The sequence below is a fragment of the Rissa tridactyla genome, chromosome 4 (genome assembly GCF_028500815.1).
Source record: "Rissa tridactyla isolate bRisTri1 chromosome 4, bRisTri1.patW.cur.20221130, whole genome shotgun sequence".
NCBI lineage: Eukaryota > Metazoa > Chordata > Aves > Charadriiformes > Laridae > Rissa > Rissa tridactyla.
In genome coordinates, this window is record NC_071469.1 from 47,582,363 (window position 1) to 47,870,720 (window position 288,358).

Sequence of the window (288,358 nt, forward strand, 5' to 3'; positions counted from 1 at the left end):
GCATCGCCTCTGTTCTGCTGGCATGCACAGGCTGCTGCTGTGACAGCAGAGCTGTCCCCGCTTCATTCACCCAGAAGAGACACCACTGTGCAGCAATATTTTCCACATAACCACAGGCATCTCTGACGTTTATTGAACATCCACAACGTGATTTTTTGATTACGTGACCTGCCAGGCTCATTTTAATAGTGTTTGCACTTCGCTCCTTTTGACCTTTAAGTCTTTGCTTGCTATGAAAGTCCAGTGTGTGGACAGAAACAAAATGGTATGCCACATCAAACCCCCCGTCGGAATTCAAAGTGAAGTGTTGTAAAAGTGGAAGTGTCAAGAAAGAATACGCTTACACTGATTTATATAAACACTTTCTTCGAATGCTTTGGGTACAGATAAACAGTCCTTGTGCAATATTTGTTATGGCTTCACCTGCTTTAAGCTGGAAACTGGAAGTGTTTTGATAACTGGGACAGAAAAGTTTGTTGAGTTGCTTGCAGCTGCAAGCACTTCTGTAAGTTATGCTGAAGCGCTATCTTACATCTTGTAAAAGCAATACGTCTCGGTAACTACTTTTTTTTTTCCACAGAGGAGGAACCATTATCTTGCCCTGCGTTTACAATGACTGGCTGTACCTGCTGGCATTTCCTGGAAAATGAAAGATACGCATTTTGGTGATATTCTTTAATAGACCTAGATGCAAGTCTTAGTTAAAGTATTTTTAAAAGTTTGTTATAACATTACTAACTTGTGTTTTTTTCAATTATTTGAAATTCTGTTTTACCTGCAACTAAGACCTAACAGTGCAAGATCAGATTTCAAACCAGTGGAAAAAGGAGGAAAAATTCTGATGGCTAGAAAAGAAATATTCGAGGGACCCTTTAAAACATTCTTTAGAATTTAAGAAATTTGGTTTTATATTAAATGACTCATAATATTCTTATGCATTTTTTAAAAAGTTTTATTTAACACTGGCAGTTTCTGTAATCTCCCTGCTGATTGTGGCTTGATTTTCCTTTAACCCTAGTGACGTGTTTTCTTTAACTCTTGTGTTCTGGTTGCATTTCTGCTGATAAAGGCATACAGCTCTCCTGACTGGTACCGTGTCCAGGTACTCATAACAAGTTGACTTCTAAATGGAGGGTAAATGAACTGGTATAGATGTCTGTATTCTTTTCCAACTCATCCTCCTCCCCAATATATACAGTCTTTATTTAAGAGGGAAAAAGGCATTACACCCTCCCACTCCAGTTCCATTTTTTTTCAAATGTGATTTCTATGTTTGTTTCCTAAATATACTGGAATTAGAGCTGTTCCTGCCCATGCCTTACTCCGACTTTATATGAGAAAATAAAGTTTGGATAAATTATGCTCGAAATTGTATTATTCTTTGTAGCCAGCAGAGAAAAAAATGCTTGTAACCCTCTCCTGTTCTGATTTTGATTGTGGTGGTACTTGAGTTCTACTGTTTTATAGTGGTCTGGAATAGATAACAGAGTAGCTGGCATGAAGAAAGCCAATTTGCGCCACTGAGCTGCATATAGAGGAATTCAGATGAGTGTGTGGTTTAACTCCGGTGTCACCTGTAGAACTGGCCATCCTTATCAGTGAAGTATTTGCAAGGTACAGTTATACTGCAATGAATAAAAAGTGTTCAGAAAACCTAAGGTAACCAAATCCCCAAATTGATGCTTAATAAAAATCCCCAAATCAATTCCAGAAGTATTTTTTAAAATGCTTTCTAGCTCTAGTGATCCTTCCTTTCAAGCTTACATCTACAACTATGATAGCTAAAAACTGAATTTGCTTCTGAAGTTTTTGAGGCCATCATACAACTCAAAGGGACAAGGATTTAAGAAGTCAGGTATTTTTATAGCAGTTGGTGGTATCCATTAAGACTGCTTTATGGCACTGGGATTTGGAGCTAGTAAAGAACAGGAGACAGCTAACATTGCATACAGAAAGAGACAGTTCACAAAAGTAGAATTTTGTATCCTGTGAGGGTTAAATGTGGACTCCCAGTATGTGTTAATGTATTTGGGGGGCAAAGTTAAAACATCTTTACATTTCATTTTAACTCAAGTTGCTGCTCAGAGTAACTTCTGAGACAGGTGGCAGGATGTCTCATCAAAGTGAAACTAGAGTTGCCCTGCTGAGATTCCACCTGCTATGTAGAAGTGCGTCACCACCCTGCCAAATGGAAAGAATTACCTGACTCCAGCAGATTTTGAGTCTGTATCAGGTAAAAGTGATTCATTAGGGTTGTGCGATTGAGCACTAGAAAACGTACACTGGACAACTAGAACTAGAAGCTTCCACCTTCAAGCTGCAGAATTGTTCAACATAATTTGTTTCCTAATCATAGGAGTGAAAAAGCATCCCATGTTCTAGTGTAAGTTTCCCTTCTCGAGGGTTTCAGAGTACCCACAAAACCAAGACTTTCACCCTTAGTCACCTTGATGAAGGAGTTCTTGTTGGAGTCACAGGTGAGGTTCTACACTTAACAATGAGATTTTCTGTGTTAAAAAAAAATTAAAAAATCAGCTACTGGCCTTTTAGTCTGATTTAGGAAATGTACTTCTACGTGTACATACCTGCTGCATTTAGCATTTGTAAAAAGTTAGCGCTCTGTAAATGCAATTCCCTCAGTGGCTTTTCATCTCTCTCACTAGTCATTTAACTTGCTTTCTCCCATTATGTCATGGCTTAGCACTGCTCAGGTCACCCAGTCCTCAAAATAAAAATGAGGCTGATAGCAGTAGCTTCTATAGCATGGTTAGAACTAGAATACGAATAAAAATAACTCATACCTGTACAGGTTATGTGCAGATTGATCACATCTCATTTACCAGTATGTCCAGTGGATACTGGGGCAACATCAGTACTATATCGCTTTCTTTGGTTTAAGATAATATGCCCATAGCACAGAATATCATGGACTTGGAAGCAAATAAACCAGCACTAGTATCCTCATTGGACTAAGCAATCACTTGAAATGCATTTAATTTCACACCATAGCAAGTACAACTGAAATCACAAGCAGCATATTAATGAAAGAGCCCATTTGTTTTAGCATTGATTTTTGTCCCGTTTGCAGACATCGTCTCTCAAAACAGTTTGCATTGAAAGTAACCTAATATTTTGTGGGTTAGTAGGCAGATTTATCTCTATAAACCAGTATTTTCCCACTGGACAGGGAAGATCAGAAGAAGGTATTCAATTTTCAGATGTCTCCCTGGACAATTTTACTTTCTTTCACAATCTTTAGGTGGATCCTCCAAGCAAAGGCAACATGCAGTTAAATGGCTTGTTTGGAAAGCTCTGCCTTAATTTCTGAATCATTTTGATGTAGCTTAGAATCATAAAATAGTTTGGGTTGGAAGGGACTTTAAAGGTCATCTAGTCCAACCCTCCTGAAATAAGCAGGGACATCTTCAGCTAGATCAGGTTGCTCAAAGCTCCATCCAACCTGACCTTGAATGTTTCCACGGATGGGGGCTTCCTTCCCTTACCTGCACTGCTTGCACTTTGGGCCTTTTTGCATATATTCAGACTTTTCAAATGTTTTGAACTTGTGGCACTGTTGGTTTTTTTAATTTGGTTGTGTTTTTTTCATATTTTTTTTTCTTCCCCATGAGTGGATAGTAGGATAGCAAGTTTAAGGTTATCATAGAATCATAGAATTGGGTTGGAAGGGACCTCTAGAGACCATCTAGTCCAACCCTCCTGCCAGAGCAGGGTGGTCTTAGAGCAGGTTGCACAGGAATGCATCCAGGTGGGTTTTGAATGTCTCCAGAGATGGAGACTCCACCACCTCTCTGGGCAGCCTCTTCCAGTGTTCTGCCACCCTCAGGGTAAAGAAGTTCCTCCTCATTAATTATTAATGATAGTTATTTTAGTTATATTATTAATTATTAGTTATTAATGGTACTTTAGTTTTTCTTACTTTTTCTTATGCATGCCTCAGCAATAGCTCACTAGTGGATTTATGTCACAAATGGAAAATGTTTCTAACCTCTTTTGAAACACAAACTGTTTTGTTCTTTTACCTGTGTAAACATTGTACCTAACCCAATGGGTTTTTGGAATCCAAATCCTTGACTAAGTTTGTAGGCATGACCGCAATATAATTCTTAGTAATTAAAATAATAACTTCTATCACAGTAATAGGGGCTAGCAGAAGCAACTCAATACCTGACAGCCACTGGCAATCTGCTTACGATTTCAATTTCTAAACTAATCTCTAGTGTTGTCAGTTAGGAATTAAGACCTTAGGGAAAATAGATATATCCATTATTTTTGCATTTCCAGATCTCTCTGGAAGGTTGCTATGGGCACAGAATATTATAATTCTTTCTGTCCCCCAAACAATGCTTGCAGCAGCTATGACCCAAGCTCCATGTTAGTAGGCAGCTGACCCATAACATATGAAGTCAAAAGAGAAAAACCAAGATACACTTCCACAGACCTTATAAGCACATTTATAAATGTTTACTAGTTCTGGGAAAAAACAAACAAACAAACAAAATAAAAAAAAAGAGGGCTTGTGGAACAAGCCGGAGAAGACAAGTATGAACAAACACATCACAGAGCACTGATAGCAGGACAGCTCTTCTGAGACTGGGAAGAGGTCTAAGAAGGATGTGATAGTTATAAAAATAATCCATCCCTACCAGCTCTGGCTTTTACACAAATCATAGGATACCAAAACATACTCTTACTGCGATTCCCACTCCACGTGCTACCTTCCCATCTCTGCCATTTCATCTCCCAAGAACACTGAAACATTCCCAGTGCACATTACAAACTTTGAAAATGTGTACAGCTTTCTCATGTGAATGCTGAGGAAATTACAGTTACATTAAATGCCCTGAAATTCTGCATCTATCTCAGTTCACCTGTGTTTATGCGCATTTTCAGGATGCATTTTGACAAGCCACCCAAGCAGGACAAGTCGTACATGCTGAAGTTAGCAGCCAGACTAGTGAGGGGTGCTCAGACAGAGCAGGCCTCCCTCACGCCCTGCAGCCACAGAGCACATCTTTTACTCTCTTATTACAGTATCTTGTGTGATTTCTGTCCTTCGTAGGGATCATTATATTAAAAAACCCAAACAAACCATACTGAGCTTCTTCCTTGGCCGAGATGCTCTAGCACCGCAGCCGGGGACCCGCCTGTTGCAGGCAGCAGCCCTGGCGGGGGCTCCGGGCAGCGCCGTCCAGCTCCTCCGCCTCTCGGCGTGCGCTGACCGGCAGCCGCGGCCGGCCCTGCCCGTCGACACGGCATCGCTGACGGGGCGATAAAGCCGGCTCTGCCGGAGAGATGTCTCCTCAGCGGCCGTGAAGGCCTGCCCCGCACCCCCTCGGAACTCCCTCGCAGGAAGAACGACGGCGGCGAAGCCGGGCGCTGCTCCCCGCACACACCCGTCGCCGCTCCCGGCCGCCCCATCCCCGCGGGCCCTCGCCGCCGCCCAGCAGCCCCGCGCCCGGCAGGGACAGCACGGCAGCCCGGGGAGATGGGGCGATGCCGCCGCCGCCGGCGGCCCTCAGCGCCGGGGCGGCCGCTCGCGCCGGGCCGTTGGGGTCGGGGTACACAGCAGACCGGCGGCGGGCGGGGGATGTCCCCCGAGGCGCATGCGCGGCGCGCGCTCCGGCGCTGGATGACGAGAGCGATCTGGCAGCATCAGGAGCCCGACCCGCGCGCTCCCATAGGCCGCCTTCCCCCGGCTGGCGCGCGCCCGCGGCCGAGCTCTTCCTAGTGCGCTCGCGGAGGGGCGCGCGCGCGCGAGCCGACGGTTGCCCCGGCCGCGCGCTGCCCCGGCGTAACGCCGCTCCTCGCGCTGTCAGCTGCTCGCGCGCAGCGCTCCCCGCCCTCGGCGTGCGCGCTGCCCGCGTCTCGCGCTCCGTCCCCCTCAGCCCGCCGGCGGCTCCCGTTAAGCGGCGGCGGGTTCCTGCTTCCGTCTCCTCACCGCGGGGTCTCCCCGCCTTCCTCCCCCGCGCCGCTCGCCCCGGCGTCTCCCCTCGCCCGGCACCCTCGGCGCCGGCAGCGCGGGCCCCGCCAGCGGCGCCGGCACTCGGGTAAGGGGATGCGGGGGCTGAGCCGGGAGCGGCGGCGGCGGGGAAGCGGGTGCCGAGCCGAGACCGGGCTGCTCCAGCCAGCGCTCCCCATCTCTCCCCCGGGCCTGGCGCCACCGCCGTTGCGACTCCGGCGCTGCTCAGCAACCGCCGCCGCCGGGGGGGGGGTTGGTGGTGGCGGGGAGGGGGCCGGTCCCCCGCCGTGTGCCGGGGTCCCTGTGGGCTCCCTCACCTGAGGGGCGCTGGTGGGGCCTGAAGCGGCCGGAGAGTGCGGCGGGGGCCCTGCGCCCGGCGGGGGAAGGGGAGGCCGGGGCTTGGCGGGCGGCTGGGGCATCACCGTCGGTAGCGGGGCCGGCCCAGGCCCGGGCGGGAGGTGCGTGCGGGCACCGGGCGTCGGCGGTGCCCCGGGGAGCGGCGCGGGCAGCGGTGTTGCCGCGGCGGGGAGCGCGGCTGCTGCCGTCCCGTGCGCCGCGGCCGCAGGGCGCGGGGGGCGGCCTCCAACTTTCCTTGTCCCAGGAACTGCGGCCGCCCGAGGGGACGCCTGGGTTTTGGAGGAGAGAAATACGTGGGAAACGTGGGCTTTGTGGAGGGACCTTACGCTGTAGGGCCGCCTGGTAGCTCGAGGAAGTGCTTGTCTTACAAGGGTGCGGAGCCATCGGTTGTTGTCTGGGGCTTTTCCCACGGCGACCTTTACCGTATTTCGGCACATTTAACTGCTTTGGTCTTGGATTCTATTACTGATGAGGCTCTGGCAATTTTTCCTCTAGTCAAGTTTGTGCTTAATGTATGCTCAGGTCTTTCACGCGTGTGTGTGAGTGTGTACGCACAGTGTTCTAGATGCTGTCCAGAGACCAAGCTGTGACCCTCTGCTTTCAGAAGCTCATGATTGAGGGTAAAAGAATAGGTAGAGACTATAATGCTGTGGTGCAGGTTGTACCAAAAAGCCTATGGGCACAGACATCAGCTGAAAAATTGCTTGCTGAAAGACTGTAAGTTCCTTGGGGCAGTATCTGCTGTCCTTGTTCTTCAATGAACACATGGTACACTGTGATCCACATGCTGTGCATACGTGGATGTGGAAAACAACCATGTGTTCAGAACATTCTTCACTTTGTCATTGATCTTGTATTAGCACTTAGGGCCTGTCTGTGCGCATGTGTATACTGAAACATACACATCAGCTGAAATGTCTATGTTTCAGTTATATACATATATATATGTACTTCCTCTACCCCAAAATGTAGTATCAATGTTTAGGCATTAATTGAAAGCTAATGGAGTAAATACTTCAGAAAGAGTGTTTTTATTTTGTAGTAGTATTCTTTTTCCTTTTGCTAAGGCATTCACCACTGTAAATTGTCAAAACCTTTAGAAAAGTCTGAACTATAAAAGCAAATAAATGGCTAACATTGCCTGTGCTGCTGCTGCTGCTTGGGGTGGTTTTACAGAAGGCTCTGTTACAATTCCTTCCATTATTGAAGAAAGCTAGTTACTAGGAGTTGGTGTGCTTTGATGTATTTCCAGTAACATCTGTTTCTCTGATTATTACTGGTATGCTTACCGCCAAATTTTTATTGATACTTGTTCGGTTTCATATGTATATGTTCCTTAAACTGACAAAGTAACGTATTGCAAAGTTTGCATATTTTCCCCACAACACATAATGAGACTTTTTTTTCAGTGTTGAAAGTATAATTGATTATTCATATTTTCTGAGCAAGCAGTTCAATAATGAGGGAAGGGTAGGAATCAGCCTGGAGCGTTGAATCACGCAAATTCATTGTTTTAGTGATGTAGCTGCCAGGACATTTGACAACTGGGAAATACAGAGGGTCGGACTGGAAGTTGTAGCTTTCTCTCTGTTTTACTTTTGTGTCTTTGTTTAAAATTTTGGCAGTTTCATTAGCTGAGCAACTGAAAAATATTAGTTCTAGCTAATATTAGGACAAGAAAAAAATGTTAGCTATGCTTGCTGTAGCAAAAATGGAGCTAATTCACCTTAAGTGAATCAGTAGAGGTAGTACTAAACCATATAGGGGCTTCCTTTTGCTTTGGCATCTGTAGTTTATGATCACTTTATTGGGACTGCAAACAGAGGTTTGATTGTATAATGGAATGGTTATATATTACAAAAATTGCAGACCATTCATAGGATTAATCTGAAAAATTTTATTTTTGGTCCATTCCTATCTCTCTGTAGCTGTATAGAATTGCTGCTTTATCTGTCAGTTCTGTTCTAAACCAAATGATTTTCCCCATCTTGGAATTTATGTACAGTAAAAAATAATAAATGATAATTTTACATATACATTACCTGATCAGTCTGTTCATTGACATTTAAGGGGATAAAGATGAAGCAGGTTTGGACCTGGGTATTTAAATCTTGTTGCAGAGTCAGAATTTAAAATAAAAAGTAATTACTATAATCTTAGACTGGTCTGGAGGGGGAGCTAGTGTCAAAGCAAAATGTGACATATTTTTTTCTGGATTCAAAAGCTTGCTGTTTGGTCATAGAATATGCTTCTAATACAATAAGTAAAACAAATGTAGATGATGCATGCTATGTATGATTGCATTAATATGCATCTCTTTTATATGATGAATACAATCTGCAAGTGAAGTGATGTGTGTGTATTTTAGGGAAATTGCATGGCTGTTTTGTTATTATGCAACAAAAACTATCTTCAAAGAACTTTGAAGTTGTAAGATCAAGCCCTCATAAATCGTGAAATGCCAGAATTAGGGATTCTCGTAAGAACTGTAATTTGGCCTGTAAATATATGGTTAAATGTTACACTTTTCCCTAGAATATTTCTTTCAGTGTATAGCATAGAATGGCATATATTGTGTTCAGTGAGTGATATTGAATCTTTTTTCTTGGTATCAAATAACGTATGGCCTCACTATTTGTTATGTGCTGTTCATAGTATACCTTCTTAATTTCCTCTTTTGCTGTTTCATTACCTTCAGTCTCTAGTGCCTTGCATGTTTCACTAGTAGTATTTTTGCAGAAGTCTCTGGAGAAGTGTTATGTGTCCCTTCATGTTGAATATCCAATTTAGGGCCTTTATGATGTAACTTTTCAAAATAATGTATCAGTGTATTAATGATTTGCATGTTCTAAAATGTTTTCTCTTAAAGGTCTGTTTCCCTAGGTAATTTACTAACAGTAATGGCTTTTCTTTGTTATTTTTTTATAGATGCCTTAACAGGGATCCATGAATGCATATGCTAGAAAAGACCTTGCTGCTTGATTAGTAGTATGGTGTCTGTTGATTTAGACTGCAAATTTAAATACTTAGATCTGCTACAATGTTAACCCCAAGATACTAAGTCCAAAATTTTGATCAGTGGATTGCCCATTGAAAGGCTTTTTGTTTGTTTGTTTGTTGTTGTTTGTTTTTGGTTTGTTTCTTTTTTTTTTTAAAGATGATTTGCTTGCAAGGAACAAGAAGAAAATAAAATTCTCCAGGACGTTATTAATTCCCTCTCTTTTCCTGAAATACCTATCTTATTAACAGCACACTTGCCAACATTTGCAGTGCGTATGGCAAGGTCCTTATATAATATAGTGTCATTATTTACATTTTTTTTAACATCTTGTTCAGTAATATAGCAATAGTACCTTGCACACAAGGGCACAGAGGACAAGACCAAATAGTCTTTAATTTTTGTGATGTGACTATAATTTTTTATTTTTTTTTTAAACTGAGGGTTAGTTTTTTGGTACTCATTATTTAAAAAGAATACTTTGCGCATAACAAAAGTGTTCAACATGCTAGATTAAAAAAGGCAGCAACCCTGATGGACAGGAGGAAACCTTCTATCATGTGAGATTGCATTATAGCATATAAGTCTTTAGAAAGGCTGAAATGTGTATATTTTGCCATGAGACTTCTGCCACTTGAGCTAGCAGAGAATGTGATACTGGTAATTAGTAATCCGTATGTGGTCCCAATGATAAGATTTGTGAACGATTTTCTGAGATTTTTAAGTGTTTCAAAGTAGTGAAAAAACTCTGGAATTTTGGGTTCTATTCCAGGCTCTGGGAATGATCATGTCCTGGTAGACGCTGATTTTTCTGCTTATTCCTTCCCTGTTATCTACTTAAATGTCTTCCTGTCCCAATCTTTTTTGCCCTATTCTGAAATTTTTATCACAATCCTATTTTCCCCATCTAAATAGTTTGTTTCTTACTAAAGGGCTTCTTGTCTGAGATCCATAACTACTGTGCAGGGAGATTTTGACTAATACGTTGTTTATCTCATTGTTCTTTCACTGTTTGAATCCTGTACAGTTATTCACACTCCTGTCTGCTAGTCTCAGACTTCTGTCCACTATCCTCAGCTTCACATCCCATTCTCTGTCATGGCTAGGATCTGTCCTCTCTATGTTTTGCTTTTCCACTGGCTCCTGTTCTGTCTTCTGAAGTTTTCCAACTTCAGTGTTGTACTTCATTCTGCTCTCCCTACCTAGCTGTTCTCTCATCTGCATTTGTTTACTCCTTTCCTATCAGTCTTCTCACCCATCTCAGACTTTGTGTGTAATCAAAATTCAAGATTCTGTTCACCACATCAACAGTTATCAGCTTTTTTCTACATTACAGTTCTTCCTTCAGTGAAGTCCCGTTGGTCTCCCTCTTTTTGACCCTTTTGTTCACATGGATAGCTTACCTCTTCATGCTTGCTGGTTCCAGCAGGACATCACTGAGAAGCAATTTAGATGCCAGTGGTCCATGCTGATACTCAGGAAAACAAGCAGGCCTATCTAGAGATGAGCCTGGCTTAACAGGGAACTTTACAGGAACTCAAAAAGGAACTTCGTATGGCAAAGTAACCTGCTCTGTTCACGTGGGGCGAGCGGTGGACATTGTCTACCAGGATTGCTCCAAGGCTTTTGATACGGTGCCTCACAGCCTCCTCCTGGAGAAGCTGATGTCTTACGGTCTAGACAAGTAGTCTGTGCAGTGGGTGGGGAACTGGCCGACAGGCTGCACCCAGAGTGTGGTGGTAAATGGCTCCTTTTCAAACTGGCAGCCTGTCACAAGTGGGGTCCCCCAGGGATCAATATTGGGCCCAATGCTGTTTAGTATCTCATAAGTGATCTGGATGATGGGATCAAGTGTACCCTGATGAATTTTGCTGGTGACACCAAACTGAGTGGGGAAGGGGACACTTTGGAAGGGAGAGCCACCCTGCAGAAGACCTGGATAGGCTGTGGAAGAGTGGGCTAACAAGAACCTTATGAAGTTCAACAAGCACAAGTGTAAGGTCTTGCACCTGGGAAAACATAATCCAGGAGTGTAGCATGGGCTGGGATTTACCTGGCTGGGGAGCAGCTCTGTAGAAGGGGACCTAGGGGTCTTGGTCGATAATAAGGTCAATATGAGTGAACAGTGTGCTGCTGGGGCAGAGAAAGCCAACAGGATGTTGGGTTGCATCAACAAGGGCATCACCAGCAGAGAGAAAGAAGTCATTATCCCACTCTATTCAGCACTTGTCAGGCCTCACCTGTGGGTGTGGCCTGACAAGAGAGTACTGTGTTCAGTTTTCGTCCCTGCTACACAAAAAAGATGTAGACAGGCTGGAGAGGGTCCAGAGAAGGGCCACCAAGATGATCAAAGGACTGGGAAGCATGCCATATGAGGAAAGGCTGGGAGAACTGGATTTGTTCAGTCTTGAGAAAAGAAGGCTTAGGGGACACCTTATCACCATGTTCCAGTATTTAAAGGGTGGGTACAAAGAAGATGGAGACTCCCTTTTTACAAGGAGTCACATGGAAAAGATGAGGGGTAATGGGTACAAGTTACTCCTGGGGAGATTCCAATTGGACACAAGAGGAAAATTTTTCACAATGAGAACAATCAGCCATTGGAATAATCTCTCCAGGGAAGTGGTGGATTTCCCAACAGTGGACACTTTTAAGATTCAGCTGGACAGGATGCTGGGCCATCTTGTCTAGACTGTCCTTTTGCCAAGAAAGGTTGGACCAGATGATCCTTGAGGTCCCTTCCAACCTGGGATTCTGTGATTCTATGATTATGTGATTCATGTCTGAACTGCAGTGCAAAAGTGGGATATACAAGCAGTGGAAGCTGGGACAGGCAACAAAGGAGAAATTTAGAAATGTTGTCCTATTATATAGGGATGACATCAAGAGAGCCAATACTTACCTAGAGTTGACACTTGCAAGGGAGGTCAAGGGCAGAAAGAAGAGTTTCTTTGAGTACTTTAGTAGTAAAACACTGGACAAGTAAAATATGGGGTTGTTTCTAAATGTGATGTGTCATTTAGTGACAATGGACATGGATAAAGCTGAGATATGCAATGCCCTCTTCGCCTTAGTGAGTCTTCACCAACAAGGTCTCCCAGGCCTCTGTGATTAGTGGCAGGGTTTGAGGAGAGTAGCTATCAGCAGTGGGTGAGTCAAGGATTATTGAGAGAACTTGAATCGTACAAGTCCACGTGGCCAAGTGGACTGTGTCTGAGGATGTTGATAGAGCTGGTCGGAGTCACAGTGAGGTCCCTCCCCATCATCTTTGAGACATCTTGGATATCGGGAGAGCTTTCTGATGACTGGAGAATGGCGTATGTTGCACTCTTTGAAAAAGGCCAAAACCAGTTCAAGATGCTACAAAGCTGACTAGCCTCCTTTTCGTCCCTGGGAAAATAGGGCGTGGGTTATGTCCTCAGAACACATTTCTGGGCACAAGAAGAAGGAATTAATTGGCATCAGTTGGCATGGGTTTACCAAATGTAAATCATGCATGACTATTGCATTTTATGATAAAATGGCTGAATCTTTTGATGAGGGGAGAACAAGGTAAATTTAATTTACCTTGACTTTAACAAGTCTTTCAACTTCGTCTCCAACAATATTCTTGTATCCAAATTTGGACATTACAGTCTGAGTGGATGGAGAACTAGATGAGTAAAAGACTGGTTGGATGGATGGACTCAGAAAGTAGTGGTTAATGTGTCATATATGGAGGTTGGTAACAAGTGGGGTTCATCCTGAGAAGGTGATGGTGTGTGCTCTTGTGCTTGCAGGTGACACCAAATTGGGGGGAATAGTTGATATGTATGAGGATGGCGCTGCCATTCAGATGGGCTTTGGCGCTGTGGACACAAGGCCCACCTGGAGCCTTATGAAATTCAGCAAGGACAAATGCGAAGCCCTGCACCTGGGCAGGGAGAGTACCTTGCAGTGATACTGGCTGGGAAGCAGCTGTGCTGAAGAAACCTGGAGTCCTGGTGGACAGCACTCTGACCATGGGCCAGCAGCAGCATGTCCCTGCAGAAAAGAAGGGCAACAGCATCCTGGGCTGTATTAACAGGAACATAGCCAGTAGGTGGAGAGAAGTGATTATCCCTCTCTACTTGGTGCTCATTAGACTACATCTAGAGAAGTGCGCCCACTTTTGGGACCCTCAATGCAGGAAGGACATCGTTGAACAGAAGTGAATTCAATGGAGGGCTACCAAGATCGTTAGGGAGCTGGAGCACTTGCCCCATGAGGAGAGGCTGAGAGAGCTGGGTTTGTTCAGTGGGAGAAGAGGTGGCTTCAGGGGGACCTAAAAACAACCTCATGGTGTTCTTTGAGGAGATCACTGAGAAGATGGAGTCAGGCTCTTTCTGAGGCCTGTAGTGGAAGAACACAAGGCAGTAGTCATAAATTGAAACAAAGGAGGTTCAGACTGGATATAAGGAAAAACTTCCTCTCCATGAGTATAGTCAAGCTGTGGAAGAGGTTGCCCAGAAAAGCTGTGCAGACTCTTGTCTTAGAGGTTTCCAAGACCCAACTGAATAAAGCTGAGTAACCTGTTCTGATCTCCTAGTTGACTTTGAGCAGGAGGTTGCACTGGGGATATCTGGAGGTCCCTTCCAACCTGTATAATTCTGTAAGTCTACAGCTGTGGATGCTTAGTTCCATTTATAATGGAATGCAGTCAGTACAGACAGAATGTGTAGGTGACTCAGCTATAACATATCAAAACAAAGTCAATAACAGTAATGTTACAGTGAGCTTGACAAAAACATCATTTGGGTGTCAGGGTATGCATTTTGCTGTCTCTTGGGAAGATGCATGTGGATCTTAGAGCACGCAAGTGATTAAACTTTTTGAAGAAAAAATAGCCTTTTGCAATGGAGCAAAAGTGTATTTTTCTGTAACTTTACTTGGGAAAAAATGTTTTGCGTACAATGAAAACACTGAAGTAGCTCAGGTTTGAGTGGACACCTGGCACAGAATCGGTCATCTTGGAAAGCCTTTGGCAACTTAAAAGAAACTGAAAAATGAATCTTCTACAAGGAAGTATCTGTCAGCCTTAAAAACAGGTGATCTTTCTGGGTCATTTGTCATTCGATGTAAATGTAAATTCATATTATGTAGCTCATAATGCATCATTTCAAGGTGGTGATTTTCTGACTTTCTGTTAAATCGGTTGCAATAAATTCTGAGTTTTTTTCCCCACAAATATGTGATATACTAGTTCCCTCACATGATTATTTTTTGTCTCTTTTCTCCCCTCTGTCCCTCCCCCTCTGTGTTTCCAAAGTAGGGATGGGGAACAAATAAAAGAAGAGAAGCAGTCCTAAGTCCTAAGATACAAGGAATCTAGTAACTGTTTTGGAAGACTTATGGCTACAAGTCTTCAAATCTGAAGAGTTACTTGTAGCAAACAGTTACTGTTAAATGACAGGCTGGGAATCTTTTTTTTTTTTAAATTATATTTTTGCTAATTCAAGTTAATTCAAGTATGAAATGCTACATGAAAAAGTCTTTGAATTACCCTTTTCTGAGGTTTTTGCCCCTTTATATGTACTGGCTAACTTGTAGTCTTTGGGGATCCTCCCTAAGACGGTTGGTGATTTCTGTAGCAAAGCATAGTTTCCCGTGAATCAACCATTTTACTTACTTCCAGCAAATACTATATATTAATAAAGCATAATTTACGTCTTTTATTTTCAGGTGTAATACATTCAAAATAAAATGAAACACTGCAGATATCGGTCATTCTAGGATTTGGTGAAATTTGTCCTGCTAGAGTTGCTTTATGGTAGCAATATTAATTCAGAAAGTAAGTGCTTTTTAGGAGTCTGCTTTTATTATATGTTTGCTTCACTACTTCATAGTGGTACAGTGAACTATTTTCTCTAGTATTAGAGAGTTTCTTTTGTGAGACAGTTAATAGCAATGAGTATCACCATGACATTATAAATTCTGCAAGGTAGAGACTATTTTTAGAAGCTTGTGGAACATTGCTGTGAATATCTTATGGAAGTTAATTCTGACTTGCTGTGTGTTAGAATCTTTCTTCAAAGCATTACTCTTCCAAAAGATTTCGTAAAGGAACAGTAAGAATTCTGTTCCAGCAACTTCCCCATGTTCATCTTTAGTTTATTGAATTACTTATGTTGATCTCCACCATAATTTGGTTAGAACTTGCACAGTGTCATAGTAACTTTTTATGCTAAGCCTGATTTGTATGGGTACAAATAGATTTGTCAGGATTTTTGGAGTTTAAACTTTAAAGTTTTTGCCTATAAGGAGATTTCTCTGTCCCCTATTTATGGTTTTGTTTCAGTGAGACACCTTTCTGGTGTTGTGCCATGCCTTGGTATGCTTACATAGCCTCTGCACTTTCTTTCTATGTGGTCTGGGCTTTTTAGCTTTTTAAAAGGTTTGGAAAGACTTGTTTGCAGTTCACAATCTTCTGCATGCATGTCTTCATGTTTCTATTTATGTCACAGTTCTGTTTGGATGTTTTGGGTTTTTTTTTAGCAGTACATCATCTTACTTTTTGGTCTGTCTTGGGGTGTTTTCACTGTTAGGACAGTATGAATTACACTCTTCTCCTGATGTGGCCCATTGTTTAGGACACAGTGGCATTGGAAGATATTTTCCTTGAGTTGTTTTGCTCTGCAGATGCCTAGTCAGTGCTCTGGATTTTGGGATGAACTGATAGAAATTCTCTCTGCAGCTTTTGCTCTCTTTTAACTTCAGTGAGGTGGTACTCGACTAAGTATCAATACTATTAAGTTTGCCCTACCAGTCTGTAAAGATGGGTGGCAATTTGGGTAATACAACAGCTTACATCACACCCTATGACAGCATCTTCAAACAAAATAGACTTTGTTTACTTCCTACGGAGCAGTGGATGTTGTCCCTTAGCAGGTTGGTGATGGTTTCTTCTGATGGAAATTTTTTCCTGCAGTGGCAGCAGGACCCTTGAAATGCGTGTGAGAAAGCCCTTTTATCCTCCTTCTCCACTTTATTACAATGGATAGCGCTCTTACAGGATGAGGATGAAAGAAACGTTGATCTCTCAAGGAGCTAGATATACATATAAGGTACAGAGAGTTCAACATAATTTAAAATGCTTGTTTGATTTTCCTGTACAACATATTGCAGTGTCATGCATAGGTAATGATAGATAATAATTTTGCAGATTCCATGTCTACAGAAGTGCTGAGAGAACATTGTCTCTATTCAGTTGATTGCTCTTCACATCTCTCTATGCGTGTGCACAAAATCACTTGCTTGCAGTTTTTCCTCAGGCATGCTGAACACACATCTCCAATATACCCCTAGATGCTTCAAGCTATTGGGCCAAGAATAGGAAATATCCTGACTACTGAAATCTGTCAGTAAAGTCATAAAACCATGTCTTAAGATGTAACAGTTTATGCTGGTGTCTCTCAGTCAGAGATGTTTTCATCCTAGACTCTCCACAGGGTGAGTTTGAGATACCATTTTACAGAATGTTGATTTTTGCTTACTTCCAAATCCACTGTTTTCTAAAGTCTTACAGGAGATAAGATCATGCCGTCCCGTCTTGCAGAGACAGTTACAATTTTGTGACCAATTATATTTTCAATTAGGACTTCCAGGACTCTGCCTTTCATGGCACATTTTCTTATGTAGATTGTGAGTATATCTACTGTTCCAACTGTATCACGCTCAGCTTCACTATTTGAATGGTGTGGCTGTTTAGGGTGGGCTTGCTCATTCTTCATGAGTATAGAAGGGGAACTGTCAGATTTGTATGCCTACCTAAGTGGATTAGTTAGCTGTCTGCTTGTCACCAGTGTTATCTATTCACCGTTACAATTGATTCCCTGCTGAAACAAACTCAAAATAATTTATTTTTTTTTCTGTGTGGCAGTTTTTTCTCATTGGTCTTACTTGGAAGGTTTGTCTGTGCTTTCTCACTCTACAGTTTTGATATTGAAGCAGAGAACACTCATGCCATTTTTCCCAGAAGATGCTCCATATTATGGGGATACCCGAGTCCACTGTCCTTTTCTAAAGGCATTTTTTTGTGTTTTAGCAACCTGCTCTCTTTCTTTACTTATGTAAGTTATTTTCTTCGCTGTATTTAGATAGTATATGGAGGGTCAACCATTGCAAGACCACTCTCAGTAATCTTTGAATGCTCATGGCAATTGGGAGAAGTGTCCAAAGACCGGAGGAAAGCAAATGTCGCTCCTATCTTTGAGAAGTGCAAGGAGGACACAGGGAACTACAGGCCAGTCAACCTCACCTTTATCCCAGGGAAGATGATAGAACAGCTAATCCTGGAAACCATTTCTAGGCACATGAAGGACAAGAAAGTAATCAGGAGTGGTCAGCATGGATTCACCAAGGGGAAGTTATGCTTGACCAACTTTGATGACCTTCTATGATGAAATGACTGGCTTGGTAGACAAGGGCAGAGCAGTGGGATTTGTCAGCCTAGACTTCAGTAAGGCTTTTAACACTGTCTCCCATAAGATCATCATAGAGAAACTGATGAAGTATCGGTTGGGTGAGTGGACAGTGAGGTGGATTGAAAACTGTCTTTGTGTCTGGGTCCAGAGGGTGGTGATCAGTGGCGTGAAGTCTAGTTGGAGGCGAGTAACTAGCAGTGTAGCCCAGGGGTCAATACTGGGTCCAGCCCTGTTTAACATCTTCGTTAATGACTTGGATGATGGGGATGGAGTGCACCCTCAGCAAGTTTGCTGGTGACACAAAACTGGGGGGAGTGGCTAATATGTCAGAGGGTTGTGCTGCCATTCAGAGGGACCTTGGCAGGCTGGAGAAATGGGCAGACAGGAATCTCATAGTGTTCAACAGTGAAACAGCAAGTCCTGAACCTAGGGAGGAACAATCCCATTTGCTGGAGGCTGTCTGTCTGTAAGGCAGTTTTGCAGAAAAGGAGCTGGGATTCCTGGTGGACACCAAGTTGAACATGAGCCATCAATGTGCCCTTGTGGCAAAAAAGGCTAATGATATCCCGGGCTGCATTGGAAGGAGCGTTGCCAGCAGTTCAAGGGAGGTGATCATTCCCTTCTACTCAGCACTGGTGCCGCCACACCTGGAGTACTTAGTCCAGTTCTGGGCTCCTCAGTACAAGAGGGACATGGACATACCAGAGAGAGTCCAGCAAAGAGCCACAAAGATGATGAAGGAACTGGAGCATCTGTCCTATGAGGAAAGACTGAGGGAGTTGGGGACTGTTTAGCCTGGAGAAGAGAAGGCCTGGGGGAATCTTATCAATGTGTATAAATACCTGAAGGGAGGTTCCGGGGGCAAGATGACCTGAGGGATGGTGCAGTGTACTCCCTGGATCTCAGTAAGAAAGGCATGACAACAGGTGGCTTAATAAGATAACTGTTTTAATAAGACAGACTAAGAAGAGGGATATAGATAGCAAAGAAATCTTACGTCTCTTCAGATGCTGGGCACCGTGTTTTTGTGCAGCATGGGTTGGAGGAGCCTGGATTGATTTTTCCCCTGGCGCATTGTACAGAGCAGATCCTGTCTGTGGAGAGAAGCCCTCCTTTCTGGTCATTTAAGCTATTATACAGTTCCCTCACAAAAACCCAACTCTTCCTAAAGAATGTTCTCATGAGAAGTTCTCTCTGCACTTTTAGATAAAGGGAAGACCACGCAGGTGGCATAATCACTGATACGGAGAGGGAGCTATTTGCAGGCTCCTCTGTTACAATTAGCTGGCTGAGTATATCCCGCATCCAAGGAATTCGTGCAGTGCAGCACAGGCTTGTACCCACTCAACTGTGATGTGAATCACTGACTCCTAAATGTGCAGCTGTCCCTTGGTCAGGATCAATACAGGAAGGTACAAAGAGGATGGAGCCAAGCTCTTTTCAGTGGTGCCCAGTGACAGGACAAGAGGTGATGGGCACAAACTGAAACACAGGTGGTTCTGTCTTGAACATAAGGAAACACTGTTTTTTACTGTGAGTATGTGTAAGAACTGGCACAAGTTGTCCAGACAAGTTGTGGAGACACCATCTTTGGAGATACTCAAAAGGCATTTGGACATGTTTCTGGTCAACTGGTGCAAGGTGGCGCCACTGGACGAGGGGGTTGGACAAAATGACCTCTAGAGGTCCCTTCCGATTTTATCCATTCTGTGATTCAATGCAGTGTTGTGGTTTTATGTTTGTTTTCTCAAGGGAGGATGCTCTTCCCTTGACATTGAACATTTTTCCCTGTAGTTGAGACTGGATTCCAAAAAGATAGAGTTGTGCTAAAACCAATATTCAGACTCTCATCTGACAAGCAGGCAGGTCACTAGAGTTTAAACTCTAGTGTTTGCGTCTTAGTTGCCAAATGGCTTCTTGGGTCTCAGTTATGCTTTCTACAAGGATTCTTTTATTTATTGCGTAAGCATCTAGGAATGATTCTGTATTTGATTGAACGGTCTTCTGATACCTGTCAACTTCTTTCCATTGTCTTGTCTCTGCCATAACCTTACTTTTTTGCTTTATTTTTTTTTAAATTTACGGAAAGAATCTGAGGATGTATAATGTGCTTCACCTTAACTCAGATGCAGGATGGAAAGCAGTAGACCCAAGAAAGGGTTAAATAAGTTATGAAGACAGAGGGAGCATAAAACTATTAGTCCAAATGCCTGAGGCATGTAATTTGCTGAAGATCTGAATGAATAACAGAATTCTGATTATTGGTTGATGATTTTTGCAATTACGGGTAGCTCTTGTTGAAATATTTGATAAATACATTAACATGTAATATGACTTCATTTTTCCTATGCTTTTGTCATCCGTTGTAATAACGATAAAGGAATTTTTATGCTAGGTTAGACCTACTGGCTGTAGTCAAGTGAATTGTTCAAGAGCTAGTGACAGCTTTGCAAAAAGTAGGGATCTGGTAGATAGCAGTACAACATTTCTACAGAAATTATGTCATATTGTTCAGGGAAGTAGAATGATTGAAATTAATTTTTGAAATGAAGGAGCATCATTAGTTTATCTGAAGACATAATTGCAGTGTTTGCTATACTTTTACTTGAGAAAGTTGTTTATTTTTTGAGGGAGTTTTAGCTGAATTCTCAGGTTAAGTGCCTGTGGTTTTATACAGAATTGTTAAAATTTACTTGCACTCAGAACTTAAGGATACAATTGCTTCTGGACAGTAATTTAGGCAACTCAATATTTTGAGCTTCACCTGTTGTTAAGATATCCTTTTATCTAACTTTTTATGTCAGCTTGACAAAAGTTAGCATTTGGAAAAGATTAAATATAAATCCTTTTTATCTGCAGTTTTTGTTAATATGATGTGTGTTTGTTTTTTTTCCCCCAAGCTGATTCTTGATCAGTACTTTTATATAACAAAAATTTTACTGGTTTGTTAACTTTGGGGATCCCTTCTGTAGTACTTTGACATGTCAGATTCCAGGTTTGCTCTTGGTTAAATAACATCCTGCTTTCTCAGCAGAGAGTCCTCACCTTAAAGTAGAGTAGATTTGTGAAAGAATTATGTATTTAGAAGACAAGCATAAAATTGGCTATGATACAATGTACTAAAGGTTTTCAGGTATTGTCAGTCATGCCACGTTGGTTAAGGCATCTGTATGATATTTTCAATGTGTTTTGCTACAGGTTGTTTAGGAAAATAAGTGATTAATCTTGATGGCTTTTTGTTTTTATAGATTTATATGACTAATTTTTTATGTTTCTAAAAATCTGAGCTGGTAGCTGTAGATATGGTTTAGTGTCCCATCAGAAGTATCAACCAAAATATCAATTACATGGTTATTTTTGAAAATAAATGTGAAAAATCAGAAGCAGAATTGTATTTTGTTAATTTCAGAGTGCTGTCTCAAAAGTGCATATGGATTCTAAACAGTCTTTCTCTGACTTGCTTAATGTTTATGTAGCTAATGTAAATATGGAAACACTTTTTCACAGTCTTTAAATGTTTATTTGAATATTTTTTCTCATGACACTGATGTGAAATGTTGCAATATGCTCACACTGTGTTACACCGCAAAGGTGCATCCTGGGAGTTCATGAAGATTACTGTTTCCTGCTGAGAAGTTTGTAAATAGTGGGTGTAATTCAGTGGCACCTGCAAGTCGAACATATTTAGACAGTACAGTTTTTCATTTATTGAGGGGGTTTCCATTGATCTGACTTCTAGGGCAGTAAAGAACAGCTTGTGTGCCTAATGTTACTGTGTGCCATTTCTGTTATTCAAGCGCTCCTCAATCTTTGGATTGATAACCTTTGTGAGCGGCTTTTCTCCTAAGTCTCTTACAAATGTGTAGTATCGTTGTTGCTTGAACTTCTTACCTTCCTGTCAGAAGCAACCACAAGGAGATTGATTATTTCTTTATGTGGCTTAGACATATCTTATCAAAAGAGGTGATAGCTTTAACTGTGCTTTTTGAAATCATAAGTGCTTTGGAATGGAAGTGTATGGAATGCTCCTTGGGACAGTTCTTTTCTTAGTTGTTGCTTGAAAATGTTGCATCAATTTGGTGTTTATTTACTGCCATCACCTGGTGTTGAAGGATATCTATAGGTCAGGGCCCTTAGATTATGGCATTTTTTTATTTATATGTTAGGTCAAATGTGATTATAAAGAAGGAAGTGCTGTGAATTGTGAATTCCCATCTGAGAATTCTTCAGCTGTGTTTGGATGTGCTGTATGAAGATTTACTGTTATTTTGAAGGTGGATAGTCCCAGGTGTGCACAGTTAATATGAACTAACATTAAAAAACTCCCAAAATACACCGTGACAGTATTTAAGAATAATCAGTGTAAATACTTCTTGTGGTATATTAGTAGCACATATATCGGTGTGAAAAGTTTCTGATGGAATGTGGTAAACCAAAATGGAATATTGTCTTTCAAACTGTGATTTCTAATGGCATTTATACTGTTGCAGGGGCCTGTTTTCCCTAAGCTGCATTTATTACATATGTGTAGTTGGTGACAGTTGCTCAATCAGCATGTGTAGTGTGTGGAGAAAAGATACTTGGAAGGAAGAGACATCAGTTCTTGAGGATGCTGTTTGAGCCTCAACAAAACATTTTGTCTCTCAGCTACTTTTATCTTGTTCTTTTTCAGCTTTAGACTTTCTGTTTCCTGATGGAGACGTATGAAGCATAGTGACAAGTTTGTCCTTCTTTATCCAGTAGGCTCTCTAATGAGTTCAATGATGGACAGTACTGCTGTCAAACTGTATCTCTGTACAGCTATGTGTATAGTGAAAGCTAGTACAAAATCTGCTTTTACATCAGGTTTAAGATTACATCTCAATGTTTATTAACATTGTCTCAATGTTTTTTCTTTCATGCTTCCCTGAGTTCTTCCATATACTGCCTTTTCCTTTCATACTGTCCTCTTACTGGGATCAGGATTTAGCAGAAAACCTAATTTTAGGATGCTATATCCCTCAATGTTTGAGTACTGCCTTGTGTTCTTTGGATGGTGTCTGTTAGCACCTCTTGACTGCTGCGGGAAAGGGTGATCTATGGCTAAGTGAAGCTGCTGTTATGAAGGAAAACAGAAGTGATGCTGTATGAAAACTAGCTTACACATACAGTATAGGTTATACATATCCGTATTATACATATATAGATATACATATATACGAAACTGTATAATTATACTAGATTATATCTAGTATATAGGTCACATAGGTATATGACTGTACTGGTCACATAGGGTAGCTTGTACCACAGTCATTAGATACTGTGGGGAAACTTGAATTACTCACCAATATATGCTTGTTTTGGGAGTGAATGAATGAAGAACTCTCAGCAGTGGAGCCTTTAACCCACTGTAAATTCATTGCAGTGAGTCTGTTTGCTTTCTTTCGTACATTATAAACTGAAAGAGATAAAAAGATAGAATTCAACTTTATTAAATTCAACATGTAACTCTAAAAATGATATTTGCTTCTTATCACTGAGCAGGAAAGACATACGGATAATTTCCTAAAAATTTCCTTCATAAATTAAGCATCAGAGGAATAAGAGAGAAATGCAAGATTGCCTAATGGATAGTGTAAGTGGGAGATAGGAAAATAACAGAACCACTTCAGGAGGAGCCTTCATGCATACATTTAACAATAGTCTTTTCTTAATATCACACTGTTTTAGTCTGTTTGTGGTGAAGTACGCTCAAGGAAAAGTTGTGTCAAAGATTATTCAAATATGAGCAACTTAAAAGATTTGAAACCTCTCTGAAATGAAATGTACCGTATTATTAGTACAGGTTTTTTACCTAACATTTAGAGTCTATAAAGCTTGGTGTATAGGATTGAGGAATAGTTTCAAAGGCATTTTCTGGTGTACATACATAAATTGCTTATTTTTTGTGTAATATTCATGTTAGTAGAATTATATTAAATACAAATTTTCAGCTTCCTTCATTATCAGGCAACATCAGCCACCTAACAGACAAATTTCAAAAAGGTCCTTCAGATTTTTCTTATTGAAAATCCCTGACCACTTCTTTGATCTTAATTGCTAGAATCTCAGCTCTGATAGTCGTCTTGACCTTTGTTTGAAGATCTATCTTTGATTAGCCTGTGTCTGATAAACATGAAGCTGCAGTGCTGTCTTGCCTCAAGGGAAGCAGTGTTGTATCCTTTTTTCTCAGCTTCCTGGATGCTGAACACTGCTTGCATCTGTTCTTAGCCTTCCCACGGAGCAGCAATGGCAGCAGTATGAAATTAATACCATCTTTGAAATCTGCATAGCTGCTGATGTGGTTCAGAATCACAGCGGTGAAGTTGACCCCAGTCTTGTTAATGTCACCTTACTGCTATTTGACCAATCAGTTAGTAAAAGCAGAGTCAATCAAGCTGTTAGATAACAGATTTTGGATAAAATGTTATGATTTTTATTTGGTTCTTGTTTGAAAAACTTGAAATGAAAGATGAAATTATGTATGAATTCCTAGTATAATTTCCATAGCAATATCAAACTGTGTGCTCACTGTGTGCAGGTTTGAAGAACATACCTTTTCAAGGAGGAAGGAAAAAAAAAAAAGAATAGAATAGGGTAGGCATCTAAGGCGCAATAGAAGATGCTGTTTCTTTCTTTTAATCTGCTACTACATCAATTGTTTCTATACATACATAAAAGATTCTTAGTAATTCTGTTGGTATTTCTCTTGTGTGCTTATTTCTTTTTCAATATAAATTTCTCTGACTCTAAAAGACTGAGTAATGGTATTTGTAGGGGTAGCCAGTATTTGTAGTGGGTAGTAAGGTGTATGGTTTTTAATTTTTAAAAAAATTTATCTCCTTTATATCTGATGTTTGATAGACTGAATTAAATCCCACAGTTTAAAATAATCCCTCATAATTAACAGCAAGACCCTCTGGCTTTTTAATGTAAATATGAAATAGAAACAAAATAGATATTTTTTTGGCTTACAGCCATGTTCCTTTTTGTTTGTTGTGTTTTCAACATCACAATTGTTTTTCAGTGACATGCATGGTACTGGCTTTCTTCTGTGAAGCTTGCTGATTTAGATCTTACGTTTTTTTTGGCTGGGATTGTCAAACATTGTATTCATAGCCTTGTCTTTTGGTAGGATAGGCTTTCTCTTTTGAACTAATTGCTGTAACCCGTAACAAATAATCATGAGGCTGTACGGCACAAACAATTTCCTTCCTCAAATTCAAACACAGGTTTTTTTTCTCATTGAGTTTCTTGACCTTATTTCAAGAGAACAGGTTTTGCCAGCATTTCAGCCTTTATTTCTTCTTCATGTTGTCTGTATTCTCACTTAACAGCTTTCTTAATTTGGCTTTCCTGACAGATTTTTTTTGGTTGTCTCTTTCAGTAGCTTGTGTTTAGAGAAAGTGTTCTCTCTGCGTGATTTCCTTGCCTCTAAATTTCCTCATTCTTTTGGTTAAATTTCTAAAAATCGTTACTTTTCCCTTCTCTTAGTTTTCTGTACTCTTCTACACTTTATCTGCACTTTGTCTTTGTTTCCTAAAGCTAGTTTGATTTCAAATCCCTTTTGGCTGCATCAACACTAATAAAGTGGACCATTGTCTGGTATTGAGGACAGCTGGCATGGATTGAGATTTGTCCTTTCTGTTAATCTCTCAGCCTTCAAAACAGGTAGCTGCATGTGTAATACCATTTGGAAGTTTTCCCGGCCATGTGATAACCCTCAGACTGTTCCCAGAGGTTGGAAGAGTGTAGTTGCTTTTATGGGGAGTATTTCAGGACTTGTTCTAACATGACGATTTGCATTTCAGTGTCTGGGAAAGTTTCAGGCATTAGTATATTGATGTAACCTTTTAGGTTAACTTTCATAAAGACAATAGTCAAGCCAGTTACCAACTAGAGGTTAACTCAGTTATGTCTATGATTGTTTCCTGAAAGGCCTATTCTGCGAGTCATTAATATTAAATCTTGTGCTTTGAATGATTCTGACAGCTGTCTAGGAAAAAAAAAAAACAACCCAAAAAAAAAGAACCAAAAAGAAATGAATGACCTCTCTCAACAGTCCCTCTAAAATGTCATCCACTTAAATTTTCTTGTTTGGTAATTTATAGGAGATCTACACTTTCCTTCTCACTGTAACTTTCTCATTTTAATGTTATGTGGAGTCTTTGGCTTCTGTTGCATTCTGGATCTCAGAGCAAGTATACAAACCTTGGATATTTGAGACAAGAATTCCTGCTCCACTGTTTGTATCTGTCCTTCCTGAGCCAAATATGCCTTCTAACTTTGTGTAATATCCCCCTATATGTAGTGTCAGTTGAGTCATATTTTTGTTTACTTTCTGAGATTTCCGGCTTTTCCTCTTTCATTCACTGTAGTTCTTGCTTTAGTTTACAGAGATCAAGGAAGCATGGAAGATAGTCTACTGTTTGCCACTTTTTCTTCCTTATGACCCTTTAACTAACCATGCTCACCACTCATCACTTCGAAGCCGTGATCTAGATTGCCATTTTTAAACCTTGTTATATTACTAAAGACGACAGTCTTTGCCTTTAATTTGCTCACTGGTGATATGAATGACAGCAGATTTTTAGCTTGCCAGGCTGGGAAGCACAGATGGCACTTCACATGGCTGAAAAAAAGTGGGACTCTGGGGAAAAGAAACATAACATATGTTTTCCTGGATTTGAGAGAGCTAGGAGAGGTCCAGTGCTTGCAGTGTTTTCACAAATTTTCTCCAAATTTACACTACACATGCAAGTGTGTAATGTATTAGCAATGTCACTGTAGCATACATGAAACTTTGTAAAGTGAAAAATGTAGGGCTGTGGGCACTGAACAACTGTGACCTGTCTTCTGGGAATATTGGGATGTGTCAGCTAGTGTCATGTATTTTTTCAATGAAAGGGAAAAATGAGTCAAGTGGTTGGACCAATGTGTCTTGAAGGAGAGGAGCAGGAAGGAACTTGAGAACTGCACAGCGTCACATTGGTTTATTACATTCTGGGTGACCTACCTCCTACCAAGTGAAAACGTTAAAAATGTGTTTCTATTTGGGATGTTATTTAATAACTTAATTCGTAGTTTGGTCCTTTAATATGTCCATGAAAGAAATCAGCGGATTATGTGCTGTTCTTTGTACTGTATCAGTTTTGTAGATTGTTTTTGATTTATGTCTTGAGAAACCATTATGTGTGAAAATTTCAATATCATGAAGGGACTTTATACCTTATAGCAGCTGTTCTATATTTTCTTCTGGTTAGGATAAGCACTTAATGACACTGAATTTTGTTCCCAATTATTATTTGTGCCATTCAAAATGGTGTACTCTTAGAGCAAGGTCAAAGTGGCAAAGTCATATCTGATAAGGAAAAACAAGCGTGAGGAAATCTCTGTCTTTTAGGCTTGTTTTGAGGATTTTTGAGGAATAATGCTTCCAAATCTGTATTTTATTTGAGTAAAGTAGAATTTCATTGAAAAATTATATGTCCTTCTCAAGCCTGTGGTAGTCAAAGCTTGTTTGAAGGGGAATTTTCTCTAAAAAATGGAATCGCAGAAAGAATCCTTGCATTTCAGTGCAAAACAGCTAGTTCCTGAGAGCCTTTTTTCTGTGCGCAGTAGAAATTAGATGATTTGGCTTTGATCCTTGCATATTATGGATTGAGTATATTCCAACTTTTCTTTAGCTCTTAGCACTAAGGAATCTTAAAATAAAAAAAAGTTTAAAAACATATAATATAGATAATCTTATATATATCTCTTTTTTAATATATGTATTAAAAAGATTATCTTTCCCTCTGTTCCCCTGGGGTGTATTTTCTTTCTATATTTATTTAAGGAAACTTGTTTCGTATCAGAAACTAATAGTGATACCAGAGAGATGGATTGATGGGTGTAAGAGAAATGAAGTTCAGTTGTTCAGCTAAATAACTGTTTCTCCATTAGAAAACCACATTCCCTCTTATCTTAAAACTGGAAAACACGTGCTCTGAACTTCACTTGGCTTACAGAAGGAATAATTTTTCATTTGTTTTTCTTTACCAAACATGAAAAAACATTCAGTGTAACATTTTAGCTGTTTTTCTGGTTTGTTTGTTTGTTTTAAAGGGTTTTGTTGTTAAAATTGATTCTTTTCTTGTAATGTTTTCTCTAGCATAGGTTCAGTTGCTTCTCAGACAGCTACTTGAAACTGTAGAGCTAGCATTGAAATAAGCAAGTGACTTCATTAAAAAGCTGGTCTGTGTGCTTCTGAAATTGCTAATATTAGAGAAGGCAGGATTATCATACCTAGTAGTGGAGGATGATTTATGTGTTTGGAGTAATAAAAAATGACTGAAGTTCAATTAAAAAAAAATAAAATTGCAAATTCACATACTTGAGTGCTGACAAGAACTCCTGGTATAACTAGACTGGTAATCAGAGGTAGATCGCTGTTGTATGACCCAGATCCTGGTCTGTCTCCTTCGCAGATGATGTGGCTTTGTGAGAGTAACATGATTCTAAGACACACCAGCTGGTTTCTAGCTTTTAAAAAAGATCGTTAGGACCAGCCAATAAAGCATTGGTTGATTTGCATTTAGGACAGTATATAGCTCTGATCACTGTCACACTCAGGAAAGATTGAGTCATGTGGAAACGAAAGAACTTTTAGTGTGATTGTGCTGAAGTTGCCTTCTTAAAGGAGAATGAAAGAATTTGGCAAGTAAAGTCTGGGAAGAAATGAGAGTAGTCTTTATTGAGTGTGAGGGCTTATATGGGAGAGAAACAACTGAAAATAACTGAAAATCTTGTTTAAAAATCACAGGGTGAGGTCTAGTCTTACAAAATCAATAATGGTGAGAAAGAAACTCAGTGGTTCAAGGTGATGTTTTACATATTTATGTACAAAGACTGTGTAAGATGATAAGGTTGATCCTGGAGTCAGAAATGAAAAATGAACATGTGATATTTCTTGGTACTAGAATAGCAGAAATCTCTGAGAAAGAGGATAAAGCACCCAAGAAAATATTTGATTGTTGTTTGTCATGAAGTTTCCAAGTTTACAAATTCTGTTCTTCAGGGCTACAACTGGTATGCTATAGAAATCAGAAGGGAATATTTATTTTTTTTATTTTTCTCTTGCTCCATAATTTATCTTCTTCAGAAGCAGAGGCAGTTTGCTGTTGACTAAAGCTGGTGTTCTGAGTGAGGTGTCTGATTTTTCCTGTGGTATTAGGAAAGTAATCCATATGGGTCTAGCGTCTGTGTGCAAAATTAAATCAGTTTGCCCCAGTCAAATGGGGAAGGGAATAGGGAAGTGTTTCCAGTGTTTACTTTTCTCTTCCCGCCACCCCACCCCTTTGTATTCCTGAGATGATGCAGGCATTTTCATCTTACACTTTTGTAGTAGGAGGGACTTACAGTGTGTATGTCGTCCTTGAATTCTCTTGCTGTGGTGTGTTCAAGTTTTGCGTTGTTTCAAAATTCAAATTACATGAAAAGAGTTGGTGTAATGTTTGGACTTTGTTTTGAATGGGTTCTTGTAATGCAGGAGACTGGATTAAACACTCCAGGTGGTATTGAATCCTTTATAAGGATATATATTTTTTTTTTTATAAGTATATTAATTTTTCTAAAAATAAGAGGTACTGACTAGTCCATGTTCACCTAGCAATTCAGTCAGAGGTTGGGCGTATAACTAAAATTTCCTATCTGCAAGGTTACTTCATGACCTTTATCTCCAAAAAGATCTCTGCAAGAGGGGCAGACTTGTCTGGAAGGCACCACTGTCTAATTAATCTAGTGATATTTGTAAATACTGTTCAGATTATTAAACAACAAATACAAAGATTTTTTTTAAATAGTTGTAGTTTTTACATTATAAATAGAATTCCATTTTCAGGGTGGAAAATTGTAAGTTTTTTGGTAGTTTTAAAATTTTGACTGACTCAGAGTAACTTGACTATTTTTTTCCAGGATCTTTTTATGGAACTGTGGAATAGACAGTCACTTTACATTAGTTGTGATGATCTTAAAACAAAGGAGTTTATTTTTTTCCTCTTAGTAATACATTTATGGATGGGGAAAAAAAAAAGTAATTGCTGCTCTCACGCATCTTGATTTCAGTACAGCATTTGTTACTTCTTTGTGAGTTACTCTGAGCAGACTATGGGCTACAAGAACATATTCTAAAACCAGTGCATAATTGGTTGCAAAACAATACTTGGAACTGAAATTAAAATTACATCGTCGTACAGGTAGAATCTGTTAAGTGGAGCTACAAATGACTTGACCAGACTAGTATGGACTGTTATATGTTAAACCAACTCAGCATATTTCATTGCTTTGTAATATTATTATTTTTTAATTGTTTGTGCTGTAGACAAATTTTCCTGGAGTAGAGGTATTAAACTACATTGGAATTTTGTTTTTTCCCCTCTACTTTGTCAATAACTGTTAAGTAGCTACCTCACCTTGATGGTATGTTAGCGTACAAAAAAAGACCCAAATAGTCATGCTTTCTTTTTATTGTTCCGTGTGCTTTATATATTTTAGGATACTGCAGTTCAGAATTTTGGGGAGCTTTTTGTAGGGCGTGGTGAATTGCCCAGCCTGGTAGGACTCTGGGCTTTTGGTACTGCCTGTAATTCTCTTGCTTACAGATAAATCAACTTGTAAATTTAGTAATAGTTCTTTTCATTACATGAAATGTAAACGTTTCCACTTCATGTTTGCTATGAGCCAGTCTAAGTCTGTTTTTCCATACACATGGCTCACACAATATGCTACCTTCTACCTGTTATTGAGGTTGTAAATGTGGACTTATAAAAAGATACAGCATAATGCTTCATATAAAATTAAAAGTAACTGTCATTCTAGACTGTGCTCTAATGGGTTCACTGTGGGGCTAGCTTTTGGAATAGGTGGGCTCCATATTCAGCTTTGCTTGGCTTCCTGACTCACCTTCAGCTGATAGTTTCACCTCTCCGTTTTTGTGAAACAGGTAGTGTAACTGATTTGATGAGAGGTACAATAAAAGAACTAGTTTAGTTTTTGTGGAAAGCTAAAACTTTGATGTTACTTTTTATAAGTGGGGTAGCAGTGTTGTATTTTTGGATGGATTTTTGTTGGATTTCCGAGTCTTTTTTCACAGGAAAAGCAGTATACTTTTTAGTGCTGCCTTAGCTGAAGTATACCCAAACTATCAATCTCAAATGGAAATGAAAATAGGCTATCTCACTCTTTTGGCAGGCATTCAGTTTTTGGAAGTTCATGGGCTGTGACCTTGTAGGTGTTGATTGTTTTAAATAATTCATTACATGAAAAAGAAAATACAGAATTCAGGTTTGGGTTTTTAAATCTCTGTTGCTGCTTTTGAGATTTTGAGAGTTGCCAGTTCGTTTGTTCATTTAATAGTACAACTGCTCTAGAGTCTCTTCGAAATATAAAATCTCATAATTTTCATTCAAAAATAAGACTAATTTGGCAGAATTCTCATTGCAGTAAAAGACAATTATCTGAAGCATTTATCATGTTCTCTTCATTTCTGTTCCTGGTACTATTGTTGCTTTGATTGGTTTCCTATTTATTTTTCTTCTCCAGTTTTATCCCTTCCCTTGAAGTCAGGATCCCAAATTAGCTTTTTCAACATCCAATTTATTGCTGTTTCAAAGTCTGATTTGTGCAGCCTTTTGATTGTCTTTCTATTAGATGGCCAAGAATCAACACTTAGTTCAGTAGCATACAGCCATTCTGAATTAGTGAGACCACCGCTATAGAAGAATATAAAATATTATAAAATAACTCTGTGCACTGATAACCCAAAAGTAAGATTTAGTTTAAAACAATCTATCTACTGTGTTGTATATGGTCTACTATGTATGTTATGTTATGTTATGTAAAAACATAAATAAACAAGTGTTACAAATCAACTTAATTTTCTTACATCTGTTTTAAAGGTAGAGTCTATTCTTTTCATGTGGCAAATATTTCAGTTTGAGGAGTTTACTATTTTAATTTTTGGCATCTGGTATTAAGATCTTGATCTTACAATTTTTCTCAGTGTTTTTTTCCTAAAGCCTGGCTATATATATATCCCAAGAATGAATCCACTGCTTTTTTCCCCCCTCACTTTCTTAACTTCTTTTCACAGATGCTTCGAGAGTCTATACTTAACCTTTGTTGGTTTTTTGGCAGTAAAGCAGACAGTTTCTATTTTTTGGACCTCAATATAAACAGCGGTTGTTCATACATATAAATTTCTGTTTTCATAAGAATTTTGCTACAACTTATCTAATCACAAGTCATAAAAAATTCTGAGCATATTTTTAATAAGAGTGTTTGCATGCGTCTCTTGAATGTTGTATATAATAGTCAAAGGATGAAAATACAGATAAAGACTAAAAAGGATAAAAACTAATGATCTTCTTTTCCTTTTCTACTTTCAGATAATTACCTAGGCTTCAAAATGAAAGTGAGGAAGAAGAGTCACCAGAAGTATTAATTTGTACAATAATTATTGCTGGTAAGTACTACTTTTCCTCTGTGATGTTGCCTCCACTAGGACAAAAAGTATATGTAAAGAAACTAGATGAAGACCTGTGCTACTTACACAGCAACTGAAAACTGCCCTTCTTAAGGATTTCTTAAATTATTGTCAGCTGGAAAAAGCAAACTTTGCAAAAGAGAGGTCAGGTCCTTTGCTTTTATGTCAGATCACTGACAAAATTGGCTCAATCGGACATCCGTTTCACCGTTCTTTTCTCCTTACACCCATTTCTCTCCCTTTTCCTTTTTGCCTCTCACCTCTAAAAAGAGAAATTCTTTGATAGATTCATTATGTATCTTCTGTCTTATGTACAAAGCCCTTATTCTTTGGCAGTATTTTTGGGCCCTTTCATCTATATTGCGGATACTACATGGGATATATCTTAGCAGATAACTAGAAAATCTGTAATATTCTTCCTCCGTTACTCCCGTGCCACGTGAAATATCTGTGTACTCCAGGCCCTGGAAATGAATGAAAAGCACATATGAAGAACTTGCATGACTTGTCCAAATCTCACTTCTTATCAGAATTGGCTGGTCCCTTGTACATGATGTTACATAATGCAGCAGTTTGTCTGTATCTTAGTTTACAGTTTTGTAAACTAAAAAATTTTTTGATTTAAGTGTGAGCCTGGATAAATGCATATAAGCTTGCTTATACTTAGTTTTTGTACTTCATTTTGTACTGTGTTCATGCTACCTTGGCTTGTCTGTAAGCTGTGGCGATGGTTACATTCTCACATGTAAAATTATTCCCATGGTAGTCCTGTCCTTTTTTTTTCACATTATATTTCATTCTTGGTCTAATCCATTCCATCTATGAACTGTGGTTTTGTAGTTTATTAAAAAAGAATTGGATATTTTTTATTACATTCTAAAACACTTTGTTATCCTTTCTTGGACATACTGTAAGTTAGATTTATCTGTGATAGGCTTTTGAAGATAAACTAATCTCTGTAAAAGGTCTTTATATTTTGAGTTTTAAGGTTTATCATAGGAGAACCTGAAATTGTGGATAGATATTCTTTATTTCTACATATCTAAATAGTTCAACATATGATTCCTGATGGAAAAGGGAAACGTCTTTTCAGAAGGGTGGGTTGCTGATCTAGCCATGCCCTTTTTATCGCGATCAAAGCTGGACCATCCCTCTGTGTTACTGGAGTATCTGCTATCTTTCTTGCTTACTACTTCCCCCCTCACATGAGGATCAGCAAAGTCTCTTCCTTGTTCTAACATTCAGTTCACTGTTTTATTCTGGTAGTCATTTAGCTTGGATTCTTGTTTGAAAGATAGCTTATTGCTTGGCTGGCTCTCTGAAATACGTTCTTTATTAAAAGTGTGTTCTATATAAGTCAGTTCTGATGCAGCAGTACAAACAACAGTCTTTCATGTCTTTTTCCTTCTCAAGAAGAGAGGTTACTAATGTATCCCTTGACTCGCGTGTTTAGTGCAGTGAAAAATGATACCAGGCTGAGAGGCAACAGGGAAGATTGGATTAGAATTTAACATGAACTAACAAATTAGAGTGATCTGGTAAAAACGGGATACAAGCCATTAGCGGCAAGCTTTTAAATTAAAGAAAAATGAATTAGGCAAATACAGAATAAGGAATGGATGAGAATTTTGAAGAAAAAGATTGAGGGTTAAGAGCTGACCATAAGTCAACAGTATCATGCACAAAAAAAAGTTCTGAAAATGTAACATCATACCAGGATAAATACATGGAAACACTGTGATAAAACACTGTGTAAATCCCTCTCCTCAACTTAGGGTAGAAGTGGAGTTAACTAGCTCATTGTGTCTGGTTTTGAGCCATGCACTTAATACATGCAAACAAATCAAAATTACTTGGCCAAATTGGAGAGTCCAGAAGACAGTAGTACCGATGATCAGAACACTGGATCCCTGACTTATGAGGAGAGGTTGAAAAAATTGAGGCTGATTTAATACAGATGGTAAGTGCTGCAGTTCTAGGTCTCTGGAACACCACAAAACCTAACAAGCTTACATTTTTACCATTGGAGATTAATGCAATATGGCTTGTGAAGCACTGCAATAGACTGGGAAGAGCATATGTCTGTCTTCAGAAGTTCATAAAAAGTAGTAAGACACATAAGTATATGTGATCTCACCTTAGAGGAGAGGGTTGGTCTAAACCTTCTGATAACCTTATTACACTTTATGATTAAATGTCTAGTTCCTAGCTGTGTTACTTTTGTTTAAAATTTTTTTTATTTTTATTTTTCTTAATTTCTCTTGTGAGTGGAGCTTGGGAGAACAGCTTTTTGCAAAAGATGCCCAGAAGCACCACAGAATCTCTTTCTGGATATTACAATAAGTTTTATTTTATTTTATTTAGCTTAAGTATTTTCTTCCAATGGACCAAGTAACTTTTGATCTTGAATGCATCTAATTTGAAAGTTAAGTATTCCAAATCTAAAGCATTGACTAAATTTGGCAGAATTAGAGATGGTAATCTGGTAGATACTATTTGACTATAAGTTAGTAATATTTTTATAGTGCCTGAAAAGGAGACAAGATCAGAGGAAATAGCCAGACAAGTTTGTTTGCAATATGTTTCCTCCTTCACAAGTTCCTGCAGTTAAATATTTAAGGGGTTATGTTATGGTTTTTTTTTCATATGAAATACAGAGAGCTGGTATAGCCAGTTCTGATGAAAGTATCTGTGAGTTGTGAATTTTTATCTAATATTATCATTTTAGATAAAATGATAGACCGGGGGTGTTAGTCTTGCTTACTTTCTGTTATTTATTAGAAGAAATCATAGTTGTCATGGAGAGAAGAACAGGGTGTGGATAAATGACAAGGCTATGTCTACAATGTAGAAATATTCTGAAGTTGTTTCGGCTTTGCTGCTTTTTTTTTTTAATGATGTAATTGTACTACACTGATAAGTCAGTACTCCTTTATTGTGTCTATGTTTGGATTATGTTAAATGGTGGCTAATAAATACTTCAGAAATTGTCAGAACCTGTTAGCATAGGAAAATCTTCATTTAATTGTTTTTGCACTTCAGTCTTGGGATTTTTTTTTGGTGAACTCTTTTGCATTTAAACAAATGTTGAAATAACCCATGTAATGAGAAAAATTAGATACCTTGACAGTATCTAGAAAAAAACCCAGTCAGAAAAAATAGGTTAATTATAGGGTGAGTCACTTGAGCCTAATGATACTGTCTTTTAATCAGATTGATTTTTCCTAAAGATATTTGTTGTAACTCATGTTAACTCTACTAAAATTAGTTAATGAATCGAAAAAAACTGTCAGCAAACAGGGAGCTTTTAAACCCTAAGGAAGGTTCCCTTAAGGCTGCATGGCAGGGGGTTCTTGGTCATTGTCTTTGCTGGCTTTTGGGAAGAATATATTGCTCCTAATAAATCTCTAAAAGTTGTAGTTTTAAAGATACAGCAATTTTAATGATAGAGATCACTAACTTGAATTGCTTGGCAAGTTGAACTTAGTTGAATAACTTGTATTTGGATTGAGACAGATGCATGATCTAGATGCAGTCTAGAGACTAATATTGTAGACTGCACTGACAGGTTAGAGACAGGTTTTTTTGAATAAAACAACCAGTAGGAGGGATGTAGGGGAGGTGATACTACTGCTGTATACAGTATTAATGGACTATGGTGGGTATATTATGGCTAGGTTGGAGGTCTAGTCTTCAGAAATAATCTTAGGAAGGGGGTTAGAAAAGAGCTATAAGAATCATTCAGGTTCTGGGAAAGTGTATCTCATTTTAAAGGTTTACGAAGCCTATTCTATTGAGGTGTTACTTGGGAAGTTTTGAAGATTTGCACGTTATTCCTATATGAAAGGGCTCTGGTAAAAGCTGAAAACAGACATGTTTGGTAACTAACTAGTCGAGCAATTTATCTGGAAATCATTCACTGTCTCTCATTTGAGCTGTCTGAAACACATGGATGCCTTTAGTTAAAGGTATGCATTACCTTGGACAAAATGTGTGATTCTGATGCAAAAAGTAGAAAAAAGGTTCAATGATAATTGGATTTCAGTGATCAATTTGTGGGATGTCAGATTATGATGAAGATAGTATTAATACAATCTGTATAAACAAAATCCCCCCCTCCCCCAGAAGGCTTCCTAAATTAACCCTATCAATACTTGGTTCAACAAAAATTTCAGAAAGTATTGTGACTATTGCAATTAACTTTCATTCATAGTGTATAAAAATAGGCTTGTAAGCAGCTGAACTTAAATAGGCACTTTGTTAAAAACCTCCTTATGATATGGCCATGATTTTTAAACCACTTTATTGGAATAGGAAGAATTTGTAGCAAATAGGTAGATTTGTAGCAAAGCCCACAATTCAACATTTTGCTTGTAGTAATAACACTTAGTTATGGTAGCTTTGCATGTCTCGATTTCAAAATTCAGCTTTTGCTGATAAATCCAAATCTAGTATTTAAACAAAATTTTTTTTATAAATTAAAAGTGTCTCCTGCTAACATTGTTTCACTCTATAGATGCCATGTTCCCTGTCTTGTGAAATAATCTTTCATTGGTGTTCCTCACAGTGTGGTTTGTTGGCAATTGGCTACAATTTCAATTGCCTAATGGTTACTGTGATTGTAATGAGGCTGTTGTCTTTAAAATTAACCAATGTATTTTGGGTAACTTTTTCTGTTGCAGTCTGTGTAGTGTGAACTGCATAGATCTTTTCAGCACGTGTGAATTGTAGAATCATGCTCGTTGCAAGGAATTTCCATTTAGTTCAGCCCCGCAATAGCAGCTCCAGTTAGAGCAGCTTGGTCAAGTCTGGTTTTGTATATCTTCAAAAATGGAGATTCTCCATTATCTGAGAGCTTCTCCAGTGTTTGATAATCCTTGTAGGTTTGGATTTTTTTTTCTTTTTTTTTATTGAGCTGGAATCTACTGTGTTCCAAATTGTGTCTGTTGCCTCTAGTCCTTCCCCTGGGCAGAAAAAAAGTGCAACTCCATCTGCTTAGTACTTGCAGGAATACCTCTGTGTATATCATAATTATACAAGAAGAGAATCAAGAAAAGGATGAAAAGTTGGGTGATAAGGTGGCTTCTACCAGAAGAAGAAAGGAGAATAACTAAAATGCTGGTGCTGCTGTCCACGCCTTTGACTTTCTGATGCACTTTCATGCGATCCCTGTTTGGAATACATTAGGAACATTATTACCAGAAAGTGGATTTCTTTCAAGGCTCAGAAGAGGGTACCATAGTAACATCTGAGAAAATAAATTCACTGAAAGGGGGATGTACCAGAGGATACAGAGTCTTAGAAAAAGCAGGGAGACTTTGGATACCAGCATGAGGCCTGATGAATGGGTGAAGTGAGTTCAGGGACGTAGCTTGTATTTATTGTTTTTATGTTGTTGTGGAAACTCGACATTCTCCCTCCCCTTCCTAGCAACATCTTCTGGCTGTAGCTCTGAGAACATGATAAGAAAAGGAAACAAAAGAACTAGCTCTCAAAGCATCTTAAAAACTTAGTTGGCCATGAAAAGCCCATGAAATTAAATAAGCTATTGTGTTCTGGCAACCAGGTAGGATTTATGGTTATGTATTACCTAATTGATTAATTGCAAACAAAAATATGTCACAACCAAGGCAATAAAAATAAATACATGGGAGATCCGAAATCCTCTTTTAAAGAAAGATAGTAATTAGTTGGCCAAACAAACTGATTTTTAAGCCAGATTTGGGAGGTAAACAGGAAATAGGATCATAGAATCATAGAATGGTTTTGGTTGGAAGGGACCTTAAAGATCATCTAGTTCCAATGCCCCTGCCATGGTCAGGGACACCTTCCACTAGACCGGGTTGCTCAAAGCCCCATCCAGCCTGGTCTTGAACACTTCCAGGGAAGGGCCATCCACAGCTTCTCTGGGCAACTTGTTCCAGTGTCTCACCACCCTCACAATAAAGAATTTCTTCCTAATATCTAATCTGAATTTCCTCTCTTGCAGTTTAAAACCGTTACGCCTTGTCCTATCGCTACATTCCCTCACAAAGAGTCCCTCCCCATCTCCCACCTCTCCTATAGGCCCCCTTCAGGTACTGGAAGGCTGTTATAAGGTCTCCCTGGAGCCTTCTCTTCTCCAGGCTGAACAACCCCAACTCTCTCAGTCTGTCTTCATAGGAGATGTGCTCCAGCTCTCTGATCATCTTCGTGGCCCTCCTGTGGACCTGCTACAACAGGTCCATGTCATTCTGTACTGAGGACTCCAAAGCTGGACGCAGTATTCCAGGTGGGGTCTCATAAGAGTGGAGTAGAGGGGCAGAATCACCTCCCTCGACCTGCTGGCCACGCTTCTTTTGATGCAGCCCAGGATACGGTTGGCTTTCTGGGCTGCAAGTACATATTGCTCGCTCATGTTGAGCTTCTTGTCCACCAGTACCCCCAAGTCCTTCTTGGCGGGGCTGCTCTCAATCCATTCTCCAATAGACTTGTACCATTCTCCAAATGTGAGTGGTACAAAAGGCATTTCTTAGTGTTTTTTTATTATGATTTTTTTGTTTTTTCTTCTTGTGCTGTTTCAGAAAAGTTTTGAGCAGATGCCTTTTCCGTGCCATACAATCATAGAATCATTTAAGTTGGAAAAGACCCTTAAGATTATTGAGTCCAACCATTAGCCTTACACTGCCAAAACTACCACTAAACCACATCCCTAAGCACCATGTCTACATGTCTTTTAAATACGTCCAGGGATCGTGACTCAACCACTTCCCTGGGCAGCCTGTTCCAATGCTTAATAACCCTTTAGGTGAAGAAATTTTTCCTACTATCCAATCTAAACTTCCCCTGGTGCAACTTGAGGCCATTTCTTCTTGTCCTGTCACTTGTTACTTGGGAGAAGAGGCTGACCCTCACCTCAAAACAACCTCCTTTCAGGTAGTTGTAGAGAGTGATAAGGTCTCCCTTCAGCCGTCTTTTCTCTAGGCTAAACAATCCCAGTTCCCTCAGCCGCTCCTCACAAGACTTGTTCTCTAGACCCTTCACCAGCTTCATTGCTCTTTGAATGTGCTTCAGCACCTCAATATCTTTCTTGTAGTGAGGGGCCCAAAACTGAACAATATTTGAGGTGTGGTCTCCCCAGTGCTGACTGCAATGCTTGCTATGATTGCCTTCAATATCATACAGCAGCCATAATCACCACTGCCTTTAAAATTCTGGCCATTTTTAGTGCCAAATGTTTCTACATTTGTATGTTCAGCTACTCCAACAGTTCATCCTGCAGCCTTTTGGTATCTGTAAGGTGTGATGAATGGTAGACACTTCTCTTGAGGGTGGTGACAAACCTCTCCTGAAACAAGCTGTTCCAATTTGGAGAGATTCTCATAGTAAAAATGTAATGGTACTTTGGTTGAGGTATCAGATACATGAAAGACTGACTTTAGGAGAAGGGAAGACATAGATTAGGAAATGATTTTCTGAGCTTCTCTGGTGGTAAAAAGGCTACTTGGCAAGCAGAGATGGGAGGCATGATGTATTAGAGGCAGTGCAGCAAGACTGTTCAGTAGAACATACACATTAGATGGAAAAAAGGGAAGAAGGATTGCCGCTGGCTTTGCAGGTGGAACTGAGACTTTATTTTATTGCTCAGGGAACAAACATGTTACAGAGTACTACGCAGGAATCCCAGTTCAGTTCTCAATACCATACTCCCCTCTGCCAACAGGTTTTCAACATACCATTACCAAAGTCAGCATATTACTGGTAACATTTTTGTCACAAATACTGTGTAAAGTACAATGTGTAACAGGAATATTAAATTCTATGAAATCCATCCTTGTCTTGAGGTATTACCAGCTGCTTTTCAGCAAATCAAGTGCATATTCAAGGGTCATGTTGCATCTTATGCAGTAGTTGTATCACTCCTTTCTCCTCTTTAGACACCCTGTAGAATTTCACTTGTCAGGCTAAAGGTAAGATCCTTCAGAATGAATACTGGCATTGCAATTCTGCCACTGAATATGTGCCTTTCCAGGAAAAATCTGATGTTTTCACAAAGTCCTATTTTTAAAAGATTTTTTGCACCTTCCTGCCCAACCGTGTTAATATTGATAGTAGAAAAGTACTGCTTTCCCTTCTGTGCTTAAGATTGGCTTAGAAAGACAGAAGCGCTGTATGTCTCTTTCCTCTTGGTTGATCCCATTTCAGAAATTCCATTGTCTTAAAATGTTCTTTTTCCTGTATGTAACAGTTGCAGTGCTATGCAGGAGGTCATGTTTTCAGTGGCTCTTTATGTGATGATAGCTATTTACTTTATATTTCCCTTCAAATAGATGATCTGATGACTGATAGTAGTCTGGGATTGAAAACTTCCAGAGGGCAATCATTCCATTTTGCCCCATTGTCAAATGACTTTGATTTTGTTGTCAGTGGTGTTAAGTGGTAGTCATATTGCCATGAACGTGATCTTCTCTATCTGAAGGGTGTGAGGAGATTGCTGATTGTCCTATAGCTGTAACAGCTTATAACACAGGCCCAAAAGCACCACTCAGCACTGTGCAGCTGGTCAATGAATCTTGCAGTGATTGGTGATTTTTATGCACCATTTGTATCATGCATCCTTTCTCCTTCATTCCTTTCCTTCTCATCTTTATTTCAGCATGATTTGATAGTAGTAGAAGTCAAACAAATATGAAAAAATTGTATATGCTATTGTTAAACGTGCATAACACTCATCAGAGAAGAATTCTTTTTTCTTCTGGACTGTGGCAGAATGAAAACTAGTGCAGTGAGCCACAGGTATTTTAAAAAGTGCACGCTAAAAAGCAATGAATGGAGTTGTGGGAAGTGGATTCTGAATTTTCATAATGTCCTGAATGCTGTGATTAGCATCCCACAGACCATTATAAAACAATCTATTAATCATGTCTTAGGCAGTTATAAAGAAGGCTCTGGAATGTCAACTGTATCGTGGACCTTTCTGTGGTTACAATATTTTTGTGAACCGGAGCCAGAATGTTTGCAAAAACAAGCTTGTGTATGTATGCTGTAAGGTGTCACTATTGGCAGTAGTATGACAACTGATGCCTTCTGAAATAAAGCTTTTTTTTAGTGTAATACTATTAGAATAGGTTCTTAAATTATTTTGCTCAAAATTTTTTGCTGCTACTAAGCCATTTCTAATTTAAATTAACATCCAGATTAAAGATTTTTACCCTGATTTTTTTTTTCCCGCTGGTTCCATTCAAAGAAATTACCTAGTTGGTTTAAGTCTGCTGATCTCAATGTTTTGTTACTGTTTTATAATGCTGTTTCCTGCTTTTCCTGGGATATTCCAGAAGACTAATTTACACATGCCTGGGATCTCTCCTTTTCAATTCGTAATTGTTACTTTTAAGTAGCAGATAATTCTTAAAATGTGTTAAGATGTGAAATGATTTGTATGATGAACCTGAAGCTGTGTTACAGTGGATTATTATTTTGATGTCTCACTAGAGTAGGGATCATAGAACAAAGCAAGGTCAAGAAAAAGGAAAACTCAAGCTTTTTTCAGAAAATTAGTGGAATGCAGTTCATGTATTGTAATGGCTTCAGAGAGTATCTTAATAACATATGCTGTACACCCCTAACTGCTTTTATTTCTTCTACATGCCTTTTGGAGCGATGATCTTTCAGGCTCGAACTCTGCATATCTGTCAAAGTTGGCAGTACTTGAGGGTTTTCCCCATTTGCCTTATGTTGAAGGATTGCTTATTGCCTGCATTTAATTTATGTTTCTGCATTGACTTTTTCATAATTTAGTAATGGTTGTAAACATATAATCTGGAGAAGGAGTTGATGGCAGACAGCATGAGATCTTTTCCTGCTCCATGTCAAATATAATCAGTAGGTTCTGATTTCCTAAAATCTATTGATTTTCTCCAACTCCGTATGTACTGAGACTCAAAACAAACTGTAAAGAAGCATCAAAAGAATTAACTAACATATAATTTGATATTCAGAAGTTTGTTGCAATTTGGTACTTCCATATATTTATGCTCCTTCCCTGTAGATGCTCACTAAGTCATTTCCAGCTACTTCTGTTAGTGTCTTGTATTTCAGCAGGATCTTAATCTGTGCCATTTCTTTAGTGACCGTAAAAACACGTGTGTGCCTATACGCACACAGGAAAGGATGTTTTTAGTGTGGTTTTTTTTCCTTTTTTTTTTGTACACACCTACAGTATTTTTTCTGAAATGGAATTTATTCTGTTACTCTGCTTAATGCTGTAGCTTCTTTTGTTTTCAGTCTAATTTCTAATCTGTTACAGTGAGTAATCAAATGTTTCTTTAATCTAAAATGATTGTTCTGTTTATGAATTGATTATCTTTCTTCAGTAGCTAAATTGCTCAATGTGACTCCTTGTTCAGGGTTCCTCAAGGCAAAAAGAATTTTGCTGTTTTTGCCCCCCTCTTACTCTGGGCCAGTTCACGCAGTCAAATTCTGGAGAGAGTTCTATGCTTTTCTGTTGTGTGTGCGTGGTTTTTTTTGTTTGTTTGTGGGGTTTTTTTGTTCTTTTTTTTTTTTTTTTTAAATCTTTCTCCACCTGTCATTTAGTTATTCAAGATTAAGGAGTGAACAATTAAGCAAGCAGGGAAGACAAGTTATTTTATAACAAGCTAAGAACCAAGGAATTGCTAAAATTTTATTTTATTTTATTTTTTAATACCGAATATGAGGATTCTTTTGGGATCATTTTGGTAGAATTGGCTGTTGTGCAAAGTGTTTGGGGGAACCTAATGTTTTTCTTTGTTGTCAGAATAGATTCCTCTCCCCGGCCTTCATTTTATTATTGATAATGGTCTCCTGAACATTTTAACATTATCTTCATTTCCAGAATCATCAGAACTATGAATATGTGAAAAAAGTTTTTATGGTGTGTGATTGCAATTATTTACTGAGTTTCATGCCTTTTTATTTATATCCTAACATTCATCAGTTTTGGTCTATAATACACTTTTTTGTCAAGCAGAGAAAGTCTGAGAGAATAGGGCAGGAGAGAAGAGAAGGCATAACACTTAAAGCAATAAAATGCCCCAAACCAACTAACAAGCAAGCAAACAAAAAAGCTTAAGGAAAAAAGCTCGTGCCAAACTGTTCCAAAAGCCTGTGTTGTACATGGGAAATCTTCCTCAACAGAACTGTGAAATGATGGCCCACCCTACTCTCTGGTGATGAGTGCTTCTTTCATAGGCTATAACTTTATCTTAGTTGGCTATAGTTCTATACTAGGACAAAATCCTTTTCATATGTATATATAAAACTGACTTTGTTGTGTAATTGGTGTAGGTACCAGAAAAATAGAAGGTGGCATATTTAATAGAAACTTTAAAAGAGTTCCAAAGCTTGTCTTTGAGGCAAAACGTCTATAAATATAACTTCTGTGCCAAGCGAATCTGGAGAAACTGTGAAAAAAGGGTTATTGAATATGTATTTAAGTATGGTAGGTTGAAGAAGAGCCAATTTAGTGGTGATCTGATCAATAAACTGTTATTAAATTTCCTATTGTTGGCAAGGCTCTTCAACAATCACTTTTAGAAAAATGAAAGTCTGCTGGGAAAAGAGAAACAGTCTTTTTGTGAATTTTTAACTCTGTAAAGGAATAGAAAAACAGTAGTATGTGGTTAGTTTTCATAATAGGAAGAGTGTAATGCAAGGATTCATCTTAGTCTGCTCAAGGAACTGTGCTGGGTCATGTGTATTTCATCATGAGAATAAACTATCTGGAAAGCAGGATCTCTTGAGTTTTTCTGTATATAATTGGTATAGGAAACTTAAGCATTATGTTTCGTTCTAAATAATCTTGACATAGTGTTTACATTTTAAGTGTAATTTTTTTTTTCTCCACTTCTCTAAAAGAAAGTTAGAAATGAGTACATATTGAGATTTGGGAGGAGGTCTTCCTGTGGTCAAGTGATGAATAAAAAACGCTAATCTGAATGGCACTAAATGAACCTCTGCGTGTAACATTTCATGAAGATATGGCTATTTGTGTTACTCAGTACAGTATGTGGAAGCCTTTTTGAATACTACGTGAAAAGACTAAAAAAAGTATTTTATACTCCATAAATATAAAGTTGAATTTGGTAGTAAAGAAGGTTTTGCACCCCATCCTCCCTGACTTTGTTCTGTATTTGGCTGATATTGTTTTATGTGTACCTAAATAACAACCAGCAAATTTTTTAGTTTAGTTCAATTTGTTTTGGTTCACGTTTAACAAATGTCAAAATACTGCTTTAGGTCCATTGCTAGCTCAAGGAAGACTATGATTTTTGGGTGAGTTTTTAGATGGAGTTAAATTCAACTCAGTGTACTAAAGGTATAATTCAAACCGATGGCCTTGAATGTTCCTATTTTCTTGATTATGACCTTAATATGCATTGCTTAAGAAAAAGACCTGTGAAGAACGATTTTTGTCTGGCAGTTGTTGCTGTTTATTGCATATATAATTTCTTTGTGTATTGTAATACAAATATTCTAATAATATCTTTTAAAGCCTGTTCTGGCTTTTGATAGCACAGGAATGTTTTTATACTTATGCGTAACTGAGTTTCTTTAAAAACTTATTATTATTTCGTAATCTGAAACAAATAAAAACATTCTTGTTGTTTGTAGATCTGGTTGGCAATACACCGTGATTTTTGCTAGCATCAGGAATCCCTTTTGCAGTTTTGAAAATGTTAACAGATCTATTAAAAGGAAATCAGGATAGTGTTTTGTTGGTTGTTTTTTTGTTTTTTAATACTGGAGTTGAATTTTTGATCACCCAATGCTATTTTAGACTTCCATCTACCATCTTTGCCATAAAAAGCAAGGTATACTGGTATATTTAAAATGGAGATTCCATCATGTGTATGTTTTGAAAAGTTTAACTTCTCATGTATGACTGAAAAAATGAATAAATAAAGATCCCCAAACTTAAGTTTCTTTGGGTTAATGAGAACTGGATCTGAAATCCTTTATTTCTCTCTGGAGCCACCTATGCAAATCACAGTGAGATAAACTCAGTATACATAATTTCTCTTCCACCCTTTGTTGCATAGAGAGGTTTTCGTGGAGAAATCTTATGAAATCTATTAATAAGTATTTAGACCATTTATAAATGATTCCATATAAAAGTACGGAGTACTGTTTTCATATATGTCAATCAAAGAACTTTTTTGTATATATTTATTTCTGTGAAATAACCAGTGACAGTTTGCAATAATAAATTGTATGCCCATCACTCCCTTTTCTCCAAAGGAAAGTAAAAATACCCTGCCAACTACCTGGCATTTGAAAATAAGCTTCTGAAAATCATTAACTAATAAAATTACCCTGGGCTACTACAGTGGTAGAATGTCATGATATTGCATGAATTTTTTCTTACTTGCTTGCTTACATTTCTCTTCACTCTCTTTCCCTCAGTGTTGCTGTCTTTAATATAGATTTGAAATGTATTTAGTAACTACATAACAAAATTCATCTGGCTGTCATTCAGGTAGCTTCTTTTTGGTTTTATTTAAGAAAACTTACATCGGTTTTTGACCTCCTGATGTATGGACACTGATGTCCATCATCACTGCGCTTCTGAAAACTGATGATCATAGTGTGAAGTAGAATATCTTGCCACCAGTTCTGTAACTATTTTAAACTGCCAAAGCATTACACTGACCATAGCAAAAGATTTAACATGCACTTGTGTTTAGCAGATACTGTGGTAGTGAAAGGTAAGATAGCAATGACAAAAGTGATTTTAGTAGTGCCACTCTAGGTAAAAATAAAAAAAGCACAGCATTCTCATTTGATCAAGGTGTTATAGTTTAATGAAGGAATTTAACACTTCTTCATTTTGTTCTGAATTTAAAAAGAAGAAACGTTATCACAAAATTAGGATACATTTTCTGAAAGAAATTCAGTGTGAGTGTTCCTTTTGCCATATAAGATGTTAAACTACATAAAGGGCAAGTCTAAGGTTCTATTCCAAATAAATGCAGTGGCTACTAACAGTCTTGAAGTCTTTTATGTGGTGTTAATTGACACCTGTAAAGGTTGCTTAAGAAACCATAAAACTGTTTTTTAGAGGAACTAATTATCATTGCATTTTCAACATCTTGTGAAACTGTTAATTCTCAGCATCCCAAAAACTGGACCCAATCTACAAATGTGTTCAAATTAGTATTATGTTTCATTTCAAGTTGATGCCTTTATGAAGAATCTGAAAACAGCAGATATATGTTGTCCAAGTTTATTCAAGTTTGAATAAAGTGCGAGCAGAAGAGGCAGAGTTAGAGTTTCATCTGAGATACTGTAATGATATGCTTAGATATTTTGATTCTGATGTCTTTACAAGTTAATGTTTACAAGTTATGCAGGTTGAGAACAAGAAGATTGTAAAATACAATTCAGTCAGAATTTTGGCGGCTGATTCAGTCTTTATAAAAGCATACATATCTGCAGAAGGCAAAAGCTGTCAGAACTGGTATATCTAAAAAGTTCAATTGAGCATAAGGAATCCTTTCTAAAGAAAGAATTCCAGTGCTTGTTTTGTTGGTAATATTGTGTTAAAATTGTGGTGATGGATGGAGAGTGGGGAGAAATTCAATTACTACTTCATCAATGTTATTTGTCTAATTTTCAGTTTCTGTTTTTCCATGTACTTTTGGGATATTTGAATAGCAGACATTAAGAATTCTTATAATCTTAAACTTATAGTGTTCCTTGAACTTTGAAAACAAGTTGTAATATCTTAATCTATTTTCCCCTCCCCCCTGACAGACTCGAAATGTAAGGCTTTATGGTTACTTAAATTTTAAATGAAGCCTGTGGGTTTTGATGTTCTGGCAATCTCAGTCTTTTACTCTCTGTAACGTGATTAGAAAATAGGCCAGGCACTATTGCACCGAGAATGCGGTGTTGGTATTCTGTGTTTTTATCCCCCCTGATAGGTGAGTTTAGTAAGTAGTTTATTTGACATCACTGACACAAATGCACGTAAAGGAAAAATGAATAGTTCTACAAATCGTTGACTGAATATAATTCTGAAAAGATTAGGAATAACTCAGACCAGTTTTGGCAAATGAAAACATGTGAAATAGTGTAGGTAATCAGGGGTTCTGTTTTTTTTGTTTCTGATAATTCTTGTGTATTGATTGCAGCTGATACTTTGGGTGTGTATGGATGCTTCTGTGAATGTCAGTTGCAGAATCAGGATCTAAGTTAGGGGTGCAAAGCAGAGGGCAATAAGTCCTTTGAATACGGAAGGACTGAATTATACCAGCAGCAGCATGTGACACGCTGTGAGCACAGTTTTATTTATTACTCTCTTTTGAAAAGTGCATTCTGCCTGTGGTTTAAATAGTAAACATACACATGAAATGTTAAGTTAATCTCCATGTAAGAATGATGTTGGTATCATTTACTATCAGATTTATGGGACCATTTCTGTCTCAAAATTGTCTTTCTTCTCATTGCCCCTTGACCTATAAACCCAGAGTTGGAGTTGCTTGAGGTTTTTAAAGGTCTGTTCAGTGTACTTTTTTGTCTAAAATCTTCTGTTTTTAGCAAAGGCAACTTCAAAAAACAGTACTTCACTTCTGAACACCTCAGGGTAGATAATCACGTATATGTAATGTTTAGGGCATTAGGGAGAAGACCCTGCCCTCCACTTAGCTTCTGCTGCCATTTGTTTTAATTGTAAGTCTGTCATTTTCAAATGGGTGTAGTAGGCTTATTTTATTGTTTTCTTGATTCGTTGTTGCTTTTTCATTTTGTGAATAAATTCAGGAGTAGATGTGTAGGTCCTTTATCCTCCTTCCTTCCTGTGGAGCTGAACTCTAATGCCATCTGGAGTCTCCTTTACCTTTCTAGGTTATTCTGTCCTGAGACTCACTTTGCTGAAACAATTATCCGTCAGACTGGTACTAGATTTATTATCTGCGGCTGGGCCTCAGCCAGACACTAAGGGTTCCTGGAGCGTGTGACTCCTGCAGGAGGCTGCTCAGAACCATGGAGAGCTCTTTCGAATACCAGTGTGGGTAATAATGGGCATCTTTCAATTTTTCTTGGTGTGGTTGCTAAAATTAGGCTGCACTATTCAGAAAAAAAGGAAGTTGAAGGCAAGTGCTAAAACAACCTACGTTGAAAGTAGGATCAAGAAGATAATATCTGGTATAAAAGCAAGTACGTGGAAAAAATGTAACTTGCAAGTTCAAGGAATGGTGAGATACTGCTGGGGGACTACTAAACACAGGAGCAGCTGGCCGTGATATAATCACATCGTTATTACAAAGTGTTCACTACAAAGGAAAATACTGCTTTTCTCCCAAATAGTGAGTCTATGTGCAGTGATTCTATGAATTTAATGGCTTGCTTTGTGGATGGTATTGTAAGCTTGCCTAGGAGACAGTAAGAAAAACACATGACTACAGGTTTTTCCTAATGCTTGAGCTTTTTAAAAAGGATATTTCAAACCCTACATTATGTTCCTTGTTATCAATCTGAAATACTTGAATGGGATTTCACTAGAAGTACGTGTGAGAAAATATGCAAATTTAGCTTTTAAGTAATTATTTACAATACAGTATTCATATTTTTTAGTAATTACAGACTTTGTATGAAAACTTAATTGGTCTTATTTTTAGAATGTTTTGCTTATAAAATAAAATATTCTTTGTTAAAAAAAATTCAAGCAACTTTGTTTTGTTTCTGTTGATAAAGTTATATATTCACACACATTATATACACAAACACAAAAAAAACCCCCAGACCATCTTGCATATTAAAGAAAATAGCTCACTAGTTACGGCTGACAGTTTCTAACACTCACCATGGTTTGACAGCAAATGTATGAATTAGTGATAGTTATGTTACAAATAAAAATGGGAATTCTGACTAACAGTGTAATGTTAATACTTGATATAAAAGGGGTTGAACAAAAAGGTAATACTTTCAAAGGTGTTTTAAACTCAGTAAGTTTTAAACTCATCCATCATTTTCCCTTAATAATATGTCACACCAATTTCAGAAGGAAAAGCCATTGGCAGCTTTATATGAGCTTTCGACTTGCAAGTTTCACAGTCTTGTTTTATGCATAGCCTTACTATTGTGCAAAGTACTTTGAGTTTTTCGGTTCCTTCACTTTCAAATAAAAGAATAAATGTCTTGCACTTCAGCCATGGTGATGGTGAAGTAGGGAGCAATCAAGTTTTGGTGGCATGGAGCTCTATGAAAGCTGCAAATGAGTGTAAATTAGACAGCATGAACCTATATGCTAATACACATTAAGTTGCTTACCATACTTGAATTAGCTCATTAATTATAGATCAGATGTCCTTATTGTGCTTTTTAGTGTGTAAAGTTCAGTGTCCTAAAGTAAATGTTTTTTATCTCTGAAAACAGAATAGTGTACAAAAGAAAATTGGAGTGACAAGGGGGAATTTTTACAGGTTGAGATACATATATTGTGACACAGTGGAATCAAACTTAAGGCAAATACTTCTTTATCATATGGCAATATTAGTATTTACAGTGTTTAATACATTTTTTCTTGTTCTAATAAAAGCACTGCATAAAACACTGTTCAATTTAAATTAGAAAATGGTGACACAAAGCAAGGCTGATTATTTAGATAATGATAACTTCAGACATTCTTTCCCTGATGTGGCCCACTCAGAATTGTATTCTGGCATTTCTGTTACTGGGTTGTCAAATCATCCAGTCTCCAAGCTTCCCATGTGTAACACAGAAGGCTTTTAGCTCTGTTCCGTGACATTTTTTCCCCAGCTTCTGAATACTGTATAGCCTTGACTACGCTTTGAGTTTGCAAAACTCAAAGCACTCCAGTTTTCTTACGGCTGCCAAGCGTCATGCATTTTTGCATAACTATTACAAACTCAGCAGCTCTCTGCCTGTTTTTCATCTTGATTTATAAATGTCCAGCTGAGTTGTGAACAGGCTGATGTTAAGTTTCTTGATTATTAGATTTTACATGTTGCTTTGATGCTAGCCAAAAGAAGAAAGATCTTACCTCCGATCTTGCTTCTGATGTTTGCAGCCATTAAGGAATGACATGGGGAAGTGGGTGGAAGAGAAGGTTTAGTGGAGAGCTTCAGCACCAACAAGAATGGAGAGGTCAAATTTCCATAAAGGTTGTCCATCTTTTTTGTCCCATTCTGCTCCTTCCCCAAGGTATCTAGATTATGCTACCGATAAGAAGCTGCACTTCCCCCAAGCAGATGAGGCAGCTGTACCTTGGTCCCAGAAAAGCACTGAAAGAGAAAGCAAAACATTTGTGTGTCTGCTTCTGATAAGTTTGGATTCTAATGCAAAACTATGGAACAAAGTAATATTTTGGGGGTAGGGAGGAAACATCTCCTTGCTTTGTGAAGTTGTTGGCTGTGGAACCACGTGCAGTATGAAAGATGTTACCTTATTGTTGTGTATTGTAAGCAATGTTAGAAAATTAGCTGTTTTCTTCTTTAACCTCCTAATGAGAAGTTCAGCTTGATTTAAGAGAAATGTCTGATAAAATTTGGAGGGCATTAGCTTCTTTTTAAAATCAGGCTTTTTTGTGGCTTTTGGAGAAGGAAAATCAAAAGTTTGGCTGTTGTGGATGAGATTGTCTGAAAAATCATCAAGATCAGTAGACACGTTCAAGTACATTTGAACTAGGCCATGCTAGGGTTCCTTGGGGTCCATTCTTGTAGAGAAGTGATGGCAAATCTGTAGTTTACATGCAGTTTAACTACAACTCACATTTTAGAATCATATCATGTGACCAGTAGTGGGGTCATGCTGGCACAGGGCCTGTTGGTTAATAGAAATCCCCAGCTGCTGGAAGAAGTCATCCAGCAGCAGTGAAGTTCAGCGGGATGTTCCAAGTCTTGTTCAGGGAAATTTCTGAGCACTTTATCTTTTTGGAATACGTGCTATACTGTGTGGCTATTGACCATGTTAAGGTTTTGGTATGCAGCTTGATGGGCTGAAAAGATTGGTCTTCTTTATTCTAGAGGTTTACTGATCTCCAGAAGTGTTTCACAGAATTAGGAGTATTAAGTTCTGTACACTAATAAAAAAATAATAAGTTCTAAGTTTTGTTAAGAAAGGGATGGGGCATTTCTGTTCATCAGCTCTCATCTGACTAATGCAGGCAGAAAACCCAGTTCTTTTCAACAACTCCATTGAACTACTATGTATTTTTTGTAAGCATTTTTGGTTCTTCCATTTAAAGGGAATGAGCGACTGAGAATCCATTACCTCATTAAATCATCTGTTTCAATGGCTGATTCTTTTAGCTGTTATACACTTACATGTTTAGGAACTCCTTTCCCCTTCCTCATGAGCTGAATTTATCTAGATTAAACTCCTTTGTTATGCTTTTGTTTGCAAGTGTAAGAAGCAATTCAATGTCAGAAATCCTTTCTTTTTTTAACGTTACGTCCTGCTAAATTCCGTAGTCTGTTCTTTTTACTATATTGCTTCCACAGATTCTCACTCTTCCTGTTTTCTTTTTGAATGAGCAGGAGCTATCAGTAGATTATTAACATATTAACTCCAATTATTAACTCTGGAGGAAGATCATCCTCGTTGTTAGACTTGATGTTTGAACTTTTATTATTCATTCTTGACTATGGCTATATTAGGTTAGGGTTGCATGGAGTCAATACAGTAAGTAAACAAGAATAAATAAACCTGCTTTCTTATATGATTGTCCTGTTCGTTTGCTAAGATAATTTTTATCTTACAAAGATGCTTGGTTAGTTCAGATAAGACAAAGGTAACTTCTTGCTTTTCTGTGCTTCTGGTTAATGTATTATCTTAATAGTTAAAAGGGACTGTAAAACTGAAGACCTTTTTATCCATTGCTTATTAAAATAAGTTCATACATATAATTTCCGTGGAGCATATTGTTTCTGCAATTGAGTCTTTTATCTTTCTAAAAGAAAAATCACCAGTTGCTTTTTGTCTTAAGTGTTTGACAGAGAATCTTGCATCTATTTGACAAGTAAGCAGCTCCTTTCCTTTCAAGGTACAATTCCCTCTTCTGTTTAGAATTGCATCAATTCTAAAAGAATTTAGAAATTACTATATCTTTTTTCAAGCCTTCAAATGTAATATGTTACAAAAATTATAAGCACTTGTATTTATTACTGTATCTAAACCAAAGGAGTGCTTAATATTTTCGGACAATATTTGTTTTTATTGTTGGTGTAAGTCTTTTATCTAGTTTAAAAAAGTTCTTACTTCTGATTAATTCTTAACTCATGTTAAACTGTTTCAAGGACAGTGTTCTGTGTATACCTTCAACATAAAAAACCACCAAGTGCTGTTGGTATGGATCTTTCTGAACCACTGCCATTGCGATAACTGAACCACTAGGTGTTCATATAGCATAATTTTCAGAATGTTTGGTCTGTGATATTAAAATTACTTAAATTGGGGCGGGTTTTTTGTGGTTTTTTTCCTAATCTCTGACCAAAAGCCATGTTGTTGAAGTAGAATTAGTAGTAATACTGAACTTTTTTCTTCTCCGAGTTTTGTTTTTCTTTTTTATAAATGGAAATAAATTTAATAACTACAGGGGCATAGGACCCTGGATTGGCTATAATTTTGATGAGGTTCTGCCTAGGCTTTCTCTTTATAATTTCCTTCTCAAAGGAGACCAAATGTTTTTTTTAATTAAAAAAGTGACAAGTTTTATTAGAATAACAGCATAATTCACATTCTAAGTATTGCAAACTCAGTGGATAGGGAAGACAGAATAAAAGTAATTATTTTTTTAACAACTTTTTCCCTGCCCACATTGTCATTGTGAGTATACTGTTGCTTCTCCTTCGTTACAGTTAATTCAGTGACTTTAAGCTGTGAACTGCACAGTGCCCTCTGATCTGTTGGAATTTTTTCCTCTCATGTAAAGTCAGGCAGCCTATACCCTGCTCCTTGATGCAATTTCTTTGTTTGGGCTGCAAGCTCCTGTACTGCAATTTTCTTGACTGCGATAGTGTACAATTTCTTGAACCTCTAGGACATGAGCATGGTCAGGATATCTCCAAGGAATACTTTCTCTGGGAAGCCCTACCTGACCCATTCATCTTAAGCATTATAATGATTGTGAACCAGGAAACAGAATGCTTCCTGCCCCCTAATACTGTCTGTCAAAAGGAACAGAGCACACTTCTAAAAGGTGTGAAGCTATATACATGTAAAGGTATTACTAGAATTCACAAAAGGCAAGACTTGGCACAATATGTATATTGTCTCTAATAAATACTAAAATGAACAAAGAATGATTTTGTTATGAGAGCTGAATTATGGTTTTAGGTTAAGAAGTTATGAAGAGAGCTTATGTTTTTTGCAGGATAGCAGGAATTTTCTTGAAATTTTGGGAGTTTTATTCTTCTGCTATGGATATCTTTTAAAGGGCTATTAAATTTATTTGTATTTTGTTTTCTCCGGATTTGTGATTTCCTCAGTTGCATTAAGGGATTATTCTAGTATCTTTTAATATTTTGATTAACAGAAAACTAATTTTCTTTGCAAGGTTTCCTTGATATGTTTATAATTTTTATAAACCGTAACATACATGAAAGAATATATATGAATACTCTTGTATTCATTTTATAAAAAATAAGGTTAAAAATAAATATTCTATCCTTGGTGTTTTTTCTTTTCAATTTCAAAAGTTTTGACTGGTATTTTGAACAGGGAGTAATGCTTAGAAATGGGGAAACAATTTTTTGACAAAGCTGCTAAATGGCTGATTACTTTAACTGAATATGCATATTTATATCTTGCGCTCAAGATTTATAGCATCTTTCAGCTGCAAATTTGATAGTATCTGTAAATATTAATGAATTCAACCTCAAACATAATTTTGAGGTTGGCAAATATTAACAAGGGAAACTGGGGCCTGATGAGACTGGCTGGTACAAGTTAGTCACTACATCAATACATACCCTAAAATATTCTTTGATTCAATTATTTGATTGCTAGATCACATTGTGTCTAATCTAAGTATAATGAAAGATGTTAGCTAAAAATATTTTCGTTATGTGATTGATCTTTGTGGAAATCCATAATTAGTTAAATAAGAAGTAGAAAATGCAATATTTTAAGGTGAAGAATTAGCTTCTTTCTCTATGTTATGATACAAGGGCAAATCAAAAGGAAGATGTTCTTACAGAATGTGAAACACACTTGTTTGTGGAAACTAAAGGGATCTTTTTTCTTTTAAACAGTTATTAATTTCACTTGCTGCTGGACTAGTGGAATTATTTGTTAACCTCCAAGCCCATGATGCAGTTGTGTTTATTTCCTGCTGTCATGGAGAGGGTAAGCTGTTCTTCAGATATGTTTTTTAAGTTATGATATTTACTGCTATTTATGTGAAAGATAATATACTGTCCTGGTTTGAGCAACACAGGACTAATTTCTAATGCTTGGGAAAACCGCACTTTTAGAAGACTCTAGTGTCTGAATTCATGGAAATATTTACTTTATAGTTAGTTAGGCTACGTGAGATTCAAGTTCTCAGTGTTTTCAAGCCTTGCGAGGTACAGGGATGAGGAGCAGCGAGACCTCGGCACTTGTCTTAAGCTGGCCACCGGGATTATTTCATACCATGAAATTCACATTCAATATAAATTAGGAAGTTTGCTGCGTAGTTCTCTCTATCCCTTGATGGCGGCAGTCCAGAGAACTTCTTGCCTGGTGCCAGACCCCTGAGCCCTTCCCTTCCTCCTGAAGCTGTAGCACTCGCAGTGTCCGACATTTGCTGTCCACTGCTGGGAGAGCACAGCTTCCTATTGATATAACTGGCCGAGTATAATTCTTGTATATTTAATATTGGTATCAGTATCAATACTAGTTCTTTAGTATTATTGTTAATTATTTAGTCTTATCCTATTAAACCTAGTTATATTTCATGTTTCCTTGCTTTGCGCAATTCCCCTTCCTGGGTGGGGAGGGGTCATCAGGTGACAGAATAATTGTCTAAATGACAATAAATTGTTATGGGTTTCTCAAACCGTAACATATACATTATACATTTACATGTTGTGCACTTTAGAAATGATTGGTTTTTTTTCATACAAAGAGCTGTAAAAAATGCTGATTAAATTAAATTCCTGTGGAGTTCTGTTATTTCATGGAATCACAGAATAGCTGACTTTGGAAAGTATCTCTGGAGATCTCCTAGTCCAACTCTGCTGCTTAAAGTAGGGTCAAATGGAGCAGGTTGCTCAGATCTGCGTCCATTCTCCAAGGATGGAGGCTTCACTAACCTGCCCAGCCTGTTCCAGTGTTTGACCACCCTCACACTAAAAAGTATATTGTTAGGCTTAAACAGAATCTTGTGTTTCAGTTTGTACAAATAAAATGGAATGGAATGGAAAGGAATGGAATGAAATGGAATAGAATATTTCAGTTGGAAGGGATCTACGATGATCATCTAGTCTAACTGCCTGACCAATTCAGGGCTGACCAAAAGTTAAAGCATGGTAATCAGGGCATTGTCCAAATGCCTCTTCAACACTGACAGGCTCGGGGCATTGACCACTTTTCTAGGAAGCTTGTTCCAGTGTTTGACCACCTTTTCAGTAAAGAAATGCTTCCTAATGTCCAGTCTGTACCTCCCCTGACACAACCTTTAACCATTCCCATGTATCCTATTACTGAATACAGGGAGAAGAGCTCAGCACCTCCCTCTCCATTTCTTCTCCTCCGGGAGCTGTAGAAATCAGTAAGGTCACCCCTCAACCTCCTTTTCTCCAAACTAGACAAGCCCAAAGTCCACAGCCTCACAGGACATTCCTTCCAGTCCTTTCACCAGCTTTGTTGCCCCTCTCTGGATGCATTCGAGGACCTTCACATCCTTCTTAAATTGTAGGGCCCAGAACTGCACAAGTTCTCAAGGTGAGGCCACACCAATGCTGGATACAGTAGGATAATCTACTGGTAATTTACCTTCTTTGTAAGCTATGTAAGTCTGAAAAGTCATCAAGCTCTAACATTCAGTAGCAGAATCTCTCTAACCAAATTTCAGGAAGGATAAAACACATTGCATCTTTCTCCTAAGCTTGTTCTTGTTGGTTATGATTTTGTTTTCTAACCAAATGAAATGAGTGGGCCTGTAGCTTTCACATGGTTAAGGAAGTCTCTCAGTACCATCTCTTCCTGTCAAGGAGTTTTCTGTGGTGAAGATCCACAATTACAATATTTGAATGCTTCAGTATTGAATAAATCTCTACTTGCAATGATATTGAAAAACATGGTGAATTCCATTAGGAAAATGCTTAATTTGAGAATAATCTGCTGATTATGTCAGATGAGCAGATCATATTTATTTATGTAAAATTATAAGGAAGTATATGAAGAGAAGGTCACCCAAATTGCTCAGAGCAAGCCATACAGATATAAAATTAGGCTTTTACAGAAACAGTAGTAAAGATGAAGGCGTGGCTGTAGGAATAAATAGTAAGCAGGTCTCGTTATTATGTTTCCTTATGTCCTGTGACAGATGTGAACAGAAGTTAAGTTACACAATAATAAAGTATACATATGGAATACTACAAAATTTATGTCCTTGTTCCAGAGAAAGCAGGGGATGGATAGTGTTTATGGATAGAAAAATAAAATCATATAACTGAAACAGTGAATTTGAATGGAAAACTAAAGGAATTTAATTTTGGATACTTTTAGAATACAAACATGAAAACGTGTTCTGTGGATGGGTTTCTGTTCTCTGAATGAAGAAAATAAGATATATTATTTATATTAATAAAGGTAATTGAAAAGTTATAGGTGAATGAAATGCTTTCTAAATTGTTTCCAGTCAATATTCTAAAAAGTTTGGAACTAAATTGGAGAAAGTCTCTTGTGATTAGTATAGATGAATGCTAGAATTAGAAATAATTATGAGTCCTGGCTTGATCGCAGTAGTATGCAAAGAATGGGAACAAATTTTGAAAGAAATGACAACAGAGTAGCTGGATGAAAATGGAAAATGGGATAAATGCAACACAGGTTTGCCAAAGATTGTTTAATCTGGACTATTCTAGGTTTACTTATTAATTCTTCCAATGAGGGAAAGTAAATTTCCTAATGAAACAGTTTGTGGGAAACTCTGTATCTGCACTTCCTTTCAGCATTTGCTTGGCACATAGAAAATTATATAATGAACTAGAGAAAATGTGAATGAAAAGCAGAATCATTCATTGGAAAAAGAAGTATCTGAAGGGGTGAAGTGACAGTGACTTGTCCTGCAAGGAAGAGTATTAGACTGGAGGAGAGACACATTAGTGCAGTGGATTACATCTGTTACTTATCTTGGTGTTTTCAGTAGTGTCAATATCACTATAGATTATAGATTATAATGAAATTTAGGTCATAAAGTAGAGGAGCATTATGATGAGGGTCAGAAAAATGTGCAAGAAGAATTTTTTACTTGGGATACTTGATTGATAGAATGGGATTAAGTATAATAATTAAAAGGACTAAAAATAAGAATTTCTATATAGAAGATGGGAGCTTATCAATTTGAAGACATATAGATGCAAAAAGATTTGCAGGTATTAGGTCCTTGCAAAATGGGTGCTGACTGCCAGAGTAATGTGTCCATGAAAAAGACAAATCCAGTCCTAGGATATATCACAGACAGCAGGTCCAAGAGAGAAAAGCAAGTATTTGTTTCATACAGTACACTGGGACCATCTTGTTGTGTCCTATATACAATTCTGATTCCTGATGTTCTGAAGAGACTTAACTGGAATGGGAGCTGGTGCAGGATGTGGAGAATTTGTAAGCCTCTTGCACTGAAGTGCTTGTAAACTAGTGCATCATACTCGGAATAGCGTATAAGTCTGACAAGCGATATGGCTGCTTTCTGTAGATACAGCACTGTGTACAGAATAGGGCAGTAACTGAGCTCTCTAAATCGAGTTTATACTACTGTGAGAAAACAAAAGTATAAATTAACAAAATATAAACTTAGTTTGGAAATTAAAGAAGGCTTTTAAGCATTGGAAGAACGAGTTTTTAAACAGCCTTCCAATAATGGGGAAAGGAAATCCATTTTTTTTAGGTGTAACATGAAAAGGTTTCTATGACATGGTCACCTGAAGTATTAGGGCGTAGGATTTGACTGAAGAAATCTTACCTATATGACCGAGTACAGATTATGAAGACAGTATTTCATTAATCAAATAATATATAAGCCTTTGTAAAGGATGCATTGCAGACCCCATGAATAGTATTTGCAACATTTGCATACTTGTATCAAGCACTGCAGAGTCATTTAAGTGTTGTTTTTGTCATTTTATCCTTAGTTTTATTTTAATATCCTAAAAGAATTATTTCTTTAGGCTCTAATCCTTTGTCAAAGGCTGTGCTACTGCATCATTGTAACATAGGAACTAGAATCAGAAAGTCGGTTGGTTTTGGGGTTCTTTAAAATTTTATTTTTATTAGAGCAGAGCAGGTTAACATTACTTAGAGTAGCATGCTTTCCTAAGATAATTTTTGTTAGTGAAATCTTAAACATACTAACTTATTTAAATTTACTTTACTTTTAAGAGAAACTAACAATGTGAAGATTCAATCTAAGTTGCATGTACAGTGTAACAGGCTTTTTAAGTGTTTCACATTTAGTGATAAGTCATTGTGATAACCCGTAACAGTGGAGTGAATTTCATGTTTCATACTGTGAAAAAAGAATTGTAGATAATGTAGATGCCATTAAATATAATGCTGCGTATATTAGCTATAGTGATGAGTTTTGCTTCGTGAGCATTTTTTTTAATTTTCAACATACATAGGTACACTTTTTAGAGTGAATCTGGGTCAGTAGGTGGTTGAGCCAAAAGTAGACTTGCTTAGCTTGCTTTGAACTGGATCTAAAATAACTTGAAACTGTAAATTGCCAAGAAAAAGCATAATGCTATTCTGGGGCCATAATTCTGCATGACAAGCAAAAATACACGAGGAGAAAATCTCCACTCCATTGCTGAATTTGTTATTGAAAGCATGTTGGAAATAGCAAGTTAACAAGGACCTTAAATTTAAGTCATGGAAGGTGTCCTTTCATTTGAAATTATGGTATTGGGCTATTCAAGTTTCTAATCTGTAAGTACGTACCTTTTAAACCTTTAAAATAACCAGAAGGCATTATGGGGGCAAGATGAGCAAAGATAGCATATGTTTATTTTTTCATTGATAATCTTTTTTGCTATAGCAAAATAACTTTGACATGGATGCACATTATTTCTCCTGATGATGTTGGAGCTACACTTCCGTCTTTTTTTTAATTATCATTTTAATTAGGTTAGTGTTCTCTTTACTGTTTCCTTTAGTCATTTTGTATGTGCTACATCGCATTGCATTGAAGCAGTGGTTTTTAACTGAACCTTCCCTGTTAATTTAACAACAAAACATTTTTATATGCTTACAATCAATTGTAGCTTCATGTGTAGTATGCACAATTTGGTTTCCTGATTAAGGCATTGAAGCAGACCCTTATTTTTATGTAAATATTCTGCCTTCTCTTTAATGGAGTCTAAATGAATTTGTGACACTAACCACATTTTCTGCGCTATGCATTTAGCAGTAAATAAATTTTAATTTTACTTCCTTTCTCACAATACTATTTTCCATTCAACTGATGCATTAAGGATTGTATATTCCTAATTATTTATAATAGCAAGTACTTAGCAGAACTTTTTTTCTTCACTAAATAATACTGCATATTTTGTATTGATGTTTTATAATAGAGCTACAGGATTAAATTAAACCTGAGAAATAGCTTACTGTAGGTGATACTTTACTTTCAACTTAGCATTTGCTTTTAATGTTACTTTGTTCTTATTCAACAAAACTTTTTCCTGATAGTGGTTTGATTTCCTTAGTACCTGAAACAGGAGTTTGAAATAACAAATTGTTTTATAAGGAGTGACAGAAAACTCCTACATTTAATACAAAAAGCTTCAATGATAGTTGCCACCAGTATCTTATTTGTTTCTCATTATTTTGAGAAGATTTCATAGCTGTTTGTAGCCTTTTCATCTTCAGTCTCCTATGGAATCAGGAGACCCTTTGCATTCATACGTGGAAGATTTTCTGCTGTTTACGTAAGTCCACACTGCTTTATTTCACAACAGTTAAAAACTGTGTCTTTCGAGCCTACATTCAAGAATCACTGAAGGTTACCACTTTGTGGTATCTCCATTCTTCTTTTGCCACTATACTGTTGTATGCTGCTGCCTCTACTGACCTTCGACTTTCAGTCCATGCCTAGCACCTGTATCAGTGCTGTGACTGGGATTTCTGTGGATGGTAGCTGGGTTCTGATGAATGGGAGGTGATTTCCCTCTTAACTGCATGTAGTGAAATTTAAAAAGAAAATTAGCTTGAAAGATTGCTATAGAGATAATTCCAAGAGCTGTTGGGGAGAATAGAGGAGTCCATTCTTTTTCACTCCGAACATCCAGGGTAAGCCCTTTCAAAGAGACAGAAGAGATATCTTATTGTATTGTATTGGAAGGTGATGTTAAAAGAAAGTAGTCAACCATTCTTGGTGTCCCCTAGAAGGGAGACAAGAACTAATCTAAAATTGTAGGGAAGAAAATGCAAATTAGCCAATTGTCAATAGACTATGTTTTGATGTGCTTATCCACTGGAAAATGCAAGGGACTCTTTACTGGTAAATCCAATCAAATGTGAGGCAAGAAATCACAGTAAATCTCAGGGGATAACTAGTAAATTAAAATAAATGTCTTCCTCTGGTAAAAAAAATGTAACATAGTATTCTTAGATAAAGGATCTTCACTGTATAATAGCATAATTTAATAATAACACTAATCATTATTATTTAGATATTTTCCCATTTCCTGCTTAATAAAATATATTTATTGGTACTGCTCTCCCATACCTCTTAAGTTTGGTGGGCTCTTATTTTGATATTCAGTATCAGACGGTGTTAATGACCATGTATGTTATGATTCATCTCAGGTTTGAATTACTGGATTTGTGGACTGCTGATGATTTTTTCTCTAACTTCAGGCTCATACTTTCCATCTTGGTAGTCCTGAGCTTAGTTTACAGTATGGAAACTCATGAACAGCTATATAAAATTAAATAAGGATAAATATTGACATTACATCTTGGCTTCCTGTCAGGCAGATATCTGTGTTATACGTCTGCATGTGGAGGTCTTTCAGAAACCTGATAGAAACTGTAGAAATAGAACAGTTTTAAAAATGTGGTCATATTTCCTTTTTGTTCCCCTATTTATTTTTATATTTCTGCTAGTCTTTTATTTATTATAATTTAATTTATATAAAGATCTTGTACGGACTTTGAAATACTGAAATACTTCGACATTTTGCATTCCCAGAAGAGTATGAAATAGAAGAAAAAAATATAAAAGGCACATTACAGTGCAAAGCCAATAGCTAAGAGTAGTTAGAACTCATATATAATTAGATACACCACTTTTTGAGATGCAGGCTGACTGTTTAATGTTAGTTCAGAATGTTCTTCCTGTTTGTTCAGATAGTTTGTAGTTCAAACTATAGTTTTTAGTTCTAGTTCTATACAAAAACTATAGTTTGTAGTTCAAACTGTAGTTCAGATCTTCATTTTATATTTAACTGTACTGTGACCTAACTTATAAAAAGAAAAATGACATCATCAGAGATTCATAAGAATCAAATAAAACATGCTATCTTTTGCATTATTTTCTAAAACATTTAAGAGTATTTTCAGAACTGCTTGTTCTTTAAAATATTAAGTCTATTAATTGTTTTAGACATAATTTTATTTATTTTCAGGAAGTAAAAACAGGTTTACTATTAAAGGAAGTTAACTTTAAAGTGTCGGTACTTTAAAATCATTTGCATAAAGCAATGTGAAGGTGCTACAAGAACAATGTACTTGAAAATAATTACTATACACCATTAATTGCTTGAGATGTACAATGATGTAAATAAAAATGGAATTATTTTCCCCCCATATACACTTGAAATTTTTATAAGCTCTTGAGAGCCAAAAGTACTTGACCAATTTTATCCTCAGAACCACAGACAAGTACTTGATGAAGCTATCATTCCATTTTCTTCCACAGAACGATTGCCTGATATTTCTCCTGTCTGAGTTGCTATTTATCCTGTTAAACCAAATACTCAAGAAGTTACTGTTTTATTAACAATGAGTTCTAAAATTTGTTTTTTTAAAGTAAATGTAGGATAGTTAGCCCTTTTAAAATTTGGTCTTTCTGTGTTTTGTAACACAAACCCTTTAATAACATTTAAAACATTATTTGTTTAACATTTTAAATATTCTTGTAAAAATATTCACACCATATCAAATCAAAGATTTATCTAGCCTCATGTATCTCCAAGACTGGCTTATAGTGGATGTCTAGGGAAAACTGCATATTCTGGTGATACTACCCTGGTATATTCTCCGATTTCCAACAATGTGTCATTTGGGATTCTGAGAGTATTACGTGGTATCTTTGTGGGTAGCCGTCGATGAATTTTAATCTTCCTTGAAATGGTCTAATGGCCTTTGAATTGTAAACTTTTAACACCTACAGTGTTTGATCAAAATGAGTTTAATGCTGGAATTGCACATTTTGAGAAATACCTTATTTGTTTTGAATCTATTCAAACCAGAAAGTTTTACTCATTATCCCCTTGTACTAGAAGTAACAACAAACAACTATACTTTGTTTACTTTCTTATACTGTTAATGATTTTTATAATTTGCCATGTTGATTCCTGAGTTTTCCGTTCTACTACTCTGTTTAGCCACTCATAGCATTGAACAAGGTAGCTTTTCTCTTAAGTAGTACTTTTATGATGTCTGTAGCATCTGTTTGTTCTCATCACAATTCCCAGCATTAAATTTACCCGATCAGTAGAAGAATATTTGAAGTCTCCTATTGTTTTTTCTTTCCTCTGCCTTCACAGACTTTGTGATTTCACTTAGTGTGTTAGTACAGTCAACCATTTTCTGGGTGATTGGTAGTGTAGATGTAAGAATACACTTTCCCACTTAAACCTTGAATGTCAGTCCATCGGGGCTTTGTATTAATCATTCCTGCAAGTAACTCGGCTTGCTTTGCTTATAGCAACAATCCTCCGTGGGTTGGGCATGGCCTATTCTATTTCATATAACGTGGGTTCTTTTAACTTGTGTTGTGATCTGTAAAGATGAAAAAAACACTGTCTTCCTGAAGGCAGTCCCACGCTTTTGCCAAGCTAAAGCAAAATCTATATAAAGCTTTCCTAGAGATCTGTAGAAAATGACATGCTCCTAGTGTGGGATTTTGACATTACTTTCAAAGAAAACTGATCTGTTTATAACTCACCTTGTCACAGATACATTAGATGGAAAAGCCTGAGAGGTACTACAGATGTTTTCCATTTCATTAGTAATATCCAATTTTCAAATAGTTTATCTTGTGTACCATCTTACTGGTCTTAAGTGGAATTTTCCTGCCTCTTTCAAAATTATACAAACAAAAAAAAACCCTTCTGCAAGAAAACTAGAGAAATTTTTCAGCATTTTTAATACTACATTAGGATTTTTGTGTCTGGCAGGCAGATTTCTGTGCTGCAGGCAAATCTCCATGACTGGGTGAGTTTGGAAGTTATTGCAGGTTGGGAAATCTTTTCTCTAAACTTGAAATGAATTGGAACAGAATGAAAAAACTAAATGAAATGAAAAAAGAAGGTGAAAGAAGGATTAAACAGAGAAGAATAATTTGGGAGAAGGTGGGTATGGATAGCATCTCAGAGAAATATGGTAGATTTACAGATTTCAGAATTGGAAATATAGGTTATTTTGTAAATTGAGTATAAACAGTATATATATGCCTTTTATAAAAGGTAGAAATGTTATATTGCAGAGAAGGAGGTGAGAAGTACTTGTTATTTTGGACGTGCTGATCAGTTAAATATCAAAATCTGTTCTGTATAGAATGAGGAGATTCTTGCACTCATTGAATGATGTTTTGCCAAGTAGAAAATGAGTTGAGATGATTTTTTTAAATGGTGCCGTGGTTTTAGATGAGGAAATGTATTACCTTTAAAGCATTTTTTTGCATTTTTATAGTTTTAATAATAACACTTGTTGAAATGGGTTTGATAGTTTTAAAGCAGAAGAAAAATGTTTCTAAAAATTAGCTTTCTAAAGTCATGCCCGGTTTTCAAATGTGTGAGTATAGCAGTGCCACCTAGGTTCTACTCGAAATCCCCCTCTCTTCTACCTCTTTCAATGTTCAGTGTCCTTACCTGTTTTAGCAAGTACAGTGGAAGGGTAAAGAAGGAAGTTGTGCTGTCTTGCAATTTTAAGCAAGAAATAAAATTTTGTGTTTAATTTTAGATGGGCATTTCAGAGGCCACTATAAATTTAAGAGTAAGGTATACAATGGATTGTTTGTTTAGAAGTTATTGCTTACGCTCTTTTCAGTGCTTGCAAGTTGCTTAATTACAGCTGCTGCTAGGCCAATCTACTTGCAAATAGTAGAATGTATCGTAAGAATGGCTATAACTCTTCTGTTACAGGGTGGGAGTCATAATAAAAATGGAGAAGAGAGTTCATAAAAGAGAAAAAAAGAGAAGATGCATTTGTAATTGAATAAAAGCTCGTTGTTGATAGTAAAGGAGACTATTAAGTTTACCACAGAGTGATTTTTGAACTATTTTAATGTGTGAAACAACATGCAAATTGGTAAACATTTCTCATACAAAAAGTAGCATTTCTTCTGGCCATTTCAAACCCAGAATTATTTGCATATTCTTTATGTGTTTCATTATTGAACTAAGCATATTTTTTGTGGAAAGATAAAAGCTTTTTTCTTTTTCTCCTTAACAGAAAGTGCGAACATTTTTTATCTTCATTCCTGAATGTTAGTGACAATACATTTAGCTTAATTGCCATCCGATATATTTTTATGTATCAGAATTATAATTTCATATTTTTTTTATTCTTTTCGCAGAATATGAGTGAAGAATGATGCTATATTAATGCTTTCTATGTACAGCACCATAAGGATTTTCTCTAAGGAGTTGCAGTAAGATAAACACTGAGAATAATTTTTCTCTGGTACAATGTGGTGAAGAAGAGGAACTTCGAAATTGTCCACTTTTGTACAGGCGAAGGACTTAAAATGTTTGTTATTTTGTGAGCAGAAGCAGTTCTGGAGTGAATTGAACTTCTGAAAATGCGGCCATGGACTGGTTCCTGGCGTTGGATTATGCTCATCCTCTTTGCTTGGGGAACTTTACTCTTTTATATTGGTGGACACCTGGTACGAGACAGTGAGCACCCAGATCACTCTAGTCGCGAGTTATCCAAGATACTTGCTAAACTTGAACGTTTAAAGCAGCAAAATGAAGACTTGAGGCGGATGGCAGAATCTCTCAGGTAGGATCTAAAAGTAATTAAAACTTTTCAGAAAACAGTTGAAATCTGAAATATCAGAAATTAAATTGAAAGCGTTGTTTGTGTGTTTTTTGGTAAAATCATGTTTAACATTTAAAAGTATAGATAAGTGTTTTAATCAGTGCTATAACTAACTGAAAATGTATTAAACAAATAATGTACATTTAGTTTTGGTCTAATATAGTCATTATTTAACAGTTGTTATTTAATGGTGTCCAAGTGCTACTGTCACAATAAAAGAATTCTGTAGGTGATGAACTCCTCAATGCCAACTTCAAACAAGTGCAATTACTATGACATTCGAGCCAATTAGAACAGCTAATGACTTTTCTACACTTCTGCATGCAGTAACTGGGAGAGCTCGTTTTAAAAGTGCTGAAAACATTTGTACTTGTTGAAGATAAACGTGGACTCCCTGAAGATGAGCTGCAGTAGACTGCTGCATTATATGAATTCTTTTAGCTAAGTTTTTTTTCCTTGCCTTCCTGCTAAACTTGTAGCAGTACTTGTAAAATAGTAGGATCATCTCCCTTTTTATAGTTATTTGTTACATTATAGATGGGTATAATTGCAATTTAAAGTGGGTTTATTTCACCTTTTCAGACAGACAGCTTTTAATGTAGTATCTTCTTTCCCAAGAACTTGCAAGGGAGAGCTTCTTAGGCAGGATGTGTGCCAGAGTCAGATTGGATCTAAGTATGTGGATGTCACCACACACAACCTAAAAGTCCTGATGGATTGTGGGGACAAGTTCAGAGGCTTCATATGTTGTAGGAAGCTAGAGAAGAGCAAAGCTCAATACAAGATTTTACAGAATGGGAGAGTGATGTTTATTTTTTAAATCTCTCCCGTGATCTGAATTCACTGTCTCTCTCACAACCACATACTCACAAGCATCAGGGCATGCGTGTAGCAGTGGTCTTGCAAGGGTCACCTGTGTAGAACACGGAGAGCAAGAGGCACTGGCAGTTGAGTCTTCATCATGTCTCTTGGGTGGTTCTTGCTTGGTAATGAGAAACTGATTTTGGACTTGCTCCCTTTAGGAGCAGATGCCATTTTGGATCTTACACCTTGCTATTTTGCTTCATAAAACATGCAAAAGTTAATGAATTGCACAAATCTCTTTGTTTTCCTTACTAGCGTGTTTTATGGTTCTAGTCCTGTTCTTGTATCTTTAAGTCAGTTTGTTTCTCCGCTTGATTTGAATGAATTCCCGCATATGGACTCTGTAGCAGTGAAACAAATACCTTTCCTCGTAACCCTGTTCTGATGTTTCTTCTGGTGCATTCTCACTTTCATGCATCGCCAAGGCTATTTGATCTGGTCAGCTGAGTAGACTTTCCTGCCTTACTCAATTTTCTTTTCACTGCACTCTGTTCCTGGTTTCTGGAATGCACTGTAGGTATGGTTGCATGCTGATGAGGCTTCTTAGCTTAGAAAAACAAATGGCTTAGTTCTGAACGTGTCAGCCGTGAAGAAGTACCTCAGCGTTCATGTGGAGCTGCACAGAGGTGGAGAAATTCTGCTGACCCAAGTGCCCTCTGCACTAAGCATAGATAATCTTCACCTTGAGTAATATGGGAATGAATGGCTGAGTGGGCTCTAGTTTTCTCAGATCAATTTATTGATATATGATAACAACTACGTTGGCAAAAGGTTTAACATATTTTTGTTGACAAAATGGTGTAATGTAGAGTATGCTGCTAGGAAGAAACTTAAGCAAGATTCTATATTTGAATAAATACAGTATCTTTAAATTCCTTTAATATTAGAAAATAATAGTCAACCTTAGGGTTTCTTGCCTCAAAGTGGGAAATATTTGGCCTTGAATGTAAAGATTACCAGCCTCCATGCTTTCAGCCCGCTGTGTTTGCCTGGCACTTGAATGAGTGATAAACTGATGTATCACACAGTCATTGAAATATAACCAGTTCAAATTACACAGTGACTAGAAGAGAGTAAATGTTCTTGATTTTACTGATGACAGGGTACTCTTCCTCACAATAAGGAGGCAGTAGATACAGGAGATGCTTAGATACAGACTAAGCTGTATTTTAGCAGTGATGATTTTTCTAAACACCTTTCTGTTTCCCTAACCTATTTATATTCAGATAAATACTACATTTTCAGTGGCCAAGTTTTAAATAATAGCTTATATTGCTGATAATTTTCCATGATTTATAGAAATAAAAACATGAGTTTAGTTCTAATCTAAACATGTTAGAATTGAACATTCCAATATTCCTTTTCTATGCTGCAGTTAATTGCTGCAAGTTTCTAGAATTAAATTAGATGATCCAAAACTGTCTTAATCGGACTGTGTTCAGCTTCTTTTTTGTGAATATGTTGCTGAAAAATATTTCTGAGACCTTTCCTCAAAGTCGTTGGGTGTAACCACAGGATAATCTGAAACTCTTGACTGAGAAAGCCTAAAATGACTTTAAACGCCAATTTGAACACCAGCACATCTCCAGGTTCAGTAGTCAGTGCTGGCCAGAAATGAGCCAGCTCGGAACTGGAAGATATTCAGGCATAGTGTTTTGTTGGAAGTGGTCTGAGATTGGTGAAGTACTAGACTTTGAAGGAAGTGCCTTTACATTATTTTTATTGAGCAAAACCCATGATCCTGGTTTTATAGAGACTTCACAAATAGGAATGAGAAATATCCTGGTCAACCTGCATCATTAAAGTATTAAATCATAAATGAGATATAAAATTTCAGTATCTCATTTCTTTGTTTGCCAGATAGAACGAGTGATGTTAAAAAATAACTGTTAGCTTTAAAATAGTCCCATTTACAGATTTATAGCAATATGGCTGTTTAAAATGAGGCATTAACCAACGATCCATGGATTCAGAATCTGTGTCCTGGAAGAGATCACCGCTGCTATGAACAGAATTAAAGAAACAAAAAAAGTTCGTAAGTTCAGAAATTGAATTAGAATTAGACAGAAAAGATTAATTTTGCTCTAGTCAGCATCTTAAAGTGAAGACATAATTTGTTTAGGCTTTACTGATCAAAGGCAGAAAGGCTGGAACTATTATTTGAATATGACTTAATTGCTAGAACTTTTGTTTTTGTACTGAAAACTCTTAATTACTGATACTGGCTGTCAAATCCGAGTGATTAAGATGACAGCCTACATCAGTGCATCTTGTAAAGGTAAAACTCTATTGCCAACCTGGATTTTGTTACACTGAGGTAAAAACTTGGTTTTGCTGCCCTTCTCCACTAAGGTTTTATATCTAGAGAACGAGAGGGTTTTTTTATTCCAACAGAAAAGCAGGACACTTTTTGCAGTGAAGATACAGAATATATTATGGCACGCAACAGGATTAAGCTAATGCATGGATTTAAACATATTTCAGTAATAACTTTAGGTTACTTTGGGAGGTATTTAAACAAAACGAAAGTGCCTATCTCGAAAATTGTAACAATAAACAGGCTTTTGATAACTAGTTAAAGTATTTTGAGATAATTAGATAAAACTTTTGGATAGTAAAAACTCCAAGTTAATAGAATTCTATCTTAGTGGGCAAAGAAGCTTTCTGAATGGTAGAAAATTACCATAATATCTGGCTGTGTCATTAATAATAGGTAGTTAGGGCAGGGAGGAAGGGACAGAAAGAGGGTATGGTTATCAGCATTCAGTAGTTTAACAAAAGTACGTTGTTGTAACAATTTCCATTTTGAAGTTAGAGAAAACTGGTATTTCATCTTTAGTTACATTGGGACCTATATAGTAAAATACATTGCAAGACAATGCTTTTCAGTTGCCTAGCGTTTCCCACTGTAATGGGTTCTTGTGACTTCTCTGACTTGCATCTCACCTGATAAAAGTGTCAGTCCTCTGGGATGGTTGAAAATAGGAGCTGGGCTGTGCTTAGTTTCATCCAGCCATCCATGAATGCCAGCATACAATGACAAGAAGTGATCTTTCCGCTCTGAGATTTGAATGCTCTTTTGCTGCCAATTTATGTAGCAGCTTCTCATCCCCAAAGACAACAGCAAAAAAAAAAAAAAAACCAAAAACATGCTTTATGAAACACACCTTATGTGTATGCAAGATTAACCATTCAAAAGTTGAGAAATGTCATATTTGTGACAAAGCTGTATCAAATATTGCTCATCCCTTTTTTGCTGCATGATACTTAAATCATATTTGATCTTGTAATTTTTCGTCTAGCTGTTTCTTTTCACACAGGATGCATGAGGAGTAGAATTAAGGTTTTAGGGCAGTAAGAGGACTGTTTTTTGGGGAGTTTATTTTGTGGGGGTTTTGGTTATTGTTTTTGTTTTGGTGTTTTTGTTTGTTTTTTTCCCCCCAATATTTGTATGTTTGCTTTCACAAACTACATCGTGTTGTCCTGGGTTTTTTAAAAATATTCGCAATTTATTACCCATATTGGTCAAGAATAGGTCATATTTTTGTAAGGATTTTTGGTGAGGTTATTTTGAGATTATTTTTTTTTTAATATGAACATTCACAATAGTGCAAGTTGGAACTGTCACATCTTTTTGAAAATTGCCTGAAATAAAATTGTTCCTTTAGGAGGTGAGTACACTTTTGTGGTGCGCTTCTGATGACTTGAAAGGACTTCAAGCACCACTTAGTTTTTACAGTACATTTGAAAAGCCTTAGGTGAGAAGTTACTGTAGTTTGGGTTTTTTTGCCAATATGATGCTTTGTAAAAACCTTACTTGTGGGCTATAAAGAGGCACAGATCTATATTAGTGATGAAGAAGATAAATGAAATTGAAGGTGTTTTGTATTACCAGTGCTCTAGAAATTATGTGCATGAATACTGTGGTATAATGAGATTTGGAGAGTTACCATAGTCCTTACATGTTTATTAACAATATTGTGTGAGCAAATCTGTGTTGATTTTAGAAGCAGCCTGGATCCCATTAGTGCAAAACAGTAATAAAACTGAGTTTTTTATAGATTGTTATTTTACTATTCTATATCCAATAGAATTAGAAGAGCCTTTTCAAGAACACTTAGTTCAGATGTCATAGGTCTCGCAGCAAAAAGGGAAATCTTTACTTAAATTTTTGTAGTTATATAAGGGAAACTCGATAGGGAATAATAATGAAATCAAAGTATTACATAATGTTGTTTCATTGTCTGTAATGTCGTTTTAACTGAAAATTTTACTTACTAGTAGGATTATGATATAACTGCTAAAGGCTGTCACTGTTCCGTCTAGGAGATGTAAGGCTTTTAGGAGGAGGAGAGCTTAAAATTACTACTTTTGTAATGCCTGATTTTCTTAAATGGATACTGGTTGTGTTTGTGCCTTCATCTGTGTCTGAGACTTCCTTTTTTGCAATACATTCACATTTCATAGTGTTCATGTGCTTCTTTGTGTCTTGCTGGGTGATAGTCAAATTTTTATCTCTTATGCATATATCTCTTTTATATATCTTTTTATATTTATCCTCTCCTGGAAGATAAGCCTGGCAATATAGGAATCAGTAATCTCAGATTTCTCTTCAGGGAAATAGAGAATCTTGTTAAATGTATTCATATTGTGTTCATATTACTAATACATCACATTCCATATATATTTATTTCCTACAGTCTATTAAATATTACATTTCGTACAACATACATACAATTCTTTTAATAAATATGATAACCTGTTTCTTATCTGAATGGGATCATGTGTTATAAAGTAGAACAGGAGTGGAAAAGGGGAAAATGTAATCAAACAAATAAAATGAAACACCAGTATTTCTAGACATTATTCTCATAGTTCTCAGAGTATCTTCAGAAAGAAGAGGTAGGATTTTAATTTTGAAAGATCGCTATAGTTGCTTTAATGTAGTTGGCACTGAGGCTGGGATAGAATTCAAACTTGGGATCAATTAATCATAAGCAAATCTATTAAAATACTGCTGTCAATTACTCTGGGCCCAGCAAGCCTGTAGTAAGCATTGAAAGGAACTTGGATACAAGAATTGATTTGAGTTGATAAAAAATTAAATCTTTTTTAAAAAGTACTGTTTTCTATTACATGTATTTAAAGTGACTCAAGTTTGAAGCTGAGGCTATTGCACAGGCCAATGGATGAAGGAGGAAAATCACTGGTCTATGTGATGTGCGTCTCTGCTCTTTTTATTGTTTTTTGTGCAATTCTGAATTAAGGAAAAGGATACATCTTCAGTGGATATAAATCAGCACCGATCAGGGCTATGCTGATTTAAATTGATAAGTGATGCTGCGTTCTCTTTATTTGAAGGTAACATTGAGTGTTATTTTCCAGTTTTATTTACTGAAAAGGTTTTATCTTAGGAGGGTGAAGCGACAACTTATATTCTGTTTGTTTGTTTGTGTGTGTTAGTGTTGATTAATAATTAAACATAATTTTCTTCTTGTGAAGAAAAAAAGAAATGAAAGAAGAAAAGCCAATCATAATGTGGCTTTAGTTAGTTATAAACCTTACAGCTCCATACAAAACCCTCAGAAAGATATAGGTGAAAGAATGAGAAAATATTTGAGTGTGACCTTGTGAAATCTTACATTTTTGATTTTGCTTATAAATTACGGTAACCTTTGAAATACCTTGGAAATAGGAAAAGGTTAGAATGGTTTTTATGATTTGTTTTAATTTTTTTTTGCAGTTATCTTACACAGTATGGCAGTTCTTCCAGCTAAATTGAATGACACTACATTCAAGTTTTGAGTGGTTCTTTTTGCCTTCAGAGATTCAGATTAGAGATTGCTACTTTGCTGTCCCCCCTCTATGTTACCCGAGTGTGATGAGAAAGTGGCCTCAGTGATATGGATGATGTACACAGAGTTCTTTTTTCTGTCTTTAAGTGTAGCTGGATTACTAAACAAAGGACAAAGCAGAAATGGGTTATCTCTACAACATAATCTTTTTGATGTTTAAGGCTATACAGTAATATCTTTATTTGATAGACGTTCATTATGAAAAAGATAATTTATATTTTTATATATATAAATATATACAAATATATTTAGTGTATATAGTATATAAATAGTATATATGTAGTATATAAATATACTACAAAACGGTAGGATACAGCATGCAAAAATCACACCTTGTTGGTGTATTATCATGGCTGCCCATATAAGTGGATTATGATTTTGCCTGTATTGTATTTATAACTTAACTAACAATGTTATCATAGCAATAAGTGAAGGATGTTCTGTGCTAGATGCTTACTGACATGCTCTTTTATTATTGATCAGAATCATCATAGTTTAGATAAACTTACTTTAAACTCACTTCTGAAATTTTAAGGAGCAAGTCAGTTGTCAGGACTTATTTTGGTATGAGAACTTATGTATATGTTTTTCAACAGGAATTCTTATTCATAAGTATGCGTTATTCCTAGGATATTCTCCACTAGAAGTTATCTACATAGATGATGCCATGAGTATAGAGAAGGATTTTAATTCCAACACTTTTACCTCAAATGTTGCCTTATCTCCAACTCAGTTGATGTACTTGTAGAGGGCAGTAACAAGCAAGCTGTGCTGGTTGCAGAGAAGAATCTTTTCCTTAATTTTGAGACTGGATGAAAGTGAGGAAGACAGCAATTCCGAGTCTGATGAGGTAATAGATGTAGAGACAAAGCTGCAAAAAGAACAAATCACTTCAGTTTTATCCTAAAATTATGTAATTTTTGAAAGTCCAAACAACTAGCTTAGGAGAATGCCCCCCACCCCCATCCTAGCTCCTTTTATCTTAACTACCTAAGTACAGTAAACATTTTTATTGCAGTATGCCAAAGCAAGTTGAATGTTAAATATCATGTACTTTTCTTTTTTAAAAACTTAATTATATCAAATGGTCAGAATTATTGTGCTTCTTTCATATCATCCACAACCATCCTTCTGTAGGATTCTGTAATTGCTACTTTAACAGACTTTCCTTATGTTCAGGGGATGCCTGTGCTGCCTGAAGATTTCTTATGTTGATGATTTTGTATCATTTTACCTTATTGTTCTTCGGAAATTCTATCTTTAGGGAATATGACTTATACAAGATAAGACATTCCATTTTTCCTGGTAATTTTGTGGTTAGTTGTCCTGTCACAATTCGCAAATGGATTGTTCATACAGAGGGAGTATATTTAGGGAGTGCACACGTTTACTAAACTCCTGTAGGCTATGTATCTTCCTCTTTTGCCTCTCCCGCCCCTCTCTGAAAAAGTGTCTTAAATGCTATGCTTTGTGTTATATACCTTTCTGATGCTTACATTAGGTATTTATTCCCTTCAAGTGTTCCAGTGAAAATGGACTTTTCGTCAGTTCCTAAATTTTTATTGGTATTTAATTATCCAGATCTGAGAGACATTAAAGTTAATGGTGTCTCAGTAGGATCTTTAGAATGCTGTCATTTCTAGTTTAGTGTGAAGATACTCCCTCTAACCACTATTTTCTCTATGCTAGAGGCATCTTTCGTTTGGCAAGGGGTCTTCCCTTACACTGCCTTGAAACTCTGTATATGTGTGTGTGGATAGAATATCCCTTTCTCTTTGTGCTCATATTCCATTACAAATGAAGAATCATCTTCATGTTCTGCAAGAATTCTGTATTCTTTACAGTTCTCAAGACTTTTCATTACACATCTGCTTCCTCTTTTCCTTTTCAGGGTCCGCTCTTTCAAACCTCTTATAGAAGGTGGAATAATTTTTAATCCTTGTATCCATAAGAAGTGTAATTTCTCTGGAAATGAAAGGGGGTTTTATTTTCCCTGCATTAATTTTTAATTTGTAAGGAAAATAGAGGTTAACATCTAATTTCTATACTTTAATAATTTCAGTTTATTAAAATGTGAATTCAAGTTGAGATGATGAGCAAACCTCAGTAATACTCTTAGGACTGATTTAGGGCTCTCACATTTCAGGATACGTGTTTCCATACTTCTCTTGTGCACACATACCGGAGATTTCACAAATGATGCTACAGTTGCTAGTGTTGTTTTAGGTGACCAGCAGTTTAGAATACTGGAGTTGTCATAAAAATTATCATGGTGGTCCATTTGAGAAGCTAGGATCTTGTTTGGAGGCCAGAAAGCACATTGAAATCATCTTGCAGCAATATGTAGGAAGATTTAACTTAAAAGTGGAGTTCCAGTGCTAAAGCTCTGGTCCTCTAAGAACATACGGCCAGCATTCAAGACCAGAATGCATTTCATGTGTGAATATAAAAAGTAGACAGAACTTGAGTCTTGTGAAAGTACGTCCCTTGATTAGGTTTTCCTGGTGTCAGTCCAACAAGTGGTCTGCAAATACTGTTTTCACAAATAGAGCCCAGGACTGGTCTTGTCAGTGAGGGGAAGTCTTGTAAACAGTACAGTTTAACACCAGCTTGAATCTGTGTGCTGCAGCTGTATTATGCACTGTTTTTCTCCTGTGGCACTGAGGTTTTAAAAATTTTATGTATATTAGTATGTTTAATTTCTTCTGATTTTAAGAAAATGCCAAGAAGGCCATACAGCAAAACAGTATGTAACAAAAATGAGTGGAGAGCTGAATTGTTAATGCAAATAACGTAACAAGTAACAATTATATTTATAAATCATATAATTTCTTTATTTTCTATATCCTAGGATACCAGATGGTCCCATTGATCAGGGACCAGCTGCAGGAAAGGTACATGCTTTAGAGGAGCAACTTCTGAAGGCCAAAGAACAGATAGAGAACTATAAGAAGCGGACAGGAGATGGTTGGTAGATAAGTTCTCTTTTATTTCTAAAACAAGTTTGATATTCTATATCAAAATGTATTAGTTTCTTAACAAATAATTCAGCTACAAATGCTGATGCTTTTATACTTTTTTTTTTTTTTTTTTTTTAAATAGGAGGCCTTGGAAAAGACCATGAAATATTGAGGAGGAGGATTGAAAATGGGGCTAAGGAACTTTGGTTTTTCCTCCAGAGTGAATTGAAAAAGTTGAAAAATCTAGAAGGAAGTGAACTGCAAAGACGCATTGATGAATTTCTGTCTGATTTGGGTCATCAGGAAAGGTACTTGTATGAGTTGATTCTGCATATATGTTGTATATCCAAAACATAGCACAATACCGGCTGCTAGTAATAAAGTTAACTCTATCCCAACTGAAACCATGACAGGATTATGGAATGATTTAAGTAAACTACTGATACACTACTTAAAAATCTCTTAGGATGAATTACTGATATGTGGGCTAAAATATCCTGACTGAAGCATGAAAATAAAATTATTACTTGTATTTCATGGGACATAAAGTACCTATCCAGTTTATGTCACTACAGCTTATACAGAGTATAATACATACAGAGTATGTCCCTTTAACTTTTTCATTTTTTTATCAGAAAACCTGGATCCTAGATGCCTGTTGTTGCTTTTCAGTTGCATCTGTCTATATATGCACATATGTGCATATTTGTACATATAACAAAACCATTAAAAAAACCTTGAAAATGTTTATTTTAGGTATCTGATTGTGCTTTTTATAAATACTGCAAAGTAAATTACACTGATCATTGGGATATTACATAATTGGAATACTTTAAAATTGGGTAATATCTTAATTTCAGGACTAATTGTCATTCTGAAAAGTCACTTCTTTTCATAATTAGAATTTAACAGAATGTTTCGGATAGAAATGCCGTTTAATTACATTGTCATTATTATGTTGTTCAAAGATGTGTTGGAATTATATTTTCAGTTGTTGTTGATCTTCTGGCCTCATTTTGAAGTATCTTTTGTATTATACTAGAATGTTCTGAGTGAGTTTTGTTCATGCTAAAAAAAATTAATCCAGGAAGCATTAAAAATTCAGTAAAATCTGTCTGTAAGCCTATTATATTTATAACTCTATGTTCCCAACAGGATTGCAATGGCAATTTGTGTCTCATTAGTAAACATTCATAAGTAAATAGTTGAATTAACTAAATATACCACCATAAATAAGTACCTCTTTCCCTCAAATGCTGAGATCTGCATATGTGAACATCAGTAGTAAGGCGTTAGCCTTCGAAAATAATACTGTAAAAAAAGGGAAAAATAGTAAGAATTTTCAATTCTTTGGAAATAGTGTAAGCAGTATTTAAAATATAGTTTAAAATAATATGAATTTGATTATTAATGTGGGCAAATAATTTAGTCTGTTAAGTTTTGTAATTTGATCTTCCACAATTCCAAAACCCAGTTTGTCACAGATTGATGGAGTTTAAAGTGAGAAGGGACTATTCAATAGTTGAGAGTTATTATCTATATAAAGTAGGCCATTACATTTCATCCAATTATTTCTCTGCTGAGTGTGATTATGTATGTTTGACTGAAGTGAAAGTAGTGCTTGTCTGAAACAGAATTTTCCAAAAGACTTGCGATCTTCAGTTAAACAGTCAACTAACACAGAAGCTGACACTTCCTAGGACAGTTTGTTTCAATAGTTACTGCCACTCAGAAATATTTGTTCTCCAGAGAATTTATTTCCATTTAGGCTTCTTGAACTTCAGGTCATTTATTCTTGATGTACCTTTTAAACTATCTGTGCCAAAACTGGAGCAAGTAGTCTAATTCCAGATTTACTGATGTCCGTCATGGGAACAAAATCACTTGTGTACACATCACTGCTCTGTTTAGATAGCCAGGATCACATCAGGCAGTTGCCACAGTGGAACCTTGAATAATGTTGTATGTCTGATGCTGGATGGTTTTTATGCTCCTGCCTCCCAGGATGAATCCTTTTCTTACTCCTTTCCTTCATACACCAATGACTCTTAATTCATTAAGCCCACCTTGCAAGTTTTCAGTATTTCTGACAGCCATATCTTCAGACCTCTCCATACCTCAGGATGAGTTGAAACCCATACTAGAAATGCATACTTCTTTGCACTGAATAATAAAAGTCTTCATTGTAGACCTTACTGTAGAAGTTATGAGATTAATCCCTCTGTCGAAGTCTGAAGCCACTGTGATATTGGAAGAAGTTTGTATATGATGCAAGTAGTCAACAGCTGCTCTTTTTTTTTTTTCCACTTTATTTAAGAATTTTCTTTTGAATGAAAGTGTTCTTTAGACTGACACAGTGGTTATCAAAAGCCAAATGTCCTGGAGACTGTTGAGTCTTAGTAGTAGGTCCCCAAAGAAGACTAAAAGTAGTTTAAGCTAAAACCAAACAACCAGAAACTAGGTGTTATTAAAATAAAATTTAGACAATTTTTTCACAATATGCAAATTCAAAGTACTTGCATAAGAAAAAGCAGGTACAAAAATTTTTCTAGAATATTCAGCCTGTGTTCTTGATGTATTTATAACACTGGCTTTGAGGAATAGAATTATCTTGTGTTGCTGAGTGCTCTTCTTGGTTGCCTCTAGTCCCAAGGAAGTTCATTCTTTCACCTTTTAAGCCAGGCTGTCTGCTTCTTTCTCTTTAATCTTTCAGTCTTGCTGCATGAGGTACAGGAAAACTCACAGCTCCTTGTATGCACATCTTCTGGCCTGTGAAACACTGCTGTCTCTGGGGTGTTATTTTCCCTTAGGATGCACAGTAGCTCCTCAGGGAAGGAGCAATCTCTTTTTCCCTCCACATGGTCCATCTGGTCTCTTCTCCTGAAAGGAGACTTTTAAACTTTGTATTTTCAGTTATTTTATAACAAGATTTAATAGAAATATATTTCTATAAAGTAAAAGGAGAGTATGCTGATTACTTAACACCACAAGTACAGAAAAGACATTTTTAAGGCCAGTGAAATCGAGCATTGGAAAATTGTTTTAAATGTGGCTGTGGTTGCATAGCTGCTTTTAATGATAGCACAGGATTATTTTTTTTTTAATGGTTTGACCTGAAATTTCCATTTTTTTCTTTAAATATCCAGCATGGTTGCATCCTGATTGAGAAGAAAAATATATTTAAATCCCAAGAAAATGCATGGGTTTCCTTTTTTAATTTGACTACTAGCCTATAATGCTTTCTAAAAATTGGAAAACACTGCTTTAAGAGAAGCGTATTCATCATATATTTAGTGATTTGTATAGAACCCATTGCATTAGTTCTGCTGCATCATTGATTCTGTTCTAATTGTCCCTAAACTGTGTTTGCATGTTATTTTGAGTCTTATGCATCTTAGTTAGTGATTTGAAACTAGTTACCTGATGATACTTTAAGTTGTTTATTTTTTGCACAAAACCAGAGTAGGGTGTTTCAAGCTCAGTTACCTTGTAAAAGAATATCCAATTTATATAGTTTGAGATTAGAATGTAAGTTTGGTACTTCCACTTGATTGGCAGAAGATGAATTTCACTGCTGCTGAACAATTTGGGTATAATGTTTAATACAGCAACGGTAGATGAAAGAGTAGGTCACTGTCACTGTTATCTTGTGTAGAGTATGGGTATGAAAAACGGAATGAGTGTATGAGAATGGAAAGATACAGATCCATAAATACAGTTATTAGCGAGAGCAGGTTGTCTGATAACTCTGCTGATAAAGGTAGCTCTGTTGCGATTTGATTTATCTCAATATATGCTGCTTATATATTACATCATTGGAAATAGTTACCTAATAGAGATACCTAGTCGGCTCGCTTCTCACTTGCTAAGCTTATTTACAAGGGATAGCCTTAGCTAACTAGGTTTGTGGTTCCAGTACTAACAAGTGCTGCCAACAAGAGTGTCTTGTATTATTTCACTGACAAGACCACTTCACAGCCTGCTAAGAAATAGGCTTGTCTTTTTGTAACCTCTTTTTTGTCACCTCCCAAATTTCTCTGCCTTTGTTTTGTTGCATGTCTTTGTAGTGATTAAAATTGTGGCTTATCAAGAATTTCAGGCAATAAATTGCAACCTCTCAAGTTCAGGTGAAAGAATGAAGAAAAGTGGTTCAAACTTAAAATATTAACATTGTTATGTAGAAATGCTTATCAACTTTAAATATTCTCAGTCTATAAAGACGACTTTGAAATTATTCGTTCTGAATTGGGCTACCTGTTACTTGTAGAATAGCCTTTAATGTTTTTACAAATGTTTTGAACAGTTTGCCTCTAAATTTGTATTTCCTCCCCAAAGCCACAGATACAAAAAACCCTTTTCTTGAGTGTTACTCTTCGGGCTGTTTTTCACAAAATTCCTGGCTAATCTCAGCAAATGAATGTCACATACCATATGCACATACCAGAAACAAATGCTCTATAGCAGGCCTAATAGTTTTTTTTAACCCATCTCCTGTTTAATGCTATAATTTGTCATGGGTATGGAACATAGGTTAAATGGACACAGTCCATTTCTTGGCTCCTGTTTGGATTGTGGGGTACAAGGTGGCATGAAGAAACTGTTTTTGAGGGTATAATTGAAATATCTGTTTAATTTTTCTTTGATTTAATCCTTCAATTTTAAGGTTGCTTCCCATTTTTTTAAGATATTTTCCATTGTCGTTTATAGGTCAATAATGACCGACTTGTACTACCTCAGTCAAACAGATGGAGCAGGAGATTGGCGAGAAAAAGAGGCCAAAGATCTAACAGATTTGGTACAGAGGAGAATAACTTACCTACAGGTAAGAGGGTAGAGTTTTTAAATCAAGGTAAACTTCTTTTATTTTTACGCATAGCAGTTAGCTATACCCTTGTAATGGAACAATTACATGACAGTTTTAAGTGAATGTTTGTATATCAATGAATTACATACAAAAGAAATTAGAAAGTTTGTTTCAAATGTATTTTATATGTATATGGAATGATAGTATTTCAAGCAAATCTTTGTGATTTTGGGGTTTTCTTGTTGGTTTGGGTTTTTTGTTTGGTTTTGTTTTGTTTTTCCATTGTTTTCACTGGGCTGTACTTACCTGTTGTATTCTTTATTTTATTATAAAAGATAAGTCTCTGCTTTCCATTTTTGATTCTTTAGAGTATCGGAATACATATGTTTGCACAGTGTTAAAAATAAAAATATGACTGTCCTTGTATGAAAATTATGAACGGGCAGCTCATTTTTAAAAATATAAGTATGCAAAATTGAAGTGCTTGTATAATGTATTGTCCAGTCCTAGACTGTTTCAACAGTTGTGTGGGATGCTCGTATTGTGAGTACGTAAAGCCATTTTAATATACGTGCTTGTATGTGTCTCAAATTTAAACAAAACTTGATCTGAAGGTTTTTGGGACTTTCATTAACGTATGAATGAAGTGAACAGAAAGATATTTGATGTAGTCTGTTTTCTTTGTACTTGGCTTGTTTTTCCTTGCATATGTGCACCTCACCACTCTGTTTCGTACGGTCACCCCTAATGTCTGATCATTTCTTTATGTAAATAGCTGAATTTTGTTCTTAGATGTTCATTATTTCACGTTTCACAGTTCTGCTATTGGAGTTTTCTCTTCTGTGACCAAGCTATATATTTGTTGCGTGTTTTAAAAAAAAAAAAAGACACCCTAACGTGGAAAAAACTCCCTGTAAATTATGCAGGAGACATCACTTTATTGTCTTCCTTCAGCTCCTTGAGAACTGTTCCCCATTCTTTCATTTTGGATGTCACTGTTTGGCAGTGGTGACTATAACTACTTTTCATGCTCATAAATATGGCCTTCCTGTGACTTTTTCTCTTCTTTCATCTTATCAGTTTGTGGTCTTATCTAAGCATATATGCATTTCTGGAGAGTGATTGTCTTCCTATTGTATGTTTTACAGAACAGACCTTAGTTCAAGAATAGGACCTCCACGCATATTCAATGAATAACAACAGTAAAAGTAGTTTAGGAGAACAGAAGCTCAAAATTGAAGCACTAAATAAATGCTTACATTGTTTTCTAGTGAATTTGAAACAAATTTACTTACTGAGTGAGGAGCTGGGAGCCCAATTACCTCCTCCTAAAATGTATTTAGATGCACATAGTCTATGATAAAGGGCTTTCCTCCCTATTAAGGTAATTTATTCCCATTTTTAAAAAAAAATGTAGAAACAATATTAACAATGAAACTAATGCCAAGTCACAACACATGCAGAATCCTAATATTTTGTATTTGTAACACAACCAGTTAAAGCCTTTCAGAAAGCGTATTATATCCTCAGGCACTTCCAAGAAAGGTAACTGTCTTTATCCTCCTTATCTTGAGAAGAAAACCAGATGATGAGCACTAGCAGGTGATTTACAGAAAGTTGTGGCATTAGGTTCAGAATTAGAATTAGGTCTAACATACTTGGCTCAGTTTCCATCATAAAGGCCTTTCTTTTTCTGTTTTATTTGTAAATTTGTTAAGGAGGAATCAATAATAAAATTTCTGTCAGGGGAAGAACTGAGCATTTATTCGTATTTATGCATGTAAAATATAAAATTAATCATTATGGTTTTATCCTGTAACACAGAGAAACACATAGGAAAAGGAGTGTTTCCCTCCTTTTTTTCTTTTTTTCTTTTTTTTTAAGTTCTAGTGTTTTCCGTATTACAGAGGGAATTACATTGTTTTTTGTTTTTAAGAAGTCATCACTGGTAGATTATAGAAATTAAAAACATATAAATGCATTACTGCTGCACATCAAATTCCATATGACTGTTTCACATGAAAGGATCTAGAAACTATACAGAAGGGACATGTGTTTCCTTAGTAATTGTCTTTGACATTTAAGTTGAAGAATGGTGACATACCTAAAATTTTCAATCATTCTTTATGTGTGAAAATTTATAGTACCTTATTTTTTTTTTCCTGATGTTTTCCCTTAACACTAGTTCTTCACTAGGCTGTTTGAAGTGAGCATCCACTACCTGACAAATGACAATAGACTGTTGATTTATGGAATAGCACCAAAATAGGTTTTTTGTTATCTTGTTTTTTATGCAGTCTAAGGTATTACTTAGCTAATAATAGGCCTCCCGTGAGTTCATGTCACTGTGGAAAATGATGGCCAAGATTTTAATTAATCTGAATTTTGAAACTTGAATATTTTTTCTTCGTTTATGCTTATTTTAAATGTAGTTATCAATACAAAGTTTCACTTTTCATGAGTCATGCTTAGTTTCATTATTTTCTTATGGAAAACATGACAATCTCCTTCAGACTTGACTAATTTAAAGTTTCTTAGACGTTTAATTTAACGGTTGTGCCTTTACCAGTTCTTCCATGTTTCTTGCATGAAAGTCCTGCTAAGATAATTAGAGGCTATTTCTCCATGTATTTGCTGTTTCTCACTCCTTTTTATGGTCTGGTTTTGATCTTTGAATGGACTTTGTCCGTTACTCCATGACTACTTTGTTTCTTTGAAGCTTTGTTTCTTAGTGCTAAAAGGCACAATCCCACCACCCCCCCACCCCTGCCGCCCCAAAATTACACTGTAGCAAGAAACTGTGGGTAGAATGGTTTAGTGCCTACTGGATGATCGTTTAGCTCCAGGTGTATACTATTACTATCATTCATATAAAAGATTCAGACCCTACAGCAGGTAATTCTCAATGTGTGCAACATTGCCCAAAGTCGGGGTGGAAACCGAGCCAACTTTTCAAAGACAGAAAATATTCTTTCTCGTGAGTAGTTGCAGTCTTTGAGACGGGTCATTCACATATACAATTACTACTGTCTCTCTTTTCCTTTTTATTCTTTCTTTTGTCTGAAAAAAAACAAGGATTCAATCTCTTGCCTACATGCTTGTACACTAAGCGAGATGTAGGCTTTTGGAGCCCTTCTAAAGATAAAAATATCTCCTTTCTTGAACGATTATTGCAAGTAATGATCCAAAACTGGAATATGTTTGTGACTACACAAGTTAACTTGCTTTCTAGTGTGGGTTTCAGGATTTCGAAAAGTATCGGGCTGATCGTGAGTATGCAGTGTAAAGCAGTCCATGTTCTGAAATTATACATATACACTTCTATTCATAATATAACTGTATTTAAAAATGAAATTTAAAAAATGAAATTGAACGACCCTTGGCCCCCAACTCCTTACCAAAAAGAACTATCTGGAACATATTTGTAAATTATTTATTTTTTGGTGAAGAATAAAGGTACCATATAGTTTTCTTTCTGGTACATGTAGAACAGTGACAGCTGCATTATTTTGGGACATCTCCCTGGGAAATCATTTAGCTGAATGATTGTGAATAGTGATGACTGCTACTTCATTTGGATGGCATTACCATAAATTTGATTTAATGAGGCTACATTTAGCTAGTTCCCTGTAGTTAGAGCAACACTTACAAAGCTATGAGCTTATATTTAAGCAAAAGACTGTATTTTCAGAGATGTTCATTATCAAACAATTGAAGAGAGTGTGCAAGAGATGTCAGACAAGGGCTCCTGTAGTACTGTATATTCTGGAAGTGGTAGAGTGAACAAATGATAATGAAGGCGGCAGTTTGTTTTCTTCCCCTTTCCTTTTGTGCTTATTTTTGTCCTATTTATTTTAGGAAGTTTGTGATTCAGCATGCAGTCACCCAATAGCAGAATATTTTTGCCTCCAATTTTTAGAGAAATCAAAACATTTTGTTCAAATTTGAAGGTTAAAAATGTAAGCAGAGAAGGGTTACTAAGTACTCAACATCATCAGTTATAATAGTCATAGTTTGCCATATCCATACTATTTATTTGGGGTTGCGTATATATGCAAAGAAAGGAAAGTTGCTTACAAGACTTGATTCTGAGGTTTCTGGATTTTGCAGTATTTTTGGTAATTTAATATTTTTTTGTCTGTGTCTTAAACTGTATTAGATCCTCTTTCTCTGCCATTAAAATTAATGATATATACTTCTAATAAAAGTACTCATGCTAAAATGACAACAACAAAAATGGCTGTGGGCACTCTGCATTATGTGTGAAAGGATGTTCCCTTCACAACTGTAAGTCTTCGAAAGTGTAAACTTGTATCCTTCAACAATTCAAATCTAATGTATTATATCTTTTCCCGGTTATTCCACTTCACTCATGAGAAACAATTTGTAGTGTTTTGTGGCAGTTGTAGTATGCTGTTGATAAATTCAAACTAATAGGAAACAACGGGAAAAGTAAATTCCAGAGTGGAAAAAAAATCTCATAGAAAATTGTCTGTCAGCATTTACTTTTTTATGAAAGACTTCAGCTATGTGTCTGTATGGGCGCTTTTCTAGGAGAAAATATGATTTTTGTAATGGGCAGACCTTATGTCCCTTCAGTTTTCCTGTGGTAGACTCATCAACCTTAAGTTTATTTGAAAGCTTTCTAGCATCCTGATAATTCACTTACTCAACGAGAAAAATGTTGTGATTGCCAGTGTTAGTTTCTGAATAGATTTAAGAAGTAGACCTAGGAATAACCTAGTAGAACCTAGGAATAGCACACTTTAGTAGTCTCATCTTGAAATGATAAAAGCAAGATTAGATACTGGCAAGGCAAACGGTTGAAAAAGGCCATATCCTTAAGCTTAACTGAAATGTGTTCCTGGCCACAAGTGCTACTTGCTTACTTAGGTAGTATAGATCCAGTCCAGATTTGTGGTTATGAACTCATAATGTTGGCACATTCTAGCTATGTCTTCTAGTTGCCTTAAACTTGAAAACTATGTCTGTTATTAATTTGGTTAAATTTTAATCATTTTACTTACATACACTCACTCATTTAATTATAAATAAGTAAGTGACACCAGTAGTCATCCCAATTGAAAGGAGATAATGACAGTCGTGTAGTTGCCCGTATCTAAGGGGAAGTCATTGAACAGAATAATGAATAGGTTCTGTCTCAGATTCCAGTTTACTGACAGACTAGGAAGGCCTAAAAATGTAGCATCTAACAGATGGTTATTTTTACCTTGTTACATTATTTTCTACAGCATCATCAGTTTTACATTTTCTTGATGCAGATTTTTCTGTGGAAGTAAGTGGGGAAGGTAGAGGCAAGAAACTATTAGTGCATCAACTTGAGAAAAATGAAGTTTGCACTTAGCCGCCTTTAGGCACCACAGAATCCACACAGGAAGGATTCGTTAATTAAAAATGCATAGGAAACTTGTTTGATTAGTTTTGGTACTTCCAGAATTACTTGCATTGTCGTGGGAAATGATGTAATTTAAATAGTTCATAAAAAACGAAACTGCCTTTAAAACACATTTTGTCAAGTAAGGTTTCTATAACTAGCCTACTTCAGATTTGGAAGTGTGGCTTGAATTGAAAATTTCTTATAAAGCCCCAGGAGCTCTGTTCACTAGCTGGAGGATGTTGCTCAGTCATCCAGCTCTCCGTGCAAACCAAAACCTACTCATTGAGAGATTTAGTTGTACATTTGATGGAGTCCCAGATATACGCATTTCTTTTTCTTTCTATTTTACTACTGTAGATTTTAATAGTTCTTAATTACCTACAGAATGGATTGAAACTTACCTACTGGTGGATTGAAATTCAATTGTAATTATATTTGTAATCTGACATTTTGTCCAGTGAGTGATCAGCGGATTTATTTATTTATTTATTTATTAGTTACACATCTCTGGCTCTTATTCATCTTTTTTGTGAACAGATTCTTTCATTGCGTATTGACATCATTCTCTCAAAAAATAGGATTTTCCACAGAATTTGGGTGGGACTGCCTCCTCCAGCAGACTGTGTAGCATTAATGAATAAAATATTTATGGAAAATATAAGAAAGAACATCTTTGTTAACGAGCATCATACTATCTTTATGAGGTTACTTGGTGATTTGTAGCAGACTCCTTGCCCATTCTGCTGTAGTTTTCTTGATTCATTGATGAGAATACATGTCTCTAAATTTTTTCAAATTTACAAACAACACAGTTCTCTCTCAGTAAAATGTGTGTTAAGTAGCAGAGTTTACTTTTATGAGTTTGTCATGTGCTTTGATGGGTAACTACACACTTGAAAGCAGCGGAAGGCGGTGAGATATTGAAGCAGCATTTCTGATATTTTTCCGATCTGATCCTGCTGACTGTGAATAGGCTAGCCAAGAGCCCTGGAGAAGAAGCTTCTTTGAGCACTGAGAGAAGTGGAAGATGGGGATCTGGAAATAGTCCTAAGACTATTTTTACTCCAGTCAAACAATGATAGGGGATGTTCCCAGGCACTGGAACATAATATTCTATACGTTTAAATTGTTAGAATGGTTCCTGGCATGCTTTTCACACACATCAAGTAGTTTTCTCCCAAACAGTTCTTTGACTGTATTTGAGACTTAGTACAAGACACTTTTCATAAATCTACTGTGTGTGGCTACCCTGTTTTAAGAGATTTAGAAAGTTTAACAGCATGTATGCAGTCTTTTCTGTGCCAACTAGAAGTCGTCTTAGGCACGTTTAATTTACTGCTACAGATTTTGCCTGTGTTTATATGTTTCAAATTATCATGTTTATAACAATTTTGATTTGATTTTATTTTTGTTGCTATTGTTGTATGCTAGTAATCTGAATGTAAAAATACCACGAAATGTAATTTTGGAGCTATACGTTACATTAAGAAAATGCTATGGTGTTTCATTATCTTTCAGCAGCTTATGGAGTTAGTGGAGTGTGTTTTCATTTTACTCAAGAGTACTCAGTCACCCAACAGGAATAAGAACCAAAACCGAACTCATGGTACAAATAATGTGCTAGAGACTGTTACATCTATTGATTCTTTTGTTTAATATGTAGAATTACATGAACAGGGATATGGTCCATTCTCACCATTCTTGCTAATGGTTCCATTGAAAACATTGCTGTTGTTTAGGGGAAAAATAAATACCCACTCAGTAATGGGTATTTCCCACTATAGCTATAATTTTTCCCTCAAAGCTTTTTCCAGGTTTTCAGTTATTTTACAAGACAATACTGATTTATTTTAATACTTCACAGGATTTCAGTGTCCTTTTTTGGTTTGTTTTTGTTTTAATTAGAGATATAAAATCAAGACCAAAAAGTTGTTGCATTTTAAACAATTTATTTAAACTATCTGGTTTTAATACCATCACTATTCTGCAAACTTTGTGATAAACAGCCTGAGACTAATACTTGCAGAAGAATTTTAAGCTATTAGTTCATACTCCAGTCATGTTATCTTTGCATATTAAAATTGTACATTACAGTCATCTGCACTGAATTTTGTACTCAGGTACACAGAGTTATGTACATGGGGAAAGACAGTATTTAACTCACATATGCATATACAGTTGACTAATACCATTGAGTAACAAGATCTTGGAGTTACCACAGAAAATTCTTTGAAAATACCACTTCAGCGCTCAACAGTATTTAAACAGTGTATCTGCATTGAGGATAGACTGTGCAGTTCTAGTCCCTTAGTATCAGAAAGGATATAATAAAACTAGAAAACTTGCAGAGGAAAGTGATGTGCATGATCGAATACATGAACCTGGTATCTCTGAGAGTAAAGACTAAATAGATGAAGATTTCAGTCTGTTAAGAGAACTGAGAAGGGGATGCGATACATAGAGGTCTACAAAAGCTGGAGTACCCTGGAGAGTTTGGGATGGAAATGACAGTCTAGCCTCTTCTCTAGAAGATATACTTCAATACAAGACTTACACTGTGCCGCTCTTGCAAAATTAAGTTTAAGGTTGAATTTAACAAGGCTTACATAATTGGGGCAGTCAGTCACAGCACAGAATCTGCTTCAGTCTTGTTAGTCTTCTTGAAAAGATTTATAGTGGCAGCATTCCTTTGGTGAACCACAGGTACTAAAAATGACTTTTAAATAATTTGATTTAAAAGCTAATGGTTCATGTTTGGTATGTCTTAGTTAAAATAATTTTTAAATGGATGCAGGAGAACAGTTTTAAATAAGTCTTATGAAAATAAAGTAGCTACCCAAGTCAGTTACTCAAAAGAAGCCATTCAAGGATATTCCTTCAAACAGGCAAACCCACGAATGTTAATTAAATCAAAGACTAAACATCACTGTTTCTCTCATTACTAATGCATTTTTGTAGGCTGCAATGTAATAGGTGATTTCCCAGCTCCATTAGTAAAAGAGATGTCAGACAGATTCTGTAACTCTGCTACGCTTATGCAGCTTGTGACCTTATCTGTCAAATACTACGGAAGAACTAGGGAGGTACATTTCTTGCAGGGAAAACCTGAGTCTACTACTTTTCTTGTAACCTAGGCAGGGTAGGTCATTTTTGGCCTAAAGGACTATAAAACTTCGTAAGAAAGAGGGAGCTGGAATCTGCCAGTGCTTGCAAATAGAAAGTAATGGCATGCTCCCTTTATTTGTGTGAGAATGTAACTGTATCAGTTTAGTGGAAACCCTGAATTTTGTGAGAACAACAGTGTATGCTCGTGTTATTGGTGATGACAGACCACCAAATCCATTTTGCCAGTTATAAAAATCCTCTTTTATTTTAGGGGATGTGTAACATTCTCTTCCACAGAAACACATAATTTTAACCATTTTATAGTTCTGAAAATTTGTTAGTATTTTCAGTTGTAGTGTTTATATAAGTAATTCTGAGAAAAATAAGAGGTGTAAACTCTGGCATGGCTTGATAATCTGATCTTTTACATATTGAAGTATGTTTTGTGTGGTTAGTTGTTTCTTTTTTTTTGGTTGGTTTTTTTTTGTGTTTTTGGTTGGGTTTTTTTTAAATGCAGTTGTATGGCTGTTACATAACAGGGCATGACAATCCGGAAAGTCCCTACCATCCCTCCCTTGATTATGTGCACAACTCAATTGGATAGAAGAGTCTGTGATGAGCAGTGTAGTTAGGGATGAGAACAGAGTACACTGCTCATTCAAATCAGAGTTTTATAATCCTTTTCTATGACTTTAGGCCAGGAGGAAAAATCTTCTGTCAGCCTTCACTGTATTTGAAATTGACTGTTGTTATCATTTATCAACTCAATAGTTTTATGTGTTGTTTTGGCTGGCATTTTTGGCTTATGAACACACAACCTATTCTGATGCATGCAACGTGATTGTAATTTTTGTTCCTTCGCAAAGGTTATAAATTCCACCTTTTTCAGGAAATACCAGTTGAAACTGCAGTATACCTCTACTTTCTTTTTTTTTTAAGTTTTCCACAAAAAAATTAAACTCAAATGCTGCCTTGTCTTAAAATTTAAGGATAGCAATTTGAAAAAAAAACCCATAGTCATAAAGAAATTAGCTTAACTAGCTTTCTGTTTGTCACAAACATTTGATTTATTGATTTTCATAGCTAATTAGGCTTTGAATCAGATGTTTTTTCCTTAAAAATGAAAAAAATCAAATGCTGAAGCAATTGTCTCATTGCTTTTTTTCCTCAGATCTGCACTATTCTCTCTCTTACACAACTGAATGCACAAATTAAAATTTTTATTAAGTATTTTATGACTCAGAATATTCACATTATCTTTAAGATCATTTAATGGACAGATCTCAGTTCTGCAGAAGGTGATTATTGTTTTTTGGAAAGACCTAATTTGTTGCAAATTTACAGAAATTTTATTTAAAGTTGTTAGATGTGAGAGGAACAGAGTCTATACTGATGCTCAAATATCAGTATTCTTGCAGCTTAACCAAAACTTAACTTTTCATCCTAGAGATTTTATAAAAAGCCTTTTTGTAATGCAGAAGTATGTCAAGACATGTAAATATGAATGTTTACAGCAAAGTACTATATTTTACAGAAAGAGTAACTTCTGTAGGTTATGTTGTTGTGTTGTCCGTGTACCTAAAAATATTTATTAGTTTGTACTTTTAAAAGTAGCATTCACATCATGTACACATTTGCCTCCTTCCTTGTTTCTTGGATTGTGGAAGTGTAGTATATTATTTTATTGAGAGTGCATGCAGATTAAAATTCTGTCTTTTATTGGTCTCCTCAGGTATGTGTTTCATATTCTGTATATGGTCAGTTAGTCTGGGAAGCAGTCCATTAATAAGAGTCTGGTCTATTCTGTATACTATAAACAGGTGGAAATTTTCTTTCATTGGATGTCATGCATGCTCATTGAAGGAGAACTAACAAACTTGGAAAAATGCCAAAGGAAAAAGCATTCCAACACTGAGCATCATGTTGATGAAATGTGAACTCTGAGTCCAAATGTTAGCTTATTCTGACAGATTTACAAATGGGAAAGTAATTTAAAATGTTGAAGGTATTCTATTTTACATTAGGATAGTGAAGTACGTTCAATAACTGTTCACGTTCACAGGGAAGAATTCACGTAAAATTTTCATAGAGCTGAAGCTTGCTCATCCATTTTAATATGAACTGTATTATAGCAGGATGACTTGCATGATTTATGACATTTTTCAGTTGTTCAGAAAAAAATATGCCTTTGTGTATATCTTCTCTTCAACTTCACTTTTTCATCCATACTTACAGAACCCGAAGGACTGCAGCAAAGCTAAGAAACTCGTGTGTAATATCAACAAAGGCTGTGGCTATGGTTGTCAACTTCATCATGTAGTCTACTGCTTCATGATTGCTTATGGCACCCAGCGAACACTCATTTTAGAGTCTCAGAATTGGCGCTATGCTACCGGTGGCTGGGAGACAGTATTCAGGCCTGTAAGTGAGACATGTACTGACAGGTCAGGTACCACCACTGGACACTGGTCAGGTAAGACTTAATAACTCAAATAATTTCTTGCTTTTTGCAGCTTCTTTCATGTAGAACTATTTTGATACGTTTTTCTTTAATTTTATGTGGAGCATAATAACTAAGGACTGCAATTGTATACATAAGCAATTTTTAAATTTTATTTTCTCATTGTATTGAAAAAATATTGTCCTTATTAAGATATCTTTGCTTTGACAGAGATTTTTTAATACAAAACTTTTGTATTTCAGATTTAAATTACAATCCTTCATCAGTCTGCCACTGTGTTATGTGCCAGATATGAATCTAGTTTTTGTGGGAAGAGACTATTAAATAGAGGCTATTTATTGTTGGTAAACTTTAAAACAGTAAAGCATGTTTCAAATACAAAGCAAAACAATTCCAAAGAAAGTTGTGCCCAATAGTCATTCACACACTAAAAAAATGAAATAATTGAAATAATTTTAAATGTAAACTGAACTGACTGGAAATCCAGGTTGTAAAAATAGTGGCAATGTTAAATACCTTTTTGTTTGTAGATCAGTAAGTTGATCTGTTCTTATACTAGGCTGAACAATTTTGCTAGATAGCTAGATGGGCATTTGTGTTTGGAGGATGAGATAGGTTTGTTTGCCTCAAAGAAAACAGCATTCGTGTTCCTGGAATTCTTGCAGTCAACATCTTGAAGTTATTAACATATGCATGGTTTTATAGTTTTTTCTATATACTTAACACATTTTTGAGGTATTTGTCAAAATTGAGTAGGTAAGCAGCACAACTGAAGGTAGCTAGCAATATGCAAACTTCTTGCTCTCAATTTATGATAAATACTAGGAAGATTTTTTTAATTAAATTTCTGCACAGATAATTCTTACGTGAATAATTGTCAGCTCTTTAAAACATAGATTTTATTGACTCTTCCTCTTTTGTTAGGCATACGTATTTTTTCTAAGTCTGTAATTGGTATTACAGTGTGAGTTTCTAAATGTTAGAATAAATTCAGGGAAGACACGGTGTTTCAAAAAGAATATAACCGACTGTTCTTACCCAAGAGTAGGTAAATATAGTGAGATGTCTTCATCGATAACAGGAGATTCTTGGTAAAAAGCGTAATTAAACAATTGGGTTAGAGAGAGGTGGAACATTAATTTTAACTGTGTTTTGTATTATTGACAATTATAGTCCACATAATAATTATTGCTTGAATAGATAAGTTAACAATGGGTAGAGAATGGGCTAAGCTGTGGACAAAAACAATTTAGGGTGGGAAACAGTAAGGGAGATATTGTGCCACTTTTCAGGCTATAGCTGTTTTATTTATCAGCACTGATGGAAATTTTGATTGCTAGTGTGTGGAATTTTGGCTCAGTAACTCTCTGCTTAAGGACAGATAAGAAGGACAGATACTTTTTATTAGTTATGTTAATTGTGCCTACAGACTCAAGAACAGACTCAAGAATTTCTTTCCAGTGCAGCAAATGTGACTTGTATTTCATTGGAACATTTAAAAAATTGTAGGGATTTTCAATAGAAGATTACCTTCATCAGTAAGAGATAGTGCACTGATGAGATGTTATTTTAGCATACAGTTTGCATATTAGAACTGCAGGAGCTATAGCATGTCTTTTGCAGACCAGTGCTATCCCAGTGCCATAGAGACAATATACAGTCTGTTTGGATTAGCAAGCAGAGCTTTGCAATTCTGGGTTGAAAGAAACTGGTTTCCCTGCTACCGTTACCATTCTTCCTCTTCTGTTGGCTACCCTGATACACGGATTTTGGATGGAGTATAAAGTCAGATGCAGGGAAGAATGGCCAAATCTCCAAGTCATCAGAGATTGTATGCTGTTCCCTAGAGTCACAAATACTCCCCTTCCGTCATTTCTGACAGGTACAGGATTACACTGTGTTTCAGGAGAACTCTGAACTAGTCACTGGGCTTGGAAATTAACGTCAGTGATGAAAGGAAAAGAAGAATGTAGATATTCATTCCTTCACTTCATCTGTCTTTCTGTCTTTGAAATGGTGGAACATGTGGCCAGTCCCATAGCTACTTCCAGACAGGAAAAAATTGTCTCACAAGTGTTTCAGTTTTCAGTTGTCATTCCATAGTGATTGTGCCTCTCATAATTTCTTAAATTATTTAAGTCCTCAAGCTATTAGAGGCAGAACTGATACCTTTCAAGGATTTCTAGTTACATGTAGTGGAAGTGTCTGCATCTTCAACAATTGTACTGATCAGAATGATTGCTTTATAGTTATTTTACTTCCTACTGAAAATTCTTGGGAGCTGTGTTGTATGCTAGGGTTTGTTGGTTTTTTTGAGAGTGGTGTGTTGTTTTGTTTGTTTCGTTTATGTTCTTTTTTTTCCAGAGAATCAGTGACATTTCTTATTCATGTTGGATCCAATAGTGCTTGAAGCTCTTTGTTATCTGGTTGATTAGCAGTTTAGTGAGGAGGTGTGCCCTGAAGGATATGTAGAGGAAGGAGAATCAGCTATGCAGTGGACAATTCTACCCAGGGCCTATTTGAGTCCAGTCATAACAAGAATAAAACTTTGCAGAAATTTCCTTGGTCCAACACGTCATATCTGTGTAAGTGTCAACCAGATCTCATAATTTCCACTATTGTCTCTGTGGAAAAGGTTTTACAAATATTTTCTGCTTCAAAATGTTCCTCCAATTAGCTGTTCATAGCTGTTTAGAGGGTTCAAATATGATAACCTTGCTGAATTCAGAGGAAGGCAGGGCAGAGTAAAGTGTTATAGGGAACTGTAGTTTAGGATAAAATGCAGAAACAGTACTCGCCTTTCCAAAGCAAGCACGTATCTTTAGTTCAATAAGCTAGTCTTTTGTCTTCTGTAGACAGTATTCCAAGTCCTTATTTTAGATATCATACCAAGAACAATGCTGTTTAAAAGCAAAACCTTTTCATCATGAATATAGCCAAACAAGTTCCCTAGAGAGCGTATGCAGTCTCCGTCTTTGGATGCTTTCAAGACCTATCTGGGTGAAGCCCTGAGCAACGTGTTCTGGTCTCAGGGCTGAGCCTGCTTTGAGCAGAAGTTTGGAGTACATGTCCTTCTGACCTATAAAAGGTATGATCTGGACAAACTTAGTAAACGAGTTCAACTGTGGGAAATGTTGATTACGTCTAATAATAACCTGGTCTTTTAGCCTAATGAACTGGTGCTGTCCAGAACTATCTACTTTAGAAAGTACAAGAACAGCTTGCAAGTAAGGGGTAAGCTGTGTCAAAGAGAAATTCCTACAAAGGGTCAGTTCCTCCTATTTTGGTTACACATATGAATCGTCATGCATGCAGGTGAATTTTACATCTTTCTCCATGTGGTTGATAGACAGAACATATCAAAATCTTCGGTCTTCTCAACTGGACACAGTATACCCAGTGCATATGCATATCTTAAAGAATTTAACTATTAAAGTCTTAGAGATCTCAAATTAACTTTTCCGTATTTACAAAATCCTATTTACAGACTGGTGCATAAACATAATTGTGTGTTTACACATTGAAACAACATTTGCACATTGAAATAATGTCTGTTCTTTAAAACTTCAAGGTGCTACAAAACTTTTCTTTGAAAATTATAGTAGTTTTTGTGAATGAGAATTTTTTCCAAAAATTATTTCTTAGAACTGGTTGAATATTTTCTAAAAATAAGTAGAAATGGAAAACTGATATTGAAAACTTAAGCTTTAAGTTTTATTCATGTTTGGAAAAGTTAGCAAGTTCGCAACTGAAACTGCCATCTGGGCATCGTTCTGGGCAGACTGCTCTATGTGACCCCACGATTTAGTTGCAGGCAGTTTTGTGAGCTGTGCATTTAGCATAATGAGCTGTAAATCAGTGTTCTGGAGCACTTATGCACACATGGCTTAAAAAGACTATGTTTCCATGAAAATCTATTAAAATAGATGATGATTTCCTGCAATATGGGCTCTTGCTGATGAAAGTACAAATAATGTTTCCTTTTAGCTCCCTACAGTTTGGGGTTTTTTATTAATTTCTAGATCAGGATGAATAGTTTGAAGACTGAACGCATGAAATATCTTGATGTGATCAAAATTTTTTAAAGTAAATGAATTCCACTAATTTGAGTTTTGATGTTCTAGAGATAGAAGATATTCAGCTATGAAAGACAATCTTTCTTGGGTTAGCCTACTGGCTAGCCACGCACACTCTAAACTCTGTTAAATTCTCATCTTCTGCAGTGGCGTGATCACTGAGGAAGCATGACAATTGATCTCTTTTAGTAGCTTCAGCATAGCTTCAGTTGGAATCTTCACTGGATACTTAATTGCCAGTAAATTTGAAAGACGTTCTGTCTTGCTGAAGATTTCCATATGGTTTTTATATCTTTCTAAATTTATATAGATTTTGATTTCTTCTTTTTTTTTCCCCCTTTTTTTTTTCTTTTTATTCCCTGTACCTTTACAGGGATAAATAAGTCTAAAATTCTTAACTGTAATTAAAAACAGTTAGTCGCAAAACCCCACTTTTATTTCTGCCCTCGCCCCCCTCCCCTTTCTTAAATCAGCATGGGATTTTCTAGATTTTCAAAATAAATGTGTAAAAATGCATTTCCATTTCTCATAAACACAATGTTTCTCCTTTGTAGTGTACTTACTATGCTGTGTATATGGGTTTTTGATAGAAGTTGATTTTTAATTACATATCAAAAATATTCATACAAGTCAATACTTATAACAAGGTATCAGTGTAAATTACAGAATTAGGCCAAAAAGTCAGAAAATTACAGCATCTCAAAGAATTACTTTCATGTAATTTGCAGACTTGCATAGAATAACTTAGTAAATTTTGCTTTATGAAAAAAATGTTTAAATCTGTACATTTATCTTTCTTCTTTTTAATTAAATTGCCTCTACGTGACCCTTTTATTTTAGTTGTATTAGCAACATAAAGTTTTGAGGTTTCTAAAGTCTATCTTCAGAAAACAATTTAGATAGTAATCTCTTCTACAAAGAATTATGAGGTTTATATGAGTTGATAATATATATATTTAAAATATTTTTGGTCCAGTTCTCTCCTAACTAGGCATAAAAGCTAAGCTTGTCTATTTCAGAAGAAATTAGCATGTTTTTTGAACTTGGGAAGTAGGGTGAATTTTAATAAGCAAGCTGACATTAGTCTGATAGCAAAAGATTAGTAAAACGTGTTCGCATCTGTGCGGAGAATTAGGGGTTATCTCTTCCCTTGTCATCCCTGGCAGGAATTGTTCTTTGCATTTAACGTGGTATTCCTGCAAGTCAAGTTCAAGTTTTTCTAGCTTAAATATGTTAAAAGATTGAGAATTCTATCGGAGGTTTTTGCAAGTACAGCTGTTATTTTACACTGTGGCATAATTTTTCTGTTTCCTTTGTTTCACTTAAACACTTTTTTACTGTCGTTCTAGAGGAAAAAAAGTCTTAATATGAGATGGTTAATTTTGAAATGATGTCTTGCCTGCAATTGTTAACTTACTTGCAGTTCATTTTTCCTTGATATCTGTAGCCAAACTATTTATGAATAATTTAGGTAGGAATTGCTATGAGAAGCATGTATTACTTCCTAGTAATAAAAGCCAAAATATAGAGAGCTTGTGAAGACACATTTATTATTAATTTTTTTTAAATTTTCTTTAAAATAGTTATATTGAGCATGAATATTTTTAATTTCCACGTCATAATTTTCTGTTATCATTGCAACATGCTAAAACAGGGTAGGCCTCTTTATTATTTTTTATTTGCTGATTTATGATATGCTGGTGGCATTCCCCGATACTACATTGAAGGAAGTCTATAAAATAACTAAATAAAAAAATGGAACCTAAAAAAAAGAAAACATATTTAGGACACATTAATATATGATTAGGAGTCATATCTGCATTACATGATGGGGAGTGAAGGGATTTGGAGGTAAAGAAGCCATCTATATATTTTAAATAACAGTGTGTTCTCATAACTGGCCTGCAGACCAATAAGATGAAAGGTAACTTGAAACAGAAACCTGAAACAAAGTTTCCTGCAGTTACATTTGAATATTGACTTTGGTGCCTCTGGCCATGGTTTGACGAATGAATGCTTTTAAGGCAGAGGTACCCAGAGGGGGAAAAATGGCAGAGCTCTTCATTTGGTGGTAGTGCCAGCTTTTAAGTATTCATTGAACTATAAACTTAAAATGTGAATTAACTAATACGGTTATATGTATAATTTAAGAAAGAGGATACTGTGGATACACAAAATTAATTTTTAATTTATTAAAGCAAATCAGGCAACAGTAATCAAAGGGACTAAATGAAAATTGCAAACTCAAACCATAAAAAGTTCTGCAGAATTAATTGCAATAAATAAAAAAGTTTCATTTAATGAACTAGATCTTCCTTGACAGTAGTTTTTCTTTTACATAAATCAGATGATTTTTTAGTATTAGCCTAAAAAACCCTTTAACTTGCATACAATTGTATGAATTCTGTTTTGTTCCCATACATCACTCTTCTTTATAAAATCTTGCAGAAAAAAATGTTCAATTTTTATTTCTTAATTCCTAATATCTTTTTCATACACTGACTTTCATTATTTGCATTTTAATTCAAGCAAATTTACGTTACTGTGAAGCATAGTGAGCAATAGTGATTAGAGAGAACAGAGCAGAACAGTAATCTGTCTTGTATTTTCCATTTGTTTCAGTTGTGTTAATTTTGGAATCAAGCTACTGATGTTGCATAGATTTTTTTGTTGTGAAGGTGCTTTGTAAGATGCTCTATGTGAAAACATTTGTGTATGTAAACATGAAAATATATTTAGAAAGGTGTAACTCTTAAAAGGACTTTAGAATTTGAATGAGGTAGAGCTGAGTTTTCAGAGCAATGCAGTAGCCTAAGGGAGCAAAGTGTGATCCTTGTATCTAAGTGGAGGGTTATTGAATGGTAGCCAGAAGTTATTTTCTCCTTGAAGAGCAATGGCCAGACTGCAGCACACTGTCTGGTTTTGTTATCTGTCCTTCAGAATGGATATTGATAAATATGAAAGGATTCTCAGAAAGAACTACACTGATTCAGGACCAGAAAAATCTGCTTTACAGTAGAGATTAAAGAACATAATTCAATTTTAAAATGAAGCAACGTTAAAAAACTGGTCCTGCCACATTATATAGGCATTTCTATATGAGAAAAGTTTCTACTTTTAGACAAAGGCACATGGCTGGACAATTCAGATTGGAAATAAGCGCTGTTTTTTGCAGAAACATTGGCTGACTGTCCCAGCTGAAATCAGGAGGCTACTGTAATAATTTATCCAGGGGATATGGTAGATTCTCCATCAGTAAGTCTTCATTTCATCAAGATTATATGTGTTCCTGAAAACCGTGGATTATCTCCCTTTCAATCTTTTAATATTTTGCATGTGTGGCATAGAAGGATATTGTGATTTCAGTGACCCGGTTGAAGCTGTGGTCTGGTACACAGTAAAGAGGCTAGGGTGAGGAAGACTGAAAAGAGCCATGGGCAACTGAGTAGCTATGCCTTGGATGAGCACACGTAAAGTCATTTATTTTAAACAGTCCTTTACCTGCTGTTACTCAAGAGATTGGAACAGCAGAAAAACCAACGGAAAAATAAGCTGACACATTTTTAAAAATGTGTATTTACTTTTTTGAGCAAGATGAGTCAATCCATGAAAAGAAACACAAGATATAACTAAAGAGGTAGATGTTGTCTTTGAGCATATGGCAAACCTTTTTGGCTTTCAGATATCAGATCAGTGCTTAACTTTATGAACAAAACTGTTAGTGGAATAAAAGAAATCAAGTCTTAGGGACAAATAGAAATCAAATTCATTTAACCAGCTGATCTTACAGTGAAGGAAAATACTTTACATATATGGAGAGATGGGGTGGAAGGGGAGAGAGATTTATTTGTGCTTTTGAGCCTACTTTACATAATGTCTTTGAAGTCATTGTAAATCTCCTATCAAGAGTTAGGGATGGTTATAAATTCTGGAAAAAGATCTTTTCTAATGGTTAAAAATTGACTTTAAAGTTAAGGTCCTTTGGAGCATTTTGAAATCCTCTTCTGATTAGAAGTCGTTGAGTCAAAAATATTCTGAGTATATACAAAAATAAAAATGAAACTGATAGAGGTGAATTCAGAATCACACAGCGGGTAATGAAGCAAAGATTTCAGTATACTCTGAAAGCAATTAAATTCTTTCTTGGTAGGAAATGTATGTCATGAGACATAAGTAAAAGAAATTGCTTTTTTGCCTCTTTTTAAAACTGACATATGTTCATGCTAATGTTATCACCAGCAGACCAGATAAAAGTACGGTATGTCTTTTTTAGTTTTACCATTTCTTAAGTTAAAATTAGGCATACAACATTTTTTTTATCATTGCAAGTCAGTATTTAGTGTTGCTTTTTATGAAATGTGCATTCTTTATGAAACATAAGTTGGTGCTTTCTGGATCTCAGAGAAACTAAACAGCTGCTTTGCCGTAGCTTTACAAGTGATTTAAAAGATGATTTGTGATTCAGTTTCTAACCATGGGTAGAGAAGATTGTATTTTTTTCCTGCTAGCACCAATTCTCATTAACTTTTATTCACATATAAAACAATTTCTGGAAAGGTAAGTTCTTTTCATATGTATATCAAAAAAAGATGCTCAGAATACTGTAAAGAAAGGTGTATTTAGAAGATAACTGGTAATGTAATTGAACTCAGTGCCAACATCCATGTCTAATAAAAAAAACCCCGTTAAATATATTTCTGGGTTTTTTTCCCTTTGTCCTTCTTTACACAGGGTTTACTTATATAGATCATCTGCCCATGGCAGCGGAAGTGGAGTCTAGGCTTCCTTGAACCCTAAAATAAGTTAAATTGTAGCCCAAAAGTACATTATTTATTTTTAATTCTTTTTAAATTCTTGATGTAGTTTTTTGCGTGTTATGAAAATGTGTACATCCAAAATCAGAAAAAAAAAAGTATTTAGAGTTCATCTTAAGAATATATTAGTATTGTCATAGCTACATTTATCTAATATAGGTCATAGTCTGAAAATTGGAAAATTGTGTAATTATTGTTTCTGGTACAGAAGCTCATAAAAGTCTTGTTGCGATAGGTATTTTCCAGGCGGATAGTATTATAGAATGTAAAATTTTGCAATCGGAATTGGGACCAATAAGATAGACACAGCAGAAAATATTAGTAGGGTGAGTAATTTTATACGTAGCGAAATCCACATGAAGACATTTACTCTTGGCTTAGTTTTTAAATATAGTATACAGCAAAGCTATGCATAGTTATAATCCCGTCCTACTGTTTAGTAGCCTGGTATTCATTGCAGACATAGTACAGAAATGAAGATACTTGTGAAAGTAATTTCTGTACCTGGTGGGAAGTAGGATCAAGCAGTAAAAGCGAGAAGCAGGTTTTGAAAAAGAACAATATTCTGTTCAGAGAGCTGAGAATAAAAAAATAAATCTTCAGAAGGAGTTTTAGTTTGGAGGGACTGCAGGCAAAAGGAGTAGAAGTGTCATAGTCAGAAAATGCCTGGATGGTGTCTCCCAACATTGATGTAAATGCTGTGAGTATCAACATACAGGTATTAGTTATCTCCTTATCAATTCATAATTAACTCAGTTTTACTCAACTTGTCCTTTATATGTTATTATATTATTTTCTGTCAGCGTTATATACGTTTACATCTGTTAAAAATGTCATGCCATTTCAAAAATGAACAACATATACCAAGATGTTTCTGGGGTGTGGATTTCTTACTACTGCTGGGAAGATAATATTGTAGCAGTTATTTAGCTATGAACACAGTAAGAATTTCAAGAATACAATGCATTCTTTAAAAAAGAAACATAAACATAAAAAGGTAGTGTTTTTTATTATTGTAAGATACTCTCTTCAGTTGTTGCAACCCGTACTATAGTTACACCACTTCACTTCTTGGTATTTTTTTAGGCTCAGTCATCTATATTGCTGCAGTCACTAGACATTGTCCAGTATTATTTTTTATGTTAAAGTTCACTTTGGGCACTTCTCTGCTTTGTAGTTTGTCAGTTTAGGAAAACTTAAAAGACTGAGGATGATTTTCCAGCAAATTTTATGGCCAACATTGCCGTTAGGATTATTCTGTCCTTAAACCTCCATCCCTGTTTTCTCCTACTTATGGGATGAAACACTAGAAGGATAAAGGAGAAAACGAGATTAGAACTGAAACATTCCTTACTCCATGATAGCACTTTGTCTGGAAGAATGTTGCTGAATTAATAGAATAAACGAAATGTTAATGTTACGTAGCATCTACTTATTAGAGTGAGCTTGATATGCAATGAATATTACCAGTTGTAGCTAATTATTTTGGATGGTAATGGCTGTTGAAAGATTTTGGTTTTAGCTATGGGTCTAAAACGTAACTGCTTAGAAAGTCAAGCGTGCTGTTGGAAGTTGCATTTTCTTGGAGAATGCAGTTTTTTATTCTTGTTATTATTTACATCATAAACTTTTTTGAAAATTGTCTGAAAACCCTATGTACAATGCAAAATATTCAGATATTACTGCAGGATATACCTTTATTAAAATATTATGCGAATCAATAAAAATTTCATATTCTAAGAAAATCTTTATTACATAGTCTCATATTTCTTGTCATTACCTGTCTGTGAATGACATCTCACCTAACACATTAAATTGCAGTTCCTTATGTAAGTGGAGGTGCTGATTTTTAACTTCTTGGCTGCAACGTAGTGTTGTAATTGTGTTACTTTCAGGTTTTTTTCCTATTTTTAAGCACATAATCATGCAGAAGAATATGAGATTAGTTTACATGCAAAGACAATATGTCTCACGGCACCTCTTGCAACACACCTTAAAGTTTGGGTTTAATGTGTTAAGACATTTGGCTTGCTTTATTGGTATACTACTCTTCAACATTTTGTAGCTACAGTGGAAGTTTAGTTAAATGGGAAGACTAAATAAGAGAAACCAGGTAAGTTAATTTGGGGAGCGGGGGAGAAATCTGAAGTGACCATCCGTTTATCTGAGAGGAAGTTAAAAAGTTAACTTTGCATCATAGAAAGCAGAATTTAGGTAAATCAAATTTAGCTTGCATGAGGGTAGGGATTTCTGAGTTTAGGACTCCACATATTGTTTGTCAGGTTATATGCTGTGTGTGCATCTCACAGAACTCAGAAACAAAGTATTCTCTTCCAGACAGAGGGATGAAATTGAGGAAAAAATTAGGAGAGAAACAGAATTGAGACTTTCCGTGGTAATCATAGAGTTGTCCTACCTTCATCTTGCAATTCTGGTATTTGTGTGGAGGAGCATTTTTTGCTAGGGTGATAAGAAGGTCCCAGAAGAAACAGAAGTCTTCAAATAGAATGGGAGGCTGAAATTTCTGATTTGAAATGTGTTTGTAGCCAGAACAGCATATCAGAAAATGATGGGATGTTTTAGCACTCACAGTAATTTATGTGAGAAGAACCGATAATGTCATGCAGCAGAGGAATAGCCATGTCTGCTTAAAATAACAAATAAATAATGGTAAATAAAAAGAACCCAAACTATCCACCACAATGTTTCATTTAAAAAGGGGAACTACATAAAAAGTCATATTGCTTATAAAAAGGGACTAAATGCTGGCAAGCAGCATGGAGATCATATAAAATATGGACCAAACTCATGCCACCTGTCAAAAAACAGGTGAAAAAACCCCACCTTTTTTCTTTTCAAAGGACAAATACAATCAAGTTGCTTGATGTTGTTAAAAGGCATTTAAAAAATCAAAACAAACCAACCCAAATCAGTTTTTGTACAAATGATAAAAATAGGAAAGAATATAATTTCTAGCAAATTACATTTGAAAACATGGTAAGGAAGGCTAAAAAAGATTTTGAGAAGCTTGCTAAAGGCAAAAAACTGATAATAAATCCTTTTTTCAAACACAGCAGAATAAGAAAGCCTGCCAGAAAACCTGGAGGGCCAGTAGATGATCAAGGCATGAAAGGAGCACTGAAGAAAAGACTGTAGTACAAACTATAAAAATCTTTCATATCCACATTCATTATAGAAGAGCTGAGGGAGGTTCCCATGCTGGAATCTTTCTTCATAGGGGACACTTTGGATGCTCTTTCTCCAACAAGTGCCATTAAAATGATTTTACAACAAAACATTTTGTTTATAATTGCTATTTGTTTATAATTGCTTTTGTTTGTAATTGCTGTTCTACAGAACAATGTAAGGTGGCTGAAGGAATACTATTTTTCAAAAAGAATTCCAGCAAATCACGGACTCTGTATTTAGCAAACTGACAGAAATAATCATGAAGAATCAATTTAGGAGATACACAGAAAAACATATCATAGTGAAGAAGGGTAAATGAGAGTTTTATAGAAGGAAATAATGTCTCATAAATTTGGTAGATTTATTTGAAAGAGGCAAAAAATATGTCAGTATGGAAGACTGAGTTCATTTAATATCTTGCACTTCAAGAAAGCACTTCAGAAGGCTTCCCCAGATGTAAACTACCATGAGATAGAAGCTCCTGATGTATATAAAATTCGGTTAAAAGAAACTTCAGAGAGAAAGGGTAGAAATTAATGATTAATATTTCTTAGAGAAGTATGTCACCAGCAGAGACTGATGCAAACTTTACTCTTCAACATATTCAGAAATCATCTGTCAAAGAAACACAATGTGAGATGGCAATATTTCTAATGATACCAAGGTATTTTGGTTAGTGAAGGTTAAAATTCTTTGTGAAGAACTACAGAAGGCTCTTGCAGTGGCAATACTTTTAACAGTCTTACAACTTGTGACACAAAGTTCACTTGTGCAATCTGAAATCTCCCATACTGCACTAAATCCATTTGTATTTTAATAATTTCTTCATAAAATGCATCTGTGTGCTCTTCCACACTATAATCAATTAAGCCCACAATATTGAATGTTGATTCTGATTAAGCCATTTATATAGGCTAAGAGTACTATAGGTTCTCATTTAATTGGATGGGGAATTACGTTAAATCTATTCTTGATAAAGGAATAGTGTTCTTAGAGGTTGTTTTCCATGTCAGTAGCATTTTTTAGTAGGATTGGAGATAAATGGGGAACATATTGCTTTTAAATACAGCCATTGTGCAGTAAATTTTCCAGTGGCAGAAGTAGAGATGTATACATTTCTTTAATGTTTGATGTATATAATTGCGCTATCTGTCTGATAATGTTCAAGGAGTAAAAATGTGGAGACTTTATACAATGAGTTCTCCATATGTCATTGTTAATTTAGACTAAGATTTGATGTCTTTATAAAACGTGATTGCCTTATAATAGTTCCATGCATGGGCAGCACCATAAGCAGACTAGCAAATGCATTGTTCAATGAGAATTATTTAAGTATGTTGAAGTGAATGAAGGTAACCTAGAACAAGGGATTTTTATTCATGAATAAATGTGTCCACTGAAATAATTATTTTCAAAATAGGGTAGGGACTTATGTCCCTATGTTTCTTGATTAGAGGGAGTTAAAGCCCTGTGGTTACATTGTAGACTTGGAAGTCTAAGGAGTGCATGAAGTGGGGGAAGAAAGTACTCTTGCCTCTGTTCTCTGCAGTGGTACCAATAACTGAGCACATATTTGATCACATATCTTATGCTGTTCATATGAAATACTACCTTTTGAAGCATGGCTTTCCCGTTTTCCTAAAAAATTGATGTTGCCCCAATATACTAGCAAAACTAGTACTAGTAGGTTAGTGATTAATTGCAAACTTTTCTCAAAAGCATTAAATCAGGGATGGTAAATCATAGATGGTAAACATGTTCATGAATGCCATCTAACATGTTTTGTAGAGAAATCATTAGAACCTATTTTCCTTTCTCTGCTATTACATAAATCCTGGGACAAATCTCAGAAACATAGGTATTTTGTTTGCAAGTGCCCTTAACTCCTGTAAGAAACAGTAGTGGTTGTAAGTTTCTAATAGTGTGCAGATTAATAATACTTTTATATTTATACTTTTTTATATTAATACTTTTGTATATAATATATATTAAGCTTTTATATTTGTGTGTGAGTTATATTGTTTTTTTATAAATTCTTCCATTACATTTTCCCCTTATTTTCTTTGAAAAATACAAAATTCTCTCTTCAGATGATAGACCAGTTGAAAACGGGTATACATGCTATGACTGAAGACCAGAAAAATTCCCATTTCCATTACTGCAGGGTTACACTCTTGGTTTTCCTCCTTTTATATTAGTAGACCGTATGAAATGGAATACATCCCTGTTTCAGTTTCTTTCAGATGCACTGTTAAGGTGAAGTGTGCCTCATTGCTATGAATTTCGAACAGCATTGCAGTTTTATTCTCTGCTGTTTTATTTATGGCTAACTAAAATGTCTTTTTGTCTATGTGTGCCTTGAGGGTTGTGTTCCATCTGGACTTGCATATGAAGGTATTTTTACTAATTCATTGAAAGAAGAGTCTTCCAAGTGTTCAAATTAGGACAAGATAAGATTGGGAGCTAAACTTATAAACCACTATCTCAAAAATACAGTAAATGTCTAAACCGGGAGCTCTTCTCCACTAGACACCTGGACAGCCAACTCTGAATGTTAAGCTCCATTCTCTTGACTGGTTGAAAACTTTTAGGTCTCCTAAAATATTGCCTTGAAGCTATCTTGGTTTTTGCATGCTTATACATGCTTGTTACAGGCTCATACATATGTCCAATTAGCATATGCATGCCAGAGATCAGTCCCTGCAGGTATGTTCCTGCAGGTAAGTCCCTGCAGCTTCTAAAGAATTATTATAAAAGTAAGCTGTTTATCTTCTATTCCAGAAAAGACAACCTAATATTCAAAGCAAGTATTTGGAAGTATTTTCAAGTATGAAGTAATAAACATTAGACTGAAATAGAGAATAAGCTTCACTGGAATTGTTTTGAATCAAATCCAAAATTAGTTTTTCTTCAGTATTGCTGTAAAGATCTTCAATATGTATTTTCCTAAGTTATTTCACCTATCCTTATCTTACTTATAAATTATCAACTCTAACTATTGTTTGCATGAATAACTAAACCCGGATAACATGGCAAAACCCCTTTGTGTTTATAAAAGTGTATTTGCCTTTGCAAATACATTTTATGGTATTTTCTGGTAGTCAGGGAGCTGGAGCTTTTCTTAAATAGATACCCCTTTCATATAGGCTGTTTAGATGAAATGGGGCATTGTTCAAAAGCAGTTTGAGTATATAAAGATAAAAGGAAAAATAAATTACTAGTAAGCTTCTTGATTTCTACTTAGTTTGACCGTCTGCTGAAAATACCTTCACTGATTGTTACATGAAGTCAATTAGTGCAATCATACACTTCATCTGTAAACTTTCCAGCTGGCATGCTGCGTATCTAAACAATTGAGAAAGGGAAGAATCTTTACTTCTTAACGTTCCCTCGACGTGACGTGACAATTGCCATAAAAAACTTCTAATATTTAAGTGATGAGAAGTTTTCAATAAAGTGAAACAGGAATGTTGGTCTTTATAACGCAGATCACCTGAGCTGACTAAAAGGAATAGAGGCCCTAAAGGCATCAGTAGATGCTACGGCTTTAGTTGTGTTAGGGATGTAGCTATTTCAAATGCAGAAATCAATAGACTCAGTTCATGCTGGTCCAAGACGGTCCAAGACGGAGAACACTCATTAAAATCTCATTACTTATTAGGACAGTAAGAACACTGTTTATCCTTACATTGTGGTTTTGATTATGGGTAGAGTTTTCAAAGAACCAGAATGACATGGGAAAATAAATACTATTGAAGTCAGTGGAACTTGTGTTACAAAGAAAGACATGTTTGTAGTTCAGGAGCTCTGAAAGTTAGGGTTTTTGATGGAGCAGAAATAAGGCTACCATAAAAGTTTTATTTTTCGGGGTGGGGGTGGCTGAACTGATAAAATTGTGTCTTTGGCAGAGAATTATTTTAGCTAAGTTTCTTGTGAGAGCAAAGGTTTTGTCATCATGCTGTATCTTTCTGTCTGCTCTTTTTTTTTTATCCTAATTTAGAACAAGTTCTGAACATTGGATGAATTTTGGCTGAATTTAACCAAAAGAAATAGGTCTTGTTGAGGTCTCTCAAAAGTCCTCAGAGTAGATAGCCTGGATATGTGTATACTGAAGTCAATATTCAGGCCTTGCAGCAAGTGAGACGCAGTGACTGACTGATCACGTATGTCTCTTTCCAACAGGCAAACAGTACAGAGAGTGGTAAGAGACATGGGAATACATGAGGGTAGTTTCAAGAGTAATGCAAGAGAGGAGAGGAAAGGATGCAGGAAAAAAGCTCTGGGAGTGCTGGGTTGAGAAGAGTAACAGAAGATATGTTGGCATGTTTGAAAACATTTTGGTTTATTCCCTCCTGAAGCTATCGAGAATCGGCCTCATGGGATGACAAATGGGACAACACTATCCATATGGCATATAAAACCTGGGGAAAAAAAAATAGGACTCCGTTTTCAGTTTCTTTAAAACTGAATTGCAGCGAATCTATTCAATACCTGCCTGTCTTACGGGGTTTGATCAGATAAAGGATGATTAAAACAATAAGCGCAACACTAGTGAGAAAGTAGTCAGAAACCAAGTTCAAAAACTTTGTATTAAAAATGTGCAATGCAAAATCTTAGAGAAAAAACACTTAGATATACAAGTTACATTTTACATTGACTACTATAAAAGCAAAATAGGATTCTTTATCTCATTTTAATTCCATATTAATTCAATTTTTAATTCAACTATGGCATAAAGTCCTTACTAGGTGACTCTAATAATGTTTTGAAATGCCCAAAAGATAATTGTAGGAGACATAGTCTGCAACACAGAACAGATAAAAGCATACTTTTTCTTTCTTCTGAACTAGTTGACAATTCATAAATAGCATAACACACCAGAACTTTGCATAGTTTCCATTTTTTATTTTGTCTGCTTTGTAAAGAAAAACATTAAAATATCGTTGAAGTTGATGAACCATGAACCTGCTGTGTTTGCAATACATAACAGTAGCCAGCAAGACAATGAGGAGCCTTGTGAGAATTCAGCAGTCCCTCTCACCGTATCTGATGCTAATCTAACAGCATTCCTAGCACTCTGACATATCTTGTGTGATTTAATTTAGAATTGTTCACTCAGTCGGGATGAGGTTTCAAATTGGCAGGAAGTCTTTCAGGTTGTAGAGCTTAGTTAAGTAGAGCTGTGATTGGTCTATGCAAGTTGCTATCAGCTTAAATAAGTCTGTATTATAAAAACAGAAAAGCCATGAAGCTATTCCATTTTTATTTGAATTTATTCAGTTGCTTTTCTAGGAACACACACTGAAATTAAATTGAAGTTCTCAATTACACAACAGGAATGTCCTTCGCTCAGTGTTCCTTGTCATACTTTAAGGACAACTTCTTGAAAGAATACTTTCAAATTAGATGACAAATTTTGAAATAATAGGGGAATGAATAAAGTGCTCAAACAGGTTTTCAGTTAACATTAACTAATATTATTGATTGTTACCTGAAACGAGGCTGATATTTTGCTCTGCAAAGTAATGAACACCCAACAAAAATGCCCATCCAAATGCAGGTCTGAGCCAATGTTCACATGGCAGGAAGTGAGGTAAGGTAAAATGACAAAATTTGAAAGGTTGTTTTGAGCCAAACCAACATTTTTCAGTCTTCGAAGAAGTTGATATGAAAGATACAAATAGCAAAAATTTCTAAATGTGTTTTAAATTAGGACAAAGATGAAATTTGAGAAGCAGACAGGCAGTAAGATTATGCCAAATCATGAAAAATTATGTAAGTCCTGTGAGCTATAAAATAAGCGATTAAGGTACATCGGCATATTGCAGGGAAACAAAGCTATGCTTTTTATAACACGCGCAGCTCATTTCAGTATTTAAAAAGTAATCAGTGGGACTTCTGGAAATTGAAACTGTGTTACTGATCTATTAGTGATGAACATATCCAAAAAATGGTGATAAATAAGAACTATGTGGTGCAAGTGGCATGGGTCATCTAAAGAAAAATCAGTTTCTTTACAAGTCTGTGATTTTCCTCCAGAGTATGTTTTAATGATAGAAGGGTGGGTGTTATCAGTATTGCAGTACTTCAGTATTGCAGACTATTACAAAAACACTTGATCTTTTGATTACTCAGTGAAGGAAAAATGGATTCAGTTGCAGAACTTTGTAGGACTATTTTTTAGGTTAATCCAAACTGAGAAATAGCACCTGGAATCATATGAAAGCTAGCTATAAATAGAATTATAGAGGCAAATTTTGGCAACTGTAAAAGCAAAATAAATCACCTAGGAAGAAGTGGCTCGAAGTATTGCTGAAATGTAAATGACTTAGAACAACTCCAGAGGTATCTTGCAACCTAAATAATTCCATGATTCTGTGATCAAATGTCATAGTTGGACCTGCACTGAGCAGGGAATTGGACCTGATTGCAATGATGATACTGTGATTTGAACTACTAACATGAGAAAAAAGATGTAAGCATTAGTATGGATTAATACCTTTTATGGCTTATCTGTTATTTAACAAAATACAGCTGGGAAGTGGAAGAACTGAAGTATTTTAAAATTTAGAGACTACATAGCTAAAAACTGAAGAAATGTGTGGATAAAAAGATCATTCTGTATTTTTAACCCAACTTCACTATCTTCAGTTGAACAGCTACAATTCATATCAATCAAGAATGTTACTTAATGTTTTTGTAATGCATATGCCTGCCTATCAATCTGACTGTATTTTAGTTATCTATTGTATCATTGATTTTGATTGCAACTTATTTCTGATTAAATCAAAACATTATCCTGCTATCCAAAATTTCCATGAAAGTTTTTTAAACTGTACCCATTGAAAATAGGGCAAGATCATTACCTATTAAGAATCTTTCAATGAATACTGAAAAAAAATAAAAATCAGTAGGTTAAGGAAGGTGTCACTTGCCTATATGGCTGTTGCAGAGAGTTATTTATGCCTTCCAGTTACTGATGAGTTACTCTTCACTGGTTTTGTCTGGGACAAAAGCAAACAGTTGCTGTGAGTTTTCCTTTTACTGCATCTGCAATCTCATACTTTTTAAAATGGGTGAAGACTAATAGGAAGTTTTTTTCTTCATTGTTCAGAATGATAATAAAGGTAATAAAAACTAGGAAGTTGTCAAAAAGTTTCTTAGAATTGTTACATATCTAAGTGTTTGATAACACAGATATTCTAATCAATGACGTCAAATGGCTGTGCTTTATCACAAGTTTGTATGTTTGGATTAGGTAGATTTACACACCTTGCCCACTTCTCATTTTATGTAAATTGTTAACAAAATAGAACATTGTTGAAAATAGTGATGACCATATTGATAGTTTGATTTTTTAATTTTAAAAAACGAAAAACAATTACACGTGTTGTCTCAATGCAACACTCTGTATGTCAGAATTATTTTGTCAACAGTTAGTAACTAGCAAAAGTCCTGATGCATGAGAGGCTTCTGTGACCATTTCAAAATTTTTAATTATAATAACAATGCATTCTTTGGTCTGTATTTGTGAATATTTCATTTTATGACTTTCCATTTGTTACCTGTACTTTCAGTGATAGTTCCCTTGTTGAGTGTCATATTGTGTAGTTTTACAAATTAAGGAACTCTTAATCTTCTCTGTGAAATAACCATATGATATTTTCAGTTCCTTCTCAAAGAGTAGTTTTCCGTATCTCAAAGTGCACTCATTAACACTTGACCTAGTAGTTAATTTTGCACAACCAAATTGTTGTTTTGCCTTAATGAAATACATTTTGTTTGTTTCTGATCTTTATTCCCAGCAAATCTTTTGCAAGTTCATTACTATTCAAACAATGTATCACATACAGTTGAAAGCTGAAATCTTCATGTGGGGTGTTTCACATCTTCTTTTGTATTTTTGTGATTTTGTCATATTTTAATCTAGTTTGCTCTATGCTGAGAGCTTTCATAGTTATTGCTGGCCGTTCTTGTTTTCTTCAAAACCTTAGGAGAGCCCGTGGAAATTTTTAGAAGCACACTCTTATCCTTTAATAGTATGGAATAGTATTGAATAGTATTGGGTGCTTTTCAGGATCAGAATGCCAATTAGTGGGTCAGACTGCTCAATCAGCTTTATCAATAGCAAGACTTTCCAAATGGCTGTCTTTACACAACAGCATATTTTTTCAATGATAGAATGACATATAAAGAATTGTCAGTGATACTATACTTAATAAAAATTCACCTTTTTGTATGCACCTTAGCATCTCTGCTTTTTCTCCTCAAAGAACTGCAGCAAATTTCCTTCTCTAGCTTAAGATTGGAGTCTTTTCTTTCTTCTCTTGGGTAAGATTGCTATTGCTTCTTCTGCCTTGTGTTCCTTCCCCCACTCTCAGTTAGGGGGAAAGGGTAAAAAGGATGGAACCCCAAGCGTTCTTTCATACCATTCCCAAGCTAAACGTTTCCTCTCTAGACTTCTGACTAATACTTCACAGCTGAACCAGATGTAGGACTTCCCTGGCTTCAGGCTGCTTTTCTTTATTCCAGCTTTCTGAAGACATAATGATAAAATATTATCCATCTTCTTGTAAGAAAACTTAAATGCTCAGTATTTTTACTAAACTGATGAACTTTTACTAAATCTTTTTCTGTAAGCGTGATATAACGGATGGTAGAAATATGAATTGGCTTCTTGAATTGAAAAGTATCATTCATACCTGCAGTATGTATTCTATGGGAAATTCTTCTAAAAGATCCCTTTATAGTGGTGTTATACAATGCAGTGATGAAATATGCATAGATGTATAAATAAATCTATGAAGACATGTCTTCCAAATCTATTAAAAATTAATTGAAATGTACCTGTTCATAACAAACATTCCTTATTCAAATAACCATATCCCAGAGAGTTACTGCTGGATTTTGACTAGTTTTGGTGGGCTCACTGATGTTAATGCTCACTGCATTCTGGCAATGTATGACTTAATCATGCACGTGTCATATTTCTACGACTTTGACACAAATATACTGAAGTGATTTTTACTGCATGCAAAAGCGTTCTAACCTTAGGGATTTTTCACTGTTCTTAAAATAAGACTTGTTATCCTTGCTCTGAATTGATTTTTTCAGCCATTAGGTTTACTTGGTCATCAACAGTTATATGAGTTTGCTTTGCTTATATTTAAAACAGTTTTCTTTCCTGGCTGGTGGGCACCACTAGACGGAGAACGCGCCGTCTTTGCCAATAAACACTGCAGACAATGAAATATTCTTTGGAGGAAATGAGCACACTAGAAATCTTACCTGAAATGTTCAATGTTTCAAAAATGTAATGTTTTGAATTATGTTGTCATGTACTGTAATTTATTTCAGTATATGAAAATAGCTTTGAATTGTCAATTATGTAGACACGTTTGTGTAATTTGTAAAAACGCTTAAAAAATGATTAGTAGCTATTGAGCCTTCAGGAAAAGTCCCATCTAAAACATCTGTGTATTCCACTTTAGTTAGTATTTAAAAGATAACAAATTCTTACCTGTATCTAAATCACATGCTTGTATAGTGCTTGGCTGTTTTCCTTAATCTATTTAATTTGATACTTATCTTCATAGTTTAAGTTCTTCAAGACAGGAATTGTCTCTCTATCTGTCCTTTCTCCCCTTCTGTCAGTAGAGTAGCTAATTTAATGGATCTGATGATGTCTGAAATCCTGAGATTTACTGCAGCAGGGCTGTACATTTATTTTTTTAATAACTTCTTAGGCCTTAAAATGTTTCTTTTTTTATTTTTTAAACAAGTAACTGAATTTTAAGCATTTTAGATAACAAGTCTGTTCGAGTAAGCCTTAGCACACAGTAATGGTGTAGCTGTATATAAAAAGGTATGAATACGTAAACAGGAACATGTTTTATATTTTATTAACTACCAGCTGCCAAGGATTCAAGGACCTTCAACCTTGTTCTACTGGAGTGGATTGTTAGATACAGGTCTTACATAAATCTAGTCTAAGACTATGATTTTTTGTTAATTTTTTTAATGCTATTTTGAAAAACTAGAGCAAAGGTTATGTAGTCTTTTTGAAGTTGAAGATACAGTTTAGCTGATATCTTTGGGATGTTACTTGCCAATGGTAAAGCTTATTAATAAAGTAAATGCTTGACTCACCCTAGTATGTATTTTAAAACAGGTGAGGCTAATGATAAGGATGTTCAGGTGGTGGAACTTCCCATTGTTGACAGCTTACACCCACGGCCACCTTATTTACCGTTGGCTGTCCCTGAAGACCTGGCTGATAGGCTAATTCGTGTACATGGGGATCCTGCAGTGTGGTGGGTCTCGCAGTTTGTGAAATACTTGATTCGTCCACAGCCTTGGTTAGAAAAAGAAATAGAGGAAGCCACAAGGAAACTTGGTTTCAAACATCCAGTGATCGGGTGGGTATTTAGTTTTCTTTTTCACTGTTTGTGCTTTAATATCTGTATATAGTGATTCATGTTCTTGACAAATTGTTTTATGATGGTTGTTTTGCAGGGAGAGAGGGTGCTTTCTAGATGAAGCTGTTATTTTTTAACTGTGCATAGTACAAGTTGATTGCAAGTACCTTTTCAGCATAGTTGTCTACCTATAGTTGGACAGATGTATAAAAGGCGGCTCAAGAGAAGGTTTGCTTATATGTCCTTCCATTTTTAGAAATATAATATAGAATTTCATTCATGTAATTGCCTTACAGCTTGTATTCCAGACACTTTTCTGTCTGGGTCTTCTTTTCAAGTGCCTATAGCCTTTACATTTGAGGAAAAAAGGCTAAGCCTACATTTTACATGCCACAATCATCAACTGTTTTTATTGTTGGCCTCACCTGAACATGGTATGTGCCTTTCCCTTTCCTGCTGATGTTTTCACTATTGTTGTTTCTTAGCAGTAACTATGAATTGGAAAGGTCTGTATGGGGAGATATGGGGAGAAGGAAGAAAAGCACCTATGGGCAATGAAGAGCAGCTTGTGGAAGAAAGGTTTTACTGTCATGTAACATGAAAAATGTCACTGCTGCTGTACAAGAATCTGCAAATATTGCTCTCTTTGCCATAATTTTCCTTCAATCTTTCTTGGAGTGCACAATAGTGATGTCCAAATGTTAGCTGGCTTTCTACCATTGAATTGGTAGGCCACTTTACTGCTAGCGGATCTGAAGACCTGTTAGGTTTCAAGCAGATGGGGAAGATGCATTTTTAACTACCTTCATTCAAATCCTGCATTGTAGTTGGTGTCCCAGTATACCCATGATGCAAATATTCCTATTTTGCTTTTGAACTCTATTGATCAAGCATTATCTAACTATACTGGATAACTTAACCTTTTGCACAAAAGGAATACTTTGTATGCTATAATTAAATCTCCTTCATTCTCTTCTTTCAGTTACCCTTTGCCTTCCTTGGAAGATTATTATATTGCTTTCAAGGACAGACTGACAGCTAACTTTATGTTGCCAGTGTGTCCGATAGACATCGATGAATTTTAATCCATCCTGGTTTTATGTAGGGTTTAAACTTAATATGCATTGTAAAAGCACAGGCATGGCATTTAAAGTTAAAATTTCAGACGCTAAACTATGTATTGTATTTATGAATTAAATTCCTAGTTTCTGCCTTTTTCCAGTGTTCACGTCCGAAGGACAGACAAAGTAGGAACAGAGGCAGCATTTCATCCCATTGAAGAATACATGGTACATGTTGAAGAGCGGTTTGAACTTCTTGCTCGCAGAATGCGTGTTGACAAAAAAAGAGTGTATTTGGCTACAGATGACCCTTCACTGTTGCAAGAGGCAAAATCCAAGTAAGATGAATTATGTTTATATTACAGTTTGTTCCTTCTGGATAGCTTTACAATTTCTGACTCTTGTGCGCACAAATCTTAGTATCATTGTTTTGTTATCATTTAAACAGTTAAGATTGCATTTCACCTGCCAGTGATTTTGATTTTTCTCTCAGAAATTCTCTTTTTTGGATGATTTTTTTAATCCTAGCTATAGGACGTCCCAGCCCGCAGTAGAAAATATAACTGTTCAAACCTGGAAATGCACAGTGTGGATGCATTTACTCCTAACATGTCCTGTATTTTCCTGTAAAAACTCATTGTTAAGTTGCGTGTTTTGCAAGGTGTCACTGAATGACAAAACCTGTTTAGTAAAATAAAGCAGATGCATATGTAAGAATAATGTTCCATATTTAACTATATCTTTCTTGGGTTATGGTGTTTATGGGATATAAACTATTTCACAAGTGCTTATTGCCATGACTCTGGAAACTTGGATAAGTATTTTGGATACATTCAATTTAGGCGTATTCATTACTGAGTACAAGTTCACATGTTTTCCTTTTGAGTACTATTTATTTATCTGTCTACTGAATAGCACCTATTTCTGTTTCCAAAATTTTATCTCCCTTGAGCATACTTAGTTTTTCATTTAAGCAAGGAAATGAAGACTTTTCAAAATCAAGGTAACTAAAAAATGGCAAATTTTTTAACTTTTATTCTTGGTAGACATGCTTAGAAAAATATGTAAGATAACATAATGGATTACAAATTTTCTTTGGCATATACAAGGTAAGCAGAAAATGTTCTTTTGTAGTAAAGGAACTATCTACCGCATTGCAAACCTGTGTATTTCAATTGTGCTATTTCTGTTTTTCTTTTGTATCTATAAAGGGCTGCTGTTTGAATTAGAGAGTTTTGAAAAAACTAAACGAACATATACAACTCCAGATGATGGCAATCTAATCCTTCCTTTTTTGTATATGTAGAGACAAGAACAGTAGCAGAAACAATTATGATAACATAACATTTAAAGTGCAATTCTGAACAATGAAAAGACAGGTAATACAAAATTGAGGTTATAATATTTAATTCATTACATTGTCCTAAATAACTTTAATTACTGCTTGTAGCATAGCAGAATTCAATATTACTGCAACAATCTTAGTTATGCATTTTTTCTTTGTGTTCAACTTTGAATCCCTAGCACGGTATACTTTGGCTTTGTGAATAATAATGAGATGCACCACCTGCGTAAACATATCATCCCAAGTTTTCAGTAGCAACAAAAACTAATAGTAGAATTGTGACTTGCTTAGTAAAACAATACTGAATTTTATTAAGCATTGCAGTCTCTGTGTCAGTTTGAAGTCCATTCCAAATCACACTTATTGAAATATAAGTACAGCTCATTAGTACAACATTCATTTTGTATGTTTTCTTAATAAAAGCCATAGAATCTGTAAGTAGTGAAGATTATTTTTTATGTGTTGCTGCTGAGTTTTCAGGCCATAGCTTACACTGAAACATAATTTCCTAAGTTGCTTGCAATCGAGTAGAAGTCATTTGAAACCTCCTGTGATTTCACAGAAGGCAGGATGCAATTTGATGTTTCAGCATTTAAGGGTGTCTGAAGGGCAGGTTAAGGTCAGGTTTTGCTCATGAGGAACCTTTTCTTCCTCTTCTTGTGAAGAAAATACAAATTAGTTTACACTTCTGACAAAAATGTTCGAGTCACACTGCACTACTGAGCCTTGATAGAATCAGCTATTGCATTGTACTGCAGCAGCTTATGTTGCATTCATTATTTGGTGCACTAATATTAGTAAGTACTAGATATTATACCTCTCTTTACATGAGAGTGATTGGCTGTCAAACAATGTTGGCATTTAAATAATGAAAATTTAGCCAACATTCACATGAATAGGCACGTTGTTTCTATTAAGAGAAGTATTTTACACTACTCAGAGTCATGAAAATGGAAATGTTTTGAATTAAGTTTCAGAAACTTCCCTTGCAGTCAGTTGTCTACCAACTGCAAGTACAATACTAAAGACAGTGGAGTCAACACTATCAGTTTGCAGAGTGTTTTTGTTTGTTTTGTTTTCCAAAAGAAAGGAAAAAGTGATGTATTTTCAGAATTAGGATGCTATAGAACAACATGATTAGAGAAGACCGTGGTTTAGAGTTCAACAGCTGTAAAGATTATGAAATTAAAGCACTCGACAACTTCTGGTAAGCAGAGGTCATGCTGTTTGTCTTAGGTAAGTAAGTGCTGTGTTAGGGATGGTGTAAAATGCTTGTTCTTCGGCTGATTTAATATTTTCTGATACAAAATTGAATTTTCTTGTGTATGTGTTTCTAGTCTATAATATTATTGACAGCATCTTCTCTCTTTAAGGTAGAGTATTCACAATAATGCAGCTGAACACGTACATAAATTCTTAGGAAACCATATTTAATACCTTGCTAGTTTATATATGAATCTATTAAGGTCTCTCTTTCATGTATATGAGCAGTAAAATTCAACAAATTGCATTCTTTCTTTCAGGACGTTTACCTGTAAAGTCATCTGTATTTTGCTGTTTCATCTTTTGCAATAATTTGCCTCCCTCATGAGGTTTTTTTTCAGCACTTATGAAAGCTTTATTCCCACCCTATTTCACTATTTATTTACTTCCGCAATAGCAAGTTAATGTCTTTTCTCCCTGTATGCTATCTGTAGTTTAGCTGTTGCAAGCTTCCCCGCCCCCAAGTCACAGTGTGCTTAATATATAGAATTTAGTACTGCTTCAAAGTTCTTGAGTCTGATGAACAGCTCATACATTTCCCAAGACCTGAATAAACACATTATTTCTTACTCCATCTGTTTACACACAGGCTCACACTGTTCTTTCAGAGGGAAGAAAACTTGCATTGCCTGTTCTGGACTCTGCCCCAGTCCTAGCAAATTGATAACAGGAGCCTGGGACTCGCCTTGGTTTGCACCTGCTGCACAGTGTAGCAATAAGCTGTAGTTACACAACTAGTTATTCAGCTTCTGAAACCAATTGGAACTTGAAATAGTCTCATAACTCTGCTTAGTTTGTATCCTTATTTGAGACTGGTAAATGCAGGAAGGAAAGATTTTAAACTATCTCTTCTCTACCTTCATCTGATTTCTTCTCTTACCTTTTTCCTAGGGGGAAAAAAAAGTAAATCCTTCCTGGCCTGTATATAAGTTTCAAGAATTTATTTAGGTAGCTTTATAAGAATTAGATGTTGTTTTTTAGATATGTGGAGGAGATATACTACATATAGTTAGTCTGATACAAAGGAAAACGTATGGTGCCAGTTTCCATTCTTTGTTTTTGTCTTCACAGTCTCCTCCTTTCCTGTTATAAAGAAGAGAATGTGTGGGTAATATGTTTGGAAAGCTAGAAGAGATCCTACAAAATTACTGTATTTAGGTGATTTCTCTCAGTAAGAATATGACATCTTATTATTTGTTATTCATTTACCACTGCATTCAGGAATCCTAGTAATAGGATCATGCCTGAGTTCGGCTTAAAACAAAAAAAAATCCCCCAAAATTTATGATGTAAATTTTACATAATATAAATACAGATAGAAAAGGGAATAGAAGGAAGCAATAGCTAACTATAGAGCTTTAGAAGTTTCATTTCCTTTATTCTTTGTAATCATTGTGGTAAGAATAGCTTTAAACAGAATCTAAAGCATTATATTGAGTGGGAAGGAGAATTAAACCTTGCCTTATGCAGAAGGTCAGTGGGCCACATATGGCTAAGCTTGAGAGGAGTATAGGTTTGGCCTTTTACTGTATTTTTCTTTATGCTCTGGTTTCAGCCTGTGGTGGAGACAGGATAGTGAACTAGAAGATTCTTTGGTCACACCAAGTATGGCTGCTATTATGCTCACATTTTAGGGTGTTTAAAGGAAACGTGTTTTCCGAAGCATTAATATAGCATGGTGTGTGTGGGATAACATGAAAGTGCTTGTTTGAAAACTTAAACATATGAGTAGATAAATGCTAAGCTGGGATTACTGGTTTGAAGAAATAGGTTCCGAAACTGTTGATAAGGTGAATTTGGATCAGCTTTACAAACTGGAATTAAAGACCGGATTTAAAAGTATCTCAAAGACTGTTTCCGGAATAAAGGGAGGAAGGAGAAAATTTTAAATATGTGCATAAGATGTGCAAAAGTTCTGCTTGGGTTTCCTTTGTTTTTTAACCAGATCCAACATGATATTGGTATGCCTCATTTGTTAAGTTATTAGACTGATCTTTTGCTCGTAAGAAATCAAATTCTTCAAGAAAGGTTCTTTTGTCTATACTGAGCATTTGGACTCTGATTTTTGAAGTCTGAAGGAAGTGGTTAATTTTAACAGTATTCCTGATGCCAAGAACTTGCAAAGGGGTGTGCAAATATCTTTACTATGTTCACTGTCCCTAGAAATGACATCTTCTGTTAAACTTTCTTCATGTTGCTACCCTCAGAGCTGTGTCACTAAAATAAGACTGATGTCCATTTCCATTCCTCAGATAGTTTTCACAGTAGAGTATGACATATTTCCATTTGGTCTGTACTTTTTTTCTTAAAAAACACCAACCTAATATTCACACAATGGAAATAGAATATATCAAAAATATTGTCTTGTCATCTGTTGTATTTTGAGAACTGGTTAAATATTGACAGAAAATGTTAAACACGAGAAGATAGTAAAGAAAATTATCATTGTGATAGAGGTCATCTTGAAAAAAACTATTTCTTTATACATATCCTTCTATAATTTCTCAGAACAGATCTTATCAGTTATTCCAAATGAATAATGTTTCCACCTTCTCTTCCCTTTTATTTTTTGTTGTTGTTTTGTGGGTTTTTTGTTTGTTTTGTTTTGTCTTGTTTTTAGTGTAACATGAACTTCCCCTGACGTTCATGATCAGATGCAGCCTTTAAAGTTGTCATACTATCTCTGGGAAAATTACCATGCATATATTATTTTTTGTTAGAGCAGATGTTTCTCTCAGGAACATAAAATTATATTAAAATTGCTATGAAGATAAACTAAAATTCTTTCTCAAATGTGGAAGTTCTGCTTACGGCTTTTTGATTGGCACTTGAGATAAATTTCCTGATTTGGTAGTCATGGCTAGTGAATGTTAGATGGAAAAGCCTGCTATATTTGCCCATTTCACTTTTGAAAAGAGTTTTCCCATAATTTTGACATTAAAATGGAGTAAATTAGGGAAATTCTTGCAAGAGATCCTCATAATCTACATGTCTACTGTGTGTCCAGAGTGTATACACAAACTGCATTGTTGTATAGAAGTGCGTGCTAACTTCAGAATCTTTCCAAGAACTTGCGAGTGTAAACTTTATTTTGAGCAATGTTCAACACAGGACGGTCAGGCTTTGAAGCATCTACTTACAGGTCTAAGTTGTTATTGCCCCAGCATTAGGGCCTGCTCTATATTCTGATTTTCTTTATTAAACAGTATAAGAATGATTAATTCTTCCAAATGTAATATTAGCTGCCTCGCTGTCTTATATAATACGTTGCTTTATAATTGCTATGAAGTTGTAAATTTGAAAAATAAATTTTATTTTAATTATTTTGTGATTAACCCTGTACTTGAAATTTTGTAGTTGGCAGGTTAGTCGCATGAGTTGCACTCCATGGTTGAAATATAATTATTGTGTAACAGCAATGTAATTACGATCTCTGTTAATCTACCTGGAATTTTTCATGTCAAACTTATTTTTGGTAGGAGGCTGTCTGAAAATGTAATTAATTCATGCTACTTCTTACTATTTATTTCAGATTTTAGTTCCCCAGTAAAGGGGTACAAATATTTTGAGGAAGACTATTCTTCTTTTCACACTTTTTAAAATGATTTTTTTCTTTCCAAGTCATTGTTACATGTTAAAAACTTCTGATTTTATTTTTAAAATAATATAAAACAAGGGTTTATATTTCAAATAAAAATATTTTGACTTAAAGTATTATTATTTTGCTTATGATATGTCAGAAAGGTGTATTGACATGAGGTTTTACACTTCTTTTATTTCCTTTTGACCAGGAAATAGCAAAATTTGTTCTCCATAGAGCCTTAATAACCGTGAAAGACTTTTTTATTTTTTTGGTTAGTTTGGATTCATTTATTTAATATGTCCCTCTTACAGGTTACTGATTTTCTTGCATGGTGTCATAATGAGTATCTAATAGAGAATATGGTAATAAACAAAATGTAGTCTATTAAAGACACTATCCCTTATTCTATTTAGTAGTAGGGGAAACGAAGTGATCTGTGTATACTTCATCTAAAATCAGTAGCATTAACAGAATGTGACATACACTTCCTCATATTTTTTCACTTCTACAGTGTCAAATCTCAGACTTAAAACATTGTTTTATTTAATTTTACCTTTTCTGCATAAAGAGAGGGCGTTCTTGGAGGCAGAAGTAACACTCTAAAATGGTCAACAAAATTATAATTTATTCCCTGTAAAGCAGAGACTCACTTGAAAGAAATTAACGATCTTATCTTGCAGCAAAGATGAGGGTTCTTTAAAAAACAAACAAACAAACAAAAAAAAAGACTTTGCTGTTAAAGGTGTATTATATTTTCACAGGTATCCAAATTATGAATTTATCAGCGATAACTCCATATCCTGGTCAGCAGGACTTCATAACAGATACACTGAAAACTCCCTGAGAGGTGTTATTCTGGATATTCACTTTTTGTCTCAGGCAGACTTCCTGGTCTGTACATTTTCGTCCCAGGTAAATTGCAATACAATACATATGTACCAGTTCTGAATCTCAGTTTTCCTCATGCTCCTGTTATCTTATTCTCAGTGGTTTCTCGTGAGAATTTCAGGAAGAATTAAAGGCTTGCAATGCTATGCGAACCTTGAAGAGGACTGTAAGCACTGGTTGATGTTACTGTCTTAATTAAGGCATTTGAAATAAGCAAGAAATAGTATCAAACATGTTTAAGACTTCCTTGTTTTCCATAAAGTTAATGTATAACTTGTATCCATTCATTTCTATGCAGCTTAGTTGAGGCATTTAAAATAAGTAAAAATAATTTTAAACATGTTTTACACTTCTTAATTTTGCATAAAGTTAATATGTAACTTGTGTCCATCCATTTCTACACATCATTGCACCCTACCACAGTTTAAACGTGTCTGCTGTTGCCTTAGTTGACTGTGGGAATGGAAAAGAATGAAGAAAGCATTTAATTTCTCTCCAGAGTTTATTAGATTTCTAGCAATCCACCAGCAGCGCAATAAATGTGAGTTCTGACCACTGTAATCCATAGAGACCTCTTGTTGCGTAATTATAAGCTACAAGCTTCCTTTCTTGAGTGGTTTGATGAAGCAAGTTGGAGTCCATTAGAAAACTGAATCACAGAATTGTCATCATTGGCATTTTCTTCTTATTACATCATATTGTATATTAATTTCACATAACATGAAAAGCTGTTTTAAAAAGCTTTCTTAAGATTAAGAAAGACAAGAAAGCAGTATTCTGTGACTGATATGCTGATCCACCTAATTCAAGGATGGCAAAATATGATTGAAATCAGAGTGAATGGTTTTTTACCTGTTGTTGTCATATATACTCTTAGGTGACACTCCTGGTTAGGAAAGCATTCAACTATAGATGGCAATAGATTGTCATCACAGGTGATTGTACTGTTACATGGAAGTGGACACCAAACTGAAAGTTAAAATTCACTTCAAAAAGAAATGTTTTCCACAGCCTGAAATGTAAATTGTCTTCTGCGCTGTAATGACAATTAGATAGGTAACAAGCATAGCATTAATACTAATATATGATCAATGCAGTGATATATTGACCTTGATAGCCAGAATTCTTAATGACGTTAGCAGGACAAGAAGACAGCAAAACCAGAAAAAGCATTGAAAAGCCTCTTATCCCTCAGTCATGCTTGTGGATACATTTTTTTTCACTGTTCACCAGACCCTGTGACAGAAATGACATTTTATGGCATATTTAGGAGGCTATTAAGATAGGCAAGACATGACTAAACTCTAAGTAAAAATTGTCACTAAGAAAAGCTTGTGAGGAGCCATCCACTTGTATAATAATGTTTGATTCAGCTGAAGTATGTCCACTGAATACATATCAAGTGAAAGAGGTGATCACCAGCCAAGACCTAGGGCTGCATGTCTTAAATACCACACATGCATTGGTGTAGAGACAGTTCATATTCTGAAGGAAGAATTATGTGCTCTTGGATGAAAACTTACTAAGAAATCTCTAAATTTTCTGCTCTTATTATATTCAGATAGCTGTGTTAAAAGTGTTTGCTTTAAATGAAACACTGGATATAAAGAGAAGAAACATGTTTAAATATAGGTACAAATGACTTCGATGGAATGTATTGTAATTGAATTGTAAGTATTGGAGTAATTAAAAAAAAAAAAGAATGTATGTTAAAATACATTGACGTAGTTAAACTGATATAGGTTGATGAAGACCTCCAGAGGTCATCTGGTGCAACCCCCTTTGAGCATACCTTTTGGGTACATGGTATCTTTGAGCTCCAGTCTCATTCTACATCTCTGGGCATTTCACAATAGACTTTTGCTGGATGACATACTGGTTTTCCAGAGTTGCAGAAAATTCTACTGAAGTCTAGGAAATCCTGTACTAGACTGTTACTCTCAATAGCTGAGACTATGAATTTAGTACAACTATCTACTTAATTTGTTCAGGGCAATTTCTTGTGTTTTAATAATTCAAACTCCTCAAAAATAATTTAGCACCAATTTTGCTGGTCATGGAACAATGTGGATCTCTACAGTATTTTCATGTATTTGGCTTTTCTAAGGTCTGTTGCAAGTTTTCCCACTGCTCATAAAGATTTCTCTTTTATGGGTTTAAAATTTGATCCTCTGATCTCTAACATTTGAACTACTATCTCTGTGTCCTTTCATCAATTAAATAAAAAGTTTGGTACTTACTTTGCCATTGAAGGTAAGCAAAATCAGGCTATTAATGACCATCTCTTTTCCAATCTGTATGAAGAGGAAGTAAGGATAAGGATGTAGTCTAATTGATTTCCAGTGTGATTTTTGGACTTTCATGTTAATCAATTGTATGCTGACCTTTTTCCACTTTCTTTTCCTTGCCAAAAAGAGTCAAAACTTCATTACAGAGGTATTAAGTGAAAATTACAGTATGTGTGAATAGGATCAGATGCTTTAGGAAGTCCCCTATATTAATTCTTATTTATGCTACCAAAATTAAATGGATACTGACATAAGCTGAAGAATAGATATTTCGTTAAAATACTGTTGTTAAAGAAATTAGGCCCATCAAATGATGTGGAGTCAAGGGAAACAATCTACCTTGGCATATTTCAGCCACATCACATAAATTGAGATGTACAGAGAAGCCACATGATAGTTACACAAATCATAACACAGTATCAGAATTAAGATTGCACATTAAAACAAAGAGCTTTTCTGTCTCTTCAGTCTTCATTTAGATGAAATCATAGCTCCCTCTGCCTGATGTATTTTTCTTCATAATCACATTTCCTTCCAGGATTTCTTAGTCTTTGTATTTTGCATTGTACATGTAAGTACAGAAACCGTCCCAGAAGCTATAAAATAAATAACTTCTTACCAATATGTGGGTAATCAAATTTTTTTATATGCTATGGTGTATAACAAGTACTTTGAAATAATTAACTTCATCCTGATTTCTGCAAGCTACTTCTGAAAACTTATTTCAAAGATCAGATGGAGAGGGATAAAAGGAAATCTATTACATTTTTAAAGCAAAAGCTTTTCTCAGACAAGCTAGGAAAGTACAAATGTCTAGTTTGACTGATCAGAGTTCTATTCACTGTATTTTTAGGGGGAGAAAAGAAAAGCTTTACTATATTTACATAGACTGAAAATTATGAAAAAGCTTAAATGCTTCTTCATACTGAAGAAGCCTGCTGTATTGTTAGTTTATCAAGCTTATGCAAACTCAGAGAAAGATACATTAATATAAATTGGAAGTCAGAAAGGTCACAGTGGCCAAATCAGACACCTGATGGAGAAGAGCTTTCTAGCCAATTGTTGAAAAGAGCTTTATTAAATATAGTGGCAGCCTTTTTTGTTTCTGGCAATTCTGAGAAATACAACATGATTCTCATGTTGGGACCTGTTTCCTGTCTGAAGAAAATTCCCTTCATAAAATGTGATACAGTGACACTTCAAAGTGCATTTTTCTTCTTGCCAACCTCATTATTGTCTTGCTGGAATTCAGTTTCATTTAATTGTCTTCCAAGTTGCCATCACTGTTCTAATATTAACAACTTTTTAAAGCCTTGTGCTTCTGTAACTACTTGATTATGAAAATTGGAGCTTGCTTTAGAAAAGTAAATATAAAGCCTCATTATTGAAAAATAAATTTTGAAAATGCAAGTTCTAAAGGTTCAAAGGGAAGTAATAAACAGTTTTTATTAGTAGTAGAAAAAGAAAACAAATGTTTTTTTACATTTGATTGGCTACATGTAATTGATTTTAAAAAGCAGGATGGCTAGTGTTCATATGGATGTTTTCAATTTCTTCTGAAAAGTGGACTGTTATAATTATTCATCTATTTATTTATTTACTAAATCTGATCACCAGAGTACTAATTAAAATGCTGCAAAATTAAATGCTTGTTATTAGTAAATGTGTAGGTTTTTTAGTTTGGGGTTTGGGGTTTTTTTGTGTGGGTTTTTTTTATTGACCTGGACATATTAAAACTTGACCGTCTTGTTAAACGTTGGTTGCTGACTTGTGTGGTTTATTGCAGGCACAAACAATACTTATGACTTCTCTTCTGTTTTTATTTCTAAGGTTTGTCGAGTTGCCTATGAAATTATGCAGACGTTGCATCCAGATGCTTCAGCATATTTCCATTCTTTGGATGATATCTACTACTTTGGGGGACAGAATGCCCACAACCAGATTGCTATTTATGCTCATCATCCACGAACTGCTGATGAAATTCCTATGGAACCTGGAGATATAATTGGCGTAGCTGGAAACCACTGGGATGGTTATTCAAAAGGCATCAATAGGAAATTAGGAAGAACAGGCCTGTACCCATCTTATAAAGTTAAGGAGAAAATTGAAACAGTCAAGTATCCTACATACCCAGAGGCTGACAAGTAGATTAAAAAGAAGACATTCGGCAGTGATTCTCCATTTTGATTGGTTTGAACCAGTCAACACACTAACTAATGGTTTATATGGGATTTGGATATGCATTTTAACATGCAGTTAAAATCGAAGCCTTTAGTAATGAAACTGGATAAGAAGCTGAGAACAAATGGATGGGCTATTACCTGAACTTAAACATTATTTGTTATATGCACTCTCACACATGCACACACAAAATCACATGCAACAGGAAAACTGTTGTTTTATACTTTTTGTCTCTTTTCAGGATTTGTCCCAGTCATTAGTCTTACATGAGCTTTGGGCTCTTTTCTCTGCCATTAATTGACAATAATGTTTAGACTTACAACACTGCCACATTGTGTAATTCGAGTGACATGAACATATTTTGTATGTGCAAAATTTAAAACATGGTGCCTATATTTGAAAAATTTGTGACCTTTTTAGAAGAGCCATGCCTATTTCACAATGGGCAAGAGTCAATCTTCAACTGGTGTTACCTTGACCACTGAACTTTCTTCAAACAACAGATTCAGATTTCAGACTAGATTTCTTTACAAGTTTATTTTTAGCATTCCATTGATTACTTCTCATCATTAATAAAATAAAGAATACATCCAACAATAAAATAGTCACTGTCTGTTAGGAACTTTTGTAAAACAATGCCATTAACAGATTCTTTAGTACTGATAATGTTTCTGGACATTGCCTTTGATTAAAAAAAACTAAAACAAACCACAAAACCCACAGAGGAAAAAACAGATGGAGTTTCACTGAATTTTTAAACACTCAAGTAGTACAACAACTGCTAGTTGCACAGTGTTTCTCAGTTCTGTGGACAGTGGGTTTTAGCAGAATGACTTCAGTGGCTCAATTTCTTACATTTATTCTCTAGCACTGTTCTTTTACCTTCCGTGTTTTTCTTCTGAAAATATTTTTTGGGGGATATTATAGATAGACACTTATGATTTTGGCATTGAGTATAGTTGCTTTTAAGTAAAATACTCCAGGTTATCCCATTTATAGAACCTGCCAATCTAGAGTACTCTAAAAAAAAAATCTAACAATTTGCCCAGGAAATAGTAGGTTCCAAGAAAATATACACAAGGATGAATTTTTATGCATGAGATGATAGATTAAATTGTTAGTAATTCTTAGTATTTTGAAATCTGTTGCTAGTCTGCACTCTATTAAGAAAAGAGATAATTTACAAAACAATTTTACAAACAAATTTGTAGGTTTGGGGATTGTGTGTGTGTGTATATATATATATATGTAAAATGTACAAGATATCAAGAGATTATTTCCAAATAGAAAGAATATTAATAGCATTATACTGGTTCTAGTGCAATCCAATCTGGAATACTGGAAGTGCAGAAAATGTTTACTATTCAGACATTCAGAAAATGCCACATGAGTAAAGATTAAAAAAGCATAACTGGTTGACCTTAACAAAGCAAAAGCTAAAAGGATATTTAATTATATTTATAAATAGACCAAGAACAGTGTTGACATAACGAATGGATACACTTGACCATGAATAAATTTTAGGCTGAAAAGTAAAAGGAAATCTGTGGAGGTGTGAAGTCCAGGGAAAGTCTGCTAATTGAAATAGTGGTGACTAAGTTGGAACTTGATTGGTATGTAAAGGAATTAAGAAAGTAGTTCTCTGTGACATTACTTGCAGGACTGATTCTGTAGATCCCTTCCAGTTATGTGTTCCTCAACTGAAAAACTATTTTGTCTTGAATAACAAAATCAAAGCTGAAAACTGCTGTGGGGAAAAAAACCAAACACATAAATTGCCTGTTAATAGTATTAAATAGAAATATCAGTAAAATTGCGCATAGTTACCAAATGGGATTTAAAGAGGGACTGAAGGATAAAAGCAAATGGGTAAGAGTGGCCAAGAAATGCTAAAGATGATGAATTTTTGTGACTAAAGATGACTGGAGTTAAACTGGTGTTTCTTTATATTGGAGTTACTAAGGAAGCTGTTCAATGTTAGTTTACTGTCTAAGTGATTCTGATAGATTTTCCACTAACTTTGCCAAACTTGTGGTATTTCAGAGGCACAAATTTACGCTAAATTATAACTTTTTTTTTTACTTAAATTTGAATTGTACATATAAAGCTATTCCTATTTTCCTTTTCTACTTGAAAAAAAAAATCCAAACCTGCAAACATTTCTTCCTCAATTTTTCAATCAGTACATTTTAGCTTTCAGAAAACTACTTTAATTATTTCTCCGCAAATATTACAATATCTATTTGATATTTATAGATGTTGAAAATGTTTTATTTTTGAAGCTCTTTACTTACAACTTCAGAGCTCATTATTTCCAGCTCACTTACTTAGAGCGTGATGCAGAAATAGTATTCATGAATGAAATAACATATGAAAATTTCTTCATAGTCAGGTAACTCAATTGAAAATATCACTAAAGAAGATAAACAGCAGAACATCTAAGAGGAGCCCAAAGGCAAGAGTAGAACTTCTGATGTAGTAACAAGAGAACTGAAAACACAGATGTTATAGAAGACGTACCTATATAATGAGGCAATTCCTCAACAGGCTATAAAGCTGAAAAAATATTGGCAAGGTACATGTGCCTCCTTACATATTCTAAGTATCTAATGAATAATTAGCTCATTGTCTTTGAGAAAATGATTATGAAATGGTATGAAATTATAAAATTATTGTTAATAATTAGAAATGGACTAATGTAGATGCTATGACCTTATTCCCCCTGGACCGTATGATCCTCTAGTGCTTGTAATGCAGTACTTCTCAGAGGAAGGAACCTAGCAATACATTGCTTACTAGATGTATCTGTTTCTAGAGATTTGTTTCCTTTAAGACTACCGGTTAGTTACATCTTGGAATCCTGTGACCTTGGGATGTTAAAACTGAATTTGTTTTATATTAAACAAAATGAATATTAGAGACTTTACTCTCAATTACAGTGGAGTCCAGGTAGTATGAAAGGATCTATGGGTAAATGAAAATGAGACCCCCAAATTTTTATTGTAGCTCACAGAAAAGCAAAATAACAGGAAAGAGAAGTTCTGTCTTAAATACCTGGAAAAAAGCTGAATCTTTTGAAAGTTGTGAACTCATTAAGATACTACCCAGAATGCTTGCGAGCAAGCTGCTATACATCTTGTTTCTTCCATTCACCTTGTAGCTCTGCAACAATCCAGCCATGTAATTTTTGCCTCATACCAAACCACCAAGTCTGACATCCATAAAACAGACAGCCATCATACTCTCTTAAACAAGCTAATGTTTAATTAAATTTTTCCTCTTTAAGGAGCATTTGTGTGTGTGTGTGCGCACGCGTGTTGTGTTCATAAAAAAGAATATGAACAGTGCTCTTCCCTTCTTTGCTGTTTTACATTATCATTCTTTGTCACGTTCTCTGTAATGACTTATTTTCTGGGTAAATGTAGTCTCTGTAAACTGAATATTCTACTTGCTTCTTACCAGTTGGGCTAAGAAATTCATTCTGAGTAGTTCAGTTAACTAGTTTTCTGTGACACTGGTGCACCTGGAGGCTGTGGTCATGAGCAGCAGTTCGCTGCTGCTGCTGCAACTACACCAACCTGAGTTCGGTCCTTGATTCTTAGTCCAGCCTGCAGTCAGATGCATGGGATTCCCAAGCCTCCTCTGCCAGCATCGTATCCCTGTAAACTGTGCGGTATTATGGATTTGTTCATGAAGGGTGATGTTTTATTTCAAAATTTTTAAATATCTGTCTCCAGAGGAGTCTTTTGTGTACCCCCTCTACCACTGAATTTTAAGGAAACTTGCAGTTACCAGTAAGATGTCTCTCCTTTCCCAGTTTTTCAGAAAAGAGAACTGGTGATACCTTTCTTATGGAGAGAGATTCACAAAGTGAAAATTTCCTCCATAGTGGGTTTTATGTTTCTTTGATATGCAATTATAAAATAAGGGTCTTGGCTTCTGAGCTAGGAACATAATAGAGTATAAAACAGAAAATTTTTATTACAAATTCTTGATAAGGGGAGGGAGATTTTCCTTCATGCTAGTGGAGTAGCAACTACCATTTGGAACTTTTTCAAAACAGTGAATTGAACTTTTGTTTTTCCAGGTTGTAAGTTTCTTTGCAATGTAATCTCTCAAGTTTCTAAAGAATCCAGGTAAAAATCATGTGCTTAGTTTGGGAGGCGGGAAGGAGAGAGTCTAATAAGAAAACATAATATTATACTTTCAATTTAAGTTGCTATATCAGTTTATAAAGCCACAAATAAACTTTCAGTGCTGGAATAAGGACCTCTGCCAGCAAAATCGTTCTGCTCTTTGCCAGAAACACTTACAATTTGCAACCCCTCTTTTGATTTTGCCTAATTCCAGTCCCAGTCGTGTATAAACATCATGCTGCTTATATTCTGATCATTGATTGTTAACTCTATTATAGTTTCATTCCTTGTTCAGGTGGCTTGGGAGCAGGCTGTCAGAGGGCACAAACTTTGGTTTAGTTATCGTGTTGAATTAAAATTGCGTTTAAAACTCACAAAAATTGTTTCCCTAAGGCACCACTAGGATTCTAATTACAGTCTACAGACTTTTGTCAAGATCCCCTATATGTACCTGCAAGCTTATAGAAAGCTGGACCGAAGCAAAGAAAGTTCCATCAATATCAGCCACAAACAGGTTGAGTTAGAATTCATAGTATGTTGTTAATTTCTAAAAAGCATGAAAAGTGGCACTGCATTCTACAAATAAGAGGATAGTATAAAATTTCCAAGCCTACAAAAACCAAAAATTGCTAGTCTGTTTGCGTGTGTCACTAGATGCATTCACTGTGTACAAGATTATTTCAGAATCAAAGTTCATGAGGCAGAAGTCTTCCAGCATTACTACAGGCATCTGAGAATCCCTTCCATTGATGTGTCTGCTGGTCTTTACCCTTTTGGTACCATGTACAAATACCTAACAATGCTAATTAGTAAGTTTGCTAATTAGTGGAACCTTCCTTTATTTTGCATGCTTGTTTCCTTTGACTCAACTTACTTGTCAGCAGAATCCTGTTGCCACTTCAATTCAAACAAGTTTGAATTAATACAAAGGTACGGCAATTGTTTGCACCAAAATCTCTTTACCATTGCTTGAAATTAACTTCATGCTCTTAGACTGACTCCTAAGGAGACGCTGTTGAGGGAAGGAGTTAGCTCCACTGGACTATAATGTATATCTTCTATGACTGCTAACACATACATGTACTGGTTTTACTTTCAATTTTGCATGATTTTTCCACTTTATACAGACTCAAGATTTTGTTTTTATTTTAGTATATTTATGAAGGATTTTCTTGAGCATGTTTGAACGAAGTCACAACTATCCTACATTTTTTTTCAAGAGGCATATTGGACCTCACTCCATTTCCTCTAATTGTATTAAAGACATCCTCTAGCCCCATCATTTTAATGGAATCATTTAGATCAATGTTTCCTGAAGACTATGATATTTTTATTAACCCTACTGCCTACTTGCATCTGAGGCTGATCTACTGTGATTTTATGAACCTTCTTCAGACCTTTGGGCGCAGTGTGTTTTGATTTCCTTGCCTAGTGGCTAGTGGTCATTACTTGACCAGGAAGTGTCGGTATTTGATTTTCATAATACAATGTGAAATTATATTTCTTGCAGATTATTGGGGTTTTTTTTTTGTTACTAAATGCATTTTCATATTTTCCCTAACTGGTATAGTCAAGAATTCAAAGAGAAAACACCATGATCCGATGTGCCTAATAAGTGTTTAGGAGGCTTACAAGGTATAGAAGTTCCTTGCCTAATAAGATTTACAGCTCGCACCGTGGCAAGTTTCTTGACCCAGATGAAAGATATACTCTCGTAGCATTCCCTATCCATATTTGCCTATCAATAGACACTAATGCTTGCAGCTTAATATACAAGTGATAAGGACACATTCTGAATGCAATTTTTTACAGGACCATAAGAGACGTGTCATTTTCTTTTCTTCAGCCTTAGAATCCTTTATTTTAGCCTGGTTTTAGTGTTCCTGCTCTCTTCCATTGGCATTTTTGTTTGTATAACAGAGATGCACAATTCTCAATTACTCCACTACAAGTAGAGCCACAAGAATATTGTATCTCAGCTGTGAGAATCCACTGAACGTAGAGATTGCTGTCCAACTGTATACAGAAGATCTGTCTCTAAAAGAAGCCAAGTATGTTTGCTGATATCTTTCCAAACAGTACCAACTTAGAAGAATGGAAGGAGACCAAAAAGCAGGACGTCCTACTTCCTTCTTTGTGAATGAGAAGGAATTGGGCATCCATTATGTCCAACCAAGACACTGGAAAACAATTGACTAGTTGATGGGAGTAGTTTGCTTCACTACTTCAGCCTATTGCTGGAGAATGAACTGTGATGAGTTTATAATTTCAAATCTGTGGTCTCTTTGTAACATCTATAAAATTTTATTTGTTTTCACTTGAGAATAAAATTGTTATACACAAAGCATAAATTCAGGTTTGTGGGATTAAATGGACAGTGTTTCTTCATGCCTCACATAGAGTTCATTGCGCACTAGCATTTCTTAAAATGATTTTTTGTTTATGACTAAACTTCAATTATTCAGCAAAGATAGACAAATCTTGTCATATTTTTTAACCTGTGCATCACTAGAGGTTATACAGAGGCTAGCGCTAATGAGCCTTCATATAATACATTTAGGGTTGATGGATTCATTTCCTTAATTTTTTTTTTTATGTACAACAGAAAAAATGTTTTCTAAATATTGAAATATGATAGGATGTATCTGCCTGCTCAAAAGGTATTTCTCTAGGGCTGCTGATGTGTTATGACTGCTCTTTATTACAGTGATTCATATTAACTCATGTTCTCATGTTTCCAAGTGTGTTGTTCATTCCTTTTGTCTGATGTTTAGATTATAAGATTTATGATCCAGGAGTCTCCTTTATTTTGTGTTTCCAGCACTCTTGTCACAGCAGGACTCTCGTCATTCAGTAGGATCCCTACACAGTACAGTAATATGAATAATAATTGTAGTCATAAAATGGGTTAGGCATTTCATCTATAATGCTAAATTCAATGTGATTTTGTAGTTTGCTTTTATTTCTGTTGCATTAATATTTTGTTGTTATATATATTTTTTATTTGCCATCCCGTGTATATGAAAAAAAAATTGTTAAAAAAACCAACAAAACAAAACCCAAACCCAGATACCAGAAGTTGGATTCAGGAAGTATTCTTAGTTCCTTCTTACATGCTGATGACCTTTGTTAATAGTGGTAAATTTGTATGTTTGGTTCTGAAACAGCACAGTGATTTAAGAAATTACCTTATGTACTTTTTTTGCTCTCCTTCCTTCTCTTGAGACTTAGTAACTAACCATGTGTGTACTAAATCTGTTTCCATGTGAATTCAAACAGGTTCAAATCTGTGCTGCTGCTGATTGGGTTCGTATATATTAGTCAATGAGTATTTTCAAAGTAAGCATGAATGTATATCCTTCATTTCAGAGCTTTTAAAATTTAATGTAGGAGAGTAAATGTAAGAACCATAGGAATAATAGGTTTTTATTATTTTTTGTTGAATGGCTAGAGCTTAGTCATGCCCTTTTTCATGCTCAAGATAACACGTTTCAGGAACATGATATGGAGAGACAGATGCATACACTGTAGACAGTTATGTATCTAATAGGAAGGGACAAAATCTGTTGAAGAGCCTGGAAGAAACCTCTAGAAGATGAGCATGCAACCAAGGTAATGGTTGGCTTGACATGAAGATGTTTCAGTCTTTGCTTTATCTGCCGATGTGGTTGACTGGAGGTCTTGTTCTTCATTTAACAGACATACATTATTTTGTTGTGACTTCATGCAGGATGGATGGATATTGGTTCCAGAACATGCTATTCCTTTTTGATAAGATGCATCATGTCAGTGCAGGTGCTCTGCTGTACTACCTCTGTAGTTAAACAGTCTGGATTTTCTCAGTGCAATGTTTAATTATGTTGTGTCTCTCTTCAAAATTTCTCTTTAAGCATTTTGTTTTAGTAAAGCCATACACAATGGTTAAAAAAACCAAAATAATATCATTTTTTGCTGATTTGAGTCTGATGTTTATTTCTGAGATACCTGTAATTTAACTTGCTGACCTACAAAACCACAACATAGATTTTAACTTTTTTTCTGTGGCAAGTAGCTTACTACTGTTGGCTGTAGACGACAATTTGGTGCTGAAAGGAAGCTTTAAGCCTCTGCGAGTATTTCTGGCTCTTATTGCTGTCTGAGAAACAGTGGTGACCCCTCCTGACAGTGGACATATGGAGTCCCCAGAAACTAGTTTGGGCTAATTCTGTGTGATATGCTTTTTCCTACCAACATTACCACTCTCTTGCCTAAGTCTGTTTTATCCAGCTTTACTTTGTTTTAGAATTTATCTTGAAGTTCCTGGGGTACAGGGAAATGGTGTTGTCTGTGCTTGAAAAGCGGTTGTAAATGAGTTTTCTAAGCATGCAGCTAATACAAGAGACAACAATGTCTGTTAATCTCTTCATTTATGCAATATCTTCTCCAGCAACTTCTCTACCTGTGGTGCCAACTCAATTTCTTTGTTTCCAAGTGATTTCCTCCCTGTCTCTGTCTTATATGTAGAATGATCTTCTACTTTGTTCATTGAGATCTCTAAAAAACCTGTGTATGTAAAAAAAAAAACAAAACCAGAAAATTAAATGCAATTAAATTATCAACACATCTACTTTTTTTATCAATTACCTTCTATATATCACATTTTTGAATTTTAAGTTCTTAGAAGCAAAAATTTTATTTTGTTATTGTTCAGACTTCTTAATCCTGAAACAATAAATAATATACAAAAAGGTTTCTAGAAGGCAGAAAGCTTTTCCAAAAGCAGTAGATTGTTTAGTACAAACATAATAAAAATTAGAAATCCCATTAAATTCCTAAATGTAGAACTGCGTGAAAGATTACTCTGAATGCCAGAGTAAGAAACACACAGGATTATAATTTTTTTCCCCCTGGTTTTCCCCTATTAGTTTAATTAGCCTACCTAAATTGCTGCTTATCTGTGTGTCACTGTTTACTGCACAGCAGCATGGCTAACAAATGATATGTGAAATCATTGTCCATTTTAACTGGAATGTTTTTATTAAACAACAGTAGCTATGACTAACAGCAGGTTTCCATATTGTTTTGGTTTGAGGTTTGTCAGTTGTTTTTCGTGGCACACACTCAATGACTGAATAATAAAGAATGTAAACTACTTTTTACTATTGCAGACAGATTCAAAGGATAGTTGAGTCCCTCCCAGCAGCCAAACAAATTGCTTTGGGGAAACTCCCCAAATCACTTAGATTAGGAAAAGAGTAAATTATTAGATAGAAAGGCTCATATTGAGTTCAAAGAAAAGTCTCTGCTCTGAAGTCTTCAAACTTTATGTCTAGGGAAGATTTAGTTTTCAAAGTGTGCATCAGAACAGTACACTGTACCCATGTTTTCTCAGTGTTACTATTTGCATGAGGATCTATTAATTTAATGTTACTCTGATCTTATACTTTTTCAGAATTCATAACGTTTATCAAGATTGTATTTGTATACCATAATATAACAACAGTATGCTACAAAACTAAACGAGTTTTTTTAAATTTCCAAATACTTTTTCATAATTATATAAATTATGAATAATTATATAATTATATAAATGCTGTATACATAATTATTAGTACTCTGGAATTGATGCATGCATGCATCATCAGATTACCGTGTGAATACTGAGGTTAAGTATCTCTAGCATGCTTGCAATTGCAGAAAGCTTTTTTCCAGGAATCACAAATGAACACTCCCTGAATGATCCTTTTTTCCAGCAGTAGTATCATTTAGTTATGTATCCGTTTGCAATGAAAGGAAACAAATCTTTTTTAAAGGTAGTTGGAACCTGTGTTTTCCTGAGGATGCCTTTTTGATTCCAAGGTCAGGTGTGTTCCTTACCATTCCCTTGCTTCTGAGACTTCTCAAAAAAAAAAAAATAGGTAAAGCAATTTATACTGATAATTTCTACATAGACAAGACAAACTTAGATCACAGGGTTGTTCAAATTCTCTGCCAGTTTTCTGGCAAAAAATGGTGATTTTTTGACTGACAACAAAGTATTAGTTTCACACTAACCTTTTTCAACTGCACCTGATAAGATTGCTTTTGTATGCATTTCTACAGACTTATACAGGCTATGCTTAATAAAAGGTTAATCTGAATACCAGGAAGACGTCTACTAAGAAAACTTAATTATTTTTTTTTTAAATTGCAGCCACTGATGATAATGCCTGTAGTTTTCTTCGCAAGCTTTGGGCCACTCCCAGGATTTACTTCATGTGCACTTGCCAGCAATTAGTCTCTTCTGTCCTTTAAAAGCCAGTATCCTTTGTCTTTAATGAAATTTCTGAAATTTTACTGTTGCCATGTGCTTCATGCATGTGTTGCCTTTCTTCATCTTTTTGTGTTATGTATGTTTTTAAAGACTGAAACAGCTAGAATAGACTTTTGAAAGTTTTGGTATCGGAACAGCCTGACACGTGTGCACATATGCTCTCTTTTTCATGATTACAAGGTTTCCATTAAATCATAACCAAAGCTCCTAAAAATACTGATAAATATACACAGTTCAGGTGTCATAATAACCCTAAGCCTTGGTTTTGAATTAAGCTGTTAAAAATTTACCTCTTTTGAGAGACTGGCAAGTTCTCTAGTTTGCACCACAAATTTTCAGACTAGATATGCAGTAGAGTGCAATGCTGTGAATGGTCAAAGACACCAATGCCCAGTGTAATCGCAGCACATTCAAAAGTTTTCACCAACTTTGCTTACTGACATGTACAAGAAAATAACAGACACTTCTCTATAGACCTTTTGCAAAGAATTGTGAGCAAGCATTGTTCCAGGTATGTTTTCTAGCTAGGAAGTCCTTTCATCAGTACTGAAAAAGGACTGGTGTCTTACCTCATTCATTTATTGTTTGGGAGAAAATGACAATTGAATAGGGAAAAACACATGAAGAAAGAGAAAAGTTAATTGTTTCCATCTAACAGATTTGCCTTTGTAACATGCTGTTCCCATACGTATTCCACTTTTTTCCAGCTTTCCCCTTTGCTTCAGATTTCTTTATACCTCGTGAAGTCTATAGTGATAAAGAAGTAAGAGTAGAATGTTTCCTTTACACTGTGTGTAAATGGCTGAAGTGTACTTTTGAACTGAAGGGTCTCAATTCTCCAACCTTAGGTGCAGGAATGCATGCCCAGCCCCAGTGGAATGCACACAGCAGCAATACCTCTGTAAAACATAAGCTACCATACAGGTACGTATTTTTTAATTATTAAGGGTTTAATATTGAGAGAGTTGTGCATCTGCTTTTCCCTCAATAGTTGTCTTACATATTTCTTCTACTCTTCAGCATGTGATCAATGTCATGGAGGTTTTAGTTATCAGCCACTACACTCTTGGGCTGTAATAGCTCTTATGGCTGTGATGTTGGAGGGTCTAAGGCAAGAAGAGCAGACCAGTCGTCTGTCAGTTCTTTTCCTCACAGTGTTGGTTAAGAGATGGAGTAACTAGCAGTGCTTTTATGCAAATATATAGTTCCCAAATTCATAATGACATTTTTATCTGTCACTGATTTAGGGTTATTTATCCATGTTCTGGAATGTGTATACATATCATTTTGTCTTTTAGTTTTGGGCTTTTTATTTTGGGAGAATGTTAAAGCAGACTGAGTGCCTTTATGAGAAACCTTAAGTCACTCATTTTAGGATTTGTTCCCTTGTTGTCCAGGTATTCACAAACAATGGTGACCAAATTAGATGTGCATGCAGATGGCAGTGTGAATGATGTATGTTCATTACCATTTATTCCTGTTCTTTTTGGTTCCAAAATCCTTACAGCTTTATGTTTTGATCTTGCCAGAACTTGGAGCCTGCTCAGTTGTTTGTTTGAAAGCAATATTAGTTTTCTTTCTTCATTAAATAACGCTATCATGAGGTCCTGAGGAGGCCTGAACTGCAGATCTCAAGGTATTGCACTAGATAAAAAGCTTAGCTTCAGTTGTTGTTTAGAGTAACTGCAGTGATTCTAGCACTACTGCAGAATCTAGTCTACATCACTATCAGCTAGATACTAGTTGTAGCTATTACTGCAATGTAGTCATATCACTGAGAGAAGTCACAGAATTCATTCCCTGGCTCAGCAGGATTAAACAATGCATATTAGTGAGACTCTGACCGTTATCTCTCTGAGAATTTAACTGCTTGGTGGTAAAAATTAGTTTAATCTTTATCCAAGTTTGGGGAGATGTACTAAATGCAGCTCAGCTAGCAGTTTTCTTTGTTGTACAATATACCCCTCACATCCAGCACAGATCTCTATATTCTTCTGATTAGAGAAGAAGATCCAGATATTTGTTTTCCATATGGTTGTATCAGTAGCCTGTGCATGCATGATGCTAGAAGTGTAGTCTGTTGGTGGAAGATTAGGCTTAGACAATATGGTATCTGAAATGGAAGTTGAAATCTAGCAGTATGTTTAATGAGGGCCTTGGGTTTATGCATGTATTATTAAGGTCTACGATAAAAATCTAGTGTTAAGCAGACTCAGTCAAGTGAAGAAAGGGGATGCAGGAACAGGAGGGAGAGAGAGGGGTCAGTTACTTAACCATCCCTACTTTTAAGCACAGCGACAGTGTGCATAGCACTCTGGTGACTGAGAATAAATGTGGCCGAAACAAACTGTTAATTTTTAGTGAATAAAATTGTCTAAAATAAATTGTGATTTATGACATGAAGTATGTATGACCTCTATATATGCTGAGTTGTTAATGTAGGTAGGCTATTCACCATCTATTGCAGCTTATTAATTTCTTTACTGAATTTATCACAATTTCTCTCATATTCATGTTGATTCACCACTTTTCCAATATCATTTATTCAACTGCAGTATCATCTATGCATATCGTGGTTCATTCTTTATTTCTCTATTTTCAGGAACAAAGTTTGTCTCTAGAAATTGACACTGATAAGGTTATAACAGATGGGAAATGAGCCTAATTTGAGCATATATATTCTGAACAGAGGCTAATACTAATTGGCCTAAGTGTTACTACTAAAAATGCCATCAGGTGGTGATCTCTTTGCCTTTGCCCTGACATCATTTAGATTAGAGCAGTGGCAGGACTAACTCTCAGTTTCCAACCTGCCAGTGCGGAATACAAACATTAAAATATATGAAACATAAGAAATTAATGTTTGAGTTCATACTATGTCACCATGTATTAACATTAATAATTCTATAAGTTTTTCATTAACAAAATATTAATATTTTCTAAGTTTAGTCATGTACATTTAATCTATTTTCAATCCAAATAATTGACAATTTCTTGTAAAAACGAGGTAGCATTTATAAATTAGAAATGAGAGTAGTAAATTTAAACTGATTTGCACACCTCAAATAATGACCAAAAAACTCAGAAAACATAAAACTGCTTTGATATATTTGTATCCTGATTTTATAGAAAATTAAACGTGTCAAAGAAGAAAAGAGGAGGAAGAATTCTGAAACCTGAAGGTTAATGACAGTGCACTTACCTTCAGATAAAAAAACCCTTGTCATTGGTTCTTGGTCTTTATTTTGAGATGGCTTCAAGTGGCTCATCTCATTTAGTTTGAAAGAGAGCTTATGTTTATGTTTCACCTTCCAAGTGGTGTTAGCTGTTTTTTTGTATTACTACATTTTTCCTTATTAATTAAAGTCACAGTTACTCGTTCCCATTTCAGCACATATTAAACCCCTGTTGGAGAATGATTCCCTACAGCATCACAGCTCAGAGAAGCAGGTGTTTGACTAATGTTCAGTGAAGATGAAAACATTTTGTGACAGATGTTCAGAGGAAAAGGAAACATAATCATTATTGCTGGGTAATTATAAATTAATTGAGTTTTGCTTTCATTGTGCCGAAGTCCGTAAGTGCTGGAAGATGGTAAAGCTGTAAGAAAAGTCCTGATCATCACGTATGTCCGCATCTCAATGGTCTGCTGCCTGTACTCCAGTGGAATATAGTCAGACATACTTCAGAGAGTTTTAATGCACCAGTGAGGGTAACAGCAGCAATCTAACCATAATAAAGTGGAACTCATCATAGCCTTATTAAACCTGCATTCAGTTTAACCCTAGATTAAACATACCTATGCAACACTGAAGTCCTAATTGTAGATGCACTTGAAAAAAATTACTGTTAAGCTGACTCTGCACTCAAGAGCTTGCTAGTTGCTCTTTTGAGAATATGTCTTGAAGACTAAGATTAACAAAAGACACTTTTTCTTTTGAAACTCCTAGTGGCTATCAAACCTAATGAAAACTGTTTGGACCATCCAAATATGGCTACCTAATAGTGCTTAAATGCTAATTAAAGATACTTATCATCAGGAATGGGGAACTTACTGAAGTCAGTTCACAATTTTAGCCTTTTTTTCTGGCAAGCTACTATATTCTAGAAATGATAGGTTAATTAACATATCGTAACCGTTTGGGAGGTTTTTGTTTGCTTTTTTTTTCCTGGAAAGAGAAATGACATCTGAGCAGATGAACTTGGCAAGCAGCATTGTGTCCTGTGAAGGGACCTTAAGTGAATGTTCTATTTGAAAACTGGAAAGTTTCTCAAGTCTGTGTACTTTTGACAACTGTCTCTCTAGAAAATAAATTCTGCAGGAGGAGTTAAGGCTACTTAATTGATTTTTTATTTTGGATTGAGTAGAATCTTTTGCCTTGTTTGTACTTCATTCTCCTGTGGCTCTTCCAAGGATAAGGCATAATAGAATGAAATGATTTCTTTTTGTTCACTACCTGTAATCTTTGACCTCTTATGCCTTTATGGTGGATCCCTTGTAAGGTAAAACTTTTCAGTGTTCTCCATTATCCCTGGTTCTAATTGCTCGGATGCTCGCTATTTGAGTAACATTAATTATTATTATTCTGAGAACAAGTTCTGCTGCAGAACAGAAAAACCTAGAGAAGAAGTCTTTTTCTTTTTTTTTTTTTTTTTTTAGTTTGGAGGCAAAGGCTATTTTCCGCTTTGCCAGTATAGAGGGGATCTGACTTCTGAGACAGTATTTTTATAAAGTTTGTATGTGCTTTTTGGTTTTTTATTTACACCACACAACTTTCCTGCAAAATACTGCTATATCATGTACTGTACCTGACAAGATTCTTCTTTTAGTTGTACTCCTCTCCAAAGCATAAGTGGGGAGCCCACAGAGGTAACATAATTTAAGCATGATAATGCTCTCTACACTATTAAATATTGAGGGTTTAATTCCCGATCAGGCCAGAAGCAACAAAGGTGCTAATCAGTTTTCCTTCTTTATTCTCATTCTCTCAAATGGTATTGCAATGAATGTATTAATTGGTTTGGAACAGTCATTGTGTTTGGAGGAGGTTCCTAAGAACTAGAAGAAAGCAAATTTCATTCTTATCTTCAAGAAAGGCAGGAAAGAGGATCTTGGGAGCTACAAACTGGTCAGTCTTACATCAGTCCGTGGGAAGCCATGGAGCAAATAATCAGGGAAAACATTTCTAAACATATTAAGGACAGAAGGTAATTTGGAGTAGTTGGCACGTGTTTATGAAAGGAATGCCATGCTCGGCCAACCTGACAGCCTTCTGTGAAAGGTTGGCTGGCTCAGTAGATGAGAGGAGAGCTGTGACTGTTTATCTTGAGATTAGTAAGGCTTTTGACACAGTCTCTGAATTGCATGCTCTAGACAAACTTCTGAACTAACTTTTGACTAGAGAAGTGGACAGTGGGGTGGACTGAAAATTAACTGAACTGCTGGGCTCAAGGGTTTTTTATCAGCAGCATGAAGTCCAGCTGGAGGCCAGTCACTGGTGGTGTACCCAAGGGATGGCACTAGGACCAATACTGTTTCACATCTTCATTGATGACTTGGATGATGGGGGCAGAGTACGTCCTCGAGTTTGCAAGTGATCCAAAATTGGGAGGACAGGCTGACACATGAGGTCATTGTGCTGCTATTCAAAGGGATCTCGGTAGGCTGGAGAAGTGGGCTGACAGGAATCTCATAGTGTTCAACAAAGAGAAGTGCCAAGTCATGCACCTGGGGAGGAAGAACCCCATGCACCAGAGCAGGGCTGAGGACCAACTGGCTGGAAAAGAGCTCAGCAGAAAAGGACTAGGGGTTCCTGGTGGACGGCAAGCTGAATATGAGTCAGTTCATGCAGCAATAAACGTCAACAGCATCCTGAGCTGCATTAGGGAAGGCATTCTCAGTAGGTCAAGAAAAGTGATTATTCCTCTCTATTCGGCACTGGTGAGGCTACATCTGGAGTGCTGTATTCAGTTCTGGGCTCAACAGTGCAAGAAAAACAAGGACTTGGAGTGAGTCCAGGGAAGGGCCACAAAGATGATTAAGGGATTGAAAAATCTGCCATGCTGAATGAACTGGGATTGTTTATCCTAGAAGAGACTCGGGATTGTATCAATGTGTATAAATAGGTGATGGGGCAGAGAAAAGGAGACTCTTCTCAATGATGCCCAGTGATAGGACAACAGGCAATGGGCAGAAACTGAAAAACAGGAAATTGCATTTGAACATAAGATGCAGCTTGTTTACTGTGAGAATGGTGGAACACTGGAACAGGTTTCTCAGATCGTGGCATCTCAGTCCTTGGAAGTATTAGTAACCCGTCTGGACATGGTTGTGAGCAACGTGCTCCAGTTGACACTGCTTTGAGCAAAGGAGTTGGACTAGGCGAGCTCGAGAGGTCCCTTCCAACGTCAGCTACTCTGTGATTCTGTTTGCTAATCTAAATACTGTGGCCTTTGTCTTCTTATATTTAGAAATATCAATGCAGAGTTCCAGGTTCATTTTCCAATGAGTCCATGTTAAGTTGGGTCAGTTTGTGAATAAACGATGAAACCATTTTGGAGGTAAGAATTACAGTTGCTTCTGTCTGATGAATTAGTTTAAGTAATTAAGTAACCCAAAATGCTACACTGAATTCCCCTGTGCAAAGCTCTGTTTTTTAAAAACTTGCTTTACATCTGTGTGCTAACTCTGTTGATGTTAGTGGCACCCGAAGTAGCATAATTTGAGAAGGATTTTTAAATGTTTTAGTGGTATTTACAGATCAATAGAGAGTAGGATTTTTCTCTTAAAGTTGAATTGGCCCTGCGAAACTGATAATCATAAAAAATTTTAAGATATTACTTTAATTATTGAGACTGATACATGAAGCTATTTATACATTGGAAATTAGAGGGAAGGACTATTTTTTTATATAGTGACTTTTCATAAGTAAAAACTGCAGCTAAAACTATGTTAAGTGTAAGGAAAACAGCCTATTCAGTGTTTTGAGTATGAAGGAAAAAAAATAGCACAGATTTTTTTCAAGCAACAAGAATATCTTCCCTAAGCAAGAGACACACATTGAGGCCTGCCTGTGCAGGTATAAGAAAGAGCTTCATCTGAGAAGATCTTCAAAAACCGGCTGGAAAAGTTACTGAATCATCATAGGACAGTTGTTGATAACAATGTTAGTGGTGGGTTGTTCTTGCTCTGTAAACGTAGCAGCTCCTTGTAAGCCCTTGTGTTTTGAAAAAGGTCACTTAGGAGATTTTCCTTGCTGTTAAAGCTCCTTTTGATGCCAGCTAGCCTAGAAGAAATTGTCACTGATGAAGAGTTGCATAATACAGTTGCCAGTAGTGTCTTGAAAAATAGTCAGGTAGTAAAAATTATAGTCTCTACCCATGGTCATGGAAAGACATCAGGCAACCAAAAAAAGGTTGTGTAGCCAGATTGGTTTGATAATTTGTGTAGCAGCATGACACGTTAACTGTACATAGTTCCACATTAGGTTACTTCTGAGTTTAGTTGAATTGTGCAGCTGAGGAACTTTCTTACTCCGTGGGCCTGCAGTGGTTTTTATGGTTACTGATACTCCTGACCACCAGAGTATTTCTCTGTGTACTGAACATAATGTATCTGAGAGAAGAGATTTAAGCAGTTCTGACATTTCATGTAGCATATTTTTTTGCCTCCCTGAGCCAGAAATCCTAAGCTCTTAAATCATTATCTAAAGCTGGAGCTTCTATGTAGATTCAGGGAGCTGCTTCTGTCCTTCCACTTCACAAATTTTGCTTCTTCAATGGTATTAACATATGCACTCATCTTGCTATTTTAGTCAGAGTAAATGTCTCAGCACTAACTATCTTCTCCCTGTCTGCTTTCAGCCAAAACTTAAACTGATCATGCAAAAGAAATAGAAAGCTCTTCAGCATGCATTTTAGTGTTGAAGTCATTTTCACTTAAACATATGACTTGAGATTTAATTTAAAAAACTTGAAATATACTTGTTTTTCCTGTAGTAGGAGCCAGAGCAATTGCCAGGAAGTATGAGTAGAAAATGCAGAATGATAGTTTCAATGGATAACTACAGTAACAACATACTAATAAATGGTGATAATGGCATTTGTGAGATTACCGAAGGGAAATGGAAAAGGCTTTGGGTGATATCCATATGTGTTCATAGATCTCATTGAGTATAGGCTGTTTTATATTTATTTACCATTGTAAGAACATTTGAAGTTGCTTTCAGGGTTTTGGGAACTGTGTACACGCACAACAAAAATATATCAATGCTTTGAAAAGCTTTGAATTTATTCAAAGAAACCTCAAATAAACTGCATCAATAAGTATAAAATAACAGTTTCAGAATAGAGACAATATTCTGTTGGACAGTTATAATGACCAAAAGCATATTTATTATGCCAGATGCATGTATAACTGTCAGATAGAAAAGCCTGGGTTCTTTCTATCTGTACCATTGGCATATGCTAGGAGTTGAAACTTAAGTATTCTGATAAGACCTCTGAAGGACTTTGAATTATTTTTTTAACTGCTAGGGAAGAATAGACCTCAGTAGCCAGAAAATGAACACTGAACTCCTAATTTAGTTATGAAAGAAACAAAATAAGAAGTGCGGAATCGTTATTAGGATTGCTGATAGAATAGACTATTTAAGTTGGAAGGACCTACAACAATCATCTAGTCCAACCGCCTGACCAATTCAGGGCTGACTAAAAGTTAAAGCATGGTAATCAGGGCATTGTCCAAATGCCTCTTCAACACTGACAGGCTCGGGGCATCGACCACCTCTCTAGGAAGCCTGTTCCAGTGTTTGACCACCCTCACAGTACAGAAGTGCTTCCTAATGTCCAGTCTGTACCTCCCCTGATGCAGCTTTCAACCATTCCCCTGTGTCCTATCACTGTATCACTGGATACCAGGGAGAAGAGCTCAGCACCTCCCTCTCCACTTCTCCTCCTCCGGGAGCTGTAGAGAGCAGTAAGGTCACCCCTCAGCCTCCTTTTCTCCAAACTAGACAAGCCCAAAGTCCACAGCCTCACAGGACATTCCTTCCAGCCCTTTCACCAGCTTTGTTGCCCTCCTCTGGATGCATTTGAGGACCTTCACATCCTTCTTAAATTGTGGGGCCCAGAACTGCACACAGTTCTCAAGGTGAGGCCGCACCAACACTGCGGCCTCACCTTGAGAACTGTGTGCAGTTTACAGCAGGATAATCACCTCTCTTGACCAGCTGGTTATGCTGTGTTTGGTGCACCGCAGGATGCAGTTTGCCCTCTTGGCTGCCAGGACACACGTCTGACTCCTATTGAGCCTGCTGTCGACCAGCCCCCCAGATTCTTTTGTGCAGGGCTGCTCTCCAGCCCCTCCTCTCCCAATTTACACTTGTGCTCAGTGTTACTCCATCCTAAGTGCAGAATCCAACATTTGGACTTGTTAAATTTCATCCCATTAATCATAGCCCAATGTTATAATCTATCTAGATCCCTCTGCAAGGCCTCTTGTCCCTCAAAACAGTCGACAGCACCTCCTGGTTTAGTACTGTTAGCAAACTTGCTAATGGTGCCTTCAACTCCTCCATCCAGATCGTTGATAAATGTATTGAACAGAACTAGCCCTAGAACTGAACCCTGAGGAACACTGCTGGTGACTGGTCACCAGCCAGATGTAGCTCTATCCACTACAACCCTTTGAGCTCTTCCCTTCAGCCGGTTCTTCACGCAGTGCGCCGTGAACCCACTCATCCCACAGCTGGACAACTTGTCCAGAAGGATGCTGTGAGGGACAGTACCAAATGCCTTACTAAAATCCAGAAAAACTACATCCACTGCCTTCCCTTCATCCACTAGTATGGTAACCTTATCACGGAATGATATCAAATTACTTAAACAGGACTTTCCTTCTGTGAATCCTTGTTGACTGTGCCTGATGATTGCATTATTCTTCAAATGCCTTTCAATAGTACCCAGTATAATCTTCTCTGTATTTTTTCCAGGAACTGAGGTTAGACTAACAGGTCTTGCCTCACGCCCTTCTTGTAAACTGGAATAACTTTGGGTAGCTTCCAGCCAGCAGGGACCTCCCCAGACTCCCAAGGCCTTTGGTAGATGATCGAGAGGGGCCCTGCCATAACATCCGCTAGCTCCTTCAGTACTCTGGGATGAATGCCACCAGGCCGCATGGACATGTGAACATGCAGCTGATACATCTGGTCCCTTACAATTTCAGCATCCATAAATGGAAAGTCGCTGTTACCACTCTCGTGGTCCTCTGACTCAGGGCACTGGGTTGCCTGAAGTCTATCAGTATTATTAAAGACTGAGGCAAAAAACACAGTAAATGCCTGCACTTCTTTATCCCTATTAGTCCTTAGACTAATCCCATTAGACCTTCAACAAGTATTGGTCCAATGTTTCCTTTAGATCTCATGCTTTTAACAAGGGCTTTTTTAAGTATGTTATCTGAAAAAACACTGGACAGTTTTAACCCTAATTGAGCTTTGGCATTTTGTGTCTTCTCCCTGCATAAACAAACCACAGCTCTTCCTGTAAAGCCTGACCTTGCTTCCAGAGATCATACAGTTTCTTTTTCCTCTTAAGCGCCACAAAGAATTCCCTGTTCAGCCAAGCTGGTCTTCTGCTCCACTTGCTTGACTTACGATACAGTGGAATTGCCTGCTCCTGTGCTTCTAAAAGGTGGGTCTTAAAGGCTGACCATTCACCCCCTCTTTAGATTGCCTGACATTTTTCATTATGAAAGATTTTTGTAATACATTGGGGTTTTTTTCCTCGAAGCTTTAATACCATATTGTTTTTGCCAACCTTTGAAGTTTGTCAGGGTCAAAGACCTTCAGCTAGAGACAGGTCTTTTGTAATTTTTTTTTAAATTCTCATTGAATTATAAAATGCTACAAGTTGCTGTTTGCCTTCTTTCGTTTGTATTTCTGAAAGAGATTTTTGTAGGCTGCCAAAAATTAATGAATGTAAGGACCACAAGTCCCTGCTGCTGCTGGGATGGAACAATGTGTATTGGGAACATTCAGCACCTGCAGGAGCACCTACAGCAAAAAGGAGTGATGCTGACAGCAAAATGCAATTGATTCATGATTGATCACCTGACCCAACAATGCATCCGTTTTTCTTGCGGCTTCTTAAAGGGTAAAAGAAGAGGCGAGAAAAAGATCTATATACGTCCTTCTGTTCTACCAGACTGAGCACATGACACGCTATCCCATCTCCCACTCTAGTATGAAAACCCTTGTTCAAAATCAAACATTGTTTTGATTCTAAAGTCATGTTCTCAGACATTAGGAAATACTACCTTCCTGCTTGCTCCTGTGAATTTTATTCTTTCCCTTTGAATCTCTGTATTTTAATACAGTTGTTAATTACATGATCATGTTATTGTTATATAGGAGTTGCACATCATTTAATACATGAGATTTTTACATAAGGGAAAAGATTAAAGCTTGATGAGGAACTTTTTCAGTAAGGTTTTATTTTTAATACAACATTTCATAAAAAGTAAAGAAGGAGCAATGATGTAATTGGAATATTACTCTGTGTTTAAAATACTAAATCCAAAGGAAGAGGCAGTATGAGGAAAATAACAACTATAATATTTTCTAGGAAAAATAATCACGGGTCAGTTGGGAGGTTTACTCCTTTCCAAAAGGGAAATAGTCTAGAGATGTGTTGACCTGAGCTGGTAGGGACATCGTTCTGCATAACTTATTTGCTACTTTTTCAGTTTTAGAAATGTGCAGAGTGTTTTGACAAAGTAGTGTGAAAATGTAGGAAGAGGTAGGCAAGCTATGGGAAACCTGTTGGGTTTATAGAAAAAGTTGGAGGCAAGGCAAGGAAATATTGAGAATTAAGGAATGGCAACCAGTGAGCATTTAAAGAAAAAGGGATGTGATAATAGGGTAAACTATTATTATAAACATTTGCAATAATCAGACATTAGATAAAATAAATATCTGAATCTTAAATTTTGATGAATATAGATAATAAGTGCAGGTACTTAGAAACTATATAAATTTACAGTAAAATTAAACACAGCCATATATATGGTAACACTTTTATTGTATTTACTAAAAAACGTGTTCAATGAAACACTTGCAGGAGCATAGTCAGTTTTTTGAGTTTTTTTACTAATAACTCACAGCTACAAAGTGTGGAAGACTGACACTGTGACTGGTAAGGCTGGAGAATCTTCAGAAGGTAGGTGTGGTCACTGGGTAAGTCCAGTGTGTGATGGTGTCTGGCACTTTACTCTTCAAGTTCAAAGTTGTTGATATTAGTGTTTATGAAACAGAGAATGCAAGCAAAGCAGTGGATAAACAGTCAGGATGCCCATATTTACTTACCTGATCATATTGGACCTACTAGTAATGAAAGGTACTTGAGTGACGCCTGATGGAATCTAAGCAGAGAAAACATACATATGGAGAGGCTTGGTGTAATACGCTGTTTGAACTAATTAAGGCAAATTTACATTTACGTCTAATTTTGACACAGATGCTGTGAAGGTTGAATAGTTGATGCATGGATCCTTTTTTCTTTCTGTTGTGCAGCTCAGGATGTGAATGCGAAAGCATTTATGACAATGACCTGAAACTACATCACAACATGTGAGGGGAGACCTTATCATCCTCTACAACTACCTGAAAGGAGGTTGTAGAGAGATGGGGGCTGACCTCTTCTCCCTGGTGACAAGTGATAGGACACGAGGAAACGGGTTCAAGTTACATCAGGGGAGGTTTAGATTAGATATTAGGAAACATTTTTTCACTGAAAGGGTTATTAAACACTGGAATAGGCTGCCCAGGGAGGTGGTGGATTCACCATCCCTGAAGGTGTTTAAAAAAAGGGTAGATGGGGCACTTAGGGACATGGTTTAGAAGTGGCTCTTGTCAGGGTAGGCTAAAGGTTGGACTCGATGATCTTAAAGGTCCCTTCCAACCTCAACAATTCTATGATTCTATGATTCTAACATTGTCTTATTCAGGCTTCAGTCTCTATTGTGATCTTTGGAGGAAATACGGCCTTAAAAATGGAGAATATTTGAGAGGAAAAATTTTGGGTTTTTTTCCTTATTTTGATAATAATACGTGAGGTAAATCACAGCAAGTTATAAAATAATGTTTGCTGTGATGATCTGATTAGGTCATCATTTGGAGTGCACTTTGGTGAGAAATAAAATCACAAACTGCATAAATACCTATGACGCACACTTTTCTCCTTTTCTGAGGACTCTGTGTTTTCACTTTTTTTCTGAAATATATAGAAGGTATGACATGATAGGGGTCAAATTTGCAAGTAGGTAAATGGGATGAAAACAATTCTTCATACAGTTAGTAATGTAAAGCAAGAAATGTGTATGGCTAGTCAATCAGATATGCAGTTAGCACTTGCATATGCTGATGTGCTTATTTTACCTATGTCTACTATGCTGTCTCTGCAGCTTGGTCACGTGTAACTGAACCAACACTAAGCTGTACAGGAAAGAAACTGGATAAGAGAGGGGCTGCAGAAGCAAAGAAAGTCGTGTACACTAATGGCCTAGGTATTTGCACAGCTCCTTAAGTGGGATTTTAGTCTTATGTTTTATATTGGAATTTGTTTTATCTTCAGCAATAAGAAGGGCCTATTACTTCAAATTTTATGTATTGTTTACTAATACACTGATATTAATACAGAGCTATTGATGATTAACTGTCTGCCTCTGAGGATCATCATGTCATTTGTTACAACTGACTGACTTACACATTCTGGAATAGTCCTAGGACTTGGATATTAGTGTGCCATGGAGCAAGTCTGCGTGTAAGGTTTTCAGTTGGAAAAGAGGAGGATACATATGTTGTTCTTGAGATTTGTTTGCAGTCTCTGTGAAAATGATCTATAAATTTAAGTCACTACACAAATATATGCATTACCAGGGCTGCATAGAACTGTGGTTTGAAGTCTGAGAGGAATAAAAACATGGACTATAGTAGGCTCAGTATCTCAACATGTTTTTAGGTGCTATAAAAGTTCCATAGGTTCTGCCTGTATGTGATTCTAGATAGTACTATCACATAATTATGTTTTCCAAATCTGTTCTTGTCAGAAAAGTAATCTGTTGGTACTGTTCATGTAAAAAAACAAGCCCAAACCTAAAAAACCTCTGCTAATTTTAAACATATTATATTTACTTTCTAAATGAAATCAAAGGTACAGATCTATGTGTATATATTTCTATACAAAAATGCTTGGCATGAGCACTGGCCTTAGAGGGCATAATGATTGAATGTGTCAAATTGTTTAAAAATAAACAACTGTTAGGTAATCTCTCTGACGTTAGTTTTATAAACTGCTGCTGATACTGCAATGACTTGTGTATTTCAAGTTAAACCCAGTTTAGATAATTTCTTATTCTACTGTTCAAACTCATCAAGTCAGTGTAATTGTCACAGCAGGGTACTAGTGATGTGGTAAGAATGCTCAGACTCGCTTTCTCTGGAAGGAATAAATGATAAATAGAAAAACTCCCAGCAATTCCAATATAATCCACAGATTTTGGAGAAAGAACATTTTTAATAGGATCTACTTAATATTCTATCCCTTGGTCATTCTCGCTGGATTAAAATTTAATCCAATTTATTAAATAGCGTATATCATAACAATATCATGCACAATACATACATAATGAACAAATGTATGCACTGTGTAAACAGTCTTCTGCTCTGTGTTTCTTTGTATCTTCCACTTGAGAGACTTAAAATGTTAAATGAAAGTAAACTGGTTAAATTCTACAGGATTTTTATTTTATACCTGAAAATCCCATATTCTGTCCACAAGATTTCATGTTATTCCCTTTTATATTCTCTCATATAACAAACAGGATAATCCTGGGCAGTGTCATATGCAGATATTATATTTTCTGATGTATCAATGAATGAAATCCTGGCTTCATTTATATCATCAGGAATATGTTGATTGAAGCCAGGTTTTTACTTAAGTTCTTTTTCTGGATGTCCTTTCAACTGTTTTGTTTGGGATAATAATAAGGATTTTTTCTGTTCTATATTCCAGTTGAAGTGTCAAAGATGCTTGTAAGGTTGCTTCTGATGTGAAGATCAACCTTTCCAGGTAAATACCTCTAAGGAAAATTAGTTTACTTTTCCTTGCTAAGAATCTTGTAATCAAAGATATTACGTAAGATTAGGCACCTTAAGCCTGTTTGGGGAGCTAAAATGCTGATTAAATACAGTTCTTCTGTCAGTGTGTGTACATAGGACAGTCCCAGCAGTGTTTTTCAGCTGGTCGACAGGCTATTTTCCAACCTTAAGCTTGAGAATGGGAATGTTTCATGCATCAGATTGATATGAGAAGAAAACTTTTTTAATCTTCTGATTTTAGTTTTTCTTGGATACCTGTTAATGTGGTGGTGAAGCCCTACCTTGAGTACTGTGTCCAGTTTTGGGCCCCTCACTACAAGAAAGACATTGAGGTGCTGGAGCGGGTCCAGAGAAGGGCAACGAAGCTGGTGAGGGGTCTGGAGCACAAGTCTTATGAGGGATGGCTGAGGGAGCTGGGGTTGTTTAGCCTGGAGAAAAGGAGGCTGAGGAGACACCTTATCTCTCTCTACAACTACCTGAAAGGAGGTTGTAGAGAGGTGGTGGTTGGTCTCTTCTCCCAGGTGACGAGCAATAGGACAAGAGGAAACAGCCTCAAGTTGTGCCAGAGGAGGTTTAGACTGGATATTAGGAAAAATTTTTACACTGAAAGGGTTATTAAGCATTGGAACAGGCTGCCCACGGAAGTGGTTGAGTCACCATCCCTGGAGATATTTAAAAGATGGGTAGACATAGTGCTTAGAGATACAGTTTAGTGATGGTTTTTGTCAGTGTTAGGTTGATGGTTGGACTAGATGACCTGAAAGGTCCCTTCCAACCTAGGCAATTCTATGATTCTATGATTCTAAGATGTTAACCTTTGATCTTTTAATCCCCCTGATTTTTGTATCCATAACACAATAAAAAGCAGTCCTGTGAGCAAATGTCACTTTCATCTAGGTTATTTAGACTGCAACAGCTTTATTTTTAGTCTTTAGAGGATGTAAAGCGTCTGTACTAGCTGTAAAACAGGAGCCAGTTTGTTTTGTCCATATCTGAATTGATCATCTTCCATCTGAGACACTATAAACGTGAAAATTTAATGAAGTGTAGAAAGAACAGTGGTACTATAAACATCATTACCTACCTATACCTGATTCATCTTCTCTGTTCTTGTTACAAAACTGTTCAGGCTGGTCAGTTTTTTTCTGAAGTAAAATGGAAATTTTCAATGAGTGAGTTGAAGAAAAGTCAGAAAGTAACAATGTTGATTCCAACAGCCTGGATTTTAGACAAAGACTCTGGTAAGTACCCACAATAGTGTGGTAGTGTCAAAATATTTCTGACCTTTTCAGTTTAATTGTCTTGAAAATCAGTGGTATTTGGTTTTGTTACTAAATCATTCCCCTTTCAGTGTTCGTAATGTAAATGTTTTCTGAGTCATGTAGTTAAAAAAATTAGAGATTGCACAATGTGGTAATATAGAAAAGACCTTGATATGAAGCAAAGGAATGATTAGGTAACATCTGGTTACCTTTCTTTTCCTCTGATTATTTCTATTATCTCTCTTCTTAAAAATATAAGTAGTGGACTGTTCCACCTGGGGGAAGTTTTGTTAAGGAATAAGGCAATAACTAAGGTCATGTTAACCAGGTATATCTTAAAATGTGGGGGAGTATGGAGAACTAGATTTAATGCAGCCCAGGATACTGTCAGTGTTTGTTTCAAGGACACATTGCTGGCTCATAGTTACCTGTCTGTCCACCAGAAACCCTAGATCCTTTTGTGCAAAGCTGCTTTCCAACTAGGTGGCCCCCAGCATTTACTGGTGCTGGGGATTGTTCCTCCCCAGGTGCAGGATGTGGGACTTCCCTCTGTTTAACTCCATGAGATTTCTGTCAGCCCATTTCTCCAGCTTATCAGGGTCCCTCTGAATAGCAACACAATCCTCCAGATATCAGAACTGGACACAGTACTCCAGATGGGGTCTCATGAAAGCAGATTAGAGAGGCAGAATCATGTCCCTCTACCTGCTGGCCACGCTTATTTGATGCATCCCAGGATGCGGTTGACTTTCTGGGCTGTGAGTGCACATTGCCAGCTCATATTGAGCTTCTCACGAACCAACACCCCCAAGTCCTTTTCTGCAGGGCTGCTCTCAATCCATTCTCCGCTCAGCCTTGTTTGTGCTTGGGATTGCCAGGTGCAGGACCTTGCACTTGGCCTTGTTGAACTTCATGAGGTTTGCACGGCCCCTCCTCTCAAGCCTGTCCACGTCCCTCTGGATGGCATCCCTTCCTTCCAGTGTGTTGACCACACCACACAGCTTGGTGTCATCGGCAAACTTGCTGAGGGTGCACTCAATCCCACTGTCCAGGTTGCTGGCAAAGATGTTAAACAGCACCGGTCCCAGTATTGAGCCCTGAGGAACACCACTCGTTACTGGTCTCCACTTGGACATCAAGCCATTGACCACAACTCTTTGAGTGCAGCCATCCAGACAATTCCTTATCCACTGAGTGGTCCATCCATCAGATCCATGTCTCTCCAATTTAGAGACAAGGATGTTGTGTGGGATAGTGTCAAGGTAGATGTAGCACACATCCAGGTAGATCAGGTAGATGATGTCAGTTGCTCTTCCCTTATCCACCAATGCTGTAACGCCATCATAGAAGGCCACCAAATTTGTTAGACATGATTTGGCTTTAGTGAAGCCATGTTGGCTGTCAGCAATCACCTCCTTATTTTCCATGTGCCTTATCACAGTTTCCAGGAGAATATGCGTGATCTTGCTGGGCCCATACTAGCCTGTACTTCATCAGTTTCTCTATGAGTATCTTATGGGAGACGGTGTCAAAAACCTTACTGAAGTCTGGGCAGACAATACCCCTGCTCTCCTCTTGTCTACCAAGCCAGTCATTTTATAGAATCATAGAATGACTCAGGTTGGAATGGACCTTAAAGATCATCTGGTTCCATCTCCCCTGCCATGGGCAGGAACACTTCCCACTAGACCAGGCTGCTCAAAGCCTCATCCAGCCTGGCCTTGAACATTTCCAGGGGCAAGGCATCTACAACCTCCCTGGGCAACCTGTTCCACCACCTCACTACCCTCACAGTAACGAATTTCTTCCTAATATCTAATCTAAATCTACCCTCTTTCAGTTTAAAACCATTACCCCTCATCCTATCATAACACTCCCTGATAAAGAGTCCCTCCCCATCTTTCCTGTAAGCCTCCTTTATGTACTGGAAGGCTGCTATAAGGTCACCCCGGAACTTTCCCTTCTCCGGGCTGAACAGCCCCAACTGTCTCAGCCTGTCCTCATAGCATAGGTGCTCCAGCCCTCTGATCATCTTCATGGCCCTCTGCTGGACCTGTTCCAACAGGTCCATTTTATCATAGAAACTCATCGGATTGCTCAAACATGACTTCCCCTTGGTTAATCCATGGTGACTACTCCTGATCACCTTCATGTCCTTTGTGTGCCTGGAAATGGTTTCCAGAATTAGTTGTTCTATCACCTTCCCTGGGATCAAGTGAAGTTCACTGGCCGGTAGTTCCCTGAGTCGTACTTCTTGCCCTTCTTGGAGATAGGAGTGATATTCATTTTCCTCACATTCTTGGGCACCTATCCCAATCACCATGACTGTTTGAAGATAATTGAGAGTGGCCTTACAATGATATCAGCCAGATCCCTCAGCACTTTCATGGTGCCCCCCATGAGGGCCCATGAACTTACATAAGACCAGTTTGCTTAAGTATTTTCAAACCTGATCCTCTTCCACCAAGGGTAAATATTCCTTGCTTCAGATTTTCCCCCTGGTTTCTGGGTCCTTGGATTTCTGAAAGCTGGTCTTAACTAGTGAAGACCAAGGCGAAGAAGACATTCAGTACCTCAGTCGTTTCCATGTCCTGGGTCACCAGAGCCCCTGCCTCATTCAGCAGTGGGTTCACGTATTCCCTAGTATTCCTTTTCCTACTTATGCACTTGTAAAGGACTTCACCAGGTTCAATGCTAGGTGGGCTTTATCTTTCCTAACTGTGCCTCTGCATGCTCAGGACAGTGTCTCTGTATTCCTCCCAGGTTACCTGTTCCTGTTTCCACCTTCTGTATACTTCCTTTATGTCTTCAGTTTTGCCAGGAGCTCCTTGTTCATCTATGCAGGCCTCATGAAATTTTTTGCCTGGCTTCCTGCTAATTGGATGGGCTGCTCTTGGAGGAGATGATCCTTGAATATCAACCATCTTTCTTGGGCCTCTCTTCCCTCCAGGGCATCATCCCATGGGACCCTGTCAAGCAGATACCTGAAGAGGCCAAAGTATGTTCTCCTGAAGTCTAGGGCTGTGATCTTGCTTTTTTCCATGCTTCTTCCTCTCAGGATCGTCAACTCCACCATCTCATGGTCACTGCAGGCAAGGCAGCCTTCAACCTTCACATTCTTTTGTTTGTAAACAAGGTCCAGCAGAGCACCTTGTTTACAAACAATGTCTCTACCAACCCCATTAAGAGGGCAAGATGTGTAGTTTATTGTTTGAAGGAAACAGCTAAAGTTGAAAGATCTCGTCCCCCAGATCCACCATAAACTCTTCAGACTCCTTTATTCCAGTTCTGTTGTAATTTTCAGACCTCTGTGTGGTTCACAGGGCTGTGTAATGAATACATGTCCAATAGGACATCAGTTGACAGGACAGAGATCAGGTACATCTTCTGGCTACTGTTACCAGAATCATACTGAAAGGAGCTATTCTTTGGGGCTTTTAGTGTTTTTATGTGTGAGTAGGAGAAGAGTAATATGTATAAGTCACATATACACCTAAAGTTACATTTTATGTCAAATCAACAATTGCAAGGTACGTAGACGAGAATTTTTCATGTCATCTAAAAGCAGGGAAATGTGTGAATTTTTTCATACCTCTTTTTCTATGGAGTTTTCAGGGTGCATTATCAGGTTGTACATAAAGGTAACACTTGGCCATGTTTTTTTTCAAGAAAGTTCAGATAGGATAAATATTCCCTGTACCAAGGAGAAAAGTTAAAATGATGGAGCTGAGACAGACATGCTGGACATAATATGAGATGTGGATGGGGAGCAACCTGTGCCTGAGAATGCAATTTGAACAATGGAAAGTGTGACGAACTTCAAGAAGGTCAATCTACATGTCAAATTGTGTGTCTTTGTGAAGCTAGGAGAGTAAGCACTGTCTAAATAACTCTTGGGTTTGTGTTTTTTTTTTTTTAATTCCCCTCACTTCCAAAACAAATTTCTCCTGAGTGCTTGATTGAATGTTACTAAGTTTGAATGTCTCATTGATAAACAAATCCGTCCAGGTGTGGCTAAGCACTGCTTGCTCAGAACTATCAACCAATAGTATTAACTTCACGAGACTGGATGGGATCCAGTGCTCGCTTACAGTAATGGGAAGTTAGAAATTGGAAAGTGAGTATCTTTTGAAACTTCTTTTTACTGTATAGAGGAATGGAAGCCAGACAGACAAGTGTTGTGATTCAGTCTTCAGATAATATATTAAAAAATCATTAATTGATTTCTTCCCACCCCCTAAATCTGTAGTAGAGAAAAAAAAGAGAATCTAGAAATTAGTTTTTCAAGATTTCATCATAAAGAATATGGAGAAGAAAGAGAGAGAAGTAGTATCCATTGGCATAGTTTCTGGGATACCTCTGCCCAAGGTCCCAAAGGGCCATCAGAATGGGCAGGGTATGTAGTGTTTAATTTAGCTGTTTGGAAGTTGAAAGGACACGGTTCTGCATGACAAACTTTCTGACAGTCTTGGTCTAGCCTGATATGCTTCTGTTGAGTAAGCACAAAATTTGTTCACAGTTTCATTTATGAAGAATGAGAAAACATGTTTGAGAGAGGGGCAGCAAGGACTCAGGTGTAGCTATATAGTTCCTTAAAACCTACAAAGCAAACAGAAGAGAATTTGTGGTGTATTTGATTTATTGATTTTAATCTACAGTGAATTGACAAAACGCTTTTGTCCTTCAGTGCACCTGTTAAAGAAAATATAATTGCAGAGAAGTATCTGCAATAGATCATGGAAATCTGGTTTCCTTCTGGTGTTTCATCTTGGCAGATGTGCTAAATGGTTATCCCTTTCTTCAGATGGTTCTCACACTATAAAATACGACCTGCTTTTTCTCTACTACATAAGCCAGGAAAACTGCCCATGCACTAGCAGAAACAAAATAGATGACCTTTCTGAAACACTTGAATTTATCAGAGCTATTTATCTGGCACTTCATTTGTGTGTGCCATAGACATTTGAATTGGCACGTTTTTGCGACTTCACCCTTCTCCTTTCTCCACATCAAATATAATTTATGTTGGAAATGAGCAGACAGTGTGAATTAATACTGAGGCTTTATTAATCTTTAAAGTTATGAGATCCAGGATTATTTTTTTCTAACTGGAGCAACTGGATTCTCTAATTTAAGGCATTGCAAGCTAATTAGAATCACACCGATAATTCCGCAGAGGGCAATGGTTTTAATAAGGAAAATCATGGGAGTGGAACACTTCTAAACAATACCATTAGGGTTCTTCTAACGGGACCCAGTTAATGATATGGAAAGAGGACAAAAATAGGTGTTTCATTAGACTTAGGAAAATCCAAAGCTGGGCTAAAAATAGCATATGCACCCACATGGTGATACTGAGCACATAGTTCCATCTTCTCCCTCTCAGTGATATGTTACTGTTTCGAGATACTGATATAACTGTGTAATAAATAAGCAGCTCTGGTAATAAAAAATAACATTGCCCCGAGTATATTCTTTGGAGTTTCAATTGAGGGAGCTAGCTTCTTTTTCTAACTAATTTAGTCCTGTTTCTTATTAATTAATACTTTGGAATTTGTAGATGAATGGACATAGGCATAATAACTTAGAGGAGTTGGTTCATTTAAATTTCTAATTGGGATTGTATGTGTTGTTTACTGTCCTCTAAAGATCAAACAAATCTAATGACATGAGTCTGAATGATGAAAAAATATTACTCTTGCATTGTTGATGACAGCTATTCTTTAAAAAATATTCAAGGAAAAAATAATTAGCCCACAGCTGCTGTGGGCTAACTGCCCCACGAACATTCTGACTGCCACACGAACATTCTTCAGTGAAAAATTACTTACTCATTCAATACATCTTGAAAGGCTTTATTAAAGCATAATACAAAATTCTCTCAGAGAATTCACTGACACATGCCAGAGGGCAGATTAATGAGAATGGGATAGCCAAGCCACCTGCCTGATTTCTGTACTGACAATTCGGTGGAGTTTTAAGAAATTGCTGAACGAGTCCGTAATTTTTCATTGCTAGAAGTAGAGAATCTTAGACTTCCCTTGACTTCCTGTTCAATATAAAGGGTAACAAGAGAAAAGCAGTCTTAGCTGCAGGGACACTTGTAGCACTTCTGGCTGTAATATCAATGTAGCTCTCACATTTGTTGCCTGACATGGCAATTATGTGTGTCTCAAAGAGGAGACAGGTTTGCTGTAGAGTATTCACAGCTACTTAGCTAAAGTCAGAAAGATTATTATAGAAAGTTGCAATTAATTACAAAATTGGCATGTAGAATATTGTAATCAAAACTGATACATCTCTCACTAGTTTTCTGATCTCTTAAATAATTGGTAAATCTATGCTGGTTTGAAGAAGTACATGAGTAAAACACTTCCGCTGCCGTGGTTGGTTGTATCATAATATATTCCATTTCAGAGAAAGAAAAAAAGACTAAAAGTCTTGTAGGTTTCAGTGATACTTGTTTCTCAACTTTTCAGAGGCGTCTCTGGTAAAATACTGTGAAAATGTTAACTTCCCTCCCGGAGAAGCACTGTGTTCCTTTCTTGCATTTACTCAGCTCTTCTTAGTTCAGTTGTTGATGGAAGGGTCCTTCTACATGTCTCCTAGTTATTAACTAATGCTAAATGATTGCAATCCATAGTAAAGAAAGATACCTCTGGTGCTGCTTGTCAGACTATCGAAATCAGCCATCTTCAGTCCTGCAGACTGCAGATGCAGACTGTCTCAGTCTCATCATCTGGCTGTCATGGTAAAAGGTTTGTCTGAGGCATAAGCTTTATCTCTGGTAGCTGTGCTTGGAAACATTTTGACAAACTAGCACCTCCTGCCAGTCTACTGCTTTTGAGTGTTTATAGGGTTCTTACTGTAACAGGAATGTCAGCAGCTATCCAGGTCTCAGTCTAATTTATGTAGTGATTATCAGGTGATAGAGATGAACAGACTATTAAATAGAAATATCTGGGGAGAGATATTTGATGAAACCTCTCTGCTGTATTTAAGTTAATGAGACTCCTCAGAGCATCTTATGGAAGTTTAAAATACTGAGAATGACAAATATGAGAAATTTATTGGTTAGAGGTCTCATCCTCATTTGCTCTGACTTACAGATGTGATGTCTTGTTGAATATTCTGTGTAGAATGATCCAAGGAGAGTTATAACCTGTGTCCTACTACACGTCATCATATTGCAAAAAACCTGTAATTGGAACGAAGGGCTGTCGTAGACAGCTGTATCAGTAGAGACTCCATGAGGAAATGGAGACTAAGCTCCCTTCTCAATTCTAGCTGCATTTCCTCTTTGCATCTACATTATTGGCATATTTCCATATTTTTATTTCAAAGCACAAAGTCAACGCTGTCAGCAATTTCCTCATTCCGGAGGTGCAGATCATTTGCTGGAACCATTACTTCACCAACATTTTTGAATGGCCTTGCTTTTCTACTGGGGTTCCGTTTTTGTGTGATCCTCTCTGTGGAGTTTTCCTGCATGATTCTTGTCACCCACCATTTTATTTTACTGCTGCTACCTTTTTTTTTTAAAGAGTGGAAGAAGATCGCAATGCCCACAGTTGTTGTAAAAGGTTTGATTGAGCTGAAAATACCCATATTGTTTGCTAAAGACATCTCAGTGGCCAGAAATCAAACAGATCATAGAAGTTGCCATCCTTTTGTAATTCATTTCTACAGTGTGAAATCAGGGTATGGCTCCCTAGAAAAGGGGGAAATTCTTTCTGGAAACAGATTCAAACTCATGCAACCTTAGATACAGATCTTTAGAACGAATGGAATAGAATAGAATGGAATAGAATGGAATATAATAGAATAGAATAGAAATTTCAGCTGGAAAGGACCTACAATGATCATCTATTTTGGCCAAACTCAAGTAGGTCATCATTGCCCACAGGCTGGAGTAGAGTGTGCCAAAGGTTTCGTCTTCTAATTTAAGAAATAATCAGGTGTACCCCCAATTACAACTTCCAAAAAAGAACTTGGCTTCCTTATCACAACTCTCCAGAAAAGTTGGCATCTTTCATTCCTTAGGCACAGGAAATTCATAACAAGTTTCCTCCCAGGGCAATAAGAGTCTGACTCCTGAATTTGGAGGATTTTTTACTTTCTTTTCAGGGTTGTCTGTGATTTGGTGCAACTGGGCTTTTTCCTCACTTTGCTACCTCTATTGAATTCATCACTTGATGGGGAGCAGTTGTGATTGAATACGGTATAGGGAATTCAAACTGAATTATAGCGCATTCATTCTCACCATAGGGCAGGGTGAGAAGCTTACATCATGCAGAGCAAATCTGTCATACCAGAGCAATTCATCTGGCTTGCTCCCACCAGTCTTCTTCTCAGGGGCCCCTCAGAAGACAAGAGTCAATGGGCTATAGGTAGAATAACTTGTGCTGGCAATGCATTGCATGTCACCCTGTTCCTCAGTAACCTTGCTCTCTCTACTCCTCCCATCCCCATCGCACAACTGATGGTTGACATGACAGCCATCCTACAACAGCAGTTCAGGTGATGGGTGCAGATTTGGCTATGTGAAGACTGGTTGTCAAGCCATGACACGGGAACACTCTCCATGCACCATTAGATGTGTGCCTGTTACATGATCAACATAGCATATTCTCCATCATGTGATCAATGTGGAATACACTGATATTTTTAGTGTAATTGTGGCATAACTTCACCTATGTAAGAGGGGATGGATGAGGAGATCTGGCCCCAAGTGTTTCCATCAAAGCCTATGTGGCTTGATTGCTCCAAAAATAATTCACCCTATTGTAGAGTATAAGGTTTGCAGAAACTGTTTTCTCCTTGTATTTACTAAGAGATCTGTAGAAAGTGGCTTAGAGGAAGCAAATTTATTACTGTTCCTCTCAACTCAGCCAGAGAGATTGCATCTAGTTCAGTTCTTGCCTACAGAGCTTGTCTCAGGTCAATGCATACACAAATTAAAATTCCCAAATGTGACAGATGGTATTTGTTTTGTGTGTGTTCTCAGTTGCACACTGTGTCCCTTCAAGATGTAGCTGGGAAGGAGAGACCTTGGAAAGGACAGCAGGGGGTGGGTGCAGCTTTGGGGAGCTACGGGGCCTGTTTGGTGGAGAAGGTTCCAGGGCTGGCAGGTCTGGCAAGAGGAGAGTCGCAGGGAGGCTGCAGCCCACAGGGGCAGAGACTGCTCAGAGGAGCAGTCAGCATGACCCAGAGGTAACCAAATGAACTTCCTTGGGATTAGAGGAGACTTGCAAAGTTTGATGCAGTTCAGAAAGCCACTGAGCAGTCCCAAGTTATGCCTACAAGCAAGGATCTGTCTCCAAGGACGCAATGGGGAGAGGGGAGGGCGTTTATGAAGCGGTTTTATTTTCATTTTGTCTGATGTAGTCACTTTGAATTTTTTACACTTTAAAAGCTTGGTTACTTATATTTTTTTATATAACCTGTCCCTTCTTCAGGTTAAAAGTCATAGAATCATAGAATCATTTAGGTTGGAAAAGACTCTTGGGATCATCGAGTCCAACCGTCGACTCTACTCCACTCCACAAAGTTCTCCGCTACACCATATCCCCTAACACCACATCTAAACGAGTCTTAAACACATTCAGAGATGGTGACTCCACCACCTCCCTGTGCAGCCTATAAATAATATAAGTATATATTATATAAGTCTTTTAATGTATATATAATATAAGTCATTTGTCGTCTTATGTTATCTTGCTAAAGAAAAAGGTAAATACATATCAAAGCACTAACCAGCGCTAGCTTCCTACAAATCAATCATTTCTTGGCATTTATTATTTTTATTGTTCCTGTCTGTAAAGGACTCCCTCAGCTGATCTTTGGTGTGGCTTTCTGTTGATTTTGGCACGATGCTGGAACTAACTATAACTTCCTGAAAGTTAAACCTTTGCTCTGCAGCTTCTGCTGTCTTAGTGCTTCCTTCTACACTAACACTGTCTTGTTTCAATGACTTCTACAGAAAATGCATCTTTTTTTCCTTTTCTGGCCTCTGTTTTTCTTAGCTCCTGTTCTGATTATGTGCTTAAGTCTGTAAAACATTTGATGACTCAGCTTGTTTGAAATATTTAGTTCTTTTCATTATGGTGCAAATAGGAAGAGACCTAAGGAATATCGTTGACTTTGACTGATTGTAGGCAGATGGGTTCTTCCTGTGCTTCAGAAAATCTGCTAGGATGCGTGGATTGTGAGAAGAAATGGAGGCTAGTGTCTTGCGGGTAGATTTCTCAGCCATATGTGGGACTAGAGAGGTATTTATATTGTCACTTAGGACAAAGATGGATTTTTTCCCCATCTCATTCCAATTCTTGCTGCTCAGCTCTGGGTTTTCTCACACCCGCTCATAGCATTCACAGACTTGCACAATCACACGCAGGTGAGACAATCTTCATGAAAAATTAATATTATTTTTTTTTAGATCATGACATTATTTAGGGCTTTAGGGAATGTGGTATAGTCACTTGTTATGCAGAAGTGCATCTTATCAGCAGGTGCCCTTGCCATGTTCAGCAAATGATACTTCTATTCTTTTGCTGGCAGGTGGTCTCAGAACTACAAGTGTTGAGCGCATCTGGCCCTAGTGCTTGGGGACTGCATCAGCATAAAGACTGCCATTTCTAATTACTAGGAAATCAGAAAGTGCAGCAGAAGGATCCTTCCAGTCCTGACTTCTTTTGAGTCACATGCTACTCCTGAGCTGTAGCAATATGTAATTAGCCAGTTCGTGTTTGCTGTTCTCTGCAAAGATCCCTTCAAAGGACCTTTCAAAAAGGGCTCTGCCTCATCTTTAAGTATATTCTTGCTGGGCTTTTCTCATCTAAAGAAAATATGTCAGAAAGATAAAGAATTAAGAGCTATAAAATACCCAGATAAGGAGACAAAATACAGTGTGTAAATTATCAGTGTTGCCTATTGATTCAGACAGGTAGGACAATATGAAAAGACCGTGTTTCACAATCGTGGTCAGCCTTAGGGTCGAAAAGCCTTAAGCCAAGGGTATAAAAGGCACATCGAAACATTAGGCCATAATCTCCAATGTAAGAAGAACCTGGAAGACATTATGAGGTCTTGACAACTACTGTCCTTGTCCAACATGGCCTGACTACTTACTGCTCGTGAATATATGGATATGAAAGAATGGTCGTAAAAGAATTAATGAGTTAAATCCGTGAGAGAAGGACTGAGTGAGTGAAATGAGTTCTTACTGAAATAAAATTCCCTTTCCTTCCTTTATGGTCTCTTACTGAGTTTAGTCACAACACTTGTACAACACCAGCACCATAAGTTAAATTCAGAAACACAACCACTTCTACATTCTGTTAGTAACAGTGATATTATGACATTTAGAGGAGGCATGAGAAGAGGCTCATAATATTTGAATATTCAGTAAGTGTAATTCAAAGCTTAAGAATGAAGAAGCGGGAGGATGGCATTATTGTTCCTTTCCTTGACGTGTCAGTAGGTGTGTAAAGAGGTCCTGTCACTATTAATTCAATATTAAAAATATATGTTGTGTTGAGAGATGGCTGCTTTTATTAACAGCAATTACAGTCGACGAAGTTCATTTTTGAGGAGAAGCAGTGCTACATTTCCAAAACTGCATTGCTTATGGTTCTGTGCATTGTTTGTGTAGTATTTAATTTTCGTTGTTTGCTATATTTCTCAGTTTGAACATAGTATTAGACTGTAGTGTTGAATCCATAATTCTCAGTTTGCTTTTGGGTCAAATACTGGTGTAAAGTAGGTCTGTTCAGGCACAGCCTTAGAATGTTCTCTCTGCTTAGCATTTGTTGAGGCTCTAAGCATGTGTTATTTGTGTGCAGAAAAGGAGATGTGCTCACATTCACACACAGAAGCAAAAAAGAGAGAAGTGGGATCGTGAACTGGGAAGCGCTAGGGTGTTTACATCTAGACCACTGTCCTAGGCTGATGGATTTCCCCTAAGCACAGTGGGAAGGACACTGATGTGGTGCTCAGCAATGGCTTTATGAAATGCCATGTGCTCTTTACAATGTCACAGGCCCCTCTGCGCCAATGGGAATTTTGCCTGCTATGAGCCATTAATACTGAGGTCGCCATCTGCTTGTTTCTGCTTCTGGGTGAAGGCAAGGACTGTCTTTTTTCATATGAAGTGAATCTGCAGCCAATGTTTGTTTTTTAATATCTTTATTAAAGGAAGAGAAAGAGCTTGCATCAAATGAATAATTATCCTAGAGGCTTTGTGCCCATTAGTGACACAGGAAAAGCTGTCGACTGTGCAATCCTGAAACCTATAGTGGGAGTTTATAGCATTTGTAAAGGTGACAGCCCAAACTATTCCTCTGTACTACAGCTCTGCAAATGTGCTGATGTGGTTTTACACAGAAACGTATTGCCCTCAAAATATTAGTCACTGGCAATCATGTCGTAATTTCTACAACACAAGGCATAATGCTGCTTTCTGACATAATGTGTCTGAGTCTTCTCTATATGGTCATTTGCACTCTCTTTGCAGAGGTTTAAAACAGAACCATTTTCATTTTCTAATGTTACATCTGGTTTGGGCAGGAAGACTAACTATAAAAGATGCAGAGCAATTGAGAATGAGTTTGTCCAAGTCAAAATGTCAGTGACTGTCAACCAGCTTGGGGAGACATGGAGTCTCCACCAAAGTATCATTAGCCTTCAGTTCAATGCAGGACCAAACACTCTTGAAATGGATATTAACAGGGGGCTTGCAAAATGAAATGCTGGACATTCCTGCCACTTTTTCCAGGAAGGAATTAGCAAAATTGTATCTCACCGCACAAAACAACATGATTAAACAAACTACATTCTCTTTTGTTGTTGCAATGTACTTGTAGCAATGATGTTATTTAACCCTCTGATATAAAATTGTATTATATTCAGTTTATAAGTTTCAGTGATTTTTTTTTAAACCAGCTGGTAGTTTTTTATTATATTGAAAATAGTAGCGAAGTTTGAATCATCTGCTTCCTACAGAATCTGCAGTTTCTCATTTTCTTTTTGACGTTTGTCATCATATTACTGAAGAGGATAAACTGAGAACAGAAACATGTTCCCTATTACAAGGGCTATTCTAAGTGTAAGAATAACGACGGATGTTGAAGGGAGGGAAGTTCAGGAGGTGAAAAAGATGTAGCAGACTACATAAGAATTAGTAGCTAAATTCAAGTGAAGATTTCTGTGGCATAAAAAGAATGAAAACATTTTCAGGGAAGATTTTGCAGACATTCAAAAAAGGCTTCTCTCAAGTAGTGTTAGAGGAAACATGAAAGAAAGTATAATTGACATCATTAAGTAGGTGTTAATCTTTTAATAATGAGTAACTGATGATAAGTAAAATTCATTAATAGAGTTAGGGCTGGTATTAAGGTTAAGATAGCTGGGGGGTAATTTTCAGGTACCACGGAATACAGCCACAGGTCCTTAGTAAAAAGAGAATGGCCAAAGTACCAAGGCACACCATGGCTTTTTACCTGGATTTGAGAGCACAGACAAAGATCAATTTATTGCCTCTGTAGGCTCTGTTGGGTAGAGAACTGACACCAATTTGCGCCGGAACTAGGATCCATAAAGTTTATTACTTTGCTTTTCTGACTCTGCCTTATCGCTGCACGGCACAGCTCTGGCAGCTAACAAGACTCAGACCACGATCTTTATTTTTAATCAAAATAGCTTCTTTTTTTTTTTTTTTTTAACAGAGGATCCTAGCTCATAGATGTGTAAAGAGCCATACCAGATCCCCATTGCTTCTGTTTTTTTCATTTGATAGTGCAGATGTATTTCATGTATATGAAAAGATAGTTCAGTGCGTTGTTCAACCTAGTTTTCAGAGTCATTTAGCAGGACTAGGGTAATCTGGGAATAATGTGCGCTTTTATTGGTAAACTGAGCACTTTTAATATAGGTATCAAGACACAGTAAACGTGCAAGTCCCTCATATGTTTTTTCTTACTGCTCTTCAGATTAAATCAGCAGCATAACATCTTTCTTCTGTATTGTAATGGAATGCTTAATTTAAGCCTGAGTGCTGCTTTGAGATACATTTTGTATGAAAGATCTTTCACAGAATAACATTGCTGTATTTTTACACTGTCAGGTCCAAGAAGCAAATGGAGACCTAGGAGATATATCACAGAGGTTGCTTGAGGTAAAAGCTGAATAAGGTAAATAGCAGATCCAGTGTTCAATCACTTGGGTGAAACAAACATTGGATGCCTGGGACAAAAACCAGGGAAGTCTATTTTCCTTTGAGTGTTGTGAGTTGCACCCCCAGTGTTAACCAAAATGTTTCCTACTGCAGTTTCTGTTTAAGAGCTGTCTAGTTTTAATGTGTCTTGTACTCCTTTTCAGATAAATGTTTATTGACATTACAGGAATTTTATAAGAAAAAGCAATGTTGGGGGTTATTCACTATTTTCCATCATGTTCTAAAACTGCTTAAATGATCAACAAAGAAATTTTAATAGTTCAGCTGACATTTAGCATTTGAACATTGTCATGAAACAACTAAACATTTCTTCTAATGAGTTGTTTGGGAATCCCAGATAAATAATGCCAGGGATGAAATACATTATTCTATGTAGTCTGTTTGCTTATTTGACTGCTTAGTGACTAAACAAGTCAGATAAAACCGAGTAGTTTAAACAACATGCGTAACTGTGGAACCAAGAGTCCACCAAATCTCATTATTTTTACTGTCTCCCAGATGTCACTTTCAGAAATTTAGTACCTGACCATTGCTAGGTGAGGTCAAGAGAAAGATTTTTATTGGTATCAGACAGAGCTGCGTTATGCCTTTTGTGCCAACAGAAATTGTTTAAGATGAATGCAGCGCAGAATACTAAAGCTCAGTATGTTGCAGTTTTGTGACTGGCTGGAAAGCAGGGCTGTTCCTAACTGAAGTTATAGCAGCTGGGGTTTCTGCTTGTATAAAAGTTGGATTCTTGTTTGTTTGCCGAGTCCCAGCTATCACCAGGAAGTTGAGGACTGTCAGAGAGACCATTACAAGTCACCAGTCCTTGAAGCATCTCTACGTTGCACCATATTCCTCTAGAATACAGGAACTAATATGAAGATGATGGAAAAATTAAGTCTCTGTTGCGTATTCTTACCTGATGTCCCTGAAGAGTCAAATGATTTTTTTTTTTCACCCTTTGCTATCTTTTTATGCCATGTGTATCACCTTATGGCTATACGGCTACCAAGAACTTCTGGTATCAGTAGCAGTAATGATAGGACTTATGTTTTTATATTTCGCAGAATCACAGAATGGCTGAGGTTGGAAGGGACTTCTGGAGATCATCTGATCCAACCCCCCTGCTCAGGCAGAGCCAGCTAGAGCCAGTTGCTCAGGAACGAGTCCAGAAGACTTTAGAATATCAACAAGAATGGTGACTCTGCAACCTCTCTGAGTAACCTGTGCCAGTGCTCAGTTACCCTCACAGTAAAAAAGTGTTTCCTTATGTTCAGACATAACCTCCTGTGTTTCAGTTTATGCCCATTGCACTGTTGAAAAGAGCTTGGCTCCTTCTCCTTTGCACCCTCTCTTGAGGTATTTATATAGATTGATAAGACTCACCCCCCCCAGCCTTGCCTTCTCTAAGCTAAACAGTCACAGTTATCTCAGCTTGTCCCCATAGGAGAGCTGCTCCAGTTCCTTAATCATCTTCGTGGCCCTTCATTGGAGTCTCTCCAATATGTTCATGTCTGTCTTGTACTGTGGAGCCCAGTACTGGACACAGTACTCCAGGTGTGGCCTCACCAGTGCCAAATAGAGGGGAGGGATCACCTCACTTGACTTACTGGCAATATTTTGTCTAATGCAGCCCAAGATACCATCAGCTGCCTTTGCTGCAAGGGCATATTGCTGGCTCATGTTTGACTTGGTGTCCACCAGGACCACCAGTACTTTTCTGCAAAGCTGTTTTCCAGTGGGGAGGCCCTCAGGATATACTGGTGCCTGGGGTTGTTACTCCCCAGGTGCAGGACTTGGCACTTCCCTCTATTGAACTCCATGAGATTCCTGTCAGCCCATTTTTCAACTTATCAAGGTCCCTCTGAATAGCAGCACAATCCTCTGGATTATCAGACACTCCTCCTAGTTTTTGTGTCATTGGCGAACTTGCTAAGGGTGCACTCCACCCCATCATTCAGATCATTAATGAAAACATTGAACAGTTGTGGACCCACTATTGACCCCTGGGATACATCGCTAGTTACTGGCCTCAGACTAGACTTCGTGCTGCTAATCACCACATTCTGGGCCCTGCCATTCAGCCAAATTTCAGTCCACTTCAGTTTTGCTTCACCTCAGTTTGCTTCAGATTTTCTTCATACTGAGTATGGTTTATCACTCAAATCTAAGTGGAGCTGAAGCAATCATATCAAGAGAAACAGTTCAGTCTTAATATATTTAATTTTAGACCTGTAGTGTTTAGGTAATGCAAATGAATGTTCGGATCTGTCGCTTTATCATTTTGTGCAAAATCCTGTAAGAGTTTTCTTTTAGGTAACTGCTGGTAGTATATAAGATACTGCTGGTTTATATTTTATTTTCTTTCTTCCCCTGAATACTTTGTTACTGAGTAGTGTTAGATTTAGCTGTCTTTTCTGTTTGCTGCAGGAATAAGGGAAGTACTTGTAAACCCCCATGCTGATACTTTCATTACCACCTGAAGAGATGAGAAAGTAAGCTTCTGCTACTCATGCTGTTCTTGACTTCTGTAGCAGTTCATACTTAATATGGACAACTGAATATTTTTGAGAGGTTTCCAAACCATTGAATTTTGTCCATGTAGAAGTTATCAGACCTGCTTGCCCAAGGAAGAGAAGACAGTTCTTTTCAGCAATAAGTTGTGTTCAGAATAGTGTCTTCTTGCTTATTCCAGAAGTATTGGACTAACTTCTGTACTTGTTGGTGGATTGTGGTGTCCTTTCATCTGAACTTTCAGGTTTCTGCATCAGGATGAAACTAGATAGCATGAACTATCTTGTGATACAGAAGTGTGACTATAAGCTTTGCTGAACAAAATCTGTAACCACCACTGTCCTGTAGTTGTGCTTTTCAAATTAACAGAGACTTCTGATGATGGAATTCTAGTAGGGTAATTTTCAGTCTACTCAAATGAAGGAAAAAATGACACAACCCACCTCTAAAATAGGAATGTGATTTGGTCTTTGGAGGAGACTAAAGAATAGTTGTGTAACTGTTCCCACCCCCCGCCCTGCTATTTCTGGCCAGAGCACAGAAGAGCTTGCTTTGCATTGCCAGTCACAAAAATCCAAGATTCATCAAAATCCCAAGGTTTCTGGGTGCACCATCAACCCTTTGAATCTTTTGAGATTTGTCTACAATTTATAATGTATCTCAGTCATTAGATCGTGCAGGCTGTGTTCTTAAGCTTTTTAATGTCAGAGAGTCAATGGAAATACCACAATTAACATGACAATACTTATTTTTAAACCAACCTTTTGTCAACAAAAGAACCCGTAGAGCTGCTAGTTTTCCTTGTTGGCTGTCATGCCTCCTGTCCCAGGGGAAACCATCCCTGTCTGATTGTGCTGTGGCACTGACAGCTTTTTGCTGCAGGGAATCTTCACATATTTTCCCCAGGTAAAGAGACAGCAATATGATGTCATTTTAGCTGTTTTGGGGAACAGACACAGTAAAAAACGCAAACACAAAAAAGTGGAACTGTGGGGCTCACAGGATTAATAAGTAGCTGTGAGGTGCCTCTATTCTATTCCTGGCTCTGTCATTGTCTTGCGCTATTGTGAACTAGTAAATTAACCTTGTTCTGTGACTGCAGCACCATTTATAAATGGGAATGATAATGCTTAGCACCACAAAGGGGCAGTGTAATTCTTTGCTAATTAATATTTATAAAGTGCTAGATTCTCCATTGCTCTGCACCTTTGCAGTCATTTACATTTGTGCTAGATGAAGACAAAGTGGCTGAAAATTGTGTTTTATACCCACTCTGCCAGTGTGAAGGGCTGTACAAGGATTACCGCAATGGAGAATCTGTCTCAAGTAATTTTCAAGATACTTTTGCCTGTAGGCGCAGACCTACTAATTCAAGCGTGAAAGCACCTGTAATAGCTATATTCACAGTTCCTCTTAGAATATGGTACACAAAGTTACTGAAGTGTTAGTTAAGGTACAAACTTGCAGGACACCACTTTTCACAGCAGACTGTTTGTGTGCAGGTTCTTACATCCAAAGGTAGCTTATCTGCCAGTGAAAAAGGGTTAAAGTATATTTTATTTACTGTGAAAGTGTAAGAATTAATATCCTAGCTTAACTTTGCAATAACTCTTTCATATCTTCAGATATTTTTATAAGCTTAGTGATCACATATTTTTACTTCTCCCGCTGCAATACTGTAGCAAGTGTTTTAGGGATGATGAAGAACACAGGAGTTCAGTGATACAAAAGAAGCCAAAACGTTTGGGGTTTGGTCCTTTACTTGCTTTCTCCTCTTTATGAGAGAAGCCTTTGGATGTGAGCATACCAGTAATGTTTACCTTGTGGAGATCTTCCAGGTGTCCCTGACAGGTTAATAGAATCACTGCTCTGTCATGATTCTCCATTAAGCTGCCTGAAAGACGGCAAGACAAACAGCCATCTTAATTAATTGATGAAAATGAACAAAGAAAACAGGTAACAGAAAAATCAAGTTAACACAGTGAGAAGATGTATTTTTGTCATTTGGCAGTAAGATCTTTGCAGACCCTTTTGGCAGGCTGACGCTAATCAATGCCCGTTTGCCATGCCTAGCCCAGCTTTTCTTGCAACGAAATATAAAACTTCTTTTGAAATCTTACTACATGACATATTCTAAGCTATGAAGGAATGAATAAGGAGTGTCAGTACTTTTGGAATTAGGAAAAGGAAATTTATTACTTACTAGGTTGTGCATCTACTGTTCTCTTAGGCTGAAGGCAGAAGGTGATTGCAGCTTTATTCCTGCTCAGTTCAGGTGTCGTTTGAAAAATTATGGAAATAAGAAGTTTTGTTCAGTTTTTGTCCACTTGTCCGCAACACTTTGCTTTGCATGCAGCACTGGCCGGAATCACGTATGTGTTAATCACAAAATTGCTTTAGTGCACATTCTTATTGCCTCTTTGATTATGGGCCTGTCACCAAGAGCCTAGCTGTTCAGAGTACTTTCTGATTAATCATGCTCTTCTCATCAGACACTTCACTTGTAGAGTATCAGATAATGATCCTCCTCACTGAGTGTTAAAGGTTTCCCAATAAATAGAAACTGTGACTGTTGGGAACTCCAGACAGTGTGGTATTAATCCATATTATCCATTAATTAAAGTGACGGGAAACTATTCAGTCTGCGGGTTGTCTCTAGAAGATTAGCACAGTAATATATTCACTTTTTATGCTTCCAAGCAAAAACATAGGGTAAGAGAAATGAGGTGATATGAAGTAAGCATGAGCATGATCAGGAAGTATGAGCTGATATTAAATACCCTACCTTGCAGGCTCTGTAACAATCCTCCATCTGCTGTTATTGCACAAACAGAAAAGTGTTTTCTTTTGACATCTGTTTTGTGTTTGTGTTTGCTCATAGAAAGCATCATGTAACTGAAATAATCCAACTCATCCTGTCATAAATACAAGGACAGAGTGGCCTGCATCCTATTCGGTCTGTCTTCTGGAGCCACTGTAATATGTGCTCTAGTTCCTTGTTCAGTCTGTAGATCAGGAAACAGGATTTCTACTGGTTTCCTGTGGAGAGTCCTCTACAGTCTGACACCATGGGTAATGGCATTTTTTATTACAGATGGAAATGGACCAGTTAGAAAATAGCTCTTGATATCCTTTAGTACAAAAAGTAAAACAGATTCCAGGGGCGGAATTGAGTGAATTAGGGAGGTGGGAGAGTAAAAGCTAAAATCTGCTTGTGTGCCTTGTCTGCTACATAAATGGTTTGATGATTCAGATCTTTGTGTTGTATGCTTCCCTTGATATTTACCCTCTGCAGGAATGTCTCCTTGTTCTGTAAGGCTGCAAGATGCAAGGGCACAAAAAATATGGGACTGCCAATTCCAATGATGTGGTGATGGGAACGTTACATTTGTATGTACATTATGTGCATATAACATGTACACTATATTACATTGGAAAGACAACAGATCAGTAATCAAATAGTGATCACTGATAGATGTCAGTAATCGCTCAATATAAATAATGGTAGTAGTTTGGTGAGGTTTTTTAGGTCTTGAGCAAAGTGACATTTGCCTTATCAAAATAAGGATTCGTCCTAGTAGCCAAGTTACAGTGGTTTACCAAGTTACTGATATAGTGCCTGACTTGCAATATTGTTTATGAGTTGACTCAGCCCATAGCAAACGTAAAGCAAATTTGACTTGGTTTAGTCAGCAATGAAGGAATCTTAAAGTGAATCAGATTTCCTCATATTGAGAGCAAAATAAGGGTAAATACACACAGTGTGGCTCAGTTGAGTTGTGGTAACCTGTTAGATCACAGCAAGGTGACGGTATGCATTATTCCTTGCTCTGCTCTAAGGTGCAGACCACACAGAGAATACAGTATAATACAACAGCTGATATAAGGCTTCTGAATTTCAGGACACCGTTGTTTAGTCTCTGGTTTTCCACTGACTTGAAACATGACACTGAAAAAATCATTACAAACTCCACACCTTAGCTTCTCCAAATGTTGGCAGTCGATAATAATTCTCAGCTGCTCTTGTAAGACATTTTTATATCCTCTGATAAAAGGTCAAATTTGAAGGTATAGCCTTCCATAAAGATGAATTAATTCAGCCTTTGTTATGTACCAGAGTTTTTATGAATACATCCCTTAACTGAGAAAAATCCTCATGTTTTCAAGTAGCTGACTACACCTAAAACGCTTTTTAAGTGTGGCTTAAGTGCAGCTAAAACCAGATACACCTTTCATCAGGTGAGTGAAAACTGTTCATGAAGGTGAAACTGAGCCCTAAAAGTCCAGTTAGTGTGAGACTCACCGAGTTAACTCTGCTGAGCTTTATTTTTTGCAGCACAGTGACTTCCTGAAAGCATAGCAAACCATTCCATGCATGTTTCCTTGACCAGAGTTAAAATTCACAGGGATGGTAACCTGTTCTGCTCTAGACACGATGTTGATTCTCCAGTCAAAGCTAATATTCCTTCTCGCTGAGCTAGGTAACAGGAATGTCAGGCACAAATGCTTCTCTCTGTTCCTTTCTGGGGGAGGAAGAAATCATGCATGCGATTTGTTTCTGTTCTCATAGGGCATGCAGGGGGAAAGCTGGCCTGATTCTTTAAATGCATGTCCTGTAACGTGTTTTCCTGAGAGAGGGAAGACTATAGATTTGTGCCTGGCAGTTTGAGCAGAAAACAGTAATTCTGTGATAAGTCTTCTATTCTTTGGGACGTGGTTGCACAGTCCTATGATGATTGCTCAAAAACCTCTGACTTCTGCAGAGGTGAAATTTCCATTTGGTAGTGAGCTGGTCTTGTGCCTGTGAACTGTGGGCCGTGTACCAGAGAAAGACTTTCAAAGTCTCTGTCACGCATGTGGCTGTCGAGTGGAGCGAGGAGAGAGAACAGGTCGGATGCATCTGTGGAATAAGATTGTCGTCTTCTGAAATGCAAAGAAGGAGCAGCAATATGAAAACTAAGGGGCAAAGGTTTAGTTTAGGAGTTATCATTGGAAGCAGCATTAATTTAAGCAAGGCATATATTTACCCTTAAATGTCCCCAGGTTCCAATCTAATTATTGTAAATTGAAATTTACTCTTTAAATTATTCTAACACATTTTACTACATTTTATGTCAATTCATTAAAATGTATGTACAATTGCAGTTAAGTTTAGTCTGAAACTCAGCCTTAACAAAATAATTGTTTAGCAAGTCTCTGCAATCTGCCCAGATATGTTGAAACAAGGGAAATATTATTCCAGCTGCTACATTTGGGGTAGGAATGGACTGAGTAAGTTTTCCAAACTTTAAGAAATAGAGAGGATTAGGCACTGGAGGTAGAACTAGTTCCTACAAGCCTCTTGAGGAACATTCTGGCTCTTCATTGAGTCTCTCAGTATCCCGCAATGAGCTGCTTCAGGGAGTTAAACTCATTAGAAAAAAATTGGAGAGTTCAGATTTCCTCTTCAGAATATATCTCTTTTACAAATAGGGGAACGGATGATCAGTGCTGGCAAGTGGGAGAGAAAGGAGGACATGACTGAGAGTGAGGGAGACACGATTCCTCTTAGCAGTAATGCTAGATTTGATTGCTTCAGTCATATCATATACCCACCAGTGGCTGAACCAAGGTACTGCAATTTTATTCACTGAAGTCAGCGTGAAGTATTTCAAGCCAAATGCACACTGGTGAATGAAATTCTTCTGAAGTTTTGCTCCCTTTTGATGATTTTTTTAGATAAGAATCATACTTATGCCAAAATGTTGTCATCAAGCCTTTGTTTTAATTTACCTTTTAATCAAGTTGTTATGTCATAAACTTCCACATGCATGGTTCAGCTTTTCCATCATTGTTTTATTTCATACATCATAAAAAAACGTTACTAGAAACCTTCTAGTGAAACAAGCATTCAGTAAAAAAGCTGTTCCTGTCTTCAGCATAAAATGAGATTCAAAGGGACACAGTATCACAGTGGCATGATATTATACGTGTTTGTTAAAGGGAAGAACTGCTCCTTTCAAATAGTTTAAACCAAATAAGATGGAAGTGGTTTGTTGATTTACTAATGACATGTAGTTAAAAGGCAATTATTGAACTGCACACTCAGGAGCTATATCAGCAATACACCACAATATCAGGCACTTAAAAAATGTTAATGAACATCTGCAAATGCCTAAATGCCCTTCTTCAGCTTATCCTAAAAGTTCTAATGCCACCTGCCCACCCACCGAAATGGCTGTGTGGGTTACAGGCACATGTCCCTCTGTGGGTCCCTCTACGTGCTCACCCCTCCTGTGGCAGATGTGGGCGCTCTGCCTCTGTGTGGACCCGTGCCACTTCCCACAACCCACTGATGCACACGCTGGTGAGAAAACACCCCACGAGCTCACGTAGGCACACTGCAGATGTGGGTGCCTCCTTGTTGCACCCCATACTGGCAGCCCAGGAGCTGCATGCAGGCTGCCTGTGGCATCCACGAGGCAACTCTGGGAAGGCACAGGCAGAGGCTGTGATGCCAGCAGGGCAATTTCTAGCAGTAACAGACAAGGTTTGACTGCTGCTGTTTTCACTCCAGTGTGTGTCTCTTTTGCTACAAATTTTCATGCCGCATTTATACTTCTTTTCAGGCTGATTCCTCCTTTGTTTCAAAAGTCTCTTTGTAATTCTCAGTTACCATTTAATCTGGTTGATGTTTGTCTTCCTCTTTAGCATGACCAGCTTTGATGGTCCTCATCTTCTTTAGCATGACCAGTTTTGGGCAAATGGCTTCCAGGTAGTTTTGTGTATTCGATACATACTGCCCACACACACACCCCTATTTACATTCATCTTTTAACAGGTGTTGTTATCCAGGCCATTTACCAAGGGCGGAACATGCAGGCACCCCCACAGCACCCACATCTATTAAAAGAATATTTCTAGTATCATACCTAGCTTATCACATAGTCATCTCTACTGTCTTGACCTGCTCAGTGTTTGCCCTTTATTCCACTGAGCGGGTCAATTAAATGTATTTGCTGCTTATAAATTAACAAATAGTCATATCAGTAAAAAGCTTTGAGAACAGTGAATGTAGAATGAGATCAGTATTAACTCCAGCTAGTTTTATTAATAACATACTATATAATGTTGTATGACAGAAGTGGGAAAATGTGAAAAAAACTGTTTTATGTGGCATCATTCTGAGTTGTTTTACCTTCTATCAAGTAAGCAACATAAATAAGGACACTCTCCACATGTATGAATTAACAGTGTCTCTGACTTTTAGCTGTGTATTCCCAGATTACCAGAGGATAATATCTGATAGTGAATAAATAAAGGAATAAATTCAAAGCTGTACAGAAACCACTCACTACCAGAGACAAAACTTACCTTGGCTTCCAGCCTTGATAATGGTCCCATCTGCATGTTTGATAATAGCATTGAATTGGCAATTATGACAAGAACTAACTCAATTTGATGCATAGGGTATATCAAAGATTCCAGAAAGACTGTATTTATAAAATATAGTATGTGTCATATATATTAAATTGGTGTCACTGTCTTCTACAGGTCAACCAATGACCTGCATACACAGAACATTTGAATCAACTTGAAGATACACAGTTTTTCTCACTGATATTGTTGTTTCCTTAACAAATGCAGATTTTGATGAAGTTTTTCAGTATTAATTATATCTAGATGATTAAAAGGATACAAGAGATGAGATGCTTCACCGCTGATACACCTGGGGACCCAGGGACAGGCAGACCCACTTTGAAGATGAGTGTTTATTGAAGCACAGGCAAGTTATTGAACCTCTCTATGATCCTATTTTTCTCATAAGTAGTATGCCAAGATTCACTAATCAGCATTTATGGACTGATTCCCAAATATTTCAGGAAGCATACTTCATGGATACTTCATTTTTTTCACTTTTTGCCTTTGAGTATCAGACCATTACTTTGTGTCAAAGTTTCCACTAATATTAGTGTGCAGATCCTACTGAAATATATTGAAGGAAGTTAGCAAACCCTCTTTTTGAGTTTAAGAACATGTAAGAGAGACGCAAACCGCACACCTGCATTTGTACAAGATACCACATGAGCTGATAGTCTAGAAAATCTCATGCAGCCCTATGGTGCGGTCATCAGATTTCGTTACCAAAGAAATGATGTGAATTTCATACTTACTGTTTGTACAAAAACCATTATTAAAAAAGTGAGCAATCGGGAAGGACAGTCTGACATTTAGAATCTTTCTAAATCACAACAAAAAGGCAAACAATCATCCGATGTTCTAGAAATATTAAATAATTAATCTTTGTATTTTTATTTTGATTTTTTCATATTTTAATTTCATTTTTATACATCTAAATTGGTAATTGTTTTGTTTAAAGTAGTGTTATGTTTCTTATGTGGTTATGAAATTGATATCCTCATTGATAATAGCGGTTGAGTAAACCATATTCAACCTGGTAATTCATAATTGTTATTCTAACTCATAAGAGGGCAATGGAATGGTAATTGCTGTAGCTTAATTTTAAATTAAAAAGTCTAGGGATCTCTACATATTAATACTTTCTAGAAGAAAGTTTTGAGATATTTTATTTGGGACTCAAAAAGTAGTTAAAATCTTGACTCAGGCCTGCCGTTGAGGATCAAAAAGGTTGAATGATCCTCCTTGCTCCTATCCCCCCTGCTCTCTAAAACTAGAGTAGCTCCCAGCCGTTCACTGAGCATCCTCACTGAGTGTCTTCACAGCAGCGTTCTCTGAGACAAATTATCTGTGGATAAGGTTCATTCCAAAAGTTACTATCCCTCTTCTTTGACATTCTTTTCTCAAACTGCTTCCACTTTTTTGATATTTCAATGCCTTTTCAGTCAGTCTTTCCTTTCCCCATCATTTTTTTTATTTCCTGTCTCTTTTTCTCCTTTGTCTGCTCTGTGTGAACTTTTTTTCTGTCAAGCAGAAGAGCTTGCAGATTTATTTTCTTGCTTTATTTATTGCATGAATGCAGTATCTTTTTAGCAGTTTCTGGAATTTACTTAAAGGAAGTATTTTAATGATAATAAATAATGTGATAGCAAAGTATTTACTATCCCAGATGTATAAATGCAGCATAAAAATCAGTAAGCATTGATTTTAAATTAACTTTCTTTTGTGTGTTCCTTAAGGCATCTGCTTCATGATTTTCATCTGCACCTGACCATGCAGTTCTGGGTTTTGCTGTGGTACCCAGTTGTCCTGGGTGGCAGACTGTTCACATTTCCTCTTGTAAAAATGTCTTCAGAAGTATAATGGTCCTGAAAGTGCTACCGGGCATTTCAAGCCTAATGTTCCCTCCCAGGGGAGGACGAAGAAATCTGTCCACTACTGTGAGGATAGCAAGTCACTATTAGCATGATCCCAAGATTGGAAAATAGTTATTATCTTTAACTCTGTTGCATCTTGCACATAGATTTATTAACAAAAATGGATCTAAGAGCATTTAAGTCAATGATGTTGCTTGTGTAGGAATCCCAGATGAAAAGAAACTTGAACTCTTAAATCCTCTTCGTACTCCCTTTATTCACTGTTTACTTTCTCCTCTGAAGGGTTTTTTTTTTTCCACTTTTGATTCTCTAGTCCAGTCACTTAAATAACATCATAAACAAGTCACTACATTTAATCATTCATTCAAGTAATGTATGGGACATTAGGGAATATGTGGTCATTAAACCTCTGCATTTGAGAGCAGGAGCAATCTGAACTTCTCATTGTAGGAAGCCAGCAGAAGGGTTGTAGACTTTGCTGCTCCGTCTTATAGCAGCTGGGAGGGTGGAGGCAGATGGCTAGACCGTGCTGACTTTTCTACTGGAACATCCCAGTGTTGGTCTTACTATTTCTCCCTCTTTCTGTGAAGCAGAAAATTTCTGCATTGAATGTTTTCCGGATTGCACAGAAGCAGAGGTAACAAAATTTCAGTCAGGATGACCTGGTAGGAAAAGCACAGGGTGGGGAATCAGAATGTGTGAGTGCTGTTTCTTACTCTGCTACAGACACCTTAAATGACCTTCAACAAACCCATGAGTTTTCTTTAGTATTCCTCCTTGCATGATACCTAACCCGCAGAGAAAATATGAGATTTAATATATTTGTCTTTGCCAACTCTAAGTATTTCTTGAATAGGAGGTGCTATAAAAATGCAAAGTATTAATTTTTTTATGTTTTTAAAAATGAATGAGAAAGTTAATATTTCTTTTTTGTTGAAGTTTTATGTGCACAAAATTAGATTGGTCGTAATGGTTGAATCAGTAGCAAACTGATCAGATCTGAGTCAGCAAGATAAAGTAAATCAGCTTTAATTCCCTATATCCAATATTCTGGATTGGCATTTACAGGGGGGAATTAATAGAATATTCCTTGAATGAGCCCTTTTAATATTGCAAGTAGCAACGTTTTTTCAGTGATGAACCTTTTTGGCTCTAGACATGTAACAAACCCTGCATTTTATTTTCAGTATAAACATCAACTAAGCCTGAGTAATCCATATTTCTCTAGCCTGCATCTGATTAAAAACGATCAATTTACTGGAACACTTTCCTATCTACTGTTTAATCAGTAATTAGTTTCAAGTTAAAAAAATACTTCTCTCTAAAAAAAAAAAAAAACACATTAAACTTACAATGTCTGATGAGAGATGAATACAGAGGTTGTATATTCATACAGATCTAATGCTAGTAACTGGATCGGTAACTTGTGACAGATCTGGGCTGTGCATGACATCCAGAAGTTTTTGAAATCTGAAGGAATGTGGTGTAAGAAGGCTGTGACACAAAGAAAATGTTATTCATGGAAGCATGAAAAGTCAAGTACAGTTTCACTACCGCAAGGACCACTGAGTATGAGTCATCCACAAAGAAATAAATCCATATGTAGTATAGCTGTTAAGGAAGAAGGGAAGATAGCCTGTTACTTAGGACCTTAGTTGTAGTCTCTTCTTAGGCTTCTCGGTACAGGCAGGCCTTTATTTTAAAAAAAATAAAAATAATTCCCATTTAACAGTCTCACCTTTGCTATGTTCATAGACTTTAAGGGAGATTGGCTTGGTCACAGCATGTACAGTGATGGATCTCAATAGCTCTGCAGCTCTTAAAGCATTAGTGGTCTGTGATGAGCAGTACAGGACAGTTATGAAGGATGGATGGCTGGTAATTTTGGTGAAGCTCTATAAGCATTTGCTATATATCTCTTTTTAGTGTATCAGCTTACCCATTTTATCACTGATGTAGACACAGTTATGATTTGCATTTTCTGGAAGAGTAAATGTGTAATGCTATAAATTATTCATTACACCTGTGTATTTCAATCAGAACAGGAGACAATAAACAGCAAGAAAAACAGTAATAAAGGCAATAAAACCTGTATTAGAGTCCATTCTTGCTAAGGTTCTGGCAGACCTAAGAGATTGCCCCAAGTTGCACACAAGCATATTCTGCTTCTTTTTATTAGAAAAAAGCATTTCCATTAAGCAGTGCATGTTATTGATCTCTTGTGGAGCAACTTAACGTTTGAGCAGAGTTGACACTTTATGAATGGTACAGAGCTACATTAATGTTCCACATCACCATTCATACTTTTTTTTCACATCTAAATCTTGCTGAATAAACTAATTCCCCCAATCAAATTGTTATCTTTTATTTAGTTTTGTCAGGAGTGATTTACATCAATTTAGGGGCTTATTTAAATACAAAATATGTTTAAAATGTATTTATAAGAAACATCGATTTTTTTTGTTTTATGCTTTAATACCAGGTTAAAAAAATCTTGGCTACATTTAAGTAAGCATCTGAGTTCAGGGGTTGTGTTCTGTGTCTGAGCCTATGTCTGTCATTGTTAATGCTTATATTAACATACAAATATCTTAGCTGGCATGGGGTTAGAGTCAGGCCATACAACAATTTCTGGCATTCCTTGTTGCCTTTTATAATATAAGAATGTTAACCTCAGAATTCAAACACCACAAAATTGGAAAAAGTAGAGAGTTGTGATCCCCAAAGCTTTAATCTAGTAATTATATACAAAACTTAATGAAGACATTAAGAGAAAAAAAGGACACTTTGTGGTCAAGGATAGATCCATCCTTTTTCTGATCTTGGAATACCATAGCCTCTTACTGATTTATGAGAGAAATTTGTTCTTAGTGCCAAGCCTTGCTTCCCTGGAGTCTAATCAGTGCAATGTATGTAATAGGATTTGGGAACAGAAGTCAGTTATGTTTATAGTATGACAGGACAATTCAGATTGGAAGGGAGCACAGGAGCTCCCTAGTTCAACCTCCTTCTCAGGTCAGGGTCAGCTAAGGAGTTGGACCAGGACACTCAGCTGAATGTTAAAAACCTCAAAGGATGGAGGCAGCACAGCCTGTTCTGCTGCTTGACTGCCCTCATGGAGAAAGGTTTTTCCTTATATCCAGGCTGAACGTCTCTTGTTCCATCTTACACCCATTGTCATCCCAGCATGTGGCACTGTGGAGAGCCTGGCTGTCTTTCCCATAGCCTCCTATAGGTGCAGGCAGGCCGCTGCTAGGTCCCCTGAAACCATCTCTTCTCCTGCTGAACAATCCCAGCTCTCTCAGCTTCTCCTCACAGGACAAGCGGTCCCCAACCATCTTGGTGGCCTTTTGCTGAACTCACTCATCTTTCCTAGCAGACCAAAACTGGATGCAGTACTGTAGATGTGGTCTAACACGTGCACAGCAGAGGCAGATAATCACTTCTCTTGATCTACTGTCTGTGCTGCTGTTAACGTAGCCCAGGATGCTGTTGGCCATATCATTTTGACATATTTTTGTTCCTTCTGTTTTCTTTGAACAATGAAAACTCAATTACATTGATCTAATTTTGCAAAGAACTAGGGTTATGACAGAACTGAACATCATTCTGTCTGCATTTCTTAAATCAGCTATAACTGCTAACCTGCCTCCCTTCTCAGGAATATCCTCTTTCAAAAGGTTTAAATAATATTAATGCATTTATTCAATTCAGTTTGATTGAAATCTGTGTTTCTCATATTTTACTGAGATGTTATGGGAGAGGAAAATATAACATGTAAATTGCCTGTGCAGGAAGAAAAACAGTAAGAGGAAAAGTGAAGCAAAAACAGTATCTGCCAGAAGTCCAGCAGTTATTCTTTGGCAGCTGACTTGCAAAACAGGGACAGTATTTGTACGTTTAAATCATACCGGTAAATAAATAAATGAAGCCCTTGTGCAGTATTTTATGCAGGATACTGTGGACTTGGTAGCTTGTTGTTTTACCATTTGTAATGAGAAAGGACAACAGATAGAAAGAAGCCAGCATTAAACCATAAATTAATGAACCGTAATGTCTTTAAATCCCATTGTGAGCTAATGTTAGATTGTCATTGGTTAAATGTGTTCAAGGACTGATATTAATAACACTCTAAAGTGAGACATGTCAGTTCCCTAATGGAATGGGGCCATTCAAGCAATATATTTGAAGACTGGTCAGCAAGCCAGCAAGAGCAAAGCGTATGCATGGAGACAAGGCAAAAGGAAGATCAGAGGATCATCACTTAATCCTTCCATTTTAGATTGCCAGAGATGAGAGAAAAATCAGTTTTTCGCAAGAACAGTTTGTCCTGCTGGGCTTGTGCGATGCTGCAGTTCCAGGAACAAAAGCAACAGGGGAATATTTTTATTACAATACTGCTCTGAAAATGAAATAAAGGAAAGGAAAAAAATCCTTCTCCCTAATTACAAAACAGAAGTTGTTAAAAATATCTTCATGTCTTCCAATTCTACGGTAACACTCATCCCACAGGGTTTTAAAGATTTTATCATCAAAGTCACTCCACTTCCCATCTTTAAGGATGGGCATCCATTTCTGCCATGTTCCACTGCAGCTGTTTAAAAAATGGAATTTGGAAATGAAGGAGAAACAACTCTTTAAATGGAAATACAGGTGTATTGCAATAGAATGTGATGGAATTTAGCCAGTTCCTCGAATAGTAACGATTATCCTTCGTTTGGGTTTGGTTTTTTTGAGATGTAATAAGACTATACTTGAAGGCATATACTCCTGGGTCTGTACAGTTTCAGAGTATTTCTCTTTCTTTTTTGTCTTGAGCGGATGAAAGTACATTTGAGGCAGAACTATATGGTCAACAGAGATCCAGCCTCTTTGTCTGTCTTTCTACTGTTACGATCCATAGGTGCTTAAATGTCCTCTTAAGCCAGAAACCATTCTCTCTGAGCTAAGTTAGCCATGATAGAAAATGAGATCAGTGTTGGGTCAGACAATCTGGTACTAACAGCATGCTGCACTGAGGAATCTGCGATGGTTTTGAAAGCCAAATGGGGTGCTGGAGGCTTTAGGGTTGCTTGAAGGGTGGGAAGCTGGCTTGTATTAATTCTCAATAGAAGGTGTGAGGAAGTCTGAGGTGGGAGAAAGTTTGAGATTTATATTCACGATACTGTTGGAGGCTTTGCCTAAACCTAGTTGTGCTTCTGAACATTAAAATTGCTCATGTATTTATAGGGATTGGTAGAGTCTGTACCCAGGTAGCATCTGGCCATCTGCTGTTACAAGAAGGGGTTTCATTTATGAGACAGGAATGGAGAAAATGCTTTTATTTTAAAATAAGAGCTGTGGAGATTACAGTGTGGGTGATCTAGTAATTACCAAGGACGTGCATGCAGTTGATGTCTATTAAGAGTACCATATTTTTTAAAGAAAAAAACAAACAGAGAAACCAGGCCAAAACAAAACAACATTTTTCAAAGTGCAGGGCTTGATTACTGATTCACCTTGACCTAGGAACGCACAGCAGTACAAAGGTTGTTAAACCAAAGGGTTGCATCTTTTTGCTATTGGATGAGATGATCAGCATGTAATGCCCTGCTGGTGGGCGTGTAGGGAGATTTACAGTCTCCACACGTAAGTCGGGTGATGTAGATACATCCTTTGGAATATGTTTTCTGCGTGCCAAGGAGCACTCCCTCCTCTAGCACACAGTGTGACTCAGACGGTTTTAGCTGTGCCTTTGTCATGGTTTCAAGGTCACACCATAATATGGGGTTGATTACGTGATTATTCTGCTTTTGTTAGTGCCAACTGTACATTGCTGTCAGATTTCTTTCTTCTAAAATGGAAATAGAGAAAAATCTCCTGCGTGTCCACAGCAATCTATTCTAAACCAAATAGTAAATTTGCAATGGCCAAAAAGGTAATACAGTGAATACCCTGCAGGGTCCTGTTCCAGTTAAACTTCTGAGAAAGGTGGATGTTCCTTTCAAATGATTTTATTGGTTAAATGTAATCACACAAAGTAGTCCAGTCCTCAAATTTTTAGAAGATGATATTATGACCCATAAAAGGAATAGTCTTTATCTTAGTTAGTTTTTACATGAAAGACTGACACTTTCTATTAGAAGGTAGCATTTTTATGAGTTGTTTGAAAGCAATGGAACAGTGAATTTTTATTTTTGGTTTAACACAAAGGACATTATATGCTTTTGGCAAAATGCTAAATGTTTCTTGGTGAATCCAGGTTAAAAAATAAAAAGAGGGTGGGAGGGCTAGGAAGAGCAACAGATGGGGTATACACTGTGACCAGTGATAGGGGATCATCATGGGAACGTAACTATTTCTGATGGCTTTTCTATTTTAGTGGTATTGTTTGAGAAAATTCTGGATAAGGACTGCTGCAAGCTTGCGCTTCTTGCACCTATTCTGTGTGAAGCAAAAAGTTCAATAGTTCTAGAATTCCTGGATGCAGTTTGCTTGGATTTTCATTGTGGGAAGAGAGTTGTGCTTTATCATGGCGACAGCAGAAGCTCTCAACACTGTGCCAGGAATCAGTGCAGAAGCTGGCATGTGGCTGTCATAGCCAAAAGGAAAAGAAGACAGCATGAATTAAAATAGTTTTCATGTACTTTTGAGGGTGTTTTGCATGGCACTTCAAACGGTTTAAAAATCAGTAATGGTCCACATGCTCATTTGGAAACCATCACTTCAGAGAAGATCACAAGGGCTTGTGAGGCAAGGGTCGTTAGCCATGTCTTCTGTCTGTGTGTGCGGTGAGGATTCCAGTCCCGTTTTAGAAAAACAGAGAGCAGAAATTGTGTAGCAGATGTGTGACTGCTGGCACAACATTGGGAGCAACAGAGAGAACTGGTTTCTACTTTTTCCTTCCCCACATGGACTATCAGGGAAGCAGTGAAGAAAAACAGTTACTGCTGTTTCCCATACTTCAATTTCCTTTGTGTACAGAGAGAAAAGAAAACAGAAAGAACATTGAAAGAGACAGCGTCCCAAATAGGAACAGAAAGCAAAGCTGAATAGCAAGGAGGGTCAAGTATCAGCTGATGACTGTGAATATTGAAATATGTGTCCATCCCTAAAAGATGTCATTTGGGGTGGCCACTCCACGCTTTACCCTTAGTGAGTGAGAGAGATTAGCACAGCTGAAGATCACGCGTATTTACTGAGATTCCTTTCATCCGGTCTGCAGCAACTCTTCAACTCCACATCTGCCCATCCCTGCTTTTTATATTGAGTCCCCAAATCTGTCCTCTTCTGCATCTCTTCAGTCCTGTTATTTTTTATCAGGGTTTGCTGTAATTTTTTTCTTCCCTGGCTTTGTTGTTGTCTTCTCATACCTGGCATGGATGATGTAGATCAAAGGCTCACAGGACCTGTCCCCATCATTCATGCAAGGGGAGAGGTCAGGCTTGAACCCGAACTGGCCTGATCTGCTGCACCTCTCTGCTTTCCTCAAGCCCTTGCTCCTGGGAGAACGGCGCGACTCCAAGAAGGAGCTCTTTTCCCTCCTTTGGGGAGGACACTTAGTCAGAAGTGGCTTCCCAAGGGAAAACTGGAATTCATGGGAGGACTGGGGAGCCGCTCGGCCAGCTGCAACCACAGTGGTGTGACTCGAGAACAGCACAGGCAACGTTGTAATGAGCAAGACGCTGCCAACTGTTACTTCATCTGCCTTGAGAGTTTGGGAGTGAACAGTGAAAGGAAAGGAAAGTGCAGCCAAAGGCACTTAAATATCATTAGAGTTATGTAAATCAGGCAAGTTAAAAAGACAGAACTGAAGTGTTATTTCCCTCATGGGGAGTTCTGGGGATAACTGAAAGGGAGGGATGTCTTGAACAAGGGTGAATTAACAATTTTTCTACAGTGTGAGATTTTGTGGGTAGACACAAGGAGGAAATAACCTCATATCGATGTCTTATTTTTCAAGGCTGATAAATAGAAATACAGAATATAATCCTTTAGGAATAATGTTTTTTGAAAGGTTCATACTTGGCTCTAATATTTTAACTGTGCTGAGTGTTGGCCCATGAAACAAAAATACACTTATGTGTATTTTTGTTTTTTGTTACTCTCACAAAATGTTTAAAGTAGTTTACTTTTAACTGCACATTACTTTAATTATTTTGGGTTGTACATAAGTAATTCAAAGCTCAGAGTAACTAATAATAAATAGGGCTATTAAAGACCACAGAACACCATCTACTTCCCCAACTCTTCTCATCCATGGGCAGGATCCATTACACCTGTAACTTTAAATTTTGAAAAGGTATTCCCTACAAATATGTCTGCTAGCAAGGATGATGTTCAGCTCGGGTACAGAAGGCCAGTGCGGAGCAGCCTGCCCTGCACAGCTCTGCTGTAACGGCTGCGTGGGACTGATGAGAGCAATCAGTTCCGCTCAGTGCTTGCCCTTCAAGGGAGTTTTGGTCAGCTCAAGATGGGATGACTGTATTTGTAATTGTATGTCTCTAAAAGACCCAGATCTTCGCATAGATGTTCAAAATTGGGAGGAGTTGAGTTGTGATCGTGTATGAAAGACTAATAGGAAAAGTGTAGGCAGATTACTAGATAATCCTCTGGTCCATGTGGCAAAGGGCCGGCAGTAGCACGTTTTGAAATTCTAGGTCAGTATTTCCTACATTACAGATTTCAGCTCGTGACTCTTCCTATTCCTTGTATGGGAAAATTAAAATCTTATCTGAGTTAAGGTGCTAAGGATGGAGATACTAACATGTGGAGATGTGACTTTCTGCATGTAACCAACTTACGATAGCAATGCCACCTGCAAAAAGATAGACATACTGTAATCAAAGCTCTCGGCAGTGTGCAGAGAGTAGCAGATGAGGAGGCGGGGAGTTGACATAAGAGCTGGGGAGCATCCAGCCAGGACCAGTGCGGGTTTTTATAGAAAAAAAGTGTGCACAGAGGAGTCGGCAGCTAACAGAACATAGACAAAGCCCGGGCCCAGTACATGGAAGCATTTTTGCCTGAAACTGCCAGTACATCTGCATTGCAACATACTGTCCCATGGAGATAACCAAGAAAGCTGGCTGTGGCTGCAAGGAATTCTGTCTGGGATTACTTTTCTTCCGAGGAGCATTTTATAGCTAGCCCTGTGCACCTAAGCCAACTAACGTAAAGCTTCACCTTACAGGCTCCAGGGCGTTTTGGACATACCCTGGTTCACCAAGCATAGAGGTTGAGGCTGATGAAGGTTATGACTGCTGATAAATCTGAGCATTTGTTACAGATAGTGGCTTTACTATAATTTATGAGCAAGGTCCTGACTCTCAGTGGCAGAATAGAAACTCTTCACATCAAAGCAAATTGAGGGATTCAGAAACTATTCTTAATAAGAAAGTCTATCTGGTATAAAATGAGGTTGTCTTAACACTGTATCTTGGTACTAAAACTGTGCAACTGTTTTTGCTGTCTTGAGGAGATGTTAGATTGCAAACACTTGAGAAGTCATGTATGTGTCCATGGGGTTTCTGTCAGGGCCAAGATATTCAGCTATAGATGTGTAGTTATGGAGTAAAGACTGGGTGGAGATTTCTGGATTTGTCTGAATGGCAAGAGCAGCAAGCGAGAGTTGTAGGTGCTGCAGTTCCTGAGAGAGGACTTTTTTTGAGACAGCTTTCTGGGTGTATCTTAGCAGATAGTTCACCTGAACGGTGAACGCCATCTCCTGTGCGGCCCTTGTGAATGTGCAAGAACAAGAGTTTGGAGGGGTGTGCTGCAGCGTTGTAGCCTACTTGCTGGTTTGGAAGTAGGATTTTCTTTGCCAGTGCTGCCCACTGGACCTGATCAGCTTTTTTGCAGGAAAGACTTAAATAAGTATATAATCACTAGGAATTAGTAAATGTACTACACATGAAGAAAAAATGCTTGAATGTCAATAATTTTAATGACCAGTGAAAGGACTTTTTGCTTTATGTCACATCATGGATATTGTGTAGACACTGCAGTGTCCTTGAGAACCTGCTGCTCTGGGGTGGCAGTGGTGTGACACAGGTGTTGTAGATTGTGCATCAGGATTAGCCTGTCTGCTTTCCCACTGACTCTGAGGGGACACCGCTTGAAACTCATATTTAAACTCTAGGTCTTTCCTACGAAAATGGTTTTTCTAGCTTTGTCATGCAGTTGCATGATTTTCTTAGAGCTGTTACACTCAGCAGTAGGACAAAATCCACATTAAGGAGGAAAGCGTGATGACAGTGCCTCCTTGAAGGAGGCAGAAGTTACCGTGTTTCAAGGAGGACAGAAAAACAGTCTTGGAAGAAAAACTGATATATTTCAACCTTACGGTAAGATGCGGCTTTGATGATATTGCAACAAGACTGTACTTTTCAAAAATATCTAAAATGTGCCTTTAAATGTGAGCTATAGGAAATTGTACAGGTGCCTGCTAATTGAGCCACTCCACGTGAGAGGCTTTTGACATGAGTCATAGGTGCAACTAAGTCATACATTCATAACACTCTTTTATTCATAAATCTTAGCTAAGAGATACAGAAGTGGATTATACTTTTAGACACACAGGAGAAAAGATGAGCAATGGGCTGCACTTTTTAGAAACCTGAGGGTTGCGCTGAAAAGATGTGAAATGATTCCCAGCTCAGTAGAACCTCACCTGCAGAGCTGCAGTCCGCAGAGGTCAGCAGTAATAGGGAGACCTTTCCCTCAAACAGGCAAGAAATGGGTAACCTCACTGAGTCTGGACTCGAGCATAAGCTGGGAAATAAGAGCAACTGCTGCTCACAGAAGCAAAGTACAATAAAAGGCAGGCATTTCCATCTGATGGTGAGTTCAGGACCCAGTCGGGGCTTGCAGACCTGATGCACGGTGGGGGAGAAATCGTGTGGCCTAAACCAGCAGCAGCTGCTGTATCACAGGATTAGTGATTTCTTACACCTGTGACAGGCAGCTGTCTGGGAGCCGGTTTGGTTCATTGTGCTCTCCAGCAGTGCAGTGGGTCCCACTGAGTTCCTGCAGGCATTGTAAATGGAGATTTTTCTCTCTGAAAAGGCAGCGGGACTCTTTCAAAACCAAGGAGGTGGTAGTGTATGCTGCTGTACCTTAGTGCTGCCTGGGGGTGCAGGGGAAGAGGCAGCCAGCTGGTTGTGCTCCTGCCTTGGAGTGGTGTCTTACACACTCCTCCGGGTTAGGAACCTGGGGCCTGCTTGTGCTAGCGCTCCCTGTGGTGCAAAAAACCCCTGGATCACCCACAAGGCAGCAACAAATGCCTGAGGCACGCAACAGCCCAATTTCCTGTTCCCAGGTGCTACAGAGAGTCAACTGCCTCTCCACAGAGTTTGTGTAAAGCAATTATACTGTTCCAGCAAATTTTTATAGTCTCTTTGCAGAGTTGTAAATGTTTATCCAGAGTGTTAAACTGTGGAGAATGTACATCTCAATCTCTGTTCTTCTGCAGCTTCATCCAGAAAGGGAGCAGGTCAGTCACGGTGCAGAGGTGCTGTGTACCATGCTTTGAACCCACTGGCCTTTGCTATATTCACATGAAATAAAAGTGTGAATTGCTGCCTGCAAGCATGGGGACTTTCTCCTTGCAAGCAGTGTAAAACCATGGAGATTTGGTCCATAAAATCTATGTCTCAACTCCCTTTCACAGTGTTTATTGAAGTGGCTAACACTTAATGAGGCCTCAGAAACATTTGTGCAATTCTTGTGGGTGCTTGAGGACCTAAAGCAAGTCCTGGCCATGTGATCCCAGTTTTGTTCTGCTGTGTCTGATCAGCTTTTTAAGTTCTCCTAAGAATAACCATCAGTTCTTTGATTTTTCTTTGAGTTTGTTTTATCTGTCTTCTTTACAGTGCTCTGTAAGAACGCTGACCTCATGGCACTGCTTTCCTTGGCAAGTGATGTCTTCAGCTCAAGTTGGAATGTGCAGTTTGCATAAGGCAAGTAAAAACCATCTCACACCCTATTTAGAAATATTGGTTAGGTAGTAGAGCAGTATAATATAGAAAGAGGCTGTGGAAGAAAAGATATATCTCACCAAAAAATCATTAAAAACAAAAGCAATGTATACTTAAGTTGCAAGAAACTCTCCTCTAGGGGCCCTGAAAAGACAAATCCACAAATATTTTCAGATTGATATCAGGAAAAGAAAAACAGGAGTGAATAACATAGCGCATCTCTTGTGAGACAGTGAGGTGCACAATGTGAGGTGGTGCTGGGGATGATTATATTCAGCCACTACAAAGAATAAAGCCCCCTTTCCCAGCAGGTGACCAGCTAACCACAAACCAACTTAAAATGAGAACCTGCCTTCTCTAGCCGTGTCTGATAGGGACCTCACATTGCCTACACCTGCTTCTCATGCTTAGCTTTTTTGCATTTCTCTGCTTCCTTCAGTTCAAGCGATGGGTAATTGTGAGCTCTGTTAGCATGCTGAAGTTAAGTGTCTGAAAGGACTGTTCATCTGTTTCAACTTGATCGCGTAGTAGCTGTAACTTAGCAAAGCACCAGGCAGTATTTGAGGTATGGTGTCTCTTTACTATTTTTATGTTTTTCTAATAGCTACTGTGTGTGTCAGTATATTCTTTTAATCAAAGTTCCCTTTCCCTTGATTCTGTGAGTGCCTCAGGCTGCTCTGTCTCCTAGGACAGGCAATTGCATGGTGATGTACTGAGGTGGAAGGATGGTCATCTCTGAATTCTTGTCTCTCTTTTAGGTGCTAAGAATTTGCTAATGTGTTGTGGCTGTTTTGCACAGCCGCTGTGATGCATAATCCTGTTTTAAATGGCTGTTGGGAAGGCACACAGCCATTGAACTTTGCTTCTGGCAGAGCTGGTACGTCGGTCCTGGTGAACGGGAGTTCCCTATGTCATGTTGCATTGTTCTGACCTTGAATTCATAGGCTTGTCTTCAAAGGCAATTTTTTCTACACTGGTCAAGGGGAAGTTTATATTTTGTATGAAAAAGGTGTGTGTAAGAAATTGTGAGAGAACCAGAAATCCTGGCTCTCTTTACGCTCAGCTGGAGGGCTAAAGAGAATGAACTTAAGCCTTGCTGCTTAATTACTCCAAAAGGCAAAGCTTAGGGTCTCAGGTCTATTTTCTCCTTGCTGCTCTTTATTCTTCCTCCTGCCTCCTTTCTTCAGTTCCTTAAAATAGCAGTTCTGTCCGTATTTTCCTTCTGCATATACATAGCCCTAATTTTAGGCACAATCAACATGGAGGATGGCTGCCTACTTGGCTTTATGCTAGTGTTAGACATGGTGAAAGTGGCAGTGGCTGCTGCTGAGAGGACGGGTGTCAGGATACATGGGTTGATGGCAACACCTGGCTGAGAAAAACAAAGTAGTGGCAAATCAATGGAAAAAAAGCTGCACCTCTCAAACGTTTAACTCTGCTCTTCATCCCAGTTTTGGCCTGCCCACTCTGGTAGCGAAAGTAACCTGGCCCTACCCCCTCCTCCTCTGGTGTTACTTACATTGCTAAGAATACTCCAGTCAACTCTGTTGGTAGGCTTTTCTCCAGTAGCAGTCAAGGCTAGTTTTAATGAAATTAAAGAAAAGCCCTTGCTCTTTTTGACTTGAATGCTTGTTGGATCTGGGTTACAGCTTGTTGGAGACCTATGTCTTGATTTAGACTGCCACTAAATAAAGAACTGCTAGTGAGAGTCCTCTCTGCAGGATTCTCCAGTGTCTAAAGACATGTTTGGTGATTTCATGTCCTAATATTTTAATGCATCTCAATTGTTTTACTGTTTGGTTTTCTTTCTTAGCCTAATAGGGGCAGATGGGGAGAAACCTTTAAGTGGTCTTTGGTGCCTACTTTTTGTTTATCTGTGTTTCAACTTTTTACATATGTAAAAATGCTGTCACTTGCCTTACTTTTGTGAAATTCTAGGCTGCTCATGTAAGCCAAGATTGTTTATGCTGAACCTGTAGGCTAACTAATAGCTTCTGGGCTGTGCTACGGGCTTGTCTGTCTTCTTCACTGTTACTCCTTGGTCTTGTTGAACACATTTTGCCTTTGGTTATACTCATTTTGGTTGATGCAATAGTAAAAGGAATGAGTTTCTCCAAAGATGGCTGTAAAAGATTGCAAAGATGTTTGTTTAAAAATTTAGCAAGCATCAATAGGAAGTGCATTTGTCTCCTGGTAAATTTATTATGAGGCCACAGCACTGGTTAGTTGCATTATCTGAAGACCGTTGCTTGAACAGTCTGCTGTCTTCTTGGTAGTTTTATAAGTGATTCTGTCTTCAAAGCTTTTGTGCATTTGTGAACTGAAAAGCTCTGTAGCAACGTTTATGCAAGTTTATTTTTTCCTCCCAGCAAATAAGTTTGAATCAACTACCGCTGTGCACATAATAGCAACACAACGCTTTTCACTCACAGAGTGCTCTCTGGGCAAAATTAGCCTCTAAAAGCAGTTGTGTTAGAAGTGGGAATATATTCTATCCAGAAGAAATCCAAATATAGAAAAAACCCAAACGACTCAAAGGTAGCATAACAAATGGTGTAACTCAGCATAACCAGGGCTTTAATTTGTTGACACCCTTTTCCAAAGTTATGAGGTATCTTTTGCCCACTGGCCACTTCCTCTAGTTGAGGAAGCGTAGGCTGAGGTTCTTAGCTTATGAGTGCATATCAAAAGCTAGGCTTATGCTTCAGTCAGAGCTGGTGTTAAATCAGCTGCAGCCACCCTGGGCCGGTTCTCTAGGGATTTATTCAGCTTCTTATGTTACTCTTGCCGTCCGTGCTGTTATAACTGCATAGCTACCACTGCCCAAATGAGCTAGTTTAAATCTGCCTTGGGTTGCGCTGTAGATAGCCTAAACCTCTCTCAGCAGAAGAATGCTTACTCAGTATTTTAGAAACTGAGTTTACTGGAACAGTGAGCTGCCTGTGGGATTAGGAGGCTGCCTATCTCTGCGTTCCTGCTGCGGAGGGTATTGGCCCCTGGGTTTTATCAGTCCTTGTGATTTGTGTGGTTATAAAAAAAACCTGCTTGCAAATGTTTGCATTAGAGATGTCATCTTCATCTGTGTGTGTAAATATGTTGCTGTTTCTGTTATTTCCCCAAACTGTCGATTGTTCATCTGTCATTTTCAGTGATCGCGCACACTGAACTCCAGCGTGCAATAAATTACCTTCTGATCAAAATGGGTTCATTTGCCAAATGTTGCAGGGAAGCAGCCTGGCAGAAATTTATACTTAGCTGATAAGAAATGTCAGAGCTGAATATTTATATGTTAATTGCGGTACCAACAATATGCTTACATCCGTAATCTTGCCTACAGGATCACCACAGAATTACCTCAATTAAAGACAGAAAAGATTGGTGTAGACAGATCATGTCAATCCATTCTCACGGTCTATTACAGGATTCCCCTGCCCTCCCTGTAATGGCTTCTCAGGGCTTGTCCAACCTAATATTAAAAGAATCAAGAGATGGAAGCTTTCACTATGTCCCTTGGGAGATATTTCTACTCTTGCAATGTTGGGTTTTTTTCTGATGTTCATATCATGATGTAGTTTCCTTAATTTCATTCATATTAATACTCTTATTATAAATGATGGCAATCATTGATATAAAAAAAAATCATTGTAGAATAAGTGCCATATTTAAATACTATGGTGAAGTAAATGTAAAACTTAACGGATGTACTCTATAGTTGCTGATCCTTTTTGTTTGTTTGGGGTTTTTTTTTGTTTGTTTGTTTTTTTATAGCTGACATATGCTGTCAAATATAAACTGCCACACTGGGACCTAATGTAAAACAGTGTGACCCCTAAAAGTGTTCAGAGAGTAAGAGACTCTGATTTTTTTGTTTGTTTGTTTTTTTACTAGTCAAGCTAGATGCTTGACTACTTCAGCCAAAAGCAATGTGACAAAGTGCCTGTATTGTAGTATAACACTATGTATTGAAGAGAGGTGTGACAAAGAATAGTATGGTGGTTTACTGCTATTAATGTGGCCATCCAGATATTTCTACCAAAGTGGTAAGTGCCATGTGGATTATCTAGCCATGCTCGTGAGCCCTAATCAGCCCTTCGCTACCTCCTTTATGGCTCAATAGGGCCACATGATCTGCAAAACCAGCAGTTTCTTTAACACATCCACCAATAATCATGCAGTCCCAATGTTTCTGTGTATTTGTCCAGTAAATAGAAAAAAATTGCTGCTTTACATTTATATCACTATTTTTTGAGTGTTGAAATGAAAGAACCTGTGTGTATTTCTTCTGCGTATGCTTTTCGGAGGTGTACATGTTACACATTGAAGGTACAGCGTTGTCAATTTGTGCAATGGAATTGCTGTCAGTTCAGATCATCTTTCCAAACAGCTCACTGTAAACTTAGGCAAACAAATGAGTGCATGCAGTCTGAGGAGATGGGAATTATGTATCATCAAAGCAATGAGTGAACGGCTGTGATGTTTTTAGATAATTTTTTTAAAGGTATGAGCAGAACGTTTAGTTGTTGTATTACATGTTATTGTAAGAGCTGGACAAAACCTGCAAAAAGTTACATGTAATGCTATTAAAAATGTCATTTAGATTACAAGAGTCAGGATACTCTTTTCTTTGACTTTTCCCATTACTCAGACCTAATTGTCTTCTCAAATGCTCTTCCTTGTGTAGCTTTTGCCCTCTGCTGGAATAAAGCAAATGAAAGCCTGTGTGCTGCCACAGTAGGATTTGAAAAATGTGTGCTTGGTTTTGTTCTTCCTTAAAGGGTGAAATCAGTTTCAATTAAAGTTTGTGCTCATTTTGATCTAGAAAGCATAAAATACGCAGGACTGCTGTGTGCCAGGTTATTCTGCTCTCAACAGGCTGGAGGTCTGTTGTTTGGTTATACCCTTAACACTAGTGCCATGTGTTGGAAAACCTTAGGTTGCTCTGGTGGCTGGAGCCAGTGAAATACTTGGAACAAGAAGTGCTGTGTGATCACCCTTAGGTGATGACGGTCGTCCCTGCGCTCGGTAGTTTACGTTCATAGGTGTTTTTGAAACTGTGTAATGGCTCCCTAGCTGGCAGCATCTCCTGTCTGTTTTGTTATACCCAGAGGGAATTGCTACCCTGTGTGTGGTGACAGGGTCTGCCTGCCACAAAGTGGGAGATGGGCACAGTAGCTGCTCCAGTCATTAGAAGCTACTGATTGTTCATCTTAATGAATTGCAAATAACAACTCAGCTACTTGATTAAAAAATGAATGTGCTCCTGTCTGTGTTGTTGTCACTTGTAACCCTCGCCTCCCCTCAAATCCTACAGTAATAAGGGCTTGAGCACTTGCAGTTAAATCTTGCTTTGTCCGGAAGGAGCAGTCCAATAGAGAACTAAATGTATCATTCCCTGTTTTTTTAACTACTATAGGGTGCCTGTCTAAGAGGAAACTATGGACACTTCTAGTAGAGCCCATTTCTGGCAACAATGATGGTGTAGGGGGGCCTCTGTAACGCTGCCCCTGGGGCAACAACATGTCTTGAGCTTGTTCTTGGTATGGTTGTCTTTGCTTCTACACAGGTATTGCTGACAACTGGCTTCACTGTTTAACACTCAGCCTATTTTCAGCTCTACCTGACTCCTGCTAGGGGTCTCCACTGTAGCTAACTCCTTTGTTGGTGTCCTCCCTTCATGCACAACTTCTCTACTTGATCCTTCCTTCGTTCTGTATCTCTCTCCATCTCCCCCCTCTCCCCCTCCCGCCTTGTTCCCCCAGTTCCTTATGTTCGCTGGACCTTGCAAAGAGTCCTCCATAAATGAATCCTATGTTAGATCACTTCCTTAGAAAAATCTGTAGTCCCAGCTCTTCTGTTTTGTGTGTCAGGGGTGTAAATGCTGTTTTAATTTGCATCTGGTTTCTGAGGCAGCTTTTTCATCTCTGTCTCAAGCAAACTGTGTTCACAAAAATGGAGAGGCTTAGACCTTTCAGAAATTGTCCTCTCAGATCTTCTGTGGAGAAGGAGAGGGAGGAGAAATCAATAACTTTACTTGGGGGGCAGGAAATCACTGGATATAATCTTGCAAAATCCTGTAAACAACTGAGTGCTGCCAAGACAATTCCTTGGGTATCATTTGTGCTCCTCAGTAAAGAACAGGCCATAGGAAAGGGCAGATTACCCTTCAAGTAAATAATCCTGGAGTCAGGAAGCAGATGAATTTCTCTTTCTTCCACCAGTTAGAAATTTTCAAGTCAGTCAGGGAAGGGCAGAACAGTAAACTGGCTACATGGTAACAGTATCTCAAACATGCATTAACAGCCTGGTTAAATAACACTGTTCAGGTTGCGTAGCCAAACCTGTCACAAATGTTTCCAGAATGAAGCATGACTATGCAACCTTAATTCACCTATAAGTGTGTATCCTTCACTTTCTTGTAGCATTGTTCCCCTGTACGGTATTGCCTATGTACAGCAGCTGCCTAATACAGGGATGAATTAGGGAGTTGCTACAACAGGCAAACAAAGTGTGTTTATATAGGGGTCCATATTGGGACCAGTACTGTTTAATATCTTCATCACTGACATATACAGTGGAATTGAGTGCACCCTCAGCAAGTTTGCAGATGACACCGGGCTGAGTGGTGCAGCTGACACAGCTGAGGGATGGGATACCACCTAGAGGGACCCGGACAGACTTGTGAAGTGGGCCTGTGTCAACATCATAAGGTTCAACAAGGCCAAGTTCAATGTCCAGCAGCTGGGTTGGGGCACCCCCTGGTATCAATGCAGGCTGAGGGATGAAGGGGCTGGGAGCAGCCCTGAGGAGAAGGACTTAGGGATACTGGTGGATGAAAAGCTGGACATGAGCCGGCAATGTGCACTTGCAGCCCAGAAAGCCAACTGTGTCCTGGGCCGCATCAAAAGCAGCGTGGCCAGAAGGTTGAGGGAGGTGATTCTCCCCCTCTACTCTGCTCTGGTGAGACCCCACCTGGAGTACTGTGGCCAGCTCTGGAGCCCTCGGCACAGGAAAGACATGGAACTGCTGGAGCGCGTCCAGAGGAGGGGCACAAAAATCATCAGAGGGCTGGAGCACCTCTGCTATGAGGACAGACTGAGAGAGCTGGGGTTGTTCAGCCTGGAGAAGAGAAGGCTCCGGGGAGATGTTACTGTGGCCTTTCAGTACTAAAAGGGGGCTTATAAGAAAGATGGGGACAGGCTTTTGATCGGGGCCTGTTGCAATAGGAGAAGGGGTAGTGGTTTTAAACCAAAAGAGGGTAGATTTAGTCTAGACATAAGGAAGAATTTTTTTACAATGAGGGTGGTGAAACACCGGAACAAGTTGTCCAGAGAGGTGGTAGGTGCCCCATCCCTGGAAACATTCAAGGCCAGGATTGATGGGGCTCTGAGCAACCTGATCTAGTTGAAGATGTCCCTGCGCATTGCAGGGGGATTTGGACTAGATGACCTTTAAAGGTCCCTTCTAACCCAAATGATTCTATGATTTTAAAACTGTGTTGGGCAACTACATTCAACTGCTGTTTCTGTGTTATACAAAGCCTTCCACTTAAAGATTCTATATCAGAGGTGATTACTAGTTTTGTGTGTTTGGCATATAGAAAATAATGAAGGCTGGGGTTTGACTTGCAGAAGCACTGACAATGTAGAGATGTAGTTGGAATCTATATCTATAGATAGATAAATAATCATGGAGTTGGAAGAAAATGAGAGATGTTTTGCATCATGTGGTGGGATTGACTATACCTTTATCAGCATTAGTGATGTTTGCCAAACTTGTTCTTAAAATCATCAGTGACAGATCCTTCAAGCAGCCTAAGTATGCTATTGCAGTGTTTATCTGTGTTTGGTTTTTTTTTTTAAATATGTTTGCCAAGTATTTTATCTCAATTATTCATCTTGCAATAATGGATAGGACAAGAAAAATGGGCATAAACTGACATTGAGAGCATATGATTGCTGCTTTTTTTTTGGGGGGGGGGGGGGAGGGTAGCAGCCTTTTGTGTATTTGAAGACTTTTGGCTTCCTTCATCCTTTTAAGGCTGTATGGTGCTTATCTGTCTAATCTGTTCTTTGGTGGTGGTGCATTTTAGCTTTCTGTCATCTTCATTTCTCTCATCTGGGTGTTCTTTGACTAGATTTTATCACTCTTGAAGTGTCTTCTTCCCCCAAGATGGGTAGCAATATTCCTAATGAGGCTTTATCAGTGCTCAGTGCAATAGAAGGATAACTTCATGTGTCTTGCAGGCTCTTTTCAGTGTGACAGAGGAAAGCAGGAATTTGCACTCCTATCTCATCTTGGACTTTAATAGGCACCAAACAGCTGATCCACCGATATTGCTTTCAGAAATGGGTGAAACAATGTGGCTGAAAATTTCCAAAATAATTCAGCTCAAGGGGGGAAAAATGGCTTCAAGCCAAGTAATTGGAGTCTGGTGCTTATGGGCAAAAGGAAGGCTCAGGTAATCTTGAAATTAGCTGGTCTCAACTCTACCTGTAATACAGCTACGTGTAGCCTAAGTGTCTTTGCAGGCCTTCAGGCTGATTTTTCCCTCACCTTCCCAGAGAAACCTTAAATATTTTTGTTGAATGAAGGTGGTCAGAAAGTAGGTAGAACAGCATGGACTTCAGCAGACAGTAATCTCTACAGGAAACTGCTTTAACGTTCAAAGAAAAATAGTTTGCCTCATGAATTGCCATCCTCATGTCTTGCACCATAGGCGTGTGTATGTGTTTTGGTTTTATTCTTTTGAGATCTCACATGTAAGCTGACTAAATCAAAACTCTCCTCGTGTTGGATTCAATGCTGATAAAGATGTAATCTATCGTGTTACAGCTGCCTTCAACATAGTGAAGTTGTGTACCTCTTTCATATATGAGTAGAATTCTTTTACTAGATAGTAAATCTTCAGTACTGGTTGGTCAGTATGAACACATGAAATATCATATCCAGTATCTGCTTCCCATATTCTGAAAAGCATTTGGCTATTAGAGAAGGCCGACCTTTGACTTGGAGGCTCAATAATTCTAATGAATATTTCAAATAAAAAGCAATGCCTAGTGTCAGCTGTTTCTGACAAGTTTCTGGGTTTGTGCTGACAGGCTGTGCAGGGGAATGTGCTGTGGTTCTCAACCCCTCATCAAGAATTTACAAGAAACCTTGTAATACTTTATTCTGTGGTTATAACCTTCTGCTGTTTAATTCTTGGTGCCTGCTTCCAAGTGATTATTTACTCAAAGCTGGCATAAGAAATGGACTTATGTAAAATGTTATCCACAAATTCTGGTGTCCAATTTATATTAAACCCCATCAAGGTAAACAGTGTACTGTTCAGGGTTCTGGATAGTTTGTGGTCAGACACTGTCGAGCCTTGTTACTGTCAGACTCATTAACAAAATTGCTCTAAGCTGCTAGAGAAACCATTGCATTAATGTTATGTCATCATCAATGTCAAGAGGAGTAAGATTTAAGCTTTGAAAACAGTGGGCAGGGAAAAATGAAGGACATAGTCTTAAAGGTGTCTTACTTCCTCATTCAGAGCAGCAATTATCTTTCTCAGACCCAGATACCAAGAATGACTGTGTACAAATAATATAAAGATGCAAATTTTCTCTAATACATATGTTAGACTTCTCAGTGATACTTCTGACATCCAGAAACATGAGCATCATAGAACAAGATGCAATTCAAGTGGAAGGCTGAGAGATCCCCTACTTATGCAAACGCTCCCAAGTGTTTCTCCAGGAGATCAAATCTGTATTCAATAGTACTGAATTTTGCAAGCCTTCGGTAGAACACTTCTTACAGAACGTAGCCTGAGTCTTGCTAAGTAAATGGAACACTTTTCTTCTCCATTTAGTTATCTGTCATCCATCTTTATTTGCTGTCATTGATGTGACTGAGCAGAAACCATTTATCATGGTTCTTAATGATCCTTTATTCACTAATTTAGTCAGTGAAGCTCTGAAATAGCTTCAAATAGCCACAATACTGAGGGAAGGCATGCTAAAGCTCTTACTTTTGTAAGTGAATTGCTGTTACCTATTCTTCTTTTGTATTCACTCACACCCTTGGAGCATTGGGAGTCCCTCATGTTTTAAGGAGACTGCAAGGATGCACTTTGTTAGACAAAGGATGATTTTACTTTGTCACAGACACTGACATTTCTCTTTTACCTCTTCCTGGGAAACTGCTACCTCAGATCATACTCGGTTGCCTACATATCCTGGTCATGGCTCTGCCTGAAAACTTCTGAGGATAATTGCTTTGCTGTGGATCCCCTTGAAGCATTCACAGGCAGTCCGATTCAGAAACAATGTAGTGAGGAACATCAGCATCTCTACGGTGTCTGGATTGATTTGACAAAAGCATGTAATGCTTTCACTTGATCTACTCTCTGAAAGTTGGAATGAATTGGACTGTTCTGATATTCTTTTAGCCCATTCTGTTAATGATTGGAGAGATCCTGTGCAATAAGAAATCCTTCTTCAGGGGATCTTCATGTGAAAGATGGATTTGAGTATGGTTGTATATTTGTATCTCCTCAACTTTTCAGTACTGTGGATCTTGACCTTAGCCTGTAACGTACTAAGGGTGATTTGTTCAGCCCTAGCAAAGTTATTCAAATCTGAGTTTTGTGAAACCGGCCAGCAGCAGATGTACAGGGTTTAACTGGCTGCTTTATAACATCATCCAAACACTTTCATCTAATTGGTATCCAAGAGGCAAGGCTATATTTCAGCTTGCCCAAAGCTAGCACTGAAGCCCTCTCTTTGTTGTAGTTGCAGACTCAAAAGTGCACTGTTCTTGATATTTTTCTCTCTCCTAATTGGTGATAATTACTTCTGTGTTTTTGGAAAAACAAATATATCTTGAAAGATATTTGCAAAATTTTCTTTTACATGAAGGAGGAGTACAATGCTCAGCACAGATTACTGATTTAAATCTTTGGCTGTATTTACTTGCCACAGGCTAGGCACAGCATGAGAATGCAAAATCCAGAATGCCCAAGTGGGTCTTCTAAGTTAGCTTGCTTGTAGTGACAGACCACTGGAGTGACAGTGCAAAGGCAACCTGAAGTCCTCCCTTACAGCGTGCCAGATCAATAATTGTGAGGGATAGGCTCTGAGGCATCTGGAGACAAATCTTTCCTTGTGCTAGCATAGCTCTTGATGTGAAATATGCAGCTAAGCTGGAGGTCAGGAGAGAAAAGATATTCAGAGAGATTCTGTTGCCGCATCTCAGTCATCTAAAAATCACATGTTCAGCTTGTAACCATGTGTATTATGTGCAGGATGACAAAACTAAATACAGATATTTAGCACTGAAGAAATGGAAACTGTTGATTAATAAAATGAGAGAAGAGAACTAGGGGGAATTAACCTTTTTTTTTTTTTTTTTCAGAAATGTTATTTGATATTGCAGTATGACCAATGTTGCACTGCAGTCAGTGCCCTTCTGACCGAACTGAAATGAGCTGCTTCTGACAACATTTTAAAACAATGAATGTGCTCTATTTCTTAGCATAATGCATACCTGCACTGTTAAGCATAAACTATATTGCCTTGTGATGGCAGCTCAATGGTGTCTGTAAAATGATTGGGTGACTCGTGCGTAGCTAAGGCTGGACTGGAGCCTATGTTGCAAAAAAACCCTTAAAAACCAGAAATCTCAAGCCCAACGCCCTGTGCTAAAGGACCGAACTGCCTGTAGAAACAGCTTCTGTTCCCTCCTCCCCTCCTTTTGCCCTCTACAACAGCAGCGCCAATGCACATCTGAGAAGCCCTGTGTGTAGGTGTTATGCAGTTGTGCAGTTCAGACTCTAAACAGAGGAGTCGAGTCTCTGGAGCCATTGATCTTTCCTGAGAGCTAAATTCAGGACATATTTTATGTTTTGGAAATTGTAATATAAACTAACAGGCTTGAGCAAAGCTGAAGGGAATAATATCAAGATAGAGAGGAGGCATTCGTAGAGCAAAGAATGAAAAACTGTTTAATCAGATTGAAAGCAACTTTGTACCCAGTGCTGCATACAGTTAATAAGATATAGTCATATGCCTTGCTGTATTGGGACTTCATTGTATGGTGTGTGGGTCGCTATTGTATTTAAAAAAAAAAAAAAAAAAAAAAGGCAGGGGGCAGTTGGGTGAGGAGAGGGACCAAGACTCTAATCTTTGAGACTACGTAATAGAGGTCACCCCCACGGAGGACAACAGACCTGGTGTAACAGCTTCTCCACTGTTTCTCAACCGCGTAGATCAAAGCAGTTCTGTTGATGTGGTAAAGAAAAAGAACTGACTTCCCTGTGCAGGGGTGCTCCCTGGTGCTGTAACAGAGTGCGCTGTATGCTGACACTGGCCACGAGGACTTTTATTCAGATTAAAGAATTATTGAGTGGTGCATTTCAATCAAGAAGGCAAACTTTAGAAGTTGAGAGACTGTAAGGTATTAATGGTATATGTGGAGGTAATGTGTTCTGGTAAGTGAGATTGTGTAGCTTTGTCATTATTATTAAATAGAACTATTTGCAGTATTAAAGGGGGCCTATAGGAGAGATGGGGAGGAGCTCTTTATGGGGGAGTGTAGTGATAGGATGAGGGATAATGGTTTTAAACTGAAAGAGGGAAAATTTAGATTAGATATTAGGAAGAAATTCTTTACAGTGAAGGTAGTGAAGCACTGGAACAGGTTGCCCAGATAAGCTGTGGATGCCCCGTCCCTGGAAGTGTTCAAGGCCAGGCTGGATGGGGCTTTGAGCAGCCTGGTCTAGTGGGAGGTGTCCCTGCCCATGGCAGGGGGGTTGGAACTAGATGATCTTTAACGCCCCTCCTGACTCCAACCATTCTATGATTCTATGAAATGAATGTGGTAGTAGTCTGTCACGTCTTTGTCAGACAAACAAATCAGTTTTGTTTGAAGTTTCACATTGTTTTGACAAACTTTTACACTTGATGCCAAGGCTTTTGGGCCTGAACCCAAGCCCTAAACTCTCGAAAGCTTGCCTATGAGTTGCAGAGATGGCGATACCAAAGGAAAAGGCAGAGGAAGCCTGAGTGCCTCAGGTGACATTCATTTTGGAGAGATCTTTCCCTAAAGGTATAGGTCAGGATGTCCCATATAAGGGCTAGTTCTTAGTGTCCCAAACATCTATGCTTTGTGTTAGACTAGGCACGTTGTATAGCTGAGAGAAGGCTGAAAGGCCGCATAGAGGAACAAACTGAATTGCTCTTCTCGTGCATGGATGAACTGGCCTTATAGAGACCTGTGAATGGTAATACTGCCTAGAAGGTTGAAACTGCAACTACTTTATTTTGATGTGGCTGAGTGAAATAGATTGTGGAAGACATCTGCTCTGGAAATGTATTTGGCACAATAAATAACTCTTACGTGACTCTTCCAGGAAATATTGCTGTGACATTTACTGTTGTGGGGTTTTTTTTGTTGTGGTTTTTTTGTTGTTGGTGGTTTGTTGTTTTTTTCTAACCTGTATCCTTACCTAACCTTTTTTGAGACTGAAGGATCAGCTGCTTTAAAGAGATAGCTCATACTTTCCTCTGAGCAGTGGTTTTATTATTATCATAAGAGTGCTACAGACACGTGTGGCATTTTTCAGACACTTCCAGATTGTTACTCAAAGGGATTTATAATTTGATCCCTGATCCTACATTAAGGTTTTTCAAGCGCCGTCCACTGGGTCTTGCAGAGCCACGTCAAAGTGAGTGAAGTGCCCTGTGGTTTTGGGGTTTAAGTAAATATAGTACAACAAGGGAAAACAAGAATAGCAAATACCACCCACACTTCAGCCCCTGTCGAAGGACCTGTGCAGATAAGGAAAACAGCAATGACTGCATATAAAATATTTATTGTTACCTCTGTATCTATTTACTCCTTTATTTAAACCAAACACGTATATAACACTGATTAATTTATTTATGGGCTAAAATCTAGAAATAGTGGAATAAAAGAGCCATATGAAGATGGACGGTAGAAAGCAAATTCCAAGAAGAAAATAGAGGAGTGAGAATCCAAAGGTTTGATTTTTCAATTGTATCTGTGTATCATGAACAATAGAAAGTCACATAAATGTTAGTGTTGCTTTTTCACAATATTTTGGCAATGATATTGACATTTTGGTTTGATTTGCATAAACATTTAATAATCTTGTATGGTTGTTTTCTTATTTAATATGAACTTTTTGACATAACAGTTGAAAATATGACCCCCTGAAGAAGCGAAATGCAGACTATAAATAAGAATCCTAAATTAGTGTAAAGTGATCATTTTGGGGAGTCTGGCTTACGATTTTTTGCCACGTGGTTTGTAACATTGGGAAGTTAATTAAAAAAATAATTGCTGCATGTTGCTGTTGCAATGTCCTCCCCCACTAAAGGACCTTGAGATGAAATTAACCTACCAATAATAAATATATACAGGGAAAAGATCATTGTAATGGAAGAAACCAGTAGAAAAAATGCTAGTAGATGTGGATATGAGTTTCCTGCCAGTTGTGTGTGTGGGGAAAAAAGCAACCTACAGATTGCCTTTCGCTGCTTTCTTATCATCTTTGGACTTACTGTTATATTCCTTCTTTCACATCTTCTGGGCTGCTCCTTGCCTAGCTCTTCTGTATTTGCTGGGGTGCATGCCCTTACCTATCAACGCCTTGTTGTTAAAACAAAATTATCCTCCATGAGGTTCTGGTGTCATTGCCACTGAGAAAAATCTTCAACACAAGAGGAGAACCCGTCCTCATTGGTTCACGTTTCTGAGAGTTATTGATATAAACAGCCTTCTGACATCCTTAAGATTTCTTAGTTCTTTACAGCCTTTCCATCTTTACTGGTTTCATGGTTCCCATTAATATTAGCTACTTTGTGCCATTTCTAGAGTACATGTGACCTTCCTATACTACCTTGATCTCCTCTGTGCAGAAATTCTCCTTCTGCAAAAGGCTGCTATTCAAATAAACTGTAAGTGACAACGATGACCACTTACATGCATAACAGAAAAGTGAACCTTCTCTGTTTCTTATGCTGCCCTGCCAGTCAGTAGGCTGGGATTGCACAAGAAGTTGGGAGGGTACATGAGCTGGCCAGAGGGATGTTCCAAACCATATGACATCATACTTAGCAATAAAAGTTTGGGAAAGGAGGAGGAAGAAGAGGGGAAATTCAGTTATGTGAATTTTTTTTTTGCCCATGTTGTTGTTAAACATGCTGAGGCCCTGCTTTCCGGGAAAGTGCCTAGATATCTACCTGCCAATGGGAAATAGTGAATAAATTCCTTTCTTTGCTTTGCTTCACTATTAAACTCTCTTTTTCTCAGCCCATGGGTCGTCTTGCTTTTGCTCTTCTGATTGTCTCCCTCGTCCCTCTTGGGGGGAGTGAGAGAGCAACTGCGTGGGGCTTAGCTGCCTACTGGGGTTAACCCACCACAGTACCTCATGTCCAGATGTAGGAATACCAAACAATTAAAGGAGTTGGGATACTATCTAGGCACGTCAAAATGAACAACAGGAAAGGGGACTACAAGAAGGAGTAAGGGTGAGGAGTCCTTTACACTGTGTAGGTGTCCACCCCCAAGAGCTGGACATGTTATTGCTATCAGGTGCTGTACGGACCAGGATCTTGTCTTGAGTGTGGTTGCAGGACAGAAGGATTTAATAGACTAGGTGACTCCAGGCCCAATTCCTTCCTTTGACTGATGAATTCTAGTACAAAAGCATGTCTGATAGCCTGGAGCTTACTAATATGAAGGAATCGGACCAAGACTCACAGCAAATGTATCCCAGACCCTTTTTGCCCTGTTCTTGCCAGCTTTCTTCCCTGGTAGCACTCTAGCTGCCAGCCGCACTGCAGGAGGAGACTGGTTAAACACTGTTGGGCTTTCCTTCAATAAGAGTGGGTGCTGTTGCCTGCTGAGCAGTAGGAAATGATACGTATTTCTTTTTGCCACAAGATACCGCTGTTATGGGTAGATGTGTGGTATTATTTCCCTTTTTTCAGTAATGACTTTTATTTGCATGCTCAGAATGACACAGGACGTTGACTTAACTCTCACCAATCCTCCTCCTCTCCTCTCTCCTCCTCTACCCATTTACCCAAACCTATTCCTGGCAAATAACTTTAAATTTTAAATGCTTCAAGATTCTCTTTTCTTGTCCCCGCTACCCTTTCCGCCTCCTTCCCATAACTTTTCTATTTCAGTAAAGGAAAATGCCATGTGGAGATACATTATATTGCCAAATATCTTTTTGTTATTCTCTTTTGTCAGTGAAGAACCAAATGCATTAGAGGAGCATGGAGTCTTTGTGCTAGCATGGAGTCGTGCCAACAGAGAGCGTACTCAGATTTCTAAAACCTGTAGTTTAAGGTCCAATGTTTAATAGCCCTTCTATCATGTGGCGCATCTGAATCATTGCGGGGATTAGGGGAAAGAGAGAGAAAGAGATTCCTTTATTTGTAAGCTCTGCTTCAAACCTGCTCCAGGTCAGCAATGCAGAAAACCTGCCTGTATAGCTTTTAGAGCTTGTATAGGAAAGAACATGATACTCTGTTTTGTTCTTTCTGGACAGAAATGGCTGGGATTACATTTGTCATGAATGATATAACTGGGCTCTTTGAAAAGTGAGGCTAAAGCTCAATGGACATGTGAAATGAATGGTATCCTTCTTATCTTTGTGCGTGTCTCTCTGCCTAGAAGTTGCCCATGTATTTTGCAAGTGTACCACAAACAACCATGTTGTGTTGCCATGGACAAGTAAAAGACAGCAGGTCCTAGAACTGCCCACCCAGATTTTTTGGCAGTATTAATTTGAGAGGAATGTTCCAAGAGCAGGATGTCTCATGAACAGTTTTGTCTGTAATCTGGTCCCTACTTATGGCAAGTTGCGTCAGTCACAATGCTGAACAAATGCAGAGAAATGTTTTTCAGTTATCCCGCTTGTTAGATTGGTTAGATATCTCACGCAGCTCCTGAGGCATGAGGGCAGTGGTCACTGTGTTTGAAAAAAGGAATGAGGGGAAGGCTGATGATATGTGGGCAATGAAGCAGTATTTGCGGAAAAAGCAGTGGCAAGGGACCTTTTGGGTATCTCCCCTGAACATAAACAGAATTTTTAGACTGAGGATTGTTTGTGTTGTGATTAACACTGGCTGTTTCCCCTGTGTCCTCCCCCCTTCCTCCTAACCCCAGCAGTTTCCTTGGGAAAATACTTCATTTATCACAACTAGAAATTTCTGGGAATGTGTTGGTTCTGATCAGACTTAACCCAAGAACATTCTCAAAACCAGGATGAATTGTAGGGGAGGGTTTGAGAGAATTCACGGCAATAATTGCTTGAGTTTTGCATGCTTGTTGTGTATGACAAACTTAACTACGTGATGACTATTTTAGAGAGCTCCACCCCCCCTCCTTTTCCTCTCCCCATACAGGTTGAGTATCATTCTGGTGCAGAATGGAAATACTTTAAGAATCTTTAAAAATGGCATTGCAATAGCAAGACTGTTTCCCTCTCTGATCTGGTTGAGACTGGAAATGCGGAAAGAAGGTGATGGAAGCTGTAGACCACATCATGTTCTCTTGGGATGTGATGTTTTCAAGCTGCCAATGTTCTGTGTGCAGCTAATCCATTTCCATTGGCATCACGGCTGCAGATTAGGCAGGGTGCATCCGCACACATGCGTTACCTTTTATAGGGCTGAAATAGTCCTATGGGGCTCACAACCTTCTCATTTGCTGCTCTGACCCATACGACTCCAAGTCACAATCCCATGTGCGTGGATGTCGGTCATTTGAAAGGCTTAGCTCTTACAGAAGTTAATGTCATTCTTAACTATATTTAAAAAACATATTTTTTATTTCTCTTGTGGAGAAACATCCTATATCATTAGCTCTCAACCTGTATTAGTCCAATAAAGGCAATTAGTTTTCCCTATGGCAGAAAGCCTGCTCAGTATTTGGCAGCTGCCCTTGGAGCATATCCTTGGAGCAGATGCCTGCTTGCCTGCCAAATAAGATACAAACTAGATTTCCAGATGATTGAATGACGGTGGCAGGAAAGCAGCCGTTCATCTTGACTCCTCCTCTATTGCAAATCTGGTTAATCAGCGAGAACATAACCACTCACCATTAGTGCATGCACTCTGCACAGCCAAGATATCCGCGGATGGGCCCCATTGGGAGAAGGTGGGATAAGTTAAAAGGAAATGTTTTAATCTTTGTAAACATTTGGTTTATAATGAATACCAAATCTGTCTTTTACACTAGTGAATTTCCAAGCCTGATTTAGTCTGTAAGGAAAGCAAGAAATGAGTATATTAGATCAGCAGTCCCGATACCCTGCCTCTATCAAAGTCTTGCACTGGGTCATAACTAGGCTGAACTCCCATGCAGCAGGAGGATAACTGTGGAGCTGTATTGTGTGGCAGATTTATTTATGATCAGCTTTTAGGTTCAAGCACCAACTCCACGTTAGCTGCATTTGTGTATCTGTGATCAAAGTATACGGGAGTGCACTCTGCTTGGCCCAGGAGGACAGGCAAGCAACCTAGTGACCTGTGCCTCTCTTATGTATTGTTTCTTTCTGTTTTTTAACTAAGATGTATCTTATTTAAACATGATTGTTTCAACACAGTCAAAGGTGAGCCGGTGATTGCTGACAGGTAAATGTAAGAGCTGGACAAAGGGCTTTAGTTCTGTTCCAAAACCCTTGGAAACAACCACAGAATCACCATGCACTTGTGAAGCGGAGCCAGGTTCCACTTGGAACCTCATGTTCTAGCTAGATAACTGGGAAAAAAAGCAATAAAACAGCTCTGAAAACAGAGTTAGGGGTAAAAAAAGAAATATTTTTTCCCATGGTGGAAAAATAAATACAGTAGGACCACTAATACACTTAGTTGAACAAACGTGTTTCCAATAACTTAACAGAGTTATACGGTTACAGTTGTGAAGGGAATCTGGCTTAGCACAGAAGTCAGGGACTAGATCTTCAGTTGATGCATGCAGATGTGGTTTCTACTGAAGTCCATGAGGTTATGCTAATCCGCAAAAATGGAAAGAACAGGCCCCAGGGCAACTACAGTCTAGGGACTGCTGTTGCTCTTCCATATTCAAAATGCAGGTTTCTCTGTAGCTTTATCTTTTCCTCCTTTCATATAAACAGTTGGGAGAGAAAGATTTGTAAACCTGCACTAACTTAATGAATATAATTTTTAATATTCTTTCAGTGATTATTTCATCTTACTTAAGTGTATCAATGCATATGTAGCTGTAAAAGCAACTGTGTTAAAATTACTGTGCAGCAAAAAAACCCCTAACCTTAAAAAGATAGAGAAAAATATTTGTTGCAGCTGTATCTAAAAATGGTTTGTCAATTTCCTACCCTTCATTAAAAATGCATTACCTTCTGAAGCTTTTCTTTGACCTAAAGAGACTTAAAGCTAAAGAAATACATATAGTTATTTAATTTTTAAAGAAGAAATCTGGAGAGGATGAGGCCAGAGTCAGCATAAAGCTTTTCAGTAGGGTCAGCAACGCCCGGGCTTGCAGTCCCAAGGGTAGCTGGGGAGTGGGCTGCTGAGACAGGGTGGGGGAGAGGCAGGGAGGGCTCAGCAGCGTCGGAGGTGGGTGCGGGGCCTGGGCAAGGGCAGGACAGCTGGACGACCGCAGGAGCTCTGTACAGAGCTAGGAGGTTACAGCAGGATGTCAGGGATTAGCAAAGGGATAAGTCAAAAGTGTTAATAATGGAAGCATGGAAGCTGATGAGGAGGAGTGTCAGCAAGGTTTTGGGGAAGGTATGTGAGATTTGGGGGGGTTCTCTCTTCTTTTCTCCACCTTTTTCTCTACACCTTTTTCTCACCCAGTGTTTCCTCCCTCCTGCAAGGAGGGATTGTGTGGTGAAGTGGTAGGGCCAAGATGAAGCCCCACAGGAGGGTCCTGGAGGAGAATCAAGCTTTCTTCTCCTGCTTCTGCTCAGGATGGGGCTGCAAATGAAGGTGGCAGCAGCTGTTGCTGCTGTGGGGCTGCCTTAAACATCCGTGGGCAAAAGCAGAACTGTGCCAGCAAAAGGCCCGCTGTGAGGGTCACAGAAGAATCACACAGGGGCAAGGCAGGGTGGTTTGCCACCCCAGGCTGCGTCGTATTTTTTGCGTACGGGTTCTCTGGATGAGACTTCAAAGTTTGGCTGTGCTCTGAAAAGAAACTAGAAGAGCTTTAAATTTTCCATCTCTGTTATTTCTCAAAAAAATGTACGCAGTTTAGAAGTAAAAGAAGGTTCCTTGTCCTGCTGTTTCTTTGAATGTTCAAGCTGGGCTTTTTCTCTGGCTTTTACCTGTTTCAAAGGCATACTGCCCTAGATTTAGACCCTCTAAAGCTATATTTACGTTTGTTGAACAGATAAGGTTTTTTCCTAGTTTCACCTAATATTTGTTTATGTTAAAGTCTTAAAGTAGACAAAGTGATTAGCAATTCGGGTGTATTTAGCTAGCTGAGAGAAATCCACAGGTTGTCCAGTGTTAAATATCAGTAGTTCTTCTGTGTAAAATATATATTGCCATCAACGCACTAGAGATTTAGAAGGAACTAAAGACTTCTGAAAAGACTCTTTTTTTCCCTAGGAAAAGCAGCACCAGTGGTACGCCAGTGTCACTCCATTGCCTGGAAGCAAACAGCTACATGGATTCAGGGTCAAAAAGAATTCACTTCAGTTTACTTCCCTCAGCTGTATTGGCTCTGAATTGGTATCACAATAAAAAGCCAGTGGTAGCCTAAAATCAATAAGCCTAAAATCACTAAAATCACTGCACTAGAATCAATAAGCCTAATAGCCACTACATAAAGAAAATGTATCTGAAGCTAAGCCTGTGTCCTCGTAGAATCTGTTCACCTTGGAAAGAGTGGATATATTTCCTGTTTTGCAAGGTTGATAAGAGGTTTTTAGTTTTACTTTCTTGATGGGGAAACAGAGGCATAAACAGTATGAGACACATCTGTCATAGTTCATTGTCTATGACAAGGGTAGTATTTGAACTAAAACTTCTGGAATTTCTCTTTTTACCTTCCTATAGCATCTCTAGCATCTAAGGCCTGAAACAGGCACTGCCTTGGTATATGCTGCCTGCGTACACTCAGTATGCTTGTTTCTATCCAGCATCAGAAAAACCTGTTTTGAGTGCAGCATACGGGCAATATACAGACAGGGAAGAGAAAATTTTCAGCAAAGCTACTTTTCAGAAATCCTTTGGAACCTTTAGCTTCCCATGAACTTTATTTATTACTTCATTCACTATTTTGTTTTAATCCTCCCTCCGTTCTGAGGCAAGAATCTTATACGGCTAAATGACACGTTTGGAAATCCTGACATGGATCACCGGGGTGAACTGGTGCTATGCACAAAACTGTACGAATATTTAGAGGTGATGAATGGTCCGTGTAACGGGACAGAGCCTGGCTGCCCACTCTGTAGAGGAATCCATCATCAAAAAAACCCTGTGAGGCAGATGGCACACATCTTATTAAATAATTTTATCTTTCTCTTCTTTGTTGTGAGTCAGGTGAGTGCCAGTTACTAAATGGTCCTAGGACATACTGTGCTTCCTTGGGACTAAGGACCTAATTATATTTAGACTAGGTGCTGGAGCTTATCCACAACTGTCTTCACGCTCATAAATCAGAGTTTCACTGCACACCTAACCGTTCAATTCCCTTCTCTCCCATAGCAGATTCTTTGCATTGGTGCTGAGCTTTCCTCCCAGGCTCCCACTCTCCTCTCTCTTCTTATTTGTTAATTCCAATTACGATGAATCTGCCCTAATGGACCTGTTCTGGCCAATGTATTCATGCTTGCTTCAAGCAGTCTCAGGTCTATTTTAATTACTCTCCTTTTGGTAATTACTGTCTCTGTTTTCATACTCTTTTATTCTTTTTTCCCCACTTTGCTGATATAAGTCTTTGAAAAGAGGTTTTGCAATTTTGCAACTTCTTTAGATAGAAGTCTGTTGATCAATTAATATTGTTTCAGCTCCTTGGTGAATTGCAGTTTCTCTCTTAAGCTGTCAAGGAAGGCAAGAAAACTTTGTATTTTGTATTACAGCAAAATTGCCCAATAGTTCACAGGAAGGAGTATCCATCACTTTCTACCTGTTTACAGAAGTTAGACTTCTGTTACTTTTATAGGGAACGATAAGAAAGGACAGATAGCAAGGATGTCTCAGTAGAAGTTTATCCTCAAAGTCTAAATGATGTGACAGTATTTGTCTTACATTTTCACAGCCACTTTAATCCTAAAAAAAGCTAACCCCACAAACACAGACACCCCCCAACACCCTCCTCCCCCACCCTGCCCAAATTAAGATTGCTTTACTATGGATGCATGAGAAAATCTTAAGTTTCGCTTAAGGCTCTCATTATCTTTTCAGTTAAAATACAAAAATAGTCTTACAGAAGGTGAATGTTTGGTGTTTAGATCTAATTTCAGTTAAAATTGAATTAAGTGCGACTGGATAGATTATTGGAAAGACTGTCCAACTGGCAAAAGGTGGACTAGATTCTATAAATAACTGATCTTCTATTGCCTACCTTTGTGTGGTATGAATTGTATATAAATATTCTGTTATAATTTGCTTGGAAGAATTAATGATGTAGCCCGAGTGATGTCTTAGGCTATGATGCTACTTGGGGCATTTTTATGGTAAGAAGAGAGAAACTCCTGTTTGTTATATATATGTTTGTGGTTAAAATAAATGATAAATGCTTGCAGGTATGGCCCTTATGTGATTCATGTGGAGGATACTGATGACATTTCAGCTTCTTGTAGAACTGGAGCTTAGACAACTGGAATAATAGATGTGCTATAAATCATTTTCTTTAGAGCTTTGTGTTTACTTGATGGTACTCTGATCTGTGACCTACTATTAGTATTTCTTATAGGAGCCTAAATTAAAAATACCAGTTCAGGAAAAAAACCCCTGTACAGCTTATGGAGTTTGGCATTTTAATACCGTATCCATACTGTGTTGTAATTAAAAAGAAAAGGGTGTATTTGGGAGAAGAGAAGAAGGAGGAAGGCTTTGATTCATACTTAGGTTTCTGCTGCTCTCATTGCTAATTGTCAACCAGTGAGACCCTGTAACCCTGTATCCGGTAGCTATGCTAAATGTGTTCTTAAATTTTGAGGAGTAGGCTGAAACTTGCATCATGGACAGATAATCTTACATCTGGTTACTAAGATTTTATTTATTTATTAATCTTTCTTCTTAAGCATTTGGTATTGCTGTCTGTCAGCTACAGGATACTGAGCTAGGTAAACCAGAAGCTTGACTCAGGTACAGCAAATAACAGCTAATCAGTAACATGTTTTTGCTTGATTAGTCTTGGTCCCCTGTTCATGTTCTCTGTATAATAGCATCCATTTCATGCTCTTTGGGGCCTTTAAACAGAGGGGGGTGTTCATCTTATTCTCAATGGTTTGCTTTTTATTATTTTTTTAAATTTAATTCAGCCATAAGTTTCTGGCTAAATCCTAAATGGTACTGCGACAAGGTCTTTTTCCAATTTGCACAGACTTTCACTCTGATTAATAATTTTAATTCTGTACCTAGTGTGATGTAGATAGTAGATGCTAGCAACCACTCCGATTGCACTTTTCCACTCCTGTCTGTGCTGCGTCCTTCCTAAAGACCATCCTTTTCTCTGGGTTATACCACTTCAGATTTTAGTACTGAAGTATTTGTGCTATCGATTTATTTCTGCAAAAGCAGTAGTCTTGCTCACTCCTGCTGTAATGCTGTCATTTGCCAGTTGTCTCAAAAGCAAGGAATTAAAAATTTGCACAGGTTATTTGCTCTTTCTTTGAATCTTGAATACTGTATTTGTCTACAGATGCAATACCTCCAAAGGGCTAGCAGCTGACCACAACTTGCTAAGGGAGCAGGGGTGATTTTGGTTTTGCCCAGATAACTTGTAGGTTTTCAGATGTCAGCAGTGAATGGTGTTTTCTCTGGTATTGATTTGTTTGGAAATGTCTCTAGACTTTGATATTTATTTCCACTTTTTTTTTTTTGGTGAATGACTTTTAAATGAGAATGAAAATAATATATAGCTGCTTTTTTGTTTGGTTGGCTTGGGTCTTGTTTTTTTTGTTGTTGTTTCTTCAGCAATGGGAGTCACTCAGCTACAAACAATCATTCAGGTACCTGATACAGTTTCTATTGAAACACCTCTGGAAATCAATATAATTCCAGTAGCATTCATAACAACTGAGGTCTGATAAATGGGATTGCAAAGAGGAGCCACTGGTCGTAAAACTCTACATGCCAAAGTCCATTTAGTGCTTCCTTTTAAGAGCCCCAACTGAGAAAATGCTGTTTTGTTAAGCTTGACAAAATAACATCTCGCTCCTCAACCAAATGCAACTAGGTGGATCTGTTTTAACTACATTGTTGGAAAAAGTATTTCAATATGCTTAACAGTTGCTAGTTTAAATGCACATTTTCTTCAGGCTATGCAGAAAACTACACTCTGCCCTACTGCCTCTGGGTTTTGTATGTTACTGTCTGTACTTTTTGACCTCTACAGGGAAAGTTATATGGACTTAAAAAGAACCATGTTTGTGTATCTCATTCCCTTCGGGTTATCTGCTTGGCTGACAGCAGTTAAGATAGAAAATCACAAGGAAACGCACAGCAAGGTTTTAGAAAACAATGGAAGTATTGATTAGGAACAGCCTTTCCTGACTCCAGTTGCTCTGCATCATTTCTACAGCAAAGCCCAGGTCGGAGGGATCCTAGTGACTGAAAATGCTGACTGAAGCGAGAAGGTGAGCAAATTGAAGCTGATAAAGAAGTGCAGGAACAGCAAGTATCTGTCTTTCTGACTCTACCCAAAGATGAGAGTCAGCTGGGCTTACCCAAATTATCATTAGAGACTGAGCTTTTGTAAGAAATTTTGTATAAAGGTCCTTTGTATTAAGCTAGTATACAGAATTTAAGGACCTTTTTGACTGTTGAATAAACTCTGTCTTAGATGAAAGCAGAATTTTTGCCTCATTAAGGTTATGGGTCCCCACAGAAAGAGGTCTAAAAAGTGGCATATGATTATCTTGCTGGCCAGGTGTTAACAGGGTCGATAAATGCAGCAGGACCATATTGTTTTCAGGCAAGGGAGGTACAGAACCTGTTACCTAATGGGTGTGCTTGAGACAGACTAAAAGGGTCCAAGGCAACGTTAGACCTGTAACATCTTTCCTGTTCTACTCCTCTTCTGCTGCAGAACCTGGTTGCTGTAGTGCTCACATTTCTTGCACTTTCACCCACCTGGTTTTTCGGCCCTTTTCTTTATGTAAAGCTTACTCATTGACCATAATGCCTTGGTCTGCTTACATACTTTTCATGACATGCAAGATGTCATTCCCAAGAACATATATCGGTCTCCTTATGCTCCTTCTGTTCAGCTGGACATGTTTGTTTTGGGGGGGTTTTTTGGGTTTGTTTTTTTTTTTTAAATGCAGAATTATCTTCATAACCCGTAGTTGGGGGTAAGCCTCATCACAGTTTTTTCACATCCATGAATAGTTAGAAATGTACAAATTGTGAGTTCCTGCCAGTATTCATGAAACTGTGGTTGTACTTTTTTTTTCCTGGCTGCTGATCCGCTGAGACTAATTTAATACCTTTTATTGTTTCCTTCATTTGGAATTACAGTATTAATCAAAATTACAGTTGTGTCATCTGCACCTCTCTGTTGGGCTACTTTTCCCCAATTATGAACATTTTGATGCACAATGATCTTTTAACCAGAGAACAAATTATTGTTGCTTCATATTGCTTTTTCTTTTCTGAGTTTGTTCCTTCAAGATAGAAAGAGAAGTCTTCTCTCATATCACTCATGCAAAATTTTATTGCTATTGCACCATAGTTATGATCAAGCCTATGTTTTCTATTGATTAAAATTTCAAGTTTTTGAGAAATATATATACCGCTCCCATCTGAGATTGGAGGACAGCCAACGTCGCAGAACAAAGAAGCTTGATTCCCGGAAAGGCTAAGTGCTTTGGACAGACCTTAGCAGTCTTCCCACCTCTGTAGAACGCAGGGAGAATAAAGCATTTCCAGTGCTGCCATTCTGGACCCTAGAGCAGCTTTTGTTGAATTAGAATTTAGAAACATATATGAGAAGTCATTTACTCAGTAAATTAAATGCTTTTATGTGAGCCTGAGTATATTTAGCATTTGGTTAAGAGGCTCCCACAGTTGTCTGAGTACTTCTTTTCCCCTCCATCCTATTCCTATTGTCGCTAATATCTATAAATCTTAATTGAAATTACAGAGCTGACAAAATGTGCTGTAGTCTGTAGTCAGTTGGGGTGAGAAGTGACACTCTGGTCCTGGGCCAGCAAAGGAATCAACTCTGTTTAACCAGTTCTAATTGCATGGACTCAGTGCTTTCAGGTTTGAAACAAGACTGTCACACCTCAAAGTTAAAGTTAAATACAAGTAAGGGGCAGGGGGAGGGCAGGAAAGGTCCAGTGCTCAGGAATATGTGCGCTCTGTGTGTATGGCTCTGAATACTACAGAACAGGCAAGGTGCTTTTTATTTAAATGCTTTTTTCTTCTGACTGCATATTACTTAAGAACTTATTTCAGAGTTAACTCTTGGAGAAGGATCTATTTAAAATGAGGATCTATGTATTTAATCACAGGTTGAACGACTTTGAGGTAGGTGCCAGGGAACTGCAGAAAATACAAGTTTGGTGGCTGAGGTGCCATGGTCGAGATGAGATGTAAAATGAAGGATTAGGACTTTGTGCAGGAATTAAACTGTTTTATTCCAACACAGAAGGAAAAGGTCTGAATGACCCGCATTTGAATTCTGACATATTTAATTGATGTAATTTTAGCTGTGCCTGTGTAGCGCTTTCTCTCGTGCATCCACATTCCCATTACAATGAATGCATCCACCTGTCTGCAGCGGGAATGTGGGATATGACCCTGCTAACCTGGCTCTGAAACTCCCCTCCAATTTTTCATTCCATAATTCGGATATCTCTGCAGGTGTATGTGTGTGCAGGACAATCCAGTGAAGAATTATTCTCCCTTCACTTTTTTTTTTTGTTTTTAGATGATGTTTTGGGTCAAGAATGCCTTTTGGACTAATTCACATCTGTCCCCTAGAGGTCAATTTAACTTTTACAGCAAATACTACCTCTGCTGTGCCTCCTGCTCTGAGGTGTTTGCAGCTGTTCATATCTCTGAAAGTCTTGGGGAAATCAGGTTTGTTTCTTGTGTTGCTCTCCTATTTGAACTCTTATTGGGATGCTCTGCAGGCTCCACTGGCAGAAGGTGCCCTCCTCCTGCCCCTGGCTTTATCATGCACTCGGTATATTTAATCTCCCCCTCCCTGATGTAGTCCGAGGGCTTTAGCAAGCTGTTGACATCTTCCTGAGGAGAAAGGGCTCTAGGGAGAGACGTGCTAGACTGATGGTGAGAGAGAGAGGAGACTTCTAGATACCCTGTGTGCTACCTGTCAAAGAAGAAAAACACCAAGAAGTTAGAACAAGCAGGAAGAGTCTCCACAGACTTGACAGCTGAACTTCTGAATGAGCTGTAAAGTGCTTTTTAGCTCTTCCGTGCATTGGTGTTTAGGAGTGCAACTGCTCTTGAAGATGGGCGCTCTCTCTGCCTTCTGGTGACTTCTAGTGTTCACCGAGAACACTGTGGGACATATGAGGAAAACACAGTTCTCAGGCTTCGCCTCAAGAAATTAGGACAGTTGGGCTTAATCAGCTTGGAAGCTCTACTCCAGAGAGTGCTCTTTATAAACAAACATATGAAAAACTCTCAATCACTCTTCCACCTACGATCATACAGATTTCAGAATTTAAATGATCAGTCTCAAGGCTCTTTGAAAAAGTCAGTGTGTCTAGATTGTTCTGGTGAATGGTGAGGAGTCCATAAGTTCTGTGTGAAATGTTGCGCAGTGTTCCCCTGTGAGAACCTCACGATGGGTACAGAGAGAGCGCAAGTCAACAGACAGTGTCAGTGGAGAGGTTATCAGAGTGTGAAAAAAATGGAAGGTGCAGACAGTATCCGACTGGTGACGCAGTGACCTTATTCCAGTCCCATTTAGTCACAGGATATAACCATAAAGGCCCAGGCGGTGGTTACAGCACAATATGGACAAATCTTGTTTGAGAGGTATTGCTGTACGTAGATGCATCTTCCTCACATAAATGTGGGGGTTTTTTGTTGTTTTTTTTTTTCAAAGTAAAACACACAGTGTGCTTTTAATTAAAATAAGTAATAATGTCTAAATAATAATTAAAAATAATGACTAAATTTTAAGAGAGATTACTCTGTTATGGTTTAATTGTGGGTCTTAAGAAGGCTCACGAGTTCAAAGAAAACAGTTTTCGTAGGTATCACTCTGTATAAGATAGATTCAGATGTAAGAAAAAGGATAGATAGATCAGATAGATGAGTACAAATTAAGCGTTCTGCTTATGCCTTGTGTTATAACATGCTAAAAAGGGTAAGGAAATAATGACCGACTCAAATGCTTAATTATTTTTTTCTAAAAAAAAAAATATGCCCAATTCTTCATTATTGCTTCTTACAGTACATGCTTAAATGCATTAGTGGAGAACTGTGCGAAAAATGTAGGTTAAGAATGGTGGTGATATTCCTAAAGTCATACATTATTTATTAAGTCATGCTTCTTGAATTCTGATCTGATGTCAGCTACGGGAATTGTATAGAAAATGGACTTGACCAGTATAGTCAAATGATTGACTCCGCTCTCATTCCAAATTCTTATTTGCCTAAACCAGTTTTGCTTGGAGACAGCAAGTCCAAGCCTGGGATCTTCTGGTGCCAATTTCTCCTATTCTGTGAGGTTTTTCTGGGGGGTTGAGTGGTTGTTCGTTGTTTCCATGTTCAGGAACTTAACTGCATATTCAAGCAGCCTTTACCTTTCATCCTTGGTGTTTCCTAAAGACTTTTAGGTATCGTTTTATAATACTTTTTTTCCTCAGATTTTGCTTTCTGACGCTTAACAGAAAAAGAGTTCACCTCTACATTGCAAATCTACTACTGTGACCACTCCGTGCCTTGTCACTTCAGGCAGGATCTTTTCCCTAGTTGTTCGTCTAACAATGCGTTCCATGCTTTATCTGGGCTTGACAGGCTTTCCTTTTTACCTTTTTACTGGGATGCTGATTTGCACATAATCCAGGCCTAGATTTTACTTTGTTGTAGTCTTCTCTAATGCTTTAAGGAGGTGATCGTCCACACACCAATCTTGCAAAAGTGAGTACAGCTATTACAAAAGCGCACAGATTATTCTGTTCAGCTACAACGGAAAAGAAGGATTTCTGTAACTGTAACCCCCCCACCTCTCACTTCTTTTTGTCATTCAGTAAGAACTCCAGAGTTCTGTTTCAGCCAGGAGCTTTATAATAATGGAAAAACATAGCTCATTATATGATCCAGCAACTGGTTACTTTCAGTAGAAATATGAATGTAAATTAAGACCACCCTAATAGTGTAAGATTGCTATTATTTTTAACTCCTTTAGAAGGCTTTTGATCTCACCGCCTTGCTTACCATCACAGCAGTACTCTCTTTTTCTGTCACTTTACCTGCTTCCCAATAGAGCAAAACCAGTTCTTTGTTTTGAACACAATGTTTTACACAACACACTGCTGAAATATGGGGATTTTGAGTATGAAGTATGCTTAGAATATCAATAGGGTTCAATTGTCATTAAATCAGTCCTAGATTAAATGTAATGTAATGTATTCTTTCATGATTTTGCATCCTAAATCAAGAGTTACTTATGCTGAAATCTGAAACTTTGAATCTTCTGTCAAATGTGATAGTATATATATAGATTTAGCCAGTAGTTTGGCAAATACTAGTGCTTCTAGAACAAGAACTTTGAGGCTGAGAGTGGCAGTTGAATTGCCCAGATTCAATGAGGTTAAGGAAGCTGAAGGAACTTTTTGACTCCTTTCTCGTAAGTGATTTTGTAAAGAGAACTTTTTCCTCTGCCATTGCTACCCTTGATAGATCTGTTATAAAAGTTAAAACATTTATCAAAACTGCCACAGATCTTATGACCCGTAGAAGGACTATCAGCCCTTAATTGCAATAGCTGTGTAATTTCAGAACTTCCCTTCCCTTGTTCACCTACTCTCTGACCTTTATGTCAGCTTCTAATTTCCTTCTGTAATTGACTCTTTCTCTTTGTAGTACAGGAAACTATGGCAGCAGACGCATCTTCTTAATACAGTGGAAGATCCAAACAGTGCTGTCAAATGCCTAACAAATTTACTTGTATCTATTTTACAATCAAGTTTTTGGAGAAAGGAATAGTCTAAAAAAAGTGTCAGATGAAAAAGGAATGCGTTTCCTTAAATTTTGAGGTTGTGGGTGTTTTGGTTTTAGTATGTAAACCTCAGTAAGGACTTAAAACACTATCTTCAAATTTGTGCTGAAGACTGCTGTTTGGTTCAAGATTAGTTCATTTCAGTGACATGTGCTAATGGAAGCAAAACGTAAGTTTACTCTGCTTCAAGAGGCAGCTAATCAATTGAGACAGGGCCTGAAGAGAGGAACTGGAATAGCGTCTGAGTATACGCTGAGAATACTTGTGTGTGAATCTCATCCAAAGTGAGGTTTTTCTATCTTGCATGTTTATCTCTCTTTTCTATATCACGATAACTCTATTTTTTTTTTTCTTTGAGGAGACTTCCGTTTCAGTCACTGCCTTTCCCAGCTTTCCCTGTGTACTAGTGTATTTATTGACTGACACAGGAGAGAGTGATTTGTGGATCTACTCATGAATGCCCTTACCTTACTGGGGTAATCAGCAACACTAACAGTCCAGTAACTGGAAACACAAAAACCCATGGACTTTAGTTCCAGGCTACTCCAGTTGGAAGTAATGTTTAAATAGATCGAAGTATCAGTTAATAAGGTAATGTTGGCAATTGAAACAACTGGATTCCTAAAAAGGATCTACTTCTCTTACACGCCTAGTAGCCGCAAACTGAAAAAATGAAGACAGTTCATTCTTGTTGAACTATAACCAAACAGGCCCGTCTACAGTTTTACAGGACAGAAGAGAAAGTACACTAGCAGGAAAAGAATTGCTGTAATTTTTCATGCCCTACTTATGCCTGAGTTTAGGGAAACAAACCCTAATACGCTGGATTTGCTTTAGATGTTGTACTGTCTTACAGTCCATAAACCTTTTGCTGCTGGCCATGTTTTTTGTCACTTGTTATTAAAATGTTTAGGGCACCAGAGAGTAGAGGGCCAAGACTAAATCTTTACTTGGGTGTTTAAATCACAAAGTTGACATGTCTGTGTAATCTATTCAGAAGTCAAGAACAAAACCAATACTATAACTTCTGTTAGTATGTATAGCTGTCAGTAGGGACTGCATGACAAAAATTAATAAACCCAACCAAACTCAAATTTTATGCTTAAAACAACCTCCACCTTCCACCAGTGAAAAGTTTTCTAGAACTCGCTCCTCCACAGCCACAGAGAGCCCATGGTGCTACAAAGGGGAATGGCACAGAGAATGCATGTGTGTAGGGAAAGGCACAAGCCTGTAAATAGTATGTAGTCCTACAGCACCCACTAAATGCAGGACTTCTTAATTTGCCTTAATTCTCTCTATGTTGGGTTGAAAAATAACCTTCTGACAACTCAAGGGGCAGCCCTTGGCACTGAGGAAAGAACAGATTGTTTTTCAAAGTTCAGAAAGCAGATGAATATGTTGCATCTCTATCCCCTTCTTAAGTTTTACTAGTTTGGTTCTGTCTAGGGACTACCAGAACAAGCACAGGCCTCCACTTTCTTGTCTTTAATAACTTTTGTGTCTTGTGCTATTTTTAACCACTTTGGGCCTGGGTGGGGATATGCATCCATCTAGGAAGCAGTCTGCTTTGTCTGTCTTGATTTCCCTTCCTTTCAAGATGTTGTTCAAGATGTTAGCTAGTACCATACTTGTGGAAATCAGCTGTGGATTGAAGAACAGCTATCTCTGGAGATATCCATCATCCGTTTCATTAATTAATGAATTAATTCAGAATTAATTGATAACCTTCCTGATACAAGTGTCCTAGCCCTGGAGGTATCTGCCTCTCTTCATGAATTCAAGGGAGGCTACAGGACATAGCGTAGATCAGACATCTAGATTAAGAAGCTGAAGTTGCGTGAGATGACTTTGTATGTAAGAGTCTTAATTAAGGCTAGTTTTGTCCAAGATCAATAAGGCTTCTGGTGCATACCGCATCAAGTATCATTGTTAAAGTAATTCATGATTCGGTATCACAATCCATGACGACTTCACAAAAATCCAAAAGAGCTGTCTCTAAAATCATAAACTAGATATGGAAGATGCAGCTTAATATACTTTATGTTGAATCTTTGGTCCTTGCTTCCAGCACTGTGGAGTACCTAGGACAATCCAGAGATCTCTTACAGTAAAACATTATAGTGATGAACTAAATGAAACTCTTAATCCCTTGAAAAGGCCAGGAGGTTTCTTCCATCTTTTGGGAGATGCCAGACTGGCTTTAGGAAAAGGAGGCTCACAGCCTGAAAGTTTCGTCATACACCAGCTCACTTCCTTTTAATTTTTCAGAAAACATCAGATATGGAGACGATAGGAGATATTTCAGTGTGGGAGATCTGTTGCTTTTGTTATCCGTTATGGATCTGTCTCCTGGTAGTAACTGAGAGCAGAGTCTTTACAGGGCCAGTGGCTCTTTGAAATCATAAAACTATTTTAATTCCAGTCTCTTCTTGATCCTCCTTGCTGACTTTTCTCCCAACTACAGCTAAAAAAGGATATTGAAGGTACTTCTGGAATTCAAAAGGAAAAGAATAACACCCATTCCTTTTCAATGACAATGACAGAGTTTTGTATGTGAGGTTCAATTTGTCCACTCTGCATTCACAATGATGAAAGGTCACCCAGGCCAAGTGCCAGAATGATTCAAAGCAGTTGACACGCAAAGAGGTGTTCTCTCCTATATTTCACTCATAGGAAGTAACTGCAGGTTTGTATAGAGGCAGTACCCTAGATAGCTTTGGTGGCATGAATGCCCAAAAACCAGTTATCCTAGTCTTGCGCTATCCTCTACATCAGCTAGTTCTCAAAGAAATATCTTTGAAAGAACAGGTATACTGTTTTTCAAAGATGAATAAGTTTAGCAACTAAAGTATAGCCAGAAATAGAAATACTTTGCATTCTTTAGGATGACTTGGAGATCTACTCAACATGTTTTCTGTTTCATAAATGCTGTTGTTTGTGTACACCTACACACATCACACTTAAATAGCATAATTCAAAGAGAAAAGGATAAGATCCATTTTTCATGCCTATGATGTCACCAAAGCAGTGACGGGGGGGTGTGGTGTGTGTGTTGTTAAAAAGAGAAAGTAGCAAGAAAATAATAGAAACCTAAATATTAAATGTATCCTATAAGTTGTAAGAAAGCAGCAGAAGCCGCTTCAGTGAGCTGGAAATGTGCATTCGCATATAAAACTATGAGTCAAGTGAGATACAGCTGAAGGAAAAGGGGAAGGAAAGAAGTAATACATGACCAACCCAGAAATAGGATGCGTGTTTTGTCTGATATAATAATGCCTCTTTGGACTCAATGAGAGGTTGAAATGGTAATTAGACATGGCTTGAGACATGCTGGGTAAGCTGAGCAATGGGAAGTAACAGAAGAGATTAGTTTCTCCAGGGAACACACGATGTGCATCGGCCTAGCTAGACAGCCTTGCTTCTGCGCTTTCTTTGTTTATAGTGTAGCTGCTCTCAGCTGTCAAAAAAAACTATGCATGATAATCTCTAGGCATATCACTGTTATTACTTTACTTATATTGAGGGAAGGATGAACAGACAACCGATTCTCTGGTTAAGGTTTCTTAAGCAGACAAGAGAAAATATCTCATATTCAGCCTAAAAAGTTTTTGCTACTGCAACTGCTGTCTGGTCCAGAATTAGTATGTTGATAGAGACTTTAAATGACATTTTCTCTGCATATAAAGTACTTGTCCCCTCATATTATCCAAAGATAAGCAGTGATCCAAAAGTGGGAATAATGTTTACCTTTTTTGTAGTTATACCCTGTAGCTTCATATACGCTAAACATTGAATCTGTCCCTTTTGTAGCAATGAGGATGAGAGGAAATTGATCCAATACCCATGGAAGCCTACAGTGTTTTTAACTATAGTATTATGTGCATTACCATTTCGTACTGTAGATAAAAGGTTAAGGAAAAAGACTAAAACTCTAGTTTTAGTTAAATGCGAGTTGTCGTTGTTTTAGCTAAGTATTTAATTCCTTCAGAGGTATTTTGTAAGGATTATTTTATTACTTAAATCACCAGTATAATTGACAGGGACTGGCTGTTACGATGGCAGACTATGATAGTTCCCATTCTGCACAAGCTAGAGCGCCCTTGCAGGAAACACAGAGATGCTTGGTAGACAAAACAGCAAAAGAGGTCCTGGCTGAGGGAGAACAGGTAGAGAACTTCCATTTCCATTACTGTCACTTCTTTTCTTCTATCGAGTGATAAATTTCAGTAGAAGATTTCCTTAAACCCTCAAACTTTTGTGCTTCTCTTCATTATTTCCTTAAGAATTTTTAAGAACTCCCTTGTGATTATGATGTCTGAACTCTCTTTATATTAAGAGCTTTTATTTAAATAAACTTTCCCCTTTTCATTGAAGTCACTTTGCTCTTGTTAATTAAAACCAACCTTTGGAGTATAATAGTGATTACAACCTGATCTTTTGCTCTGCATATTGAACTGGGACACCTTCTGGAGTTCAGAGTGCCATAAAGAATACAGTTTAAACATGATCTAAAGTCTTTGGAAATGGGGAAAACTAAACATGCTGATTTTCAAGCACAACTTGCCAAACATTTTGCAGTCATTTCTATGAAATATCTGAGACGTCATGCTCCAGAGAACTTGAATCAAATGTGAAACTGGTTGTAAAATCAGTGAGAAGGCCCTGAAGGAAAATTTATTCTGTTAATAGATGCAGTTGCCATACAAATACATTAATTTCCTCTGTCAAGAAATTAACTGTTTTCTAGCTAATTTTGTTTTCATGCAAAACCAAGTTGCATGATCTATGTGAAATGAGAATAGTTCCAGTCAGAAAAAAAAGTGTTTTATGTAACACACAGCTCAATTAATTATCTAGCTATACAAGAAAGTCCTCTTTCTAAACATGAAAACAAGATGAATGCCTTAAATACTGTAACTCGTGCATTAACACAAAACCTTGCTCCTGACTTCCATTGAGTGTGTGTTTGAGGCACATGTGCCAGTAAGCCTTACAATGCATGGAGAAGGGGGGGGAAAAACCCTACACCAAAAACAAAAGCATATGATTAAGCCCTTATATGCTGAACCAAATTACAGAATTGCTTTTTTTTTTTTTGTTTTAGCTGTATGTTCAGACTCACCCCCAATACAATCAGGCTTATCTTATCCCTGGTTGAGCTCTAGTGATCCTAAGCAGCAGAAGAAAACTGTTCAAAGTGGAAGCTCGGTTTCATACAGTTAATTTCAGAGCACAGAAAAAGACAGTTGTCTTAGGGGTAAGGCTGGGACATCAGGATATTTCTTATTAGGACAGTATACAAATAGAATAAATCATTAATTGGTAGTGTAAGTCTATTCCACTACCAATTTAGGTAAGTTAAGGATCCTACGTACAATCCTGTATTTTTCTTTCCCACCTGCCCTTCTGGGGGAATTGTCTGCTTTGGAAATTGGAACAGCGAGGTGCAAGTCCTGTATCTCACTGACAAACTGAATAGCCTTGAGTGAATGGCCTGGGAAAGTCCCCAAAATGAGATCGTACTGTGCTTGTCACTCTAATTAAATGGAAATGGTATAGGCACAAAGTACTTGGTTTCCAAGGTAGCACAGCTAGGAAAAACATGACAAAATGAGCTGGTCTATGGTCGGCAAGTATGAACTTTAAGCCATTATATTTTAAGGTGAGGGAATTCTCTCTATTCTTTGAAAGGAATTTTTAAGGAAGAGATTACCAGAAGGAAAACAAGTCACAGACATAAAGGTCAGGAGGCAAAAGGGAAAGCAGTCTAAGGTGAAGTGGCGATTTCATTTCCCATCAAGCTCTGTTTAAACAGTTAAGCAAGACCAGAAAAAACAGCAAACCAAACCAAAAATCCCGCCCCCCCCAAAAAAAAAACCAAACCCAAAACACCCAAACCCCCAGCCTAAACCCCACCAAACAAGCAAAAAGAAAAAGAAAACACCACCCAAACACCAAAACAAACAAAAAAACCCCACAAACCCAAACCTCATACCTTGCAACTTATCTACCACCTAGTGACAGTGTTGCTCTGGCGTAGGAGCGAGGTGCTACTCTAATGGGGTCGACCCTTGGGCTGTACTCGCATTTACAATACATGCCAAATGCTGCAAAAGCATCAGAACTGGTTTTGTTCAGGAAGTTTCCAGCTGTCAGAGTTATTAAAGAGTAGAAAGCCTGATTGACTTACTCCACAACAACTTAATGCAGAATCATATACCTCAAAATCAGTGACTTGTTTAAGAATCATGATGTCTGGATGATGGGACCTGACTCTATTGCTGCACCTCTTGCCCTAGAGTTGGAGCAAGCTTCTTACTGTAAGTCTTCTAACAGTTCAAAATACCTCTCAGGGCTAATACCATGTGACCCATTTAAAATGCCTAAATATTAATTTTAATTCAAATTGCTCTCTACCTCCTATTTTTTATAATCTGCATCTTCAAATATAGCTTTGTGTGCAACTAAAAAAATAATCATTTTTTAGTATAAGATAGAACTTTTAAAAATACAGATACTCACAGCAGAAGTAGTAGTGTACATTGCACCTAGAAACGTGTTTGCAAAACATTCAGATTCTTCAGTGGGACTTACCAGAAAGTGCAAATATAGACTCATTTATCAAAATCTTAAATTCTTGATGTTTCTTTAAATGCTGATTTTTTGCAAAGGCTTTAATTCCCCATATGGAGGCACTAAGCACCAGCCCATTTTGTTCCTGGCAAAACTGGAGGAAAGCTTATTTCAAATTTCTAATTAAAATTCTTTCTTGCTGCGTAAGGAGCCCTGATGGGATTCCTCAGGGTAGTTGGATGGGTTTCTGATTGAATTACAACTGGCCCGATTGCGTGAATATTTCATTTAAATGTTGTGAACTGAAAAGAGCAATTAACGACAACCTGAATAATAAAAAGCACTACTTTACCTTCAATCCCCTCTTCTCCCACAGTTGATTCAAATTAGATACTTAGTCACTGGGAAAAAAAAAACAAAAAACACAAACACAAAACACCCTAACAAACCAACCTAGAAACAAATACCCAAGCATATGGGAAGAGGAGACGGCTACAGTCATCACCCTTGAAGTCAGAAACTCTTTGCCTGGAGATAACGATTGTGTATGTGACACCGTTGCAGAGCTGCTCTCAGGAAGCATGACTGTGCTCCTGATCTGTCGTTTATTCAATATCCTACACTAACTTTGGTTTCTGTCCAATCTCACCTAAGGTAATTTCAGTCCATCTTCTCATCTTGTATTTATCAATATCATCACCAAGATTTTACTGAAGAACCACACTGCCCATAGGTTCCCTGGGGAACACTTGCTAATCTGGTTAAAAATTCTGAAACAAACAGAGTGGATGAACCCTCCCAGCCCTAGTCACAGGCTTTTGGGTGAATTCCCATGCTTACAAATGAGCACTTTGGCAAGGGCAATTAGGAGTGATCCAGCTGTGTCCGATTCCCTGGCTGGATTATACATGTCTCATAAAGCGTACAGTCATATGAGCTGCTGCTTGGGGTAAAAAGGCGAGAGTTTGGGAAGTCTTATAGCAAAACCAAATCCTGGGAGTTGATAAGGACATGCAGTTTCTTCTGATTTGTTCTGGAAAGCCACTATTGACAACTTGGACAGGTTCTGTATGCACCCTGCCTTTAGACAGTCTGCTCTTCTTGTTTAACTTTGTCAACGTCTTAAAATTAAAAAGCTCATGAGAGTTGGTCTAAAGCTAGCCCAAGTTCCACTGTTTTAAAAAAAAACTCTGATGACTGATAGGACCTTGACAACTGGAAGAAAATAAGTTCCTTAATGATAACCTTTACCATTATTAGCGATCCACAGTGTTAATCAGAAGTTTAAATTGTCAACTTGATTATCATAACTGTAACAGTACAGTGACTAAATTAGTATAAGTTAGTAGGGCTAATGTGTTCCTATTATAGAGTTTTCAATGACTGTATCAATATTCACAGTTCAGAACAAATACCCTCCCTTGTGTTCCCACATCAGGAACAGCTCAAATTAAGCTAGCAGAGCTATACTGGGGAAAAAAAGCGAAACCAGAGGCACTGAAAAGGACAGGAAATAAACCCACAACCTAATTAGTCTTCTGCAGCAGCCATGGTGATTTCATCTGTAGAATGGAGTCAGCACAAGGCACTGCATGAGGATCAACGTTGCAAGCCTCAGATGCAAGGGTATGAGCTTACTGTGGCGGCTACGAACTGTTCTAGTGATGTCTGTCCCTTGCCAGCCACAGAACATCATCTTTCACTTTGTCTTACTAGTGCGGTACCATCTCAATTTTCTTCCACAGAAAATTGACATGCACAGCCCCCCCCCCAACTGATTTTCAGTTGGAAAAACACCAAAATTGTATTTAATGATTAAATGATGCCACTCTTCCAGATTTTGGGGCTTCCTTCTTAGCGGGAAAATTCTGTAGATTATAGCAAATAGTAATAATATAATTTAATATCTATAAGATAGAATTATCATAATATAGTATATCAAATACAATTTGAAGCATATTCTGCATGTGACTTAGTAAATTTGCAGTTCATTTTTCTTTTTCTCCAGGATAAACTTCACACTTAAACGGCGTATATAAAGCATTTCCCCCTTGTACAGTTCGACCTTTGTTTTTGACCTACTGTCCACACACTAGGAACAGTTTTCTCAAATGTATTCTGCCTGAATTTCTCATTCTAGTTTTCATTCCAAACAAATCCAAACCTGAGAGCAAACCTCAGCTGAAAACAGTATGGTTTGGATTTAAGAAAAAGTCGTCACAATAAACCATAAGATTTTATGAGGTTTTTGGTGCATGTCTGTGAGTTGACCTCAGTACTGCTGGGAGCAAACCAAAAATTTAGTCATAGGTGATGGAAAAATTTGAATTTATAAACTAGAAACTGTAGTTCAGACCAAAATATCACACAAGTTCTATGCATCAATGGGCTAAACTACATTTCAAATCACACTTCAGATCTAACACTGATCTCAAACTTCCACCACTATATCTACAAATATCTTCAGAACAACATTTAGGAAATGTTTAGCCATGGATCTGTATATTTTAAAAATATATCTGAGAATCAGTTTGGTTCAAGCCAGCCTTTGGCTTTTAGGGAAAAGAAGGGAAATACAGGTGGGCAGGCAGGAGCTCAAATTAATAAGTTTAAATCTAGAGTCAAACATTGCAAATTGGTTTTATCTCTGTTCTAAAATTTAAAAAAAAAAAAAAGGAAAATACCTAGCTTTAAACTCCTTTAAAAGTATATGGGCACAAATTTAAGGTTAAACTTGGTATTTGAGCTGTTTGTGATAATTGGTGGCTCAGTCTGTTTAAGTGAAGATTTGACGTCCGGGTGTTGGCTCTGCATGCACTCACATCTGTCAAAGTTCCATTTGGGCTGTGCAGTCAGACTATGTGGTTAATCGGTGGGTGGGGTGATTTTTTTGGGACAGGGTTGTTTGTGTTAAACTTGCAAGAAGTATTAACCTTGTAAGAGATACTTTAATGGACTAACAGAATCATTGCCTTAAGTCTGATTCTGTTTAAAAATAATTGCCCTAGACAAGATAATGAATTCCTGTAATAAGAAAACTACCTCTTAAGGAGAGCTGTTGCTATACTGACACAGAATTTTATCTCAATGCTTCAGTGGAGATCACTGGTCAGTCCTCCTGAATTGAGTGATGGCATGCCTGTGGCAGACTTCATGGTTGCATTGGTGTGCTAAGGCAGCTGCACTGCGTTTGGGATCATAGCTGACTTTTCCTCACTGCAGTCCTCAGACCTGGGTTCAGATGTTCCTGAGGCATGCCAAAGAATTTATTTTTTTTTTGTGACAGTCACTTTTGCAGGGTGGCTGTATCCAGCATCCTTTGGCAAAAGTTATCTATCTGCTGGTGGAAGCTACTCAGCGATTGTTCTGAAAGAGGACTGTTATCTTGGTTATAAAAGTTACACTTATTTCCCTTTGGTCACCTACAGCCAAACCTCGGAGTAATCTACATGTGCCAGAAGTACAAGGGAGGAAGAAACTCTATTTTTTACCAGCACAGCCAGATAGAGCTGTTATTTGAGAGGAAGGGCATCTGCTATAAGAATGTAACATTCATCAGAATGTGCAAGGGCTGATGACAGAAGCCCTTGCACAATGTAGCTTTAACCAGCCTTTTATGTTGTTATAATATTCAGGCCACGTGGAGGAAGGTGACTCTTCATCTCTGCTCAGCACTGGTGAGGCCAACAGCTGGAGTGCTGTCTCCAGTTCTGGGTGCCCCAGCACAAGAGAGACATGGAATTCCTGAGTAAAGTCCAGCAAGATAATAAAGATAACTGGAGCATCTGTCGTACAAGGAGAGGCTGAGCGAGCTGTGACTGGTTATCCTAGAGAGGAGAAGGCTCAGGGGGGATCTCATTAATGTATGGTGGAGCCAGACTCTTCTCAGTGGTGCCCAGTGGGAGGATAAGAGGCAATGGGCACAAACTGAAAAACAGGAAAACACTTTTTTTACCATGAAGGAAGTCAAACACTGTAACAGTGTTTCTCAGTACAAGACAGACATGGAGCGGGTCCAGAAGCGGGCCACAAAAATGATCAAAGGGATGGAATACCTCTCCTATGAGGACAGGCTGAGAGAGTTGGAGTTGTTCAGCCTGGAGAAGAGAAGGCTTTGGGCAGACCTTACTGCAATCTTTCAGTACTTAGAAGGGGCTTGTAAGAAAGACGGGAACAAACTTTTTAGCAGGGCCTGTAGTGACAGGAGAAGGGGTAATGGTTTTAAACTAAAGGAGGGCAGATTTAATCTAGATATAAGGAAGAAATTTTTTACACTGGATCAGGTTGCCTGGAGAGGTGGTAAATGCCCCATCCCTGGAAACATTCAAGGTCAGGTTGGATGGGGCTCTGAGCAGCCTGGTCTAGTTTAAGATGTCCCTGTTTATTGTGGGAGGGTTGGACTAGATGACCTTTAAAGGTCTCTTCCAACCCAAACCATTCTATGATTCTATGGCAGGTTGTCCAGAGAGATTCTGCAGTCTCCATCTTTGGAGATATTCAAAACCCACAGACATGGTCCTGGGCAACCTGCTCTACCTGACCCTGTTTAAGCCAGGAGTGGTTGAACTAGATGATCTCCAGCGGGTCCTTCCATCCTCAATGACTCTGTGATACCTGTCAAGTGGAATGCATGCTGTATGAATGGGCTTATGCCAGCAACTCATATTGTTACCACTGGGATGAAAGCCTACTACAAACTCCGCCCTCGCCCAGACAGTGAAGATACATGGGTTTCAAGGAGGGGAGTAGGCAAGGTAGAGAATTCCCGCTCCTGGAAATCACCTTGCCATCACTACCAAACTGAATTTTGCTCACCTGTAGATGGCCTCATATGCAAACAGGCAAAATTATTTTTTGCCTAGATGATGAAAAGCCTTGAAAATGCACTCGCACACATTATGAAACACTCTTTAAAGTGTACGCATTTTAGTTGTGCTGCAGAACTTTTATTGAGTCTGAATACCTGACCTCCACGTTATGTTTTTGTTCCCTGTTGTTCTGGTTTCAGCAAGGAGGAGTTAATTTTCTTTCTAGTGATTGCCATGAAAGGAATGTCAACAATGCATATTATTTTAGTTGTTGCTAGGTGATGTTTATGCTTTTCAAGGACTCTTTTCAGCTTCCCATGGAAACCGAGAAGGAATATAAACAGACCAATGGAACGGCCAATGGAATATTCTGTATCATAGATGTCATGCTCAGTATATAAATTAGGGTTGGCCGGGAGGGAGATCTGCAATCACTGCTGAGGACAGTGCCAATTCACCGGGTGGTGAGGGTGACTTGTGTCATTATTATTATTGTTATTTTACTTTTCTGTTCTCGTTCTATTAAACTGTCTTTATCTCAGCCCACCAGGTTTGGTTTCTTTTTTTTCCTTTTCCCCTCTTTTTCTTCCTCTTCTCCCTATCCCTCTGGTGGGTAGGAGGGGTGAGCGAGCAGCTACGTGGTCCTAGTTGCCAGCTGAGGTTAAACCACAACACCTGTGATTTTAGATATGACCTTAAAAAACATGCTGAACAACAGCGTAAGACTAAATCCTTATTTTTTAGAGAGAACTGGTTTAATGATTTGCCAACTTTGTTTTTCATATGGAAAACATTTTCATCAATCTTTCTATTTAAGCTATTTCAAAGAAGTTTCATTTTGGAAACACAAGACAAACATTAAAAACATCCCGTTTGACATTTTTGAGAGTAGAACATTTTTATTTTCGTCCAAAACAGCACATCTATATTAAACAGATTTTAAAAGTTCCATAAAATTCATAAGAGGTCAAATTAGGGTAACATGTTTCGATTTTAATCAAAACCAAAAGAATTTAAGTCACCCAAGAATTCAGAGCTTTTCTACAGGAATTTCTTTTTACAGAAAACCTGACGTGCCTTCTTCTGTTTGAAAGTGTAAGAAAATAGATTCTTTACAAGTCATAGATTTCCCACTAAACAAGAAGCCTGTTGTTCATTCATTTTTATTTTTTTTAAATAACAAAAGCTGCTGCATTTATGGCATTTGATTGCTGTTTGAAAAACATGCAAACAATCACAAATATAAATTAATATAAATCATCGTTTTAACAATTTACTCATCAGAAGTATCCTGCAAATGAGTACATACAGGTATATATTTTTTAAACCTGTACTTCTTGCGTCTTTCCAGGTATTAAATATTCTAATTATTTTCTAGTTGAATTTAGATTTCTCAGAATTGCAGAATATGCGGGCCCAGGATTACTCTAGAAAGTCTCTCCAATTTTACGTGACCGCAGTGCTTTATCTAGTCAGACTAACTCTGTTGCTGCCAGAAAAGAAAATTTGTTTGTATGCATAAGCAGGCTGCAGGTACAAACAAAATGCAAGATGGACAGCCCACTCTGTCTTACATGTAGCAGGCAGGCAGCTCATTAGACTTCAGATTGCAGCATTTTTATTTGTAGAAATGAGTCAGAGCCAGCTGGACAGCTGTATTTCCAGAGCCCAGTTGGAACTTCTAGTGCCAATACTTAATCTGTCTTTTCACCATATGAATAGAAAACTAGACAAACTGAATGTAAAAGTCGCATAATGATTATCATAACTTATAAAAATAAATTACACTAAGCTTTTGTTATTTTTTTAAATAAATAAAGGAACACAAGAGGAGTTAATTTAAGGAAAAAAAAATGGTCATCACACATTCTTTGTTTCTCTTCTTCCCTAATATATAAAACTAGTTTAGTTAGAAGGAAAATTAGTCAAATGCTGAGCTCTCAAGGCTGTAACGTAAACATTTTCCAACATGCACTATTAGCTAGCTTCACACAGGGACCCAAATATATAAGTACCCCTTTAAACACATAACCCCACAATTTAGATCCTCAACACCCCTGGCTCAGCTGCCGCTCTGGAGATAACTAGACTTTTGTGGCACTTTGTGTTTTCCACTAGGCAGGCACAGTGCAACACAGCCTGAGTCCTGGTGGCGATTAAGCTGCTTGGCGTCTAGTGTCTAAGCATCCTCCACCATGGGCATTTCTCCTCCTAGCTTGAAGAGTGACCCAATGAGACACATGTGGTTCAAATACACCAGCTGCCTCTGACTTCCCAAAAAACACATGCTGGCTGGGGTGTTCTCCTTTTCTCCACTATTGCCATCACTGGGGTACTCATCTGCACTACCTGGGGAACAGAACTGGTTGCTTTTCTTTCAGGAGAAGGTAATAATCACTAGCCTTCAGATTTTCTCCCACTGTGTCCCAGCAGCTACGAAAGTCAGCGTGTTTCGCCTTTGACCCATTCTCAAGACAGTTTCTATTCATACCCTCTTCCTAACTAGCCTTCCTCAAGGCACACAGCCCTCTGTCGATATACAAGATCAATCCTATCCCTAAAGGCAACTCAGACAGCACCTGAACTGGAGTGTCAGTGAGGACCGTGTTTCACAGCTGCACCCTACATCTCCTCTTCTGTCCCACGGTCTTTCAACAGCACAGCTGATTTACTTATTTATACACAGAACAGCTGTAGACAGGATGGAGACAATGGATGAGAAAAGGTGAGACTCCTGCTTCTTAGTCACATGAAGACACTCAAGCCATAAAAATATCTACTTCAAACCCCACTGACTTCAGTCTGCCAGCTGCAAAACACTCCTGAACAGCCTAACACTTTGTGGAAGAGTAAAAGCTACAAAACAAAATTATGTCACAACCACCACCCGTTCCTAGTCACCCACAATAAGCAGTGAATCAGGTAACAATGTCCAAAGAGCTTGAAGAAAATAGATCCAACCATTACCCTATTCTCATTAAATATGGGCGTCATTATATTCTGTTCAATGTGTCTCATCAGAGATACTGTAGCTGTAATGCATTTGACACAACTTATTTATAAATCAACATTTGCAATTTCCCCAGGTACAGATTCTTTTTTGGGTTTTTTGGGGTTTTTGTTTTGTTTTGTTTTTTGGTGGGGATTTTTTAATATAGGGATCAATTTTTACAGGTTAAATTTTACTAAACAATGAAATCCACATAAGTAAAGGGAAGACCTTCAATTTCAACTTCCATAATGGTACTTAATTTTATAAATTAATGCTTAGAAGTACAGGAGCTGAAAGAAGATAAAACATGTTTACGTGCTAGAGTGCCTTTCCAAAAACTACAGATTTGATAATGTTTTTAGACAAGAGCAGTGAAATCATATCCCAAGGGCATGCAAACTGTTTTTCAGTGTTTTCTTGACTTTCAGAAGAGGCAGAAAATAGCAGATCACAGTGCATAACACTTTATGAATTATCTTATTGTTTAGATTATTTGGATTCTATATGAAAAGCTGTCATGTACCTTACACACTTCAAATCTGCTATGAGTCTGCTGTGTGAACATCGAGTATTTAAGATGAGAGAGCTCACAACCTGGAGTCCATTAAGAAAAAATAACCCCAATCAACTCCCGCCCCACCCCAATCCTAATCAAAAAGACCCAAACCTACTGAAACCACACTGACAATCTGGAGCAGTGACCAGCCCCTCTGACTTTGAATAAATTGCTTTCTTCGTATGCTGTTCTTGGTTTTTCACTTCAAAAAAAAAAAAAAAAAAATTGGAGTGTTCCCAAATATCTTTTTAATTATAACAGAATTCTTATAGTCTAGCAGCTTAGAGACTGTAGGTTAAGAAAACACATTTATTACAGAAGACCTGAGACTGCAGTAATTAAGTGGCACAACTGAATCATAAATAGGTGAAATCTCAAATCAGATTGCGCACACGCAACTGTATTCCCGCTCCCATATACACAATACACACATCTGCCCTAACTAAGTATATTTTCTCCATGACACAGCAGCTCTCAGCAAGAGTACTTCCAGAGAAATTGTCTGGGAAACCAATCTCGTAGAGTACGCTGGTCACAGATGCACTTGTTTTCCACTTACAAGATGCATCTCTCTTGCTGAGTATGCCTACAAAGTCTATCACCCATGAAGCACTGATATGACCAGGAAAGGAGTATGAACTCATTAGTACAGCATTCTCAGGAGTCCGGACCTCTACTGTCTGCTCTTTTATTATCATTTATTTTATTTATTATAGTAGTTGTCTCAGAGCCGACCAAAAACAGGGCACCTCTTTTTGATGAGCACTTTAATACAGGGTAACTGAGGTCATTTCTCTGTGGGGAAACTTAGGAGAGAACTAAGCAGAATTTCCAAAGCTTTCCCTTTAGTATATATGGGACCCCACTATAGACAATCATATAGAAAGAAGGTTCTTTTTGTTCAATTAAATTAACTCAACCTAAGCGTAATATTGAAGTATCTGCCAGTATGTTATAGCCACAAAATACTGAAATGAAAGTACAGCATATATAATCAAGTTCCTTCCCAAACACAGCCTTTAGTTATAGCCTTGGGATCATTATCACATTTCAAGTCAAGTACAAGTAATAAGAACTTGTGGTCGTCTTTTTTTTTTTTTTTGGTCAAATGAGAAGCAGAAGCATTAGGGTTTTGTTGCCAACACAGCTCTCAATTGCATACCACACTGCAGTTTTCAACCAACAAAACACTGTGCTAGCAACAGGTTGCAGCACAGACTGGGTCTCGCCATTTAAAATGCAACCCAAACATCCCTTTTTAGATATGCTTAGAAAAAGAAAACAGAAGAAAGGTGCAAAGGACTATGGTTGCAAACGGGGCAAGCTGTTACATTAGGTACCACTACAATCTTCTCTTTCTGCTGATCCTGTATGTCCCTATGTCCCCTATTTTCATTCGTTTTACTAGTGGACACATAGCACGACACAAATTGAGACCCTCTCATCTTGCTGCTACAGTTCTGGCAGGAGTGCCAATAGCATCACACTTCTCTGCAACATTTGGTATTCTCAGAGCACGTCTTCCGCTCACAGGCAGCATAGAAAATAAGGTGTCCCACCTTAAACTTAGTACTGAAGCAGAGAGAACATTTTCTTTCTCCATACAGGAGACGTAAGTTTAAACCTGCCCAATCCCAAGCGAAGATGTGAATCCAGCTCTTTTCCCAATGTACGCTAAGTACCAAGTTTCAGGATATTCAGTGGATTCTCAAAGACTCCCATAGAAGTTCTTTCACTTGCCATAAAATAATGAAACAGGGACTGACAAGGGGGTCTTCCAAACAAGTCTTTCAACCACCACACTAGAGAGTAATATTCTTGCCTTGTTTCATCCTGTGAAATCAAACTGGAGAGGCAGAGACTTAGCCAGTGACTTAAAGATGGTTTGGGGCAGGACACCATCTCCTAAGCAATACATCTATCTTTGTATGAAATTAAGCAGAGAAAAAAAAAATTTAATTTTGGTCTGTCACCAACCATACGTATATTTTAGGTAGTAGCTGTTAAGTCTAAGTGAGGCACTGGTGCCTATCTTTCTTTTTTTGATGAAACTAATTTTAGAAGAGAGCTCACAGCTGTGAAGCTGGATGGGATATTTCCCTGAACCCTGACGTTAGATGTCTGGGTCTGAAAAGAATAGTTCAAGAAAACATGCTTAGAAAGGTTCCTGGTGAATTTTTTGGTCTGTGTGAATCCCACCAGTATGCTGCCTTCCTATATGATATCCTGAGAAGTTACCCTGAGCTCTTAATAGGCTTGCATTAGAAAATCAAGCTCCCACAGTCACTGTAAAATGACATACAGATTACTAAGTATTATTATTCTAATGACAAATCTGTGCAAAACAAATGTTTCCCAGCATTTGCATTTACCTATGCAAACCATAGATAAAGAAAGAAAACAAACAAAATCCTGATTTTGTTTTCCCAAATGCAGAGCATAATCTTGATTTGTAGCTATTTCATTTGGTTCAAGTTTGGTTGCTTTTGTTATTCAGAGGTGCTGGGCAAGCTCAGCAGCAAAAGAACATGAGAAGAAGTCAGTTTTGCAGTTCTTATTTGACCTGAAGAAGAACTGAACCTGAAATTTGATGGAGAATATTTGTTTTAAAGAAAATTGTTTTAAAGCACAAAATCCTCAGTAAGTGTAAGGCAGCTGTGAATGCTCATTTGTCCCACCTGAGATTGCAGATCTTTGTACTTTTCCCTGGGCCCCACTGCAACCCACCTTGTACCTCCCCACCTTCTATCACGGAGGCTGCATTGCTGCAAGCGTGAATTAAGACCCCATGAGACATTGAATGTCTCAGTATGTTTGAAATCCAGTTTAATCTTAGGATGTAGATGGAAGATAAGCCCAAAGCTTTGTTTTCTTCTTTAAAATTCACTAGAGAACTGCGAAATTCCACCAACATTTGAACAACTGCTAATCTATAGAAAGGACAGGGGAAAAATCCTTTTTGCTTTAATTCCTCTACATCTGAGCATTATGTTGAGAATGAGGATTAAAGTGAGATACACACATCCAGATTTATTTGAATTTAAACTGCACTGTATCTTTTCCATCTCAAATCTGAGGGCATGTGAAGAACAATGTCTCGCACAGAAACATTTTCATACAAAATACTCATAGCTTCCCAAATTTACGAACAACCCTCAGGAATTCTAAAATGACTAGATCTTCTTTAGCCCATGGAGAAACAAACTCAGCAATTCTGTTCTTATATATAGTACATGTTTTTTCAGCCTCCACAAACACACCCACTTTTATCAGATTCTTTCTCCCCTCTCAAACAGAATATTTTTTAACCTTTTGGATACACATCTAATACACACTCTGTGTCCCCCTCCTCTCTTAAAATCAGTATTAGTTCTTTGTCTCAAGGAAATGATTAAATCAAACTGCTACCCTAACAAGCAAATAGAATAGCAGAAGCCCTTTGCTTTCAAACTAATTTGCACTAGCAAAGTCAACCATTCCTTTCTCTGGTGTCTTAATTAGAAGTCTTAATCCCTCTGATTTCGCACTAGAAAAGTGAGAAATGTGGCAGTGGGACATGAGCACATTTATTTTATATAGGCACACAGGATTTAGAAAGTCCATTTTACACACAGTATCAGTGTTAATGGCATATGTTCTTCCTGATAATAGTTCCAGCCTTTTGCTGGAATACTCAACTATACTCAAATAGAGTTTTAGATAGAGGATCCAAAATCCCCTGCCCAAACACATTGGTTTGGGCTATGATCTGGATCTTTAGTCCAATTTTGTAGCTACAAACTGACTGTTGATACCTTAACCACAAACCCATACACGACAGTACTGGGCTGCGCATATCATCTACTACTGGTAGGCTTCCGTAATCATCTCACTTACAGAGAAGACTTCTTAAAATGAGCCAGAAGAGAAATATTGTAAGATGCTTACTACCTTTCTACATAGAGTAATGCTGCCTATCTGCATCATGCTGTCTATTATAACATGAGTAAAGTTATTTTATATCCAGTCTCTGAACATAAAATTGTTTCCTGTTACAAGGTTTTCTGAATGGTTTTCCACTCATTACTAAATATTTCAATCCCAGCTAGAGAGACATTTAGGTAATGACACCGAGTGAAAAGTCTTTGTATTCTTCTGCAGGATTACATCTATTAGACTGCTAATCTAAGCCTGAACCTGCAATTACAATTCTGTGGAGTAAGGAGCAGATGCTTCTGCCCCAGCAAAATCCTACTCAACCTTTATAAAATGTTAATGTATACCAATTTATAGACAGATCAAAATGTGTTATGTGGGATCATCAGACAATTAGCTTACAGCATGAAATAAACGTAACAGAGCTAAAAAGGTGTCTGGAATTGCTTTTTGTCCATAAGCAAAGTACATAAATCAGTCATCTCAATTGAAAATTGGGGAGGGAAAGGACGAGGAAAGGACGAGGAAGAAAGGAGGAATCTATAAATTTAAGAACATATATACATACATATATATGCATACATAATATTATATATATAAAATATATTTATAAATATATTTTTTTATATATATTATATTTATATATGTAAACATATTTTATATATATAAAAATCAGAACACCATGAGAACCAGAGGAGCTATCATAAATATCACATCAATTGTGACCTTCTCCTGGTTTCTCCAGTCACTGCAATTACGAGGAGGAAAACCATGCTTAACATATACTTCTGCTGTAGGGCACACAACACCCTCCTGTAGGCATTTTTTTTTTTTGATTATGAGATAAAGCATGCAGCAGCATCATCTCCAACAGTTTTTGGCAAGTTTAACATATTGCCTTCCAAAAGACATGCTGGTAACCACTCAGCCTTCTTTTAGGTGGAAGCTAGTGATAGGACCAGGGAGGTGTCCTCTATCACTTTGCTAAGGGTAGTCGGTATTCACCAGGCATATATCCTTTTCCAGAATTTGCTCATTAAAGCCACTTCATGCCTGAATTCAAAGACTAAAAGCTACTCCAAACTTATTAGAAGCTCTCCATAAACTGGTACAACAACTGAATGCTACTCAAGGGCTTATACAGATGTAAGCTATTAAAAAAATAAAGAACAGAGTTAAATGAAGAGTAGAAGAGATAAGAATTCAATTCATTCAGCAATGAAGTGCTGAAAACGTACCTATTAAAGCAGCTAAGTAATGCAAATGCCTAGAAAGTGTATTAGCAGACACCCCAATCATTGACTTCACTCTTACTGAAAGTTCAGTATGTCAGAAGAATCATCTTCCCTTTGTTGAGTCAGAAGTTTCTGTATAAAACAGCATCTAAAACACTGCATAAGATATGTCACTGATAGCTTTTAAATATAAAATGCACGGGAAACACCTGAATTGATTCTTATGCTGAGAGGTGGGGAGAAAGAGAGACTGTGGTAGGAATCAAAAAGATGTTTATACAGCATTGTAGGTCTTCAGTGGTTCCAGTTACACTCACTCTAATAAAACTTTCAGCACTTGGAAGCCCTTCCAGTATCCAATATTGCTGTCAGAAATAACCTGAAGAAGATTTAATGATGCTGCTGTGACAATCAAGGTCTACTGAAAGCAGTTCTTCCTGGTTGTGAAGACCAAGGAAAAAAATCCAGTCTAGTTCTATGTCCAAACTTTCATAGGGTAAACACAAACTTTACCAATATTTCAACACAGAAGAGGATGACAGGATGACTGCCACTAACTTCCACATGTGTTTTTAGAACAATTAACCGTAGACTCTGAATTGAGTGATTTTGGGGATATACTGGTTTAGAAATCTCAAACTTCAAATGTAAGTCTGGCAAGAAGTTGGGAAATTTTATCAAGCTCATACGTTCTGATGATATTTTGGATTTGTGGTCCCACAAAGAATCAGGCCTGGTGTTCTGTAAGTGTAAGTGAAACCAAAGTAATGGTTGCCAGCACAGAAGGCACAGCCATTTTCAAGATTCTGCAATAAAATTTTAATTTCCCCAGAAAAGCCTGTTTTCCTAAATGGTTCATGATTACCAAAGGAAAATGTGTATAAACTCACAAACAAATGTTGCTCAACCTCCTCAGCTTTTGTTTGATATAGAAAAACAGAAGTCTGACTCAATAGTTATATCCTATGCTATTGATAATAGAGCTTTAAACTACCAAATTGAAGCAAGCAGTCTGCAAAATACGGCACTTCAAAAATGGAAGCGTTTTCTAATTTGCCAATTAATAGGAAAACTGATGGTGAGACCATTATCAGCTTATTTAGCAATATTTGCAACTCTTTAAAGTAAAAAGGAAAGCCAGGTGAAGAGGCAGGTGAAGCAAGCACAGGAGAGAGGGGTTATAAAAATTACAGCTGTGTTAAAGTCCTTCATCCAATTAAGCACATAAACCGGCGCTGCAATTTTCTTCTGCAAAAATTAGTTTGTTCAGTATCAAGAGATCAAAAGGAATGTTATTGTGAAGCGACTCTCCCCGCCCCTCCAAACCATTATGATCTCTCTGCAAAACTGAGCAGTCTTGTCCAGATTCCTTAGGTGGTGTTTCAGCTCAGAAGGAACGAGCCTGCTCTCTCCCCTCTGACATTCTCTTAGTCTCAGCTATTCTGGCTTCTGAAAAGCCACCAGATTAAATGAAGCCAAGCAGACACAAAGTGGAAAGAAAACACTGCACCCGTTCCTTCTTAGTCCTATAAAGAAGTACATGCCAGGATCCACCATCCCAAACATCTGCTCTACATAATTTTTTTCAGAAGTCACTTAATACTGCCCATGGTCCAAAAACACACACAAATCCTTCAAAAACTTGTTCTGCTTGACCTCCTTGAGTCAGCTCTTCTTGTATTACCTGCTCCCTCTTGCAAAATTATTTGGCCTAAGCTCTTACATTGGTCACTTAGCATTTTCTCCTTATGGTATTTTTGATAAAGACTTCATCTCTCAGTCCTGAAAATGAATTAATAAAGCTGTGACCAAGTTCCATTCCTAATCTATTCAAAATCTTTTCTTCCTTCTAGGGAACTCGGATACAGGCAGAAACTGTAGTCTGTCCTGAGCTTAACACTTACACATACTCCCCAAGATGGGTTCTTTTTTCCCTTCCTGTTATTCAAATCTTATATTTCCAGCATCAGTTTTAATTTGGATTGACAATAACAATCTTTCCTGAGTACTTTGACCTTTCCCTCCAGGAACTTATCCCAATTATCCCCTAGGGAATACAAGGGACAGGCCATTACGGAGCTGGGACAAAGTGCTCTGTTAGAGCTCAATGCCTGAATCAGCAGTATGCCAGTTTAATGAGCTGACAGAAATTATTGTGCCTTTCTGGAAACAAGTGGCCTTCTTGTCTCAGGAGAGCAATGTGAAGTGACATATTGAGGCAGTACTGGCATTTCCATCATCACCGTTGCCAGGGCTTGAGCTTAAGGACAAGGGTACCGCTGATCTAAACAGCGTGCAGCACTGGTACATAAAGCCATGAGAAAATTGCCAAGTCATAGCAATGAGACATCACTTTGACTCTCTGTGAGCCATGGGTTAAAGTGACTGAAGGAAGCTTTAAAAAGAAATCGCATTTGTTACATGAGCTTTATACGGGACTCCATGTCTTCTTCCTGCACAGGCATGGCAGAAAGAATAAAGCCTGGGAAACAACAAAGACCAGGTAACGAAAAAGGAAAACAAGTCATTTTCCCCATTTTCACCCCTGCCTAACCTTCATCCCACCCCCTCCCCACCACCTACTTCTATACTATCTCAGTCCAAGTAGAGCTGTGGTAACAAAGAAAGAGAAATTACGTATTTCTGTGTTAATAACCCTGTCCTACCAGAGTCTTTGGTGATTTCAGTCCAGTGTCAGTGTCTAATATTTGCTAACGATGCTGAGTACCTAATACAACATCCTTTGGCTATCCCATTGAGCATAAGCTGTTGCAGTATCAGGCCTAATACATAAAAGAAGTTCACTTCAGTGTGAGAGCTACAGGAGATAACAATGAGCCGCAGGTATTCAGATTACCTTAAGGGCCATACGGGCAAGAGTCAGCCTCCTTATGCCCAAATCTCTCTAATTTAAAGTAAAGAAGCTTTGCATACAAATAGGAAAACTTCAGTTTGATCCCCTTTGGGTTTATGCCAGTGTGCCTCCACTAGTAGGACAAACATCAGGAGGAAATGGAAGGAAGGAAGAGAAATAAAATGTATCAAAACATGACTTTTTTTTTTTTTTTTTTTTAAACATCCACTCCCTAATTCTTTTAAGGTTATTCCTTTTTCCTCTGCCCCCATTCTCCCACCTTACTTCACACCAAGAAACACACAATACCAGAACACAGAGGTTCTGCCAGACAGCTCACTGTGTACAGCCAGAAGCTGTTTGGCATCATAGTGTATCAAAGAAAACCCAACTCACACCAACAAACACCAGTCAACTAAGGCGACTGGAGTAGAGAAGCACTCTTGCTGCAAAGTAGTAGACATTAGTACTAGCTTTCAGTAATGTCTTTGTGGCCTCCAACAAACATAGTCCCCATCGTGCAACACAGACCCTGGTAGTATCTTCAGCCTCTTGCCTTCTTCATTTTCGGTCATTTGGTGAGGTATGAGCAAGGAGGCTGCTGATCCACTGAGCAGTGGGACAACTGAACAATTTTTATTCACCAGCTCCCTCTTCGGCCATTTCAGCTCTCAACAGATGCTGCCAGCAGGCGAGAGGGCAATTTAAAAAGCAGCCTGTCTTGGGTAAATACAGGAAAATAGCGCTACATTTTAGGAGTCCAGTCTGCATTCAACTCACAGCAAAAATGTATTTCACTGCCATCTACTGCAGCTCATTCTGACACCGCAAACCCTACTGAAAACGGCTACTGTCCTCCTGGTGCACTCCGCTCCTCCAAGGACCCAGCGCTGACAGATGCATCTGCGTGGCTTTTGTTTTGTAGCTAGGGGGGTATTTTTGCTATTTGCTAGATAGCAAAATCATTCTGTGCTATTCTGCTTGGTCCCTGCTGCCTCCTAAGCGGCGGTGGTTCCCCAGCACTTCTCTCAAAGCGTGAAACGTTATTTTAAATGAAGAATTTGCTGTCTGTCTCAGTCTGTTAAGCGTGGTTGTTACTGTACTGTGAGCATACACAATACTTTGCAGAACAGGGGACGAGAATTGTCTGTTATATCAAGAAATTAAAAGTGTGCTAACCAGAATACCCGCTGAAAGAAAGGAAGCCAGAGCTGTACTTGAGTTCAGTTCAGATTTTCCTCACACCTGTGACCTTACAAAGCTGTGATTCGACTGTGTCCCACTGTAAAAAGAAAGGATTTACTGGCACAGAACATCTGAGTATTCAGTATCTGCCCATCACCTGGTTTAAAATAACCCAGCTGAGGAAGCAGCCTGCCTCGGTTAGCCTGGGAGTCTACACGGACCAGCAGACTCTGCTCAGCAGGCAGAACACAGGAGAGCACAGGACTAACACAGCCGTGCTGCTGGTACTGCAGCGGGCACGGGTGGCTCTGCTGTATCAACGTACCCAACGCGTACCTTCAGCCTTATTGCTTAACTCAGAATGGAATTAACCAGGAATAACTCAAGCTAAGGTGGTTATACCAGTCCAGGACTGGCATCCCAGGAGAAAGTAAGGACAGCTAAGATTTGGTAATGCTGGTCAGAAAGTGTTTCCATAGAACATTTCATTGGAATTCACTGATTTGCAGAGGGGTTTTTTTTTGGTGAGGAAGGCCGAGTTTCAATGTTGTTGTTTTTTCAAATTTGCATCTTGAAAGCATTTCAAAGTCATCCAAACACTTTGTTTTGACATTTTTAAAAATGAAGAATTCTCTTACTTTGGTTTAGAGCGATTGCTTTGAAATTGAAGCAGTTAAAGTTTAAATAAAATATTTGGCTTCAGCTGATACTTTGCTTTTGATTTTTTTTTTTATTCGAAAACTTCAAACAAGTTCAGTTTGATACAGGAATATCTGATACAGTAATATCTCAAATCTCTGGCTTTCTCATCCCATAATATGCAACCCAGTTCTGCTTGTCAGCAAAGAAATCGGATGCAGAAATTTTGCTGAATCACTGTGCCCTGTGGAAGGATCCATGCTCTCACACTCACGCAGAAAGTAAACTGGCAAGTGTAAGAAGGGCTCCAAGACAATCATTGCCCTAGTTCGACAGAAACAACTTGAAAGTTGAGCCTTAAAGTGTCATAAGGATAGAAAAGCAGGGGTTTGGTGAAAAACTGCAAGGAATTAAAGGAGCAAATATATATTGGCGGGTGCGCGGGCGTTGAAATCAGAGAGGAACACATGAAAGAAAGTTTAAGCTGAAGCCCTGTGTCATTGCCCAAGGTAAGAGCCGTTCTGGTCTGTGCACTGTTTAAGAAAGGAAGACCTTACACCACAGGAGCATGCTTGACATGCTGCAGGATTACAACATCTTCATTTAACTTATTTCCTAGTCTGAATGATATTCAAAAGGAACATATCTCACAAGAAAGAGTCCATAAATCCAAATATTATGCTTAGCAATTTCCTTCAACCTTCAGTAAATTTAGTGCTAGGTTGCCAAATTGATAGTTGCCAAATTGATAGCCCTGAGAAATGAAGCCTTTAAATTATGCTAGAGGAAGATATGCCAGAGATGGTGTAATTGCAGACTTTTTACATGGCTTTGGCGGTCCTGAGGGAGGATATCTAGGGCTGAAGAAGGAATTCAAGCCCAACGCCTCTATCTCTCTGCAGCATCTGTCAACAAATATCTAGTGAACCTGGTTTTTGTTCCCATGCAGATTCTTCTCCACTAGAAATTGAACAGAATTATTTTATCTAATCCCCCAAAGACACATCAGAAAGGAATGATCTCAATTAACTGCTGGTCAATCCAGATGCAAACTGGTAAGGGAAGACTCTCTAGTACATCACGGGAGTTCACACTTTGGCATTCACCAGAGCTGTACTGGGGGTAGTGGCGAATAGGTGGCTCTGCTCTGGCTCCTAACCAGAGTCGCTGCCTTCAATCCACCAATAGATTTTTAAGTCAATGTGCAGAATCTGAGATATGCTCCTACAAACTGCAGATCATCAGGTGTGTTACATTCAATGAATGGAAATTCCTCCTCTGTCTTGCTCTATTTTCTGAGCCCTCAAGGGAATTGTTGGTGACACCTGTACTCCCCACTATCGAAGAAGTTATACTAGATGTAATTTTTATTTTGAGGTTGAAACATCTGGGCATGATGTCAGATGTAGCAGGAAGCAGCACATGCAATGAGATCAGCAAAGGTCTCACAAACCCCGTGGCTAGCCAAAGGTGACTAATGGGCACAGACAGAATAGGTTTGTGTATGTCCCCTCTCTGCTCTCGAAAGATACACGATGGTTTCTTGGAGGAACAATTAATGCTGCCCTGGGTACTACTCACAACTGATAGTAGCCCTGTGAAGAATTTTCTTCTGTTTTTTCCCCCTCACTTCGAGCCAGTCTCTTGCAGATTGTCAGTGTTTTCATCGTGGGACATTTACTCATTTAAAGCTCTTAGTCATCTAGATACAATTCCTTTTTCATTTCCAGCTTGTTCACTTCCACATGTAACCTGACCAATCACACGTGGCAGAAGTTGCGGAAGCGTGGCCCTGATTTTTACTGGGCCTAATGCAGATCTCTCCCTGCAATGCAGTCTAGAAACTTCGTATTTTGAGAAGCCTACCCTGGAAACACATGCTAAAAACAGGCTCTTTCCATCCAAAGAAATTCTGCATTAATCTTGCTGTGCCTTGGTTCCCCAGATAACCAGAGAAGCACTGTCTCACTTCTACAGATAAGGTTTTATGGGAATAAATACCTCATTATTTAAAAACTGTTTTGACTCTGTAGTGATCAGAGAATGCTAAATGTACATAGCCTAAACCAAACCAATGCACACATACATTCCATTTCCTATCAATTTCTTCCCTTCTCACTTCTTTACAAAACTGTATTCTGGATTTATAGTGGCAATATTGACATACAAATCCATCACAGCGTGCTACTGGGGTACCCAAGTACCTATAAGAAGTAGGAGTTTGAACAGTAAATATCTTGTCAATACAGCTTTGGGAAAAGCTCTCTCTCTCCCCTCCAAGCAGGTAATGACAGGCACTCGCTACGACGCAGACAGCAAAATTTGTGGAGAATAGCATCAAACAAAATAGCTTAGGGCTCAGATACCTTCATCACTTGCATATGACTTATCTTTTATGTTTTCTAGGAGTACCTTAAAAGAAAACAAGCAGCAGATGGGAATTAAGTTTGAAGTTACCTGAGATTTGACTTCCAGAGCTCATCGATCAGCACAGCTCTATATGGGCAGAGAATCTTACCTCAATGTTTCAGCTGTGACTGGCCATCCTGAACTTGTAACAAGGTTTAATGAAAGCTCATGCCTTCCTCCCCTGAAAAAACTTTCAGATTCTGCTTTTCAGATAGTAAATTTCATATGCAAGGCATCACTGAACTAGAATTTCTCCCCCTTATTGGTTCACTTTGTAGGACAAAAGAGGATCTTACAGGAGAACCAATGAGGTCATTACGTGACCAAAGTTACACGTTACATCATACACTTCTCATCCCATCGTAAGCCTTTAGTGCCAATGTTCCACCTCAGCTTCAGATCGCACATTATGAATGGACTTAGTTCTTTGGTCATTTGCTGCACCTGGGAGGAACTTTCCCTTCTCAGCCCAATACCACCATCAAGAAAGTTTGGAACTTTATGTAGAAGTCATACCGCAATTCCATATCTTCTGGGGTTTTTTGACACAATGAGCTTAATCCTCATGTCGGAGCACAAAACCTGTCTTTTCTGATGGAGCAAAACAATGGGAGATTATGAAATGATTCTGTCATTGACTGACTGCAAATCCACAGGGGAATTATATGACATCATTAAGATGCCAAAATAGGAAAAATGTATCATGAAGAATTCAAACTACTTTGTCTGGAATTTTTTTTAATGGGATTTGAAATAGATCTTATTGCTTATTCCCAGTTAAGGATACCACCATACTGCCAGAGAATACCTTCTTTTCCTGTATGGACTTTCTACTACTTATATGATTCTGTTAGATTTTTTTTTTTTTCCTATTAAGCCACATCAGCCAAGGTCAGTGCTTTGATAAGAGATCTTTCGGGGGTGGGGCAGGGGGAGGTCAGGAGTCAACTAGGTACGTATGAATGACTGAACACAGCATGTTTTCTCTCTTCCTTAGTCCTGAAGCAACACCCAGGACCATTATTCAGCTAAACATTTTACTAAGATCTTATGTTGTTAAGGACCCTGTGACACACCTCAAGATTGTGAACACTTGCAATTTTCCACCCAGAGCTCTTATAATCATCTGGTTTAACAATTCTGTGCAGCATCTTTGCAGGATCACAGAATGCTAGGTGTTGAAAGGGACCTCTAGAGATAAGGTAGTCCAATCCCTCTGCTAAAGCAGGTTCACCTAGAGCAGGTTGGACAGGGTGGTGTCCAAGCAAGTTTTGAATATCTCCAGAGAAGGAGACTCCACAATCTCTCTGGGCAGCCTGTTCCAGGGCTCTGTCACCCTCAAAGTAAAGAAGTTTTTCCTCATGTTGAAATGGAATTTTCTGTGTGTTCCAGTTTGTGCCCGTTGCCCCTTGTCCTGTCACCGGACACCACTGAGAAAAGTCTGGCCCCATCCTCTTGACACCTGCCCTTTAGATATTTATAAGCATTGATGAGATCCCCTCTCAGTCTTCTGTTCTTCAGGCTAAACAGACCTCTCAGGTCTCTCACCCTCTCCTCATAAGAGAGATGCTCCAGCTCCCTGATCATCTTCGTAGCCCTCTGCTGGACTCTCCCCAGTAGTTCTGTCATTCTTGAACTGGGGAGCCCAGAACTGGACACAGTACTCCAGATGTGGCCTCACCAGGGCAGAGCAGAGGGGGAGGATGGCATCCCTCGACCTGCTGGCCATGCTCTTTTTAATGCACCCTAGGATACCATTGGCTTTCTTGGCCACAAGGGCACATTGCTGGCTCATGGTTAACTTGTCCACCAGGACTCCCAGGTCGTTCTCCACAGAGCTGCTTTCTAGCAGGTCAACCCCCAACCTGTACTGGTACATGGGGCTATTCCTCCCTAGGTGCAGGACCCTGCACTTGCCTTTGTTCAACTTCACTAGGTTCCTCTCCACCCATCTCTCTCTCCCTCTCTCTAGCCTATCCAGGCCTCACTGAATGGTGGCACAGCCTTCTGGTGTGTCAGCCACTCCTCCCAGTTTTGTATCATCAGCAGACTTGCTGAGGGTACACTCTGTCCCCTCATCCAGGTCATTGATCAATATATTGATCAAGACCAGACCCACTACTGGCCCCTGGGGAACACCACTAGTTACAGGCCTCCAACTGGACTCTGTGCCACTGATCACAACCCTCTGAGCTCTGCCATACAGCCATTTCTCAATCCATCTCACTATCCACTCATCTAACCCACACTTCCTATGCTTACTTATGAGGATGTTATGGGAGGCAGCATCAAAAGCCTTGCTAAAGTCAAGGTAGAAAACATCCACTGTTCCCCCTTCATCCACCCAGCCAGTCGCACCATCATAGAAGGCTATCAGATTGGTCAAGCATGATTACCCCTTAGTGAATCCATGTTGACCGCTCCTGATAACCCTTTTTTCCTCCATGTGCTTAGAGATGATATGCAGAATGAGCTGTTCCATCACCCTTCCAGGGATGGAGGTGAGGCTTACTGGATTGTAGTTTCCTGGGTCCTCCTTTTTGCCCTGTTTGAAGACTGAAGTGACACTGGCTTTCCTGCAGTCCTCAGGCATCTCTTCTGTTCCCCATGACCTTTCAAAGATGATGGAGAACAGTTTAGCAATAACATCTGCCAGCTGCCTCGGCACTCATGGGTGCATCCCATCAGGGCCCATGGATTCATGGGTGTCGAGTTTACCTAAATGATCTCTAACCCATCCTCCTTGACCAAGGGAAAGTCTCCCTTTCTCCAGACTTTTTCCTTTTACCTTCAGGTTCTGGGATTCCTGGGGTCTGGCCTTAGCAGTAAAGACTGAAGCAAGGATGTTTTAATCCTGGTTTGTACCTAAACTTGTGTAATGTTGCTATACACTATTATAAATTGGCTGAACTTTTTAACTGCTGTATTCAGTGGCTACAGAAGCAATCTCTCTGGACTGTATTTATCATATTTAGCTAACTCTGCCACCCTTCCAAACCATGATACTCAAGTGTCTCACTACATTTGGTGCTTTTTCCCCTTCATATTACTGCTTTGATTAGGGAGCTGTTATTATGCAGATGTATAGATTGTAACTGAGATACAGAAAATAATGAATTGTCTGTAGCCACACAGACATGTAGTTTGAGTCAACATTTTTAGTTCCCAGCAAAGCACCTCAAAATTCTTCAATGATTCAGTAACAGCCAACTAAGGATTTTATAACTATGTTGACAGCTAGAGCACTTACATTCTGTTTTGAGCTGCAGGGAACCTGGAGATCTCCACTGCATTTATTTCTGTGTGAAACAACCCAGCATGTCATGTGTTCTGAAGAATTGTTATTTCTTTCCAAAATGGTTTAGGATGTCTAGTGTTTGCAAATATGACTGCAATTAACTGGTTACTCTTGGGATTGGGCAGAAGCAAGTAATAGTATTGTAGGCTCACTCAGAGAAGCTCAGACTCGACAGATAAATTTAGTATATCGTGTTGCTTGCACTGGACTTGGTGTCCAAATTTCAGAGAACAAGCAGCGGCAAACTTCCTACTAGAAAGCCCTAACTCAGGTCACTGTTTATAAGGAAGCAAGAGAGCCAGACAGTAGGCAGTATGATTTTTTTTCTCCAGCCTCTGGATTTTAGATATGACTAAGGTGGAGCTGAAGGAAAGAAAATAAAAGTTTGGCAGGGAAATAACTTGTGTTGGAAGTAACTGCGTTTCAGTGTCCCAGTGCAACTGGCTTTGAGCTGACAACCTTTGAGAACCGCCTTGCATGACCCTACAATACAGTGGTCTGAATGCCAAATATTTGTGTTGGCAACATTCAGATTGTAGTCTGCATCCATTCACACACAGCCTGTTTCCACATGGGGTGTCCAAATCTTCATACACGAATACCATCCCAAATGAATACATTTAGGCTAAGCCACACAGACCAAATATTTGAGCAAAAGGATGCTGCAGAACACACTTTCCAACAAGGCCGGGCGGCCACAACAAGTCTCAGGACACAGCTGAGCCCAAGCTGTGCAGTGGAGTGTAGCAGACTAGATTTGTCAGGCCAGGAGCATTGTCCTGTCCCTTGGCCATGCTGCCTTCAAGTCCCTTGTCGTGAACATGCCTCTGTCTCCATCACAATGAAACAGAAATGAAATCAATGCATTGATCCTAAACGGATTTACATAATTTCTTTTAGATGTAGTATGTCATCTCCAGATGAAGGGAATAATGTAGAGAATATATCATCTGTTCTCCTTCCCCAGACAAGATAGAGCCAAGCTAGAAAGATATAAAAGGAAGAGCAGACAGCAAAGTGGAGCATACAACAAAACAGACTGTTATCTGATAGTCTCTTCATAATTCTGAAAGTAAGCATCTAGTGCAGGCTTTTGGCACAAGCTGCATACCTGCTAAGAGTGGGCATGTTGAATTATTCATTCTTTTGGTTATAAATAATGCACTGCCTGCATATATCTAATTTAAATAGACCCATAAAGCCCAGTGGTTTAGTCACTGCATGCTGCCTAAAAGTAACAGATCATCTAGCCAAAATCTCTTAGCAAACTCCTGCCCTCAGCAAGGCTCTTCCAGAGGATAGCATTTTAAAGACATTTTCTCTGCTGTTTTTCTTGAAACAGGGATAATATTTTGTATGTAAGAGCTTAAGAGATTCAAATAGGAGTGCCGCACTGTACCAGGACACTGTCTGCTTGGAATTGTTCCTGCATAATTTTCCCATATGATCATCCCGTAATGACAGCACTGTTCTCGCTAACAAGGAGACTGCACATCCCGTACTGCAGAGTAAGAGAGTTGGTAACCCTACCAAGGAAGGAAACTGGATGTCAGGACAGTTGTTCTTAGGTATTATTTAAGCAACAGAAATAAATCATGCATTCAAACCTTAAACACCGTGCTACAATAAAAAAAAAGGACTATCCCCCTATATCCCTCGCTTCTCTGTACTTGAATTTTGTACATCAGTATCTACCTCCTGAGTCTTCACTGTGACTAGCAAACGTAATGGGATAGTACTGGCCCAACAACCTTCTGTCCTTGAGATAAATTTCAGCGTAGGCTAGAATCAAGGGAAGTTAGGGTGGTTTTCATTTTGCTGTATCCCACAAAGAATCCAAGGAGAATTTGTACTTCTGAGGTAACAAAGACTTTGTAGGCTGACTGCCAGTTTTACTAGCCTCTCTAGGACGGGTCTTCACACCCTGACTGACAAAAAAAGTTCTGTCTTACATGAGATCCCTTTGCGAGATGCTGAGAAGTACTGTCTATCTGAGATTATGAACACCCAATATAAGCTCAGTTCTGGGATGGCCAATCATAAGTTTCAGAACTGCACTTTGCCCCCTGCCCTCCCCTCAAATTCACACCCCCAGTTCTAACGTGACAATGCTCAACTACAACACATTGTCACTGAGCACCCAAAAAGCAGGTCATTTTCACCGCTACTTTTAAAAGGATGCGGCAAGCATGCACCTCCTCATCCAGTAGAGCCAGGTCTTGATAATCATAGACCTGGCTCTTGGTTTCTGAATAATGAAAGCTGAAGGCCTCATCTGCTATTTTCCCTATCAATTGGGAATATGAATATTCTGATGAAATCAGAGTTCTGGTTTTACTGAAATGAAATATGTTTAGGCAGAAGTCTCCAATATTTCCTCCCTCCCACAAGTGATTTCTTTTACTTCAGCTTTAAAAAAAAAAAAAAAAAAGGGAGGGAGCGATGGGGAAGAAGTGTCATTTTATCTTATATTGTCACAATTTTTCTTTTACCCAATGATCTTAGCACAGAATAGGACATAAAACATTACAGAAATCACATCTTATTAAGCATTACTGACATGGTTGATTACACAGCAGCTTAGATATTCTTCTCTTAATACATAAGGGTAAGTGCTGTTTAGTGTTGAAAATCTTTTTACATTTAACATTCAAGCATTCCCTGTTTATAAGATTAGAAATTAGATTTGTTCAACTGCCACAAAGAGAGAAAATGGTATCCTGGGCTGCACTAGGAAAAGCATTGCCAGCAGGCTGAGGAAGGCAATCCTCTCTCTACTCAGCGCTGGCAAGGCCTCCACTGGAGCGCTCGCTCTAGTTCTGGGTGCCCCGACACAAGACATGGACTTCCTGGGGTGAGTCCGGAAAGGGGCCACTAAGATGGTAAAGGGACTGAAACTTCTCATGCAAGGAAAGGCTGAGAGAGCTGGGACTCTTCAGCCTGAAGAGGAGGAGAAGGTTCTGGGGAGGGAGGGGGAATCTCATCAGCGTGTATAAATGCCTGATGGGAGGGCTTAAAAAAGATGGAGCCAGACTTGTCTCAGCAGTGCCATGCGAGAGGACAAGAGGCAATGGGCAGAAAGCGAACTGCAGGAAATCAATGTGAACACAGAAGAATTTAATTTTTTTTTTTACTGCAAAGGTGGTCAAGCACTGAAACAGATTGCCCAGAGAGGTTGTAAAGTCTCCATCCTTGGAGACATTAATAAGCTGACTGCACATTGTACCGGGCAACCTGATCCAGCAGACTCTGCTTGAGTGGGCAAAGTGGGACTAGACGGTCTCAAGAGGTTTGTTGCAATCTCAACTGTTCCATGAAGAGAGTATGGTTACTAAATACCCGAGGTGAATAAAGCTGGCCTTTGACCATCAAAGATATGCCCATCTAACACTGAATTTGTGATTTAGAAGTTTAAAGGAAAACATCAGCTTTCAATTTAAGACAAAACAAAAAAACCTACAAAACAAATAAACAAAAAAACCCACCCAAAACCCACCACCCGCAAAACAACAAAAACACCCAAATCCAACAATTCTTTGTAAAGAACCTACAGTTAAAGTTAACCTATAAAACGAAAGCTAAGGAAAGCAAATAGCCAGGCTGTATATTTCTTGTTCTCCCCAGAACTGTAGTTAATGCCTCTTGTGGGTTCCCAAGGCTCCTTCTGGGGACAGGCAGAAACCTCTCTTGTCAGAAAGGTCCCAAATAGATTTGTGACTAAAAGGACAGGACCAGACAACTCTCCTCCATCGATATCAGCTGAACAGAATCCTTGGCTCTGCAACTTGACTTTTAGCCATGATTTCAGCTATGTTACAGGCCACACAACTTACCTCAAGAGGCCTGTCAACCTATTCCCAACAGGAAGTTCAGCATTAATCTCTGAAACAGCTTCTTGATTTGCCAAGAAGCAGCAACGCCCCTCCCTGCTGTCGTAGCAAATCAGAGACATGGAACAGTCAATGTATGTGCAACAACTGTGGTCATTAGCATTGAATACTATGCATTCACAGCAATCTGATACTTAGAGACATAGTGGCATCAAGAACATCAGGGATCAATTTTTCCCTGAAGAAAAAGGATGAGGTAAGCCTTATCAGCAGACAGTGGATTAATTTCTTATTGAACAATCATTAGCTATGTCTGCTCCTTTTGTTACAATCCTAAGAATTCTCAGCTGGCCTTTATCTGACTGGTCACACAGCACACCATGGACCAGTGTTTGGGAGATGAAGGGGAGAAAAATCTTGTTTTGTGGGCCTCCCCAAAGGCTAAGATCAGCCTTAGAAGGCAATACTGGCTAGAAAGTGGATTATGCTGCAGAATTGTACTAAAGACATTCCTGTCCTCCAAAAAAACCCCAAACAGTACACCCTAAAGTAAAGCCATATAGCTTAATGGGGGTGTGCATGTTTGTGTGTGCTAATCAATGCAGGCTTTAGGAATGAAAATATCCTGCAGTAAGTTCAGAAATAGTCCCCTCCAAACAATAATCAAAGCCTCATCATGAGAAGTGAAGAAAAAAAATGCCGTAACCAATATCAAAGGTGTGACAGCAGAAGGGGGTACAGAAAATCAGGCACGAATGGAATTACATTGTCAAGGGAGCCCTTCCCACTCCATACAATGTACATATGTACATTTAAACTTGTACAACAGATTAAGCATTGTAGAACAGCATAATGTACCATAGCCAATGACCCAAAAGAAATTACTCAAATGGAAAACTATGTGGTAAAGGAATAATTAGACAGTACAGCCTTACCTCTGTTGTGGCAAGGGTTTGAAGGGAGAAAATCATGCCCATTATTGTTTGCTTCACAGTTGGACATATGTTTTATATCCATTGCCTATGGACACATGATGTTTCAAAACTGAACCAGCGCGAAACCAAAGAAAAGCTCTCACCATGACACGTAGTTGTTATCTCACTTGTCACCCAATTATTTTTTTCTTGATAGCTTTTGGATGTAAAGTTCTTCTCATCTTCCCCTTCCATGCTCTCACAGACAAAACTTAAACCACTCAGGATGCTACCAGAAGCTACTGCTTGCTGCTTCTTGCTTCCCAGCAATCTCAATGTACAGATTTCTGGCTTTGATTTACTACTATCCTTCATTTTATCGCAACTCCTGTCTACCAATAGGAATTTCAACATTTGCATGCGCCTGCTGAATCCACTTTATTTAAAATAAAAATTAATCACATTGAATTTAGAGTTAAACACTGCAGTTGGTAGTTATGGATTCGTTCCAGACACAACGATCAACAAGACTGACAAAGATTTATATTGATTCTGCAAAACTTTGAGGTCTGTCTAGGATAGGGCATCTGCCCTGCAAGATGCGTGCTTTTTTTGCAAGCAAACAAACAGACACCCAGTGATTTCAGCATGACATTTGTCTGGGAAAGAATTATAAGCACTGAATAAGCATATTAGAGTTTATCTGCATGTTAGACCAGAGTACTAACCAGTTCACTCACTCTCATTCACATGTTCTCAAGCACACTGTTTTTCCTTCTTGATGAAGTCACGCAGACTCTTACTCAATCTGGTCAAGAGCTAGGCGGCACCAGGAGGGAAAGCCATGCACGATTCAGAAGATATTTCCAAGAAGAGATATATCACATGCACTACATATGTGCAACATCCAGTCTGCAGGAGAGCAGGTGGCACACTGAGAAAAGAGCTGACAGTGAGTTTGAGTGGGAAGGAAAAGAAAAATTTGCCTGAGGCAAGATCATCATACCATCCTGCTGAAAACACTGTATAGTCTCCAAAGCATTCCTCTCTGTACCCTAAGGGCAGCCAGTTCACAGATGACACCAATCTGGGAAATCTACTTTATAAGAGATGAAAGCGTCCTCTGGGGCTAGTATGCGAGGAACTTGTAAGAAAAGGTTTCCTGATGGACTCCTTCCACAGCCCTCCTAGTGATGTATAAAAGATACTGCAGTCTATTTTGGTTTTCCTCTCACCATATTTTAAAATGGTACATACGCCTGCAAAAGGTTGAGGCGTAAATAGGCACATGGATTCCCAGATCAACAGGTTGCTCTGGCTCCAATTTATATAGACAAATACCATTTCATCATCTCAAGACTGTAAAATTGGCTTTATTTTAGCTGCTTTACTTAAAAAAAAAAAAAAAAAAACAAAAAAAACCAACAACCAAACAAAAAGCCACACACAACAAAAAAAACACTCGCATCCAAAACAACAGACAAAAAACCCCACACATCTCCCAAAAAAAAACCCAAACCCACCAAACAAAACCCCAGAGATTTTGAAAGTTTTCCAATTTCTTTAGTGGAAAGAAATTTAGTGGCTTTCTAGCATACACAATCTATGGTCTCATTTTCTCAGAGGATTTCAGCACATTATGGAGAACTCAGCCAGGGTGTGAAATGTTCCTCCTACAAAATACTCCTCTGTAATCTTCAGTTTTTCATAAATGTTTGAGTTCCTGGAAACCAGGGCTTATCATCTTGATCAACAAGACACTTATGGGTGACCATTAGCAGAAGTCACCGTCTCCAGAAGCAGCAATAGGCATCCTAGCTACTACTTCCACCCACCATCATACAACCTCTCTCCACCCTCAACAAAAACCCAACCCGACCAAATGATCACTTACCTCCAAAAGAAATCTTGCTAAAAGTAGATACTTATCTTTTCCTTCCTTTCCTTTTGCCTCAAGTTTTCTTCCCCCAGTACAAATGGAGTTAGTTTACCCTGTTCTTCACCCAGACTGCAAACATTAATAATACAGAATAAGATTCTCAATTGCCTGAAGCAATTTTATTTTCCACTAGCTGCCCACTAAATAGCAGTTAAGGAGCTATTCCAGCAAATGGAGTGCTCCATGGCCTAGGGGGATGGTATGCCACATTCTCCTTCACAGCCACTGCTTTAGTTCCCCTGCAGATTATCTAAATTATCCATAATACAGCCTTCTTCATTATAGCTCTACGAATGGAGCAGGGCTATACAAAATTTTAACATTTCTACAGTGCATCACTAACCCCCCATCACCACCTCAATATATTCATTAATATGTGGAATATTCAGAAGTAGAAGTTGGATAAAATTGTTGATCCACTATGATCCTATTTTTGAGGAAAAAAAAAAAAAAAAAACAACAAAACCCCCCATGTTTCCACAAAGAAATCATCATAGAAATGAGGATGTTTTTGCTATATGAGACCTCCTCAGCAAAACATTAAACACAAATCCCAATTTCAAATGTTTTCAACTGTGACAACTTGTCTCTTCCTAACACTAAAGCACAAGTCAATCTTTTCTCATTAAATTGTGTCTTTTCCTAGGACATGTCTATTTGATATAGACAGAGTGTGAAGCCAGTACAAGTTTATCTGACGCACGAAACTCCAAAAGACCATTTTCTTCCATTTATAAAAATACCTAGGTACACATCTGGAAAAAGCCTGCCCAAGAGCGATGGACTTCATCTGAACTGTAAGGGGACCAAGCTGCTAGTACTTTCAACAAAGACTGTGAGCGGACTTTGAAACTGATGAGTGAGTAAAAGCCAAATGGGTGCAGAAGAACACACAGTCTGGAGCAGAGTTTCTTAGTGAAAATTCTTTACGTTATGTAAATGATAGGTCGGGGGATGAAAATCAAATCAGAAACAGAAAGCAATTTCCACTACGTAGAATTAGTTGGCATCTACGTAGATCTAAGGAGCCTGTATTTTTGTATCAGATGTGGGTACCAGCACAGGCTCTGTAGAGGGAAGTCTTGCCTTCCAAATTATTTGAAGAAATCAGCAAGAACAGCAAAACAGTTGATGTAACCAAAAGGTTTTTTACAAAATCCCTCATCATAGCCTTTCAAAAAAACTAAGCAGCAGTGGAGCAAGTAGGACGGTCTGGGGATGAGTAAGTAATTGGCTAAAAGATGGAAGGCAGAAGACGTGGGGCATGGATAACTGGTCGGTGCTTGCAGTGGAGGGAAGTAATTAGAGGAATCTGTTGTGTTTGTGCTGTTCATTTTATTCATTCATGACCTTGAAAAAGGTGTGCGTGGTAAGGCAAAGAAGTGTGCCAGCGCACCACAAAGTACATTCAAAGGACTAAGGATGAGATTGGACTGTGAAACCTGAAGAACCTTACAAAACTGTTGAATAAAATGGCAGGTGAAACCCAATAGAAATAAGCATAAAGCAATGCACACGAGGAAGAAGAATCCTAGCTTTATGCATGAAATGATGGCTCTGAGCTGGCCACTACCAGAGCAAGAATTGGAGGTCACAACAGCTGGTTCCAGAAAGTAACAAGCCAGTGCTCAATAGCAGTGAAAAAACTAAGAAAATGTTTGGAATTAGGAAGAGAATGAAGAACAGAACGGGTCACTATGCCACTGTTTAAATCAGCAGTTCACCCTACTGAACATATATATATAGACACGAACAGTGTGTGCATTGCTTGAAAATCATCCATTATTAGAAAAACAAAAACATTCAGAAGAGGGCAACAGGGATCATGAAAAGCATGGAGTGGTTTCCATGCAAGTGATGACAGGCAGGCAAAACATTTCAGCCTGTCACAGGGATTTAGGTGGGATATGACAGGTGTGCAAAATCATGAGTGACGTGGAAAGGCTGGATAGGGATACATGGGATAGCAAAACTCTTTTTGTAAGTATTTTGATCTTTATATTACAAATATGCACTCTGAACAGGGCCTTCCCTTGACCCCCGCCCTTCCCCTTCCAGAAGTATCAGGAGTTCTGCTCTCCAACATTATAATTCAGTGGCGGCAAGCAGTTAAACTAGTACAAAATTACTGAAATGGAGAAGAGACCTTAGCCCATACTATACATGAATTACTTCATCCACCACAGTGAATTTATAATGCAGCCCTGTAGTTTAATAGTGAAGAGGAGAACAACTACACAGTTCATAAAAAGGGAATCAGAGGAAGCAGAACAGTTGCCTAAGCTGAAATTTGGCTGCAAACACTACAAATACTACAATACTACAAAGGTCTTTACCCTCGCTCATGGGAAAACAGCAATAATGTTCTTCTGTTCAAGACATTGATGCTGTCAGGGTAGCTCAGTCAGTTGTGTCAAATCACTTTTTTTGTGTACATATTTTAAAAATACATAAATAAATATTTTAGTAGATGAATTACATATAGATATATAAAAATACTTTTTTTTTTTTTTAAGCTTTTCATGTTACTTAAAAACTAACGATTAAAGTGCAAGCGTGGAGAACAGTAAAAAGAAAGATTTCCAGGGACAAAAAGGATAATGTAACCTTTAAAAATTTGCTAAGGCTTAAGATTTGTCTACTCAGACACTGCTTTCTACCTCCATTTAATTAGATTTTAATTTTATTTTTACATCCTTTTCCTCTACAGATTCTGAGAAGTAATTATTTCCATATCAATTGATTTGAAGGAACAGTCCCAAGTCAGAATTAAGCAGCTTATGGAAGTTTGTCTTGTTCCTGGTTAAACATTCCTGCTATGCAGCGGGGTAAGCTGCTTGCAGTAATAAAATCCAGCTGAAATAATGGAATTGTGCTTGTGAGCCCGGACTTGGCCTGGCTAAGGGGAACTTCTTGAATGTCTCTCATCAATGTCAGAGATTTAGAGAAAGCCTTCCCAAATAATCAAGCAGGGTCAGAGAAACAAAGTAGAAGCTCAGTCTTTTCCCTCTAGTGTGCCTTTCATCAAAACAACATCAATTTTTTTACATGTTTCATAAATAGCACATAACATGAACAGTTCATCTTCTGCTTCTGTTGTAATAGGCAATTAGGTTCACAAACAAATGTGGTCTTTACTTTCCATATACAAAATGCCAATCCTCTGTAAAGAGAGCTTCAAACAGGCGTTTTTTACTTTGAGGTATAAGTTCAGAAAACTTAGCAAACCAGAAACAAAGATACTTAAAATAATAATTAAGATTAAAAAAACAAACAAACAAAAAAACCCAAAACCAAGTACAAAACAGTGGATATTTTTGAGGTGTTTATTTTAAATTATTTGCAAGAGCCAGATGGAGACTGGGAACTCAGAAATTCCAGAAACCTGGCGTTATGCTTTGGCTTTTAATCTCTTTTACCTTTTTACTTACAGCTGACAAAGAATAGTAGGAAAAAAAAAAAACCACAAGGCTATAAATGTTAATAACATTAGTTATTAAGTGAAGTGTAAGTAGGTGCTGGTCAATAATAACTGTTAAAAAAAAAAAACAAACCACAAACACCACACAGAAGAAAATGCCTTAGTAACACTTGTTATCTCTTACATGCTCCTTCTGTGATTCCTGTGAGTCAGTTTGCACAGGAGCTGCAGCAGGAGGCTGCTATCGGAGACCCTTTTCTGCACAGTGGAAATGGCTGCTCAGGCTAGAAAACGCACAACACACCTTAGGGTCTGTAATCGTGGACTTAACAAGACACATCTTGTGACATATCCACTCCATTATATATACATTAAATATGCCATAGAAAGCTACTTTTAAAGCACCTGCCTATTAGCAGAAATGCAAGAAAACACATTCTGTGCACCCATGTAGACGGGATATTTACTTACCGAGGGGGGAAACAAAAATCTTTGCTCTATGGAGAGCAAAACTAGAAGACAGTATTGCACAACTGAAACTCAGAAACATTATTTCTACACACCAGCTGGCACCCTACTGGGATGCTTACCAGAGATCAGCAACAATCTCCATTCTCTGGGTATCTCATGCCCTTAAGATGGGAGAAGTAACCGGATTCCAACGGTTTCTCACAAGCTCTGCCCTTCTAATCATGCTTTTTGGAGTTCAGATATTCTCACTTTTACTATTTCCTGAAAACTAGGACTCTACAGCCTGACAGCCCATGTCCGCGTAACAGGCTATTCTTCTAGCACTGCACGCTTCCACAAATTCTGGATTTTGGAGTTTAGCTTCTCACCGATTAAAAATGATGCAACAGCTAAAGCAAGACTTTGAGAATATTCTCAATGGGACTCCTAAAATAAATCATGTTTCACCCATGGACACCACACATAATATAATCAGAGCTATGAAAATAAACAGCCAAAGATAACCGCCTTTCAGCGTCTTCAACTATTTTAGTCAGTCCTTTCATTCCTCTAGGTCCTCCCTCATTTTCCTGTCCCAGCCTCCTCATTTCTCTTAAATGCTTATTATTGAAGTTCCCCTTCTGTGAAGTCTCAGCCTCACTTACTGACTTAGTGACCTTTTCTCCCACCCCTAGCACAAGTCAGTCAATATTTTTGTTTGGCTGTAGCCCACCCAAAATCCTATTCCTTGTAGGCTGCAGCTAGCTTGCTAGTCAAGGACAGGAAATCAGACTCTGCAATTCAAGCTAGCATCACATAATCCAGCAGGGAAAAATGTCCAGACAGGATCCAGTGTCATTTATAAATCAAATCAACATTCACAAACACAAGCAGAGTTTGCAGACTGATATATAGCCATACAGTCTTTCAGCCTTGTTTCTTAACCACCCATCCGAGATGTACAAACTGACCTTTAAACAATTCCAAAAATAGGACAGGATAAATCCCCTATCTGTCACATTAAAAGCATTGTGCAAAGAAAACCATTTACAACATCTAAGAGGCTATTTCCTTGATCTTTTGAAAATTAGAGAGCATTCCTCGCTACTTCTAACTAATGCTTTCTTCTAACTGTATTTAGAAGGGGATAGTTGTAAGCGCAAACATTGATTATTTAAAAAATGTTCCTACTGTTGCCTGTACTTGACTTTCCTAAGACCACAGCAGACCTGGGCGGAAGGTCTGCCAGGGTGCCAAAAATAACTGCCAGGAAAGCCACAACCGTACTACATAAGATATTTCAACCATATTCCTCCATAGCCAAATTTCTCTTCAACTTAAGCTGTACCTCCACCTTCCTGCTAAATCACAAACTTTTGCTGTTGACTTACAAACAGCTTCTGCTCAGAATACCTTGAATGACCAAATCATCACCACCACTCGCTGGGGACTTTATTTATTTATTTTAGAATTATTCTCTAGTGGGGTCGATAGCAACAGTGAGATGAAAAGTGTGGTCTTTGGTAGAGAACTGTGGTCTTGTAGTAATAGATATCAATAGGTATATGTAAGAAAAACCTCCAATGTCTTAGATGGAGATGGTTGCAGGCATAGTTTTGGTTTTTTTTCTAAAAAGGGATAATAATTAGTGAATGCAGGCTGTATTTTTTACCTTGCATACCTGACAACAAATCGTTGCCTCAGCACTCTTTCACTTTTATTCAAATCTACTCATTTTCTTATCACAGACTGCAATTTCTTCAGACAGGGAACATTCCTTTATTTTAGAGATGGTCAGTGATTAGGAGAACAATAAACTTTATTAGGGCTTTTAGATATTACTATTATACAAGCATAACAAGAGCATTCAGACTCCCATTAGACTAGCCACACATGAGTCTTTTTTTCAGGGGAAAAATGTGGGCATTTTTAGCTAATGTCTAATCACTTCACATACAGTGTAACCACCAGGTATATGCTATATTAAGGCTAATCATGATGTGTTTATTGAGATATGCCCTAAAATTTATAACATCTGATTGGATAATAATCCAGTTGGGTAACATTTTATGAAGCAGTTTTCTGATTGAAACTATACTTTTTCTGAGCAATTGCCAGGACCACATGAGAGGCAACAGGCAGCTCTCAGTACAAAATCACTCTCAATTACCCATAGCCTGCACGCTCTAAATTGGATTGCCACTCAGGCATACTAGGTGGACAAAAGAAAGTAATGAAGAAACAACTCACAGTTTTAGTCTCCAGGACCAGCTCACGTAGGCTTCCCTCATTCACAGCTCAAAAAGGGAGGAAAAAAAAGACCTTAACAATACTTCTGTTTCCTGCTCAAAACTGAAAAGTTGATTTCACTGAACACCAGAGAAGCTCCCTGTAAAACCTGCTTCTGCTTTGTGGTCCTTGCTTATTAGGTAATAAGCTACACATGTGCCCATCCCTGCTGCTGGGGCACCATCTGCCCCCTTTGCTGTTCCTACGAGTGTCTGGCAACACCTGCTTGCCCACCACGTGAAAACCATCGAGCTTTTAACCTCTGCATAGTCGACTACTGTTCAATGAGGCTGGGCTGGACCCAGGCTTCAAAAGAATTTTGCTGTGACTGGTCTCAGCCCCTGGGCCGAGGGACTTGTAATCCAATGTGTCACTGTGAGGTACTCCTTTTCAGTAGGCTGTTGAGGCAACATGCTGCACCCCCAGACGGCAACATATATCCACGGACAAGATTTTTATTCTTTTTTTTTTTTCCCCTTGGAAACAAAGCTTCTGCAATCAAGCTGTGAGGGGCCTTCCTCCAATGACTTTGGAACCACCTGTCTGATTTCAACCGAATTTAAAAGATTAGATAGCAAAAGTGTAATTTGGATTCTAAAAATGTCATAAAAGTATTAATGCTCTGACAGAAGAGCTGCAAAGTGACCTCTTATTAGACACCAGGCAATCTACATAGCAGAGAAGCTTAACACTCCTAGTAGTGGCTGCTCACAACCTCTTAGAGATGAAACTAAATTTACCAGATGGTATTAATTTGTCAGGGATGTTGTGGTTAGGGTTCTCTTTCTCCTTGAATTTTGGCTCATGTGATGTGTGATTTGAGACTTTCTGGTTTGTAGAGACTTTTAAGAGTTGGCTCAGAAGCTGAGAGATGTTCTTCGATCCAGACAAGCAGAAACAAAAAACCTGTCTACAGGTTCTGATTGTAAAGTGGGAGTAGTAAGCAAAGTGCAAGCCTCAAATTAGAATTATTTGTATGTTTACTGAATATGGGGGCTAGTATCAGAGATCTCACTGAAAGACCACCAAGCCTCACACAGTCCACTGACTATGACCACTGCTGTTTCACGTGGGCACCAGTGATACTTCCAGGAGCAGCCTGAGGGGTATCAAGAAGGATTATGGAGCCCTGGGAGCAGCCTTATGGGCCTCTGGGGCACAGGGAGTTTTTTCATTAGTCCTCGTGGTCAAAGGAAAGAGGTTTGAAAGGGCCAGTCGAATCTGGTGAATCAACAAATGGCTACAGGACTGATGCCACAGACAGGGGTTTGGCAACTTAGACCATGGGAATCGCTTTGAGAAATCATGTCTACTGGGGGCTGATGGGGTCCATCTGTCAGAGAAGGGGAAGAGCATCTTCAGTCAGAGGCTTGCAAAGCTTGTGAAGGGGGCTTTAAACTAGAGCTGCTGGGGGAGGGGAACTGCAATCCATCCCACCCCTACCTGTACGACACCAGTGTCAGCAATAGATGCACAGAGCCTGGAAAAGGATCACAGGTCAGCAGGAGAGCACCTGGAGTGCAGCACAAAAGAATTCCAGCCACTCGAGCCAGGATGCTAGCTTCATCGGGGGCCCAACTTAAATGTCTCTATGGAAACGCATGTAGCATGGGCAATAAACAAGAGGACTTAGAGAAGTGCACACGCCTGTTGGGCTCTGATCTTATTGGCATCATGGAGACATGGTGGGATGGCTCCTATGACTGGAGTGCTGGAAAAGAAGGATACAGGCTCTTCGGGAAGGACAGGCAGGGGAGAAGAGGAGGGGCTGTTGCCCTCTATGTCAATGACCAGCTGGAGTGCGTGGAGCTCTGCCTGGGGATGAATGAGGAGCCGTCCGAAAGCTTATGGGTCAGGATTAAAGGGAGGGCGGGGACAGGTGATGTTACAGGGGGGTCTGCTACAGGCCACCTGACCAGGAAGACCAAGTGGATGAGGCCCTCTATAGACAGACAGGAGCAGCCTCACATTCACAAGTCCCAGTTCTTATGGGGGACCTCAACCACCCCAATATTTGTTGGAGGCACAACACAGCAGGGCATAAGCAATCCAGGAGATTCCTGGAATGCATTGATGATAACTGCCTTCTCATGTGATAGGTGACAGAGGAGTCAATGAGGACATGCGCCATGCTGGACCTTGTTCTCACCAACAAAGAGGGGCTGGTGGGGAATGTGAAGTTCAAGGGCAGCCTTGGCTGCAGTGACCATGAAACCGTAGAGTTCAAGATCCTTAGGGCAGCGAGGAGGGCACACAGCAAGGTCACTACCCTGGACTTCAGGAGAGCAGACTTTGGCCTCTTCAGGGATCTGCATCGTAGAGTGCCATGGGATAAAGCCCTGGAGGGAAGAGGGACCCAAGAAAGCTGGTTAATATTCAAGGATCACCTCCTCCAAACTCAGGAGCGATGCATCCCAACAAAGAGGAAGGCCTGCAAGGATGAACAAGGAGCTCTTGGACAAATTCAAACACAAAAAGGAGGCCTATGAAGGTGGACGCAAGGACAGGTAGTCTGGGAGGAATAAAGAGAAATTGTCCAAGCAGCCAGGGATCAGGTTAGGTAAGCTAAAGCCCAGATAGAATTAAATCTGGCCGGGGGACATCAAGGGCAATGAGAAAAGCTTCTGTAAGTATGTCATTGATAAAAGGAATACTAAGGAAGATGTGGGCCCCCTCTGGAAGGAAATGGGAGACCTGGTTACCCAGGATATGGATAAAGCTGAGGAACTCAACAGCTTTTTTGCCTCAGTCTTAACCGGCAAGTGCTTTAGCCACACTGATGAAGTTGCAGAAGGAAAAGGCAGGGACTGGGACAATGAAGAACTGCACTTACAAGAAAGTGAAGAGCCCTTTGAAGTGAAATCTTATTTTCCTAGTTCTCTCTTTTTGCTTGTTAATTCTGAATAATTCAGGTAAAGATGAGTTACATCTATTTATCAATATTTGATGCTTAAAATCACCACACTACAATGTTCACAGTGCTCTCATGGTTGAGCTCTCCGACTGACATGAGTGCAGTCTCTGCACAAGATACATCAACTCACAGTGACAGCATGTGAAATGGCATACATAGGGTTTATAACCAGACTGCGCTAGCGTAGAAAGGTTACACACTGGGTGTTTGAGGAAAACACGTGATTGAAGTTACACAATTTTTGGAAAAGAAACAGCAGTAGTTAAATTTAGGATTAAATATCTTAAACTATACAAGAACTGGAAAATATCTTAGACATTCCACACGAAGCGCCACGTTTCCATGTCTTGTTCCTAGCTTGAAACAAATCCATTTTAGTTCAGTATGAGTTAAGAACACAGTTCACACTGAAAACTGTTCTGCACATGTTTTCTTCAACCCTGCTTTGGGTGTTCACTGAAAGCAGGACAAAGACAGGCTATAACAGCACAAGTGATTATATATGGATAAACACAAAATGAACAACTTGGCCCTGAGTGCCATTTTCTCTGACCTCGACTAAGCAGCAATGCATTTAAACACTATTACAGGAGTTTTGCTGTAGTACCAGTCAATTTCTGCAGATGAAGACTGAACATCAGTGCTAGAGAAGCAACTAATGATCTTAGAAGGTTCTGCCCTACTCATCCTCCTCTGCCACTGAGATTGACTTAAGAGGAGCAGGTCAATGTAACCCTTGCACCATGAGGAGAACAGTCATAAAAACATGAGTAATACAATGCTAATAATGTATTTGAGTGACAAGCGCTGCTTGTTGGGTAAAGCTATGACAATCCTCTGATGCATTTTCAGAAAGCAGTGCTGAAATACTCACTGAAGATGATCACATGAGCAAATGAGATAGCTGCACCTTCATGAGGTCATAAACAGAAATTCAGCTTGAGTAACAAAGATTATAAATTAAAAGACGTCAATAGTTAAAAACAATAAACATTTTAAAGAACCTTACAAATATTAGACATTATTTACAGATTTGGTACCCCATTTGGGTTAAAGTTCTATTAAAAAACTATTCTTGAAAAAGAATGGAGAAACAGAGATTCAGGATTCCTGTTTCTTTCAATAAATAAGGCTGAAATTAATATTCTGTATTTCTTACAACAAAGAAATAGGGGCTTGGAAGGTGGATGCATTTTTAAAAATGCTGAAATATAATGTGTCCAACTTCAGATGTCCTTTTTTTTACACCAACAGGCTGGAGTCCCCATCTTCTCTAGCTCTAAGGAAACCAACTCTCAGACTGTTGCTTGCCTATTGGAGGAGCTTTCCACCCAGGACCTGGTTGGAATTGAACCCCACATCATTTTAACTCTGCACTCTGGATTTTCTTGATTGGTCATACTTTCTGTGTCTTGGAAATACTGGAGTCCTCTGCCTCCAACTGGCTTCTATGCCCTGGAGCTGCAGACCTTGGAAAGTTCTTCCAACACTTTCAGGCTTTGAGTGTCAGATCTGTAGAAGGGAATTTGAAAGCTGAGTCCCAGTGCATACAGTTTGTTTACAACAGGATCTCAGCAGCCTGCTGGGAACCAAGGTGTGTTTCCATGCTAGGGACGTTAGTCAAAATGTTTTATTTGAAACATATTCTATCCAATAATGTTTTCAACAAGAAGCTGCTGAAGATTTGCTGATCAATTCTATTCCTGAACTCCCCTGTCAGGCCACTAAAATAAAAAGGGAAAAAAGAATGGTCTGCCTACCTCTTGATTCTGATGCTGCCACCGTAAAAATGTTTAAGCATTGCATCTTGTGATCACTTCTCTGTAGTATGAAATATCCCATTCTGTGAATATAGTACTTCAGATACAGGACAATTACATTATTTTCCCACCGTGATAACATTTCTTCAGAAAACTGGGAAAAAATTATCGTACACAGCTGGTCTATTCTGCTATCACAGATGAAAAAGTCTTGGGGTAGAAAATTTGTCTGCCTCTTCAAAAATAGAATGGACTCAGAAAAGCTAGAATAAGCTTGTAGTTGTATTTCATAACCTGCAATAAAGTCTAATGAACCTAAAAACATCATTAGGGGAAAAAAAGTGCTTTTAACTGATATGTTCCTAGATTGATCCACCCAAATTTGACAAAAACAATGATAGATTAATTCTTTTAGTGTTCACCTATCATCTATAGGATTTGACTTATAGATGGTGACATCCTGAATGAGGAATCTGCACTACACTCACCAGAGATGATGTAACAAAAGGAAACGTAGCTAGAAAGATGCACTCTGAAACTCAATATCCTACACTAAGGTATTTTAACAAATTACTTTCAGACCTAAAGTGCTTGGATAAAACACGGAAATTGCATCCCAGAGCTCCCTCTGGTAACCCTGAAGACTTATCAAAGGAAAGTGTTATTAGGTACTACTGTGTTATCTGAAATAAAGGTAGACTAAAAAAAAATACTGTCTGACCACTTGAAGTACCATTGTAAAATATACTGAAACTTTTTATTGATTTCACAAGATACCAGTGTAGCTGATTGTCAAAATCAACAATAAAATACTTGATTGATAAGAAATAAATCAACATGCTGACTACACTTTGCAAATACCAAGGACTTGTACACATTTGTCTTTTTATCTAAGCAATGATATTTTATGTTAGATTATACTAGTAATTTTTCACAAGTGGCAAATGGTTTGCTCTCTTGTAACTGTTTTAAGAAGTTCCCATTCCCTTCTTCACCTCTGTGACTTCATGTATGACAATTAATTGCATTTGTATAGATGAGGGGGATTGAAGAAGGTAAGGTAAGTGGCTTTGGGGAGGAGGATGGGTAAGCAGGAAGGAAGAAGCAGTTGCTACCTGAATAGAAACTTTCTATGTTGGGGCAATGCCATGTGAAGAGACTCTCAACTGTTTGTTCCCACTTTCCTACCAAAGGTTTCTACTCCCTACCTGTGATGAATGCCAATTCAACTATTGTGAGGCTGGGTTTTATGAGTATAGGAAAATAATTACATATATATGTATGTGTCTGTACTGTTTTCATATCTCTATCACTGGTTAATCATCCAAGACAAAATTAAAAAGCATTTCTAAATTAAAGAAAGTATGGGTTGGAGTGTAGCAGCATAAATATATTTTTTCTTAACTTGCTTCATTTTTGATGCTCAGAAATAAACGTTAATTCTGTAAGATACGAGGAATGGTACGTATCTTATGCTAAAGCTGTAAGAGCTGTGCATCGCTGTGTAGACCCATGTGTCTCAGAAACATTCCCAGGTGAATCTGGAGCCAGGTGAAGGGGTTAAGACAACAGAGAAAACACACTAATCAGCTTGTTGGTCAAACTGATGAAACCAGGAGCGTGGGCTCAACTTTATGCAAATATTCAAGATGAATGTAATGCCGAGAAACATCAGTTCAGCCACACATGTAAGCAAATGAATGACCTTAATCATGTGAATGTTCCCATTGGGATCAATAGGCTGGCCTGTGCTATTGCCACAAAGGACACTAGAATAAATATCCGTGCTGAAAAACAGAAAGTGATACTACAAAGAGCCCAACATAACTAAAGAAATTCTGAATGAAGCTACAGACGTGAAAAATAAGAAAGAAGAAAAATGAAAATAATAACAATCTTTTAGTTGAGACTCTCAACATTTTACAGACATTCAAAACAGTGCTTGCAAATGATGCAAGATGGGGCAGATATGAACATTCCTGACAAGTCATGTCAGATAGCACAGGGTACAGAGACATTCAAGCATTAAGATTCCAGTAGTCTGCACAATAGCCAGGGCATATAATTCCTGTTCCTTTCTTTTAAGGCCATTCATTGATCTGAAAGCACAGCGCTCTTTTAATAAACAGGAAGAATGATAACTTTGTACTTAGATCCTTTTCCTGTAAGTAATTCGTGCTCCAGAGCAAGGGGTGAGCTTTGGAGTTCCTTGGTAGTCTAGGTCCTTATGCCCAACCACCCTCTTGCTGGTGGCAGAGAGAGCAGGTGACATGGCTGGGACGTCTATTACATGATTTTGGATTGTCACAATGGTCTGTGTCTCTGAACTGCCCAATTAAGATGTGATGGGGCCATGGTCATTTTAACCTGGCTTTGGAGATAAGCTCAGAACAGGCTACTGCCAAAATCAATGCCCAGTCCTTAGCTGCCCTGACCATTTCTCAGCTCTAATTGAGGATCAGGCCCATCATTTTCAACAACATGAAAAATACCTTGCCAGTGCCCTTTTTAAAATGTCAAATTCTCACTTTGTTTTTTGCATATTCTTAAGTACTTTAAACTAAAATCGCCCTTGGTATCGTTTTCAGAGGATCAGTCTCTTGGGGAACAGCGATTTTTCTTTTGACCTTTACATTTATCGCTAAAGAACATATTTTTATTCCTGACACTTGCTTGGAGAAGGTTTACAAAATTTGTCTCTCTCCATAGTTACACTGCACTTCCTCCTCCTCAGCTACACATGTCTTCGGTGGGGTAAGTGCTGACATACACCACTGACTTTTCCACTAGAAGGGCAGCTACAACATTGTCTCCAGACCACGTCAGGACAGAGGAACAAATGTAGGAACTGACGGTGCCATCTCATGGTAGAAATATAAACTACAAACGCAGTTTATAAAAGAAAATACAAAAATGGCTGTTTCCCCAGATAGATAAAAACAGTACGTTGAATGCTTAAGGATGCAGCTGGGTGTGTGTGGATGAATGATTATATGCCAAAGCTGAAGACTGTTGGTGATGACAAGGGAACATAGAAAAGTACAATGAAAAAGGGGATAGAAATGCCCTTACATTCTCTTCTCATTGACTTGCTTTCATTTTCTCTTCCCACTTCTTTAGTTCCCTTAGCATGGAAATAGAACTCACTTAACATGGATGACATTGCAAATGGCCAATACACCGAAGTCCTCACCAATTTAGCTTAAGCAGCAAACTTAGACCATCTGTTATGCCATTGCTAAATATAAACTGGCTGTTACAATCAAGACTAAAAGGAGGAAATGCAGACTACTTACTTCAGTGTTGGACTTTCTCACCATGCACAAAGCATCTCCATGCATATGGGTAGCAGCAATTTGTCCTGCAAGTTGGGGTATCCAGCACTTAGGACTGGGGCTGTTAGATGCCCAGAGGTTGAGAAGATTCCCGTCCAAACTAGCAGGGCATAAGGACCACTAAATGCAGTAATGTGCATCCATATTGCAGAGAAAGTCTATGAACACACCCTACAAGTTTCTATGGGAACCATGTGGATTGGACTGTAATTACACTGGACCTCAATAACTGGTTCCTGAAACACTCCTGTAGGAATACTGAGACAAAACAAAAGGAATAATTACTAGTCAAAATTAATACAAGCTTTTTGGTTTTCAAACAGCAAGATACATAGCACAGTTGAGGCTCCTCTCCTCAGTGTGAAGGCAGCCCAGGGGCACGTACGTGAGTGTGTGGTCAGCCCTGCTACAACTGTGGTCTCAGTGCTACGCCACCTTCACCACATCTGCTCTTGGGGATGAGAAGGTGGATTCTAGCGAGACCAGATCATTTGATTTGTGACAGCTGACAATGAGGAAGCATCCTTACACATGGTGGGCTGTGGTTTCGCTGTTGGGGTTTTTTTTTTAGTGTTGGTATTGGGTTCTGTTCCTTTATGTCTGATTTATTAAAATGCAGTGAAAGTTCCTACATTAAACCAACATCATCAGAATTTCAGACAAAGCTTGTCATGTGACAGCAAAAGTATTGTGAATTTAACCTGTCCTCGGTGAATAATTGTTAAGTGAACAATAATGAGTCTTCAGCTGGGAAAGTATGGGAATATGCATTTTTGGAGCCATTTATATAATTTCTATTTTTTTTTAAATTTTATTTTTTATTTTTCTGTTGAGAGATTTAACTCAAGCCAGTGCCCTGAAATAGAGAGGAAACTTGCCTGGAAGGAACTGCACACATGCTGAATATTTATATAGAATGACAATGACATTTGACTTCAGATTTTCTTTGGCAGAAATCATTTCCATTCAGCATGACCCATATCTCTTTGTCTTGACAAGCTGAGGAAAACATAACACCTTTGACCAAAATCGAATGAGGCCTGAATTCCTCATTCTGTCCCAAAAGGCCACTGACTTAAATTAGATACATCTGAGAGGATGAATGTGTTTTAAAAAAATTACAAATGCTGTTGTTCTTGCTTCTGTTTCTCCATAGCACAATGGATGAAGTGCTGTTCAAACACATGCATAAATTTAGTCTTTTTTTTTTTTTCAAGAACCTTATTATTTGAGGAGAGTGACAATAAAACTAACAAATAGATTGAGGATGAGAAGAGTGTGATATAGAAGAAAAGTGGTTAATATGATCATTGCTCTCATTTTGGTAAGGCTACATGTAATAATAGTGCCTTCCTAGGACTAGTAAAACTTGTCCTACTTTTCCAAAATATTCTAGCATATCTCTGAGTGCTACAGCTCTGCTACAATCACAGTCTATTAGGATCTGGCCTGATCATTTATGTGATTAGGACAGCACTCCCAGAAAACTGGGGTAATATGGAAAACAATATTGATGACTTGACACCTCATGATCTCTAGAGTCAAATATTAATGAGTCCCTCTGGAGGCAGCACCTGAAATAACCTCTTTGAAATGAAATGGAAAGCCACGGCTCTGAACACACAAAAAAGCCCACTGTGCTTTGTAAGTCTAGGAATATTAACTTAAGTGTTCGTTAGTTCTGCTGTAAAACTGTTTAGTTTTCTCTGTGACTCCATAGCGCGAATCCCTTGTGTAACTATTTAAATATCACATTAAGACAATATTGGTGCTGCACACTGAGATGCTCAAGTAGCCACGAGTGCCAAAATTAAAGTAGCTTGTTCAGCTTTCACTCACCACTTCGTCCATAGCTGTTGCTTTTAAGTTATCACATATCAAATCTTATCTTATAATACATTACTTGAAATTGATGCATTTGAATGTAGCCATTTTCCTAGAACAGTAAACACAAATATCATCATTTATTTATACGCACTACTGTGTCAAAGTTCGCAGAAATCATTTCATGAAACACCTGCAGTAAACATCTCAGCAAGAATGTCTTTCACCATCCTGCCCACAAAAAAGTTTCTGTATTTCACATCACAGAGCCACTGGGTTAAAAATCCAAGTCTGAACCTCAGCTCTAGCTCAGGAATTTGAATCTGACCTTCCCTTGCTCCTGAGCAGTGCACGCTACCCCCTATGCCACACAGCTGTGCTACATTTTTCTCGCTCTCCTACGGTGATGAATCTAAGCAGTCTGCCTGTTAGCTGCAAAGTCACGAGGGTCACATAAATATCTGCAAGATAGGCAGACAGTGATGCTTCTGGAATTTTTGAAAAATAAGGGGAAACAACAGAAAATAAAGCAACCCATCTGGAATCTAAATCAAGGGTTGTTTTCCTTTTAGCACACACACACAAACCCTGCAAGGAGAACATTCTATCATTCTTGCTCTTTGCGTAATACCTCTGGGCCCTTTTATAACATGTAACTATCAGAAGCCAAAAATCCCAACTCACACAGATTATTATTGCAGTGCTTGGAAAGTTATTCCAATGAATCAGAGACACACACGAAAAAAGAAGAGAGCTATCCCTGTTCATTCAAAGGCTGTCCCACAGCTGCTTAAGGTTATAGGCTGATTCACTTGGCTTCTCTTGATTTTTTCACAGCTAGCAGAGACCTTGGATGCTCTGAGACTCTCGTATGCCAATCAAAATAAATTCTTAATAAACAAAGAAATCCTGCCTTTGAAATCCAGAGAGAATCATGCTGAGAGCAGCAGCTATGCAATATTTTCCTTTCTGACAAAGCAGCAGTAACTCTCTTGAAAGAATTCAGGAAATGACAAAAAATATCCTTTTCTCATGCTCCAAACTGGAATTTTTTTCCCCATTATCTTCACAGGATGAGCTGTTTGTGAATATCAGGAAAAAAACGTTTGTTTTTAGCAATGAGGAGGCAAGCAACTTTTTGCATCATGACTACTCCAGCACTTGCCGCAGCAGAAGTTGTAGCAAGGTTTCAAATAGCAACTGCCTCCGTTTTTACTCCTTTTAAGGCCTGAGGACATTCCACTTCTGACCATAGTGTAGCTTTAGAAATCTTGAGTAACAAAGATAGTAAGCTGACAGCAAGAATAGGTTTAGTTTTCCTTTGGAAATTTAGTTTTACTACTAAGGCTCAACTTTTGAAATACTCACAAAAGCAAATCTGGTGATTTAGGCTCCCAGAGTGTGAGGGTACTCACAGTGTTTTCAAAAATTACTCATAGATGATGAACCCCGAGAGCCCAGATGCAGTGGCATGTGGAGTTAGGGGAACGATTAATCTGTCGCATCTTACATTTCTCTATGATTGCCTATTGCAGTAATGTGTGAGATTGCTGACAATGCTTTCCATTGCAAAGTTTCCAATAGACATTATAAAATCTACTCATTTCAATTTTCCAATAGCCCAGTTCAGAAGGTCTATATGTTACCCAAACAGCTATTGTGATTCTTATAGTATTAGGGATACAGATGGTTCAGCTAAGAAAGACAGTATGCTCAATTTACAGCTATTCATTGACTGAGATCAATACCAAAGTCTGAGAGACCTTGTTGCACGTTGATTGTAAGGAGTTCTGTGTGTTCTGAAAAAAATTTAAGAGCAGTAAGAGGCTGGAATTTATGGAAAAGCAAAGAGGCGAAAGGGAGAGAAAATATCATTATTCTGGGAGTCCGAGATAACAAGGAATAGTGCATCTTTTGGATAAGAATGAGGAAATCATGTTAAAAATTAAATTGTAGACTGGCTGTGATAAAGGTGCCTGTGGAAATAAATGCATTTGCAGGAAAAGCTTTTGGAAAGTCAAGAGGCTCAGTCAGAGTACAAACATCTTTTCTCCCTCTCATCTCCCTTTTTGTCTGTCTTAAAAGGTGACCTCTCTGCAAGGATATTTGCTGGGAATCAGATATAAGTGTTGGAGGGTGACACAGGAGAGACGTACAGGGAGCAGAAAGCTAACTCCTGCACACACTGGCCATGATTTTGTGGATACCTGTTTTGATCATGGAAAAAGGGATTATCTAATGTCCAGGCTATCACGTCTCTATGGCACTTTACTTTAACAGGGACATGTTCTGAATCACCAAATGAGTGCTCTGGAACAACTGGCCAAACAACGTCAGCTGTCCGTCATCCTTTGGTTTTATGCTTTTATCTTGTCCATTTAATCACCATCTTAAAGAACAAACGAACAAACGAACAAACTAACCTCCCACAAATGGAAAGATGATATCATTACAGATCCCACATATGTTTCCTAAGACATTTCTGAAGCACTTCCAGCAGAAGTTAAAAAATACCAGTTTTCCTAGCTACTCCTTTCCCTAGTTTGGCCCACTGCGCAGTCTTTCAATCAGTACTGCCTTGGGGGTTACCAACAAGCCTGCCAAGGGATCTGCGAGGACTCTGCTGTGAATCCTACGCTACAGCTGCAGAAGGAAACATCACTTGGTTTTGGTGTGATGCTAACCAGAAAGCTGAAAGTAAGAATATTTTGTACAGTGGGCCCACAAAATTCACATTAACAATTAATGTACTTAATCTATTCATTAAGGAAAGAAAGGACAAATTTATACAATGCTGCTCTGTGAAGTAAGTGGTGGAGTTTGTTCTGAAAGTGTTGGGTATACGCGGTAGCGCTTGCTAAGACATTGGTGAGACGACCCTGAACACTTCTATGCCCATGCTGCGCACAGAGATGTGATGTAAGAGCCGGAGGGGAGAAATGCAGATGTGCTGACTCAGCAAGCATGCACTAGAAGTCCTTCCATTGTAAAAATGTATTCCAGGACTTGCCAATGATGAACTGCATTTAACCCGGCGCTCTGCGTTCACTCCGCTGCTATTGCCGAACCCCGAGGCCAGGATCTGAGTGTGGTGCTGCGTTATCATTGTACTGCCAAGAATGATGGCTGAGAAAGAAATATGCATTTCACTTCTGGCATCTGCAACATGCCCATGGGTAGTCCTTGTTCGGTAACCGAACCACGTAAATGCTCATGTGTGACTTTTGTGTGGCTCGTTTATTGCACTTAACTTCGAGCTTAGCATGTAATATGACGTGTAAACAACTATAGTTCAGCATATGGGTATATAAATGCTTGGCCTAGTGGATTCTCATGTGCACAGAATTGTGAATTGTGCACAGCTATGAGCACTCTTAAGAGATGAACGTTCACACTTGACCCTTAGCCGTCTCTTGTAAATTTGTAGTATAGGCACTGGCATCAAAGCAATCATTCATTTCTTCCACAGCTCCTCTGTCCCTCAAGTGAAATTTCCATTTAAGTGGCCGGTGATCAGTGCTGCCTGCAGGATGCCTGCTGATTTAAATAGGTTTGTGCCAGTTTTCTGTAGCCTTGTATTTGAGCCAAAGGGCACGATAACGTGTGTGGGAGAAACCTGTCTGGAAAGTGGGAATAAGCAGATCTAAGAGTTTGAATATCCATAACTGTCATTTTCCCTTTGAGGAAGCAATCAGTTGAGTCCTCCAAATTGCAGCTGTCTTTTGTTGTCTGTACATGTTTGACCTCAAATCCCTATTCAAGGATAAAAAGGGACATGATCTGACAGTGAACATCACACTTTTCAAATCTAGAAAGTGGCCACAGGGGAGGTGAATAATATTGAAGCTCTAGCCCTGAATCCCAATTTTTTGATAGACAAAGTTGAGCACCCATAGTGTGTGCGTGTGTATATGGAAACACTTTCAGGTTCAGTTTCAGAAGAAAAGCCTAATCAAAAAAGTTTCTTTTCTGCATGACCTCTAATATGTCAACTCCCTGCTCTTTGTATGCTACAGCAACAGGGAGAACTGTGCCCAGAGGGATGCAGCCCAAACGAGAGCGAGGGGAGAGAAAGACAGTTACGAGAATAGATGAATTTGGACAGCAATCAAACTGGTCTTGTCCTCCCCGCTTCCCCGGCTTTGTATTTTAATTAAACAGTTTAAAATAATCTCCTCAACTTTGGGAGGAAATCTGCTTGTCTGTGAGTATTTGATCTGTCATTGACTCCGTCTGTATCTGCAACTCTATTACCGTGGGGAGATCCTGGGATTCCTTGGGAAGAGAAGAGGAGATGAAATGGGATGTAATATGCTGGAGCCTGGCAAAAAGTACTGAATACAGCTGGCCAATAGCCAAATGCTTTCATTCCTAGCAGAAAGGCACTAAAAGAGACTGGTGACATTTAATTGGGCATCTTTCTGATTAAATAAATAGATAAGAAACCTCTCTGTACATGCATGTGCATTAAATAGTTACACATATGTTTTGCCATTCTGAAATACTTTCCTCATTCCCAGCCTATTGTACATTGCTTTAAAGTTTACAAAAAGGTTGGGAACACCCAAAGAATGAAAAAGGAGATGATTCATGTTTCTTTGCTTGTTCTGTGTTACCCAGGGTCAAATCCATTGGCTGGTTGCACAGTAGGAATGAAGCTGGCCCACTGGTTTTGCAGGTCTTAGATAAACACTGCTTCAAAAAAAGCCAAGATGCAGAGAGGTCTAGTCTTTCTTGTGTGGATATTTTGCAGACACCCATTCAGTCTTCTGAACCATTTTCATAAATACAAGATTAGTTAATAAGTTGATAGAGGCAGAGCAGAAGTGCTGTCTTGCATAAAGCTTGTCTAATGCTCTCTGCTGTGACCCTCTTTCTTCATCTGCATTGTTGTGGTTTTGGCCAAATTGGCCAATGGCCGGCGACAGATGCTCCTCCCCAGCCTCTCGTACACGGAGAGGAGGAGGAGAGATAAAGAGATTTAACAGTTTAGAAGAAACTAAACTACTTTAATGAAATATTAAGATAAAAAGGAAATAATGAAATAGGTACAGTATATACAAAACCGTATTCAGCTCCCAGGATGACGTCACTGGCAGGCACTGGGGAAGTCCCAGGCTGGACTCAGCGACGGATGGGAACTGTATTCCACAGATGGAATCAGGAACCCACGGACTGGGATCAAAGGCAGATGAACAGGCAGGGTCCTCCTCAGACATCAGCCATTGAAGAAAGAGAGTTGACCCTTTGATCCCTCAGCTTTTATACTGAGCATGGGGCAGATGGGATGGAATACCCTGTTGGTCAGTTTGGGGCCACCTGTCCTGTCCACTCCTCCATGCAGGTGGGACCCCTCTACCCTTTTCCACTTCCAACCCTCCAACGGGGCAAATAACGAAATTAGCTGACCTTGGTTGTTATAGCAATAAGTACAAGCAAGAGCCTCTCTGCATACCATTCCTTGGCACAAACTGTAAACATCGGTCTTATCACTCTGATAATGAACCATTGTAGACACGACATGCTGTTAATTTCAGAAAGTTAGAAAAGGCCTAGCTAAGAAATACAATTACTGAACAGAAAGTTGGTTCTGTTTTACCTCAAACCAGAACATGCCTATAACTTAAGTAAATGTTAACTATTTGAGTTTATGGTTTCTGTGGCTTATCTCTTTCTAAAATTGATTTACGCATGTATCAAAACCAAAGATGACTGTGGCAGCTCACTTGCCTCAGATACATATGCTGTGGAATCAAGCAGTAGATTGTTATTGAAACTGGTTTTTGTACATCAGGAGGGCCAAAAAAAAGCTTTCAGTGTTTCAATGGGAAACTTCTCTGCAAGGCATAGAACAATCTGAACATCAAGATTATTCTGCCATTTTAGAATGAAGTTTCAACTTTGGTTACTATATATTTCTTTGCTAAAAATTCTGGTCATCCAGGGATGTGTTATCACTTACTTTATTTGCTAAGTAGAGTAGTGTGATAACCTTTGAAATGATAAACAGTTAAGGAAAAGCCTTGGTAAACACGAGTTGCTGAAATGGCTAGATCTCTAATTTATGACCCTTTCCCTAGAAGTCTAAACTCTACACATATTTCAGTGAATCATCACTAGATTTTTAGCTGCAGATCTCTCAGTCCAGCTACCTCTTCTCAGATTCAAGGTTTGGCGTTGTGTTTATTTTATCTGGTGCAATTTGTGTCCTTTTGTCTACCACCATCTTCTACATTATTTAAATCGGTATTCTCTGCCTATATTCTCTGCTGGCACAATTCCTGTGGGGTCATTTCCATTTCTGCAAAATGCATGCAAACAGGGCATAAAAGGCTGTCAATTTAGAATTATAGCATTCACATTGGTTTTCTCCAGTTAGAAGTGACTGCCTAAGCTACAGAGCAGAAAAGAATCAAATCCTAAGATTCTAAAGTCAGTATGTTCAAGTGACCCGTGACTGCGCTGTACTTCATAATATTTCACTGGCTTTTGGCACTAGAGTCATATCTGCAGAACTCCTAATACCCCAACCCCACTGTATTCTCCACAGATGATTTAATGAACCCCCACTGACTACAGAATCCACACTGATTTGCAGTGAAACTAAACATACATAAGTTCAGCAGATGTTACCAATTCAGAGTATATATATGTGTGTGCGTGTGTGATTTAAGTTAAAAATTCTACTGGCTTCACTGGAAAGGCTAATATTTAGAAAAATGGTAGTCTTCTAGTTCTATCCAATGGTCTGCTGCTGTAAAACACCTGAGTTAAAAACCAGCAGGTTTTTAGAGATAAAAATAATACTAATAGCAGAGGTTTGCTGAGATCAGAAGAGAAATCTCTGACTGCACCTAACTGGGCACAGTATCTAGCTTCAAAGAGCTGAGGGAAATGGAGGTCATGAAGCATTAGGCTGATGAAAAGTAGCAGCTTAGTTCTGTGGGAGCAAATCAGATTAGTTGAGCTGATTTCAAAACAACTGAAAATCTACTTTAACATCCTTCATTCTCTTATCAAAGAACCGAGAGGGTACTTTTAGATGATTCATAATAGGGTGTAACGGTTTTAATTCCCTCATCATTCACATGTCTGTGCATTGGTTTCAATTTAGGATTTGCTCTTAGATGAGCTAAATATTCACCGAACTGGGAACTTTCTTCTAGGGTAGGAAAAATCTCCTGCTTAGCGTATCTGGCACTAGCACTTCAGAAACCACACTTCCCAATTGTAGCTAGCCAACATTTGGTGGGGAAGTAAAGGGCAGCATCCCTTTGGGGACAGACCTGCCTTTCCGCAGTGTACAATACGTTTGTGTGGTATATCTATGGTCCGAAACTCTATCCTGTTGTGGACCATCCTACAGAATGTGTTATTCCATGAAGTGCCATTCCATGGTCTAATCGGTCACCTGTATTGCGGATGGCAGCAGTAGTAGCAGGACGCAAGACTAGGTAGCCTGTGCAAAAGAAAGGAGGACAGGAGGCACTCTGTCTGGGACTTTACGCAGAGCACATTGGAGCAGTTATGGTTTGTGTATGAGGTGGACAGACTGGAGGGGGCTGCAATCCAAAGAAGCACACCTTGCTGAGATGCAAAGGCGTGTTGACAGCTCCGTTGCTATGGTGTGCCCATGCTGATGTGTAACATGGATGCAACCTTTCCATCCCAACAGGTCAGGAGACTTGAACAGCAGGGAGGGATGCAAGCCTGGCCCTAGCATTGACCCAAGCCTTGACATTTTTACTTGGCTGGGAGCTGTGGGATACTCACCCACATTTATTCTTCCTTGTCTGTTCTTTCCTTTTCAAATAGCTCCACTTGAGTGAAGTATACTCCTACAAAATGGGAGCTTACCATGAGTAATATTGTTAGAACAATAAAAGGAAGCAACAAAGAGTTATAACTCCACCAATGTTTATTTTACTACCAGTGTGAAGTATTTGTTTTGAAGTACAGGTTTTTGTCATTATGTTTTTCCTAGATTATTTCCAGAGAGCTTTATTTTCCCATAAAATAACCATTTAACATTCTCCATTGCTCAGTTACATGCTGGTATTATAAAAGCTGTAATCTTTTGGCTTTTCTTATGTAAATCCTTTGCATCTGAATAGTTCAAATGTTTGTAGATGGTAGGTTATCCTACCTTCCTCTTACGGTATGGGATTGGAAATGTCTGCCTCTACTTTTGTAATCTCAACAGCATTCCCACAAAGATCTGAATTTTAGTTTTGGGTCAAGCTTGACTAAAGGGGTGAGTTGACATTTAAAAGAATTAAAAAATCGTTGCTCCCTTCTTAGCCAGGTTCACTCCTTTCATTTTGTACTTTGCCTGAAACGTCTGCACAAAACCTTTTGTCTTTAACTTTCCAGTGAGTATTTAAAGCTGTTCACATTCTGTATGACAAGGAATTGATTCTGAAATACTGTAGCCATGCAGTAAATCAGTATTGATCATCTCCATAGACACAAAGGGTGAAATTAACCAGGTATTAAATACTTTCATTTTTAGTTATGTATTTAATTCCTTTTCTACTTTATACAAACACCAGATTATGTGAGGGCTGAAATAGTTATATTGCTGTTATCCTACCAAATAAAAACTCTTGGTTTTTTTGATCCATAAAACTAAAACTGAGATAAATATGGTATAGGCTAAAACTTGACAAGTTTCATCTGACCAAAAATTTAAGAAAGAATAAGGAAAGAATGGATAGTAAAATAACCCAGAACAACTTCAATTTTCCATCTTTAATAAAAACTGTCATCCTCAAATAACTATAGAATCTTGAAGTAGATAAATAACAGTAGAGGGAGACACACAGGCAAAGAAAATAAGAAAAAATTGGTTGTGCCAATTACTCACAATGAAGCCATGAGAAGAGAGGCTCAAGAAGACCAGCAATTGTATTACTCTCATTTCCTTAAATGTTTAAATCCTTCAATGGTCCTCAGATTATTTGCGAGAATATGAAGCAGCTCTTATCACATACCACTAAGCAGAGTGCCTGCATTTCGCATAAATGGCATTTTTAATTGTATGGAATGAATTTCTTAGGGTGTGGAGTACTGTTCTTTGTAATGCTTCACAGTCTGTAGCCATCAGGAAAGATGATTTGACTATTAAATCACTTGGTCATAATGAACCTAAAACGGCTATTCTGGAGGTAATAGAAGAAAGCTTTAGAAGTTTACAGTTTCTTTAACCATGCAGAATGTCAGCAAGACTTTCTAAATTCAAACACCAGTAATTGCCTATGCCCTTTTCAAACAAAACCGCTTACTTTTGATTTCAGCATTTACTGTGTCTTTCTCACACAGCTGTGCACCACGCTAATACTGTGGCTTTATCAGCTTCTCTCCAGCCCGTTCACCTCACCAGAGAAGCATTGTTCTTTGCAGAACATCCCCTGATGCTTTGCCAAAGCCTAAATTTGAACAGCTCTAGTGAAGGGATTTCCAATGCTTCCCTTAAGAGGTTGATAACACTGTAATTAGTCTTTCTATTTGGCAAATAATTCTAGCTTTTCAGCCTTAGTTTCCCCTTTCTTTGTTTAATAGATAATTTCTTTCCTGTATTCACAAGCAATACTTTTCATCTCTTTAGTATTGCCCTTCCAATATTTACGGGCAGACTTCCTACTTCTGCCTCCTCAGTTTGTAGTTATTTTATGCACACTTAATTCTTTTAGCCTTTTCCTCATGAGCTTCCTTAGCTTTTGATATGCCTTTAAAGTAGCTAAAAACATTAGCTTTTCAGACAGGATGCATGTGCATCGCTGATCATGCTGACTTTATTAAGATTACATAAAGGGCATTCTGCTGATGACATATTTTGCTAAATAATTAAATGTTACTGGAAAAGCAGCTCCTTTCAACAAAATCTTCTGCAACAACATCATCAGGCAATTCTTTGTTTCTTCAGAATTCTCCAAGGGCAGTTACAAGAGAAAAATTGCATTGAGCTAGGGATTAAAAGCTGTGTACTGTCCTCGTTACGAATTTAGAATTTAGAAAAAGAAGAAGCAGTAACATGACATTTCTGACACACATGACATTTATGTAGACTTTTCTTGAAGGATGGAAGTGTTGTGTTACAAAGAAAAAATAATGGAATAAAACACAGTTTTTGATTTAGAAGTTAACATATGGAGATCAGAAGAAAAAACAGTTAACACACTTTAGGGCATGTATTATTATGATATTACTTTAAATGTTTATTTGTAATAGAAATTTTTCAGCTAGAAAACTACCCAGATAGTTCCAATGTCTACTGGAGAATTATTGTGCCATGTTTTGCGATGTAATTAATTTTTAGTCAATTTTCTGAAAGTATGGAACAGAAGAATTTGCATCTTGCTTAAGTGGAAATCTCAGTACAGCCATAGCAATAGAGTTATTGCTCACATTTTCATACTAAAAAAAACCAAGTTTCCATGAGATTTATTAGGTAGATGAAATATTTAAATTTAATTTTCCCTTGGTACAGTGTGCATGCCTGGATATGTGAGTTCCTAAACAGCAAAAGATGTAGTCAGATCTTTGCTGTGTCAAACAGCCACCTGTACAAGACATTCTGATTTGTTTTATTAGTCATCAGTACCCAAAGAATAAAAGTAGACAAAACAGAAGAATACAGACTTTATCTTCCAGACTGACATCTTCAAACTCCAAACAGGCACAGAGGGACACTTCTTAAACCAGCATCTTCACCTAGCTAATGATTGTTCACAAATGTTCACAAATTACTATAGAAATAGTCCTTTTGTCTATCAGCTAAACTCAAAGCTGTATTTTGTGTCGGAAGGATAATTTCCAGTCACCTAACAAAACGTTGATGCAGGTGATGGCATGAAAGAACAGTGTTCAAAACCGATTTATTTGGGAGCCTGTGCTACATGATTCTAAGTTTTATGAGACAGGAGAAAGTGCTGCAAGGGACCTGTTTTTCCTAAAGAAGGAAAGGGTGAAATCAGGAGGTTATTCTACAGTGCCCCATAGACAGAAGAGGAGGAAAACAGGGCACACTTCTATAGCATACCATTACCCTCGCACTGCACAAGGGCCTAGAGTCAAAATATGAACACCACACCTGTGACGACAGGAGCTGTTGTGACAAGAGAGGTTACAGGAGACAGCAAGAGATGTTACTTTCAGAGCAGCAGGGGTATCAGCAAATGGCGAGGCACCTCATTGTCCTTTGGCTATACACTGCAGACATTTCCCTTTGCAACTTTTGGTTTCTCTTTGTAAGACTCCTTATAGTCAATTCTCAGCTTCCTAGGAAGAGATGAAACAAGAGAGATGGTTCTCTCATGCCATTTGTTTATTTTCAAAGAAAGTGAGAAAATGTTGCAACTCTGAATGGAGAAGGAATGAACATCACCATCCTGATCACAGTGTCATGGATCAATTTCCAAGCATGTCCCTCTGACAATTTCTATGCTGCAAGAAGCTCTGCCTCTCTTCTCCTACTCAAGAATTACACTTATGGTTACTTCTGCTGCTTGCCATCTTCCATTTGCTCCCTAATCCTGCCCCAGCATATTAAACAGCCTCCTCATCCTGTGGTAGTAGAATACCTGGCAAAGTTGCCAGGTATGACCATATGCCCCTTGGTACTGTGCTGAAGCTCTTATTATTTACACTTGCCTCCCTCTAAAAAGAAGCTAAATTGCTTTTAATTGCAATTAAGGCACTTAAAATCCATCTGCTTTACACAGATCTAAGACTGCTTGTAGATCAAAGCTCATCCTGATGGTAGTCATGAGAATCTGAGTGTTCTGTGTGACATTCCTAACCAGTCACAGCTACGCCAGCTCAGTTTCTAAGCAGTGACAGCATGTTGATTGTAAACAGACAAATTAACAAAGCAATAAAATATAAAATTAAACTTTGCCCCTAAAGTAAGGATAACTCTAGGAATTACAGATTCTAAATGCTATTCCACATGCGTGGTTACTCTTCTAATGGATCCTTCCAGTAGATTTTATACCTTGGCTACCTTCTGTTGACAATAAATACAATAAAATATTCAGGAAGAACAAAATAACCCTATTAACACTGCTTTTGAGACCTTTCTGTATATTCTCATTTTTTCATTATCACTGTATAAAACTAATAACACATTATTATCAGCTTTTTTTACTTGACTGAATAAAATCTATGACCTCGGTCTGAGGAGCAGTAAATGATGTATCAGGAATTAAGACAAAGCTAGCTTCTACATAAACCAACAAAAATCTTACTTTGGAAACGTCATCTTTAACAGTGTATTACAGTGGCAATACACATTCTTCATAAAGAGATGAATCACCTCTAACAAAAGACCGAGATATTTATTCCATTCTGTCATTATTCATAGAGGACCTCTGAGCCATAATGTAAATGACTTATGCTACATCACTGAAAATATCACTTCCTTTATTCCCAGTTCATCTTGACCCCCTTTTGACAAAATGTCATTCGTTACTGGAATTGGTCTTGTTCTTACAATATTGTTTGTTCTACTTTTAAGAAAAGAGGACAGGATTTTAGTGATGGAAAGAAAGAAATTAAAATCTATATGCCCAAGATGATTATTCCCTGTGACTCTCATATGGTGTTTTTTAATAAAGAAACAACTTGCATACAAATAATAAACAAAAATCAAGCCCTGAACTGACTCAGACACTTTCCTTGTACTGGAATAACTGGTGTGTTTCAAAAGCCTTATTCAGAAAGCACATACTCTTTGAACATCTGAAAATGATTTTGTAGCAAGTATGAGTAAATACAACAAGTAATATATTCCTTGGCTCACTGCTGTCAGCACTTTAGTGGCTGACGGTGAAAAAAGAAAAAGTATGCTTATCAAACTCAGATCATGAGAGAAACCATGTTCACTACTGTCCTGGTTTTGGCCTGGACAGAGTTAATTTTCTTCACAGTAGCTAGTATGAGGCTATGTTTTAGATTTGTGCTGGAAATGGTGTTTGTAATAGGGGAATGTTTTAGTTACTGCTGAGCAGTGCTTACACAGAGTCAAGGTCTGCTTCTCACCCCCACCCCCACCAGCAAGTAAGCTGGGGGTGCACAAAAAGTTTGGGGGGGGACACAGTTGGGACAGCTGATGCCAACTGACCAAGAGGATATTCCATACCGTAGGACATCATGCTCAGCAATAAAACTAGGGGGCAGTTTGGCAGGGGGTTTGCTGCTGAAGGACTGGCTGGGCATTGGTTGGTTGGTGGTAGGTTTTCTTTCTTGGGTTTTATTTTTCTCTCATTTTTTGCTTTTCCTTACTTCTTCTTCTTCTTCTTCTTAATAATAATAATAATAATAATAATAAAGTGTTTTTGTCTCAACCCACGAATTTCCTCACTTTTATACTTTTGATTCTCTCTCCCATGCCACGTAGGGCGGGGAGTCAGTGAGCAGCTGTGTGGTACTTAGTTGCTGGCTGGGGTTAAACCACAACCATAAAGGGCAAAAAGGCTTGGGTTGATATTGATGTCTGCCATTAAGCAACTCAGAAGTGAGAAACAGACTGTACTACATCCCAGACCCAACAATATGCAGGGCCATCACTGAAAAGGACAGTGAGTAGACGTTCTAACCAGGTGGACTACATAGCTTCTTCTAGTGCCAGGGGAGGACTATCTGCTGCATGTGCTCCCCACTAAGGACATCTCCTGCACTGGGACAGTACAGGCA

General features: G+C 38.0%; 1 protein-coding gene across 2 annotated transcripts; it reads left to right on the forward strand.

The window, feature by feature from the left end:
* The first annotated feature begins 5,801 nt into the window (after window positions 1-5,801).
* On the forward strand, window positions 5,802-131,966 carry FUT8 (fucosyltransferase 8). Of its 2 annotated transcripts, XM_054199216.1 has the most exons (12): window positions 5,802-6,068; window positions 32,221-32,297; window positions 54,551-54,644; window positions 65,311-65,738; window positions 75,348-75,463; window positions 75,599-75,764; window positions 80,164-80,278; window positions 90,999-91,236; window positions 113,475-113,721; window positions 114,944-115,120; window positions 121,735-121,885; window positions 125,980-131,966. In XM_054199216.1, exons 4-12 carry the CDS (start codon window positions 65,536-65,538, stop codon window positions 126,295-126,297), a joined length of 1,731 nt encoding a protein of 576 aa, XP_054055191.1. In that variant the 5' UTR covers window positions 5,802-6,068; window positions 32,221-32,297; window positions 54,551-54,644; window positions 65,311-65,535; the 3' UTR covers window positions 126,298-131,966. The 2 variants fall into 2 exon arrangements, with proteins under 2 accessions (XP_054055191.1, XP_054055192.1); XM_054199217.1 differs by lacking the exon at window positions 54,551-54,644.
* The last annotated feature ends 156,392 nt before the right edge of the window (window positions 131,967-288,358 follow it).

Excerpts from the sequence above, each read along its gene's own strand:
- FUT8 (XM_054199216.1), top strand. The coding sequence starts at position 65,536 with ATGCGGCCATGGACTGGTTCCTGGCGTTGGATTATGCTCATCCTCTTT. Across the intron at positions 75,464-75,598 it reads TAAGAAGCGGACAGGAGATG|GAGGCCTTGGAAAAGACCAT; the intron begins GTTGGTAGATAA and ends TTTTTTAAATAG. Across the intron at positions 121,886-125,979 it reads TCTGTACATTTTCGTCCCAG|GTTTGTCGAGTTGCCTATGA; the intron begins GTAAATTGCAAT and ends TTTATTTCTAAG.